Source organism: Panthera tigris, chromosome F3 (genome assembly GCF_018350195.1).
Source record: "Panthera tigris isolate Pti1 chromosome F3, P.tigris_Pti1_mat1.1, whole genome shotgun sequence".
NCBI classification, from domain to species: Eukaryota; Metazoa; Chordata; class Mammalia; order Carnivora; family Felidae; genus Panthera; species Panthera tigris.
Genome location: NC_056678.1, coordinates 34906314 through 35112830, shown reverse-complemented (window position 1 = coordinate 35112830; position 206517 = coordinate 34906314). Strand labels below are relative to the sequence as shown.

Below are 206517 nucleotides of genomic sequence, written 5' to 3'. Positions count from 1 at the left end.
GTGGTCAATAACATTTTCCTTCCCTCTCAGTTCCGTACCTGAAGGTAAACAAATCGCCACAAGTATAGATCGCGTGGAGAAAGTTCCCCGCTCTGATTCCTGACTTGCTACCCCAAGAACACTTGCAGCTGGGTAGTAAAACTGATGTTCGCATAAGCTACTTACGTTAACATCATTTATCTCCCTTACGCAGCTTTTAAAAACTTGAACCATTTTCTGTGGCCGTGGCAAGCCTTGTGCCGATCTATGGAAATCAAGCAAGAGCTCTGCCATCCTGGTGCTTAGGGCTGGTGGCTTCAGTGAGAATCTGGAAACCACCATTGTTTAGATGACACTTAGTTATGGTGTTTGGGAAAATGACTGGTCAACTGGTCACCCAGCACCACCTGAAAAGGCTCCCAGGAAAACACCCCTTCGATTTGTAATCGATGTTCGTTATTGGAGAATTCCTGGTGTAGGACCCCGTGGGACTGCGCTTCAATTTCGTGTGTACTAAGTCTTTTTGAAATGCAGATTCTGATTCAGTAGGTCCCAGGTTGGGGCCAGGGTTTAGCATTTCCATGAGTTCTACCTACTGCCATTTGTGGTAGGCTAATGGCCTCCAGAGATTTCAGAGTCCTAACACCTGACACCTGTGAGTGTCACCTCTCTGGCAGAGGGTCTTTGCAGATGGGATCTTGGGTGGGGCCCTGAATGTAATCACAAGGTTCCCTAGAAGGGAAGGCAGGGGGGACCTGACTGCAGCACAAGGAGGCGTGACCCGGAAGCAGAATGTTCTGCTGTTGGCCGTCAGGATGGAGGCAGGGGCCGCAAGCCAAAGGACGCAGTTCTAGAAGTGGGGAAAGGCAAGTAAATGGTTTTTTCTAGGACCTCTGGAGGGAGACCGGCCCTGCCAATGCTTTCATTTCAGCCTAGTGAAATGATATCACACTTTTGACTTCCAGAACTAAAATAAGTGATGTGGTTTTTTTTGTTTTTGTTGTAGAGAATGTACGTAAACGGGGTAGAGGAACGGCGGGGAGAGAGAGAATCTTAAGCAGCCTTCACCCATAATGAGCATGGACTCTGGGGCTTGATTCCGGGACCCCGGGGTCACAAGCCAAAATCAAGAGTCAAATGCTTAATCAACTGAGCCACCCAGCTCCTGTGTGGTAAGACAATCACTGTGTGAATGTGTCCCACGAAAATCCTGTTAAAGTCCTGACCCCCAATGTGATAGTATTAGGAGGTGGGGCTTTTGGGAAGGGATTAGGTCATGAATGGGTTTAGTGCCCTAATAAGAAGAGGTCCAAGAGAGTTCCCTCAGGCCCTCTGCCCTGGGAACGCACAGCCAGAAGGCACCGTCTTTGAACCAGAAAGCGGACTCTCACTCGACACTGAATCTGCCAGCGCCTTGATCTTGGACTTCCCAGCATCCAAAACAGAAATATCTGTTGTTTATAAACTGCCCAGTCTAGTATTTTCTGACAGCAGCCCGAGGGGACTAAGACCAACACCAAGTTGTGGAATTTGTTACAGAACATGAATACACCCTTGCTAGGGGTCCTCCCACCGCAATTGGAGTAGAAAGCCTCTTAGAACAAGACCACAGAGGAGCGGCTCTCACCCGTTGCTGCCAATCAGAATCATCTGGAAAAACCTTACAACAAAAATGTAAGCCCCTAAAACAGTATAACCAGAACCCGTACAGGTGGGCCCGAAGTATCACTAATTCAAAGGCTACTTGGGTGAATCTAACTATAGAACACTACTGGGTTAGTATAAACCAAAAGTATGACTTGTGTTCAAGGAATGTTCTTAACCTTACCCCAAATATGGACGCCCTAGTCTGCTAGGTAGCCCCTAAAACATCCACCAGCTTCTCGTTGCAGGCCAGGCCAACATCTTCCATGAATTACCAGTTTCAAGACTTAAAACATTCTGTTTTACCTCATTTGGTCAGGTTGGATTTGTGTCACATTAATTCACCTGCACTCATTTTCACAGACGGGAATTAGTCGCCAGTTTCCAACTTGCATGAGGCTTAGATCCAATCCTCCCTCTACACTTAAGATGTGGTAAAACTGAGGTGATGGGGACCCATGCCTGACATGGCATTTCCTATCTAGATCGATAGAGTGGCCTTAAAAACAGATTCAAGATGTCTCCAGGAGAGGGACGCCTGGGTGCTTCAGTCGGTCGAGCATCTGACTTTGGCTCAGGTCATGATCTCACGGTTCGTGGTTCGAGCCCCACAGTGGGCTCTGTGCTGTCAGCATGGAGCCTGCTCTGGACTGTCTGTCCGCCCCCTGCCCTCCCCGCCCCCGCACCTTCCCTGCTCACTCTCTCTCAAAAATAAACAAAACAAAAAGTCTCCAGAAGAAACATTCTGCTCACTAATTTGTTTTGAAAACCCAACCTGGAATGGCAATTTTAAGTAAAGGGCTGTCAGCATCTAGACGAATAAAGTAAAATAATCCTGTGTGAGAGGCACCACAGCTATGCGTGCACTTTGCTTCTCGTGACCTAGCACTCGGTGGGAGCACGAGGGACCCCCTTTTCGGAAAAGACGTCTCAAGTCACTGTTTCTGTGCTTTGATACTAAACCCGGTCTTCTGGCACTTCCAGCATTTGGGTGGCCGGAATCAGCATAACCCGAGGGCAGAATCCTTGGTGCGACTCTGAGGCTGGAGCTTGGGACGCGGGAGGGGAATCAAAAGTCAGCTGAACACGCTACAACTGGGCCAAAGCTGTTAGACGCACAGGTCCTACTGTACCTAGCGCGGCCAGGGAGGGAATAAAACCATCCCCAGGATGTGATTTTATCCGTGAGAACACGGATTCTTCAATCAACAGCCCGAAATAGCATTGCAGCTGCAGGGAGGGGGTGCGTCACCCTCCCTGGGCAGTCTTCCCAGCAGATGCTTCACCACCACCCCCCCCACCCCCACCCGCCAGGCAGGGCAGCCATCTGGGGGACGTGAACTTAGAAAAGCTTCCCAGGTGCTAGAGCTGCGACCACTTACCGAGAGCCGCCGGCATGAAGTACCATAGGTAGCTAGTAGCTGGCCGCGTGTGTCTTGTGCAAAATGCTCACTCAAGGGGCCACAGCCCTCCTACCTGAAGATTCCCCAGGCTTAATCCCCCATGAAGTAAAATCTGGCTAACTGCTGAATACCTTCACGGAACTGGCTCACCCTGTCTTCAACGGTGATAGAAACGAAGAACCAAAAGTAGATCTCCTGCATTTTTTTCTTTTAAGTTTATTTTGAGAGAGAGGGAGAGGGAGAGGGAGAGGGAGAGGGAGAGGGAGAGGGGCAGGGGAGAAGCTCAAGCAGGCTCTGCACTGTCAGCACACAGTCTGACTTGGGGCTCGAACTCCCAAATCGTGAGATCATGACCTGACCTGAAATCAACAATCGGATGGTTAACCAACGGAGCCACCCAGGAACCCCCTCCTGCGTCTTTTATAAAGCAACTGAAACCATCAGGCCGCTCCCCTTTACCAGCCATGTGGCAGTATGTTCGGTTGTGCAAAAGCTTCCGGAAGGAACACCGACCGCAGAGGGGCCAGGGCTGCATGCAGCCCCTTCGGAACCAGCCTCAGTTTCCCCTTCAAAAAGGAGCATCCCTCAGCCCAGGCTTGAACATTTCTCTTTTCCGTGATCTTTTCTCTCATTTTATTTCTTGGCTCACAGGACCTCATTCTTATCTTAACGGGCTTCGTTTTTAACGTGTGTCTGCCGTAACCTCCTCCAGTTCTTTAGGAAGTAGGTAAGTCTGCATAGCAAGTTAACATTTGCAGGACCCCACTTCTCATGGCATTACGAACAGAAAATGATCAGATGAAAAACAAAGGCATGATTGATTGAAGAGAGTAAAATATTTATTCAGGTCAAGATGCATGAATAGACTCTTAACAGAAAGAGAATTCAACAGCAGCCATTTACAGAATACACAGCATTGCCACATTTTAGCAAACTGCGACTGAGGACATCAGATAGGTTACAGCGATTTGTTTTTAAAACCGCATTCAATTCTCTCTTACCTCTGCAACAATGTATCATTAATGCAGTGAAAGAAGTTAGTGAAAAAAGCGTGATCGTCCTTCCCCACCTTCTGCCCATCCGTCTTCCGGGAGACCACGTCTTCCAGGAGAACAGAGGCTGTTGCTCACCAGACTTGGCGTGAGGTTTCGAGGCTGCTGCTTTTCCCCCTACATCATAACCGATTTCAAATGGTGCTAGACAAAAACAGACTCTGAACACCAGGAGAAATCGGTCAGCCTGTGTAAGAGATGGGTCCAGTGGTGCTCCCGGGGGTCCGGCACTTGACCGTGCAGGTGGCAAGTCTGATTCCAGCCGCACTGCAAGTGCAGCTGGGTGTTCCGGGGCCTCTAGCAGCGGGTGCAACGCCGATGGGGATGGAACCGTCCTCCAGGCACACAGCCTCGCCCCTCCCCCGCTACAATCGAGTACCGGAGGAGCCGGCATCGCCTGGTCCCCGCGGTCAGAGGCCCTACGGACAGGTGAGCGCCCGGTGGTGCTCCCAGGTGCTACAACCAGGCATCACCTCGGCCCCTGCTCCAGCTCGGAGTTTCTTCGAAACACAAACACCCCCCCCCCCGCCCCCGCACGGCCGCCCCTCCACAACCCGCAACGGACATACGCTGCGGTGCACTTTTCCTTTTCAAGTTCTTCCTCTCTTGGACCGGCTCAGGCGGCAGAAGGAGGGGGTCCGTCCCACCAGCGAGAGCTCCTCTGCAGGTGGCCCTTTGCTGCGCCGCAATTCTTACTCCTAAAACACTGATTTCAAATGGTGCTAGATACAAAGATGGAAAAATCTAAGCCACCATGTGAAACCAGCTTCCAGAAGAAGAGGATCTCATTGAAGAAAGAAGGAAGACACAACCGGAAGACCCAGGTGCTGCCCTGTCTTCTTGCAGTTCCACTTGGGACGGGACATCGCGGTCCGTGAGAGAGGCACAGAGCGGACCTAGCCAGGGATGCTCAAGGAATGTGAAAGTCGCGGCTGACGCGTCACACAGACGGGAGCAATACAAAACTCATGAAGTCTAGTTGATCCCGGACAACCAGTCCTAACAGTTTATTACACATGTGATGAAGGGAAGTATCCCAGAGCTATTATGAAAATGCGTTAACGTTTTCATTAGCATCGCCCCCTGCTCTCGGAAACATTTCACAGCACGCAGTGTCTTCTGATACTATGTCACGTCATCAGGAAACAAGCATCCTATCTGCCCAGGAGGTTCGAGCCAGGTGAGTTTCACCTGCTCGGGGGCAACTCCTGATGCGCCCTATTCAGGAAGAGCCTGGGGTCCACCTTCCCAGCCTCAAGTAAGGGTCAGAACACTAGCAATCTTTGTTTAACCTCTGCTGTGACACACGCACACAAATGTCGTGTCCTGAAGTGGTGGTAAGTACATAATCCTCTAACACAAGGACCGAGTTTTGTGTTGTTTTCAAAAATGTGTCTGAAAATAAGATTTGCATCCTGTGTTCAAATTAGATTTCCCATCTCCTAAATGTGTCGGGTTTTTTGTTTGTTTGTTTGCTTTTGTCTTGGTCATCGGAAGCTGAGAAAACAGGTCTGTATCTCCTGGGATGCCACAACTAAGGAAAGAGGAGACAGAGTAGAATCCGGATCTTTCGGGCTGTCCACCAGCTCTGAAGGCTTCCAGATCCAGGCCTGTATGTATTGTGGCTCCCGGAAATAACAGCATGTGCCGCTGCAGGCAGGAGAAGGAAATAAAATTTGGACACTGAGGTGCGCTTTGCAATTGGGTCGGTCTTGTGAAGCAAGTAGTATTCCCGCGCCTGCAGGAGAAACTGCTCCTTCACGTAGTTCGGGGACTCGCCACGGTCACGTGACTACTACGTGGTAGAGAGCCCCCAAGTCTAACTCCAGGGTCTGTGTTCCGGCCCCTCTGTCCACTGCACCTGCTCCACGGCTGGCCTATCATCTCATTCTGTTCTTGAACTCAATTGTGAGCAAGGGTGGGGCGGGGGGAGGCCTCGGCAAGGTTTCTGCGTGGCCGTGGATGTGACTGACTGCACAACACGTTTAACCTGGTGGAGATGGGAGCCCAGCTGGTCCTGTGAGGGGCCCGGTGCCTCGCCCACTGGCTCGCCCACTCCTCCTGCCCCTCCGGAGCCTCTGTGCTCTCCTAGGGCGTAGCTGCGGTTGGGGGAGGCGTTGGAGATGAACCACCAGCAATGGCTGTGTTGGACTCTGGATTCTGACCCCAGCACTGGGCTCCGAGCCCAGGGGCTCTGCGAGGCCCCAGCCACTGAGGGAGGAGCTGGGCAGCGGCTCTGACACAGGGCACCTGCAGTCAACAGCTGGGCCCCGCGACACAGGTTAACTTCCCGGGTTTTAAGGTCAGGAAGTAAGTGGTAGATGAGAGTCATTTCTGTGGGGTCCTATAAAACGAGGGGGTTGGAGATCTACCTTTGCTACTTCTCGGCTTTTTTGCTTTTTACTCCGGCCGAACTCTTCCTCCTTAGTAACCCCCGACTGCCAGTATCCACAAAACCTTTCCCAAGGTATTGTCACACAGGTGCCTTTCAGTGATCCAGACAGCCTCCTTCCTCCCCTAGCAGGCCTCTGCGTACACCGTTCCCTCTTTCTGGAACATTCTCTGTCGTCCACTCTCCCAGGGCTACCACCCCATCAACCCTCTCCCAGGTGACGCAGGTCGCCTGAAGCTTTCCCCAGGTGAGCCGGGTGTTGGGTTACGCCCTCTCACAGCACCTAGTTCTTGTCCTTCAGGACGCACGTACGTCACGTGGTCACCAGGGGGATTCATTACAGTCTCTCCCGCTACCCAGGAAGCATCGGCCCTGAGTTCAGAGGGGGAGTGGCAACCGTCCCTGAGGGAACTGAGGGCCATGAACCAGGGTCTGGGCCCCCAGACCGAGTTCTACAACACTCAGTTCTCTGGAGGAAGAGAGAAATCATTCACAACACATGAACATAAACACCGTAAGACAAGAAAAGGCAGGGCGTGGGGGGGTGGGGGGTGGGTAAGTAATCCTAGTACCAACACCTTCTGCCCTCCCAACCCCACTGAACAGGAGTCTGCTCGGGTCTCAGCCCTCCCAGGGGAACCAGGCTTTTCTGGCAAAAGTCCATCGAGCAAGGATGCACTTACCTGAAGCTAGCTGGTGTTTCTGTTCCCTTGTTGGACAGGGCCAGGTGGTCTAACGGGGGCTGGAGGCCCCAGCCTGCTAGGGCTTTGCTGTCAAAGGCAGACGGTGTGATCGTCCCAGCCTGGCCCAACAGTCCCACGCACACGGGCCAGTGGGAAGAGTCTGGTGCACTGTCGGGGAAGGGAAACCGCCCAGCCAGAGGGCTGGGTACGCCACCACGCAGGGAGAAGGTTTGGGAAGCACAGTGTAGCCTCCGTCCATTTCTGTGCAGACGTTCTATTTGGAGGGTTTTCCACCCCCTCATGCCTAGACACTCCTCTGCTCGGGCAGCGACCGAGGGTGGAGGAAAGGTCACCACACAGTGAATCAGAACACAGGGGCTTTAATTCCTGCGCGGCCCAGACTTGAGAACGGGGGACCTGCACCTCCCTGGAATGGGCCCCAGTTTTTCCAAAACGAGGGAGGGCTCATGCAGACCAGTCTCCGTGCACTCAAATGCTTGAGGGCTGGGGTGGGAAACAGGACAGAGAGGCAGAGACCTCGTGCAGCAGAAGTCCAGTGACCTGGAGAGGCTGTGTTTTGTCTAAAGGCATGTCTGAATCGGACACGTTAAGCAAACAAACAAACAAAAACAACGAAAACTCTGTAAGTCAAACAAAAACATCTGAGGGTTAAGTATGATTCATGGGCCATCGGTTTAAAGGGCAGTCTGGAGACTGCAAAGAGAGCTTCTGCTGCGTTCTAGAAATGATGCCGTCTGTGCCTTTTGAAGTCCTAAAAATCCTATGCCAGGCATGGTGTCCAAAAAATAACACGGGATGAAAATGGGAAGGAGAGGAACCCCGGTTTATGAGACCTATAAGCAAACCCGCGGAACGGACAGACACGCACCCCCAGGAACCGAAGGCCGCCAGCTCGTTCAGTGTGTTCAGCTACCACCATGTGTTCAAATCCAGAATGCTGGGAAGGTTCCTGGGAGGCGTCTTCTGCCTCCCTCCCGACCAGGCTGGGTGCTGAGTCACGGCTACTTACATGACTGACGCAAGCTCCAGCCGGCGCGGGGGAGGGGTGCCGGAAGCAGAGCCCAGATCAGGTCTTCCTGCTACCCGGGATGCTGGTTTCCAGGCTCCTGGCAGCGAAGAAGAGTCATCTTGGTGAGAGAGAGGGGCCTGGGGAAGACCCTTTTGAAAATGAGGAAGGTTCTGCACTCCACAGGGTCCTTGCCCATCGTATGCGTGAGCCGAGAGGCCCGGCCCAGCTTCCTGTCACTCAGCTCCAGGCCAGACCCAGCGTCCTGGACATTTTGTCTTGAGCTGTCAGGGTGGGGGCCTGTTGCCAACTAGCTGTGGTTAATGAATCAGAGGAAAGGGTGATAAAATGTGTACGGGTATGTGCACGGGGGGCAAGGGAGGAGGGAATGGAGGGTGAGGGAGGCAGGAAACATGGAGCTGGCTCTTTTCCTGGCAGCTTGGCCCCCAAAAGGAGGGCGGGGCATCCAGGGATCCCTACACGTCCCAGACCCGGCATCCCGAAGTGGGAATAACACGCTCTAGACCCATTGAGCCCCTCAAATGCCTGTGGAGGTAACAGGGCAGGAGGTCACAGCCTGCTCACATCACATGGGCCCCACATCAGCAATTCCGGTTTTCCCTGGGGCCGGGGCACCGCGGCCTGAGTTCCCAGGCAGCTGCTTTCCACCCGGTTCGGTTCTCTGTCCCTGCCTCAACACCAGAGAAGACCCGCATCTGGAAATCCTCCAGATTCAGTACAGGCCCAGGCTCGGGATGGCTGGTCGGCTGGCTGGGAGGATGGGATGCCTTGGGGTGCCGTGGGGCGTGGGGGGCAGCAGGGGACAGTGGGGAGCGCAGAGAAGGAGGAGCGATGGAATGAAGAGGGGGGGGCCCCCCACGCTTCCCCAGAGAGAGGCTTCGCTCAGGCAGAGCAGGAGGACGGGCACTGCCCTGAACTGCTTCCCACGAGAGGAAAGCGAGCACGCCTACAGTCCATTACACAAACACAATGCCCACCACACGGTTCACGGGTCCAAACAACCTCGGGCCAAAGGCAGACCACCTTCTCACTCTCCCTGCTGCTTCTCACTCCCCCGCCCCGAATCATGTGCTCCACGCAGTGCAGGTGGGCGTGGCAGCGAAACTTCGGTCTCAGGTGAAATCTCACTCAGAAGGCTGGGGGGCGATGCCCCAGCGCCCAGCTTCCCTGCTCCCCAGGCGGAGCTGGGTCACCCCGGGCAGCAGACACGGTACCCCACCAGGCACTCCGCTGCCAGGACCCTGTGCCTGCTTGCTGCGGGGAGCAAGTCTCTGTCCCCTGAGCCCCTCTGGAGGCTCCAGGGCTCCACAGCTCAGCCCGGCTCCCTCTGGAGGGAGAGCAGGCCACCTGTACGAGTCTGACAGCCTCCTGGGAGCATGGCCTCCAGCAGACACCGGGTAGTGGGACAGACCCACTAACCTCCGAGCGGAGGTTCTCCCGGTACCTGGGCACACCCCCGGCGGGGCACGTGGACTGGGGCACACCTCGTACCGTGGCTCCACATCTCTCGCTGGGGGCAGGAAGGGGACGCAGAGGGTACGTCCAGAGTCCAAAGCCAACTTGGAACACCTTCCTTGCCTGCTTCCCCTGCGGCCGGCCGGCCGGTGGCTGTACCTAGGCCAGCCCTGTTCTGTTATCGGGCCTCGGGCCTGGAACAGAGAGTGGTGGGAGGAGGCAGGAGGAGGCAGGACGAGGAGGGAGGGAGGCTGGCGGGGGAGGGGTGGGGGAGGAAGTTTCACAGTCTGGCGCACTCGCATCAGATCAGAGAGAGGGGAACACGTACAACTTCCCCTTTCCAGGCGCTTCTCTGCCCCTGCTTTTGTTTCGGTTCCTTCCCCTCTGGACTGGGGATGGCTGGGCTGGTGGGCTGGGCGGGGGCAGGCGCCCAGGTACCCGGCCAACTGGGCCCTCGCCCGGCTCCGTCCCGGGCCTGGCAGGCTCCCTCGGCCATTACCCGGCATGCCCTTCTCCTTGTCAGGGAGGCCTCACCCTCTTGTTTTCAAAGTTTTATAACAGTATTGTTTGTTGTCCAGCAGATTAAATTCTTTTGGAGGCTGGAGGGTGGAGGCGGGGGTGTTGAGGGAGAGAGAGAGGAGGGAGAAGAGAGAGGGAGAGAAAATACAAACAACTTCCATTGGGGCCAAAAGATTAAATGAGTTCCTTTTGGAACACAGAGTTCACCTGTCTTGGAGAGAGGCCCGTGGCCAGGAGCGTGTGTCCCCTTCCCGTCTGTCCCCGTCCCTCTCTGTCGCCCTCACCTAAGCAGGGTGACAGGTGTTCTTGGACTTTCAAGGCCACTACTCAGGGTTCAAGCTGAAAAGAAGAAACTGCTAATAATGTTAGGGGTGGGGGATTCATGCCTGAGCAACCCCTTCCCAAAGAGGGGGCATGGCACGGGGTCTGGCTGGTTCCCACAGACACCCTTGATTCCCGTCTCCTCAGGGCTCCACATGCCCCACTCCAGAACAAGGTAGAGAAGAGGATTCTGTGGGCAGTGCAAGGATGGCTCCCCTCTGCAGTGAGCCTCTGGCCTGTTCACATTTTAAATAAAAGCAATACATTCAATGATGTCGGAGACACTGAAAAGAACAGTACCCCAAGGAAGTCGTAACACGAATGCGTGGACGAATATTCATGTACACCTAAGGAATGCATGAGAGTGGAAAACAGGAAAGAAAGGAGACAGAAAATCAATATAAAATGAGCATGATCTTACAGACAGGAGGGCCCAGCAAAAAGTCCCCAGCCTGTCAGGCCTTTTGATGCTAAAGCTGCAGGCTTAAACGCAAAATGATGTATGATTCTCCACACGAAATCAACCCTCATTTAGGCATTAACTGGTTTATGTCAGACTCTGGCGTTACCAGTAAATAGTATGTCCATCTGAATACACATGTGTGCCCGTGGGCCTTCCCTGAGATACTCCTTTTCCTTGTCCTACCTTCTTCCCAGCAAACCATGTCTGTCCCTGCCCTTGGCCTTCCCACCAAACTCATTCACATCTCTAGTGCCTATCAAAGGGCCCTAGGCTGGGGGGGTCAGCAAGGGTGGGGAGTGGCAGTGGTACAAAGACAGGATTAGAGCCGCTCAGGGCTCTTTCCTGGCGGCGATGAGGGACAACATGGCTTTCTCCTTTTTTTATTTGCAAATAATATCAATGCCGTTCGGGTCAGTTCTGGGAATTCTCTCTGCACGAGGGAACAAGGTTAGAGCTCCAGGCCCGATGTTCGTGGGGCCCACCGAGGTTAGGCTTGCCTCCACGGCAGAAAGAAAAGATGTGCAACCTGCTCTGGGTCCCGGTACCCGAAGCTCACGCTGTTCCAGGGAGAGCCTCACAGTCCCACACGCTCAGGACCCGAGGGACCTCGACAGGGACATCCAGTCCCTCTTCTGAGATAAAGAAGCTCTGTGTCTCTTTGGGAGCCCTCAGCGAAGAGGCCGCCACAGCCCTCCCTGAAGGCTGGCCTAGATCGCCTCCCAGCTACAGGTCCTGCCATCCTCCTCCCCATCCTCCAGGAGAACAGAAAGATCTGGGTGTGGCGTGACGCATCTTCACACAAAAGTTACCAAAAGCCTTCGCTCCAGCAAAACAATTCTTCTATGGATTCCCCATGACAGGGCTTCTCTACGAGCCAAGCCTGCATCCGGGGAATACAAACGGACAGACATAAGCGTGCTGCCACGCTGTCCGACCCCGATCCTTCAAGAAACGTGCCTGAGGTGAGCCCAAACCATCACGAGTTAAGGGTGCCATAAACAAAGACAAGCACTTCTCTCTCCCTTCATACAGGCTCGCTCTGGGTCTCTCTGAATAAAGGCCACTCAGAGGGCCACGCGGCCCAGAAGACACAGTCCAGGCTGTGCCTCGACCCTCCTCATAAAGAGTGAGCTTACACCCAGGATCCAGGGAACACTGATGCCCAGGCGTTCTCTGATCTACCTTCCCCTCTGTGGGTAAGGCCTACTTTTTCAACTCTATCAGAAAGCAACGTTCAGAGCTGAAGCCACTGGTTCCACCAGCCTACACTATACACTGGCCAATCCTTCCAGCGGGCGCTGTACGTTCATTAGCCAGCAAACAGACAACGTATACACAATGCACACGCTGGGCAGAAAGCTCTGGGCATACCTTATAAATCTGTTGGAAAAAAAAATGCCCCACAATGGGGCTTCATTTCTAAGTGAGCCACTTGGCAGAAACAGGGCTACGTGCACATGCCTGAAGTGCCCGACAGATGTGTCGGAACGGTCTAAAGCACCGTGTATTCCAGAAGCTTCCAAGCGTAGGGAGTCTCATCAGAGTCACATGGTGAATGGCTGGCTTCCTGGTCAAGGAGGGCAAGCCAGGTTTCATAAGAACTCGTAAGAGAAGTTGAAACAATCCAAGAACAGGAGAACCTGGGCGGAGGCTCCCTTCCCCACTGAATGCGTAGAAAAGAAACCTGCAACCTACAGAGATCAAGTCAGCTACCCAAGATGCACTCCCCATCCCTGCCCTGCCCCCCTGCTCAGCTAAAGAGCACAACTGAAACCCAAGGAAATGACATCTGGAGTCGGAGGGCCTGGGGGCGGGGGGGGGGTGCGGTGACCCAAATTAAGCAGGTACAAGAAACCGGACCTCAGCAGGGCTGTCTGAGGCTGAGCGTGAACACCCACGGGGATCCCACCCTCACAGGGCTGTGTGAGGACCAAGCGAGCCAGCGAATCTGAAAAGAGCTGCGAAAACAACACACGGTGCGCATAAGACGTCGGTCACGGATCAGTTCGGCTCCTGCCTGAATCCTGGCCCAAATCCCTGTTTGCCACCCCACCCTGGTGGGGAAGGGGGCGGGCTCACAGCTACGAGTCCCAGCGTAAGTGTCCAGTAAAGCAGCACACGGATCGTGTCTTGAAGGCATATTGCTAATTTGAAAACCCTGCATTCCATTCGGCGGCCCGCGCAGCATGTGCCCGCAAGCCCCAGGGGCTCCTACCCACGCAGCCTTGGAGAAGCGGGGGACGTTGGGGACAGAGGCCGCCATATCCCCAGGCTGGCCTTTCACAACAGCCCACGAGGGTCTGGGGCCTTGAGCTTCCCTGCATGTGTTTTACTTTTGCTACCTTTAAAACAGTGACTCAAGACTGAAAAGCTAAAATGGAACCAAGCAGCTCGGAGATATTTTTGTTTTTGTTTTCTGTTTTTTTTTCCTCTTTTTTTTTTTTTTTTTTTTAAATAGAAGGGCTTAAACAACCACATGAGAAAAAAAAAATGCTAAATATAAAGGAAGACTTCCTGACAGCAAGGGGCACAGACCCTGAACAGACATCTCAGGGAAGGCCCAGGACACGGGACCTGTAGTCCCATGTTCCCTCAAGGATTCAGGGCCACAAAGGACAGAGCGTCTTCCCTAGAGCACGGTGGCATCTCAGGTCAGCCCCTTTGGCACAGCAAAGACCCCAGCGGCTCCCACACTGCCCAGCTCCAGACAGGCCCCTTGGTGGGAGCCAGAGGTCACAACCCCTGTCACTTGGGTGACCTTCCTGAGACACCTTCACGCAATCTCCGGCCCCTTCCCGCTCGCTCCTGAAGAGTTCCTGGAAAACTGTCTCCACCCACCTGCCCTAATTGATGGTGACAGCATCCCTGCAGAAAACAGGACTGTAGCTGTTCTCAGATCCTTCAAGGCCCCTCCCCTCTCCCGTAAGTCAGGCCTGCTCGTTCCGACCTGAGTTTCTGCCTAAGAAACACCTCCGCGAACACCCAGGTAGCCCCCATGTCAGAGTCGGCAGGCACCTCCCAAAAGATTCTGGTTCAACCCCCTCATCTTATAAATAATGAAACTGAGTCCCAAAAGGGTAAAGTGAGTAAGATTTTACCACGGGATCCTGGGCCAGAACACGGGACTGCGGAGTCTTCTATACCTCGCCACAGAACGCCCCCTTTCCCGGAGTTCCCACAACCACACCCCAAGACCCACACCGCACCTTCGTGCAACATCTGCCCCCTGGCAGCAGGTGGCAGTCTCCGAGGTTCAAGTGGGGCAGGCTTCGACCACGGGGCCAGGGAGGGAAGAATCACATGGCCTGACTCACCATAAGCTTCTACCCTGTAAACAACTCCTGAGCCCTGGAGCCACACACGCTGGAAACATCCCCTCCCCCATCTCCAGCCACCAACTTGCCTCAACCTCTTTTGGACACAAAACTTGTCCAAGCATCTGGCACAAGGTGACTTCTCCTCCCTCTCCCACCCCCTGACCCGTCCCTATCGCGATAATCTTGGAACCACGGGTTCTGCCAGGAGAGCCTGAGCTGAGTTCTGTCTCCTGCAGGCACATATTTTACTGGTGACTTGGCGAAGACTTAACCCGAGTGCTCCCCTGTCGGTGTGGACGAGAGAGGGGCACCGTGATGAGGCAGAGAGACGCCAGCTGCCACCCGGTGAGGGGGGGAGACATTAGGCCAAGAGCAGCCATGGCTAACGGAAAAATCTTCGTTTGCTGGTGACCAACAGCTTGACGTCTACTGCCACCTTGATCCCTGACTCACTGCAAGTTCTTGTAAGCTTTGGGGACCTTGGGTGGTTTTTCCAGCTCTTAGGAAAAGAGAGACATTAGCAACTCTATCAACTTGAACTCTGGGGGCTCCATCAATATGGCTTCCCCAGGTGGTCGAGATCCTTCAGTCTCTCAAATTCCCTCCCTGACCAACATTGGGATCGCTGCTTCTTATGGGTGGGTGTCCCCCTTTTTGTATCTGCATACTTTATGTAGTTCCTAATTCCTTTTTTATTATCGTGAATGACCTCTCCCTACACCAGAAAGTACATCCCATGAGAGCAGAAACTTGGTTTTGTAGAGTTCTGCGCCCCCAGCTCCTAGCACACGCCCCGCCACGAAGCAGAGACTGGGCGCACACTTGTGGAGTGGGTGTATCTGCCATGCTCAGCCCTGCCTGTTCAGGGACACCAGGAACTAGCTGTCTCTGCCTTGCCCCCCTCCCCCCTGAAAGGGATATGGCATGGCTATGGCCAGTGGCTGCCCCGTCCCCCTAGGCACCTGGCCTTTCACACCGGTTTCCGTCAGATCTCCCGGCTGCCTAATCTCTGATGGTCTTAGCTCCCAAAGATGTCTGACTTCCACCCAAGAGGGCGAAGAGAAAGCACAGGCTTTGGAATCCAAAGTGCCGGGGTTTAAATCTCAACAATCCCACTTGCCAAGTACGTGACCTTGGTTCAGTGAATTACTACTCACGGCTTCCTTATCTGTTGAAGGGAAGTAATACCTACTTCATGCGGTTGCTCTGAGGATGAAATCAGACCAGCAAAGACAGACGCTTAACGAAAGTCAGTTTCCCTTTCCTGGGACCCTCTGCCGGGACCAAGAGTCCCGATGCCCATCTCATAGCCTCACGCCTCATTACAGACCCTGACCTGGGCTCCACGCACACACAGGCCCATTCCAGGCTGCAGCGGGCACCGCGGGTTGAACGCCGGACGCATCCTCCCACCCCACCCCCGCTGCCCTGATCCTGTGGTCAGACGATGCGCGATCACGTCCCCGCGTGCCTCGCTCCATCCTCGTGCCCCTGCTCCTTCCTGCCCAGGCCCGACACTATCGCATCAGGCTGTGCACGGGCCTTGGGGCCTGGAGGTTTTCTCTGGCTTCACCAGCTCACGAGCAGCCTCCTGTGAAAGGAGCCGGCAAGGAATCAAACCCAGCCTAGGCCTTCTTCACAGACACTCCAAGGCCCAGAAAAGCAACGCAAAAGGAGGGCCTCCCACAGACAGCCTGCTAGTGGAAAGGGCAGTATCTCTTTCATATCTCACAGGGAGGCAACGTGCCCAAAACAGTGACCAGCACGAGGTACACATCCTCGCTAAAGCTGTGGCTGCAGCCTCAGAGGCCCTCGTGCCAGGGGACAGAGCCAAGATATGCATTAAACAATTCACGGCCCCGACCGGCTCAGGATTCAGTGGAACAGAGAAGGTGCTGACCAATCAGGTCCCCCGGCGGGGCCCCTCCCCAGCGCCTCCTGGCCAGGCCACACCACCGCAGCTCCGGCACCACCAGCCCTGTTAACCTCTGCCGGACCCCGGATGGAGAGGCCCCACTCTGCCTCCTGGCTCCCAGAGCGCAGGGGTTCAAAGGTTGAGAACCGAGTGCCAGATATGCCCGGTCCCCCTCTCAGGGGACACCAACCGTGGTGCTAGCTTGGCTGGGGACACGTAATGCCCGTGTCATGGCAGCAGAAGCCAGCCCGGTAAGCAGGGAGCAAGGAAGCAGATGACGAACGAAATGAGGAAAATCAACGGGGAAGCACCCACCCCAAGTCTGGAAACGCCAGAGGCCCCGCAGACAACTGCGTCACAAGGAGCAAAATCAACTCTCCCTCCGCTTCCCACTCCGATCTTCCCAGTCCAGCCAAGGGCAGGGCAGGGCTGTGAATGGGAGCAGCGGCCACCCCGAGCCAGGCCCGGGACCACACCACACCATATGGGGGCAGAGGCTCCTGAGCGTGGCCAGCGGCTCCATCTGGCTCCGGCCCGGCAGCCTGCACTGGCCAGACTCTAGCCGACACATCTTGAGGGACTTGGCCGGCTCCTCCTCGTCTCCCCAGCTGCACCAAAGCTGATCTCTCCTCTTTATTCGTGTTCCAGGTCCAACACCCCCAGCCATCCCTCCCCACGTTACTGCTGGAGGGGCTGAGACTTGTCAAATTCCTTCAGGGAAGAGAAGAGTCGGGTGTCTCTTCCCAACAGCCTCGGATTCCTCACTCGGGGAGGACCTCAGGCTGCTCACAGCCAGCTCAGCCTCCGGTCAGATGGGGAGGAGAGAAGATAAAACACTGACGGGCAGAATTCACCGGTCCTTCCTGGCCAGCGGTGGGAAGGGGGTGGGGAGAGCAGAGGTGGGATCTCACAGGTGCCTCCGGATATCAGCCAAGGGTGCGGTAAAATTACCGGGGACCATCCCTTTTATCTTGAGACCCCAGACAAATCTGCTGTCAGCTAATTCCAACCTGACCCTGCTCGCCCAGAACATTGCAGGAATGCATTCAATAGGAGATTTCCTGGTAGGCAGCGTGGCAAGCGACTACGGTCTGCTTTCTGAACTGTCTCTAGAATGCGACAGGCCTCCCCAGTTCTGCAGTCCCAACATCATTTTTAATCACCGTTGCTATTACTGTGACCAGCATCAAGTGAGGCAGAGAAAAAACATTTGTACGTCAACAGCCTGGAGACGCTTTGCAATGGTTTACCAGGCCAGAAATTCTTTTTTTTTTTTTTTTAAGGTGAAGGCGATGAGGGCCTAGAGGAAGAGAGTGATTTACTCAAAACAAAAAACAAACAAAAAAAACCCCAAAACAAGCCCCATAACACACGCAAGTGGAGAAAGAGCCCTGAAGTCTACTGCCCAGCCCATACTCTAAACTCCAGGCTACGGCTGCAGACGCAAGCCCCAAGGTGTCCAGAGTCAGAGTGAACATCCACTGGGATACACAAGTAAGGGCACACCCAAGTCCCAGGCAGACTCCCTGCCCCCAACCGGGCTCAAACCCAGAATCTCATGCTGGATGTTGGGGGCCAAGGAGAGTTCCCGGCCAGTCACTGTGGGAGGCCCAACTGCTCTGCTGACTGCCACACCCAGAAACGCGTCCCTGCCATCTCCCACATCCCGGCAGCCGGATCACTGTGGCTGGCCCTTCCCCCAAGTCCTTGCTGGTTACTAACCCCATTCACAGAAAAGCCAGGAGTAGGAGAATGGAAAGAAGAGAGCATTGTTTGGGAGATTGTGAATGGAGACGTTTGAGGATTCCCCACTGACTAAGGAAAATGGTCTCCATAAGAAGGGAAGGGGGCTGGGAGGTGGGGGGGGGGGGGCGGAAGCGTCAGCCCACACCTGACTTACCTGAGAGGCCGGGAAGGGGTTAAATCCCATTTTCTTGTTGCATCTGGGTTCCAATAAGCAGCTTGGCGATGATTCACTGACAAGACCGGAACCTGTCACATCAGTTAGCACTCGGGGTCGCGGAACCACAGAAAATCGGTGGCTCAACAGCACCTACGGGAGGGAGGAGGCAAATATCCAGCCTGCTCTGCCCTGTACCACCCAGCACGAAACGCTCAGTCACCACCCAATTCCTCCAGAGGACGGCTGACTAAAGCCAGATTTCCAGAAACCCCAAACTGGTGGGGGGGGGGGGGGGGGAGGGGGCGGTGGTGAGGGCGGCGAGCAGACACAGCTCCCGGATGCCCGTAGCCCAGTCTGCCGTCACATACCCGAAAGAGAATCAAAGGAAGGAGGAGGAAGAGGTAGAGGAGGGCAGGGAAGACAGGAGATCCAAAAGAAGCTCAAGAGGTCAGAAGACCTCCTTGGGCAAAGAAGGCAAACAGGAAACCAAGAAGACATGCGGGAGGCTGGTGGGCGCCATAGGCCACATCGCACACCATCAAGAACCTCCTGGCCCTCATCCCAATCAGACCTTCCGATCTCGCAGCATCTGAAACAGGGAAAAGGAAAGAAAGCTTGGCAGCCCTGAAGCAGACACAGCCACGCGTGCGCGCGCGCACACACACACACACACACACAGCCCTTCCTGGAACGAAAGACCCCTTGGAGAAGGCTCACACTCTCTAGGTTCCGGTTCCCTGGGAGAAGGGCTCCTCTCCCGCAGGGGAGGGCAGACATGTCCGATAAGAATTGCTTAGCACAATGCTATATATAGTCTAGGTTCCTAGCGGCCTAGAGATTTGGAGCTAGAACTTGGCAGAGAACCATGCTAGATGCTGGCAAGGACCGTCCTCCCCCAGCCAGCCAGCCGAGAGCCTCACCTCCCCGCTGGGGGCAGTGAGGGCAAGCAGGGCCCTTTCCGTCGGCCCATTAATAACACCGCACTGAGGGACGTGGGCTTTAGGCTCCGCTTTAGGGAAAATCGACTTCTCCTGAATGTGAGGGCGATGTGCGGGGGCTGGACACTGGGATCTAACCTCTCTGCAGCTCTCCAGCCGCACCAGAAAATCCAATCTCTGCTGGAGGATCAGGGGCAGGGGTGCGCGGGGAAAGGGGAAGTCACGACAGCTGGGTGGGTTCAATGAACATCTATCGCTTCCGATGTGTGACGGAAAACCAGAATGCAGACGAATACTTAGCTGCAGAAAGCCAGGCTGCCAGGCATCTCCTTTTTTTGTTCCAAATAAATGCAAACGGGCCATTCTATTAGGCGGTATGATGGCTGTCTTCTGCACACCAGCTCTGTCCCCAGCTTAGCCTGAGTCTCCAGGAGGCTGTCACCGACTCATGGAGCTCAACTCCTCTGAGTTCTCTGTGGGGAAGAAGTGAAAGGAAGCCAGGTAGGCTCAGCTCTTGGGGCCAGCCAGCCAAGCAATGAATTCTGCAAGCCCCAATCAGGGTCCCATCTGGGGCTAATATGTGGCCCCGGGACCATGGTCTTCAGCTGCTGCTCACTATACAATGACAGCAACAAGACAAGGCTGTGCCCCTTGTCCTGGAGAAAAGTCCAGTCCCCGTGGGCACAGGGTCTCATCAAAGAGGAACTACCACCTCTTTCGGAAAACAAACCTGAGGGACAGCAGAGCTCTCTGAAGTACAGAATCTGAGCCCTCGTCATATGCGCAGCTTCTGGACAAAGAGACACAAAGGATCTAACATCCACATATATACGATTTTTTTTTAGGTCAAGTTGCTCTCTATTCAGGCTCAAAATGACATGACACAAAGGGGCTGGGGCTGCCTTTGCATTCTGGGCCAGGGACAGCCGGCTCTCGTCCTTTGCCCCGCGTACCTCTCCACTGTGACCTCCACCGGGTCTTCCTGCTCCCTCTGGCTCCCAAGGCCCCAAAGCCACTCCTTGCAGAGATCCCAAATGAGTCACACTGGGAGGTCCTTGGGGAGCGGAGGAGGTGCTCGGCGACAAATGTCAGTGCTAAGCATCATCTATGGGAAAGCAGGAGACTGAAAAATGGCCTAAGGGGTACATAGGCAGGGTGGTCCCGGGCCAGGCCATCCTCAATTCCCCACCCACACGTTGTTTGCTCCTCTGTCCCCAGACAGGGCCGAGGGAGACAGAGGAGAGAAGGGAAGCCAGATGCTGAGGATAGTGGTTTGCCTGAGATTCAGTGGCAATGGAGGCCCAGGCCTCTCTTGCTCCCAAGAAGGCATGGCTGGCCATGGTTGGGCGGGGCCGGGCGGGCGGGGCGGGGGGGAATGTCACGCGCCCTTAGCGCAATGCTGCAGATTCAAGAAAAGTCTAGAACCCTGAGCCGCCATGATGACGCACACATACACACACAAAGGTCAAGGACTCAAGGCCCACTATTTCACCTAAGAAGGAATTGAGGACGATGAAAGGGGAGAAGGTAAGTTTGACTCGGGACAATAAGGAAAGGGGAAGCTGAAGTAGGCTGCACCAGAGCTGGCCTTCGGCTTGAGGCCGGTGATGTGGACCCACCATCTCCTGGTGGGTGACACCATCTGCTGGTGTGATGCCAGCAGAGGTCACCTGAGACGCCACGTCCCCACCATGGGCTCTTGCTTCCGGGGCCCCGGAATGCCAGTGATCACTAAGGACTCCCAGGCCCACCCTACCCGAGATGGGCTCACGCTTCATCTATGACAATGAGCCATGGTGAGAAATCCCAGAGGGTTTTCTGGCCCTGAGAAGATGTCTCTTGTTTGGGACGGGTGAGAGGAGCTTGTAAAATGACCGTTTGCCAAGCTTATCTAATAACACAAGCAGCTGCATTTTCTTTTTGGTTTCTGAAACTGAAGGGTCCACAGACCCCTGTTGGGTTACCTGGCCTTGTCTCCCCACCCCCGATGTCCAGAAGCGGTCTTCTCTGCCAAGCCCTTCCTGAAAACGAACCCAGCCTAAGGGTCGGCTCTGAGCCCCGATAAGCTGTTTTTGCTGCTTTCATGTTGACAGAACGTCCTGGCCATTCGGCTGAGTGCCCCATCTCCCAGCTCCCGACACACTGAGTCATCATCCAAAGAGGAAAAACACAACAAAGCAGCCGTCACCAGGGTCCCCATTGCCGTCGGCTGACGACTCATGGGCTGTCGTCACTCTCTGCTCTGCAGCCCTGGAATCGGTGACGAGGGGCTTCAGGGTGCCCAACTCCCCTCCCACGGGATGCAGCAGCGTCAGGAAGCAGGCAGCCACTGCTGCGATTCGATTCGGAAAGAGGGGAAGCTAACCTGGCGTCACGAGGCTCCCAGGAAGGATCACTGGTTAACCCTCACGCTGCCACCAGCCACCCTGACCTCACGGCTCTGCTCCCACATCGTTTTCCCGATGCAGAAGTTAAGGGGGTCTTTACTCCAGGTCAGGGAAAAGCACTTCCTCGCAGGCTTCAGGTGTGCAATGCCCGGTCACCTCCTCCCCTGCCTCTGGTATCACTGAAGGTAGGCAAGCTCCCTTCCCCCCATTCCTTCTCCAGCCACCTGCTACGTACTCTTCTTAAGTCCCCGATAAAACAGCTGGGCAGGGGAAAGGGAGGTGCACCACTTTCTGTCGGGAGCCTGCTTGCTTGGCAATATATTAGGCATTTCACTGTAGATTACAGTGGCTCCATGTCACTGACTGAGGTCACTAAGCCTCAGAAAAACCACCTAACAAGATGAGGCAGGGTCAAGATCCAAGTGCAATGGTCCTGCTCCCTGCCTTGTCCGATCTCCACTGATCCTGGGTTCTAGAGCTCACTCTGCTCTGAAGGCGCTACAACCATCCCACCTCCACCTTCTCTTCCAGGAGGAAGGTAAGTAGGATAACTGAGGTTTGTTAATCCAACAAAATTTCAGCTACAAAAAAAAAAAAGCCATCATCTCGAGTGAACCTGACCGCAAAGGAAGAGGAGAAAGTTAACGAGGTAGCAGGGTCCAGGGGAGTGTGGAACAGCTACGAGACCCAGACCTCAGGCGCAGGAAGAGCGGCCACCCAAACTCCCATATGGCATTAGAGGTGTATGAAATTCCTTAAACAGGCACGTTCTGGGGATCTACCTTGTAGAGCCACGTTGCAGACACTGAGAATTGAGAGGTAAAGAAGAAGGCAAAGGTTTGGGGAAACAGGGGTTCTAATCATGATCAGAACACTTACCAGCCACGGGACTCTCCTCGGAGGGTTGTGGAAAGCAGTGAATGAAAGAAGGTCCGTGGAACAGCCTGACGTGGCACCTGGCGAACAGAAGGCACCAAATAGGTTAAGTGTCTTCCTTCTTTGACTCTCAGCGTCTTGCAGCTCATCATCTCATAGGTGACCCAAGACTTCTACACAAAGAGCCGTAAGGCCACCAAAGTAGCACACGAGAGGGACAAAGTGTACGAGAGCTTGGCCGGAGGGAGCAAGGAGAGGTTACGAGGACTGCTGCTTGTGAAGGTGATCGGGAAAGGTCCAAGGAGGACGCTGGGGCTGCCGCAGGTGGGTGCGGTGGAGCCAAGGAGGCATGGAAAATACCAGTAGGGAAAACCGAGAGATAGGAAAAGCAAGAAAAAGTAAGTTGCCTGGCTTTGTTGGAATACGTGGTCCACCTGGGGAAACGCAGAAGAGTAAGACTGCAGAGGAGAGCTAAGGCTAGTTACAGACAGTCCTCAGCACTGTGCCAAAGGGAAGGAATTGTACTCTGGAAATGATGAGAAACCATTTTAAACCTCTAAGCAAGAAAAGACAAGATGGCCGCTGCACGCAGAAGGGCCTGGAAAGGAGAGGGACGGGCAGCAGGGAGCCTCACCGGAGGACTACAGCTGGAACCATGGCACTGGCAGGGGGCATGACGAGGAGCAGAAAAGAAAAACAATGAGAAGGGAGGGCCATCGAACAAATCCTCAAAGCTGCCTTGGACCCCACCCCCTTGTCCCCATAGAGAAACTGCCAGAGACAGAGCCTATTTGGGGAACACAAACCACAGGTCCGACACGTCTGAGATGAGCAGCCAGGTCTCTGCCTTCCGTCGCCCCCTCCACACACACACCCCCCAAAAAAAAACTCAGCTTCTCCCCTGGACTGCTTTAAGCCTCAGGCCAACGAGGGCATGGGAGACCCAGGCCTTCTGTTAGCAATGCCCACCCTCTGGCCAAGCCGGGGCCCCAGGTGGTGGAACCCCCACCCAAGACTGTGTCCGAGGGTGGGACTGGGCGGTCCTGCCCCTGGGGCCACCTTCACTGCGGCAGCCACCACTGGGCCCGCCTCTGCTGCGCTTCTGCCCCCCCTCCCCTCCTCCGTCACAGCCCCCGCCCCCCGCCCACTCTGCGGAACTGGCACAGCAGGACCAGAAAAACCAACGCCACCATGTCAGAGACCAGCAGAAATGCCTCCAAAATGGCAGCCTTAGGATAAAAGGAGTCAAAAACACTATCAACCCACCCAAGGAAAGGGAAGCCAGTGACAAGGGGAGTGAACTGTCAACCACCTCCCAACTGGGCCCCCGACACACACCCTTTCTCACTCTTAGAATCGTCATGTCTTTCCCTTCAGAAACTTCCTCTCAAAACCCAGAAAGCATAAGAAGGAAAGAACGGACGTCACACCCCATGCCCCCGAGAGGTCCTGGGGGCCACGGGTGACACAGGGCATTGAGAAGGACATTCTGCGTGCCACCTCCCAAGGGGGACAGCAGCCCACTTCTGTCTTCAAACCCAACTCCCATCACTGACTGGATGAGGGCTAACCCTCCGAGGGAGCCAAGTCTTCCCCGGCTCCCCAAGCAGACCCTCCCCAGCTCCATGGGCCCTGGGGAGCCAGGAGGCAGGGTTGCAAAGAAAGGCCGAGAAGGCACAGCCGTGCCTCCGTTATGTAAGAAGAAGGGCGGTGCTGTCCTAGGCCAGCGACCCAGGGCGCATTGCGCTCCCGGATGCGCAGTCATGGGCGGGGGCCACTGCGCAAGGCGCAGGGCTCTGAAACCCCCTCCCCACAAACGTGAGACCTGCAACACGGACTCGATGGGGAGCCGGGACCCTGATTTTTCCAAGTCTCCCTCCCCCAACCACAGGCGAACAGCCTGCTGCCCTAGTTTTGCTCTCACTCTCCTCACTCCCCAGAATGACAAACCTTCCTAACCTGGGACCTCCAAACCTCTTGCGGCCCAGTGGCTCTCCCGGAAATCCCACCAAATACGCAGTTTCTGAGCAACATCCTGGGGTCAGTCCCCATCCTCACCTTTCCAAGACCAAGGAGCAGCAGCTTCCAGAAGGCAGGTCTTTCCCACACTGGGCTCAGCTCTGGACAGCCCCGTCAATGCAAATCTCTCGTCCCCAGGGAGCAGCCCAGAGGCAGCAGGAAGCCCATGGTGGTGGCAGTGTCAGCGGCAGCAGATCTGTCCTACCTTGCCCCGTGCGTTTCCAGGGGAGCCAAGAATTATTGTGCCGCAACACCGAGGTGTGGCTGATTGGAAAATTCCCTTTTCCGACACCAAACTAAAGGACAAATACTTCCTTCCAGTTTGCTCAACCCTCTGCGCACCCATCTCTCCAACCCTTCCTACTCCACACACACACACACACACACACACACACACACACACACAAAAAGTTTGGGGAACCCGGAGCTCCTCTTCCTCTGAGTGCTTGAAATAAAAAAGGCGTAGGAAGAGGCTTCACCTGGTCAGTCAAAAGCAGGCACAGACACAGGAGCATACGCACACCCCTAAACAGATTTTAGAAAGCTGCTGGGCTTCTCCCCCCCTCCCCTTTAAGCAAGTGAAATGCAAATTCAGATTTGATACCCTGCCCTCAGCCAATCAAAAAAAGGTTTTCACCTGCCATTGGCCCACCCACCAATCAGAGGAAATGTCTGGGGTGAGAGCCCTCCCCTGGCCAATGGAAGGCCAGCTCAGTCACTTAGTTAATGATGCAGCAGTACAAGGAAGGCCATCACATGTGAACTGGAAGGGTGCCAACATGGAGACACAGAGAGCGCAAGGTAAACAACTTTCCAACGCCAAAAGGATGACATTTAATCTCTAAATGCTAGCTTCCCTTCTCAGCTCATCCCTAACCCCTCTCAGCTGGCCCTACAGATGCCGGGAGCCTCACTACCTGTCCCCCTTGGAGCTCCTAACAAGATGCAACAGTGACTGCGTCACCATTCCCCACTTTTCCCAACTACGCAGTGACAACCCTACCAGCTTTACCCCACTTCTCCCAACCCACGCCCCATCCTGCCCACCGGCTCCCCACCAGCCCAGCTGCCCCGAGGCTGAACATTTCAATAAGGCAACCCCTGGAAAGCTATGCCTTTCCACCTTCCTCCCAGCACCTCTCCTCTTCACTTCCTACCTGCCACCTAAGAACGACGTGGATGGACAGACAGACGCGGATACCCAAACAACCTGGAAAACCAGTCTGTCTGTCTGTTCAAAAGAAGGAAACGGGGGCAAAGGCTGGTAGGTCAGGTGGGACGCCGGGGACAGCTTGCTCCTCTAGCCTCTACCCCGGTCAGGCTTGAGCAGCTGACACTAAAAGAAAAGAAAATTAAAGTGGAAAAAAAAAAAAAAAACAACACACAAAAAACCTCTCTCAGAGAAAAAATAGCAAAAAAGCGAGAAAGAAGGTGAGAAAGACAGAGCACCCACATACGCAGAGACATCGCCCCCGATCCCAGCAGATACGTACGTGGGGGAAGAAGGGGGTTACGCCATCAAGTCCTGAAGCCCGTCGGACCACCCATCGTCGCCTGCGCAGACCCAAATCTCGGTCTTGGCCGTAGGGTGCCGCAGTCCCGAATGTTCCAGAAATTGGTCCCGTTAAACCTTCCACCATCGCCCCGCAACCTCTTGCTCCCACCCCTGCCCCCCCCACCACCCACCTCCCCCCCGCGGGAACCGCCCGTGCCACCTTGTGTGTCATCTCCTTAGCCCGGGCCACCCAGAGGCCTCTAGCCCCCGACAGATTTCTGAACGCTTGGCAAGTGAGCTGGCAGAACCTGGTGCCCGGTGTTGCTATGACTTGTTTCTTGATTTCTCTCTCTCTCTCTGCTGCAGCACGGCTGTTGCTAGCAGACCTATCGACGGAGCGCTCTCTCTCTCTCTCTCTCTCTCTCTCGCTCTCTCTCTCTCCCCTCTCTCTCTCTCTGAGCTCTGTGACGCAGATCTAAATTCTCCAGTCTGCTCCTTGTGTTGCAAGAGCAGAACTGCAGCTCTTCCCCTGGAGAGCCGGAGGGCAATGCCAAGGCTGGTCAAACAAGGCAAAAAAAAAAAAAAAAAAAAAAAAAAAAAAAGTTGGGCCTACACTCTGCTCCCTGGCCACACTTTTGAGCCCTTTTTTTTTTTTTTTTTTTTTTTTTTTTTTTTTTTTTTTTTTTTTTTACCCCTCACACCTCACTGCTCTGGGGCATAGAGGGCCTGGTCCCTACAGGCTCACGCCTTCCCTGCCGGCTTCCCAGCCACCAGACTAGCTTAACTCTTTGAGTGACAGCACCCGGAACCCAGACAGGGCCGTCCCATGCTAAACGTTGCCTCATCTCTTCTTGAACCCTGTGAACTTCTCCCACACAGGAGAATAAAATGGTCTTCACCCTGACACCACTGTCCTATTAACTCTTTGTGCCACAGACACGTCCAGAACAATGACCTGTAGCTGACTTTTGTTGTTTTCTGCTTTTCTGGCCACAAACCAGGACCTTTTTCTCCCTGGAATTTCCTAAGGACAAAAAGCGTAATTAAAACATTGCCCGCTTACCCCACGGACGCTATCCTTCTATCAGGGCAGGACTGGGGGAGAAACCTAACTGAACTGCAGCCCGAAGAGTCCAGGGTAACACCAGGCTGGATCTCCATTCTTTCCAGGCTCAGAATTTTCGGGCCTCGGTGGAAATGTCCAATCACTTCTCAAAAGGCACTTAGGCCACTCAGTCCCAGAGATTCAGGTTGCTGAGTCATTTGTTCCCAAGAAGATCCTCTGACAACATGGAAAGCAGCAAAACAGAGCAGCGGCCAAGCCTGGACCTGGGGTGGCCAACGGCCGGGTTCTTCGCTCCGGGTGGGCAGCCCAGGGGCACGAGCACGTGCCGGCTCACCCCCGGCTGCCCCGTCATGGTGGTGGGAGGCCTGCCCACACCTGGAAACCCTCACGGGGCTGGGGCTTTCCCACCAACACTCTGAAGGCCGGCCGGGGTTGTTTTTGGATCCCGATAGGTCTCCACTGTGGCCAAGCACATAGCTCCCAACATTTTCCCGACCCCAGACCCAGAAATGTATCCAGCACAGCTTAGAAGCCAACTCCCTAGACCCTGTCTACCCAGACAGACCCAGGGAGGCTGGGTTCCCACACCGCCGCGTGGAAAGCACGCAGACCCACAGAGGTTTCCCACGACCAGTTGTGCTCTATGGGCCTAGACCTGGCCAGAAGTGAGAAATACACTCAGGTCCTCGGGTAGCTAGCCGACTCATAAGGTGTATCACATCAAGAACCTTGTGACTTCTGGGAAGAGGACTTGAGGACGGAAGACCAGGCGGCCACCTTGTCCTGCACCCTGCTTCCCAAGCAGCCTTCTTGGGGCAACTTGGGGCCAAGGTTTCACCCAGAAGAAAGAAGACCACTTGGAAGACAACCATGGCACTCCACGGGCTTAAAAGCAGCCCAGAGCATCTGTGCCAGGCTCCCAGCAGGGGGGAAAGCGCTTCAAATTCACACCTTCTGGGCTCCAGGGTAGTGCATGCCAATAAAGAAGTCACCTACTGGTCTGATGACCAAAGGAATGTGGCCTTGATGGCACTAAAGCAAGTCCCTCGGAATGGTCCTCTGCCTACTTAAATACCATTTGCTGTAGTTTCCTTTTCCATGGAAGAAAAACATGCCTAAGTTCATGTCAGGACATTCCTGATTTATCCAAGAGCCCAGGATCAAATAAACAAAGGGCTCTGAGCTCTGCCAGGGAGCCTCCTGCTTCAGGAGGGAGAACCAGAGGGAAGTAGGGCTCCGAAGAGTTGGCCCATCACCCCGTGAACTTGGTGAATGACGTGGCTGCTCACTGCCATGGCGATGGAGATGTCACGGGTGGGCGGAAGTGAGAGAGAAGAGGCAAATAAGTCATGAGAGACAGAGCAAGGAGCAAGTCGGGGTCAGAGGAGGGCCATACGCAGCCGCGGAATGTACTGAGGAGGGCCAACCGTACTGTCCAACCACAGCACACCTGAGCTTGAGTCCATGCAGAGAAAGGTCCCCATTTCAGGGACTCAGCAGGGCCCAACTCTTGACTCGAACGGCACTGGGACAGTACTCAGTTCGGGGAGGCTTTGTTTCACTTTGCTTTTCTTCTAAGTCTTTGCTTTTTCTTCCCACGACCGTGTTACTCTTCTCACAGTTTTACTGGGACTGAAACAGTCATTTTAGGTGCCTCTGCCCCATGCTAGATCTTCCTTCTATTAACCTGATTCTGCGTGGTGCCTACGACAGAAAAACCCGAATGGGATGACCAGGAAGCAGAAACGAATCCAGTTCTAAAAACATGGGAGGATGTTTACTTAGCAAGCACGCTCGAGTCCTACAAGGAAGCAGTTTTACAGGGTGCTGCATGTGGTGTTTGATTTCAGGGGGTAAAGATAACTTCGGAGCAGAGGGAAGGTGCTGGTTCCTTCCGTCCACCCTGTGAGGCCCGGGAAGGCTGGGCCACGGCGAACTTGAAAAGGCAGGGCTTCAACTCGAGCTCAGCAGGCCCCCGGCTCCCTTTGGCTTCTCTGCGGCTACAGGCCTCGGAAGCTGTGCACGCTTTATAGACGTTGCAAGCTCTCCGTGGCCTCTGACTGATCTGGGTCAAAACTATGAAATGCCAAAGACGAAGTATTTTCTTTGCAGGGAATAAGCTGAACTTTTACCCAGGCCTCGTCCAGGCTTTGGAATGCAATCGCTCTGTAATTGCCACAAACTCCAGTTTGGTGGGCATCAGCCAGGAGAGCAGGCTTAGTGCAGGCTTCTCCGTCCCCTCATTTCCTCATTTTGGCCTACTCTACGGGGACTGGATCTTTTTTTTTTTTTTTTTTTTTTTTTTTAGTTTGTTTATTTTGAGAGCGAGACAGCGAGAGAGGGAAAGAATCCCAAGCAGACTCTGCACTGTCAGCACAGAGCCCGACGCAGGGTTCGAACTCACGAACCATGAGATCATGACCTGAGTTGAAATCAAGAGTCGGACATTTAACCAACTGAGCCACCCAGGTGTCCCTATGAGGACAGGATCTTTAAAAAAATTGTTTTAAATATTTTATTTACTTTTGAGAGAGAGACAGACAGAGCATGAGCAGGGGAGGGGCAGAGAAAGAGGGAAACACAGAATCTGAGGCAGGCTCCAGGCTCTGAGTTGTCAGCACAGAGCCTGATGCAGGGCTCGAACTGATGGACTGCGAGATCATGACCTGAGCCGAAGTCAGACGCTTAACCAACTGAGCCACCCAGGCGCCCCTGGATCTTTAATCGGGAAAGAAACCATTTTTCTCAAGACAGGGTACCTGTGCAGGAGACCAATCCCAAACTCCACACAAATATCTAGGGCTAGAGAAAGTGCTCTAGATAAAATGACAATGGTCTCAGTCTCAGGCAGAACCTACAGGTGGGCCACAGTGAGACAGTGTTTCTATTCACTACCTGGGAGGGGGCAGACAACAGGCACCCAGTGACCCCAAGAGGTAAATCATTTATTAAGTATGTTCTAGGTGCTAAGCCAACACACAGCATAGAAGACCTTAAGACGTATGCATGCTAGTTACAGAACCTGTATTAGCATTCCCAAACTGGTATTTTTGATATTTCGAAAATCTGCTCTTGAAAAGCTGGAATCAATTTTCCCACTGAAATCATATTAAGCTCACCAGTTGGGTTCCTAGGCTCACCCACTTTACCCACTTCAGAAAGCCACAAACTCAAATGCCTTTGGGGTCTAGGCAGGTAACAAAGGAGTGACGTGGGTTGGGAAGGAATGTACCAAGTGGAAGGAACACGCTACTCCTCACGGGCAGCCCTCCCCAGCCCCACCTGATTGGGACCATCTGGGAACAGAGGCCACCAAGAGCCCACATCATCTAGTTTTCCAGGAGAAGGTAGAAATCCAGATTAATTATATTAAACTTTCAACTTTTAAACACTGTCAAAAACCTTTAAAAGTCAAAACATACCTGCAGAGCCTCTAAGTTGTTTTCTTTGTGGTAATGTATCTAAAATACGATACGTTTGTTATGAAAAAAAAAAAAAAAAAATGGGAGCAAGCAATGCCAGAGTGAGGACTTCAATAAACTAAAGAAACGAAAAACATAACCGAAGGGAACAGCATTACCTCACAGCTACTGCTACCGGAAGAAAAGGATGGAAGAGAGGGCAGTGAGGGAAATCTCGGCCTTCAGGTCAATGGTGGTCAACCAGCCCTATGTGGAGGGCTGTGAATGGAGGCGTGCTTTGGAATTATTTTTAAATATACACGAGACCGCTCAAGGGCCAGTAATGGTGTCTCATCCTGACCCACCAGAAAGACAAAAGTCCTAGGGGAAGACACAGGACATATATACATATATATTCCAACGTACTGGCCCTCTCTCACAGTTAGAGGAGCTGCTACTCTGGACATGCTCAAAGAGTCTGTTTAGGGCTTTGCTGGTAAAATTAGAAGGGATGATCCAGCTGCCCACCCAAGGCACAGGGCACTCCATGAACAACACTATGGCCAAGCCATTGTCTAGCCTCACCTTGGTTCAATAACTCCCATCCCACCTTTGGAGGATTCTGACAACTGAATTTGGTTGAGAGGAAATCTCTCTCTAGGTAACTAACTACTCACCTCCCATCTTCACTCTACCTCTGGAGCCCATGGAACAAGCCTAGTCCCCCAAACACACTCAGACATTTCAGGAAAACTTTTACAACCTCAAGTTTTTAGGCTAAACAAGTAGGTACAAAAAGGGAAATGAAAAAAGAGGTGGGGGGGGGGGAGGGGAGGAAGAAGCCGGAGAGAAACACTCTTAAAATAGCTGATCAAAAGTTAACAACCCAAAGGAAAAGAGGAAGAGACACATGTATTACACATTCATGAGAAAGGAGGCACTCGTGGCAGAATGAACAGCTGAGTGCGTGAGAACATGTGAAGGGAAGGGCCCACAGTCCACACACAGAGGAAATGTCAGAGCGAGCCATGGCATTAAATCGTTCCCAAGGCCAGCCACCAAGTTGTGCCAATGATCTGGGACAAACTGGTTAAAACCTGGAACTGGGCTGGGGCGCCTGGGTGGCGCAGTCGGTTAAGCGTCCGACTTCAGCCAGGTCACGATCTCGCGGTCCGTGAGTTCGAGCCCCGCGTCAGGCTCTGGGCTGATGGCTCGGAGCCTGGAGCCTGTTTCCGATTCTGTGTCTCCCTCTCTCTCTGCCCCTCCCCCGTTCATGCTCTGTCTCTCTCTGTCCCAAAAATAAATAAAAAACGTTTAAAAAAATTAAAAAAAAAAACAAAACAAAAAAAAAAAACAAACCTGGAACTGGGAGAGGAAAACCACACAGCTCACAATCTTATATGTATGGGACGTTCTTTTGCCCATTTTGGGGAAGGGATTCATTTCCTTGGATTTCTTAGAGTCTCTACATATTCTAGGTACAAATCCACCGGCCAGTTATAGGTACTCCATGCGTCTTCTCCACTAGGCTTGTCTTTTCTTAGTGAGGTCTTTGGATGATTGATCAGAAGTTTCTCATTTTAATGTCATCCAACTTATCAATTTTTCCCTGTAGAGCTGGTGCTTTGGGTGTCTCCTTAAAAAATGTATGGCAACCTCAAGGTTATGAAGATATTCTATGTTGTCTCGTAGATGAAGTTTTATTTTGTCTACTCGCACATTTAGATGGACTCTTGCGAATTTATTTTTGTGCATGCTGTGAGGCAGTGGTCAAGATTCATTTAATTCCTTGTGGATATCCAACTGTCCCAGTACTATTTATTAAAATGACTGTCCGTTCCCCACTGCTCAACATAAATCTCCCCACTCCTCTGTCATAAATCAGGTGTCCAGATACATATGGGCCTGTTTCTGGGTCTGTTTCCCTGTTCCATTCCTTCGGTCAGAAATAAGACAGACAAATAGATCTATTATTGTATAATGGAGCACTAATCTTAAATCGGGTGATTTTAACATGAGAATCTGCCAACAAGTAAAGTTTAAGAAAATATAAACTAAAGAGCCAGCTTTGCAAAGTAAGTTCAATGTAGATTCGCATACTGTGAGAAGAGGACCCCAGCCTGGACCTCTCAGAAAGAAAAGGAGCAGTACCAGACAAAGAAAGCTAAGGGAGAAGAAAGAGATAGTGGCAAAATTGAGTCTCGTTTTTGTAGACGGTAACACAGTGATCAAGAGAACAGACTCATACTGTGTGTAAGAGATAACGTGCATCCAAATCCTGACTACATACTACTTAGCCGTGTGATCTCGAGCAAGTTAACTGTCTTCTTGAGTCTCAGTTTCTTAATCTGCAAAATGGGGAAATATCTTCCTCATTGAGCTGTGCATATTAAATAGGTTAACTGATGTACATCATTTAGTACAGAGCCTAACACTGTAAGTATTCAAAAAAGAGGTTGGGCGCTGTCTTCATCATGGTTAGCGATCTAATGGAGACCCAGCTGCTGGAGCAAGCTTGCCATCCAACAAACACTTAGTGAGTACACAGTACTAAACAAATATAGCACACATAGTGATTAAAAACTCAGATTAAAAAATGAGACATATTTGAATCTAAATTCTAGTACAGCCTCTTTATGTCTTATATAAACTCGAACAACTTATTTCTCCTTTCTAAGTTTCTAGTTTCAGCTTCATCCATACTTCCCAGGGGCTTTTTTGGTAAGGCTATTAAGAGAACAGAAGCATTCTGCACAATGCCCAACAACTAAATACTCATATAGAAAACCTCGAAGATGCCACCAGAAAAACTTAGAACTGATAAATGAATTCAGCAAAGTTACAGAATACAGAATTAATGCACAGAAATCTGTTGTGTTTCTGTACACTAATAATGAAGCAGTAGAAAGAGAAATCAAGAAAACAATCAAATTTACAACTGCACCAAAAAGAATAAACTACCTAGAAATAAATTTAACCAAGGAGGTGAAAGACCTATATATACTCTGAAAACTATAAGACATTGATGAGAGAAATTGAAGATGACATGAGCAAATAGATATACCATGCTCATGGATTAGAAGAACCAATACTGTTCAAATGTCCATAATACCCAAAGCAATCTACAAATTCAATGCAATCCTTAGCAAAATACCAATAACATTTTTCACAGAACTAGAACAAATAACCCTAAAATTTCCATGGAACCACAAAAGACCTGGAATAGTCAAAGCCATCTTGAGAAAGAAGAACAAAGCTGTAGACATCACAAGCCCAGATTTCAAGCTAGGCTACACAAAGCTATAGCAATCCAAACTACAGTATGGTACTAGTACAAAAACACACATGGATAAATGCAACAGGACAGAGAGCCCAGAAATAAAGCCATGCATATATGATCAATTAAACTATGATAAAGGAAACAAAAAGATACAATGGGGAAAAGACAATCTTTTAATCAATAAATGGTGCTTGGAAAACTGGATGGTTACATGTAAGAAGAATAACATCGGACTACCATTTACCCCATACACAAAAATAAACTCAAAATGGATTAAAGACCTACATGTTAGACCTGAAGTCATAAAACTCCTAAAAGAAAACATAGGAAGTAATCTCTCAGCCTCAGCAACGTATTTATGGATATGTCTCCTCAGGCAAGGAAAACAAAAGCAAAAATAAACTCTTGGGATTACACTAAAATGAAAAGCTTTTGCACAGCAAAGGAAACACCATCAACAAAGTAAAAATGCGACCTACTGAATGGGAGAAGATATTTGCAAATGATATAACCAAAAAGGAGTTAATATCCAAAATTTTATATATATGTGTATATATATACATATACGTATATATATACGTATGTGTATATACATATACGTATGTATACATACATACATATATGTATGTATGTATATATACGTATGTATATACACATACGTATGTATACATACATACATATATGTATGTATATATATATACGTATGTATATATATATGTATGTATGTATATATATATAAAGAACTTACATAACTCAACACCAAAAAGCCCCCAGAACAATCCAATTAAAAAATGGGCAGAGGACCTGAATAGATGTTTTTCTAAAGACATCCAGATGCCCAACAGACACGTGAAAAGATGCTCAATGTCACTAACCCTCAGGGAAATGCAACGCAAAACCACAATGAGCTATTACGTCACACCAGTCAGAATGGCTGGTGTCAAAACGATAAGAAATAACAAGTGTTGGTGACGATGTGGAAAAAGGGAACTCTTAAGCACCGCTGGTGGGAATGTAAATTGGTGCGACCACTGTGGAAAACAGTATGGAGATTCCTCAAAAAATTGAAAATAGAAACACCACGTATTGCAGTAATTCCACTACTCAGTATTTACCCAAAGAAAATGAAAACACTAATTCGAAAAAAGATATGTGCACCCCTAGGTTTATTACAGCATTATTTACAATAGTCAAGATATAAAAGTGTCTATCAACAGATGAATAGATACAGGAGATGTGGTATACATATTTATGTATGTGCACATATATTCGTGTATATACGTGTGCACATCTGCATGTATATACATACCGGCATATATACATGTGTACATACACACACACACACATACATACACACGAGTATTAGTCATAAGAAAGAATGAGATCTTGCCACTTGTGACAACACGAGTAGACCTGGAGGGCATTAAGTGAAACAAACCAAGAAGGACAAACACCGTATGATTTCACTTACATGCGGAATCTACAAAACAAAATAAACAAGCAAAAAAAACCAGACCCACAAATACGGAGAAAAAACTGGGGGCTGCTACAGGGGAGGGGAGGCGAGTGGGAAGATAAGTGAAATAGATAAAGGGGATTAGGAGGTACAAATTTCCAGTTATGAAATAAGTAAGTCACGGAGATGAAAAGTAAAGCATAGGGAATACAGTCAGTAATATTGTAGTAACATATGATGACAGATGGTGACTATACTTATCGGGGTCAACACCGAGTCATGTCTATAGAGTTGTCGAATCACTATGTTGTACGCCTGAAACTAAGATGGACATTGTGTGTCAACTATATGTCAATGGCGATTTTTAAAACTTTGGGAAAAAATGCAAAAGTAAAAGCTCAACCGATGCCAGCTATCGTGACGATGGTAACAGTGACGACAGACAATGACAGTCTGGGGTGTGGTGCCATATCGGGCACTGGAAGAAAATTTGTAGCCTGTAAAACCTATAGTCCTTGGCCTTCTTGGTCTTCCGTCCCAGCACTAAGCAGGCACAGCCAGCCTAGCTTCGTATTATCAAGACAAAGTAGTACACAAAATCAAGTGTGTGTTCAGGTGATAGGTCCAAGGCAGAGGAAGCACAAAGGTCAGAGATGCCAAGTAGAAACGAAATTGCTGTAACAGTTAAGCACCTAGTAAGATAACTGCTAATCTCAGGGTTCTGTAAGAAGAAACAAAAACACAGAATCTACAAATATGTATACAGATATATATACATATATATATATAGACACGTATACATAAATATGTATGTATACGTATGTATATTTATATACGTACAATTAGCAAAAGTCCGAATACGTGCTGGGGGTCGTGAGAAATGGTCCTCATACATTAGAAGTCTGATGGGGAGAAGGTTCCTGAAGGAAGAGTGCTGTCAACAGCTTCAATCCACGGTAACGACCATGATGTGGTCAGCCTTAAGACTGCATCTCGTCCATCTCCTGGAACAACTCCCCCCAGAGCCACCGAGGAGCTCTTCCTATCAAATTCCCAACCCAAGGGACCACGGCACTTCCATCCAGGTTGCTGAGCTGAAGTGAGACAAGGCCCAGCAGGGGCGACAAACACCCCAAGGACACACGCAGTACCACGTGCCAAGTGAAAATCCAAGACGAGGGCTGGGGACAGCCTGTGCCGGAGGGTAGGTCCTGGCAGAGGTGAGATGCAGACGCAGACCCAGAACGCCACCACCGACGGGGAGCACGAGCCAGGCAGCAGACAGTTAGCGGCCTGGCAGAGCACGGGACTCCTAGGGCTGCAGGCGTGAAGGAAGGTGAGTGAAGGCCAAGGCAAGTCCTGAATTCACGTCACAAAGGAAGTGAGCCCCAGCACCAAAAGAGACTCCTTCATGGAATGTCTCCCTCAAGGGAAACAGAGTGACAGGGCGTGTCTGTCTGGGGGCCCGGGGATGGCCGGGCCTGGGACGGCAGACATCGTGACCAGTATGCCCTGTTGGTACGTAGATGCTTTCTCCTGGGAAGATTCAGTCAGTCTGCTTCTTGGGCCAAAAGTCCAGGCTCCGAAGTGTCCTGCCCAAGCCGGCTCCCGTCACCTCCTGGGAAAGGGAGCAAGGCTAAAACGTCTATCTTGTCCTCGGCCACTAACCATTAACTCTGAGCTCCTGCCACAGAGGACTCAGCTTCACACAAAACAGAGGCTGACAAAGGGGGCCGGCACCTACTATGTTGACGATGCCCTGAGGCTGAGTGAACACACTCACTCCACTAGCCGAAGCCCCTGGAAACCCCCGCCCCAGGGGCTTCCAGCGCTGCCTGACACACAGGGGGACAAAGTCTGTTTGCGACTCAGGGAGTAACCCAACGCGCCTCTTGGCTGGCTGCTCTCAAAATCCTGGCCCTGTCAACGGATGGAAATAATTTCCAGAGAAATGGAGTGTGGCTGGGCCACGTGAGTTGGGCTGAAGGGAGCCCTACCCCATCCCTGCACGGTTGGAACCTGCGGTCCGTGCCACGGGCCAGACATGGCCGGGTGGGGATGGTAGGAGGTCTTGCCCACGTGCCCTCCAGGCACAGGCTGGGACCCTGAGATGTTACCGTTGCTCTCGGGGTTCTTTGTCTTGATCCGGGAGGGAAGCTCCGGGCAAGAGGAGATGTCTCTAGGGTGCACAGAACCTGGACAACTGATGACTCATGGAGCTGTACTGACCTTTGCGTGAAGATACAAGCTTAGCACCGTGTCACTCAAAAAATCAAGTTTCTTTCCTGCTCCAGAACAAACTACCGCTTGCTTAGCTGAGTCAGATCTAGACAGCAGGAGTCACAAACACCAGTAGGACAGGGGGTTCCCCAAACAGCTCTGACTTGAGCTTTAATTTCCAGACTGCCTTCTCCCCCACACGGGGGCATGCCCATGCCCATACCCACAGCCTAAGAAGGAAAAGGAAAGACACGGGGGCCGTGATGCACGCCAGCGAGCAAGTCTGGGCTTTCAGCAAAATGCCGGCCCTGCCAGGAGCCGGAGCAGGGGCAAGGCCTCTGGGGCTGAGCCGGGTGAGAGAGGGGCAGGGGCAGTCTACAACCTAACAGTCGATGTCGTATTCGGGGGCAAATATCTGGGACGCATTTTTATTAACACTGCTTTCAATTGCAGGATAGTGTTTCCATAATACGAAATCCTACCAAAAGTTAAGGTTCTAAACATCTTTGATGGTGTGAATGGATACATCCCCTGCGTACAGAAAGCTCAGGAGTGGGGAGGGCTTGTTGACCAGAATCGTTGAGGGTGAGAGAGAGCCCCGTGATTGTCTTAACAATGGAGGGAGAGCGCTGGAGCCACACTCTTCTAGAGGGTTCTGTTTTCTGAAGGCCTCTGGGACGGGCCAGCAGCAGTTACTCTCAGGTTAGGATCTGGCACAGGCCTCTGAGGTCAATGTTCTTTCCCGAAAAGCAGAGAGGCAATTAAGCTCTGCCTTAAAAAAAAAAAAAAAAAAAAAGATTGGGGCACCTGGGGGACTCTGACTCCGGCTCAGGTCACGATCTCACCATCTGTGGGTTCGAGCCCCGCATCAGGCTCTGCACTGACAGCACGGAGCCTGCTTGGGATTCTCTCTCTCTCTCCCTCTCTCTCTCTGCCCCTCCCCTTGCACTAAATAAATAAATAGATAGATAGATAGATAGATCAAAACAAAAGATTACATTTGGAAGTTTCCCCCAATGTCATGTAATCTGGGGTGACCGGAGCACCTTGCCTCACCAACGCTCTCCCTCTGAAAACTTCAAAACCTTCAGGGGCCAGATGAATGCTAAAAAAAAGAAGGCTCATCCAACAGTAAAAATGGACCATTTATTTACCCCAGAAGGTGTGCGTGAGGCCTACTGCGTGTCAAGGCACCGTGCTGGGCACATTTTATGGAGCCCTACCTCGGCCAGCCGTGGCTTTCCCACTCTGTCTGGAAAAGCAGGGCACCAGGAGGACAGCTGGCTGCTTAGTCCCATCCTGGACCGCCCCCCCCCCCCAAATGAGGAGGCTCAAGTCTTGCCACCCCTCCAGGCCACAGCACCTTGTGCGTCACTCGGGCCTTCTGGACAGACAGAGCTGGCAGTGGGGTGGGGAGCCCGCAGGCCAGTGAGCTGAGGGCACCACCAGGAAGCTTCCGGGAAGGCTGACGAGAAAAAAACGCCACTGGTGCGTCTGAGAACCCAGAGTCACTAGAGGGCCGGAGGATCCTGGACAAGAGCCTCACTGCCAATGGAACACCCCTGCTGCCAGAGCCCCACCCACTGACCTCAAGGTCAGGCAAAAGCACCCCTAGTGAAGTCACGCCGAGAGCAGCAACCACCATTCCTGCCCCAAACCCAACAGAGTCACTCAGCCCCATCCAAATGGCCTGGTATGACCCTCCACATAAAGCCTTTAGAGTCCTGGGGACGTAAGGTACCCTAGAGGTCATCTGGGTAAGATGATCAGCCTTGGGTTCGAGGCCAAGGTGGGGGACTGTGGGTGGGGGACTGTCTCCCTACCTAATTTTTCTCACCTGTAAAGCGGGGCTAAAAACGGTGGCCGTGAGGAGTAAACGAGTCCCTACAAGGAAAGTACACGGTAATACGCCTGGCACACGAGCGTTCAGTGAGCGGTAGCTGTTGTCTTTATTATTAGCGTCCCTGCGTGGCGGCCGCTCGGCTTACCTGTAAACACTGTCGGCCCGCTGAAAGGGCTCACTACCTCACAGGGTCACCCATCTGCCCCCCGTCACATCCTTTACAGCTCAAACGGTGGAAGCCGTAATTCAGTCCCACGCGTCGACATCTGCCTCTCTGTCACTGTTGCCCACTGGCCCCGGAGCTGCCCTCTGGAGCTCCACGGAGGAAGCCTGACACCCACATCGCGTGACAGTCCTTTAAATACACAAAGCCGGGCCCAGCAAACACCCTCCACCGACGTCTCTCCCTCTCTGGAATCGATATGGCCAATTTTTAACCGTCCTTCACAGGCCAGCAGCCTTCCTCTGGACTTGCTTCCTTCCCCAGGACTCTCCACTCCCCCTCTGGGTCCCAGTCCACCAGCGCGCTGCCCCGTTTCTCCATTCCCTCCCCAGCCCCCTGCACCCATTTTCAAACCTCCCTTTGGTGTCTTCTTCGGGACTCTTCTTCACCACGGTCTTAGGGATCTATGCGTAAGCCTGTGCCGAGTTCTTTCTATCTGAAAAACACCCAGCCCGGTGCTTTTCACACATCTGCTCATCTGCTCCGCTTCCCTTCGCTGGGAATCAAACCCCGCTCTCTGATCCTAAGCTTACCTGGCCTCCTTCCCTGAGTGCGCACTGGATAGATCCCTTCTCCCCGGCCAAATTCCTACAAGGAGAAGGTGCCCAGACACTGCTGACTAGAACCTGAGGCCCGTGGTCTCCGCAAGATGCGGCAATCTATCTGCCTTTAGTCCCCGTTCCTTCCCAGGCAGGCCACACGTCTGCCACCGTGACTGTTCTCTCTTCTCCAGACGCCAACAACATGTGCAACCCATCTTGCAATTTAGACTCTGATAATGCGCCGTCGTGTGTCATCATGGGTGCTCCTCTAGGGCCTGCCCCTGCAGCGTGAATGTTTCAAAGATGGGGCCCAGGCAAGCTTTAGAATTCTCTTTCATTCTCCTCAAAGCTAAACTCCCAGGGGCATTCAATCAATACTTGCTGACTGGCTGATCGGGCCAGAGTAGCCCTCCCTGTCAACACGCCCACCCTGAGTCCCTGACAGCCACACCGGAAACAGGTTCACTTCGTCCACGGCCCTTCCCCGCGTGCCCTGGTCCTCTGAGGGTTCTGCTATTCTCTCCTCCCTCCGATCCAGACTTGTCGAACATGAATTTAGCCATCCTACTCCAGTTTCTAGAAAGGGTTCCCAAGCAAATGCCAGAGGGACATCCATCCGACTTGTGCTTTCGCAAGCACGAGTAACCACCTCGCCCTCTGGCTGGAGGATACTAAGGATAACAGTACAACCACAACTCTGAACCCGGGGGGGTGTCTGCTCCATGGTTCTCCCTGTGACCCCATGTGAAGCTAAGAAGGCGGGAGACAGAAATCAGCTGTGCTCGTCCCACAGGTGGGAAGACCACTGTCAAAGCCATCCTCCTCCAGAGAATCAAAGCCCAGAGACTCACAGCTCCCTACAGCTCCCTACGGCTACCAACCGGGCTTTGGTGAAGGGAGAGCAGAACACTGTCCTCGCCTGAGATGGTGGCAGAAGGAGAGAAAGGAGCAAAGGGGTGACATCCACAGCCTTCACGTGGAAAGCTGGAGCCTCGCCACCTTCAGGCGCCTCCTGGGGTGGGCCGAAATTCTCGCTTTTATCAGACACGTGCACCAAGCAAGAAGACAGAGCAGAGCCCTCTACTTTGCTGACCAGCCCCAGATGTTTCGCGGATACTGACAGGGGCCGGACAGAAACTCAGGGTCCTCTGAGACATGGAAGTGTCCGCCTGGGGAGGGCCAAACATCCTTGGGAGGCTACGCCGGGTCTCACCAACTTATCTCGTATTCTCCTAAATACTCGCAACACTTAAAGACAACACAACGCACACAGTGTTTGTTGACGCTGTTACTGAATCCAGGACAAGAGGAAAAAGAGAATCAAAATTAAATACAAGATATGGTTCATAACCAAAGGAGTTCCTAAAATAGCCTCCAGAGCTAACATGATTTGGGAGCAGTTATAAAACAGCCTAACTGCAAGGAAGCTTCTCGTGGACTGGACTGTGTCTTGTGGCCCTTTATGCCATGATGACGGCACATCCATTTCCAGTATAACTGTCCGCTGGCTGAATGGACAACCGACCACAGGTAAGGAAACACAGTACAACTTCCGCGGGGCCTACTTCTAAATATCCGAAGTACCAGTGTGTACCCCTCACTCTCGGATCATAAAATGCCCAGAGGCTACTAACTGACCACTCCTTGCCATCAGGCTACACTCAAAGTTATTACACACCGCCTTTGCGTAAGGAATAGATCACTGTGTCCCAACAAACCACTCCCAACATTTCCATCTCTTTCCACTCCCCTCCCCAACTTTTAGCTCCCGTCTCCTTTCCCTCACACACAAAACCAAGTAACAAGTTAAAAACAAACAAACAAACAAACAAACAAACAAACAAACAAAAAACCTCTTTGTGAGTAAACTCTGCTCCTCGGCCAAGTCACCCCATGGAATGCATCCCTCCTCCTGCTGATTTGTAACCTGCTCTGACCCGAGCCGGTATCTGCCTAGCTGACCTCTAAGACCTGGCCTCCCCCTGGGGGCCTGCAGGACTGCAGGGAGACGATACCCTCTCTCCCACAGCCCTGACCCCTACTGGCCCCCAGATGAGGGATAGGAGCAGAGCTTCCATGCAGCTTAGAGCCCTTAACAGGAGCTTGGCTTCCTATCAAGGTTGCCTTGTGGCCTCAGCCCTCAGTCCCACAGATATGGATGGTCCCCTTCATCCCCCTTCTGAGAGTCATCAAATAAGGCCAAGTCCCCAGCCTCGGATGCCCCTCGCCTTTATGTACCCAAGCGGCATTCTCTTCCTCACGAACGTGGGCCTCAGTATCCATCAAACACCTGCCGTAGGTCCGGCCTCACAGCCCACTCAGCCTTCAGGACGGCGTTGCGAAGTTGCGACTACTACTCCCTGCATGTTACGACTCAGGAACTGAGGGGTGCGTTCAAGGACATACAGCCAGGAACAAAGACTTATAAGCCCGGCCTCTTCCTCGCCGTGCTAGACAGCGAGGGACATCCCATCCTCTTAGGAGACTTCCTCCAAATACCTGTGCTTTGTTAACAAACTCCTTGTTTTCACAACCGACAACCCTAGATCTAAAGGTGGGACTGGGGCGCCTGGGCGGCTCAGTCGGTTAAGCGTCCGACTTCGGCTCGGGCCATGATCTCAAGGTCCGTGAGTTTAAGCCCCAAGTCAGGCACTGTGCTGACGGCTCAGAGCCTGCTTTGGACTCCCGTGTCTCACTCTCTCTCTCTCTGCCCGTCCCCTGCTCACGCTAGGTCTGTCTCTCTCTCAGAAATACATAAACATTAAAAATAGACAAATAAAGGTGGGACTAACCACATTTCTCTAAACAAACAAACCCAAAGATACATGTCTTTTGGGTAAACAAGTATTTTTTAAGTAGGTTTTTACTACTGACTCATTTAAATGAGATGTTACATGGGTAAAACTCCTAGTTTACAAAGTCGTTTTACGACCAAACATCCTGTCGAACCCCCCCCCACCACCGAAGCCTGGTGAAGTATACACATTGATTTCTTTTTTACAGAGGAGTGAATGAGAAAAGCAAAGGGAGCTGGTTGGCCAAGACGGCCCAGCCAGTGAGCGCCGGAGAAACAAACCGACCCAAGACTTCCAAATGCACAGACAACACATCCTAACACATGAAAGGAGGCAGAGCATCAGGAACAACGGTGGGGGCCTGGGAGTCGGGAAGACTCACCTTCAGGGGCCGTGCGACCCAGGGCCGTTAGCTAACCTCAGTTTCTTCATCCATAGAAGACTGCTAATAACAGCAGCGACACGCCGTCACCGTGAGGATTAAATGAGATAATATATACAAAGCACTTAGCACACGGGTCAACACACAGTAAGCACTCATTAAATGGCAGTTATTTTTACTACTCCCCACCGCCCAGGCAGGGACTACAGAGTGTCCTGAACTCTCTATCTGCCCGTGTCGTGGACACCAGACACAAAACTCTGTATACAGGAGGTGCTTAACACAGGCTGGCCACGAGCGGCTTCCTTATGCATATCCAGCCACCATGCCGCACAAGCGGCCGTGGCCAAGACAGCCAGCCAGAGTGTGTCCGCTGCCACTGCTATGCGGGGACACCATGGCCGGGACCTGTGCTCTCCTGCCAGGGAGGCCGGGACCAGGCGCCCTGCCACGTGATGCCGAAGAACAGCTCCCTGACCAACAGGGAGCCCACGAAGGCTGCGGCCACACGTGCAGGCCACAGACAAGATGGCGGACCAGCCTGAGCACACCCATGCCTTCCTCTCCACATTCTGCCTCACACCTCCCTCCCCCGGGGGGGCTCCGGGGCTCCGCTCCCAGGGCTTGGGAACATGCCTGTCCTTGGTGAGAAGAGCAAATAGAAGCTCGTGGCCTACATCCAGCAACCTCACTGTTTCTCACTTTAAGATTAAAATAATAAACACACAGACAGAGAGAGGCTGGAAAGTGCGGGGTGGGGGGGGGCGGAGAATGAAGTGGCATCAGAGCTGCGGCACAAGGACTCACGCAGCGCAGGGCTGTGGTAACCTGGCAACCTGGGAAAGGTGTGTCAGAGTGAGTGGGACGTACGTAGTCAAGAACCAGGGCTGGGAATAGTCAGGGCTGGACGGGGGAAGGTCACAACCAGCTGGCCTGGTTCCTCGCGGTGCTGAGGAGGGAGGGAGGGAGAGCAGACAGCACGCTGCCTGCCCACACAGCTCGTGACTCCCAGCTGTGTCCCCAACGCCTCCTAACTGGTGGCCCCGCTGGCACCAGGCTCTCTTCTGCCATCCGGACTCTAGATTCCTCTACCAGTATCCTCCCTGAAATTCTCAGCCATCGCGTCCTTCTGCTCTGATGCCTTCCTTCCATGGCTCCCCAGTGCCTCACAGAGGCATTCAACGGTTCACGGCCCCCTAGCATCTGGTTTCTTTTTTAAGAATTTTTTTTTTTAATTTTTTTAATGTTTACTTTTTTGAGAGAGGGAGAGACACAGCATGAGCGGGAAGGGGCAGAGAGAGAGAGAGAGAGAGAGAGAGAGAGGGAGACACAGAATCGGAAGCAGGCTCCAGGCTCCGAGCTGTCAGCACAGAGCCCAAGGCGGGGCTCGAACTCACGAACCGCGACATCATGACCTGAGCCGAAGTCGGACGGACGCCTAACCGACTGAGCCACCCAGGCACCCCCCTAGCATCTGGTTTCAACCCACCCCTCCAACATCAGTTTCCACATTCTCTCATACGGTGCCCTCAGATCTGCCTACCCGCCTTTCGGCCCAAATCCGAGGTCCCTGCTCTCTCAACACACGCCTGCTGAATGCCTACCGTGGACCAGGCAGTGGGCTAGGCACTGAGACTATAGGAATACCTACGACAGTCTGCTCAAGGTGAGCTCGTGGTCATAGGGCCAAATAAGCCCACCGACACAACACAAATGTGGCAAGTAATCTAGGATTAACAGACACAGAGCACTTAACCATGAGCCAGACACTATTTTAAGCACTTTCCAGGCTCATTTAATCCTTTCACTAACCCGATGAGGTAAGTGCAACTATCACCAGTCCCATTTTATAGGTGAGGGAACTGAAGCTCAGCAGGTAAAACTTACTCGAAATCACCCTGAGAGACAAACGCCCATGGACATGGGGCGTCCCCGGCAGGGAGGCTGGTGTGGGCGGTGAGGCCGGCAGGGCCATCAGTGGTGACCGCAGTACTGGACAGAGCCCAGTACGAGGAGGGCCAGTGCCCAGCACCCGCCCTCCACTTCCCAAAGAGACACCCCGGAAGTCGGTGCTTCCCACCTGGAAGAGAGAGAGAGGCTCCACGAAGGAGGGAGAAGCTGAAAGGGAATCTGAAAAATCCAAAAGTTCCCAATAAAAATGGAAGGAGCAAAGGCAACCCGAGGGGAAGGAATGATGGGAGAAAAGGCAAGGGGAGCAAAACCGGGCGGGCGCGGGGGATAATTTGTAAAGAAGTCTGACTGGCCTAAGGTTTCTCTCCCCTCGTTTCTTCCTTGAAAATGTATACCTCTGCTTTTAACGGTTTCATATTCTGCCCCTGTCAGTAACGTTTGATTTGAAGAAAATGTTCCACTGCGATAAAAAAAAAAATTTTTTTTTAGCTAGCTCGTGGCAGAGCTGAGCATAGACCACAGGTGGCTGTGTTGCTGGTGAGCTGTCCACGACACCGTCACAGCCCCCACGGTATGATGGGGGGACAGCGGAGAGAAGGCGGGCTGCTACAGACACTGGCCGCCAAACGGGTCGGGCCTCAGGGCCCGAAGCTGCAAAACGAGGGGTCTCGGGGTCCCTCTCAGGAGCATAGGCCGATGACCGGGACGTAACCGGAAACATTCGGGGCCTCTGCGGTGGAGGTCTCCCCTCCTGCTGGGGAAGCTGCGGGGCTCTTTCTGCTCAAAGTCATGAGTTGTTTGTTGGTTTTTTTCCTGCTTGGCTTGTTTTGACATGAGGAAGAGGCTAATCCTCCTGGCAAACTTGGGTAATACAACAAGGCAGCAGTCCCCTCCCTGAAGCAACAGGGGCAGCCGGCTCCAACAGGGAGAAACCGGATCCAGGAGGCTGACTGGTCAACAAATGACCTCCCTGTTCTGGCCTCTGGTGGCTCCCACAGGTCCCACTGGGGCTGTCTTCTCTGGAGAGTCACCAGCTCTGGAGGCACATGTGTTTTGATTTCTGCCTCCACCTGGTATTAGCTAGCCGACTCGATCTCAGGAAAGATACCGTACGTCTCCGTGACTCGGTTTCCTCGTCCGTCAAACGACAATTATCCCACAGAGTCACCTTAAGGTTTAAACAAGTTAATGAATAGGAAACACTTAGGACAGGGCTTGGGACACGGTAAAGACTCGATACATTTAGCTCTTACTATTTTTTGTGTGTCTGTAGGTAAGACTCCCTGAAACCTAGGCTCCGAGGTGCCGGGTGAGACTAGATGGGCCCTACGCTAAGAGAACCCGACGTGGGCTGGAGTAGACACGGTACCAGATGACACAGGCACGAGCCTAAAGGGATCCAAAGCCTCCCTGAGGGTCCTGGTTTCCTTTCCAGCATTTCAGAGAGAGCCGGAGGCAGGCAGTGTGATGTTTCTTGCTCGTCAGCTCGCTCAGGAAAACCCTGGGACTCAGAAGCAGGCAAGGACGTTAGCACGCCCGCCCCACATTCCCTGCCGTGGTTCCTGCACTGGGGGGCGGCATCTGACTGGTTCCCTGCACGGAGGATTCACGGTCCACATGCTTCATTTATACCCTGTGGGGATGCTCCGGGCGTTTTCCTTGAGATAAATAGCTTCCAGGCAGCACGGATTTGGGGGGCGAAGGGGGGGCGGTTATCTGGGTATTATCTTTAAAAGCCATTTCTGAATATTTCCTTAAGATCTAGGGCCAACCCTGTGGGTGTACATAAGAATTCACCAAACTGCTTTTTCAGAAGGGGTACGTATGAGAGTACAGACTTCTGCCTGGCCCTGGGGCAGTGCGTGGGCAGCCTGGCATTTTCTAGAGGCTTCCGAGAGTGAGATGGTGGCAGACGTACCATTCACTTTCTCGGCCTTCAGTCCAACATCTCTTCAGGTTCTGTGGGAAGGAAAGTCTTGAAGACTCAGGTAAATCTAGAACGGTCCGGGCTCAACTCCTCCTTTTTAGACCACAGCCTTTCTGTCTTTCTAGCCCAGCATCGAGCACCAGGCGTGCCTCTCAGCTGGGGCCCGGCGAATACGGGTTACGCAGAATGAGGGCTCTGATTCTCTACCACACAACTCAGAAATAGCCACACTCGTTTTGAGCCAGCTGTGTCTGTCAGATGCAACCGAATCTTCATAACCACCAGGGCCGGTGATAGAATATTCTACTATACTTACAGGGCAACGGGGTTGTCCTGGGGATTCTCTGGTGTCCAGTAACTATAAATAAGACTGCTGAGTTACTTTAGATGTAGATTACTCAAGCTTCCCAATCACCATCTCTCAATCAACTTTAAAAGGGAGAAGATGGGGCGCCTGGGTGGCTCAGTCGGTGAAGCGTCTGACTTCGGCTCAGGTCACGATCTCACAGTCGGTGAGTTCGAGCCCCGCGTCGGGCTCTGGGCTGATGGCTCAGAGCCTGGAGCCTGCTTCTGATTCTGTGTCTCCCTCTCTCTCTGACCCTCCCCCGTTCATGCTCTGTCTCTCTCTGTCTCAAAAATAAATAAACATTAAAAAATAAAATAAAATAAAAGGGAGAAGATAATGGATGTGCCAACCATCTTTCCCATGTTCCCCTGCAAATCCTCTGCCTCACTGGTCTGGTCTCCTTATCATCCCCATGCACACCCACATTCTGTCCCCCAAGCTCTTTTCCCTCACTGCTTCCTCCACTCGGGTGCCCTGCTCTCTCCTCTTTACAGCACAGAGCCCCCAACCACACTCCAAGGCCACAGGCAAGTTCAAGAATGATCTGTGTTCCCTCAATCTTTCTCTGCCGCTGCTTCACCTGTTGCCAGGGCTGGTGCCTCAGCACTTAATAGCTCTGTCTATTTCAGGTGTGTTTCCCCTGATCGCACATTCTGGCCGGTACCACCACCAACACTCTACGGATTTCTTTCCGAAGTGATGTCAGGCAGAGCTGAGTTCAAGTGTTGGTTTCATCACTGTGGGCCGATTCCAGCATTCCTTCCTCATACCTCATCCTCTTGACTTGGATGTTACTTAGTACCCCCTTCTTAAAACTGCTATCTTGTTTTTAAGTACATGCCACTACCCTGAGACCCTGAGACCCCGAGACCCCCTTTCCTGCATCTTTCTTGGCTTTGCTCCCACCTGTCCGGAGGCCAGGCCCCTGCTCCTGTGGCTCAGGCCCTGTGCCCTGGGAGTAACTTCACTACTGGCTTCATCGCTCCCTTCCCCTTTATTTATTTATTTTTAAATTTTTTTTTTTTTTTTTTTTTTTGAGAGAGAGCAAGAGAGAGAGTGTAGACAAGCAGGGGAGGGGCAGAGCGGGGGGTGGGGGAGAGAATCTTAAGCAGGCTCCACACTCAGCAGGGGGCCCAATGAAGGGCACAGTCTCACAACCCGTGAGATTATGACCTGAGCCAAAATCAAGAGTCTGATGCTTAACCAACTGAGCCACCCATGCGCCCCCCCACCCCGTCCCCACCACCTCCCTGTCCCCTTCCATTTAGACCCGAGTTATCAAAGGACACCTGCTGGACAGTCTACTTGAATATCCACTGTCACTCCATGTTCAACATAACTAAAATTCATTCAATAATTCTCTGTTGAGTGCCTACAAAGCCAGGACTCAGTCTGGTCATTGATCAGCAAACCATGTAAAAGTTCGTGCCCGAAGTATCCACTGATGAATGCATGAATAGTTAAAATGGAGTATATCCACACAAGAGAACATTATTCAGCTTCTAAAAGGAAGGAAATTCTGGTGTGTGCTACAACACGAATAGACCTGAAGACAGCACGTCAACTGAAAAACGCCAGTCCCAAAAAGGACAACGCTGGAGAATTCCACTTATCCGAGATGCCTAACGTGGTCAGAGCCATGGTGGCTGCCAGGGCTGGGTAGAGGGGGAAAGGGGAGGTAGTGTTAGTGGGTGCAGGGTTTCAGCTTCACAGGGTGAACACAGCTCTGGAGATGGACGGCAGCGATGGCTGCTCAACACCATGAATGTACTTAATGCCCTGAGCTGTACGCTTAACGATGGTGAAGATGGTTAAGTCACAAGACGTTATTTGTCACAAGAAAAAAAAAAAAAGTCCTCGTCCTCCTCGCACCCCTCTGTAAATTGCACTTCAGTAAAAACAGAAAAGACCCTACCCTCGTGGAACTTACGTTCTGGAGTCAAGATGGCGATCGTCACGCGCGCAGCTTCCCTCCCCAAATTCTGCCACTTGTGCCGCCCCTCCAGGTTTGTCCTGCAGGCGCTTGACCCCCCCCTTCTTCCCCATATGCCATCATCCTTCTTTAAGGCTCTCGCCTCTCCGTCCTCCCGGTATCACAGTTTCCACCACATGTTAATGTTTGAGGACGGCATGAGGAAACAGAGAAACCCTGTAGTGCCTGGTTCCAATGCAGGCTCTACCACCGGCTCCAAATAACCTCACATTTTTAAGCTTTAATTTCCTCGCCCGCTAAATAAAGAGTTTGACAACACATTCACGAAGGCTGCTGCTGGCTCCAGCACAGGACAAGTCTCTGGTTCACCCTGCCCCGAGGTCTGGTGTATTCCTCGCAGGCATTCTGCAGCCTGAGAAGAAAGGCCTCATTCAGGAGGGGAACCCAGCCCGGGAGATGACTCCCTCCAAGCGCTCCCTGGCTCTCTTTCCTGCCAGCCTGAACTTCTACTGCTTACAACCTTGTGACTTTGGATTACCTGACCTTGCGTCCTGTCAGCCCTGCACTGCTGCTGGGACCTCTTCTGACCTCACTGCCTGTAACTGGGACAGCCTCGCCTGCTGACACTGGACCCTGCTTCTGTGTCCACACACCGGGCTGCCCTGTGGCCGCACAACCAGGGCGCTGCTGGCCAGGCTCTCGATTCTCCCTGGACCGTCACCATAGCCCCCCGTGATGTGTCTGCCTCGGCCCTGGTCCCCGCGGTGTTCTCTGAGTTCATCTCTTCTGCTAAGCAGAGGCTGCAGTCTGTCTGTGATTGAGTCATTCACTCCACAAATGCCCACTGTGATGTCTACACCACAACAGGCACCACTCCAGGCAAGACATACAGCAGGATGGAACACAACTTCTCAGGCCGACATATCCAGTGCCAGGACAAACTTCCCCACTCAATGAAGACTTCGACTCACCACTGTCGAATTCTTTCACTCGGCGGGTATTTACTGAGCACTTACTATGTGCCAGGCACTCTTCCAGGCATGCTAATAACACACTGATTTTTGGAAGTGCAGCTTTCTATGTAGTACAACGGTTATGGAGCACGAGCTCTGCAACCAGAGTCTTATTTATGTGACCCTCGTTAATTACAAAAAAAAAAAAAAAACACCTCTCTGAGCCTCAGTTTCCCCACTAAAAAATGAGGAGTAATAATAGTAACTAACTGATAAGCATGTCTGAGAAATAAATGAGATAGTCTATGTAAAATGCTTAGAATGGCATATGGCACATGGCAAGCACTTGGATATTACAATTTGTATTTTTATGGGGCCCCAAAGGTGCCAGCACCTCGGTATGCCAAGAATTTCAAGAGTCCCTGTCCCACCCTACACGACCAATATTCCAACAGTGCCTTTCTAGGTCAGTAGTGACAGAATGAAGCTGCAAGCTGAGCATCACTAACAAAGAATAAAAGATCCATGTACAAAGTACTATCTATAATCTCAATGTTTTCATATGGGTTAACCTTGGGGATATCACTAAAGATATGGACACCAAAAGCTACTGAAGGGAGAAGACAGCTGCAATACAAATATCCAACAACATATGAAGAGCTTCCTACAAACCAATGAGAAAAAGACAGGCAACCCAATAGGAAAAGGGCAAAAGACCTGAACAGGCCCTTCTCAAGAGGATATCCAAATGGCCAGTATCATGAAAATGCAAATTCAGAGCAGAGTACAATACTACTTCACGCCCACCAGGCTGAGTGCAATGGAAAAGGAAGATAATACCAGATATTGACAGAGACATAGAGCAGCCAGAACTTGCCTATGTTGCCAGTGGGAGTACAATTGTTACAACTGCGTTGGCACAATCTACTAAAACTATGATCCAGCGGTTCGTCTCCAGGGTCTACGCCCACGCTGTCCAAACGTGGACAGTATCAGCCACATAATGATACTAAATTGTGGTCTATCAATAAAATGGAATACTACACAGCCAGCAGGATGGAAAGCAGCAATAGCACACAACATGGATGAATGTCACAAACAAAGTGACGGGTGAAAGAAGCCAGACACAAAAGAGAATGTCCACGTCTGTAAAGTTGAAAAGCAGACCAAACTAATCTGTCATTTTAGTAGTCAAAATAGCATGTACCCTTGGAAGGGAGCTGGAAAGAAGCACAAGGAGTTTTCGGGGAGAGGAGGGAGGTGTCTAGTAATATTCTATTTCTTTGCTTGGCCTGCATGTTGGTTATAGGCTATAAACACTTTGTGCTAAAATCTTAGGATTTGTTCACCTTTCTGAATGTATATGTCATGCAAAAATAGACAAAAAAATAGTTCATGAGAAAGACTAAAAAACAAAAACCCTAAGAAAAGTGGCTTGTTTCCCCAGCACCAATAGATTTTTGTGTCTACTATCCACTCACGAAATATGAAAGACACACATACATTTCTGATCGCGTTCTTATTGCCTTTTAGTAAATGGTAGAGGATACTCTACAAAACTTTGAAGGCATATAAAATTGACATGTTTTTAAAACTCCAAATTAATTTATCAAGTTTTATGTTCTATCAGACAGAGTTTGAGAATGTATTTGGGTTTTACGGATACATGTTGAAAGATGGAGTAACTTTTATGAGGAATAAGATTTTTTTAATAAGACAGAAGGGGCAGGGGCCGGGGGGTGGGGGGGGGGGAAGGGAGTGAAAATCGAGAAGACTGGGGAGACAACACAGCTCCAGACAGGCAACCCAGGGCTTAAATTTCCAGTGGCTACCGGACAACTGAAGTCGGTCTGGGCCTGGAAGCCAGCTAGTCCAAGCAGAAGCCAAGGGCCCAAAGACAAGACGCAAGATGCTAGCCACGATGGAAGGCGGCTCAGTTATGCTGGTAGCCGACTACAAGCTACCAAGAAGTTATGAAAGGGGTGATCGGCACTTCCTGACCCAGTGCAGGAAATACTGGCTGGGTGTGGGCAGCCTTGGGTACATAAGGAAGTGACTTCAGCTGATCATGGAATAAGAGGATGTGACCCTGGGTGTGCTCAGACCTGTGGCTGGGATGAGCAATCCGGGCTTACCCGGAGGTTCTTTCTCGACAGGGTGGGACTTTCTAAATATACACACATGCATTTGCTCATTGCATTCAGATGTTTACCATCACTGACCGGGACTTTGGAGGCTTTTGGTTTCGACTGCCCTGGCTGCCTACTAAACTAGCAGTAATCTAGAACCTAGTTCCCGAGCCCACAGTTATCACCTTAGTCCTGTATCTGAGAATAAGGGAAGCAGTGAACCTGAATTCCAAGAACATCAGGATCTGCCATATATAATCCATCTCCCAGGGATTTCCACCAACCGAGAGAGACCGCAAACTCCAAGTTAAAACAGAAAACAGGTAACCCCAACATCATTTGTATTTACTCCCTTTGGGAGAATTACCTTCCTAACTGTTTGGCTTGGGGTCATCTAAAAATATATTGGTCTCACTAGAACACATGGAAATTGAGAGCGCGTGTCAGAGCACAGAGAACACTGAGTGACCTGGGAGCGAGGGTGCCAAATGCATCCAGGGAAGTATCTGTCCATCTTCCCCTGGCTTCTGCCCTGCCACCACACTCCCCGCCTCTTCTCTTACCCACCCCCCACCAGCCCAAAACTGTAAAAGCTCCATTCACACCTTTGCTCTCTGACATCACAGCTATAGAGTCAGTACCGAAGTCACATGAGAAGAACCTTGAGGCTTGTCCTGAAACGTAAAAAGCCAGCGTATTCCAGAATCCACGCACAGCCATCCTCCCTCCAGGTCCTCATTTGGGAAGACATCGCATTTCCTGGCCTGTCCTGGCCTTAAAGCAGCCTTGCTGGCTGCAGGAGAAGGGTGCTGGCAGACGAGCGATGTGCTCGGCAGCTGAGGCTATCTAGCAACAGGTTGGGATATTTTATCTGGGAAGCAACATCATGTTCTCCAAGGCCAGAAGCATGTTTCCTGCGTTTAAGAGGACTTAGCAAGCACAACTCCGATCTGCAAGGCAGGCTAGACCCTGTCCTTCCACAGGAGGTTTGCTTGGAAGGGCTTCTCTGCTGCACTGAAAGTTCATCTCAAAGATATCAGCATCGAAACATGCCAACACCATAGCTGATTTAGGTGCACCAGGGACATAACTGCATCATGCTGACTATAAGACTGACCTAGGGTACATGAGCGCTTTAATGGTGGGATTCTATGAGAATCTGTACCATAGAAGGTTTAAGCAACTCCCTGGAAACCTCCTGAACACAATGCATATAAGAATTCTTTATACACAGGAATATATATGAACATATGAGAGTATATAACTGTAAATGCTAAGGGGAGGGGGAACGGACCTGGAGGACAAAGGGAGAAGGTGGTGGCCAGACAGCTCTTGGTCTCGTCATTTCCAACAGAAGCACAGATCTGGAAGAAATGGCCTCTAAGGGCCTATAAGACCGTCCCCCGTATACCAGGGTTTCTCAACCTCAGCAGTACTGACATTCCGGACTGGATAATTCTTTGTTGTGGGGAGGACTGCCCTCAACATTTAGCAGTATCCCTGGCCTCTATCCCCTAGACCCCAATAACATACCTCCTTCTCCTCCGTCGTGACAACCGAACATGTCCCTAGACTTTGCCAAAAGTCCCCTGGGGAAATGCCCCTGGTTGAGAACCGATGCTTTAGGCTAACAAATCATGTCACGCAGACAAGACCCCAGCCCTGGCCAAAGTGTAACTGTCCACTTTGGAAAGGGCTGGGAAAATGTAGCCTTGTCATTAATCAAAGCCAGGGCACTGAGGCAACAGCGGCTCTCCCAGGCAAGCTGCCACCATGAGATCTGAGAAGTGGAAGAAGGAGATCCAGGAGGGGAAGATAACCTGTCACCGGCAGACCCCCACTCTCCAATTCCACGAAACCCACCTCCTTCCAGAAATGGGCCCCAACAGGGCAGAAAATGAGGCACCCAAAGAAATCCCCAACTATTAACGAGCCTTTCGGCCTACCCACGGTCACTCCACATCGTGATTCACTTTAAGTGGAGACAGTGGGCCTCTCAGACCCTTAAAACCTTGTTCAACTGACCATGTGAATGAACTCTTTGCTCCATTCCACAACCTTGACCAAAAGGTATCCTAACATGCCAGATGCCCTAAGAGAAATCCACCAAAGTTCATGTCTGCCCTCCAGGGCCTTGGGAATCAAGGTTGCCAAGAGGCATGGAAGAATTTTCAGGCCACGGCTAACGTACTCAAGTGAGAATTCCAGACACGTGAGGGAAGGACGAAGGAGCCAGATCCCCAGGGGCAGCGGGGGTGGAGCCAAGCCTCCTGGGGGCAGAGTCAGGGAGATCCTGCAGGACAGGCTGACAAGCTTCTGGGCTCTAGACACGGGAAGATCCTGTATAACCACAGACTTGCCCAAGCAGAGACGACGCTGGCTGCGTTGCTGACTATAAATCTGGTCCACTCGGGCTGCGTTTGGCTCACTACAGGCCAGCCCCCCACCAGCTACACTTTTGCTAAATTTAGTGCTGTTCCCAGCCACCCAAACGACTCCGTTCCTCGTGTCCATTTCAGGTTCACCCGGGGACAGGCGGAGAGGAGCGGGACTCGTCGAGAAGAGATCTGCCCTCAAGTGACCCTCGCCCTTCCCCGCTGAAGTCAGGGGCCCATGGGAGCAGAAGACGTGAGAAACCACAGTTGAAGATCTCCAGGGCTCTGACAGTGTCTCTGCCCCAAGACGGCCCTCCGAGAGAAGAGGCACCCCTCCAGGAGAACACCCCTCCCTCTGCCCACTCCAGCCCACCTAGGTGGGGTCCCAGATGCCGTGGGCTGCGACGGGTCCTGCTCCCTCAGAAGACATGCTGGAGTCACTCTCTCAAGAACCATGGGTGAGCTTCAGACAGGCCTGGAGGGAAGGCCCCCCTGTCTTGGAGATAAAAAATGGATTCAATCAAATATTCAAGGCCCCCCCCCCCCAAAAAAAATTCAGAGGTTAACATAATGGTTTCTAAACCTGGTGGCACATTGGAATCACCTGGGAAGCTTCAAAAAGTACTGATGCCCGAGCCCCCCCTCACCCAGAGACTGATGTCATTGGCCTAGGGTGTAATGTAATTGGCCCGGGCTTTGGAAATTTTAAAAGATCCCCCGGCGATTCCAATGTTCAGACAAGTTCAGGAACCAGCGGGTTAAGAGTACAGGTTTCTGCCTTCAGGCTGCCCTGGGGGGACTCCTGACCTAACCATTTCCTTGCCACATGACGTGGCAAGTTATTCAACCTTTCTATGCCTTAGTGCCATCCGCTGTAAAATGCACGTAATAATACGTTAACACCTACGTCAGAGTGTTACTGGGCAGACTTAATGAGAACATCCACGTAAAAGCATACAGAACAGTGGTATGCAATAAATGCTCAATAAATGCTAGGAATCATTCTTCTCGTTGTTATAATGATAAAGAGGGGGAGAAAAGAGAGGAAACCCTAGAGCTGTCTCAATGTTATCCAAAGAATAAGGGTGCCTAGGCCCAAAACTGGGGCTATTTCCAGAACTTGGGGGCTCCACAGGCACCTGCCCTTTGGAAGAGGACCACCCAGTCCCCCGGCCTATTCTCGCTGCTCCTACCTACCTTCAATGTCCTCTCCTCTCCCATCCTTCTTAATCTCCCCACTCAGGGCCCAGCTCTGCCCACCCTGGTGTTCTCTCCCTGCTCAGGTCTCCAAAAATACATCCCCCATGCCGTTTACTTTGGAACTCAATAATCTGTTCCCCTGAACAGCTTCCAGCCAAGTAAGTATCTGCCTGGCGGATGAACGAACATTTTGATATATACTAGTCTGGTCTCCTCCAAAAGACAACGAGCAATTTGGGGGAAGCTCCAATTCTCATGCTTCTGTGTGTTCCCAACGGCACCTAGCACCACCCTGGGCACACGACTCTTGATTAATAAATATTTGTGGAATGGAAACACAGGTAGAGCCAGCAGAACTAACTGCACATCCAGGCTGAGTACCCAGGAGAAGCAAGGTCAGCACCCAAACCCCATGGAATTCTGGGCTGTCCACTCTATCATTACAAGGATATACCACTACAGCATTCCATCCCAAGAGAACCCACCCGCTCACCCCCAGGGCCTGTGTGAGTGCTGACGGCAAAAGGGATATTGGGAAAACAGCTCTGTTTCCCAAAGACCCTGCTTCCCTGGCCTTTGACAAGTGAGTCTGTATGTCTGGTTATTCCTGACATGAAGTCATCAACCCCCTGATTCCTTAAACACAACAACAGCCAGGCAAAGCCCAGCTCTGCCCCATGGGAGTCTAGAGCAGCTGGCCACCCAACAGGCAGTAAGCCTCTTACAGATTAAAGGTCCTAATTTAAACCTCTATTTGAGGTACGACAAGTGGGTCAGCACTCCGCAGGCCGGTTGGCACAGCTGGTGGAAGGAGAGGCAGCTAGAATCCAGGAAAGACTCCTCTCCTTTGGAGGAAAGATGGAGGCAGAGAATCAACAAATCCAAGTGAAATCGCTGAGCTGGGCTGGCTCATTCCACTGTGCCAGAATCTCCCCCAGATCGTGTGAACTCTAACATCCCCACCCAATGAACCATAGGGCAGAACAGCATTTTCAGATGGCCTTCTCCCTGCCCTAACCTTGGTGTGGACATAGCTAAGAAAGTCAAGAGACAGAGAAGAGGCAGGGGGCCGAATACGCTGCACTCCAGGGAATGATACCTGGTGAAACAGAGGGGAGGGTGACCTCTGCTCCCACCCCCTGGTGAGGTTTCCCTGCCCCTCCCACCCCACCCCGCGGCAGGAAACACTGGGCACAGGAGAGTGGGGGCAGGGGTGGCGAGCAGCCACAGACAAGCCCGGATCACACTGTGGGAGCCTGAATCTGCTGCTCTTTAAAAAAAAAAAAAAAAAAAGCCCTCTCACACATCTGTCACCATAGAGATGGCCTCCAGCGAAGCGGCTGGAACCCACTGTCTACCCTAAGAGCTGAGAAATCCCTCCAGGACCGTTTCTCGAACTTTTTGGACCCTGACCCACAGTAAGAAATAAAGTTTACAAGGTGACCCTGTACACTACATGTGACCTTTCTGAGACACAGATATGTAAGCATATAATACTATGTACTTATACATAAATATGAAATGTATAAAACTGAAACAAACCTTCACAAAATCAAGCTCCTCTTTACCACATTCCATGCAACCTAATATTTTCTATTATGACCTTTAAAAAAAAACTGTTGGTCTCAACCCATTAAACTGATTTTACTCCCCATTAAAGTGTCTGGACTTGAAGTCTGAACACAACTCTGGGAAAAACAGGAGGGCCTCTTCTCCTTGAAAAAAATATCGTATTGTATTGTACTGTATTTTAGACAGAGAGTGTGAGCAGGGGAGAGGGGTAGAGAGAGAAAGAGAGAACAATCTTAAGCAGGCTCCACGCTCAAGGGAGCCCGATTCGGGGCTCGATCCCACGACCCCGGATTCATGACCTGAGCCGAAATCAAGAGAGAGATGCTTAACCAACTGAGCCCCCCAAAAACGTAAAACTCACTCGTAAGACTAACCTCTTCACAAAGCAAAATCCCGCTAAGCACATGAATGGGGAGGAAGGGGGGGAGTAGAGGGGAGGAAGAGCTTGCATCGAGCAGTGGCTGTTCCCAAGGGACCCCGACCCTGCTCCTTGCTTTGCTCTGGATGCGGGAGCTCAAGGGTGCTCCCCTTCCACCTCCGACGGCTCCTTCTGTTGCTGGCCGGCATCAAGCATGGCCACGCACAGCGCTGGTCTTCAATCAACCTTGTTCCCCAGAATGAAGCACGGCCTCACCGCACCTCCACGGGACGAACTTCCTACGACACGCACAGGCAGAAAAGTCAACACCGTGCTGCCCACGTCGGGTTTTTCAAATCTCCAACTATCCTATCTGTGTATCAGATACACTACAAACTCCTGGCAGACGGGAAGTCTGACTAATTTATTTTTTAACTGAAGGTACACAGATACTCTCTTTACAGGAATTTTTTCATGACAAGGAGAACAGAACAATCCAATTTCAAACTACCCTCCGCCCAGTCTTTCAGCTTTTTCAAGCAGCCCGTGAAATCTCGCCACCTCCTCCTCCAGGCAGCTCTCGGATGGATCGGGACAGCTAAGGAGCTCTTTGGACCCTGTACCATGGTAACATGAAACTCTAATGACTCCCTTCCGCAATCGCTGTTCCCAAAAAATGCAAACACTGCCTCTCTATATCTGTAATTACTGCTTGGCCGGGTGTCGGCGTTGGAAACCGCGTCACAGAAAAAAAGTTAGCACAAGCATCCCATAGTCCAAATTAGTAAGTTATAAGGGTTCATTTTTTCCCCCGATCTTTTTTCCCAGGTACACTTCTTGTTGTCCTCTGCTAAATGGAACAAACGCTGGATCTCTCCATTTACGTCAGTGCACAGAGAGACCTCTCCCCTCTTCTCCACGGCTTCCCTGAGCTCATCGGGGTCACGACTAGGCCTGCCGCCCGTCGGTGCCCTGAAAACCTGGAATGTGTGCATCAAGGGAAAAACAAGCGCCTCCTACCCATGATGAGATCTCAGCAAGAGCCCGGACAGACCCCCGGCTGACAGCACGGATCTGTGAGTTCTCTGACGGCATATGCCAGACCACGTGCTGTTATGATATTTTTTTTTTCTTGGAGAAAGAGACTCATTTGCACGCAACTCCCAATGAGTACTGGCGCAAAAGAGCTTAAGAACCACCACCACCACCAAATTCCTAGGAAGTTGGTAGAGGCCCTCCGGAGACTGCCCTTAACTCTGCAATACGGAGGCCCACTTTCTGCCACATACACCTCCTCAGAGCACACCAACTACTTTCTCCCAAGCAGCCATTTCTTCCTTGACCCCCGGGCCTTTGCATTGCCTCTTCGGGTGAAGGCCTACTCCTTCAATACCCAACGATTAACACATACGTAATTACTGAGCACCTGACAGGAACGAAGCACCTCCGAGGATTCAGCTAAGAGCAAGATGGACAAGATCTTCTTCCTCATGCTCCAAGGGACATCTTCCAATTCCCAACCGCCCCCTCTGGCTAATAAACCCCCTTCTTGTACTCCGTTCACATCCCTTTTATGTTCGTCTTGTATTTGTAGCGTGGGTGCCTGGCACCTTCACTAACCATTAGCTCCCTGAGGACAGAGACCCTGTCCCATTCACGCTGGCAGATTCCTTCCTGTCCCATTCCCACCCCACTCCATTCGGAACGGTGGACTCTTTCACCCAGGAGGCCCTGTACAGATGTGCATCAATGAACAGATGCCGATAGAGTAGTGCGTTATCTAAGTAGCAAAGACCGGTCCGCCGGGGACAAGCCTTGCTCGCCAACGTGGGGTCCAGGGAACACGAGAGGTGGCCCACGCAGCAGAAAGTACACAGGGCCTCTGTTCTTGAGACGGTCTGCGGCTCTCCTTCCAGCCGCTCATCTTGTAAATTGTGTTTCTGGTCACAGCAGTCGGAAAGTCAACTCCAAGTGAACACATACCTCCTAGACCGTCAACACGGATGAAGAGCAGACCTGCACAGACATTTTCAGCATCTAGGAGAGCTGAAGGAAGACATCCCACGATGCTTTCAAGATGTATCACCACGCTTTAAGAAGACAGCTGGCTACTCCAGCTACCCTGGCCATCTTTTCCAGCAACCTCTGCCAGCCCACTTCCTGAGCAGCACCTGAGCACAGCCATCTACCGCACGGCACGGCGGTGCCTCACGCAGCTGCCGCTTTTGCTACCTGTCAGAACCAGACGAGGCATCAAGACTCATCAAGCATCAACACTACACTGCTGTTCTCCGTAATGCCACCGATGCCTTTGATACTGTTCAAGAAATGGCTGTAGCAGCTACCAAAGACATCTGGATACCGGACTTTGCCGTCCAACAAAGGTGCCGAGGTCAGAGAATGATCTATTCCCCAACACCGTTCAGTCCGTAGACACTGGTGAAACCCAGCCCTGTTAGGTACCAGGAGCAACAGAAAAGAGGAGACCCAGTCCTCAACTGGATGCGAGTTATAGAGACAAGGTTAATACAGAAGAACCAACAATCCAACAACCGTGTTGGATGAGGCAAGTACAAGATCCATCAGGACGAAGAAGAAATGAGTAGGATGTCTGCATTTCCTTTTATTTGAAAATAGGGAATTAAATCTTATTGTTATTTGACGTGTGAATCGACACCAGTGAATTCTTTCAATTTGTGTGTCCGGTGGTCACCGCCACTTAAGGTCCAGGGGGCATCCTGTGCCTGAGTAGGAGATCCGAACACAAAAGGATGGGCAGTGGTACCCCCAGCTGACTGTGTACTTTCATACAGTTTACATGTACCTGGGGAAGCAAATTTAAGGGTACCATCCTCCATACAACAAATAACAGCCCTCTGTAATGAGAGGGTGAGGGCTACAAATCATCTGACCACACGGTCACTGCTTATCTCACGGCAGGGTCCCTGAAAGAGGTGCTCAACTTAAAGAGGAATCACACGTATGTTTTTTTCAAGCAGAAAACATCACAGCTCCGAAATCTGCTGACCTCTTCTGCAGGGAGCGCCTGTCGGTAGAATGCCACTTAATGAATGTTTTTAAACAAGTATTTAATCTGTCCCTTCAAGGTAAAGGTGACATTTAAAAACTGGGTAAGAAAACCTTTACTTTTTGAAAGAGACTTCCGTCACAGAAAGAACATCTTAAAAGCAGGCGTTTGGAAATCGTTTCCACCATTATGTGACGACGTTACCGCGTTCAAGGTAAGGACGTCATCTCCAAAATGCCGTACCTACGCACACCCTTGCAACAGGATGTTCAAGCTGGGTTTAAAATGACCCAAGGAAATGAATGAAATGCAGCGTTTCAGGGGTCTTGAATCCATTTATGCTATAAGTTGCACCCATGATCGCCTCTTTATAAAGGGGTCTCTTTCAAAATACCCTGACTTCAACTAGGCCTTCAAACTGCTACGCTGCAAAAATATGACACCACACGGTGACATGCACTCAACCGAACGGTGCTTGGTAAAAAAAAGAATCCTCCTTGATCATTCATCCCGTTTAATTCTTCAACCACATCCACCTATCTCTTACACGTGCCAGGCACTGTTCCATGCTGTGGAAATACAGCAGTGAACGAAAGTGACAAAAGTCCCTGCTCTCGTGGAGCTCAGATTCTAGCAGGGAGAGAGGGAAAATACACGAAGTAACAGAAATATTACAGTGTGTTAAGTGGTGATGGCGCTCGGGAGAAAACACTGGAGGGTAGGGATACAGGAGGCGCCAACAAACGTGTGGGTGCGGAGTGGGCACCGCAAGGGGGCTATCTGGTCACAGGCCCAAAGGAAGTAAGACTCTGCCGCAGGGCTATCTGGGAAAAAGCGTCCCAAATAGAAGGACCTAGAACAGGAAATGCCTAGTTTATCTGAGGGGCCGCAAAGAGGCCAGTGCGGCCAGAACAAAGTCAAAGAAGGAAGAACCAGTAGGAGATAAGGACACAGAAGATCACGGAGGCGTGCATTTCCAACACGGGAGCCACTCGCCGCGGGAGGCTGTGGAGCCCAAGAAACAGAGCTAATCCAAACTGAGATGTGCCATGAGCGTGACTTCGTGCGAATAACCCTGTGATATCTACCAGAAGTGCAAGTATTTTTGACACACCGGGTTAATTAATTCTGTTTTAATTTTTTTTTTTGACGTTTATTCATTTTTGACAGAGAGAGACAGAGTGCGAGTGGGGGAGGGGCAGAGAGAGAGTTTAGACACAGAATCCGAAGCAGGCCCCAGGCTCGGAGCCGTCAGCCCAGAGCCTGACGCGGGACTCGAACTCACGAACGGCGAGATGATGACCCGAGCCAAAGTCGGACGTTTAACCGACTGAGCCACTCAGGCGCCCCGCGGGTTAATTATTAAAATGAATTTCACCTGTTTCCTTTTCCTTTTCCAACTTAGCTACCAGAAAATGTCAAATTACACGTGTGGCTCCCGTGCGTAACTCACATCATATTTCTGTTGGGCAGTGTTTATAAGCTACGGGGTCCTCTACCCCACACCAACAACCACGGCTTTCGCTGAGCAAGACAAGGAGCTACTGCGCAGCTGGGGCTTGGCAGGGCATGATGTGGCTTCTCTATCATGGGATCCTTCTGCCTACTGAGGATTATATAGCCTGTAAGGGGCAAAGAAGAAACAGGTGACAAATGATGGTGGCTTGCACAACAGCGAAGACAGTAGAAGCAGTTCTCATGGGTCACATTCTGGATATATTTGCAGGTAGAGTCAACAGGAGTTGCTGATGGACTGAGCGAGAAATGTACGAGAAAGAGCTAAGTCAAGCATGACCATAGGTATTCTGCATGAGCCACTGGAAGGACGGCATTCCCACAACCAAGACGGGAAACCACAGGAAGAATATATTTGAGTGGGAAAATCAGGAGTTCAGTTTTGGACTTGTAAGCATGAAATGCCTATTAACATCCAAGTTAAAAGGTTAAGTAGGCAGGTGGATACACACACAGCTCTATACTTCAGGAGAAGGGCTGGGCTTCAGACAAATAATGGGGAGGGGGGGGTCACTAGCCTATAGATTTTTTAAACTTTTTATCATGGAAAATTCCAAACAAACAAAAAAAAAAAACCCAGAAGGAACAGTACAAGGAACCCCTAGGTACACATCACCCAGATCTAGCTGTTAACAACTCATGGTCAATCTTGTCTATCTCCCAGGATTACTTTGAAGCAAATTCTAGAAATCATTCATGCAGATTGTATTTCAAGCCATGGGTTGGGAGAGGGTGACAGAGAGAAACAGAGAAGATAGAGAGGAAGGGGCACATGTTTCGAGGTCAAGAGAAGAGATGCCACAGAAGAACAGCCAATGAGACAGGCACAAAACCAGAGATTCATGGCCTGGGAGCCAAGGGAAGAAAGCGCTTCGAGGGAAAGGGTCCGACCAGATGTGCCCAACTGCCAGAGCTACTAGGACTGAGACAAAGAAGCCAGGGCTAGATTTAGAAACATGGTGGTCACGGCTGGCTTCGTCAAGACCACTTTCACCCAGAGTTGGGGGGAATCAAGAGAGGAAGTGAAGGCTGCAAGGACCAAAGACTCTCTGGGGACAGAGAAAGGGGCAGGAACAGGAAGGGTTGGAGTCAAAGAAGACAGACAGAACAGCACATGGAAGCCATCCAGTAGAAAGGGCGCACAACTGGCAATGCCAGGGGGAGAGGGAAGCTCTGCGAGAGCAGTAATGCCCTGAATGTGTGAAGGGGTGGGGACGGAGTGTGAGCTGCCCTCCACCAGGACCAGGAATGGCTCATGCTGGAGGAAGGCAGAGAATATACACTGCAGCACAACTTCCTTTAATTCTTCTTATTTTGGGGACGCCTGGGTGGCTCAGTCGGTTGAGCATCCGACTTTGGCTCAGGTCATGATCTCACAGTTCGTGAGTTCGAGCCCTGCCTTGGGCTCTGTACGGACAGCTCCGAGCCTGGAGCCTGCTTCGGATTCTGTGTTTCCCTCTTTCTCTCTCTCTCTCTCTCAAAATAAACATTAAAAAAATTCTTTTTATTTTGTATTTTATAACATATATAATGTATTAGTATGGCAACGGCATACTGTATAGAAATTATAAACACACACAGCGATCCGTTCAAAAATTTTAACCAACATAGCCATACGATCAAAATAATTAAAGACTGCTTAATTGGAAATAATAAAAAAGTATTCTCAAACTCTAACCTATGAATCCTTCAGTGACAGGAATTATATATATCATGGTATATTTAATACACTCTGTACTATTATCTTAAGTATACGACAAAATATCTAGGAGAGGTGAAAGAATACTAGTCTTTATATCTGGGAATACATTTAATTTATTAACGAAGATTTTTTTTTTAAAGGCTCAGATGCTAATTCGTGAACCGCAGCATAGCTGCATCCAAACTGCAAATGGAAGAAAAAAATACAAGAATCACAGACCGTTCTCAAAATCAGAGGGTCACGGGGACCCAACACAGGTCTGATTATTATTTACACAGAGAGATGCACATAAGTTAATAGCTTTATTAGCAAGACAGACCCGAACAGTAGCATCACAGTCTGCTACTCAGGCAGCAAGGCTAGCCAGGACTCGACTGTGCAGCAAAGAAGAGAAAACTGGAAAAGTGAACCTACCTAGGCAGGTGACCTCATCAGACTGGACGAAAGTCCCCAAGCAGCCTGACCTTCACAGAGTCACAGAAACAGCCAACCTGCTCAAAGAACGTGTTGGCACCACTTGGTGTCTGCTGAGCCCTTCGACATTTCAGAGCACCTTCCAGATGTTTCATTCGGCCTCTCTACCATCCCCCAGGGAAAGCAGCCTCTCCATTTTAACTTGCTTAGAGATAAAGACTCAAGGCCACAAGTGTTCACGGATCCACGCCAAGTCCGTCGGCGATACTCCTAGACTCCCGGTCACGTGGCTATGAAAGATGCCTCCCACAGGAAACATACCCGACTTCTTGGATAGTTCTAGAAGCACTTCTTATCAGCCACATAAGTGACCGCACAAGAACACGAATACCAAGCCCTAGAACACAGCAGATCTGACAGCACACAAGTGACCTCGTGGTCACCCAACTCAGCTGGGGTGAACATGTGGGGCAAGAGACAACAGGTGGACCCAAACCGCTCTCATGTGGTTGGACTGTAAGCTCCCAGGACGCTCTCTTTCCACAGCTGCATGCTCAGAGCCCGGCAGAGCGCCTGGCACGAAGCAGGCTGTCCAGAAGCACTTACTGAAGGAGGGAATAAATGACTAGTTATATTAAACCACAAAGACAAAAAGACAAGAAGAATAATGAAGTACGCTCAGGAATCACAACACGGTTCAACAGAACTCAGGAAAGCTGTTGATGGCAGCTGAAGGGAGACAGAGCAGGGCAGCTAAATAAATCTAAAAGGCAGAACTGCAAAACATAAATTATTTTAAGCATGCCCATAATCTTTATTAACACACAACGTGAGATTAATCATCAACTAAATGAGATGTGTGGATCTTGTTTGGAACTGGATTCAAACAAAACTGTTAAAAACCTGAGACCAGCAGGGAAACGTAAACACGGGCGGGGGGTGGGGGGGGGAAACCAGTGATATTTCAGGGGGATACGATGACTGGGTTATGCTTTAAGAGAGCCACACTGGAGAATTTATGGATGGAACATGATGTTTGGGATCTGCTGTAAAAACAAAACAACAACAACAACAACAACAAAAAGATAAAGAATAGGTGGGTGGGATACAAATAAAATCAGGCTACATGTTGATTACGTGTTAAAGCTGAGTGACAGGAACGTGGGATGTTCTCACACTAACTGTATCTTCACATACATGTGCAATTTCCATAGTAAGAATTTTAGAGGGTAACCATCATCTCAAACTACAGCTAATTTCCCCACATCTGCCCCACTGCAGAGAAATGTGGTATCATGGGGGTCGTACCCGGACACGGTCTTTTGAAGAGCCACAGAATGGGGCTGAGACGTGTCTTTTCTGTCACTGCCATCGTGTGCATCCGGGACTCACCTGCTTCAGCTCTGCTTTCTCTCACAGTTCCCACTCTCCCTCCCCAGTCTTACCCTTCCCTGCTACCCACCCCCCCCCCCCCGCCCTGCCCTCTGCTTTCTCCGATGGTGTGGGCTGCCGCTGTCCTGCCACCTTGTCCTAGGTCATTCTCCTCCCTTCCCATGGTCCCCTGAGGCCCAAGGATTCCCATTCCCACAGGGCGTTCCCTCTTTCTTTAACTGCACCCACACCACCAGGAGGCCCAGGAACATCCCGTCTTCCCCCAAACCGGCCACGCTCGCTGCCGTGAGCTCCCCTCTTCCTCCACTTGCCTACTCAGATACCTCCCGCACACTTCCGGGACGCACCAAATCAAGACGGGTCAACCAATTAAGCACGTGCACACCTACAAGTGTGTCAAGCACGGTACCCCACGCCAGGATGACGGCAACGAACAAGACAGATGCGGATACGCTCTCTAGAAGCCTAGATTCCAGTGCAGATCATATTGAAATGGGTTCAACGGTCCCTGTGCCTTTCAGACCAGACTGTGAATCCTTTCTTTGCCTTGGCAGCCTCTGAGCTTCATACAGTGCCCCACGTGTAACAGACTCTTAATAAATATCTGGTGAACAAATATTTCCCCAAGTCAGTGCACCAGTGTCAATATCGGGTCAAGTCCAAGCAGGACAGGGTCACCCTAAGCTCTACAAATGAAAGGTATTTAGAGAGGGCTTTTGACGAGGACCCTGTCTTTTTTCTTTCTTGGGGGGATGAGAACAGTCAGAGAGCCAGCGTCTGGGGACAATGTGCGGAGGGAGGTGTGAAGCAAGACTCCCAGGGCCAGGCTTACCAGTACCGGCTAAAAGCAGCTCTGAGTGTGCTCAGCTTCTGGCTTGCTATTCTGGGTTGTCTGCTCCCTCCTCCCACTGCCAGCCTCCTCCCTTCCAGCTGCAATGGGAATAAACCTCAGTCACCCCCACCCCCCAACGCCGTCCCCAGGACGTGGTTTCCTCTGGCCACGAGAGTGTCTCACTTCCTATCCCAACACAGACCAGCAGTGATGCAACTGCTGTGTGGCTGTCCTGTAGTAGGGAGGGGGGAAGGGGGTGGCTTGTCCTGTTCCCAACCAAGAATTTCACCAAGACTCTGGTTTGAGGACCGGGTCAAAAGGGTGGAAACCTGGACACAAGAGGACACCGTAAGTGTTGGCCGCAAGAGCCTTGAATGCTAATTCCGGACCCAAGCCAGCGCAGATGCACACCCTACGAACCCCAAGCCAGAGGGCCTTGTTCTGACAGAGTGGATGAGTGCCAGGCTCAGGCAGACAAACTAGGCTCGGCTGCAGGCTCTCTGCAAATGCATCTCTAAGGGCCCTGGCACTAAAAGGGGCTGTGAGGCTGGAAGTCACAAATCAAAGGCATCGAGGGAAATATGAAATATGAAAATGAAAGGGATTTCCCAGATACAGGGTGGCTATCTTTGGGTTGATTCCAGTAATCTACTGTCTCAACTGCCATATCATCCTCTCATGGGACAACACAGTAAGGCCCGATGCAGAACCTTCAAGAACCATAGGACTCTGAAACGGCCACAATTAAGCATCTCAGTGGAGATCTAAGTAAGCACTTTGTTGGTCTACGGCACAGTTTTTCATAGAGGGCAGGACAGTGTATTTCGGGACTGCAGGTCATACGGTTTTTGTTGCACCACTCAACTATACCAACCTAGCGGGAAAGCAGCCATAGACGATACATAAACAATGGGCACGTCTGGGTTCCAATAAAACTTTACTTACAAAAGCAGGCATCTGACCTATGGGCTGTAGCCTGCCAACTGCTTGGTGACTGGGAAAACCTGCTCTTCCCGCATTTCCACATTCCCAAGAGGGATAAGGGCCACACTGCCTCTGGAGGGCGCCCACCCACTTTGGAGACAGGGGTCTACCCTAGAGAGCAGGCCTCCATTTCTGCTACTCCTTCCCACAAAGCATCAGAGAAATCTGCGCAGCTCGGTCAAAACGCCTGCCTGGCACCAGAAACCTGGGCAGAGGTGGAGAAAGCTTTGGATGTCAAATCCGAAGGCTTTGGACATGGAAGAAATCAGACCGCTCAGACTAGGCACTAAGTCCTGGAAACGGAAGTGCCTCACCCGAGACCACGTAGCTGGCAGAAGCCTCCTGACGCTCTGTGCAGTGCTCTTACTCCTCTAGGGTGATGACTGGGAAGGAACCAGAACAGTCTTGCTGGTGGAGGCTAATTAAAGACCGATGGCTCGTGGCTATAGCAGGCACAACTTGGGGCCTCTCAGCAATCTATAAGTGAATGGCACAGCAGAGGTCAAGGAGAACGAGTGGAGAAGTAAGCGTACATACCTATCTTTCCAGGACATAGCCTCCTGGACATAGTTACTAGGGAGAAGGAAACTTAAACAGAAACCTGAACTTCAAAAACAGGTGTGGTTTGATAGAAGACGTGTGTGTTCATTAGCAGAAACAGGTCCAGCAGTCTGGGCGGGTGCTGGGATCATAAACAGGTACAAGATATACAGCCTCGCCCAATTCTAGGCTGATGCCCAGGGCCCTGGGCTCACTCTCCCTGCATACGTTCTCAGCGACCTACACCTTCGAGGCTTGGTAATGCAATTTCCTATAAGTTCTCTTCCCAGAATTGGCTTCCACTGCAAACTCTATTTGCCTGACCCTAAACATTTCAATTTGGACGGCCGTGGTCTTGAAGGCAGGTCGCCTAACATCAGATCAAACACGATGTTCCTGTAAAGAAGTCTGAATCCGGGTTTTTCTGTCAATCGCTAAGGCTCAAAATTTTAGCACCTTCTCTTCCCCACGACCTAGCCGCAAGCCAAAGTGGCTCTCTGAAAGACTCTTCCCTCTGCATTCCCTCAGGCTCCACCCTAATCCATCACTTCCAGTCTGGAACACCACCAGTCTCCTCGCCTGGAGTCCCAGATTCCAGGCTTGTAACAAAGCCAGGCTGATCTTCCCCTATATACCCACCTTCCTCCTATCCACTGCAATTTCTCCAAGGTCAAGGGCCAGTCCTGTCTTCCCAGCTCCCAGAACCTTACCGAACGTGGTAGGAAGCCAGTCCCTGCTAAATGAATGAACCCTGGTTTTCATCGGGAGCTGAGACCCCCAAAAAGACCTTGAGGCCCTTCGATTCCCTATTTATGGGAAGCCTAGGCTGCTAGGCTCTGCGGGCCCTCACCCACTATTCCCACCCCCAGGTCCTACCACCCCAGAAACAAGCGCCATCTAGCTGATCAGTGCCCGACCCTCCTCGTGCGCCAGTCATTCCTGCATCCACGTCTCTGCCCACGCTCTGCCCGCCCTGCCCTGCAATGACGTCCGTGCCCTTCCCCCTCCTTCCACTCCAACTCCTGCGCAACTGCCGAGCTCTGGGGGAGATAAGGGATGCTGGAACAGGGGCAAGATGATTAAAACACTGGGGAATGGGGGGCCTGATGGGGATACACTGGGGTCTCTGATCCCTGGAGCCATCAACCTCCCAATGGGTCGCAGGCGATTAGAGAAGGAAGAGGCGGGAGGAGGAGCTAGATTTTTCCACTGAACGAAAGGCATGATTTTCATCACTGCTTCTGTTGCCCTGGTAACCAGGGACAGCCCAGTGGAGAGTACAGTAAAAGAACACCATGTTTATCTTTGCTGTCTGATCCACTTCCCCGTACACCCTTCCCTGACCATCCCCCAGCTCCTAGGCCTGCTCCAAATTTCTCCTAAGGCCACTACCATCCTTCTAATCACTTCTGCTCATAAACCCCAAAGCACAGTTAATCTCTGCCTCTCTCTCTCCAACCCTATGTACCGCGTATTCTTCTGTCACATCCCAGGGGTCATCTCACCACACCCGTCGGCCATGCCAGGGGGCCCCAAGAACCGATGCTGACCTCAAAACGCAAGAAGGGCATCCACTCCACCAGACAGTTCTCTGGACAAGGGGGACTAGAGAAGCAAGAAGGTGAGGAGGCCGCCCAGCCGACTCCTCTTTCTGAGCCCCAGAGGAAGCTGGTGTGGATGGGTCCGGTTCTCCCATCCCTCCCTCCTACGCCGGGGATCCGGAGGAGGAGCCAAGTTGAGGAGAAGGTCCACCCCAAAGCTTCCACAGATCCTGCCTCCCACGGGGACACAGTGTCGGCGTGACCCGAGAGCGGAGACACAGCGCTTGCCCTGGGAGATTATATAAGCGTTATATAACATGGTGGCACCAATAAGCACATAGCCACAGTTGTTGAGTGCCAGGGACAGGCCAGGGGTGGAACCAAACCCAAGGGGCTGGAGGTAAAGGCTTTCACCACCAATGCCAAAGCTGGCTGCCCCGGCCCTGTCTATACCCGCTCCTTCCACCCCAGAGGACACAGAGAGAGACTTGCCTGGCTCTGCATTCTTCTTCCCACGCTGGGCAGCAGGGAGGGGCTGCAGCACCATCATCACTCACCCTGGCCCAGGGCAGCCTCCGTCCGTGTGGCCCAAGGTGCCGGGCTGTCCTTCCCACACGGGAGCAGCAAGGGGGCTGTGGTCCCCGGAGGGGCAGGGGGGCGCGTGAGCCAGCAGCCCCCTCCTCTCTGTCCTTGCACCAGAACGTGTTTGTTTGGGGAACAAGTGCTGCAGCAGCTCCAGGATTGGCTGGGCCAGCCGTCCCTCTGCTCTGTCATTTGCAGTTCCTCTAAAAAAAAAAAAAACAACACAAAAAAAAACCCAAAAAAACAAAAAACCCCCCAAAAACAAAACAAAACAAAAAACAAAAACAAAAACAAAACAAAATAAACCGAAAGGGAAAGAAAAAAGAAATAAGCACATGTGGCAAACGCCGAATCCGGAATTTTGGTCTGTGGCTCTGAACAAAGCTGGGGGGGGGGGGGGGAGTCCTAAGGACATTACCCTGTTTCCCTACAGACCCCACCTCCCACCACTTATGAACACGGGCTGAAGGTCTGGAGACTTCCCCTCACCTCCCGCCCCCCAAAACCCCTATCTCTGGAGCTGACTCAGTCGCTGCAGCTCCTTCAACCGAGGGCTTTCTCACCAAACCCCCCACCACCCCGGCCTCTGCAGAGTGCTCGGGAGTATGCGGCTCCCGGATATGCACGCGGGAGCCAGGCGGCGGCTGGGGGCAGTTCGGGGCAGTTGGGGGCCAGGTGTTCGTCAAACTCCTCCACCCTCACCACCTCACCCACTTTATTAATTTGGGGGGTGGGGGTGGGGGGGCTGATCGGAGCCAGAGCCCAGTGGCACCTCCGGCAGCCTGCCCTCTCTCCCGAGCCATGCCTCTGGCCTTCCCGCCGCCTCCTCCACACGCACCTCCGCGCCCCCTGAGGAAGGGGGGAGAAAGAAATACGCATTAATATCACGAGCCTCGGCGCACCAGCCCTCGCCCCCTCAACCACCTGTCTCTGCGCTCTCCCTCCCCCACTGCCTTCCTCAACTCCGGGCGCCCCCTCTGCAGCAAAGGGGCACCACGCCCACTGCGGAGCGGAGAAACGCAAGGTGGGAGTGGGCAGGGGCTGCCGCGCCGGGGCCAGGGGGCTGCTCCGCCACCTCCCCCGCCCAGCCAGCCCTGGCCCCAGAGCCCGGGGGCCGACCGGGGCTGCTCGGGCCGCGATCCGCTCCTACCCACGCGGCCAGGGCAGCAGCACCCGGAGGCCGCGCCGCAGCGGGGGTGGGGCGCGAGCCGAGCACGGCCAGCCCACCCCCCCCCTCGCCCGGCATCGCCCCCGGGGACCCCCCTCCCTGCCCCGGGGCCCTCGGACAGCGTCCGCAGGCCTGGCGCGCTGTGACTCCCCCCCCCCCCCCCCACCTCCTCCACTCCCCGACACCCTGACGGGGTCCCGCTCTCACCTCCGGCCGGCCTCCTCCCTCCCGGGGACCGCTCAGTCCACCTCGCAGCCCCCGAGCGCCCGGCGGGAGGCGCGCGATGCGCAGCCGCTGCGGACCCCGGCTCCGCCGCGGCCGCTTCCCGGGAGTGTGAGCTCAGCCCGCCCGCGCGCCCGCGCTTCCCACGCTCGGTGCCCGGCGCCGCGCCACCCAGCGGCCGCGGCGGGCACGGCACGCTCGCGTCCGGGAAAATCTGCCGCAGCCCTGCCGACGGGTTGGGAAATTCCCAGAATTTGACCGAAGCCTTGCTGTGGGGCGGTGGGGGGGGGGACCTGCCGGGCCCACTGACTGTCTCCAGATTTAGGGCGGAACGACTCCCCTCCCACCCTCTCTCCAAAGGCGATTCAGAGTTTTTGCATGATTCCCGAATTCTTCCTCCCCTGCTCCTCGGTCCTTGCCTCCTTTATTTCTCCTAGGGCAGTGGAGACCCTGGTGCCAGTGGTGACTGCTCTTGTAATATGGGGGTGGGAAATCGGGGGGTGGCAAAGGACGGGAAGCTCGTGAGGCTAGCGTTCCAAGGCCTCCTTGGGCCTATAGAGAGATCCCAGGTATGCACCGGTCATTCCCAACCGTGCTTGTTTCACACACACACACACACACACACACACACACACGCCTCCAGCCCACCTGTGAATTCTAATTCGGGAGAATTAGAGTGCTGTTTTCTAAACTTTTCTCAGATCCAGCCCCTTCCGAGAATTGGAGGAGAGGTGTGGGCCCTCTCTCCAGAATAGTCCATGTGCATACATACGCGATTTTGGATAGTCAGGGCATTCGCAGACTTCTCAAAACGCCCTGAGCATCAGTTTAAGAACCGTCTCTGCAGATACCCTAAGACAGCAGGATTCCCAGCTGGTGATTACCTGTACCCGCTGCCATCTTTGACCATGCTGTTTCCTCCTTTAGAATATCTCCTTTGCCCCCCAATCTCACATTTCTGCCTATAGAAATTCCATCTTTCCTTTAAGACCAACTCGGATACCTTTTCCCCTGATTTCCCCCATTCAGAAGGAATGGCTTTCTGGGAGCATGTTCTTTATGACATTTATGGCCATTAATACTATCCACACGGATGGATCTGTAGTTATTTTCGTAGTTAGTTGTCTTCTTGGTCCTTCTAGATAGTAAACTCTTTTAAGATCAGTTTCCCCCTTGGCAACTACTAATATACCTTATACAGTCTGCCCTTGACAAACAGCTCTTAAAAACCAAAGAAAAGGAAGTTGGGTTGAAGGACTAGAAGGCCCACAGGAAACCCAGGGAGATGAACCCTGTTACTCCAGAGGAACTGGATGCCGTTCCACCTCCTGAGGCTGCACCATCAGCATATACCATGTGCACACCTCAGTGCCTGGCCAATGGAATTCTCAAGTTGGCAGGATCTTTTCACCCATTCCTCATCCTCTGGACAAGACAGCCATAATTTAGAGGTTCTTGGCAAAGTTGGGATGCAAGTTCATGCAGAATATACCTGATAGAAAGCAGATATTCTGCCCCTAATGTCCCCTTTTCCAACAAGGACACCACCATTCACCAGTCACACAAGCTAATGCCACCCTTGACTCTTTCCTCTCACTTGCCTCTCTCCATGCACATTCCCCATCAATCACCACTTCTTGGTTTTGATTGCTAAATCTATTTCAAAGATTGCCCTTCTCTCGCCTGGGTGGCTCAGTCGGTTAAGCGGCCGACTTCGGCTCAGGTCACGATCTCGCGGTCCGTGAGTTCGGGCCCCGCGTCGGGCTCTGTGCTGATAGCTCAGAGCCTGGAGCCTGTTTCAGATTCTGTGTCTCCCTCTCTCTGACCCTCCCCCATTCATGCTCTGTCTCTCTCTGTCTCAAAAATAAATAAACGTTAAAAAAAAAAAAGAATTAAAAAAAAAAAAAAGATTGCCCTTCTCTCCATCCTATGATCCCATCTGGAGCTCAGACCAGCATTATTTCTTGCCTGAATTTCTGCATGTGTCCCCATCTAGCTGGTCTACCTGCCTCCAGGCTTGCCCAGCTCAGATCTAGCGTCCACATCCCAGCGAGAAAAATCTTCCTAGGTTCCCAATCGTTTCCCTGCTTAAAGCCTTAGGTAGCTCCACATTATCCTAAGGATAAAGTCCAAACTCCTCTACTCGCTTGCTAAGCGTTCAAAATCTGGACTCAGCTGACTTTCCAGTCTCTCTCTCATCACTTTCCCTCTTACCTTTTATGCTTCAGTAGTCCCAAACACCATGCCCTTTCCCACCTTGAGCTGAGAATGCCCTTCCCTGGCTTTTTATGAGGCTATGCCCCACTCACTCTTCAGAGTTCCTTAAGGTCTCCTCCTATATCACCTGTCCTCGCTCTCCTTCTCACACAGTATTGTTCCTCACACATATGAGGTCTGCCTTCTCTGCCGCACTAGGAGCTCTGCAAAGTGTCCTCGCTACCTGACTCTATGTAGAAAGGCAACACATATTTATTGAATGAATGAAAGCTTTGAACATGACACATACCCCAGAGGAGAGACTCTAGGGCAAATGCCGTGGTGCTGCGTGGTCTGAAAGTCAGACGTGGTAGGGCCAGGCATTCTGCTTTTGAATAATAGCACCGCTCACTGTTTTCGAGTGAATTTCAATCCTTCTGTGTCTTTGATTTCCTCAGCTGAAAACTAGGGATAATAATCCTGAGGGTGTTGAGGATCTAAAGGTTGGCAGGGATATATATGAAAGCACTCTGTAATTGTGAAGTTCTCTCTGTATATATAATAGTAGTGTTGTATTACTGCACTGGATCCTCGCAATAACATTTGGGGGTAGGCAGCTGACATTTCCTATTTTGCATATGAGGAAACTGAAGGTGGATAATGTAAAGCAATTTGCCTAAGGTCACCTAGCTAGTTGTCAGGGAATAGAGGCTGGTCACTGGCTCCTAAGCCCAGGCTCTCTCCACACATCCATCACCACTGCCCCTCCCTCTCACCCACAAAGCAGAAAGCACTGTTGGGACACAGACCTATTGACATCCTGAGGATCAGGCAGGACAGTGTCACTGCTTACCGTTTCTGAAAGGGTTTCTTAGGGAGGGTTGCCGGTAGAAAGTGAGCTATACGACAAGTATTAGGGCAGGAAGGAGTGGGGGTAGGGAGCAATTGACCTTGAGGCTGACCCCGTACTCTCCATCTCTGGCCCTTCTGCCACTCTAGAGGGTTGTCCCAATTGACAGCCCCCCTTCACCGCGTAGTTGGACCCCTGAGAGTTCTGAGGTCCCCCCAAAGCTGGAAACCTTCCATCACCTCCATGTTTCCAATTCTGTCTGCGGTGCAAATATTTACTGAAGTCTCGCTAAGTGCTTTGTCACTGCCTCGGGAAGACTGGCCGCGTGACTTAACCTCTCCGAGCCACAGTTTCCCCGCTCTGCAAAATGGGATTGGTAATAGCCTGTCACACGGCTTTTGTAAGGATGAAACAAGATAACCTAGCAGCTGCCGGTGGGCTGTTGCCAGTGGAGACACCTGCCTCCAACACCCCGCTCTGTGTCTGCTATTTTTCATTTGAGTGCACGGGGATGTCAGTTTGGTAACCAGGGGAGGGCGGAGGGGAGCAGGGACGCTGGAAAAGAGAGGGGAGCAGTATGAAGGCCACAGTCCTCCCCACTGCGCCCCTCCTGGGGACACGGAGAGAGCTGTGAGGCTCAGAGCCTGTATGAACTGTTGAAGAAGACCTTGTCAGTCCCTAGGCCCTTTGAGTCAGTGATGGATGAGAGGCTTCTTCAGGCTCTGGGTGGCAGGGGGCACAGACCACTGAGAGTCAGAACAGGAGAGGAAGAGCCGAACAACCGTCTTTTGGTGACCACAGCTGTGAGGGCTCCAATGAGGCTTCTTTCTGAGAACTCCTAGAAATAACTGTAGGGCATTCTAAGAACGTCAATGAAATCAGCAAACAAGATGTTGCAAGCATAAAGCACAGAAGGGGTGTGCCTGGCACATAGTAGGCACTCAACATGTGTTAGTTCCCCAAGATGAGTACACTTGAGCATCAGGGGATAGAGGGCCGTGCTCCTGAGCCTCCGATAACGCTGCCTTTGCGCTAAGCAAGTGTGTTTCTCACTGTGTCCAGTGCCCCAGGGAACACCCAGTGGAGCTGCCCTTCACAGATCCCCTTGTGTGGTTATGGTGGTTTTTCTCTTTAAAGATTAAATCGTTTCTTCCCTTTCTGCTCAACAAAGACAACAGCCCTTTGGTTTTTGATAAACGTTCCTTTCTTACTAGCAGGTGGATTTGCCCCGGGCACTAAGCTGTGCTTTTAAAACACAGACTTGCCCAGCTGTTTGAATCTGCTACTTCCGTCTTTCTTACTTCTCTTATCTCCTGCCCCTGGGGCTGAGTTTTCTTTGCCTTGGCAGGCTGATAACGTGTGGAAGGGCGAGAACAGTTCTAATTAATAGACTAATTAGCGGTACAAGCCTTTAATAGCTGATTATAGGCGAGTCATTCCCCACCCCCCAAGTGATTGATTTATTTATTGCTGTTGTGCTGCATTATGGCAAAATAGTCTGCTCCTAATTATCTATTGGTTGCTTTAATGGGTCTTTTCCTTCTCTTTCTTTTCCTCCTTCCCTTTGCTAACGGTGGGAACAACGCAGAGCTGATGAGCAGCTCCGAACCCACGAAAAGTGTGAGGATCCTGATGTCACCCCCATCTGGAGAGCTGAGAGCTAGAAAGGGAGTAGAAGGGGTGAGGAGAAAGGAGGCAAGAAAATCCTGCCAGTACTTGTAGGCTTATCTCCCCAGGACCCTTACCTCGTGATCTTCACCCGCCCCCTTCCGTAGGCCATAACTCACCCAGGTCGACTGCATTTAAAAACAGCTTGGAGGGGCGCCTGGGTGGTTCAGTGGGTGAAGCGTCTGACTCTTGGTTTCGACTCAGGTCATCTTCTCACGGTTCGTGGCATTGAGCCCCGTGTCAGGCTCTGTGCTGACAGTGCGAGACACTGCTTGGGATTCTCTCTCTGCCCCACCTTTGCTCGCTTTCTCTCTCTCTCTCTCAAAATAAATAAATAAACATTAAAAAGAAACAGCGTAGAGCTTAAAATAGTCCACTGAAATCCGGCTGCCTGGGTTCAAGCCTTGGCTCTGCGCCTCCCCCCCCACACACACTGGCTAGCTATGTGATCTGAGCAAGCCACTTAACTTTACTGTGCCTCAGTGTGTCATTTGTAAAGTGGGAGCGTTCTTCCCTAGGACTGTCGTGCGGAACACATGACACGCGCCAGGTAAGGCCTATGGCACAGCGCATGGCGCATAGTGAGCCTTGCATAACATTAGCTGTGATCATCGCTGCTACCTGAGATGATTTAACTTACCTGATATACAGAAGGAATTTGATAAATGTTTGCAGAATGAATGAATGACTAGATCGTAATTTTCAAGTAGATTGTGAGCCCTTGAAGTTCAAAGGGGTGAAGAAAGAAGGAAATTGCGCACTAAATCATAACAAGAAGCTACCTGTAGTTCAGTGCTTATCACAAGCTGGGCTCTGAGCTAATTATGCTTTATGGACCTTCTCTCATTTGATCCTTATGTATTCTGATTTTTACCAGCCTTCTTGGATCATGTATTTTTTGACGTAGCCCAGTCCCCATACCCAATTTTGTGGAATGTCTGTGTTCTGCCCCCAAATTTCCAAGGATTCTTGAGAGATGGGCTGAGATTTTCATGGTCACTTTTCCTTATGAATTCCTGTTCTGGCTGAATTCAACCTCTTGTATCTGCCTCCTGCCAATGTCTTTCGCTTGACGCATCACTCTCACTCATAGCAAGCTGAGCTCCTTCCTTCCTTCTATCCCCGAAACCCTTAGAACATAGGGCCATTTTGTGTGGAAGACTTCTACCGGAGGTCGGAAGCAAGACATGACGGTTGTAACACCACTTAGAACAAGCAAGAGCTGGAAATCTCCACACCAACGCTCCCCATCTCCCTCACATGGTGCCCTCCCACCTGGCTGCCATTTTCCCCTTCTCTTTCTTTCTCTCTACTGTTCCCCACCTCTCCCTGGAAACACAAGTTTCTTACTACTTTATTACACAAATAAATTCAGCTCTCTGCTTCTCTCTGTTTTTAAGTAGGCTTCACGCTCAGCATGGACCCCAATGTGGGACTTGAACTCATGACCCTGAGACCAAGACCTGAGATCAAGACCTGAGCTGACTTGAAGAATCAAACACTTAACCAACTGAGCCACCCAGGTGTCCTGTAATTTATCTCTCTTGAGCAAATCTCTGCATTCTGGGCTATTCTCAATCGGAGGTTGGAGAAGGAACTGTGGAGATGGGTGAACATGAGGGAGCTTAGCTGCTTTTCTTGGCCACACAGGTTTACCAAAGCATTTCCCTCAACAAATGACCCAAGCACCTCTGAGGTGGTTCCTGCCCCACACTAGAACGAGGAAGTTGGGCGGTCATATTTTTACAGACAATTTTTTTCTCCCTACTATACTTAGGGGAATGCTATGAGGTAAATATTATCATCCCTCTTTTTTTTTTTCTCCCAGATGAGAAACCTGGAAATAATAAAAGTTAAAAGTGAAACCCACTTGCAATCACGCAGATACTGGAATCCCAGTGGAGCCTGCCTGAGTCCAAAGCCAGGGAGACTGACCGAGACACCACACGGTCACTTAATAAAGCTCGAGCAGGTCTGAGGTGGGTTCTTCTCACAAGGCAAACCTTGTTCAGGAAACCTTTCAGTGGCGGAGGTGGTATGGGTCACAGGAAAGTGAACTGATTGACTGAAGGTCAAAGACATTAGAACAGAGTTGGGGCTAGAAATAGCTACATATCTATAGCTTCATGTGTGAGACCTGGGAGTTATTGCTATTAATCACTGCTGAGTGATTACTCTGATTGCTTCATTCGTTGATGCTGTGCTTTATTCAACCTTGGGTAGGGGCCCCCTCCCTGGGAAGATAAGGCAGACTTTCTTCTGCTTGTGGAGTGCCGACTTCAGATATAAAACATCACATGGGTAGCCCATCCGTATCTCAGAAGGCTGGCCCGGTAGCTGAGGCTCTTTCAAAGAACTCAAAAGAGTAATGATGGAATGAATGGAAGAATGGCTTTTCACTCATTTTAATTTGTCAGTTCTTTTCTCAAGGATTTACCTAAGGCAGGAAGGCTGATTTAGGCAGAACTAGAAGGAGCCTCTGTCCCAGCTGGGCAGCCATCTGGGGGCACCGAAATTATAAAGGATGTAAGAACACAACCACCAATGGAATGAGGTTACCAAAATGGAGTTTAGCAGAACTCTTTCCAGAGACAGTAATGAATATAGTTAGACAGAATTCTTGAATAGTTCCCTTGTGTAGGGGTGGGGGGACAGATTTTTACCACATAGCAGCAGCGTGACACTGGCTTTCTCATCCCTGAAGTGGAGATTATGATACTTGTCACTAGGGTCCCCCCCCCAATTAAATGTGACAATGGAAAGATCATAGCGTTTATTATTATTTACTCTGTAGTCTACTATCATCTGGTTTCTGCCCTCCTACACCCTACTGATTGCTTTCACCAAGATTGCCAACCACCCCTTTGCTGAAAAGTCCATTTCTCTTCCACTTGGTGGCATTTGGATACTGTATCCCAGACCTTCCTCCATGTAAGATTCTCTTCCCTGGCTTCGTGTTATCCTAGTCTCAAAGTTTTCATATCTCTTTGACCACTCTTCTAAGTTTCCGCTGAGACCTCAGTGCTGGCTGTCAGTTGTTGCATAACAAATCACCCCCAATTTAGCCGCTCAAAATAGCACTGATTATCTCATGTAGTTTCTTAGGGGCGGGAGTTTGGGAGCAGTTTAGTCGTATGGAACTGCTTAGTTGGGTTGTTCTGGTTCAGGGTTTCTCAAGAGACTTCAGTCTCATTCATTCATTCATTCATTCATTCATTCATTCGTGAATATTTTCTTCCAAGCTCTTCCCAGCTCCACATGGCTGTTGGCAGGTGGTTTCAGTTCTTTGCCACTTCTTTGTGGACTTCTGCACAGCACTGCTCGTGACATGACAGATGGCCTCCTCCAAAGCAAGCGATTCAAGAAGAATGAGCCCGAATGAAAGCCACAGTGTCTTTTAGAACCTAATATCAGGAGTGACATACCATCATTTCTGACTGTCACACAGACCAATGGTGGTACAAATATGAGGAGGCCATCCTGGGGGGCATCATGGAGGCTGTCTACAACACCATTCTCCTTTGCAGACCCTTAAACATTAGCGTTCCCTTGGGGTTCTGTCCTCACACCTCTTTCTCTTCTATTTCCCCACCCCACACACCCTAGATACTATACTGCTCTCAGAAACCTTCAATTACTGTCCAGATTCCAAATCATGCAGGTCTGCATCTCTAGAACCGTTGCCTCTCAGAAACTTAAGCTTGTACCCTGCCCGTTGGGTCCCCAAGGCACCTTGAAGCGCACGCATTCCACACTGGATTCATCCTGACCTTCCACAGTCCTGTGTATTCTCTGTGCTTCCGTCTCAAGAATGACAACCACTGAGGCGCCTGGGTGGCTCAGTCGGTTAAACATCTGACTCTTGATTTCAGCTCAGGCCACGATCTCATGGTTCGTGGGTTCGAGTCCCACATCAGGCTCTGCGATGACAACATGGAGCCTGCGTGGGATTCTCTCTGTCCGTCTCTCTCTGCCCCTCCCCTACACATGCTCTCTCTCTCCCTCTCTCTCTCAAAATAATTAAATAAACTTAAAAAAAAAAAGAATGACAACCTTGTCCACTCCATTGTCAATCAAGAAACCAGAAAATCATTCTTGCCTGCTCTTTTCCCCTTGCTCTCACATCCAATCAATGCATTAAGGGCTTTTTTTTTTTTTTTTTCATTTTCCCCCATATCTTCATTTTGGACAATTTCAAACATACAGAAAGATTAAAAAAAAGTAAAATGATTGGGGCGCTTTGGTGGCTCAGTCGGTTAAGCGTCCGACTTCGGCTCAGGTCACGATCTCACGGTCCATGAGTTCGAGCCCCGCGTCGGGCTCTGGGCTGATGGCTCAGAGCCTGGAGCCTGCTTCCGATTCTGTGTCTCCCTCTCTCTCTGCCCCTCCCCTGTTCATGCTCTGTCTCTCTCTGTCTCAAAAATAAATAAACGTTAAAAAAAAATTTAAAAAAAATTAAAATGATCCCTTATTTACTAGATCACTTTGAGAGTCACAGTGACTCACATTTTATAACGCATTTGCCTTCTCTCCCCACCTCCCTTCACCATCTACATATATTTTTCATAATAATACTAACATGCCACTTGCCTTTCCTCCCCAGGCTCTCACAAATATGCATTGTGTATATGTGTGCGATGTTTCCATGTGGATATACAGGACTTAAAAGTTGATTGTGGCTAATAGGACACTTCATCCTTAAATACTTCTGCAGGCATCTCCTAAGAATAAGGATACTCTCCTGTATGACCCACAGTGTCGTCACTACACCCGAGAACCGATACCAGTTGATTTTGTCTTTCCAGTATATTTCTCCAGACCCCAAGCTTCCCTTATCCTCAGCAGTAAAATCACCTCCTAGCTGCTTCCTCCTTCAACCCACACGCCACACTGCTGCCAAAGCGAACTTTCTAAAATGCAAATCTGCTGCTGCTGCCGCTGCCCTACCTGGGACCTTTCGATGGCTCCACATTACCTTGGCAATAAAGAATAAACTTCACATGGCACAGAAAGCTTTCGTTGCCCAGGTTCAGCTAGAGCAGCACTACCAGGTGGAAACCTACTATGAGCTACACGTGTAGCTTTAAATGGATAGTAGCCACATTAAAAAAAATAAATAAAACAAACAGGGGCACCTGGGTGGCTCCGTCAGTTAAGCATCCGACCCTTGGTTTCAGCTCGGGTCATGATCTCACGGTTCTCAGGTTCAAGCCCCGTGTCGGGATCTGCACTGACAGTGCAGAGCCTGCCTAAGATTCTTTCTCACTCTCTTTGTCCCTCCCCCACCCCCAGTCTCTCTCTCTCTCTCTCTCTCTCTCAAAATAAATAAATAAATACATAAATACATAAATAAAATTTTAAAGTAAAAGTAGCAAACAAACCCCTAAAAGAGCAACAACAGCAGCAAAAAACCCTAAAACACACAAATGAAATCAACCTTGCCAGTACATTTTACTTAACCCACTGTATTCAAAACAATTGCCAGAGCAACACAAACCCAATGTAAACAAATTATTAATGAGAGGCCCCTCACCTTCACTTTTCTTCAAAAGTCTTCAAAATCTGGCTGGTGTTTCATACGTACGGCACGTCTCACTTCACATGCTAACTTTTCGAGGGTTAAAGTGAAATGTATTCTTACCAAAACAGTAAGATTATATTTAACAAAAAATTATACTGTTTCAGTTTTAAAATTTGAATTCATTAAAGTGAAATAAAATGAAAAGTTCTGTTCCTCATTCATACCAGCCCCGTTTCCTGGGCTCAGCAGCCACAGCCGTGGAGAGAGTGCAATTCTCTAAGTGCAGTCCAGGGTCCCCTGAGGGACCTTGAAACATTTCCCAGAGGTCTCTAGGGTTGGTTGAAATGATTTTCTCTGATAATAGTAAAATGTGATTTGCCCTTTTTCACTTTTCTCCTCTCTGAAGTGTAGACACCGCCGTGTTCCAGAGGCCACATGACGTGTAATATGACAACATATTGAATACAGAAACATGAAAGGGAATCAGGAGGCTTCTCTTAAGCCAGATATTGAAGAGAGGTGCCAAAATGCAAAACAGTGCCCCTCTTCTCCCGAAGTGCTTTTATTTTTGAAAATGCATTATTTTTCATTAAAATATAGGTCACTTATATACTCACACAATGAGAAAATTACCACTTTTAAATGAATTACTGAATAATTTCAAAATTTCCCGGTTTTAGCTTCTGGGACAGTGATTATTGATAGATGTAACGCTCAAAATCCAAAGCTTTTTGGAGTCCTCAAGAACTTTTAAGGGGGTAAGAGGGCTCTGAGAAGCTCATCTACAACCTCCATAGCACGCAGGCCTCATGGCCAGTGATTGACTTCTTCATACTTTTGGCACGAACTTCCAGTTCCAGACAAGATGAAAGTAGACGTACCGCTTCCTATTCCTCTGGCTGAGCGCTTCTAAAAATTCTGGATGGTGTATAGAAAACATAAGAAGTGGGGTGCCCGGTGGCTCAGTCGGTGAAGCATCCGACTCCGGCTCAGGTCATGATCTCGCGGTCCGTGAGTTCGAGCCCCGCATCGGGCTCTGTGCTGACAGCTCTGAGCCTGGAGCCCGCTTCGGATTCCGTGTCTCCCTCTCTCTCTGCCCCTCCCCCAGTGGCACTCTGTCTCTCAAAAATGAATAAATGTTAAAAAAAAAATGAAAAAAAAAAAAGAAAACCTAAGAAGACTCTGAAAGGTAAACTGACGAAGGCTGGGGCCCTCGGGACTCCTAGAATGACATGTCACCAGGGTAGTGTTAACACAAGGATAATAGGGGGCCTGAACTTCCATTCTATCCAACAGGAATGGGGCACCCACCCCAACAGGTGTCAACAGCTGAATGGAGGGCAGGGACTTCCACCCCCGCCTGGTAACGAGGAATCTCCCCACCAGACCAGCACCAAACAGGACACTGAAATAAGATCTGGAGTTTTGTAACATAGTACCCAAAACGTCCAGGATACAACTTGAGATCACTTGTGATACCAAGGACCAGAAATCTCAACTTGAAGGAGAAAAGGTAATTAACAGACGCCGATACTGAGATGACAGAGAGTTTGGAATTATCTGACAAGGATTTTAAAACATCTATCATAAAAATGCCTCAATGAGCAATTATAACATGCTTGAAATAAAAGAACAAATAGAAAGTCTCCGCACAGAAATAGAAGATACAAAGAAGAATCGTGTTCTCTGCTTGGGCCTTAAAAGAACCCCTTGTTATTTCTGGAATGACCATCCTCACTTTGCACCTGGGCCAAGGCTCCTTCCTCTTCCTGGAACACTGATCTCTAGAGTCTTCTTTTAAAACAAAGTTGTCCCAGATGTCACCTCTTCTGGGAAGCCTTCCATGGTTTCCATGCCCCTTCCACTCAAAGCGTCCTTCACCATATCACTTAGGTTCAGCACGAATTGTTCTGTCATCTGTCCCTCCCATGTCCGCCAGTGAGAAGACTTTGACAGAAGAGACTGTGTCTTATCCCAGGTGCCTGGCATAGTACCTGGTTTATAATAAGCACTCAAAAAAATAAATAAATAAATAAAAAGGTTTGTCGAATAAATGAATAGGTCGATGAATACATGGGAACTTTTCCGTGGTACTCTCTTTTCCAATGAATACGATTAAGCTCTGTGGCCTGGGATTCAATGACACACACCTTTTTGATACTTGGCTTCCCTTAATACCTCCAACTTGTCTGCTGTACTGGGAAACACAGTGTTTTGAAAGGACCTTTTGCTTCCCCACATGCTTATCTCTGCAGGTACCTATGGATGCCCTTCTAGCCTCGAAGGTCCTCACCCGTTTCTGCTACCAAAATTGTATCCACTTTTACCACCCCACTCAGGTGCCATCTTCCCAGGACCCACCGTCCCCAGTCTCTCTCCCTGCCGGAAGGAGTCCGCCCACCCCTGGATACACAATACTTCACTCACTCTTTCCTTGTGTTCTTTCTCACCGGCTGCCTTGCATTTTGTTGTTTTTGTTTGTTTTAATGCATTTACAGTATTGTTTTCAAGACTGAAACATCTGTGGGTTCAAATAAATTCACAGCTTACCCATCTTTGCTTCTGCCCGCGGAGCGTCGAGCACAGCCCCCTGAAAACTCAGTTTTGTTTTCCGGGATAATAGGACTTACTTCATAGAGTGTCTGTGAATATTAAATAAAATACACTATTTAAAATTTGGTATTTGAAGGACTCCACGGAGGTGACAAGTCCTGGTAGCTGGACCTTCAAGACCTCTTTGGAATTCTGCTTTGTTTCGGCTGTTCTCACCCTGCTCCCGGCTGCGATCGTTCCTCTGGATACGGTGGCTATCCCCCACCTGCCCTCCTCCCTTCCACCCTCTTGCCTCTCTACCCCCAGACTCCTTACTGAGGCCCAAGAGGCCTGATGTGGTCTGGCCTGCGGATCTTGCTTGCTCTCACTCTGACGCAGCCTCAGTGGCCTTCTTGCCCTCGCTTATCTGCGGCTTCTCGAACTTGCCAAGGTTTGCCCCACAGAGCTTTGCATTTGCCATTTCCCCTGCGTGGTGTCATCTCCCCCTCGCTCCATTCAGGTGAGCTACGCTCTCAATTCTCCCCTCCTTGGGAGTATCCACCATACATGCAAAGTATCAGCCGTCACTCTCCATCATTTTATTTTATGGCTCTTGATACAACCTGAAAACGTATGTCTTTATTTGCTTAGATAAATGTTTGCTTATCGTCTTTCTTCTCCACCAGAATTGGAAGCTCCATAAGGATCTGTTCACTGCTCTATCCCCAGCCACTGGCACAGCGTGGGTACATAGCAGGTGCTCCATGAGACTTCCAGAATGACTGAATGCTGACAGTGAACTCGTTGGATGGGGTCTTCAGGGACAGAAGCAGCGTCCTGTTGCACAGGATCGCTTGCTTGCTACTGGGTTTGGTTGACCTACCTAGAGGGGATGCAATGCGGATGACCCATGAGTCTACACCTAGAGGACAATCCGACTTATCCACTTAGGTGCGACCGGGAGAAGACACTTCTGGGCATGCTTTCCACAACGGACTATGTGATGCTCCAGAGTTCGTTCGCTGGGGCTGACTGTGGGCACAGCAGGGGGGAGCTGTGCCTCACAGTTTCCTGGGCTCTTCAGTCTCTCCTTAGTCTCAAGGCCCCGGGACCTGCTTGGCTGGCCAGGCCTGGAACAGCACCTGTTGATGAAAGACTCTGGAAGCCCCAGACCTATCCTGAGACTGGCCCTTGCCAGCTTCATGACATCCAAGTGGAGGAACCTTGAAGCCCTGGTGGAACAGTGGGATGGTAGGATGAAGGGAAGAGCTTCGGATTCAGGACATCTGAATTCCAGGGGATCTGGGCAAGCGACCCCTCCTCTCTGGGCCTTATTTTGTCTTTAACTTGACATAGGGGAGTTAAGTTGAACGCATCTGTATAGTCGTCTTCAGCAGTGACCTCTTATAGTCGTATGAGCTTCATATGCGAGATCTGCTGGACTAGGCTGTTTAAGGGTAGAGCAGCCAAGAGAGAACCCCACCATGGAAACAAATGAACAGCTGAGTGGTAGGTGCCCATCATGGCCAGCAGGTGGAGCCATTGCCGCACCAGGGTGTTCAGGCCAAAGGTGGGGAAGTCTGAGGTTTTAAGAATGCAATGAAGCCTTTGGGGCATGCTGTCCAGCCACCAAAGAGAACCAGCCGCAAACCAACCCCCTAAATACACACACACACACACACACACACACAGCCCTCTACCTCTCAAAGCCTACATTGGCTGACAGACTCAGGGTAAAATACTACTGTAAGTTGCTGGGCCTGAGGCTTAACCTGTTTCAAAAGGTCCAGGTGCCTTTTCTTCTCTCAGGTTTCCCAGGAGACGGCACACTGTCTCCCTGTCATCTTCAACCTGCCAGACCCCTCATCTGGTCGCTCTCATGGCACGATGTAACTAGATGGAGACCGATCTGCCTTCTCTTCCCAGATTACCATCTTCCCTTTCCTCCACCCCTTCCCAGAATCAGCCATCACCTCCTAGGGAAAGCTCTAGATCTCATCCCTTGTTTCCCGCCCCCCCTCCCCACCCCCCCCCCTCCTTCTCCCTGAGTCCTGCAGAGGAACCTCTGGTTCCAGCAGTTGGAGAAAAGCAAGGGGGAAGAGGGGGTGGGGGAGTGCTAAAGGGAAAGGTCTGGCTTTGGCCAGATAAGAAGGGAAGGATCCTTTGTTTGGCCCCAACTGCCTGTGCTACTGTTGATACACTCAGGAGCGTTTCCTGAAGCTCCTGGGCAGTGTTTGGCAGCGGTCCCTCCCCCACTTCCTATGGTGGGGGTGGGGGGCCTGGGAGCTGGGGGTGCCCTTACGGACGTTTTTGGCAGTTAGGCTGGTGTCTTCACACTGAAGATAGAAACCACTCCCTCCCGGAGCTGGCAGCCAGAAGTTGCCCGCCCCAGCCTTCACCGTTCTGCTCCCAGCTCCGGGCAGGGCGTGGTGTGGCAGTAAGGCGTGCATGGGGCTCCTTCACCCGGTTATGCATATTCTGCATACGGTGACCCAAATGTGCCACTTCTCAGAAAAGCCACGAGGCCTCCCGCTCCTATGTCCTTGGCACACTACCCTCTGTCCTCAAGGCCCCTGCTGCATCCCGGTCTGTCTTTCTGTGACTAGACGCATCCAGATTTCCTGTGAGCTTCCCCCAGAGAGGGAGACTTGGCCAAAGGGCAGCACCCTGGGTTTTACCTGTGTCCCCACGATGGGCCCACCTCTTTCCTGGCTAGCCCCTCTCCACCGTATCACTGCACAGTCTGGCCAGGTCTGAGGTCTGACGGGGAGACCGCTGGGGCATTCAGACACAACTGGCTGGGACAGTGACACAGAACAGATGTGTCTCAGTATCACTTTAATTACAGTATTTACACACACCATTTTTTTATTCAGAAATAAAACCCACCCAATCTTCCTCTCTCTGGAAAATTCGATTTCCAACCGTCACTGAAACCAGGATCCCTGCTTACCCCTCTGGAGAAAAAAACCAAAAAATGCAAATGAGAACCTGGGTCACCTACAGAGGAGGTGGCTTGTGGTGAAGGTTCTCTGGAGATGTCAAGGGGCCCTGACTACATGGAGGTGCGGAGCAGTGAGAGGATTGGAGTGAGGGAGACAGAGATCGAAAGGAGTCTGCTGGGAGACTGAGTCCACAGCTCAACCCAGGAGTCAGGGGGAGGAAGGAAGAAGCCATCGAGATCAGAGGATAAGGCCAGGACCTAGCCTCTGAGCAAGGCGCTTCCTCAGAGATGCACAAGTCAAGAGGCTTGGCTCAAAGGTCTGGTCCCATGATCCTGTCCACTCTGACCCACAGGGAGAAACAGAGGCTCAAGACGAGGCTCCATGAGCCCCAGAGAGACAAGGACTGAGCCGTTCGCTCTCTCCCACTTGCCCCCACAGGAAGGAATGCATGGACCCATGTCCCCCTAATCCTGTCTCCCAAACACACACACAAGACGTTGTTCAAAACTTGGAGCCTCGTTCCAGGCTCAGCCAGAAAACGAAGCAGGCTTCTGTATGCAGATGTGGAGGGAGGTGTGGAGCTCAGGGGAAACCGGAAAGCATGAGGGAAGCCGGTGCCTGAATCCACAGTGCCTTGGCCAGGGCATAAGGGGGACGGTTTAGGATAACAAGTCTTTCTGGCTGCATCATTACAAGGGAGCAGGCGCACTGGGTTGCTTTGGTTTCCCTGATGTAGAGAAGACAGATCTGAGGAAGAAACAGGAAAAGGCAAAGCCTCCTGGGAGGAAATTGTAGCCCAGAAAAGGCCCCATGCTTCCCCTGGTAGTTCCTTTAATATGGCAGAGAGGAGGGAGAGGACAGAAGCCCACGTGTGAGTGATGCAAGATCATCACCTCCCACCCCCCAACCCTGGTAGCTTCTCTGCACTTTGGCCTCCCCTCCCCCCACACCTTTACTCAGAGTCGACCCGATTCTGGGCTTAGCGAGCTGAACATGTAAATGGCAGGGGTTATCTTCCCTCCACCAAGGTGGAGAGAACCCTTCGGCCCGGTGCAGTACCGGGCCCCAGGAACAGCCTCCGAGGATGTGTGCAGCAGGAAAGGGTAGAATGCAATCGATGGTGCCTCCAGCTTGGAGGCAGCGTGTGGTCAGATGCAGGGAGGGGCCCCTTCCCCTGACACTGCCCAGCCTTGCCCCACCCAGCCGAGTCACAATTCGGTATCAGCCACCACGTGTTGTCTTGCTGAATGGCCGTTTCTGGATGTGGCCTGGCCGGTCCCGTTCTCCTGAGCCCCTCGGTTCACACTGGCCTTTCCCTGAGCCTCAGGGGAGGCCCCAGGGCCTGAGCTATAGCCCTGGCCTCCACCGTTCTCCGTGTAATAAGGGTCTTCGCCCTAGACAGTGTATAAATAAAGGAGCATTATCTGGTAAGCAGGGGAGTGAGGCAGGGGTGGGGGGAGATGAGGTGGGAGGGAGAGAAGGGGTTGCAGCTGCATGTGCAGACTCCTTTCTTCCTGAAGAGCAGTCAGGGTTCCAGCTCCTAGAGGAGAAAGGACAGAGGAGAGGCACAACACCGTGCCACCGCAGCTCCATAACCAGCTCCCGCCAGACACCAGGCAGTTCCCAGGATGGAATGCCCTCCCCAGAGTGGGTAGCAGGCCAGAAGCCAAGAGTCAAACCCCAGCCTTGTCCTCCCTCATCCAGAACACTCCAACAGTAGATTTTCCTTCCATAAGGGCCCTTCTGGTGAGCTAAGTGGCACCCACGGACATTTAATATACATGTCAATAAGTGTGATTGATTTAGCAGCCTGTTCTGGTATACCCAGCTGAACTATCCTCGGCAAAATCATAAACGGATGACATGAGCCATCTGCTGCCACAGTGAGCAGGTGGGCTGGCCCCAGTTAGTGCCTCCTTTCCAATCTGCTATATATTATTCAGACTTGTCCATGGACATGGTAATGTGCATTCTGCACGTCCATGTGTAAAAGCACGGAAGTACCTTTCCTGGTATGTCTCCTCCCCGCTCCAGGACATTTATGGACCTCCCCAGAAGACCACTATCTTCCTCATTTCCTTTGCCCTGGACCCCCAAACTGACCAGCCTTTCTCCCGTGGGGCTCCAACTGCGGCGCTTCATCAGGAAATAGCCAGTGGTGCCCAAGACAGCCAGTAGGATCCCTGAGGTGACCAGGGCAATCAGGGTCTTGCGGGAATAGACCTGGTGGCTCCCAACATCTTGTTCAGAGAAGGCTTTGATCCCAAGCTTGAAGGGAAGACAGAAAAGACAGCCTGTCACTTGTGGGATGTGAGTTCTAGAAGAGAAGCCCAGCCCACGCTAGACCCAACAGCGGACGAACACAGGAAGTCTTGGACCTCAGGGATTTTTCTAAAAAGGGCTTAAGACTGACATCTTTTAAAACCATAAAATTTTGGTTCAAGCTCAGACAGGTAAGGACTGTTGGAGAAGGACGGAGAAGTAGGAAGGACAAGTCTAGAAAAGATAAGTACTTTCTCTTCCACTCCAGTGACTCCCCTGACCCAATTTTCCCTTTGAGAATTCCCATCATCTTAGAGAACTTACCCTTTTCAGGTCAGGCTGGTGCTTTTTCAGAAGACGGAGCTTACTGGAAAGTTCTAGAATGAGAAACAGGGATTGCTGAATCTAGAAGCGGGAAGAGCTCATCCTCCTGTGCCCTCCTGTGATGTTCTCGATGATGCTCTGATGCCCAGGGTGCTCCATCTCCCAAAGTCAGCCCGGCTCTTCTCCCCAGCACCTGTGCTCTTTGAGCTAAGATACCAGAGTTCTACCCAGGATTGTCTAACCTCAGCCCCACTCCCTCCCTAGCCCCCAAGACAGATGCACCCCTTACCTGTCCTGTTGGCCAAGAGCAGTAGCAGGCAGTGAGGCTTCACTTCAGACTGGGCCAGGAGCAGGGAACACATGCTGGCCACAGTGTCAGCCTGCTCCTTCTCACACAGGACTTGAGTCAGTTCCTCTCCATTATCCTTCTTAAATTCCTCCTGGCAACATAGAGAGAAATGGGGAACAGAAGACGAAATTATTCATATACCCTGAGCTGCATCCAGAGTCTCAGGTAGTAATCCTGATGAAAGCCACACCATGACTCTCTAAACAAGAAGGATCCTTTTTTCCTAAAAAATTTAACCGGGAAAAAAAAAAATCCGGTGAACTACAGATGTGCCAAAACACAATAAGAAAAAAACTCAAAAATTTCCCCATCCCGAAACATCTGTCAGTGTCCTGGGTGGGGCTGTAAGAGGACCGGAGCAGAAATTCAGGAAACACTGTCTTATTTAAGGATTGCCCATGGACACATACACTATTTCAAATTAAATTCAAACAGCAAATATTAATAGTGTATTACTGATGGAAACAAAAATCCTTTGTTTCAAGATTATAAAAGCCCCAAGTGTTGGAGGAAAAGCCAAGGGAAGGGAGTAGAGAACAAGTCTATGGCTATAGACCCAGTGGCATCCTTGGGCCCTTCCGTCTTTACCCCCCAATGGGGCTCACGAGGAGCATGGTTGAAACTGAAATGGTGTTTTTGTCCAGTCTACCATCCCCCTTTCCCCACTAAAAGCATGGAAACCAGTTTTACATGAGGTCCACAGATGGTTCCAGTTGCTGTCTCGTCCCTAGGACTCAGGAACTTGGCCCCAGGAGATAAGCTCTCATGATTCTTTGCCAGTTGAGTCCTGGGACAGAGATGAATTGGAAACACTGGCTGTGCCCTTCCAACACCCTGTTCTCACACCTCCCAGGATGTGTTCCAACAGCTTCCAATCAGAGCGGCCTCCCCTGCACAGGAAAGGAACCGAAACCAAGACTCTCTCCTCTGTCCGGATGGCAGATGGTGAGGAGGAAATGCCTGAACGGCTCCGACAACTTTCCTGTTCGGGGAAAACTGCTGGGGCGTGTGAGGGGCATCCGAACTGAGCCTCCGTGGAGGAGACAGCTTCCTGTTTGTGGGGCAGGACTGCTCCTTGTGGGCCTCCCAGCTTGGAAAGCAGCCTGGGTATTTTCCTACTGCTGTGGCCCACGGCAGGAAAACCCAGGATCCTTTGCTTCTGCACACGGCAAGGTCAGGGTTGGCCTCAGGCCCCAGCTTTCTTCTATCAGCTGGACTTGAAGGGAGCTGGGTGGAACTCAATGGGCTTGGAGGAGGCCAGAAGAGCAGGGCTAGCTAACCTTCAGGTCACAGAGGTAGCCTCAGAAGCCCCTCAAGAACCAATGGCACAGAAAAATGCATTCTCAGGCCACTGCTGCTTCAACTCTCAAGAAAAGGTCTCTAAGGGGGCCTATTGGGTGGCTCAGTCGGTTAAGAGTCCGACTTCTGCTCAGGTCATGATCTCACAGTTTGTGAGTTCGAGCCCACGTTGGGCTCTGTGCTCAGAGCCTGGAGCTTGCTTCGGATTCTGGGTCTCCCTCTCTCTTCGCCCTGCCCCCCACTCACACTCTGTCTCTCTCGTTCTCAAAAATAAATAAGCATTTAAAAAGCAAAGAAAAAAAAGGTCTCCGAGGAAGTACTTGGATAGAGGCTCTGTCTCTGGAAAAATCTGGCTCTTCAAAACAGCATTTGCTGTGGGCATTCTGGATACCACTGGATATGATCAGCAGTGTCTTTCTTCTCTAGGCCCCTTTCTCTTTGGGGAGCCTTACGTTGCTTCCCTGGGAGCACCCTCCCAAACACCATGCTTTCTGAGTGAGGAGGAGGGAAGTCCCCGCCTGGACAACTCTGGCCTCCTGGAGCGTCTCTGGTTGAAATCTATCTCTCCTGAGAGAGGCAGAGGGACAGGGCTCCTGCACAATCTAAACAAACCACACAAAATGGCATGTCTTCAACCTGCAGAGTCCTAAGAAGCTGCACTTCAACCATATTCAGCTCTTCTGACATTTACCAAGCCCTGAATGGAAGACACTGTGTGCAAATCTCTGCACATGTATCGTGGGGGGGGGGGGGGGGGGGTAGATATGAATTCCACATAGCCAAAGCTCTTAGTTTGCATGCATGGCAATGAAAACAAATGATGGTCACTATGTCTCAGGCACTGTTCCAAGTGCTTTATGTATATTGACTCATTTAGACCTTGTACAACCCTTCAAGATGGGTGTTATTATTCCCCCATTTTAGAGATGAAGAAACTGAGGCACAAAGAGACAAGTGACAGAGCTAGTTACATGGTAAGTACCATGAGGAAGGTACAGCTAAAGTTCTATGGACATTCAAAGGAGGGTGAGCATACATCAGGTTGGGGGTTATCAGAAACACCTCAAAGTAAGCCTTGAAGAATGGGGAGAATGTGTGCAGGGGAAGCTGGTCAGGAAAGGCCTTCAGATTGAGGGTGCCACTATGGGGAGCCCAAGTGTGTGAGAGCCTGTGACCTTCACAGCCCTGCCTATATGAAAAGGAAGAACATGGCCCTCTTCCTTGGAAATCCCATCCTTCAAGACTCAACTCAAACCCCAGCTCCCCAGTGAGACTGGCCCTATCTCCCATAGACCCGGCATCAACCTTGCCTCTGCGATTGACTAGAGTCTTTGCAAGACATACAACTAGTCTGAGCGTGAGGTTCCTCAGTTGAAGACTGAGCTGTGACTAAAGCGGTGTTGTATGAAGAGCCCCCAACAAAGTGTGTGGAACCCAATGGGCACTCGACAAAGGGCAGCTGGTATTGTTACCATCAATAATAGTAATATACCATATACTGTAGCCCTTAGAACCCACACTTCGGTGTCTGATCATCTTCTGCCTTACTGTCATTGCCATTTCTCTCTGACTAGACAGTACGACTCCTTAATGGGGAGAATGGGCGTACGTTAGTTACATAATTCTGAACCCAGACGACACTAAACGTAGCACCAAACAAACAGAAGAGCCCAGTGAATTGTTGTTCAGCTCAAAGTTCCAACTGGTCTGGCTTCCACGCAGGGTCCCTCCACCCTTCGCTTAGTTTCTTGGACTAAATTCAAGGGAATAACAGTGGCCAGCCTCCCACTCTGGAATCCAACAGCATCAGTGAATTGTGTTTGAGCTGGAGAGGAGCAGGTGGATCCTGAACAAAGCACAATGCTTCTCCGGACGCTTGAAATAAACATCCTCCCCCCAGAGAGGCTGTGGGCAGATATCATGGGAGAGTGGGCAGGAGGAAGCCACAGCCTTTGCCATTTTGCTCATGAGAATCAGATTTGTTAGCCCCTAACCACATCTGCTCACACATGTTGCTTTGCAAAAATAATAACTACAAGGATAAAACCATCTAACCTTTCTAGAGCAGCATTCTCAAACTTTGCCAAGACTCTTAACATGTTAAGGAAGCATGTTCATTAAGCACTTGGAGTAGGGAGAGAGGGACAGGTATTTTTCCAAATCATCCTTAAGATTTTTTCCGAATGTGGGGCGCCTGGGAGGCTCAGTGAGTTGAGCGTCAGACTCTTGATTTTGGCTCGGGTCAGGATCTCAAGTTTCGTGAGTTTGAGCCCGCTTTGGGCTCTGACCTGACAGCCAAGTCTGCTTGGGATTCTCTCTATTCTTCTCTCCCCGCCCCTCCCCCGCTCACGCGCTCCTCTCTCAAAATAAACTTTTTAAAATGTTTGTTTATTTTTGAGAGAGAGACAGGCAGACAGACAAGAGTGTGAATGGGGGAGGGGTAGGCAGAGAGGGTGACAGAGAATCCGAAGCAGGCTCCGGGCTCCAAACTGTCAGCACAGAGCCTGATGGTGGGGCTCGAACTCACAAAACACGAGATCATGATCTGAGGAGAAGCCGGATGCTCGACCAACTGAGCCACCCAGGCGCCCCTCAGGATAAATTTTAAGAAGTGGAAAAAAAGATTTTTTTCCTGATGATGAGATTTTTAGGATCAATTTTCATTCTCTCTCCCTCCTTCCCTCTCTTTCTCATTTTATCTATGTTGGTGTGACCTTGACGTGGCAGGTAAAACCCTGTTTTCATTTAGAGACTGGAGTGAAAGACTCTGCTACAAGTCACCCCACCGGTGAGCAGCTGACCACGAGCGAGGAGTAAGACTGTCTCCAGATCTCAGGCTCTCACCAGGAGACACATGGTCTTCATCTGTCTTCCATCTGTAAGTTATTTTTTCTGCATGGAAACTGACCTTTAGTGTTTGGGCAGAGGGCAAGGAAGGCGTGGGCTGGGGGATATGATCTGGAGGCTGGAAGCAGCCTGCCTTAGATGAAGTCAATACGACAGAATAAGGGCGATGAGAGCTAGCTGAGGAAATACGACCTCTGCATGTAAACACATGTGGCTCTAAAGAAAGGTAGTTCTAAAAACCAAACTAGTGGGCAAAGGGCTTGAATAGAGATTTCTCCAAAGAGGATATGCAAAGGCCAATAAGCACACGAAAAGATGCTCACCATCACTAATCACTAGGAAATGCCAATCAACAGTACGATGAGCTATCACCTCACGCCCATTAGGATGGTTACTATCAAAAAACCCAGAACATAGCTAATGCTGGTGAGAATGTGGACATGTCAGAACCTGTGCCCTGTGGGTTGCAAAATGGTGCCGCTGCGATGGAAACCAGTATGGCGGGTCTTCGAAAATTTAAAAATAGATTTACCATATAATCCAGCAATTCCACTTCCGGGTATGTGCCCCCCGCCCCCCAAATGAAATCAGAGTGCTAAAGAGGTATTTGTACACCCATGTTCATAACGGCATCAGTCACAACAGCAGAAGATGGAAGCAACCCAGTGTTCATTGGTGGATGAAGGGATAAGCATAATGTGGTATAGACATGATTCAGCCTTAAAAAGGAAGGAAATCCTAACACATGCTACAACACGGATGAACCTTGAGGACATTATGCTCCGTGATATAAGCCAGTCACACAAAGAGAAATACCGTATGATTCCACTCCTATGAGGTACCTGGAGTAGTCCGATCGTAGAGGCAGAATGTAGAAGGGTAGTTGCCAGGGGCGAGGAGGTGGGGGGAATGGGAAGTTGTTTCATGGGTGTAGAGTTTCAGTTCTGGAAGATGAAAAGGCTTCTGGACACTGCACAACAACGCGAACGTTCTTAATACCACTGAACTATATGCAGACTTACAGATGGTTATGATGGTCCATTTCATGTTATGTGTCTTTTACCACCATTAAAAATTTCTCGGTGTATTTCCCTGGATAAATGGGGGGACAGCGTAAGAGAAGAAAGTAACCTCACATTGTGGAAATGATTTGGGAACCCATAACCACAAAAACTAAATTACCCTGACACTGCGGCCGAGAGAATAGAAAGTCAGACTCAGAGTGACGGGTCCTGCAAATGAGGGCTCCAAGACGGAGTAGCAGGTGCTTGAGAAGAGGGTAGGGGTTGCCCTCCCCGCCCCCCCCCCCAGGCTGATAGGGGTGATTTCTGCCTAGAGGTGAAGGAGGGGGAGCAAAAGGAGAGTAGTTGAGAAATGAATGCCTGCAGGATGCAGGTACAGAAGACAGGCGGAATAATCCACACAGTGGGAGCTGAAAGGTTGGATACTCAGTACGTCCCAGTGCAGAGTGAGTGTGTGGATAGCCGAGAACATGCACACGTATTTCCGTTACGGGAGTACACGGGAGGCAGGAGCACGCCGACATTGCACAAGTACTCAAGGACATAACGTTAGGGGAATTCAAATCCTTAATGCTTCTCCTTAGGGTGTGAGTAGGGCTTGAGTTTCCCACGGTTCGACCCAGTCCCTTAAGGCCCTCTGACACCGGGGGCAAATGCAACCTAAGGAAAACTAGGAGGCACCACACCACTCGCTCACGGCCTTGGGAACAGATTGATGATCAAATAAGCACGCAGTAGGACTCAAGGGAAAGGAATCTGAAACACAATCCGGAGCTTTGGCTAGAGATTCTGAACAAGGATTGCTGCCTGGGGGGGGGGGGGGGGAATTACCTTGGGGAGACTTAGGAGGCACTGCTGCTTGGGGACTAGGGAGGAGGAACCCTCAGGAAGAGACGGGGGATCAACGGTGACAGAGGGGCCAGGGAAAAGTAGCACGACCAAGGGGTCACCAGAGAGTTGATTCACCGTGAACGGTGCAGAGGCCTTCTTTAGCATAGTGGAGGGACTGCTGTCTTTGCACGTCCCTGCTCACAGATGCTCCCCAGATCTCAGACGAGAGAGCAGACCTTCTCAGCTGTGGCATGAATGACGAGACAGTAAAGACCACAGAGAGAAAGCAACCACAGTAAGAGGAGTTATTTCTGGAGTAGCGGTCAGTTTCCGGCACTTGTCTTGTATGATGACCCTAGTTAAATGTGAGTCTTGAAGGGCAATGGACAGACACTTAGATTGCCCTGCAATTGGCTCTAAATCAGTGGCACGCAGAAGCAGCATTTTGGCACAGACCAGTGTGATACACAGGAAAATAAGTGCTTCACCAGGATATTACTAAAAAAAATAAAAAATAAATTAAAAAAAAGTCATTTTTAAAGCTATGATTAACGAAGGGTTTGGCGATGTTTTTTTTAATAAGGAGAGTTGAAAATAGCTATCAGAAACACACAGAGTATTACTTGTACTTTGTATGCTCATGTTGAAGTTGACTAGTCTGCAAATTGCATTTAGTTGTTCTATTGTGTGAGCCTCTGTCTGCAATTCCTGTATTACTTGTACATTGTATATTCATGTTTAAGTTCACTATTTTGCATCGTGCACTTATTCTATTGTGCGAACTTATGTCTTTGCAATTCCCATTGTTTTTAGAAGTCCTGGGCTAAAAAGAGAGCTTAGGCATAATTCTAAAAGATCTGTGAGTCAGAATGACCCAACTGATAATCACAGGTACGACATGGGCAGTCAGAATGGACAAAATAAATAACTGAATGCCCTCTACAGACTATAGGCTACCTATGTGTGTGTACATGTCACACGTCACACATATAGTTCCCTTAAATGGATTCCCAACTTATAAGGAAATGTTTTTTCCTACAAGTGAATAGGAAGAGTCCTGTCATTCCATTCTTCGTCGAGGAAACTGTAACTGTCAGGAAATTGGATTTACTGAAACAAAGCAAGGACGTCTGCTATCAACATTCAAAGTTAACGCCGAGCTGTATGGTCTAACCAATGCAATAAGATGTGAAACTTAAACAAGGCATAACTACTAAAAAGGAGGAGAAAAACAATGGATGGTGGCAGATAACACGAGAGCTTGCCTTGAAAACAAAAAAGAATCAAGTAAAGAGCTCTTGAAATTAACAAGTAAGTTAAAGAAAATGGCTAAACCTAAGACAAATTTTCAAAACTTTCAATATATATTGGAAACGTATATTGAAAAGTTGGAAGTTTTCAACTTTATAATATACCAGCAATGATCGATTCGAATATTTAATGGGAAATCTGTATTATAAATAAACTTTAAAAGTCCATAAAGCCTACCGGAAAAACAAACAAACAAACAAACAAACAGCTTTTAGTTTTTAAAAACTAAAAAGATAATATGCTGAATGATACAAGAGAAGACCAGAAAAATAGAGAGAGACTTTAGAGCAGTTCCAATGAAAATGTTAACATTTCTTTTTTTAATGTTGACAAGATGTTTCTAAAGTTTTTCTAAAAGAACAGACAAAAAATAAACTTTTTATGGTGTAGTGAGCCAAGACCTGCATGGCTGGATATTAAGAGTACTATAATATAAAAGTAGAATAATTTTAAAAAACTTAAAATAGGCAAAAAACGACAAACTGAACAAAATACCTCTGTAGAATATGCCCTGGGACAAATACAAATTTAATACAAGCTAAAAAACAGCATTCCAGTCAACAAAGGGGATCATTCAATAAACAATGTGAGGAAAGACGGTTATATGGAAAATGTGGCATTACAGCCCAAAAGAATTCTAAACGGATTAAAGAGTTATATGTAAATAACAAGCAAACCGGCACTTTAGGTCACTAGTGTGTATTTCACTAAGGACTTTCTTAACATGAAAGCAAACTTAAGTCTGACATGTATATATTAAATGTACTACAGAGGAGGGGAAAAAGTTAACTCAATTTAAAAAAAATTGCCTTGCCTTCTTTGCCCACCAGATGGGGCCTCTTACTCCCTAAACCCAAAACTCTGTATTTGAAAGCGCCTGACCAACTAAGTTCTCCCCACCCCCACCGAAGTCTGGTCCAGTCCAAGAGGGCTTAAGGATGTTCGGAAGGGATTGTGGGAGAAGAGGGAGGAGGAAAGGATAGGGGTGAGGTGGAGGGGAGTTTGACTTACACAGCTGGAGGTCTCATTTAGCTCTAGGCAGATACCTTGGGTCAATTTCACTTCTTTGACTAGGGAACATTTGATTTCTCCCTGTAGTAAAACAAAAACAAAGTAAATAAGCCAGTATCTTTGCCCCTCATGTTTACCCCCACCTCTTGTCCAGGTTGATTTCTGTGGGGTACTCTCTTAAGAGGTTTTAGGAAAAAGGAAATTTAAAAATGGCAGGGGACTAGATGTATAAATTGGTGTCAGTCTCTTCCTCCTCCTTACACGCATCCCCATCAGATAATCAAAACTTTTGTTACCAGCCTGGGCTTGCCAACGAGTAGCTATTTGCAATCTTGGTAAACATGAGCTTGGATGGTGCAGAAATGGAAGAGGGGACGAAATTTACCCATTGGGGCTGTTCTCCCTGCGGTGGATTATACACATGCAGTGAGGCCATATGAGCACTAAGGTAATGGGGGTGGCCAGGCTGATCCTGGTGACACTCATTTTCCTCCTGGTCCCCAGGGCTCTCCAGATTCCTATTCTGGTTCCTTTAAAAACAGAAACCAGGCAGGTCCCTTGAGCCTGCCACCAGGCACCACGCACCCTCATATTTTCTACCCTTCCTGCCCCAAACTGTTGACAGCCACAGACGCCAAGGCTGAGCTTACCATCCTTGGTCTGCCCAGTTCTTCACTGCTTCTCTATACCTGACATACCACCAAACTCTCTCATCTACAGGAAATGGTGGTGGTCCTAAACATTGTTTGCAAGTCGTCCCATTAAATAGAGGATGGTTTCCAAATACGCTCAAAGGGAAATGGTGCCCTGGTCAAAGCCCAGACCAAGAGGTACTAGAAAGAACCACAGCCGACTGCATGGACCCCCAAGAATCCCCCTTTACTTTCAACTCCCTAGAAATGAAACACCCACAGCATATGTCAGCGACCTGTGTCCACTCCTCACTTCCCCTTTCTATCTTTGCCAGCAATATTTAAGCTGCATATTTTCCATGTTAATTCTTACATGACCCAAATCTGACTGGCTGGGATGAGGAGAGGTTGAGGGGAGGAGAGGGTTTGCATACATACGAAGCGAGGGGGCAATCTGCCACTTTTGGCCCAATTCACCTACCTTGATGGTACTTGGGGTGGGAGAAAATGATGCATAAGGCTCAGTGGAGGATGTCACACTGATGGTGCTGTTATATGGGGGATCGGAAACATTTCCGGGGAGCATGCTGGGCTTCAAAGTCATGTCTGAAGTTGAAAAGTTGGTTGTGGTGGAAAATGCTGTGACAGTTAAAGAGGTCTGTGGCTGGACAGAAGAGTTCCCCGTTCCAGGCACTGGGGTGATCTCAGAGGTAGAAGTGAAGTTGACTGTAGTCTCTGAAATAGACCAAAACACATGTTTTGCATGCACATGTTTTCATACACACACACACACACACACACACACACACACACACACACACCCCTACACACATCTCAGTTCACTGTCTTGAATTAAAACTTTACAGATAACGATACTGACCTGGACTTCAAACCAGAAAAGGGAATCGGGGGAGTTAAGAGTTACTTCATATCCTAACCCTTACCAAACTCATTTCAAGCCAGCTACTGGAACCATGGCTATCACTGAGAATGTATGAGAGGTGCTTTCAGGATTCTGATGCTGAACTGGAATCTGGCTCACCCTGAAGAAGTCAAAAACCAGTGTGAACCTGTACATACTTTCTTCCACTTAGAAGAGATCAGAGATGTCTAGGGAGTCCTCATCTGATCCTTATTTTGTCACTAAGCTGAACTCAGCATGAAAAGAGGGTACAAGGAGAGTTACTGGTCAGGATCAGCAGCCAAACTGTTGGCCTGAGAAAGCCATCACTACAGGAATTGTCAGGAGTCTACCTCAGGGCACCCTAAACATGATGCACAAACCATGCTTCGCAGGACTTGTGTTTCCATCTGCGGGGGAAGGCAGGGCTAAGGGAGGTCTGCAGGCATCCTAATGCTTTACCCAAGCACCAGCCACATCCCTCTGGGGCCCGAGACAAACACTTTTTACCTGAGATGGCTGTTGTGGTCCCATTGCGGTCTTGAGAGACAGGGTATGGCATGGTAGTTCCAAGAGGACTTAGTGTGGTGGCTCCCTGGCTGGACACATTTGCGGAAACAGTTGAACTTGTATGTGAGGTGGCTGACGCTGTGGTAACAGTGGTCCCGGTTTGTGTATTTGTGAACCCAGAGGCTATCGAGAAACAAGGAGGAAAAGTCAGAACCTAAATCATCCTGGAGACTTAGGACATCATGACATCAAGACTATCCTCCTGGACAGGAGAATTTCTCACTACTAGATTTTCCCTAAGAAGATAAGGAAGGAAAAGCTTGTACGCATCAAGTGTCCAGCATAGTACCATTTGCAGGAGGGAAAAGTCGCAAACAACTAAATGAATCTCAATGGGATAAATGCTATATGCGCTTAACATACCAGAATCATTGCAAATAAAGAAATATAAAAAAACTAAAGCCACATGAGACTACGAGGCAATGTTTAGAACATGTTAAATAAAATAGTAAAATATCAAGTTATATCTGAATAAACATTGCAAAGATCTAAAGTATGGGGGAAGATTTCCTTTTTAACATATCTGTCTCTCTTTCTGTCACCCTGCAGCCATTCCATTCATATACTCTAGGAAGAGCCACTAGATTCATGCCATCTCTGTTCAGTCCCCTTAAAAATCTTCTATCTGTCCAAGACTCCCCCATTCCCACACTCTAGTCTTTCCCTCATGGCCTGCAAACCCATCCTCCTTGCCTTTTGTTGAGAAACTCAGTAAGTGACCCCACGATTTCTTTTAAGAACCTCTGACCAGTGGACGCTCTAGAGAACTTAAGGCCTGGTTTCTCATCAAATGTAGGAAGATAGCTTAGTTTTGCCTTTTCCAATAACTATGTAGTTTAATGTGCATGTGTGCGTGTGTGTGCGTGTGTGTGTGTGTGTGTGTGTGTGTGTGTGTGTGTTTACCAACCTTTAAAGTGAGGGTCTTTCCTGACATGGATTGTTTTGGGAGAATTAATGACAAATAACTTAAATTGATATAGTATAATATTCCTGTATTGAATTATTCTCTGAAGATCTTCATGAGGGTGCTTGTCCTTCTGTGTTTCCTGGGGGTACCTATCAATGCCACCCTTACGTCCAGAAAGGAGAAACTTCCCTGAATGTTAGAGTCTGTGTTCTATTCCTCCTCCTACGCTGCCCTGCTCCCAACCATGAGGCGTCCGTGGGGCCAACAGAGAGGTACCCTCTTGTCTAGATCATACACTGGGGACCAGAACTCCTAGAAATTCTTGCCCAAATGCCTCTTTTCTCACTTGAGGATCTTCATGGGGCCTTTTCTCGCAGTCCATCCTTCTGAGGGTGAACCGCAGTACCAGGGTATGGACCTCCAAGGCACAAGGGTGGCCAAGAGGTGGCAGGGAGAAGGTGTACACATGAAACATGTGGATGGTGTGTCCCTTGCATGCATGCAACATCCCCTACAGTGAGCCAGGGTTGGGGGTAAAAAGAAGAGAAGCGGGACAGGCTGGAGCCAAGGGCCATCTCTTCCTGCTCAGCCACACGGTGGCACTGAATTCTGAGACTGAGAGGGTCCCAAATTCAAACCTGGCCTTCCAGGTGGCCATTAGGTATGTTTTTCAAGGTAAGGGGATAGAGGACATTTCATTTATAAGCCCACAGGCCTGATTGTAACTTCGAAGTATTTAGACATATGGTATGAGGGCCTCTATTCCATTCTTGGCTTGGGCCCCATAAATGCTATAGGATCGACTTGGTACCCAGAGCTCAGCACCCACAGTACCACCGTCAAGGAAAGGCCCCTGAGGATCCCAGGCCACCCTAAAGCTTGTCTTTCAATTTTCCTGATTGAGATCTAGAGCTGTAATTTTGGGAGGTCTCCAGGTAAATGTCAATGTAGAGTGACAACTCTTCTTTCCCTCGGCATCAAGAGGGAAGTTAGGCATTAGTTTCAATGCTTCCCCTAAAAGCAGTGACAAGTCTCACTGTCCCACATCTGCCTCCCTTGCCACCTGCTGCAAGTAGATGGATATAAATGGTGAAGACAACAATCATATCTTGACATTATGTGCATGCGAGCAGGAGGATGAAATGATAGCACCACCTGCATTTTAGAGATAAGAACCTGAATCACGCAAGGTTTTGGCCAAGAGGGGAGGCCGTAGTTCAGGGCAGGGAACACTGGGGCCACTGAGGTTTAGCTGACTCTTGAGTAGAAGTAGCAAGAAGGTCAGAGAGTCGAAACTGCTAAGAACCAGGATGCATCCTCTGCACTTCTGGAGAGAAAAGGATGGGCTCCTACCTGGGTTAGGCAGGAGGTGGGTTTATCAAAATGGAATAGGTGGGAAAGCAGATCCAGTCTTCCCGGGCCCTTAGACAGGACCCGCTCAGCAATCGGCCCCCAAGCTATGAACTCACCACAGGGGGTGGGGGGCGGGAGCAGGCAGATACTGACCTGAAGGATCATCCTCCCCAGGTACCATTCCAAGGCACCACTGGAACTCCCCATTGACATCATTCTTCCTGCCCACCCTTTCCTCTTCTTCCTTCCAACACATCAGTTCCTGGGAATCCTATCTGGCTCAGGCTGACCCAGCCCTTCGCGCTTTCCAAAGAAAGCTGCGCCTGACTGAGGTGATGTCATGCTTTTGAAGCCCCTCCCCAGGGCCTCCTTCACCCAGACAAACAGTTCTGAGCTCTTCCAGATGTGAGCAGAGACCTGCTGCTAGCTCGGAGGGCGGAGGGCCTGTGCCAGAGAAGTGAAGCGACTCTGGACCCAGGCCAGCTACCGACCCGCTGGGGTCGGGCTCCCAGCTGCCGCAGCCACCTCCCACCCACCACCGGGCCAAACGCTGAGGAGCAGGTAGCACGATTCACCTGCTAGGAAAATGAAACCCCAACCTCAGATGCATGGCCCTGAGCCCGCTGTGAGCAAGGCAGCCTCTGAGACCCTGGAGAAACAGGTCAAAGAGGGAGGGCAGAAAGGCAAGGCTATGTGACGGGATATGTGAGGGGGTGTAGAGCGAGGGAACAAGGTGGTGGAAGACCCGGAGACCAATCCAACCTGGGTGCTGCGGTGTAGGGACTAGCAGGCAGGAAGTGTCTCAATTTCACAGTCTCTAGGGCTCCCTTTCTGGAGCTCCCACGAAGAGACTGCGCCTTGGAGGAATAACATTTATAAGAATCGAGACCGACCACGTGTCTGTCTATCCTAGCTTCTCGCCCCCATCCAAGGCATTAAACTATCAAATGCTGACCTTTCTTGATCTGATTCTGTTCTCCAACTCTGTAAGGGAGCAACAGCGGCTTCCCAGTTTGATTCTAGGAGACGATCAACGAAACCTCCACTCCATTCCGTTCTAGACTGGAGCCTTCCAGACAAACAGCCGTTAGCCCCAACCCAACAGGGCGTTTACAGTACAATTTAAAATTGAACAAAAGGCCATCTTATGTTGTTTACCTTCCACCCTACCTTTATTAACTGTGTCCCCCTAAGTACCCTATGTGACTCTAGATATACTATTTGATCCTAACTCATGAGCTTGGGGCAAAGGGAAGAGACAAGATATCAGAAAGTTAGCGGAATAAGGATAAGAAGCCAAAAACGCCAAACAGAGGTCACAGAATTCATGGAGTAAAAGTTTTGCATTTAACTTACAGGTACTTATTCACAGGCAATTATTCTTGTTTTACACCAAGTTCTAACAAGCTTGGTTATCTGATATCCTAGTTAAAGCTAAAAATTGGAGACTCGTAGAAGCAAACATCAAGGAGAAACAACAGTTTAAAAAAGAAGAAACATAAATGAAAAACAGACATGAGTATTAAAACCCACACTGGCCATGGGATGCCTGCCTGGGTGGCTCAGTCGGTTGAGCACCAGACTTTGGCTCAGGTCATGATCTCCCGGTTCGTGGGTTCGAGCCCCTCATCAGGCTCTGTGCTGACAGCTCGGAGCCTGGAGCCTGCTTCAGATTCTGTGTCTCCCTCTCTCTCTGCCCCTTCTCAGCTCACTCTTTCTCTCTCTCTCTCAAAAAAATAAATAAATGTTAAAAAAAAAAAACCCACACACTGGTCTGGAATCATTTACAGTAGGAGGAAATAAATATATACACCTTAGTAAGCATTAACAAAGTCACTGAGCTGCACCATAACTAAATTATTTTCATGATCCATCTGAGTCATGAAAGTTAAAGTCCTATTTCTGAGGGGTACACGGAGGAAGCAAAGGCATAATGTAATACATGCTTAAGAGATTCCTACCTACAATTAGTAAATTGGAGAATCTTTTCATCCTGAAAGAGGGCTTACAAATCCTCAGAGATCCAGAATGCTCTGCTACCTAAGTAGCTAAATGCTTATGCTCTCCTATGCTCAGTCTTGCTTTCCAAAGACCCCTTAGGTTTAGTTGTGGTTTTTTTTGCTTTTTCTTTTTTGTTTTTTGTTTTTGTTTTTTCTTTTTTCTTGTGTGTGTGTGTGGTTTTTTTTTTTGTTTTTTTTTTTTTGTTTTTTGTTTTTTTTTGCTGGTATTGTTTCCTGATCTCCTCCTGGCCAGCTAGCCCCGTTCCACCATTCCTTTCCAATTCTGGTGCCCTGCCTGAGAGGAGTTTCTTCGAGAAAATCTTGGGTGTCTCAGCCCACAGGGATACAGTAGCAGGAAAAAGAAGCCTGCTGGACTCTGCTGGGAACCCACAGCCCATGTTTCTGAGAAGAGAAGGAAACCTCCGAAGAAAGAGCTTGGGCTCTGCAGTCAGACCATGTTCAGAGGCTTCTCTACCATGTTCTAGCTGTGAGGGCTTGGGGGGAAGCTTCTTCAACTCTCTAAACATTCCCTATAAAACGGGAATAAAAATATTCCTTAACTCCTAGTTGTTTTGAGGAATAAAGGAGATAAGAAGCATAAAGCGGTTAGCCTATCTGGTAAACGCTCAAGAAACAGCAGTTATCTTTAGTATAGGGCCCCCTTCCTTCTGCTTCTCAGAGACCCTGAGACACGTCTCTCCACCACGTATCTGGCACAAAATCATAAACTCTGTTTCCTGAGTATAGGTCTTGTCACCTCAGTTACATTATAAATTTCTTTAGTGCCGGAAACATCTCTGATACACATTTGTTTTCTCAGGGTGCTTAGCACAATCCTCTGAGTTCAGAAAAAGCACTTAGATTGAATGGCGACCATGTCAGGCATGTTCACACTCATTCAATGCCGTATTTTAGGAGGGAGTTTGTTAAATTAGGGAGTGTCCGTGAAAGGATAACCAGAATTAGGAGAGCTCTAGAAACCAAGTCATATGGTTGAGGGCCCGGAGTTATTTCATCTAGATCAGGGGTCTGCAAATAGCTGGCAGACCATATCCACCCGCGGGCTGTCTGTTGTACGGCCAGTGAGCTAAGAAGGGCTTTTACATGCTTAAAGTGTTGTATAATTAAACAGAGTAGAATATGCCTAAGAGACTACATATGGCTTCCAGAGTCTAAAATATTTCCTATGTGGCTCTTGACAGAAAAAGTTTGCTAACCTCTGATCCAGAAAAGAAGAATTTGGGGAGGGAGAATAAGTAACTTTCTTCAAGATTCATTTCACGCATGTATTCATTCGTATTGGTCATAAGCACCCATGACGTGCAAAGGACCATGCACAGAAGAAAAGAAGATTCTTTCCTGAGGTTTGGGGTTAAGGTCATTACAATCTCAATAAATCCCTGTCCTCAAGGAGCTTATAATCTAGTGGGGCCAGAAAGATCGTTAAGGATTGTCTTGAAGAAGGATCATATTAATTCCATGGTAGTTTAAAGAAGAGAATTAGATTAGAAGCCACTGAAGATTAGCCAATTCTAATTAAGAATAGAAGTTAATGATCAGATGATTCAAGAAAGCTAATTTCATTGTAACACAAAGTAAGGCTTAAAATGGGGGGGGGGTTACTATTATTTTTTTTTAATGGAATGAACTACTCTGAGAGGTGGTGAGCCACCCATCTTCTCCGGGAACATTCAGGAAGCATCCTTGTTACAGGTCTCCCCGAGTCTGGGCATCTTGGACCAGAACAAAGAACTGGGCTGATGCCTTCCTATGGTTTCGTGGCTCACTGAGACGTGAGCGTAAACCAAGTGTCTGTGGCCTGAGTGAACAGCGGACTCTGACTTCTCTTTAATATTCAAATACCTTGTCTTGGACCCCATCGACTTACCACGGAAGCCTGGTCTCCTGCGCTTTCTCTGGGGGCCCACTTTTCTCCCAGTCACCTCTTCCTTCATTTCCCTAATCGCCACTGACTCCCTTTCTGCAACTCTGTGCCTCCCTGTGCTCAGGCACTGTAGTTCTGCTTCACCGTAGGCCAGCCGAGGACTTGTTCCTTTATTCCCCGCAAAGCACACTAACACCAGGCGGGTGTGTGTTTATCAAAGGTTTGAGAGCACGGAGCCAGATTACAGCCCAGCCCGGAAGAGACAACGGCATAAGCCTGAAATTCCAGACATTACTGTGCTAAGCATGCATGCCACACCGTAAGGAGTTTCTCCTCGCTGGGTCTTTTCCACCCTCAGGCACCACTGCCTCTCTGATGGTCCAGGCACCTCCCTTCCTCTCTCTCTACTCCTTCTGGGCTCTGCATTCCCTCAGCCTGTGTCTCTTGGGCCCATCAAACACAAAGTTCCAATGTATTCTACCATGCCCAGCAATTAACCTCCTGTCTGCCCCTGCACCTCCAAGGCCCGTCCAGGGGTCCAGGTTACTTTCACCCAGAGACTCGTTAAGGCATTTTCTGTAACAACAGAACTCGCTACCTAGAGATGCCATCCCACTAAAAGGTACCAGCTGTGGGTTCTTTGGGGTCTTTCCCCGCCAAACCAGGAAGAAGCAGACGAAGCCAACTAAGCCCAAAGGCCTTTTCTTTTACATCCAAAGGGAAGCGAATGGTCCCCGGGGTGGGCCCCAGAGTGCAGGTGCTAAGAAGTCCACCTTGGCCCGTCCCCCGTTCATTGGCCTCTCACTCTCCCAAGACGCACGCATCTTTCTCCTTAGCAAAGTCAGGGGCCGTGGAGACTAAAAATTGTAGATAATGTGTTTTTATTTCGTAGCCGAGGAGGGAAGAGAATGTTCTCATTAGAGAAGTCAAGACCCAGACAAATAGGAAATTCTGCCCTGGCAACTTGGAGCATTTTCTTTTGGAGGGTGGTGTTTTTATTCTTGTTTCCATACCTTCACCTTCTGAATTCTCCACACTCGGGGGCCATTTAAGTTAGATCAGGCAAAGTCAAGGAGAGAGGGAGGCCGGACCCCCCGAGGGTGGAGCCGAATAGCCATCCAGCCCTGAAAGGGAGCCCAGGCCCTCCTGCCCAGGGTCTAAAGGAAATCAGGCAGTGAGACCATACGGAGTGGAATTTGTTCCTCCTTTTTTATTTGTTTTTGTAAGACTCTGCGCCCGGGTTTATCTGCTGCAGCTTGGCACTCCTTGCCCCGAGCTTTTGGAGACAAAGACTCAAAGTAGGAAGAACAGGAGGACAAGTGAACAAGGAGGCCCAGGAGGTGGAGCTAAAGGGATAAGAAAAAGATGCCCAGAAGTGTTTTATCCGTCAAACGGGAAGGCCGTGGAAGACTTGCATTTGCAAAGGTTGTGCCAGCTGGACTGGCCCGACGAGGGGGACCACTGGGGACCACTGAATTAGTCAGAGGTCCCCAAGGCTGCTCCTCGTCGGTCGCCATATGGCAGAGAGTCAAAGGGTGGAGTCCTCTCTCCTCTGGAAAATATCTGATAAAATTCTTTTCCCTTTTCTTTTTTCCCCTCTTACACGTAGCCCCAGACAGGATATGGGTGTGGGGTCAGCATGCACGACGGAAGAAGAGGAATGTGAAGGGGTGGGCCTTGGGGGGGGGGTGTCCTTACAGAGGGAGGAAGGAGATAGGCCATGGAGGGCTTGGAGGGGACAGATACCCGGAGGCCCACAAATGGGGCTTCCTAATAACCTGAAAGGCTTCTCTTACCTCTTGGTGGCAGGGGAGTGTTACCTGGTGACTCATTCTGACTCTGGTCGCCCCCCAAAGCAGCTTCATCTGCAACGAAAAGAGTCTACTTTTGGTCGGACCGCCGTGCCCATCTTTACGCCAACTTCTCACAGAGCACAGAAAGACCTTCCCAGAACAAAGCCTTCTGTCAGTGTACATGATGAGAAGACCCCCGGTGCCCTAAAGTTTGTAATAATCGCACGCAACTCCTGCAAATGTCCCTCGGTCAGCCTTTCAAGGTACAGTCACTCACTCATCTATCCCCCAATGTAGACCAGGACAGAAAATGACTCCCGGTGTTAAAGAAAGAAACAAACCCTAGAAAGTTCTCAGGCAAGACGAAAGGCTACACATTGGCTCAAGTGGTCTGGCAAGATTGAGAGTCGGGACCCATGTCCCAGCTGTCACCCCCAAAGCTGAGACAGTGAGATTCTCGGCATATCTGCCCCAGATTTTGCAGGAGTTAAGTCGCCCCCCCCACCCCCTGCTACGGGCCAAGGCGAGACTGAGACTGACCAGCTGAGGAAATAAAAAAAGGGTGGGCCTCACTCGGCCCAGGACCAGGTCATCACGAGCTGTGTAAAGGAGAGTGAAGCATCTGATCGGCTGTTGATCGGCTCCACTGTGTTATGAGGGTGCCGTCTAGCACCCAGGGGAGTTCCCCTATCCTAGTGTTTCCACATTGAAGTCACAGCTTTTTCTCAGCCCCAGAGGGCAGGTCTGGGGCTGCCGAACTGGTCAACTCAGAGCCTAACTTAGAGCTTTCCCAAGCCCGGAGTCTCTCTCCAACTGGGTGGGCCCAACGCTGACACCAGAGGACACTGAGAGCAAAGGAGTCCCGCTGGCAGGCCCAGGTCACTCTGTGGGGCCATAGTGGGTGGCCTGTAGGATGAGTACGTGTAGGGAACTGGGGGCCCTAGAGGGCTGGAAGCAGAATCTTGAGCAAAAAGTAGAACAGCTCACAATGTTTAAAACCCTCTAAAGGCAATGAGAGGAGATAGAGAATGCTCTCCCCAAATGAGAGCAATTAAGAATAAATACTTACTGTCTATGATTTCTTTACCAAAGTGAGAGAGCAAGATCCTAAGAAGTAGGAGCAAGTGTGGGTGAGCGGAAGGGTGTCCACGAGCCTGCTGTCATATTCCCTAGTTCTAGAACTTGGAGCGGGAAGAGGAAGAATGCCCCCAAATGTAACAGGTTGGACTTGGTGCCTGGGTCGGGGAGGGGGGGGTGGCGATGGGGAGACGGAGGCAGGGCGCACAACAGACCCCATCCGCTGCCACCTTCTCTCCAGGGGAGTGGGTGTGGGTGTCGGAAGAAGGAGTTGTAATTTAGCTTTCGGATCTTAAATGCAAGCATTCTTTCCCGTACTGTTGTTCATTCCACACCCCCTGGTCACCTCACTCAGCCTGCCTCCGGCGCCTCCTGGGCGTTGGAGCTAGGGCCTTGTCCCAGGTTGGCCTCGCTCCCGTCCTTAAATTCGGGCTCGCCCAGTGCCGGTGGTGGTGGTGGTGGTGGTGGTGGTGGTGGTGGTGGTGGTCGGTGGGCGCCTGCGCTCTCTTCCCAGCACCCGCTCCGGCCTGGGCTTTCTCAATCAACCCCCAGGCGCAAAACTTTTCCTGCTTCTGTCCTCCCCTCTCCTGGCTCTGGCTCCAACTTTGCGCTCCGGACCTTTGGCCACAGCCTCTGGCATCTTCGAAGCGCCGTACTTTAGAGACAATGCGAACGAGTCGCACTGTTCCACTACCGGGAAGCTCAGAGAGCTCCGCCCGGTTTACACCTGGGCTGGCTGACACTCGCGGCGGGGTCGCCCGCCCTGCCTCCCCGTCCACCCCAGCGCTTCCCAGGTGGTGCGCCGGTCCCAGGGGAGCCCCGGTCCCACCAGTGCCGGGAGCCGCCGTGGGCGCGGGGCGTGGGTTGGGGCAGCTGTAGGGGGGGGGGGTCCCTTCCCTGCGCGCCCCCGGGCTCTGCGCGCTCGGCTCCGGGAGAGCGGGGACCCTCCCCGCCGCCCGGGCGCGCGGCCGGTACTCACGCAGCAGACTGAGCAGGCAGAGCGCGGTCCAGCCCCGCGGCATCCCGCGCCCCGCGCGCGCGCCCCTGCCGACAAGCATCCTTCCCGCGCCGCTCCGCAGAGATGCGCACCGCCCGAGACGCGCTCGGCCCGCGGGACGCGCTGCCCCCGCCCTCCGCCAGGGAGCGGGGTGGGCGATCGGGCTTTTTCCCCTCCCCTCCCTCTATATTCCTGGCAAGGCCGGCCCCTCTCCTTGGCCGCCACAACCGTGAGCTTCCCCACTTGGTCCCACAGGCGGAGGACGTTAGCAGGGGCTGGGGTTGCCGCCGTGGAGGCCAAAAAAGGTGGAGGTTTGTGCGGGCCCCAGATACTTGTTCAACTTTATATAGAGGCCCCGTCTTACTCCTTCAAGCTCGACTTCCACTCAACTTTTAACCCCTTTGTGTCAGCCTGGCCGGTGGCGGGGGGCAAGTTTCCTCTGAGTTCTGTGTGCGTGTGTGTGCGTGTGTGTGTGTGTGTGTGTGTGCGCGCGCGCGCCTGTGTGTGTGTTTTCTTTCCTTTTTGTTTTCCTTTATTTTTAACTTTTGAGCCGAGAACCATCTTGCCAAAGGACTCTACTGTGAGGACCCTAGTTTACAAATGTGAGCATTTTGCTAATCAGGTAAAAACGTAGCCCGTGCCCAATCTGATGCATTTAATGACGGTCACACCAGAGACTGTGCAGCATGTTAATGAAGCATAAAGAGTGAGCAGGACACATAAATAACTGTAATTATTCATTTCACCCGTCCAAACCATCCTTGTTGATTTTCTTTTCACTTTTTTCCCCTGCAAGATCTGTCTGTGTTAATTTGGAGGGGTTTTTCCTGTGACCGTTCCTGATTTTCCACGTACTTTGAGCCTGTCACCATCGCCATAAAGACAAAGGACTCTCCTGGCATCTGGGACACCCTCTCTCCCCTCACCTCCTCTCCAGCTCTGGGTCTGAGACTCTATAGACTTTGTCTAGCTCTTTCATCAGGAAAAGGACTTCCCCTGACCCCACCCTCTACTACCTGTCGATCCTGGAGCTCCCTCTTCCTCACTAGTTGTTCTAGATGTTGGTAATCTGAACTGCAGAAACTCTGAGCTGGGCTGTCAGCCTTGTGGCAGACTGGATTGGATGAGGGAGGAAGACGCTGGAGGGGAGAGGGGCTGGAGGCGGAGATGATGGCACCAGGGAGCAGATAAGGGAAGCCACAGTCTGCGAACATGCTCTGAGATCCTGAATGGAATCACAGGATTACTAACACCCAGTCGGGTCTCTCCCATGATATGCGCCCTGTACAGCCCAAGCTGGGAGGAAGGAAGGTCAGACCAGCCCCCTCTGATCTTTCCTGAGTTATTTGTCTGCAGACTCCCTAACATCATGAAAGCAGACTTATCTTTATGGTCCTTCTCTGATTTACTATTATTTGGTTTGTACAGGAGAGAGAAATGGACCCAGGTCTGGAAACAAAGCTCAAAGCTCTCTATTCCGATCTTGTTGGCTAACTTTTCTTTAAATACGAAACAAAGCCTTTCATCACGTAATAAAACCAAAGGCTTAAGATGCAAATTTGGGTATGAATCTCTCTCAAAGTGCAAATGGTGATTTGGATCTGACCACATTGTGAGCTCTCAAAGGCCTGGAGCCAGGGGCAGAAAAAGCTGAAAAATACATGTTTAAACCAGGCCTTTGTCCTTGGGACTCCCAATTAATAGAGAAAAGAGGTTAGCTCCTCTCCCAACCCCTCTCTCAACTCCCCCTCAACATTCTCAGTTCCGGAGACTGGGTCTGCTTCACACCCAGAGGTTGTGAACAAAATGTGGAGTTATAATCCTTGCTAGATAGGAAAACCAATTTGGTCAGTGTGGATCTTCCTTCATTCTTAGTAGTTTCTTTCCGTTACTTCAAATGCCATTTGTCTGCCCTAGCTGGGCCCCAGAAGACAGGAAAGAGTTTGTTTCTAGCACCTGAATTTCTTAACTAGCTCTGGAGCAGAGCTTCTCAAAGCGTTGGTTTACACAGAATGAAGGTTAAGGTGTGGGAATCTGCACTTTACATAGGTACTCTCCGTAATTCTTTTTTTTTTCTTTTCAAATTTGTATTTAAAGACTAGTTAGTTAATATACAGTGCAAAATCGGTTTCAGCAGAATTCAGTGATTCATCACTTACATAAAACAGCCAGTGCTCATCATAACAAATGCCCTCCTTAACGCCCATCGCCACCTAGCCCATCACCCCCACCCCACCCTCCCTCCATCAACCCTCAGTTTCTCTATCCTTAAGGGTCTCTTATGATTTGTTTCCCTCTCTTTTTTCCCCCTCCCATATGTTCATCTCTTTTGTTTCTTAAATTCCACACATGAGTGAAATCCTACGGTACTTGTTTTTCTCTGACTGACTTATTTCACTTAGCATAATACACTCCAGCTCCAAGCACGTTGGTGTGAATGGCAATAATTCATTCTTTTTGATGGCTAGGTAATATTCGATTACATATATTTTTATATGTCTTCTTTGCCCATTTATCAGTTGATGGGTATTTGGGCTCTCTCCATAGTTTGGCTATTGTTGATAATGCTGCTGTAAAACGTTGGGGTGCATGTACCTGTTCAAATCTGTATTTTTGTCTCCTTTCGTTTTCCATGATTCTTACGCACACTAAGTTCAAGAAGCCCTAGTTTAGAAAGAAGACGTGCTCCATGCAAAGTGGCTGGCTGACTTCAGAGAGGAAAAATAGGAGTGTAGGGAAGGGAGGCTGACCCATCCCTTCTTCTAAGAAACCGGATCTGTTCTTCTCTGGTCTGCACCACAACTATGACACTGGGTGATAACTGGCTACCCTTCCTATTTTCCAAGGTCGTTGAGACTCACCACTTCATGCACACACGAGCTTGCGGCAACCACCCACAAACTCAGGTTCAGGCAGGCCACTGGACACAAGTCCGTCCTGGGGCCCCTGCCGTATGTTTCCTCACAGTCATATAGAGGTGAGCTATCAAGTATCTTCAAAGCTCTAGCCTTTCTTGGCTACCCCCTTGGTGTCTCTGCCCCCTGCTTCATCCCATAAGCTGGTGCTAGGAGAAGTTACCTACATGGCACATAGTGGAGGGTGCAACAGAAAGATCCAGAGTGAGAGGCTCTGTCAGGCCCTTTATAAACCTCTAGGTTATGACCACCCTCACCATGGGACATCGTCCCACCCCAGCCCCAACCCTTCCATGTCACATCAACCAATTTAAAATAGCCCCCCCATCCCATGCTAAATAGACTTCTTTGATATAAAAAAAAAATAAGGGCAAAGGTCTAAACATTTTTTTGAGTTTTAAAGTACATTCTTCATTTGGTTCTTGTAATTCAAACTTTATTACGTTTCTATAAAAGTGTTAAAGAGTTGAATTGTGGTTTACAAGTTGGCCGAGTTTACCTTTTATAGACGGTTAAGAAAACTTTTGTTCATTTTGATTTTCCAGTTTCATATTTTGGAACCAGCACCTTGTTCCCATGTTGCAAACTTGTTTTGGCTCTTTGAAAACTCTCAGGGTTTAAACCCCAGTTTGGCAGGGAGGAAGCCTGGGTGGCAGAGGTGTTTGGAGGCCACAGGGAGGCCGTGAGGACTTGAAGTCAGAACTGAATCGCTTCTTTTCTCTTCCTGCCCCCCATTCTCTCTCCAGCGCACCCTCTAGGCACAACCTAACTAGAAAACCACTGAAAAGGGGGTCTGGGAAATGTAGCATAGAGATTCCTGGCCCCAGTGTCCTGTGGGAAATTAGGCCCGTGTAGTGTTAGCCTCCAAGTATGCCATAGGCAGGCTGTAGAGACCACGGACCAGGAAGGCTCAGGACAAATTATGATGATCAGATCACAAAGGTTATTGAACCCATTTAAAACATACAGTCAGAAACCAGAGGAAAGAGTGGGGGTAGGTTAACCTGCTTGGGATAGGAAGCAAGCAGGGTGAATGGACTCTACTCTCTTGTGTTATGCTCTGATAGCGTAGTTATGAGGACAAGAATTGAGGTTCAGTAAGGGATAAGTAGATAGAAGATTGATGGAACCAATGTTGCAACCAGTTGGTTCGCAACCAATGCTTGCTCTATTGGGGGGTGCGAGGACAGATTGGCCTGGCCACAGGTCTGCTCACATGGCTAGTCCGTGTTCTGTCCCTTTTCAGCATTTCTGAAGCAGAGCATACAGGAGTCAGAATGGTGGCACCAATAGGTAGACAATTTAGGTAGATAATGACCTGGCTGTCAACCCTTAAATGGTATGCTGTCTACCCTGTGATTTATGATTTAATGTTTCTATCCCTTTCTACCTGTAAGTAATAATCTTGGTTGTTCCACCCTTTTTACAGTATATTCCTCTTCTTTCTTTTTATGTTTATTTTTGAGAGAAAGAGAGAGAGAGATACACTGAGTGTGAGCGGGGGGAGGGCAGAGAGAGGGAGACACAGAATCCGAAGCAGGCTCCAGGCTCTGAGCTGTCAGTACGGAGCCTGAGGCGGGGCTCGAAATCACAAACTATGAGGTCATGACCCGAGCAGAAGTTGGAAGCTTAACCAATGAGCCACCCAGGTGCACTGCTCCCCCCCCCCATTCCTTTTATTTTTACATGTCTTCGCAGGTTACAAACTTCTACCTATTTTTAGCACATCTGAATTCTGCCTCTGTCTCACAAGACTTGCTTACTTATTATCTGTAGTTAATACAACTGATGAATTTTGCCCATCTTGTTTGCTTTCCTTGGCCTCTGTAGAAGAATTGAATGTTCTCACAGAATGGGGCAAACACACAGTGTATATATCCAGCATTGTAGAGGAGAGTATAGATGCGTGGGGTTGGGACTAAGAGATTCGGGGTAAATACTTGGCCCTAATCCAGTGTCATGTATTTTTCATGCAGATAACCACTTTCCCAGCTCTGTTTACTGAGTAGCCTCTCCTTTCCATGCTGATCTGAAATGCCGTTCTGCCCTATGCCAACGTTTTATATAAATGTGGGCCTGTTCCTGGACTCTATCCATTGGTCACCGTGTGTATATTTACCACTGCCTCATTTACTGCAGCTTCAAGGAAGTCCTGATATGGGTAGGGCAAGTGAGACTCTAAATTCTCTTCAGAAAAGTGGCCTGGCTGTTCTCTGCTCTTTACTCTTCCATATGCCTTAGAATCTGCTTATCAGGCTCTTCCCCGAAACAGCCCTTTGGATTTTGATCAGAACTTCTCTGTAGATTAATTTGGAGAAAACCAAACCTTTCCTTCCATGAATTTGGCATAGCTCTCCATTGTTTGGGTCTTCATTAAAGTTTATGATTTTTCCTGTAGTGGCTTTAATTCATCTTTTGTTAGATTTATTCCTGGGTGATTGATGTCCTCTAATGCTATTATAAATAGTATCTTCTTTTTAATTATTTTTGTTGCTGGTGTGTGAAAATACAATTCATTGTTTTATATCCATCTTCTATTGAGTTACCTTGTGAAATTCTCCTACGATTTCTAAGTATTTATAGATTCTTTGGGTTTTCCATGTAAATGATCACATCAACTGCAGATAGTGATAATTTCATTTTTTCTTTCCAATCCTTCTTCTGAATTATTTTTTTTTAAGTTAACGTACTGACAGGAACATCCACCACAAAGATTAAAGCTGTGTGATCTTCTACTTCCTGGCCTCATTTCAGATCTTAAAGGCGAATATTCTAATGTTTCCCCACTTAGGACTACATTTGCTTAATTTTTTATTAAATTTGTCTCATGCTAAACACATTCCCTTCTATTCTTCATTTACTAAAAGATTTCTGTCTTTAATAATGAACTTACTATGATTTCTTTAAATGTCTTACCTAGATCTATTGAAATGATATATGGTTTTTCTCTTTTAATATGGTAGTATAGTAAATTACATTTATAGATTTTCTAACATTAAACCAACTTTGCATTAAGGCCAACTTTGACATGGCTTATTATCATCTTTATACACTGTAGAATTTAATTTGTGAATCCAATCTTCTATTTATGATTTTTGCTTCTGTATTCATAAATGAAATGAGCCTGTATTTTTTTCCTCCATCACTCTGTCATTGTTTGATTTTGGTATTGGGGTTATAAAGTCCTTCTAAAATGACTTGGAGAGTATTTCTTTTCTTTCTTTTTTTTCTATTCTCAGGAAGAGTTTTTATAAGATTGGTATGATTACTTCCTTAAAGATTTGTTAGAACTTGCCTATGAAATCATTTGGACCTGGTATTTAGTGTGAGACCATTTTAAAATACTGTTGCCATTAGTTGTTATGAGCTCTCAGCTTAAAAAAATTTCTTCTTGAGCAAGTGTTCTTATTTTCCTAGGCAATTATATATTTATCAAAGTCTTCAAATTGTTACTGATAAAATTCCTTTTGTCTCATTAATCTGTGCTTTATCTGGAGTATGTTCCCTTTTTAATCTGTATCGTTACTTGTTTGTGAATAATCTGTGTCTTAATTTGTTACAAATATTTAAGTCACAGAAGTTTTCACAGAAGTTTTCAAATTACTTCTGTATGTATACGTGTGTATATATACATTAAAATGCACACGTGCATATTTTAAGTAGGTTGGAGAATATTCTGATGTTGTTGTAACATCCCTCAGTTGCATTTGAATGGGTGGGGCTGTTCCTTAGAAGGGAATGAGCTTGGGCTGACCACCCAGTGCAGGCGCCCGAGATCATCTGTTGGCATCTTTCACAGGCCCCTTAGGATATCATTAAAAGCAAAAATGATGATTAGAAAAGAGGCGTAAAATGTAATGTCTCATTCCCCCCTCCCCTCCAAGCATTGGCCTGGGGCTCCCATCTCAGTTTTTGCTCCTAAGGGACAAGCTTCTGAGTAAGAGAGAAAGGATGGAGCATTTCAGCTAGACTTGCACACAATCCACAGCTTTTCTGTGCATTACTGCAGCTATTAAGAGCTGGTGATACGTAAGTGGAGATAAAAGCATGTCACAGTGTGATGCCATTTTATTGCGGGAAGAGGGGAAAGGTCGGCGTGTGAAGCGATAACATGCATCCCGTGCATACACAATGGTTGTCTCTGGTGATGAAGTTACGGGTGAATATCACTTTCTTCTCCACTTCTGTAGGCAACCTGTACATTTGGGTTTTACAATAGTCATCTATGCATTACTTTTACAAACAAATATAATCAGCAAAACTATTTTCATTTTGAGAAGGTGAAAGGTTATAGTTCTTTCCTTTAGCTTTGTCAGGACCTGGATGGTCTATGACAGCAGCCTTGTGATCCCTGAACACAGCCTGACTAAAGGGTGAATGTGTCTGTGGTGAGAACAACTTGGGTAAGGATCCTTTAAGTCCTGGGAAGCAGCTCTCTGAGAGTGGGTCAGACATCCACTGTTTGCGAATGTGAGTGTGTCTGCACTTGTGGCATTGTCTCTGCTCATTTCCCTTGTGTGTGTGTGTGTGTGTGTGTGTGTGTGTGTGTGTGTGTGTGTTTTCTAGGCTTTCAATAAATCTTCCTGATGAGGCAGGCCTATCTCAACATTGCTCATGAAGGCTGCTGGGCAGTATTTATATTTCTATTCAAGCCAGAGTATCAGAGGGGGCCCAGACTACCCTGGGGGTCGGGGTGTAACTGATTCAAGAAAATTCCAAGAGGAAGACTTTACGGAGAAACAAAATTGGAGCTGCTTAGCAAACTGCCTTCTTCACGTGGGAAATTCTCTGCGGTGCTACCTGAAGGTAGGTGTAGGGAACCTCTGTCAAGGGGCTGGATCATCTCGCACCCAACGTTGCATCTAGTTCATGGGCCAATAGGCTTGAAAATCCAGGGGCCCATCAATCTTCGTCTCTGGAAATCCAAATGGAGAGCATTAATAACATACATCTTACGGAAGCCAAAGCAAAGAGGGTAGCTATTTTTAACTCGGGGCAGGAAAATGTGGCTGGAAAGGAAACATCTGTCCCAAGCTATTGACTCTTACGCTTTGTGTAGAGGCCTTTTCTGTCTTGAAACCATCAAAAATAAAATAAGGTGGTTGGTGCAGGCCTGGTTCGGGAAGAAAAAGGCAAAGCATTCCTCACTTCTCACTTCTCTCACTTCTCATCTTCTGAGTTGGGCCTGGGGCCTGGAAGAGACCACTTTGGAGGCAGAGGGTGGGAGAATGGCTCAAGGACTACCCAATTGCTGTGAATTTGGGGGACCCTCCTAGTTTAACCTCTTCATCCAAGATGGCCTCCTCACCCTTGAGGGTTCAAAATTTGCAGATGCCCCAGTTGGGGGTCACCAGACGTCTCATGCTGGGAGATGATCTCTGAGTGCCAGAATACTTTCCTTGGCCGTTCTGGCTGCTGCTTTCTGAGCAGAGAAGTCGTTCTTTCTTCCAGGGGCAGCAAGAAAGTTCCCTTCCCTCCGAGACATGCCAGCCTCCTGTGTGTCTGGCTGGGGGAAAAGGGGGGGCAAGTGTGAACCTGCCAAGGTTCAGAGACATCTTTTGATCTCCACAGAAGCATTTTTCATCATTTTGGAGCATCTAGAGTAAGGCAGAATGTACTTATCTGGGGGCTCGGGATGGATTACCTGATGGAGGAGGCAGGGTCGAAGTAGACAGTGTTCAGGCTGTGAACTGCACAATCCAGCAGCACCAGCCACACAGACTTGGGGGATGCAAATAGCCCTCCCTGGAGTGACTTGAGATGGAGAAGAGGAGAAGGAGGAGCAAGGCAGAGTGTAGCTGGTTGAGGAGCTCCTAGTCTTTGTCTTAGGAGACTGACTGGTATAGTTCTGTGTTCTTCCTTTTTTTCATCTCTCTCTCTCTCTCTCCCTCCCTCGTCCCTTCTCTCTCTCTTTCTCTTTTCCTTCTCTCTCTCTCTCTCTCTCTCTCTGTCTCTCTCAGCTCCTTTCTGTTTTCAGCCAAAGATTGAACCAGGAGAGAAACACTTTTTGTTTTCCAGATTGAGTAGAGAGTTGCCAGGAGAAACGACCAGGGAAGAACAAGAATACAAGGGCCTGAAAAGAGCTGTGCATTCCCTCTCCCGGTGCACTCCCAGCAGAGCAATGTCAGAGCAGCAGGCCTTGGAGGGTGTGAAACGGGGTTGCCAAATTGCATGAGTCTCTAAAAAGATCCATATGTCTGGGCCGCACCAAGCTTCTGCGCTCAGGGAGGGGGGCTGATAACATCATCTACTGGATGGGAGTACAGTTCTCTTCCTTTGGGGAGGTTTGCATGTCAGCCTGACTAGATGCTGCGGGACTTCTAATGATCCGCGTTTGGAAACTTGGGGTGCAAGTGCCTGGGGTGTGGAGGAAGGAAGAGGGGCAGGCAGTAGAGTCAACAGGAGAGAGGAGGTCTCTAAGCTGGAGTCTACGAACAGCTTAGTAGGAAAGGAGTTTGAAAGCCCCAGGACACTGAGGTTCCTTTCAATTTGTTTTCCATGCCAGGAGAGAGTTTTGGGGGAGCCACGGTGCAGATGGATTCCAGGCCATTTGCCTACTTCGTGGGAAGTCTAGACTCATTCCTATAACTCACCCTCCAGAGCCAAAGAAGAGTCACTGTCTTCCCCTCACTTCTTTAACCCCCCAACTGTAGCTTCCTCTGGGGTGGAGGGTAGCAGATGGTACACAGCTGTGGGACACATCTGGTTTCGCAGGGATCAGAGGAAGGCACAAAGGCCACTTGAAGTCCCCAGGGCTACCCTGGAGGCATGTCTCCAAAGATGGGGTGGTACCCCTGACACTCTACCCAGATCCCATCTTGGACAGGCTTCATGTTTTTCCTAGTTTTCCACGCCTTCACTGCACTCCAGCTTCAACTGGATTAGATGATGATTTGGTGAGAGTGGCCAGGCAGCTGCTTCCCAGATGTGGGTTTTCTCTAGAGATGGCCCTATCCAAACCGGGGAGCTTGGGGAGGACCGGTTGGGGACAGCAGGGACAGGGCCTGGCGGATTCCCCTGAGGAGGTACTAACCTAGAGGAGTGAGCACAGGACCATCTGAAGACCCCACAGCAAAGCCAGAGGATTAGAACTGAAGAGGGAGAGGGCCGGTCCTGGAGTGTTCTCAGCTCTTGTCTCTAAAACCCTGTGTCCAAACATATGACTGTATTGAATGTGCCAAATAATCTGACTCATTTTGTGTGTGTGTGTGTGTGTGTGCGTGCGTGCGTGTGTGTGTGTGTGTGTTTGCTTACAAGTAGAACATAATCTTGAGGAAAGTCTATTACTTCTCTGTATCTCCCGCATTTCTCGCTTGGAATACAAGTGGCCTCCAATCTGATCTCCCTCTGACCATTCTTGTGTTTCCCCTATTCATTCATTCTTCACACAGCAGGCAGAGATAATACGTTTCAAATTAAAACTGGGCCATTTCATCCCCCTGCTGAAAATGCTTCAATGACTTCCCTTTGCTCTACAGGAAAAGCTAAACCCCTCACGGGGACCAATCCGATCTGAAGGGGCCGGCCTCCACCCTGCCTGCCTCCTCTCCGAATCGGGCCCCCTGGCCCACTCTCCCCAACACCGGCTGTCTCAGGTCCCTGAAGCTTGCCAAGGGCTCTTCCAACCCCATATCTCTACTGGAGCCGTCCCTTTGACCGCTCGCTCCTCTTGCCTCATTGCTCTCTCTAAAATGGTTCCTCAACCTTTAGGCTTCCCTGAACACCTGATGGAAACTAAGTCCCCCCACCGGGTCCCTTCTGTTCTCTCTTACAGCACCCTCCTCTCAAAGGCTCATTTGTAGCACGCATCACATTTCGCAGTCACGCGTTTACTTGTTTGTCCCTTGTCATCCCCATCTGGCTGTAAGCAACACGAGGGCCGAAGCCATGTGTATGTTGTGCCCTGGCACAACGCAGGCCAGCAGCGGACCCTCTGGATATTTACTGAATGAAGGAATGAACCGTGGCCTTATTTTCTGGTCAGTATTCTCTGCTTGATTGGTTCACATATATATTTTTAGTTCACGCATCAGTAAGAGATGCTTTCATGTTAGGGACTGACATGGGATTGTTGTATGCTAGCACAGTCGTTTTCATAAAAATCAGGCCGTTTTCTTCCAACCTCAAGTTCATAAGAGCATAAACTCAAAAGAATACCCTTTCTACAAAAGCACAATTGGTGATCTTGTCCTATTTTTTTTTTCCCATTTTTCTGAGGACTTAGCAGGATGTTGTCACCGATAGCCCATGCCTTCTGCCTGGCACTTGGAAATCTCAGCCCAACCTTATAGCTGCCATAGCTTGTGTCCCAGCCCGGCACTTGTTAGAGCTCTGGGTCAGACCCTGAGTATCCAGGTGGGCCTGGACAAATCTCTCCCCCGCTCTGGAGCTCAGCCTTGGCATCTGTGGAGTGATAGGGTTCCATGAAGGAACTGAGACCGTCCTCCCATCTCTAACTGTACCCACACACTGACCCGTCCGAGGGAGGCCGAGACAAGCTTGCTGCTGAGGGGACCAAGGGGGTGGCCAAGTCTGAGCCATAGTTGCTGCTGGGTTAGGGGAGAGTGGTGGTCATTTCCTTGTGTGAGGGGCAGCCAAAGGAAAGGGGGGGGGAAGCAGCCAAAGTGGGTGGCCAGTTCCTGTCTCTGACCCTTGGGGCAGTGCCTGAAGCTCCTGCCAGGCTCCCACACCTTGGCTAAGAATAGCTCAGCTCCTTCCTGCTGGCCTGCAGTCCCCCGGAGTCCAGAGAAAAGAGAACCGGACTATCTAACTTCAGGCTGGGCTGTCCCTTCCGGCGATTCTCTCCTCCGTTGGGGGGATCAAAGGGCCGCCGGGGATCGCAATTCTAGTCTCTGACGCGACCACCTAATAATAGCACTGTGGGGCGCAGAAGAAGGGTGGTGTTTTCAGGCCACTGCTGAGGGGTGCTGGGAAGCTGGAGGCCTTGAGACTGAAAACTAAGGATTCTGGGTGCCCAGTGTTGGGAGGATGTGTCCTGGGGACTAAGGCCCTGGGGGAAAGGAAGCTCCTGCTTCTGACTGAGTAGGACCAAGGTGGGGCCCCGGCAGTTCCGCGGCGGACTGCAGCAGGTGACGGGAAGACCATTCTTCCAGAAATTGCCCACGATGGATGACTTGCCAGTTCAGAAAGCAGATCCCTGTGTGAGGGACTGGCCCTGTTCTGGCCTGAGGTAACTTCAGGGCATCACGAGGCCCCAGTGACTAGGGTGACCATCTAATCTATCATCCAAACAGAGACATTTTTGACAGTGAAAGAGGATGTTGTTGATAACTACCAAACATAAACAGAGTCTGTCCTGGGCAAACCGGGGTATCGGGTGGCTCAAACCTCACCATTACTCCGTGTCCATGCCCTCTCCTTAGATTTCTCAATAGGAAGAGATGAGATATAATAGACTAGAAAGAAGAAAGAAAGAAAGAAAGAAAGAGAGAGAGAGAGAGAGAAAAGAAATGGAGGGACCACAGAGATCCGCGGCCCAAGCCCGCTGGCATTTCACAGATCGTGATCTTCCTAAATCGGGTGGGGTTTAATTATAGCCACAGAGGAGTTGTGCTCCAGAGCCGGGAACGAAAGAACGTTTCTCAGAAAGTTCCATTGCTTGGCTGAGGTTGGGGGCTGCCTGCATGGAGAGATAAGCCGCACTGACAAGCCAAGCACAGCTCCGTGCCTTGGTTTTCTGCAGCTGAAATCCTGGACTTGTAACAAACGCCAGGGAAAAGCCGTGCACCTTCTCTTATTGCAAAATCACATCAGCTTCCAGTTAACTGTCCACAACCTATGCAGATCACTTGAACAAACAGGTCTATTGTTGATTCATGAACGAGCCCGTAAGGAGCAGATCATGTGTTACGTGCCAGCTTCTGTGTTAATTTCTGGAGCTGTGAAAACAGACAGGGCAATGGCCCCATCTCTTAAGGAACTCTTCAATCTTTCAGGGGAAACAGAGGACTAAACAATTTGGGCAAGGACGGAGCAGCGCTGCTTTGGTGGAGAAACCTGTTCCTGAGCCTCTTTTTTCAGAACCGTGGAAGACTTTCACAACCTCCCCGTAAACAGACGACAGTTGTCCATGTGGCAAAGCCCTGGCTGAAATGGTGCTGAGAATTACTGGGAGGCATTTTGGAGTCGTTGTCAAGAGCGTGGGGGGCTTTGGAACCCATCAGACCTGGATCTGGATTCTGGCTCTGCCAAGCCCCACATTGTGCACCTTCAGCAAGTTTCCACGGGCAGATGGTAATGGTGCCTACTTCATAAAGCAGTGTGTTAAAGCTTTCATGGGCACATGAATCACCTGGGGATCTTGTTAAAAATGCAGATTCTGATTCAGGAGGTCTGGGCTGGGGCCCAAAACTCTGCATTTTTAACAGGCACCCAGGTGACGTTAATGCTGCCCGTCTGAGGACCACGCTTTGAGTGAAAGGGCATAGAATCGTGAAAGATCAAAGAAGCTCTGAGCACCGTGCTGACAAGTGGTAAGTTAAGTACTCAGTAAATGTACCCTATTACTCTTCAAATGAAATATTAACATGTTTATTTAATATCATTTAAGTATCTCTCCATATATTTCTTATTATCCTAATTTAATATAAAATTTCTTGAGTCAGGGAAAAGCTCCCTGTTACATTTCTTGGGTACCACGCGGTGCCATGTTTTTTTGTTGTTGTTTTTCATGGTTCATGGCAATGGGAAAATTCCAGAAGAGAGGAATGGGAGATTTAGAATTTGCTTCTAATACCACCCCACATCCTCCTGTCGTGAGGGGTGATGGGAACCCATTGAAAAGTCACATGTCTCCTGCAGAATATATCTAACTATGGATACTGTGAAGGCATCACTCCCAGATCCGATACTAGCCGTAAGGAGAGAATCAGGGGTTCAGATATCAAAAACATGATATAAGTCTTGATATTTTCATAAACCTCGGTGGTTTTAAGATATGGCCCCAGATTTGTTGAGACTCCTACCGCTGAGAGGCGGGCTGTGTGTTCCTGCCCCTCGCATCTGATCTGCCTTGATTGCGTTGGCTAATGGAGGACGATGTTGGTGCTGCTGGGGCACTTTGGAGGCTAGATCAGAAGGTTCCTGCAGTGTCCTCCTTTTGCTCTGGGAATGCCTGCTCTCTTGACGTGCTCCCTCTCCTGGAACCCCGCGGCCACACACTATATGGAGAGGCCCCATCAGGGTGCTCTGCCTGATAGCCCCAGCTGGACCCAGCCTTTGTGAGTCTGATCAGGCACCAGGCATATCAATGAAGGAGCCTCCAGCCATCTCTTATTCCCCAGCTGAGGCCCCACAGCCGTGGAGCAGAAATTAACCCTTCCTGCTGAGCCCCGACCCACGGAATTCTCCAACCTGATGACATACTGGTTGTTTGATGTCACTATGCTCTGGGGGTCAGCGAGGGGGGATTTGTTACTCAACAATAAGTAATTCAGACATAGAGCAATATTTATATTTAGAATAAGAAAGCAATAGTGAGCCCTTCTTTGCGGATGTTGAGTGTCATGTGGTCTCCAGTGCAGAAACTATAGGTAAGCATCAAATCTCGAACAACCTCGGTTTCAATTCTGTGATTAGTCTATTGTGTCATTAGAAGAGGAGGAGTAAAGAGTGAAAGAAAAACAAAATAAAACCAGGCTTTGGCATCAGACAGATTTGAATGCCAAACTTAAAACGTTATCAGTTGTGTGAAAGGCAAGTAGGTTCACTTTCCTTGGTCTCAGTCTTCTGATCTATCAAATGGGATACTAATACCTAATGCGTAGGGGTTGCGGGAGATAGCGAGTAAAAATAATTATAATGAACACATAAATAATTGCTATTATTCCCCAAAATATCTCTAGGGAAAGATGTGCACTGATTATAAGTGCATAGAAAATGGGAGCCTAAGCACGTGTGGCGGGGATGATAAGTTTCCGAAGAAGCTGTCCCCGAAATTAGTCCTTCACATGACTAAGAAAAACTAAGATATTCTCAGACTTCAGAATTTCAAAAATTTCCCCCGAATTTTGGGGACAGATCTAGGGGGAAACAAAAGACTTCTAAGAGCCTTATAATAGCCAAGACAATCTTGAAGAGAAACAGGTCTGGAGCTCTTGTATTATTCGATATTAAGGTCAATTATGAAGGTATAGCAACTAAGATCGTGTGGTTTTGGCGCAAGGAGAGGCAAACTGGGGAACGGAACAGACCAGAGAGTTCAGAAGTGCACCCACACGCGTTCGGTCACCTGACTTATAAAAAACGTGCTAACCCAGAGACTATGAAGAAAACAGAAGAGGAGTAAGAGGTGTGAGGAGGACAAGGATCAGGATCTCAGAACCGAGGGGACAAAAGAACTTCAGGGGGCCAGCGGAGATCAGCAGCGTCAGGGGCAGCCGGGGTCTGTTAAACCGAAAAGTTACCCCGGAGTTGACTTTCAAGTGACTGTTGTAACCCAAGTGTGAGCTCTTTCAGCAAAGCGGACAGGGACCAGAGAGGAGTGGTTTGCAGAGCGAGTAGAAGCCATGCGCCGGAGACAGGAAGTAGAAGGTGCTCCTCCAAGAACTCCTGGTGAGAGGGGAGGCAAGACGTTCACAGCAGGTGTAAGTGACAGGAGTTTCTTATTTAGTCGTCAAAGACAGCAGCGGCTTGGGGATGTTTATACGCTGAGGACACGGCGAACGTTGGGAGAAAGGGGAACATACGTGCCATGAAAACATATGATATCGGCCGCCCGGAGGAAATTCAGTGTCTTCTGGGGAGAAAGGAGGATGGAGAGTCAAGAGTAACATGTGGATAAACTGTATTTTATGAATCGTTAAATGTCTCCAGAAACTATTATATTCACATTTCAGTTGAAACAGCCCCGATTCTTGGACATCCTCAGTTATCTCTCAAAGGCATTTTAGCTGCTTAAAAGTATATTTTGGAATATTTCAGCCATAAAAAAGGCTATAAAAAGTGATGTAAAGAACTTGTGAGCCTTCTCCCTTAAGAAAGAGAACATTATCGACACAATTAAAGACCCCTATTTGCCCTTTTTCCGATCATAACTCTGTCTCTCCTCACTCTGCCTGCAAAAAATCGCCATCCTGAGTTTGGTGTTTATGTATTTCTGAGCATTTCTTTATACTTCGAATACATTTGTATTCATCTCTGAGTGATATTTATTGTATTACCCATTTGTACATTTTAAATAAATGACGTTGTATCATGGGCTTTCTTGACCTTGGTTTTATCCCTCAAAATCTTTGCAAGATTTATTTGTGTTGACATATGTTTATTAATTTGTAGTGATGCCTGGTATTCTAATATGTGGACATATAATCTATCTTCTCTCGTATTGATGAATATTTTCAGTATTTTCCAATTATAAACACTAACATCATGAATATTCTTGTACATATCATCTTGTACATATGTACAAGACATTATTGATGGTATATACTTACCTAGGGGTAAGATTGCTGGATTGTTGGGAAATGAACCCACTCAACTTTAGTACGTATTCACAAATTGTTCTCCAGTGTGGGTGCCACTGTTGATAAATTTGGGGGAAGCCTTAGTTATTATCTCTTCAAATATTTCCTCTGCCTTAGTCTTTTCTTTCTGGAACTCTGATTATATACTTCCTAGAACTTCTTGTTCCTTCTATGCCTCTTTATTTCTCTTTCATAGTTTCTAGCTCTGGATATCTGAGCTGTATCTCAGATAATTTCTTCATTTCTACTTTACCATTCAACTAATTCTGCTAATTCTCTCTTTAGCTGCATCTTATTTTAAATCTATACAAATAGGAATGTATAGATTTTAAATATATAGATTTATCCAGTAAAAAATCTCAGTCTTATGCTTATGTTGTAAAACATATCACACATACAGAACTGTTGGATTGGGTCAAGAGATCTTTATATTTTCAGGATATTAATTATTTATTCGTTATATGTTATATAATATCTTCTCCCAGTCTGTGAATTGTCCTTTTTTTTTTTTTTTAATGGTTTCTTTTGTTGGGTAGACATTCTAACTTGTAATGTAGTTGAATTCATCAATCCTTTTCGGTATGATTTGTGTGTTTTACATCTTGTACGAGAAGTTCTTCTCTGTATTGTAGCCTTAAAGACATCTTCCTATGATTTTGTCTAAAAATCTTAAGTTTTGCTTTTTACATTCAGTCTTTAACCAAATAGGAATTGATACTGTTTGTTGCACTGATATTGGGACCCAATACTGTCATTTTGAATGAAGTCAATTGACCCAGAACTAATTAATTCCTCGTCTATCTTTTCCATTCCAATCTTAAATGCCACTTTCACTTAGACACATGTCCCATATTTCTGGGCTCTCTTGTCTCTTCCAGTCGCATATTTCTATCCTTGTGTCAATACCTCACTATCTTGATTACTCTACTTCCAAATAAATTTTGGTATAGCCACGCAGTGCCAATTCTCTCCACCTCTTTCCTTTTCTTCGAAAACATCTTGACTCTTCTTGAACTTCCATTTTCCCATATAAATTTTAGAATCAGTTTACCCAGAAAAGCTATTCGGTTTTTTTTTTTGTAATTGTGTAAACAATATCAACTGTGAATATGGCAGTTTTATCTTTTTCTATATATTTCGTATAATATTTATTTCTTTTTCCTGCTGCACAGACCACAACAGGAAGTACGATGTTCAATGGAAGCAGTGATACCAGACATCTTTCTCTGTTCCTGATTTTAAAAGATCATCAACTGTCTCTGACATTTCACCAGGAAGAATCCTATTCTCTAAGTGTGGATCAATAGTTCTCAAACTTTAGTTCCCCAGCACTTCTGATTCAGGAGGTCCGGGGTGGGATCTGAGTATTTGTATTTCTAACAAGTTTCCAGGTGATACCATTGCTGCTGTCCTGAGGCCACATTTTGTGAATCACCGGTGTAGACATAACCTGGGTCAAAGATTGCTATTTTCAACCCTGCCGTCTATTCTCCTCTTGCTCCTTAGTAGAGAGCTCTGATTTTTCACTGGGAACATTGCAGCCCAGAGGAGACTAACAAGTCCCAGACTTCTAGGTCTTAGCCATGTGACTAAGTTTGGGCCAACAAAATGTAAAGCCAGGAGTCACATAAGCTGTCCAGGGGCGCCTGGGTGGCTCAGTCAGTTAAGCATCCGACTTCGACTCAGGTTGTGATCTCACGGTCCGTGAGTTCGAGCCCCACGTCGGGCTCCGTGCTGACAGCTCAGAGGCTGGAGCCTGCTTCGGATTCTGTGTCTCCCTCTCTCTCTGCCCCACCCCCCCCCGTTCATGCTCAGTCTCTCTCTGTCTCAAAAATAAACATTACATAAGCTGTCGAGAAGAACTCCTTCAATGAGAAGTGCTCAGGTTACACATTGTGATTAAACAAACCACAGAAACATAATGGATTAAAGCAAATGTTTTACCTTGCTCACAATTTTGTGGGTCAGGGACTCAAGAAGGGTTTGTCTGGATTGTTCCCCTGGCCAGGGCTGGATCGTCCACTCCAAGATAGGTTCTTCACTCATACATCCGATATCTCTGTGCTTTTTCGTCTCACTTCACATGGTATCTCTTCAGAACTGTTTTACAATGTTTGGGCTTATCACAGCCTGATGGCCTCAGAGAAGTCACGTTTCTTAAGCAGAGGCCAGCTGTAACGAGGCAGAAAGCGATCGCTTCCAGTTCGGTTAAGGATATGCCTCGAACTGGCGCAATGTTGTTTCTGCCATATCCTACCGGTCAAAGCAGTAACAGAACCTGCCGTCTTCAAGAGGGAGAGAAACAACTGCATTTTTGGGTGTAACATTGGAAAGGTCGTATTGGAAAAGAGCATCTAAGATTTCTATAGCCTTCTTTGGAAAAGACGAACTGCCACAAGGGGATGGGAGGCAGAAGTAATGGCTGAACCATAATGGCCACATGGGACCATGAAAGTGAAGCCAGACTCTGTGATGGCAAAGCAGAGAGGAGCCTAGGTCCCCTGTGATTCCATAGAGCTGCCATATCGTCGCTGGTGTTTGTCTGAGTATCATCTAATGAGAGAGAAATTATCTTCTTTTGATATTTTGGCAGGTTTCTGTTAACGTGTAGGTGATTCTGATCCTAACTAACTTAACACTTTTTAGTAGTCATATATATATATTATATTATATATATATATATATTATATATAATATATTATATATAATATAATATATATATATTATATATATTAAATATTAAAAAATATATAATAAGTTGGTAGTATTTCCTCTTTGTCTATTAAATAGAAGTGTTTGTATAAAATCAGAATTATTTGGGGGTGCCTGGGTGGTTCAGTCGGTTAAGTATCCGGAACTTGATCTCGCCTCAGGTCATGATCTCACAGTTCATGAGTTGGAGCCCCGCAACAGGCTCTGCATTGGCGGTGTAGAGCCTGCTTGGGATTCTCTCTCTCCCCCTCTCTCTGTCCCTTCCCCGCTCCTGCGCTCTTTCTCCCAAAGTAAATAAACCTTAAAAAAACTAAAAATAAAAAAAAAAATAGAAGTATTTGTTCCTTAACTGTTCTATAGAACTGACTGCTAAGTATCTGAATGTTGGGTGAGATTATATGTGCGAGTTAATTCTTAACAATTCATTCAATTTGCTTAATAGTTACATTAATACGCAGATTTTCTATTTCTCTTGAGTCAGTTTTAGTATGTAATATTTTTCCTTTTGCCCAAGTTTTTAAACATAAAAGTATATAATTATCCACCCTATTCTCTTACTATTCTAAAACATATCCTATAATTATAGTTATAAATGATTTTTAAATATTAATTTTTTTAATCAATCTAGTAAAAAATGTCAGCTTTAAGATTTTCAAAAACATCAACTTTTGGCTTTATTCTTTGTGTACCTTCTGTCAGTTTTTGTAATTTCTTAAGACAGCGCACTAAATTTCTATTCTTTCTGATTCTGTAATATAAACGGTTAAGCCTGCAAAATTCCCACTAATATCACCTTTGTTCATTAAACACATTTGATATGTACTATTTTATTATCCTTCAAATTTATGTGTTTTCCAGTTGCTAACTTGATTTGGTTTTTGATCTTTTATTTGTTTATGTTTATTTTTAATTTTTTAATGTTTATTTTTGAGAGAGAGAGGGAGGGAGAGAGAGACAGCATGAGCATGAGCATGAGCATGAGCAGGGGAGGGGAAGAGAGAGAGGGAGACCCAGAATCCAAAGCAGGCTCTAGGCTCTGAGCTCTCTGCACAGAGCCTGATGTGGGGCTTGAACTCGCGAGATCATGACCTGAGCCGAAGTCAGTCGCTTAACCAACCAAGGCACCCTGACCCAAGGACCTTTTACAAGTATGTTTTAAAATCTTCAAACATGTATTTTTTAATGTTATTTCGAAGAAATGTGTAATTCTATTTTAGTCAGAAAAGATAGTGTCTGAGATATGACAGCTTTCCCACTTACAGAGACTTGCTTAATGGCTTAATAATACAAATTCAATTTTCGTAAGTGTTCCACGTGTGCTTGAACACAATGTGTATTTGCCAATTGTTGGATTTAGAGTCCTATATATAGCCCCTGGAATAAATGTGTTAATTACGTCATTCAAATCTTCTGTTTCTAGCTAACTTTTGCCCGCTTGATCTATCATTTTTGGAGGGAATTGCATTAAAATTTTCCACCGGGTAGGTGGATTTTGCTATTTTCTTTTTGTAGTTCTATCAATTTTTTCTTTATATATTGAAATTATGTTAGTAGATATGGAAAAGGGTAGGATTGTTATTTTTTACAGTGAATGAAAACTTATCAATATTTAACGATATTCTTAATCTTTAGTAATTTTTTTACATCAAAGTGTATTTTGCTTGGTATTAATGTAGCTATATGAGCTTTCTTTCTATTTAGTTTTTACACGAAATACCTTTCTTCATCCTTTTACTTGTGACATTTATGCGTCCTTGCTTTAGGATGTGTCTTTTGTAAAAGTATAAAGCTGAATTTTCTAAAATCCATTTTAATAATCTCTGTCCTTTCATTGGTAGGTTTTCAGCCCACTTATATTTATTATGATTACTTATCCATTGGAATTTATTTCTACCATTTGTTATGTGTTTTCTATTCGTCCCATTTTTCTATTTTGTTTTTCTCATTCTTTTAGATTAGTCATTTTGCTTAACTCAACTTTTTCCCCTTACACTAATTTGGAAGTTTTACATTCTATTTCAATTATCATCGACACTAACTTTAAACTTTTCACAAGTATATTTGATTTTACAAAGTCTACCTATATGGATCTCCTGTGTTGTCTTACATATTATTATACACCACTAATTTAATTTTCTCCTCAGACATTTATTTTCTCATTAAGCAATTATTTGTTGAGTGCTTACCATGTGCCAACACTGTGCTAGCAGCATGGGACACATCAGTAAGCGAAATTTTCCAAAATGTGTATAGTAAGGAAAATTTTCTGAAATAAGGATTCTCATCCAACACCCTTATGAGGGCAGGCCTATAGTTAAGAGTTTTAGGGAAACTTATTTTGTGTTTCTCCTCTCCCTCCCCACACAAGACCCAAAGTCCAGACAGAAATAGAAAAATTCCTTTGTGATTCATTTTTGTATATAAGTTGTTAGAAATAGAAGCCGAAAGAGATCAAACTGCATGTATGTACACGCATTTATAAATACGTATACATACATACTTGTATATGTATACACAAACACAAATCTGGTCAAAATATATTTCTACATAGTTTAAAGATTCCTGTTATTTCCAGAGTTTCTGGCCAAACATTAAAGAAAAAAGGAAGAAAGAAAAACCAGCATGCCTTTTCTCTTATTTTCCCTCTTCAGATCATTGTCCTCTCTTTTAGCTAATTCTTTCGCGCATTACCTCCGTATTTCTAAATAACATGTTTGCATGACTACTTCTAGACTTTTCATTTTAGTCATTACACGTAAATCTCCTAGGTTGGCAGATGAGGCCGGGCTGTCTCTCATTTCACCTCCCCCATTATCCCGTTCACTCCTCTCGTCCCCACAAGATGAATTCCAGGAAAGACAGTTAAGTGTTTCATTTTATAACTATTTTATAACGATACAAATTCTATTCAGGCGAATCAAGCAACTTTAAAATCCACCCCCCCCCCTTCCTGAACTAGTTCTGTTTATCATCCCTGGAAATAACTAGAGTGTTGAGTTTTTATTTGCGTGAGCTCCTGTGCCTTTATCATCGGCTCAACCCTAAATTCTTCACCCTTGTTGAGCTCATCTCTCAAGACATTCAGGTGCACCAAACAGTCTATCAATTGCATCTTCTTAAAGAAATATTACCGCCTTCAAATGTGCTCTGGGCTGGACTGGTGGCCATCTGTGTCTGAAGCACTGTCTCATCCTGGGCTGTCCCTACTCCCTCATCCCAGCGATTCTCTTTGTTTCTCTCCTGTGCTGGATTCCCTGTTTCCCGTGTCCTGTCTCCCTCTTTCTCAGCGTCCTCCCTCATTTGTGACACGTGCATCCTTCACCAGCTTTCTGAGAATCCGTGTCCTGGATGGAGGCAAACCTTTCCATATCTTATATGTTTGAAATTGTCTTTACTCGCGCACTTAGTTTCGCTAAGAATAGAATGATTGATTATAAGTTGTTTCCTTTTATAATTGTAAAGGCATTACTTCATTGTCATTTAGGTCCCAGCGTTGGTATTCCAATTCTTGATCGTTGAATGTGGTATGTTCTCCTCTTTCTGGAAATCTGAGGGTATTTTCTTTGTTCCTTAGTGTTCTGAGAAGCCATCATGTGCCTTGGTGTGGGTTATGCTCATCTATAATGTTGGGTGATCAATACATCTTTAATCTGCCCATTTGGAAAAAATCTCTTGAATGATATTGCTGCTTGGATGTTGGACTTTCTGAACCAATCTTCTGGCATTATCTGTTCAATAATATTTTCTGTCATGTATTTTTACTCTATGGTGATTTTCAGCTCTTTCATTGCATTTTAAACTTCTGCTAGAATGTTGTTTATTTCCAGAGTGCTTTTTAGTTTGTTTGTGTACTCAATGTTGTTTCTTTTCTTTTTCCCTGTTTTTTGCTTTCTATTTTTGTTTTATGGACATAAGGTCTTCTTTTATCTCTCTGATGATATTTGTAATTGTACCTTTTAAAAATATATATATTCTTCTTCCTGTATGGCCTCCATTTCCTCCAAGTGGCTTTCTTCTTCCTATTTGTTTGTTTGCTTTTTTTTTTTTTTTTTTGGTCTGTGTCTCTCGCGATAGAGTCTTTCTTTGTTCTCTGATGATCCTTGAGTCTCTACTCATCTTTACAAATGGAATACTAGCAAGCTGATTGGAAGCGCTGAGAAAGGGGGTCTGGCTTGTCAGCTGTGGTCTGCACAGTGGGGGTGTTCTGGTGGGATGTATCTTTGGAGGACCCCTGGCATTAGTTGCTTTCCTACTGTGCTTGCCAGAGGCCCCAGAAGGTTTTTCCCTGTCTTCCCTAGGTTTTTTGTCCTAGGTACTTGTAACCTGGGAACTGGTGGGAGAAGTGGCCGGGGGGAATCCCAGCTTTCAGTTCGTGCCCTTATTATCAGAATGATGCACCTGTCTGAAACAAGGGCTGGTACCTGGCAGTCTAGAGACTTTGTGCTTCATACCTGTCAGCCCCTAACTCTCATCATCTTGCTGCATTTTGGGAGAAACCATCACCTATGGTATGGTGGGATAGGACAAATGGGGTCAGGGTGGACATTTGGGGACCAACTGCTCTTCAAACAAACTGACCTTCAACCAATCATTTCATGTTTACCCTCAAATTTACCCCCATTCCCTATAGGTTCCTCATGCCATTTGTGAACTTGGGGGAACCTTGCAATCAAAATTCTGCCGTTTCTTAGCTTTCTGTACTGTAGGCTGAGGATTAAGTGCTCTAAGTATCTTCTGAGTCGGTGACCACTTTCCCATAGGTTTTCAAGCTTCCAGTATTTTTCCATTACTGATTCTCTCCTGCACTCTTCGTTCTTATGGTTTGTTCATTAAAAAACAAATCTCTTCCTCTGATTTTAGTGGGGCTTTGGAAACGGTAGCAGTAAATGATGTATTTCTTCTCCATTTATATTCAGAAGTAGAGTGCATTTTTCTCATCCTCCCTTCACCAAGCAAGTAGCGTTTATGTGTCCACCAATAGTGTTCTCCAGAGGTTTTGGTTCCAGGCTCAACATTGAGTGGGCTTTATTTCTTCTCCTCCTTGTGGTCCTTTAAACCCAAACCTCCACTTGCCCAGTTGCAAAAACCCCTCCAAGCAGCTTGGTATGAGCACAGATTTATGATAGTTTTCCTATTCCTTTAAGGATTTCTCTTTGTATCTTATGAGCTCAACTTTGCATTTAAAAGGATGTCAATTAGGGGCACTTGGGTGGCTCAGTCGGTTAAGTGTCTGTCTTCGGCTCAGGTCATCATCTCACAGTTGGTTCCCGAGTTCGAGCCCCCCCAATGGGCTCTGTGCTGATAGCTCGGAGCCTGGAATCTGTTTTGGATTCTGTGTCTCCCTCTCTCTCTTCCCCTCCCCTTCTCATGATGTATCTCTCTCGAAAATAAATAAACATTAAAAAAATTAAAATAAAAAGATGTCAATTATATTTTATTTTGTTTTACAGCAGGAAATTTCAGGGTATCTGGTCTACCCTATGATTAAAGATGAAAGTTTCCTTTAGATTTTTAGTCTCTCAAGATGGAACAATGGTTACTCAAGCAGATAATGTCATATTCATTTGTTCATTTGACAAACATTAGTTGATCCCACATCCTGTGCTCGGAGCTATGCTTACAGCTACATGTGGCTTTGTCCCTGTTATACATGTGCCCAAGAGGACCAGAGAACTAAACAGAACAAAGCAGTTTTGCACAGTGTTGCTAACTGAGCACAAGAGGGCCTGCCAAGCTGGGAGGTTTGAAAGAACCGCACAGTCACATACAAAAGAGGGCAGGCTAACAGAGTCATGGCAACTGTGAAAGGAGACTGGGTGACGCGGCAGGACATCGATCGCTGATCATTGGTCATTGGAAAGGGACATTTCAATCTGACACAAAAAGAAATGGGGATGTTTCCTCAGCCAGAAGCTGTAATGATTAAATGGTGTTTCACCAGAAAATTCTGAGAGCTTTGTTCTGACCACTGGGTCAGGGAGACAGAGAGAGAGAGGTCGCTAGAGACAGAGAAACCAGCGAGGAGCAGCCATAACAGTCCATGGACTGATGACGGCTTCCACACTCAATTTTATTTTTCTTTTTTCGAGGAAAGGAAAGTTCATAAAGATCTCAAAAATTCCAAATGTATTTTTTAAAATTTTCATTTAGGATTCCAACTTTATTTCAACATCACAGGACTACTTTGAAGTTCTGTTATGGAACATTATCTAGAGTCATATGTTTGCCAAATATCTCTAAGCGACATAAAAATATTAAGCTCTTTGTAGTCAAAACGGCCTTTCTAGATATGAAAACTTTAAAACAGATTTATTCATAACACCATCTAATTGTGCTTTCACTCCGTGACCTCGGGCATCCTGTGTTGTACAAATCCAATATACTCCTGAAAATACTTTGGATATTGAAATTCCAAATAGCTTGAGCCCATATTTTCTTATTTTAAGTGAGAAGAATAAAAAAGCATTTCTTAAAACCCCCATCAATTTTCCCATATATCACTAAACCATTCTTAGGAATCTATGTAATAATCCAGGGAGGATTTCTAAAAGGTATGATGGATTTAAAACATCAGTTGCATTTGGGGCCCCTGGGTGGCTCAGTCGGTTGAGTGTCTGACTTCAGCTCAGGTCATGATCTCACAGTTCGTGGGTTTGAGGCCCGTGTCGGGCTCTGTGCTGACGGGTCAGAGCCTGGAGCCTGCTTCAGAATCTGTGTCTCCCTCTCTCTCTGCCCTACCCCACTCACTCTCTCTCTCTCTCTCTCTCTCTCAAAAATAAATAAAACATCGGGGCGCCTGGGTGGCTCAGTCGGTTGGGTGGCTGACTTCGGCTCAGGTCATGATCTCACAGACTGTGGGTTCGAGCCCTGTGTCGGGCTCCGTGCTGACAGCTCAGAGCCTGGAACCTGTTTCAGATTCTGTGTCTCCCTCTTTCTGACCCTCCCTTGTTCGTGCTCTGTCTCTCTCTGTCTCAAAAATAAATAAACGTTAAAAATTAAAAATAAATAAATAAATAAATAAATAAATAAAACATTAAAAAAATTGTTTTAAAAGCCACCAGTAGCATTTAATGAACTCATTAGTGAGTGTGGACACAAGCTCTGGGCGCCCATGTTGTTCAGTAGCCCATACACATTATCTTGTCCTTTCTACCTGCGTAAGGGTTTTATATTCATTCCTTTCTCTCAGAATGCTCTTTTGTTCTCCTCTCTTTTTAGTGATGGGGTTTTCTAGAACTCTTTGGTTCATGTACTTTTCTCACAGGCTTTTCCACTTCCTTAGAAGGCATTTTCTTTCACTTACCAATGGGGGGAAATGATTGCTATAACATGCAAGTTTAAATAACGCAATCGACAAAGCAAGAAGAGGGAAGCCATCTTACAGGGGAAACAGAGAAGATAGACTGCAGGGCGCCCCATGTCCTCTTGCCCGGACTTGTGTTCAAATGATGAGTTTTTACTGGCCCCAGCATGCAGATACTTTATAGCAGGATTTCAATTAGGATAATGCATGTGGGGGAAAAATGGTTCCAAGTCATTACAAAGAATATTTGGAGAGCGTGATTCAGGTAGTAAGTTCAATGTCGGTATTGTGTTCTGTGTACCCACTGTCTTTTCCTAAGAAGAGAAAAGAAAACTAGAAGCAGGTTTTCTATAATTAGCAAAATAAATACAAAACACAAAAATACAAACACTAAAACCAGTTATATTTATTTAATGTCTTCTGGTTCGTACCCTGTCTTCTGATTAGACAACAAATCTTTTTGTGGAAATGACCTCATTTTACAATTCAATCCAGCAAATGATGCTGGCCGCCTACGTGGTGGCAGGCACCATGCCAAGCAAAGAGCTGCTTATGACACAGACCAAGTACCTCGGCTGAATTTGTAAGTTTGTTCCAGAAAGTGTTTCTTTCCCCCCAGTTTCCACGTCTGGATTCCTTGCATCTGCCACTAGGTAAACGGGTTGTTTCTCCATAGCACTCCACCTTCCCGAACAAACAAAACCTTTTCCCAACCATGACCAAAGCAGCAAACAGCCGGGTCATTTATACTGATATCCATTCCAAATGTGATTATTAAAATAAAAGCATAAATTGTTAGGTCACGGGTAATCACTGATCATTGTGTGTGATTCCTGTATATGTTGGAGAAAAAATAGAAATAAAATACGTAAGGACAAAATAAATATCCTTTCCCCATTAAACTTCGACTTTTAGCTTTCGTCTCTTCTTCTCCTAACCACACTTTCCTTATTTTACAAAAACAAGATTTCACTTTCTTAGATGAAGTTTCCAGGGTCAGAAAGTCCTAACTCTTCAAAGGGTCCCAGAAGCTTGGAGTTTCTCCTTTTCTCTGCTTCAGGGTTTCTGATGGTTCTAGGGTCAAAAGCCTGTAAGCGATTTCCTTCACTTCCTAGAGAAAGGCATTCTCTTTCACTCCTTGGTGCTCTGAATAGACTCTGACGTATTTTAACTGGCTAGCCAGACTTCCAGAGGAAATCTGGCTTTAAGCTTCCAGAACTGACCTTCCTTCCTTTTTTCTTTTCTTTTCTTTTCTTTCCACTGTCAGAAGAAGAAAAATCAGGAAGACAAGGGCGAGCAGCGACAAACACTTATATATCCAACAGGACAAAAAGTTCTCCCAGTGGTCAGGGTGGTTATCACTGACCCAGGCTGACTTCCTCCCCTCCCCTCCTTATCCCCTGAAGGCACCTAAGTGCAGTATTGACTGGGAGGCAGTTTTCACAGACTCCCCCAGGTCAGCACTGTCTGATAGCAATGTATTGTAAACCACATATGTGATTTAAAACTTTCTTGCAGCCATGTATTTTTTTAATGTTTATTTATTTATTTTGAGAGAGAGGGGAGTGGGGAAGAAAAGAGAGAGAGAAGACAGAGAGAGCGAGAGAGAGAATCCCAAGCAGGCTCTGAGATGTCAACAGCCCAACGCGGGGCTCAATCTCATGAATCCTGAGATCACAACCTAGCTGAAATCAAGATTTGATTGACTGATTGATTGATTGATGTTTAAATGTTTACCCATTTTTGAGAGAGAGAGAGAGAGAGAGAGAGAGAGAGAGACAGAACACGAGCGGAGGAGGGGCAGACAGAGAGGGAGACAGATCATCTGAAGCCGATTCTGAGCTGTCCGCACAGAGCCTAACATGGGACCCAAACTCACAATCCATGAGATCATGCATGACCTGAGCCAAATTGGTCATATGCTTAACTGACTGAGCCACCCAGGTGCCCCTGAAGATTCTTTTTAGATTCTTTTCTTCTTAAGTGCATTTTGCACTTAAAGCTCAGCAGATTTGTATGGCTTGGTTTTTATGGGGAATAAATGCCGCGTATGATTTTATAAATTTTATAGTTGGAAAGCATACTCATATACCTAAGTTGCTCCAAACATCCTTAAAAGTTTCCTCATAACTGAAAAATCATTCTCCTTTAATATTCACATCCACATTGATAAAACTGGGTCATCTTTTTAAAAGTAACTGCCTCGATTTAAAGCAAAAGGCATGATTTTCAAATCCAGGTCTGCCTAAGGAAATTCATTCATTCCTGTGCTAACTCAGTATTAACCCTGAACTCAAAATGGTATTGACATTGAAAAGCAGCTTTTGGTCAGTATTGAGCTTTTTATCTTTTTCTTATAGTTTCGCAGCCGGTTTACAGAATGCTCTCAATTACAATGAAGATCTTCTGCATATTGACTCATGAAAGAAAACTATAAAGATCATTAATGTTGATTTGATTATGAAGAGCTTCCATTTTAACTGAAGATTTTGCCTCTGTCTTGGTAGGTCACTGATAAGCTTTTCTTTTCTTCTGAGCTCCACATTTAGCTCATTGATATGCAGTATGATATCGGTGTGAAAATCTAAGTCATGATGCCATTTTTAAAATCTCTAATTATCGGGTATTTGGTAAATATCCCTTTATTTTCAAGAATGAAAGTTGGAATTGAGGTTAACAGTACAGTAAATGTTTGCAAAACTTTTTCATCACTCCAGAGTGTTGGCCACGAGCCCATTAGGTTGTCTCTTACTTCTTTCAACACTGCTATTCACTTCTAATGATTGATTGCATTTGCATGTATACACTGACTGATTTTAACAACTGTATCCAGGACAAATTTCATGGAGTCTGCTTTGGAAAACTGGGCATAAATATTTGTAAGATGTATCATACAGTGAAACAAAGAAATAAAGGAACATCAGTTCCTTTTTAAAAATTTCAATAAATCTGTGATTTGCGCTAACATGGCTGGAAAATTGTTTATTGTGTTTGAAACTAACTTTTTAATATCCAGCCAAAATTCTTCTTTGACAGATGTAAAATAAAAAATATCCATGCCATGAGCTTGATATTTTAGGCTATGAATGGACAATATTTCTTTATAAATTAAGAAGCCTTTAGAGACAAAACATACCCTAAGGACTCATTGGGCAGTGTTCTACCTTGTGACTCATTTAAAGCTAAAACAAAACAAAGCAAAACAGAACAAAAACTTGCAATTTTTCAGATTTTGAATCAATTGAACTTTGATATTGTTAAAGGGGTCTTGTCTTTTATAAGCAATTGTTTGGTGGCTTAATTGAAGTTCTTTTTGCGAAATATCTTTTTTTTTAGTATTTTCCTCATGATTTTCTAAAACATTTCTATAGCTGAAATCATAGTTTCTTTTACCATGTCTCCATCTAAAAATGTATGCATATGTATGTATGCATGTGCGAATCAAAGCAATTTTATATCTGGTGAAAGTGACAAGCGCAGATCCTATTTAAAACGTCTTAAAACTTCGTGACAACACGGGTACACCTGGAAGACATTATGCCAAGTGAAATACATCAGTCACAGAAGGCAAATACTGTACGATTCCACTTACATGAGGTATCTAGACTAGTCAAACTTAAGAAAGCAGAAAACTCAAGAAGCGAAAAATAGAATGTTGGTTGCCAGTGGGCGGGGGGAGGAGAAAATGGGGACTGGTTCAATGGATATAAATTTAGTTAGAACAGACGAGTAAGTTCTAGAGGTCCATTGCACAAACTGGTGACTGTAGTTAACAATGAAATATTATGCACTTAAAAAATTGTTAGGAGGGTAGATCTCAGGCGTTTTTAACACACACACACACACACACACAGCAAAGGGACACAGGGAAACTTTTGGAGGTGATATATGTTTATTACATTGATTGTAGTGATAACATCACAGGTGTCTACATATACCCAAATTCATCAAATAAAAAAAAAATTAAAAATTTGAAAGAAAGAAGGAAAGAAAGAAAGAAAGAAAGAAAGAAAGAAAGAAAGGAGATTGTCTACAAAGGGGAAAATCTGTCTTAGATATTTGATCCTGATTTGAAGTAACTAATTTCAACAACCCTTTTTTGTATATTGAGAGGCAATTTAGCAAATTCGCCGTGTATTTGGTGAAAATGTCTCTTACTGTTGCACACTTCATTACCTTTAAAAACATCTTTATACCACAATCAGCTTTCTCATTTGGCATCCCGTCAACAAATCGCAATCACCATTCACTGTGACGTTTACAACGTATCATTTCCATGACAGTACCCGCTTCTGGACCTCTAAGCAATTCGGCGTCAGTGGTATGCCTTCATTTTTAAAAATTTATTTTGAGGGGCGCCTGGGTGGCTCAGTCGGTTAAGCGTCCGACTTCGGCTCAGGTCATGATCTCACGGTCCGTGAGTTCGAGCCCCGCGTCGGGCTCTGGGCTGACGGCTCAGAGCCTGGAGCCTGCTTCCGATTCTGTGTCTCCCTCTCTCTCTGCCCCTCCCCCGTTCATGCTCTGTCTCTCTGTGTCTCAAAAATAAATAAAAACATTTTTAAAAAATTTATTTTGAGAGAGAGAGAGAAAGACAGAGAGAGAGAATGCCCAGGGGAGGGGCAGAGAGAGAGAGAGAGAGAGAGAGGGAAGGAGAAAATCCCAAACAGGCTCCGCGCTGTCAGCATGGGGCCCGACTTGGGGCTCAAACCCGCAAACCTAACCATGCGATCATGACCTGAGCCAAAATCAAGAGTCTGCCGCTTTACCGACTGAGACACCCAGACGCCCCAGCATGCCTTCACTTTGAATTTAAACATCAACTGTGTTACGATTAAAATTTCGATGTAATCACCGACGATGATTTACGGATATCACTGTAACTCGCGCTGTGCACGTAAAATATCCACATGAACACATCATAAGGTCACACTGGTGTATAGAAAAAAAAGAACTCATTTGAATTGAATCAATAGGTGGCCATCAGCTGCGTCAGTGAAACGCTTACAGGTAATACTAGAAACAGGGCACGTGCTCGACATGAACACCCTCAGGTAAGAGGAATGTTTCATGTGTGGTCCTACCAGGGGTCAACTTGTGTGACGAGAAAAATACTTTGCACGACTTCGGTTTTTACATGCAAATTATTACCGTGAAGCAAAATTTAAAAATGCAATGCCGCAGCAGCAGCAGTCACATTTTGAGTGCTCAGTGGACCCCCGTGGCTAGTGGTCACCACCCTGGATGGTGCAGTCTCGGATTATGTACTAACCATCCCTGGTTAGACTCCTAGCTGAATCTAAAACGTCTCTCTCAAGGGGTTTTGATTCCATTCCCTTAAGTGAATATTCAAAACCACACATGCAGAGATATTTGAAAAATATAATTATGCTATAATTCAGGTGGCTCCTCTAAACAAGGATGTAATGAAAGAACAATATAAATAAAGATTTTTAAAAAGTTCAACTTTCAGAAATCTAGCTTTCGCAAGTTCCACATTTTTGTTTATTACATATTGTATTAAATAGGCTATCCCATGTAAACCATTTAACATAATAAAACATAACAAGCAACGCGCCTGTTTGGGTTTTTTTTCCCCTGTGTCATCTCATTGCTGGTTATTTTGAGCCAAAAGAAGTTGGTGCTGTTGTCCTTTTGCTGTTGGGGTGGGTCGGGGGGAGGGCCAAAGGTGACTGATGTTTGGGAGTTGAGGCTGGGCTTGGAAGGTAGCAGACGTCCTCGTCAGCATCCCCCTCCCCATCCCGTGCCCCCATCCCTGATTGGCAGGGAGTGGGGCTTGTTCATCACAGGAGCTCATCATCTCGAGCTGGGGGCTTGCTAGACCCCCTCTTCTCTGACCACAAATACGGGGAAGGCTGGCCACTGAGTGGGGGACCTTACCCAAAGGGGAGCTTAGAGCTCACTTTCATGCACAGCAAGTTCATGCAGCTATTGTTTTGGAAATGAAAAAAAAAAAAAAGAGAGAGAGAAAGAGAGAGATCGATCTTCTTCCCTCTCTACCCTGATCCCTGTGTATCCTGAGCAACCTGCAGAAGGAAGGGAGCTGCTATGGGTTGGCCTTGAACTCCTCGTCCACAACCATAGCTGCTTCTGCCTGGCCAGCTGTGCCCATGAAAGATCTTCATATGTTCCAGATGACTGGAGTTTGAGTGAGGCATTATTTACAGGAAGTACAATTAAGGACTCTTTGGTCTTTAGCATTTGGGGAAGATAGCCCATCCCATCTTAAAACATGGAAGCCTATTGTTCAAATTGGGGATACAGGACTTAGAAACACTGTCAGGATATGTTGTCAGGAACACTTAGCATAAATGAGTAAAAGAGAGTTGTTAAGAGTAAAAGCTAGTATTTATTGAAAGCTCGCCATATCCTAACTATCTCATTAATCCTCAAAGAAACCTTTGTTGGGAATATTTTTACCTGTAATTGTGAGATGATGAACCTGAGGCAATGAGATGATAAATAACTCGTCCGAGAACATACAGCTGGTAGAGGATGAAGCTACGATTCAAACCTAGACAGTCTGAGTTATGCATAGAATGCAAAGAATCTGATATCTTTGCATATATATGTCTCTATAAAAATAAGTATGATAGGGGCACCTGGGTGGCTCAGTTGGTTAAGCATCTGACTTCAGCTCGGGTCATGATCTCTTGATTTGTGGCTTTGAGCCCTACGTTGGGCTCTGTGCTGACAGCTCAGAGCCTGGAGCCTGCTTCAGATTCTGTGTTTCCCTCTCTCTCTGCCCTTCTGCCACTCGTGCTCTGTCTCTTTCTGTCACTCAAAGATTAATAAAAATATTTAAAAAATTAAAAAATAAGTGTGATATATGAGATATGTATCTACATATCATGCCTGTCTATATATCTATGTATAGGTATATGTCTCTATCTATATATTATATATAAATATATAATATGCGTCTATATTAAACATCTCCAGTATTGGAGCACCCTGGTGGCTCAGTCTGTTGAGTGTCCGACTTCGGCGCAGGTTATGATCTCACAGTTTGTGAGTTCGAGCCCTGCGTCAGGCTCTGTGCTGACAGCTCAGAGCCCGGAGCCTGTTTCAGATTCTGTGTCTCCCTCTCTCTGTGACCCTCCCCCGTTCATGCTCTGTCTCTCTCTGTCTCAAAAATAAATAAATGTTAAAAAAAATTAAAAAAAAAAAGATAAGGTAACTAACAGAAAGTACAGTCGAAGGATGCAAGGAGAGTAAACAATTAGACACTTAAAGGGAACGGATTGGCACATATGGGCAATGAGCTGGCTATCAGCTTTCTGACAGTGAGAACAAAAGCCAAACACATTAGATTTCATAGTTTTCATTTTCCGACCATAAGAAGAATGAAATTCAGCTGCAGACAACTCGAGAAGGAATTAATGTATGAACCTTTAAATAAAGGGAGATAGGCAGCACTGTGGAAAATACCTAACTCTGGTTTTTTTTTAAGTTTATTTATTTTGAGAGAGAGAGTGTAGTGGAGGGACAGAAAGTGAGAGAGAGAGAGAGAGAGAGACAGAGACAGAGAGAGAATCCCAAGCAGGCTCTGTGCTGTCAGGGAGAAGCCTGATGTGGTGCTTGAACTCATGAACTGTGAGATCATGACTTGAGCCGCGATCGAGTGGGACACTTAACTGACTGAGCCTCCCAGGTTTTTATGCAACACAGGAGAGTCAGATAGTTGATTGTCATCTTGAGAGCCGCTACCCTTACATACTAACCTCCTACTTGTTAAAGCATCTCCACAGGCTGAAAAAATGTGATCCTGTATTTCCTTCAAGACCTAAGAAGATCACATGTGTAGAACCTGGGGAATCTCTGATGCGTGGTTTATATGCTTTGACCCTCTCCAATCCCAGATGCCTAAGCAATCGTTGGGCACATGCTAAACACCTATAAATAACGACCCAAACCTCTAAACGATATAGATTTTTCTGGACTGAATGAGAGCTATCCAATTTTGATACAAGATGGGAAAGCAAGAAACATGTCCTTCTATGTTGTAATATTAAGATCTGGACTTGGCAATCCTTTTCAGGGAGGCTACCCACTGCAGAGTTGCAGGAACAACATGGGATGGGGCAGGGGAACAGCTTGGAATAATGCTTGAATGATGTGCTGGGCACCGTTCTAAATAGCTCGATGAAGGAGATACCATTATCATCTACAATCTTCCAAAAGGAAGTTGAAAGCCCAGGGAGATCAAAGGTCACATATAAGCATCCCTGAGTGAGGAGACCCTGTTCTCGACAGAGGGCGACAGTGATAGGACAGACTTAGGAATTCTAGTCCGTACTGCTTGGGAGAACAAGACTTTCATCGGACAACCTGCTATAGGCGGTGACCACCTGTCTATACCTTCTCAAAGCGAACTCCTCTATTATTCTGTACTTTTTGCTGAGGAAGGCGTCTATTAGGCGCCACAAATAAGTAATAGTGTGGAAAAGCAACTTAAATAGCAGAATGATTCCATTTAACCAGTGGGAGAAGATTGTATAAAATTGTTCTTTTTAAAATTTTGACAAATGCTTACTTATTTCTGTGATTTAATTATGCTGTAATTTATATTAATTAATGTTCCTTCTGGCAATAGCTAAAGTACAAATTCAATGGTTGCTTCAGACCTTTCCTAGGCAAAGACAATAAAACAATGCTGCTGGTTCAAAGGAGAAAGGCTAGCCTTCCTGTTTCCTAAGGCAGAGGGACATGCCCCTAATTTTCCTAGTATTATGAAGATTAAAAAAAAAGGAGCAGTTCTAGGTCATTGCCCCATTTGGTGCCATTTAAAATTGGTGCTGTTTCTGCCTTGAGAGTCTAACTAGTCTCACAGCGCTGTTTTCCCAAAGGTGCTGGAGAATGAGACACTAGCCTGAAGTCTGTGTCCCGTATTAAATGACGTTGAGTGGCCCGGGTGTCCTTGATGATTTCCCAAAGTGGAGGAAAACACTCTCTAACAGAGCTTTGTTCTTACACAAAGCACTTTTTAAGAGCGATCGTAGGAATGGGAAAGTGGGTGTAGATAGGAGGTCAAATGAGTGCCTGAGGGACTGTGGAGATCTGAGGGGCTATGGGAGAGTCAAAGATGAAAGGATTTTTAAGTTTGGTTAGCTCAGGTGATGGGGCCACCACCGGTACAAGTAGGAAAGTTAAGAACCAGGTAGGTTTGGATGGTGGAGGGACTGAAACCACAGGTAGGAATCTATTTGCACATAGACAGTAGGGGCTAGTAAGTTTCTAAAAAACGAACAGTTGCCCACCTCCCTTGTTTAGGATCTGTGCTGTCACTTACTATTTTCCGTTAATATTGACATAACGTCAAGGGTCCATAACGGTCTGATAAAGGTCTGAAAGAGGCCAAAGGCTTATAGAAGTTGATATCGCCGTCTCTCAACCCGACGCAATTTATAGAACCAATGCCAGGCCATTCTTCCCTCCGTTCAAATTTATTCATCCATTCAACCAGCATGTGTTTCTATGATCCAGGCACTGCAGGGACTATGCTAGGTGCTATGGATAAAAAGGTTGATAGCATAGGGAGCTTAATAAGAGACGATAAGAAAACAGGCAATAACATCAGAGTGAGTGTGCAATGGTAGGGGTAGTGGGAAGAGCTCATAGGAGAAGCATCTAACTCAGCCCTGGTGAGCCAGAGAAGCCTGCCTGGAAGAGGTGATGTCCACGTGTTAACCGAAATGATGGGGAGCAGAGAGCTGGGGCAAGTGGCAAGGTAAGAGCTTTCCAGGCAGGGCAGTAAGCAGGTCTACCTGGTTAGAGCAGAAAGGGGTATTCAGGAGCTGGGACTGAATTCAAGAGCCTGAGATGCTCTCTACTGAAAGATTAGAATGATCTCTCTGCCTACAGTAGGAAGGATGGAGTGGGCTTGGGTAGTGCTTCAAGGAGTACTTTTTTGCCTTCTGATCAGCTGGGGACAAGAGCCAAGAGTTCCCACCTCAGGGAGGAGCATCTTGGGAAATCAGAATCGGAACTTTGGCCCCAGCACTGTTAGACTCCCACTCTGATGCTCTCACCTTCCGCTACCACGTAGCGGCCCTTGTCAAGGAATCGTAAGAACCTATATCTCAGAAGCACTTTCTTCATCCCAGCCCCGTTGTAAGCATCTCACAGTTTCCTCCAAACAAGCCTACGGGGTAGGGATTATTTTTATCTCCATTTTACATAGAAGGAAGCTGAAGCTCAAACAATTTGAGCGGCTTGCCCCAGATGGCACAGGTAGTAAGTAACAGAGGGAGGGTTCGAACCCAGGCGAACTGTCTCGAGAGCCCACACTTGTGACTGTAGGGAATAGGAAAAGGCAGGTGGCATTCATCGTTCTAACTGGGATGTTGGCGTATCACAGGAGAAGAGTCTGAAAGATAGAACCACGCTTTTTTGTGGGAAAATTATATATAATTTATTATATATAAAAAATGCCATTTTAGGGGCGCCTGGGTGGCGCAGTCGGTTAAGCGTCCGACTTCAGCCAGGTCACGATCTCGCGGTCCGTGAGTTCGAGCCCCGCGTCAGGCTCTGGGCTGATGGCTCAGAGCCTGGAGCCTGCTTCCGATTCTGTGTCTCCCTCTCTCTCTGCCCCTCCCCCGTTCATGCTCTGTCTCTCTCTGTCCCAAAAATAAATAAAAACGTTGAAAAAAAAATTAAAAAAAAAAAAAAGAAAAAGAAAAAAATGCCATTTTAACCGTTTCTAAGTATACGATTCAGTAGCATCGTTCTTGTTCATACTGGTGTGCAACCAGCACCACAATCCGTTTCCAAAAACATTTCCATCATTCCAAATAGAAACTCAGTACCCATTAAGTAATAATTCACCTTTGTTTCTTCCCCCAGCCCACGGTAATCTCTACTTTCTGTTTCTATGAAATTTCCTATGTGTTTCTATGTATTTCATATAAATGGAATCGTACAATATTTGTTCTTTTGCCTTTGGCTTATTTCATCTACCATAAAGTCTTCAAGGTTCATCCATGTTGTAACAGGTAACAAAACTTCATTACTCTTTATGGCTGAATAATATTCCATTATATTATGTACCACATTTTGTTTATCCCTTATCTGTTGATGGACACTGGGTTGTTTCCACCTTTTGGCTACTGTAAGAAAATGTTCTAATGAAAAATGCTCTAAGTCACCGTTTAAATCCCCACTTTGGATTATTTTGAGTAAACACCTGGGACTGGAATTGCTCGATTGTAGGCTGAGTCTATGTTGAGTTTGGTGAGGAACCTCCAAACTATTTTCCACGGCGACTGCACCATTTTATATTCCCATCAAAATGTACAAGGGTAGAACTGTAAGACTTTAAAAGTGGAAAGGATCCTCAGTCTATTTAATGAGCTCCTTTACAGCTGGAGGGGTATTACTGATTTAAAAATTAGCCACCATTTTTGATCGTTGACCATATGTCAGCCGTTTATGTGTAACATTCCACTTAGTCCTCTCCAAACCCCTATTATCTCAATTTTACAGACAGAGAAACTGATGCTCAGAGAGGCTGATTTAAATGCTCAGTATCTCCCAAAGGATAAATGTGGAGCTAAGCTTTGAACTCAAGCCCGTTTCTAGTCTCAAGTACACTTAAGATCCTAAACACGGGGCTCCTCTGTGGCATGGGGTTACTTCCCGGAATTGGTTCTCAGTTTTGTCCATTCTCTAGGATGACTGCAACATGTTGTGTGCTAGCGAAAGCTTTTAATTCTGCCTGTAAATTTATTTACAGATTTACCTGGCGTGCGTACCTATGTGTGTGCTTTCGTATTACCTGGGTTCATGTTTTTCAAATGCAGCTTCATTGTCAATCAACAATGGAACAGGCAGGAAACAAAACACTTTGTTGGTATTGTTGACTAAATATAGCACTGGTGCTGGTTCTTCCTCTTCTGAACCTTCTCCAAAGTATTCCTCTGTGTAGCTATTGTAGTCTGATTTATAATAAACATTCTGCTAATTTGGATGCTGTTAGTAGTGGGAGAACTCATCAGCTTTTTACATCTGTCTTTTTGTCCTTCATGGGCGTGCTTATCACCCATCGCTTGTCTGATTTTCTTTGTTATAGATTGAATTTCCATATGCTGCCACGCCGTGCCTGTAGCCTTTCTTCCCAACCATCTCTTTACCGTGCAAGACGTTTCACACCCTATTGTGAAGCACAGGCGTGTTATCTTTAACCAACGATAACATTTCCCCCAAGAAATGTCCTTCTGCTTCTCCTCTGCTTTATAGGTGTTTGATTTCATTCATTTGTTCTGTTTAATGTCCTCATTACGTAACGTATTACAGGGCGGCTTCCTTTTTCTCTTTTGCTCTCTAAACAACTTGGTCGGCCGTTCTGGGAATCATATTACTTTTTTTTTCATCTAGGATTTTAAACTCTGTTATTAGTGATACCGAGAATTAGTCTAGCATGCTTCCGAGTCTGTTCTTTTCTTACTTGAAGAATGAAAGCACAGCCAAGAGGAAAAATAGTCCTTGCAAATGGTCCTCCATACTTTCTTCAAGGGGCTCTTCTCATTAATGTTCTCCTATTAGGTGTCTAGAAATTCTAGCTGGGATTTTCACTGTCGCTGGCTCGCCCGGCTGCCCCAGTCATCCTGCTGGTTGCTTTGGCTTTACAGAAGCAGTTGCTTACATTTGTATAAAGCCTTATACTTCATAAACCACATTGGAATACACCGTGTGAGTTGAGTCTGACTTAAATGCAGTAAGTAAGCTTTATAAACCCTGTTTGTGATGAGAAACTGAGACACAAGGAGGCTAAAAAAATTTTCCGAGGCCACACAAACTAAGTGGCAGAAACAGTATGGACTTTACACTTTTTGCATATTTTTCTTATATTTTATTAGCACTTATGTATATTTAAATTCTTATTGGTTCCTAGTAATCAGATAGTGAATTTAAAAAAAAAAAAGTCTGAAGAAGATAGTGGTAAACAACAGGTGGAAAGAACCAGAGTCGAAACGAGGCAAAGATGGACACATTTCTAAGTCTTCAAGTTTGAGCTACGTGTTCTTCATTGACCTGTATTTGTGTCCAACGGTTGCACACAAAATCGTTACAAACTGAACAGCTGAAAACAACACCCACTTATTATCTCTGGATCTGGGTCTGGATCTGACCGGGTCCCCCACTCAGAGTATCCCAAGGCTAAGGTGAAGGTGTTGACCAGCCTGGGCCCTCATCTGGGGGCCCTGGGAAGGAATCCATTTCCACACTCATTCTTGCTGTTGGAGAATTCAGCTCCTTGTGGGTGTAGGACTGAGATCCCTCTCTTGTTTCTGGGAGTCAGCAAAGCTACTTTTCTTAGAAGCCACCAAATTTCTTGACAAGTGGCCCCTTCCCTCTTCAAGCCATCAGTAGTGACTTGAGTCCTTCTGCTTGAGATCCCTGACTTCCCCTTCTGCGACCAGCTAGAGGAAATTCTCTGCTTCCAAGGGGCTCTTAGGATGAGGTCCTACCCACCTGGATGACTCTTCCTATTTTAAGGCCGACTGGGCATTTTAATGTAACCTACGGATGGGAGTCAGACCCAGGCTCTTCACGGTTCTGAGGATTTTGCAGGATGTGCAGGGGTGGGGTGGGGGCGGGGTGGAGTGAAACACCTTAGACTCTTGTCTTCTGGAAAAAATTGGCCCTGTTCCTCCCCACCATCTTAAATAACACCAGTGTCTGGTACTCCTATCGTGTGGCCTTCAGGGATCCCTAAAATCTCTCCAACACTCACTGCTGATTTCCTCTTCGAGTGTGGCCTCAGGCAGCCATTCCAGACTTCTGAGTGCTCTCAGACGTCTAGTTGACCTTTCTCGATGCTAGGCCTGAGAATTCCTAAACATCTCTATCACTCCCCTGAAGATCCTTTGGCTCCCAAATCCCGAAAAATCCCATTCTTATTCCTGACCCATCTCCTAATGCCCTGAGTGGTTTGCCCTGGCATCATTCACTGACTGGTAACCGTGGCTTCTGATTCTTTCCTCGGAGGCCTAGCTGGTGTCAGGCCCGGGTTCTGTCTCACTTCCCATGTAGCGTAAAATGATGAATGACACCTGGGCTCAGCTCTGGAAGCTACTTTGGCTTCCTCTCCATTTCCTGGTCGGATGACCATGAGCGAAGCTGTCTTCTTCCCAAGATCCCACGATCCACTTGGCACTTTCCAGCCACGGCTCGTTTCTGACATCGCAGGACTCAGTCAATACCACGCTCTAGAGATTCAGACTATGGTTCTCTCAAAGTCATCCGATAGCCCTCCTGCCCCCGGGAGGGGGTCTTTCGGAATTGCAGCTTTAACATATTATGACGTTAGGTGTTCAACATCTTCCCAGGTGCCTCACTGCGTAGAAGGAATACGGCAAGCCTGCGAGGGAAGGAGTATTAGGCGCATTTTACCAACGAAGACATTGAAGCTCAGAAAGTTCAAACAACTCGCCTGAGGATAGAGAACTAACAAGTGACAGAAACACTCAGTTTGCGCCTCTTCCGTTCCTGTGATTGCTTGCTCTCAAGGAAAGAATAACACACGTCCGATCAGGATGCCACAAACACAGCGGAAGCGAGGTCGTGCTCTCACACTTGGGCTCCTTGTTGCCGGTATCCCCTATGCTTTTTTAAAGCGTGGCTTTAGGAAACGTTCTGCTGCGGTCGTTTGCTGTCCCTTCTACTCTCAGTTCCGTCAGTGCGGCGGCTGCGGGCACATCCCAGCGCAAGGCGGCACCGCGAAGGCTTTCCTGATGCGGCACACAACAAAGCAACCCTGCAGACAGTTGCCATAAAGTGCCATATGGAAAAATCATGTGTGGTGTGCGCGTTCGGGGCAGGCAGCAAGGGCGCCTCCTTCCTGCGGGGACCCACCCGGGGTGGGGATAGTCTCTGAGCAGTTCGACTGTGCGTCTGGAGGCAGATCGAGGCACCCAGGCACACGTTTTGGCCAGACCCCCCCGGACTGTCGGGTGTATGACAGATCAACAGCGGAGGGGGGTTGTGGTTGGAGTGGATTCCTTTGCTCTGACCCTGGTTGGCTCAGCGCTGCCATTTCATTGTTCCCCGAGAAGGCTGTGGTGGCAAGTCAGTCTCAGTACCTGCCAAGGGCCTTGTTTACTTGTCAGGGAGGCTTCCCAGCCCACGGCCTCTGCCTCGGGCTGAGTGGGGCTGGCCACGTTCCGTATCCACCCTCCTTACCAGGAGCAGGACCCTGATTCAACGACAGCCAATGCACAGACTGACCAGCGACCCAGGAGGAGGCCCCACATGAGAAGTCCTTCCCCATCAGAAGCTGTGCTGCTCAACGAGGCGAGTCCGCTTCTCATTGTTGAAAATCTGACCTGGAAACCGGCAGAAAGTGGAAACAACAGACACAAAAAGGGACCGACAGCGTGAGCAACAGAGCCGGAAACTCTTGTGACAGACAGATGCGGGACACCAGCCGATCTAAGGCCTAGCGTTGTCAGAGCCTCTGAACGTCCTCCTGATAACCCCTCTGATGCCGCATGGGACTTGCATTTCTGCTTGTGTATCGCAGGGAGATTCTGGTCTCACTCGTTGTACTAGGAAGGTTTGGGCTGCAAAAGAAAACCGCACTTGAAGCCGTCTAGATAAGAAAGATAATCCATCTCATTTAACAGGAAAATCCCAAAACGCGCCCCTCCCCCACCTCTCCAAATCCATGAACCTGGTGGCTGAACAACATCCTGAAGATACCAAGTGTTTCCTAACTCTCTTCTCTGCCACCCTCAATATGCTGCCTGCACCTCTAGTCCAATGTGTCACTGTCTTTTCAGAAAGACTGTAGTGATTCCGGGCAGTGGCACCTAGAGATAAAAAAGGAAATGCATGTTTCTTGTGACCCTGTCAGACAGGGAGGAAAATTTTCCAACCGCTCCCCAGCAAGCTTCCCTGCTCCGTCACTGGTTGGAATCATACCTGGTACCCGTCCCTACATTAAGCACTGGGGCCAGCTGGGAGGAGTGCAGCCTGCCCCCCCCCCTCCCTCCCTTCCCGGAAACACAGCCTGGCTCTACCCTTCAACTGAGTCAGGGTCAGCTTCCTGTCAGCCAGGGAGAACGAAACAACGGTGTCCATTTCACGTGTTTCCTCGTACCTAGCAATGCTGTTCCACTGCGTGACATGACCTGGTTGCACCTGTTTCTTCCAACTCAAAGAATCAGTGAACATCCAGATCATCCTTAGCAAGTTGAGGGACTGGTCCACAGCAGGAACACTCGGTGTGTGAGTCGAGTGGGTGTGTGAACGCAGTATTGTGTGGCGCCCTGAAAGACCCCATTTCTTTCCCATCTCTTATGTGGCCCCAAAGGTTTACCCACATATGCACGCGTGCGCACACACAAACACACACACACACACACACACACACACACACACACACACAGAGTTAACAGAGAATCTGAGGAATGGACCCATCACACTGCTGCCGATCGCCGGACCAGTTCATTTCTTGCCTTCTCGGACCTCCTCAGCAGTGCGGCAGTCAGGCTCTTGGATTCGGAGTCTGCTTCTGCAGAGGTTTTTCTAGAACAGTGGTTCCCAGAACTTCAGCATGTATCACAGAATCCACTGGATGGTTCCTTAAAACAAAATTGCTGGGCTCCGCCTCCAGAGTGTCGGATTCAGGAGGTCTGGGGTGGAGCAGAGGTTGCGAATGGACTTCTTACAAGTTCCTGGGTGGCGCTCCGGCTGCCAGTCTGAGGACTAGACTTTGAGAACTACTTGCCCAGGGCAAGGAGTGCTGATCCTCCTTGCAGCTGGAAGGAAAGCATCAAGAAGGCCACTCACAGAATGTGTCCTGCTGTAAGGAGAACCTTCTTCGTCATCACTTGCTATCACCACCTCTCCAGGCAGCAGAAGACTAGAAGGCCTAATTCTCAGAGAAATAGAGGCCACCGTCTTCAAGAATGTTGCAGGGGGTGGAAATGTGGCTTCCCGCTGAGGGAAGGAGAAAGAGACAGAGGGAGAGAGAGAGGGAGAAGGGGGTCAGCCTTTGGTTGACAGAGCTCGGCTGGGCAAATGGGCACAGAAACTCAGGTCTTTCTCACTCCTATGACTTCTCACCTGTAAAATGAATAGGTACCAGCTCTGTCTGCGTCACAGGGTTGCTGTAAGGATAACGAGGAAAGATGGGTTGAAAGCGCCCAGGTAAAATACAAACCTGTTTATGTTTACAGTCTTGTTAATGACAGTAAGGGGATAACAGGGCTGTGTGAGGCCCCTTTGTGGCTCACGACAGGTGAGTTTCAGGGGCTCAGCACAGCTGAGTTTCAGGGTTCCCCGTTCTTGTCATCTTCCCAAAGCAGGTGCTCACTTTCAGGAAGTTCTGCGCGCAAGCCATCTCAGCGCTGGGCCCCAGGGCTGTCCCGCCTGGGAACATGCGCGGGGCGGGTGGACTGCTTTCGTGGGGAGTGGGACCGCATTTCCTGTCCTCCCACGATCTGCTCAGGGATCCCCGGCACGCGCCAGAACAGGGAGACCCGAGGGGCCGAGTAGGGTTGGAATCGCCTGCTGCCCGCCCTCGGGGCCGACGCGGCGGTGGCAGGGCCCGGGACGGGAGCGCTCCCGCAGCGGAGCGTGCTGCGCGGGCTCGGGGCAGAGGCGCCGAGGGAGGCCGCCCGCCCCTTGCGCGCGTCCCCGCCGAGCCCGGGGGCTGCGCCCGCCGGCCAAACATTATTCAGCACCCCGCGTCAGCCTTGGCTCCTGGCGCTGGCGCGAGCCGGCCGGCTTTTGGCTTCCTTGGCCCCGTCTGAACCCTGCAGGCGGCGGGCCAGGCCCCTCTCCCGTCGCCTCCCGGCCGCCCCGGGCCGACTTCGCGAGGCCTCCCCCGGCCGCCCCGGGTTCCTCCCGCCCGGCCTTCGCGCGAACCCGACACGCTTGCAGAGGGAGAGCTTTGCGGACGGGTTTGCAGATGTGCGTGCGCCCTGGCTCCGTGCGCTCCCGGTTACTCCCCGCTGCCCCAGGCTGCCCCGGCTCGAAGCGCTCGCACCCGGGAGCGGAGGCGCGCGGGGAGCTTCGCCAGCCAGGCTGTGCCTGGCGCCGCTCCGGGGTCCGCCCTGACCGCGGGCTCAGTGCCCCTGTGCTCCGGGGCGGCGGTCGGGACAGCGGCCGGAGGGAGGAGACGCACGCGGCCGCCCTGACGTCTCCCCGCGCAGAGGTTTCGGGTCGCGGCGCCGCCCTTCGGGGATCCAGCCGGGAGGGTTGCCAGTTGTGTGCAGCTGTGCGGCGCTCAGCTTCCAGCGGGTTCTGGGTGGGGGCCGCGCGCAGAAGCAGCCCCTGCTGCTCTCTCTGTGTGAGCCGAGCTGGGAAGATTTGTCTTGGGGCGGGGGGCAGGGTGGTTGTCCCACGCCGGGCCACAGATGGTTGTGGGAAGTGGAGGGCCTTTGGATGAGAAACTGAAGACTTGGGTTGAAGATGGGGTCTTGATTCCGTTTATCAGCTGCCCAACTTTGAGAAATCCACTTCCCCTCTCGGTTTGTTTGGCTGTAAATAATAGAGCTGTCATTTGAGTGCTTCCTATTTTCCATGTATTATTTTTATCCTCCCAGCGATTTGCAGGATAGGTGTTACCCACATTCTGCAGAGGAAGTGCGATCCAGGCAAAGTGACTTGCAAGCTTCAGGGCAAGCTTAGACCCCTGATATATGGGGACCTATGGCCCGAAACCGTCTCTAACCAGAGACACCGCTGTCTCTGGGAGGATGTGGATGGCATGCAAAGAATTATGGGTACCGCTCTCTTCTGACGCTCCCTTCCGCCAGGCCCTGAAACCCGGACCAGAAGCATGCCTATCCCTCCTGCCTGCCTTCACAGTAGAGCCTCTGTAGGACAGTTGGGGATGAGGAGGGGGCTCAGACTGGGGACCCCTGACAGTCAGCCTGGCCTACCTGCCCTCCCCCGCCCCAAACCAGGGGTTGACCTCTTTTCTTCCTATCCAATTACTCCACATCCTTGAGAAGAACAGTGAAAAAGGTTTCACCGTGGTGCAGTTCCCCGCCGTCCCCCACCCGCAAGCTGGGCAAAAGCATTTTTCTTCCAGGTTCAGAGGTTAGAAGCCCAAGGAGTTGCACACAGTAACTCTGGGTGGCCCTGAGCTCACAGTCTCAGGACCCCTCCAGGCCCACAGCACCTCCACATTCTCACCCCTGGCCTAGAGTTCACCTTGCAGAGAAAATGGGTGGGCTACCGGGGACAGAAGGGCCTGGATGTTGGAGAACTTGCGTGAGACAGTGAAATATATTGGTAACACTACTCGTGGTCTTGCCCGACCCCACGAGAGTTGTGGTAGGGCTCAAAATGGGGAATGGCTGCAGAAAAGCTTGGGGAAGTGGGAGATGCTCATAAATGCAAGGCGGGGTTATTCATACAAGGCAGAGGAAAGGACCAGGACCTAATGAGGAATGCCATCACGGAAAAGCGCAGGCTGGCAGGGGAAATAAAAAGGGCTACACAAATAGTTAAAATAGAAGATGCAGCCACAGGCAAGTACTGCGCCGTATATCTCCGTGGCGCCAGCTCATACCCATGTTGGAATAAGAAAGAACCTACGTATACATCACACACGTGGGTAGCCTCTGACATTCTTACCCGCGTTGCAGGAGCCCCTTGTCTTCTTAACAGCTCTTGCCCAGTTGTCTCCTCTCCCCAGTTCATCCCCTTCTATGAATGTGGGTCTACAGCAGGATTTTCTTTTTTCCCGGGAGGGGTCGTGCATTAATTTCCTATTGTTGCTGTTAACACATTACCGCAACTGTGGCAGCTTGAAATAACACAAATTTACTATCTTACGCTTCTGGAGGTCAGAATTCCAAATGTGACTCCCTGGCCTAGAATCAAGGAATCGGCAGGATTGTGTTCCTTCTGGAAGCTCCAGGGGAGAATCTGTTTCCTTGCCTTTTTCTACCTCTTGGAGGACACCTGCAGTCCTCGGTTTCCGGACCCTTCCTCCAGCCTCAAAGCCATCAGTATTCAGCTAAGTCTTTCTCGCACTGTGTCACTCCAACCTCTGTTTCCACTGACACAGCTCTGACTCTGACTCTCTTACCTCCTGCTTATAAAACCTTCTTTTGATTACAATAGGCCCATGTGGATAATCCAGGATAATCTCCTGAAGATCTTTAACATAATCACATCTGTAAAATTTCTCTTGCCGTGTAAGGTAACATTCACAGGTTCCAGGGACTAGGACCTGGACATCTTTGGGGGTGGAAGGGGCACTTAAGAAAAAAAAAATTTAGAGCTTTAATCAAAAAAGGTTTTTTTAAAAGAGAAATATGAAATACCCAACTGTCCCTTTTTCTTCAAGTAAGTAATAGAGCAGAGCACTTGGGTGACTCGGTTGAGCATCTGACTTTTTTTTTTTCTTTAGAGAGAAAGAGAGAGAAAGAGAGAGAGAGAATCCCAAGCAAGATCCACACTCAGCACAGAGCCCAACTCAGGGCTCGATCTCAGGACCCTGGGATCATGACCTGAATCAAAATCAAGAGTTGGAGATTGCCTAAGATTCTCTTTGTCTCCTTCTCCCCCTCTCTAAAATAATTAAATCAAAGTAAATAAAATAAGGCGAAAAAGAAAATTATCCAGTGAGCAACTTTCATGTATGGATAGCAAAATCTTTGGAAGCTGAATTTCACTAATTCTTACTTCTCTTGGCCATCAAAGAAAAGTATATATATAAGAACAAAAAATAAATGCCCCAGTAATATAAATAAATAAATAAATAAATAAATAAATAATAAGAGGGGTGCCTGGGTGACTCAGCCGGTTAAGCATCTGGCTCTTTTTTTTTTTTTTTTTTATAATGTTTATTTATTTTTGAGAGAGAGAGGGAGAGAGAGAGAGCAAGTGGGGGAGAGGCAGAGAGGGAGGGAGACACAAATCTGAAGTAGGCTCCACGCTTCTGAGCTGTCAGCACAGAGTCTGACATAGGGCTCAAACCCACGAACCGTGATATCATGACCTGAGTGGAAGTCAGATGCCACCGACTGAGCCATCCAGGTGCCCGTGATGCTTGATTTTGGCTCAGGTCATGATCTCACAGTTTGTGAGTTTGAGCCCCAAGTTGGGCTCTGTGCTCACAGCACCGAGCCTACTTGGGGTTCTCTCTCTCCCTGCCCCTCTCCCACTCCCTCTCTCTCAAAATAAACAGATAAGCTTAAAAAATAAAAATAAAGGACACAAAAGAAGTAACATAGCAACTCCTTGTGTAAATCCAACAAAATCTGAAAAAATACCTCCCAGTTCCTTGCTATATCCATTAAACATCAGACTCCCCATTGGGTAGCAGGGAACAGACTCCATATAAAAGGAAAGGAATGGGGCTCGGTGGGTCAATAGGTTGGCAGGTTGGCACGTTGGCTAGTTGTGATACGTACTTTACTGAGAACATAGGCTATAGCCCTTTGAAATGATTAGCTGTTAATGATTGTTCACAGCTTTTGAGCTCCTCTACATCACAATCCTTTGGTGCTGTGGACTCAAAACTTTCATGAAGCATTAAGAGGAATCTTGGCTCTTCCCCCCCCCCCCCCAAGAAAGACCTAAATAAAAATGGTGCTGCTCGGATTGAAGTGGACACATTGGGCCCCCGGAACACTTCTGCCAAACTGTAGGAACGTGGTTTGAAATCTCTGTTTGGCGACGTCATTTCTCTAAGTAGAATAACCAGAATAGTAAGCTAGAACTGACCATTTGGAATACGGAGATTGGGAGAACATCACGTTCCAACACGCCGTTGGAAGTTTTTCTCCTCGCCGCCAAAGCAAAGAACGTGATAATTCTGCCAGGAAGTGACTTTCATTTGGACACTTGGTTTCCCCTCCTGTGACCTATATCATAGGCCCTTCTATACCATAAATCTGGTTATTTTAGTTACAAGAGTGAAAGGGCCAAAGGGCAATGTAGTGAAAAGTACACAGGTCCAGAGGCTGGGGCCTTAGATAAGCTAGCTCTGGCCCATTCATTCATCACATATTTATGGAGTGCCGATCTTGGGCCCAAGACTGGCCTAGATGCCGGGGACATAATATGAACGTGGACTTACTGTAGGCCTTTCACAATCTGGGCCGAGAAGAGGACTACAGGAGTGAACAAACAGGGTGGTGCGTGGGGTCTACCCCCAGCATGTGCTGTGTAGGGTTCCATGTGAGGAGCACAGGGAAAGCACGGGAAGTTTTCCAGGGGAAATGGCGTGTAAGCCAAAGTCTAAACGTTGAGCAGGAGTCAGCCAGCAGAGGCTGGGGCCGCGGAGAGGCTGGGGTCGTGAAGCCGCATGTGCAAAGTCTAAGATGGGGTAGAACCAAGTAGAAAGAGGGGGGGTAGGGTGTATTGGAGAATAAGCAGGGGTAGATGGAGCTGGAGGGCCTGGAGACCATCTTCAGGAGCTCCCACTTTCTCCCAAGAGGTAGGGAAACTATTACTGGGTCCTGCGTAGGGAACAGACAAGGTCTGATTTATTCCTCCCTGGCAAATTTCGTGACCTGGACTCATGTACTTCCCTCTTCACTGCTGCCTGGCCGATCCTTTAAGTCGTTTCCAGCTCTGACCGTGCAGGTCTTTATGCGCAGTGAGGGCCCACAGCCCACAGCCCCTTTACTGGGCTCCCTTAACTGGACGTTCCCTGTGGCCCGTGCCCGCTCCCGGGGACCCCTGGCCGGTGCGACCTCCGGAAATGAGAGAACAAGGCGACTTTGCTCAAAAAAACAGAGCCAGACTGGCAGAGGGTGGGCCGCGGGAGGGGCCCTAGGGCTGGTGGGAGAGCGAGAGGCCGGCGGGGGAGGCCTGCGAGCCCCGAGGTCAGCCGGCGCGGAAGTTCTAACCCCTGGGCCACGACCGAAGCTCACTCCTCTTATCGCGTCTCGGGGGCCTCGGAGGAAGGCTGGTCGCCCCCGACGGATGAAATCCGCCTATTGTTCCCTCCCGGGACCCAGAACCGCTGCTCCGGCTGGAGGCCCTTCGGCAGCCCGCTCCGCCCCGGCGGCCGGAAGCGCGGGCCGGGCACTGGGCCACAGCGACCGCCGGTCTGCGCAGGCGCAGGCGAGTCGGCCCAGGAAGACGGGCGCGGTCGGGGGTTCTGCGGCCCGCGGCTGCCCTCTCGTGGAAGTTGGGCGCCATGGCGTGGCCGGCGCTGGCCGGCCGCGGACCCGCGAACCCAGCTCTGGGAACTGCGCCAGGCGCTGTGTTTTTCCAGGTCCGCGCAAGGGCCAGGGGAACCCTGCGTGTTTGTTTGGTGAGAATGGCTTACTGGAAAACTAGACGGAAGGTACCCTGCAAATCGGCATGCACTGTATTGTTTGGGAGTCAACAGCCTGTAAAGTAAATGTCAGGTGATAGCAGTGCTGGGAACCACCGCCCGCTCCCTGACCTTGAGCAAGGCGCTGCTGGCAAAACAACTCTGCTGCGCAGGGTAGAGGGAGGGGATGGCAGGGGAGTGGAGACTTAGAAGAAAGAGCCAGCTGGGCCCAGCCCACAAATTCCACTCCTGGACCTTTAAAGGGTGGGGGTGGATACCACTCCCCACCCCCCCTCCCCCCCACCCCTTACCCCCCCACCCCCCACCCCCCCTCCCCCCCTACCCCCCCACCCCCGCTCTGCCCACCCACAAAGACATAGTATGTATGGAGTAGTCACACTTCCAGGGAGGCAAGCTTTCCGCAAGGTGGGGGTGAGGGCAGAGGGGTCGCTAGAGGCACAACGATGTCTCAAGGGCAACCCCAACAAGGGAGGGTTTAGCTGAGAAGGGTGAAGCCCCAGAGTGGAACGATAATTACGTGCCCGGGTCTGCTCAGGGAGCCACACTGCCTACAGTTCCCTTGAAATTCACCCTCACTAGCCGCGTGTGCTGAGTCCTCCCCTAATTCCTGATTCTGAGTTGTCCTTCGTCAGCTTGCGTCCCACCCTGTTCTTGTCTCCGGCAGTTACTTTGGAATGCGTTTTCCCTCATCAGAGACAGAAAGATTTGTCCTGAAAATCGTCACTCGCCTCTGCCTCTGTTCACTTCCACCTGCGTTTCTCGGGCCGTCTGCCAGGGAAGAGCTTCGTTAGGGCTTTTCCTCTTTATGGGCTCTTCCAGCTCTCGACTCCGTCCCCACTGATGGACGTGATCCACTGCGGGGAGTTTTGGTGGGAGGAGAGCAACTCGGGGACTGGAGATAGGAACCCTCAAAGGCTGGGCCACTGTTGCAGAAGTCAGGCATTCCATTAGAGGGTGTTTCCTTTCCCCCCCCCGCCCTGGCTGCACATACCCGCATTTACTGTGGTTAGCGGGGCACTCTGTGATGGAGGGGTGTGTAAGGATTTCCTGCGGAGGGAGATGCCAGTGACAGAGCATGTGTCTGAAAGGCTCACGGTGTAGACTCTGGGTGGTGACACTGATGTTCAAGAAACGTCGAGACTGGGTGACCTCATGGGAGATCTAAGTCCCCGCCACACAGAGGGGCAAATTAAGACCCAGAGAGGGGAAGTGACTGTCCCAGATCCCCCAGCAGATGCCTCACTGTGTGTTTGGGTGCTATGGGGGACACAGACATATAAGAGGAGGACCTGCCTTCAAAGCTTGCTGCTCAACCGGGCAGGTAAGACGTGCCTCTTAGCATCATCTCTATATGTACGTCCGTGATTTTCATGCACATCGTCTTCCTCTCCAACCTCTTCCAAAAAAGAGGCTTGTAGAAAACGCCGATTCTGAATTGGTGCAAATCCCTTCTGCAAAAGGCATCCCAAATCCAGTTGCTGCTACTGTCCTATTGATGGACCTCATCCGGTGGCCTTGGAGAGGCAGTGGGCAGCCCGACCACAGCCTGTAACAAGGAAAGAAAACCCAGCATCCACCCTGCAGTGAAAAATAGAAGAAAAAGCCGCAGGTGCCTACAGGATCAAAGCACCGAAGCAGTAGTGTCTCTGGGTTAAACAGCTCATCGGAGCCGGCTAGGGCAGGCGGTGGGTGCCATGGACTTTCCGGAAGGGAGGACTGGGCTATGGAGGAATCTGCAGGTGGAAGGAGGACTTCTGAGCCTTATAAGACACTCTCCTGTGGCCCTCTTGGGTGGGGAGGGGAGTCTTTCCTCTATCCTCCTTCTCCACCACCCTCACCCCCAAAGCCCGAGAGATGGAGTGGGTGGGGCAGGTGAGGAGGAAAGAACGCTGTGCAGGAAAGATCCGGTAGGAGACACTGGGTCCCTGTGCTTCGGCAACGCTGAATTACTTTGTAGGTCTCAGTCTTTCTTTCCGTAAAATGAGGAGGTTGATACGTGGCCTTGAACTGTCTTCCCCCTTTCTTAAACTGCATTTCTTTGAAAGGAGGCAGAGAGACTCTGTGGCTTGGGCGCCCTGTCCAGTGGCTTCGAGGCCATGCGGAGTGACATGCCGACCGCCTGCCCCCACTTGCTGGTAGAGAAACTGGCCTCAGCCTTACAGTAACATTTTCGGGACGGATTATTATTGGGATCTTTACCTAATTTTTACCGGTTTTGAGATGATGATGTTCATGTTTGGGTCTTTAATTTTTTTTTTTTTAACGTTTATTTATTTTTGAGACAGAGAGAGACAGAGCATGAACGGGGGAGGGTCAGGGAGAGGGAGACACAGAATCTGAAACAGGTTCCAGGCTCTGAGCTGTCAGCACAGAGCCCGATGTGGGGCTCGAACTCACGGACCGCGAGATCATGTCCTGAGCCAAGTCGACCACTTAACCGACTGAGCCACCCAGGCGCCCCTATGTTTGGGTCTTTAAATACATATGCAGCTCTGGTAGAAGCCTCTGGTGCCATGAAGTGCTCTGGAGAGTTTTGCAGGTAGGTATCTCGGTCAAGAAGGCCCCCAGGGTCCACCACGCGCTCTGAGAACCACACCCTGACTGCTCCTTGTGAAAGTGTGTGAGTGAGCGTGTGCGTGTGAGCGTGTGTGCCCTGAGTCAGCCTGGGTCCCGGGCCTTTTGTCTCTTCTCCTGAATGAGCCAGGGGCGGACGTAAGTGTATAATTAGAGGAAGGAATGTGTCAGTCAGGAAATAACCGTTTTATTAGTGAGAAGCCGTTGAAAACCCATCGTGTTGCGGGTGAGCGCAGGGGCCCGGAGGCAGGTGAGGAATCTCAGAACGGGCTGGGGAGAAACCCAGCCCGTTGTTAAAGACGGAAACTCCCATGTTTGATATAAACCTGAGACTCCCGCACAGAACCCAGTGCCTGGGGCCACCCGGAAAGAGCATACGGGTGTGCACAGCACGCGTACAGCTCCACACGGGCACTGCACGGACGTGTGAAGGCATGCCTGCACGCACGTGTACGCCGACCATCCTCACAGATACATTCAGTGTGTAGGGCAGAGCCCCGGTGTTATGGGTTGGACTGTGTCCCCCGCAAAGATATGCTCAAGTCCCAACCGCTGGTGCCGGTGAATGGGACCTTATTTGGAAGTAGGGTCTGTTCCGTGCCGTGTAAACAGGCTGAGATGAGGTTAGACTGGAGTTGTCGGGGGGGGGGGGGGGGATCCGATGTGGTTGCTGTGCTTATATGAAGAGGGAAATATGGGCACAGACAGAGGCACAGAGGGAAGACGGCTGTGTGGGGAATGGAGGCAGAGATTGGAGGGACACCATCAGTCATAAGCCAACGAACGCCTGGGGCTCCCAGAAGCTGGAAGAGGCAAGGAAGGATCCTTCCTGAGAGACGTTGGCCTTCGCCGGCTCTTCTGCTCCCTCCCGCAGCCCGGGCCTCCTGCCTGCTGAGCTCACTCTCCTGCTCTCCCGGTGGCTTCAGCCCACCATCAGCTGTCACATCAGCAGCCACCGTTTACTGTGCGCTGTCCGCAGGCTCTGTTCTAAATGCTTGAGGCCACTCTGAATCTTTACAACAACTCTGACGTAAAGGCTCCCTGTCCTTGGTTAGACCTGCAGCGTGCTGTTTGATGATGGCACAGCAGGATGGGGGCAGCGTGGGCTCAGGGCTTTCCTCCTCCTCCCCTCGCTTGTTCTGATCGAGAAATAGTTTATTCATCGAGGAATATACCATACCGTGTATACGCGCACATGTGATGTGTGCAGTTTGATTTGCAGTGACAAATAAATCCAGTCACGGAACCACTGCTGCCATTAAGCAATGACCCTTTCCATCACGGCGGAAAGTTCCCTTGTTCCCCTTCCTCGTCAGGCTCCCATCTCTACCCCTGGAAATCCTGGACCCCGTTTCCGGCGCCGCAGAGTCATGTCGCTTGTTCTCAAACTTCATATGCATAGACATACATAAAATGTCCTTTCTGGTGTATCTGGTTCCTTTTACTCAACGTATCACTTCTGAGATTGACGCGGGTAGCTATATAGGCCCCCATAGTTCACTCTTTTCTTCACTGCTAAGTAGTATTCTATTGTATGGACGTACCACAATTTGTTTATCCATTCACCTGTTGATAGACAGGTTGTTTCCAGTCGTGGGCTATTGCAAATAAAATTGCTGTGAACATTTGTATACGAATCTTTGTGCGGACACGTGTTTTCAATTCTCTTTGGTAAATACGTGATAACTGAAGAGCTGGTGTGTGTCTAACTTTTTAAGAAACTGCGAAACTCATTTCTAAAGTGGTTGTACAGTTTTGCATTCCCGCCAGCAGCGTATGAAAGTTCTAGTTCCTCCACAGCCTTGCCAGTTCTTGGTATCGTCTACTCTTAATATCTGAGTTGTGCTATTGAGTACAAAGTGGTATCTCATTGTGGTTTTAATTTAACTACAGGTGTTGGCCACCTTTTTAGCGTGCTTGTTGGACATTTCTCTACCTTCTTTTGGGAGTGCCGTCTTTTGCCAATGTTAAAACTGAGTTGTTTGTTTTCTTATTATTGAATTACAAACATTCTTCGTATATTCCGGAGGTGAGTCTTGTGTCGGATGTATAAACTGTGAATATTTTCTCCCAGTCTGTGGCTGGCCTTTTCATTTCTTTTTAAGACAGTTATTTTGAATTCTTTGTCAGGCAGCTCGTAGATGTCCATTTCTTTAGGGTCAATCACTACGGCTTTACTTTGTTCCTTTGATGGTGTCATGCTTCCCCGATCCTTCGTGATGCTTGCAGCCTTGCTTTGGTGTCTGCACATTTGAAAACGCAGGCACCTCCTCCAGTTTCTACAGACTGCCTTCACTGGTCAGCTCAGCCAGAGACTCTGGGAGGACGGCAGGTGGTGAAGGGTGGCTACTCGTAAGGTCCCCGAGGGGGCCTGGTGGCAAGGCAGGACACTCACTGAAGGAAGTGAGCACCACATTTATGTCCTCTGATCATAGTTGTAAGTTCCTGTAGCGCTCCCTTAATAGAAGATGGGTCTGAGTAAATGCCAGTGTAAAGCCAGCAAATGGCAGAGAGTGGCTCCAGTCCCTGAACCTCTCTATCTGGGTAACCAACTGTGGCAACACATCTATGCTTGGAAAGACAAAGGGACAGAGGTGGCCAGAGAGAGCAGGCAATAAGGATTCCAGTCCTGCCACCTCTCTCACCCTGCATGGGATCCGTGACCACCCCCTCGTACCCCAGAACACAAGGATGGGCACACACTGTGTGGCTTCTTTTCCCCCCGCCCACTCCCACCCCAAGCACAAGTGGCAAATAAGATTACAGAGCCGTGGAAGGCAGCATTTGGAAATTTAAAAGATAAGCGTGCACGGGGTAATTGAATAGCATTCTGCTGAAAAACGAGCTCTCAGAGCTCATAATCAAGCCTATGCTTTACCAGAGGGGCTCTCCCCTGCCTCCCGTTGCAAACCCAGCAGGGTTAACCCTTTGGGAGGGCTCTGCTAGGGGAAGGCAGGTTTGGTCTTTATTTGAGGACTCACTGAACTGAGATGGGACTAGCCACCTGCATGGCAGGTAGAAAGCTCCTTGTCCCTGGCAGTGTTCAGGCAGGGGATGGCGGGGTGGGGGGTGGGGTGGGGTAGTGAAGGCTCAGGTTGTTAAGGGGCTTATCAGCACTGAGATTCTGATTCTCCCATTCTGATTTTTCAGACTCAACCATCCGGTATCTATCCAGATCATACTATATGGTCAGCAGCAGGCTCGGGTCTGTGGGATAAAAATGCAATAGACAGTAGTTTATACAGCGCTCAGTCTGCCCCAAGCACTGGTCTAAGTGCCTTCCATGCAGGAACTGATCTGATCCTAGTAGCAGCCATGGGAGGTAAGTGCCAGTGGTGTCTCCATTTTACAAGCAAAAAAAAAAAAAAAACAAAAAAAACCTGAGGCGCAGAGAGTTGAAGTCATTTGCCCAAGCTCGCTTAGCTAGTAAGGAGACCCCGGGATTCAGACTCAGGTGACAGGAGAAAGTCTATGATGTACACCCTGATAACACCATCCCGGCTCACTTGAATTCGCCATCTTGTTGGGGAGAGCAGAGACTCTGAATGTTGGAAGATGGGGGAAGGGAGATAATGGATGAGACCAGGGGTTGAAGGGTGCCCAGGCCCTTTTTGTCAACTTCCCCCCACCCTAGAGGGGGCTGGGGACAGACGTTGTTGTCCCCTGGAACCATCACTCACAGAGGTGCTGGCAACCCCCACCCCTCCAAACCCACCTTCCTCTCCCCCTTTTTTCTCTTTCTCCGGTTATCGTAATTATTTGGGAATTTACAGAATAATCTGTCACCGAGTCCTCCAGAACAAATTGAATGTCAGGTTTATAAAACAACCTAATAAAGCAGATGGCATTACCCACTGGTAAATCTCTTCCCCATTTCCTGCCCCACCCCCTACCCACTTCAGTGTCTCGGAAAGCTGACAGATTATCCATTTACAGGCAGATTAATCCTGAACAGTATAAACATGGGGAGAAAATTACACTTTCTTGTCTCCATAATTGATAAGAAGGACGCATTAATCTATAAAGCCCAGAGGAAAGGCCCATCTGTCTGCCCGGGCAGACGTGGGGGTGTCTGGGAAGGAAGGAGTCCCGTTCATCTCTCTGTCTGTCTGACTTTTTATCAGAAAGCACTTTCCCAGGGGCGGCCCTCCCTCTCCCCGGCCCTGACAGCTGGGCACCTGCAACCTTAGACTCCTTCTATCCCCGTGCATGAGGCAGGCAGGGTTCAAGGTCCAACAGCCCAGGAATCCAGGCCAGGGAGACAGGCTCTGCCATCAGCTTTCTTTTTCTTTCTAGAAGCTCCGACAGAGGCTCTACTAGCCTCTCTCTGTGGTGATGCCATAAGTTTGCCTCAGGTGTCCACTCTCCGGCCCTTGAGGGGATTCCAAGAGGCATCTGTTCAATGCCTCTGAAGATTTTGATTCAGTTCCCTCGCTATTCTCTACTATGATTTCAAAACTTTTTGCAAATTTACACACTTCCCTCCCTCCCCGCCTTCCTCCTCTTCCGGCACCTTCCCTAGTAGAGGCAGCTGTGAGGCATTAATTGTCTCCTTGAGGCCTGTCAGAGCTGTCAGGAAATGTCACACCGGCCAAATCCTCTCTGCGGAGGGATGTGGGTGGCGAGAGGGTTTCTGAGGAGACTCTGCTCCAGAAACAACCACCCCCCTCCCCACTTAGAGACATACGGTGACATGGACGACAAACACCCCCATCCTCACCCCTCCAACCTCATCTGAGGAATTTGGGGCAGGCCGCTCTGCCCCTGTGCCTGTGATGTCTCGACATGGGGATGGAAGGAGCACGGCAGGTGGGTGCATTTGTCTAGAGTGGGCGAGACAGTGCCGTGGACCGAACTGTCGTCACCCAGGGCCGCTTCCCTCTGTTGGCGATTTGTGCTCCCAGCAAGTGCTCCAGTCTTTGTCTTTGAACTCCAAGCTCTTTGCACAAATGACACATGCTACTCCTGGGGGCGGTTCGAGGATGCCTGTAGCCAGAGTCTCCCAAACTGTGTCCCCGGGAGCACCAGTGGGTGCTCGGCTGTTCTCTGAGCTCCACAGTTGCATACATTTGAAGATGCTGGGTCAACCAAGTTAATGTCATTTCCTCTGTTTTCTTTTTTTTTTTTTTTTTTTTTTTTTTTTATTTAAATTGCCCTTCTCTTCTCTACTCTGATTTTTCTCTGGTTCTCTCTGTTTTTTTCTTCTTGCCCTCTGTATTATAAAGCCTTAATTGTGGGTCTGATGCAAGCCCAGTGAAATTGTAAATACTAACTCATTTTTGTTTCATGCTTTCCTTTTTAAAATAAATCATTAAATTCCACATATATATATATTTTAAATTGACAATTACAATTTTAAAGAAGAAAAAACTAAATGGCTCTGACCCTAAGATCCTGAAAGCTTAGAGGTAATATTATTCCATTTTCACTTACTAATTTTAATAAAAATCATTGCAACATGAATTGTAAAGTAATGATATGTAAATTATCTGGAGAAACCAACAAAGCACTTAATTTTAGCCCCTTAAATATAGTAATTAATGCTGGATAAACTTCTAAGGTTTGGAGGGTTAGTTTTAATTGGTATAAGTTTGGGTGAGAAAATGATTTTTTTTTTTTTTTTTTACTTATTCTGTTTCTAAGAGTCAAACTGCTTCAACCAATTAACTTGTTACTATCTAAAAAGGCAGGTTTTTTAATAGGAAAAACTGAGTTTCTTTGTTCTGCCACTGTATTTTCATAAAGTGACAAACCAGAATTAGTCCCCACATGCTGTCCAAAGCATAGCGGTGTTTCCTTTTTTTTGTTTTTGTTTTGTGTTGTTTGCTTGTTTTAATTTGTGAAGCCCCTTGTTAGACCTCCTCAGAAGATACAGGGAAAAGGAGAAATGCTATTTGTACCCTTGAAAGGCAGGACAGAGTGAGAAACCATGTCCCTCCTGGAGACTTCGTTAAGAATTTCACAAAACAGGGACACTTGGGTGGCTCAGGTGGTTAAACCTCTGGCCTCAGCTCAGGTCATGATCTCACGGTTCATGGGTTCGAGTCCCGCGTCGGGCTCTGTGCCGACAGCGCAGAGCCTGGCACCTGCTTCAGATTCTGTGTCTCTCTCTCTTTCTGACCCTTCCCTGCTCACGCTCTGCCTCTCTCTCTCTCAAAAATAAATAAACATTAAAAAAGAAGAGTTTCACAAAACAAAGCCAGATGGTTATTTAAAAAAGAAAGAAAGAAAGAAAGAAAGAACATTTTTTTTTTTAATTTTTTTTTTTCAACGTTTTTTATTTATTTTTGGGACAGAGAGAGACAGAGCATGAACGGGGGAGGGGCAGAGAGAGAGGGAGACACAGAATCGGAAACAGGCTCCAGGCTCTGAGCCATCAGGCCAGAGCCTGACGCGGGGCTCGAACTCACGGACCGCGAGATCGTGACCTGGCTGAAGTCGGACGCTTAACCGACTGCGCCACCCAGGCGCCCCAAGAAAGAACATTTTAAAAAGGTACTGTGAAGTTGAAGAGTCCTGGAGAATGAGGAGCTGAGGTCTGCATGGTCACACGGCACGGTGTTGCTCACACTGTCCCTATGTCTAGACCGCCTCTCCCACACTCTGCATGCCTGCTCACATCCATTCCCGGGCATCTCTTTCCCTTCATCAACTTGGTAGAACCGACTGCTTCTCTTCTGGCCCCTCGCTGTATCTGCTTCAGGCTCCCATTAATATCTTACTGAATTTTTATTGTATTTCATGTTGATAGATTCAAGACTCAAGAAGCTTAATGAACCCCAAGCAGGATAAAATTAAAGAAAACCACACGTAGACCCATCATAATCGAATTGGTGAAAATTAAGGTGAAGAAAAGCCTTTGAAAGCAGCTAGAGGAAAAACTACACTTTACATACAAAGGAACAAGAGTTCTAATGCCAGGAGATTTTTCATTGGAACCCCGAAGGTCAGAAGACAGTGGAACATCATTTTTAAAGTGCTGAAAGAAAAGCACCATCAACCCAGAATTCTATAGCCAGCAAAAATATCCTCCAGGTATGAAGTCAAAATGAAGCTATTTTCACATGAAGGAAAACTAAGACAGTTTGTCACAAGAATACCTGTATTGTAAGAATTGTTAAAGGAAATTCATCATGTTGAAGGAGAATGATAACAAAAGACAGCTGGGTCTTGAGGAATGAAGGAAGAAAACCAGAAAGGAACAGAAACAAATAACTGGGTAAGTATAAGAGACCATTTTTTTTTCCTTTTAAGTTTTTTAAAACACATGTCATCACCAAAAGCAAAGATTACATGATGATATGATACAAATGACAATGATAACATAAAGATCAGTTGAGGGGAATAATAAGGGAGTCTATATGATTGCAAAACTTCTACATTTACTCAAATATGAAAGTATATATTTGTAATCTCTAGAGAAAAAAGTACAAAATAATACAAAGAGATGTAGCCAATATGCCAATGACAAATTAAAATAAAATGCTAGAGACGCCTGGGTGGCTCAGTTGGTTAAGCATCCAACTCTTGACTATTGATTTTGGCTCATGTCATGATCTCATCACGGTGGTGAGATCAAGCCCCACATCAGGCTCCACACTGGATGTGGGACCTGCTTGAGATTCTCTCCCTCCCTCTGCCTTTTCCTCTCCCTCAATTGTACTCCCTCACGTTCTCTCTCTCTCTCTCTCTCTCTCTCTCTCTCTCTCTCTGTCTCTCTGTAAAAAACTAATACATACAGGGGTGCCTGGGGGGCTCAGTCGGTTGAGCATCTGACTTTGACTCAGGTCATGATCTTGCACTCATGGGTTCGAGCCCCGCATCTGTGCTGACAGCTCAGAGCCCGGAGCCTGCTTTGGATTCTGTGTCTCCCTCTGTCTCTCTGCACCTCCCCCACTTGCACTCTGTCTCTCTTTCTCTCTCAAAATAAATAGACATAATAAAAAATTAAAAAAAAATAATACATACATAAATAAATAGGTAAGTAAACTGATAAACTAAAATAGAATGCTAAAAATTATTTAAATAATCCCAAGGAAAACTAGAAAAGGAGGATAAAGTTACAAAAATAAAGGGGAAAACAGAAAACAGATGGTAAAATGGTAGAAGTAAAAGCCAGCAATATTAATAATTACATTAATTGCTAATGGTCTAAACCCTTCAATTAAAAGGCAGAAATGGATACAAAGGCAAGTCCCTACGATACACTGCCTTCAGGTGACACATTGTACCTACGAAGATACAGCTGGGTATAAAGTGAATAGATGTCATGCAAATAGTAAGCATAAGAAGGGTAGAATGGCCATGTTAAGACCAGATAAAATAGGCTTCAAGATAAAGAGTATCCCTAGAAATAAAGATGAACATTTCATAATGACAAAAAGGACAATTCATTAGGAAGATATAATAATTACAAGCTTATATGAACATAATAACAGAGCCATTTCAATCTTAGGAATGAAAACTATAAACAGGAATGAGCTTTGATACACAACATGAATGAATCTCAAATCATATTTAAAAATTTTTTTTAATGTTTATTATTTTTGAGAGAGCGACAGAGTGCGAGCAGGGGAGGGGCAGAGAGGGAGAAAGACACAGAATCCGAAGCAGGCTCCGGGCTCTGAGCCGTCCGCACAGAGCCCGACTCGGGGCTCGAACTCACGGGCCATGAGATCACGACCCAAACCGAAGTCAGATGCTTAACCGACTGAGCCACCCAGGCGTCCCTCAAATCATGTTTAATGAAAGAATCAAAGAAAAAATACATATCCTATCCTCCTATTTCTACAACATTTCAGAAAATGTACTCTATTGTATAATGACAGAAAAAAGATCAGTGGTTTCATGGAGACAGAGGTACAGGAGAGATGGATGTTGAAGAGTACAAAGAAACTTTCAGGAATAATGGAAATGTTATCTTTTTGGTAGTGATGGTTTTGTTTGAATGTACATTCGTCAAAACTGAACAAATTGCATACTTTAAGTATATGCGGCTAGTGTCCCTCAGTTATATTGCAATAAATTTGAGGAGAAATGAATGCTTAAAAAAAAATCAGGTATTCAGGGGTGCCTGGGTGGCTCAGTCGGTTAAGTGTCCGACTTCCAGCTCAGGTCATGATCTCATAGTTCGTGAGTTCAAGCCCCACGTCGGGCTCTGTGCTGACAACACAGAGCCTGAAGCCCGCTTCGAGTTCTGTGTCTCTCCCTCTCTCTCTGCCCCTCCCCTGCCCCTGCTCACTCTCTCTGTCTCAAAAATAAACATTAAAAAAAAATCAGATATTCACACCTCTAATTCCAATCTACTACTACAGGAGGATTCTTTCTCTCCTTTTCCCCTTCCTTATGTGTCTCTCATTCTTGCACGGTGATTCTCTCCGACAGGTTTTCAACCGCCCTGGTTCTCAGGAACATCAGTATATTTACTCATTTGCTCATTGTCATAATACGTACAAAATAGTTTTGGAATAGCCATGCCCATACCACCACCAAACAATACTGTTGGATAAAGTTCAAAATTTCTTTGCCGCTCTTATTTTTAGAGAATGTCTCACTGAGAATGTACAGCCCAAATACCATGCCCAAAAGTTAATTGGGTTGAATTTTTTCCCTTCTGTATAGTTAGTTATCTTATCAGTTTAAGATACACGTAGGTTCATTTGTTTCTGTTTACATTCAACTTCAGGGTCGTTCCTCCATGTGCCATGATTTAATGTTATTTTGTGTGTAGTAAAATTTTCCATGGGTCAAAAATCCAAACCATACCAACAGTACATTTGGAGAAGTTTCTGTCCTTCCCTTAGCACTTACTCCTTGCTTTGAATCCCTCCCTGCAGGTAACCAATTTCACCGATTTATCCTTCTTATGTTTCTTTTACAAAAATGGGCATGTATTCTTTCTACACTTTCCTTCTTACAAAAATGTAGCACACTATCCAAGTCTTTTACATAAAAATATCCTGGGAATCACTTCACATCCACATCAAAGTATAAAGATATTTTTCGGTTTTACAGCTGCGTGTTATGCCAAGGTATAGACATACAATGACATTCTACCAATCTGTTCTGCATGTACATACACAGATTGCCCCCAATAATCTGTTATTATCAATAATGCGGCAATGAATAACCTTGCACACCTCTTGTTTCCTATGTTTTGGAGCTGGAGCTTCAGAGTGAATGAATGTAAATAGGATTAGTGGGTCAAGGTTAAATGCATATGTAGTTGTGTCAGATACTGTCAAATCCCTTTTGTGGGGTTGTACCATTTTGCATTCCTGCCAGTGGTAACTTTGAGTGCCTGTCTTCCCATACCCTTGTCAACAGAATGTTTTATGGCGCTTTTGAAATTTTGCCTATCTTGGAGTTGCAGAATGGCGTCAATGTAGTTTTAATTTACATTTTTCATATTCTAATGATCTTTGAATATATTTAAGGATCCTTCTCCGTCTCCTTCTCACCCCCAACCCCTTCCCTCTTTCTTTGGTTTAGCCTGGACTTTTTCTCCTTGATGTTTGTGAGTTGTTTACATAATAAGATATTAGCTCTGCATCTGTGCTGTGCATTGCACATATTTTCGCAGTATGTAATGTGTTTTCGGCTTTGTTTATGGTGATTTGGGCCATGTAAAAGGCTTTTTTATGCAGTTGAATTATCTTCCATTGATTTTGAATTTTGAGTCCTCGTGAGAAAGCCTTTGCCCAATCCAAAATGATAAGGCAATTCGCCTGTTTTCCTCTAATACTTGTGCAGTTTCATTGATACATCAAATATGACGGATCCATTTTCAGAGTGTGGGGTATGATTTCAATTTTCTCTTCTCCAAATGGTTATCCGGTTGCCTCAACATCCTTTATTTAATATTCCACCTTTTTCTAGTGATTGGAAATGCCACCTTTATCATATAATTAATTGCCTTTTGCACTCAGGCCTGTTTCTATATTATTTCTGCCATGTTATTTCGTATTCTCCATTTACTCTATGTTTGTTTTTTAAAAATTTTTCTTCTCTTACGGTTTCCATTACAGAGATACATTTTCTTATGCTTATTTAAAAGCTGTATCTTCTATTTTATTATTACGGTGGTTGTCTTCAATTTAAAATCTGCACTTATGTTTATGTGCCTGCTAATATCTAAAACCTTAGTTTTGAGGGTTGTAAATATGTGTTTTCTTTTCTAATCTTCTGTTGATACTTGCTGTTTTAGACAAGCTTTACTAAGGAATTTGATCATTCTTCCGTCAAATTTCTCTTGCAGTGCTTTTCTGGATTTATTTCTCTTTTTAGTTGAGTGCACTTTCAAGAGAGTTATCAAAATGGGATTTTGTGTGGCAAACCTCCTATGCCTGAAAATATCTTGGTGGCACTCGTGCACATAAATGACAATGTGGCTATATATAAAATCCTAGGTACAATGTTCTTTTAATACTTTGGAAAAAGTTCTCTGTGTGTTCCTATATCCAACGTACTATTAAGAAATCTGATAAAATCTGAGTCTTTAACTTATTTTTAGATGACTTGTTTTTCTTTTTGGAAACCTAGACTTTTTGTGTGTGTCTTCGATTTCTTAATTTCACCAAAATGTGTCTAGGTGTGCGTGTTTCTTTATTATCCTATTGGGACTCTATAACTCTTTCCAGTCTGTGGTCTTTCATCTTAAAAAAAAATTTTTTTTTACGTTTATTTATTTTTGAGAGACAGAGAGAGACAGAGCACAAGCAGGGGAGGGGCAGGGAGAGAAGGAGACACAGAATCCAAAGCAGCCTCCAGGCTCTAGGCTGTCAGCACAGAGCCCGACGCGGGCCTCGAATCCACAAACTGCGAGATCATGACCTGAGCCCAAGTTGGACGCTCAACCGACTGAGCCACCCAGGTGCCCCTCATCTTTTACTCTTATTTCTTCAAATATCTCCTCCCCTCTTTTTTTCCCTACTTTCTTGAAATTCCGTTATCTGGATGTTAGTACTTCTGTGTGCTTACAACTTGTCTTAGAGTTACTTTAAAATTTTCTATCCTCGTATCTTCTTTGCTGCCTTCCAGGAGGATTCCCCAATGGGATCTTCCAACTTACATATTCTGTCTTGTGGATTATCCATCTAGCTATTTATCTCTTCTACTTATTTCGATTATGATTTACACACAATATTTCTTTTTTTTTTTTTTTAATTTTTTTTTTCAACGTTTTTTATTTATTTTTGGGACAGAGAGAGACAGAGCATGAACGGGGCAGGGGCAGAGAGAGAGGGAGACACAGCATCGGAAGCAGGCTCCAGGCTCTGAGCCATCAGCCCAGAGCCTGACGCGGGGCTCGAACTCACGGACCGCGAGATCGTGACCTGTCTGAAGTCGGACGCTTAACCGACTGTGCCACCCAGGCGCCCCCACAATATTTCTATTAGTTTATTTTTTATGGCTTCCAGCTGCTTTATATCTTTTAATAGTGTCTCTTTTGTTCAGAATATTTATTATGCTCATTTTAAGATCTTGGTCCATCTGTCCCAATTATCCTGCTTCACGGGACGCGTGATGCTCAGTTTGTTGTTTTCTTAAAAAATTTTTTTTAATTTTATGTATTTATGTATTTACTTATTTATTTGTTTGTTTTCAAGAGAGAGAACAAATGGGGGAGGTGCAGAGAGAGAGAGAGAGACAGAGAGACAGAGGATCTGAAGCAGGCTCTGTGCTGACAGCAGAGAGCCCGCTGTGGAGCTGGAACTCAGGAACTGTGAGATCATGACCTGAGCTGAAGTCGGAGGCTTAACCAACTGAACCACCCAGGCACCCCTGTTATCTCTTTTTTTTTTTAAGTGTTATTGTTCCTAAGGGTCAAATTATGTTGACCTGTAAACTTATGTTCCCTTGGGGATACAGTTATTCTGTTGTAATATGTAGGGGGAGGGTCTGAAATCCTAGTCTGTTACCTTCTGGTGAATTTCAAAAAGAGGGGAGGGGATGAGCTCCAAGGCAGAGAGCGCCTGGATGAGGGAGCACCCAAGGGCACCTGGAAGCACACTGCTGGCCCCATTAACTCTTACTCCAGCAGAGTTTTAAGATTTCTCTGATAATTTTGGAATCCCAGAGGTCTGGATTGTGATGCTGCTTGTCCTAAGTAGACAATGGTCATCTCGAGGAAGCTCGTGTGTGTGTGTGTGTGTGTGTGTGTGTGATAGAGACAGAGAGAGAGTGGGTGAGGGTGTGGGTGTGGGGGGGGGGGAGGGCATACAGGACCAGAGCTGGAGAACCCACCTAGTCTCCTGATGGGGCTTCTCCCCCTCTGTTCCCTTTCACCCATCCACCTGTGCCTTTCACACACACAACTATTCCCAGTTTTCAGGAGCCTTCTGTCTCCCAGGGATTTCTCACAGTTTTATGTTTAGATCCTCAGATACACGACTTATTTTCTCTGCTCTCGTCTCTCCAACATTAATTTTGGGTGACGAAGCCAGCAGCTTATGCTAGTTTGCCATCTTTTCAGGAACTGGTGACTCATTCTTTCTGGGTAAATGCCTTCTTTCTTGGAGATGCCTTCTCCTTCTCCCTGGTCCTCTTCATTGTGTTTGATAAGACCCGATGCTGCCGTGGGGAGAAGGATGTTCTAGACTCACGCAACATCATTCCCAATGGCCTGCTCTCTCTTGCGGGATGGCTGATCTGGGCTGGTGCCCGGCCTGATGACCCCTGAGGCCCCAACTAGCTGTTTGGGGCCTCATGCTGGAATTCACCATTAACATCTATGGTCCAGTTTTGTGACTCTGTGTGGGACGCATCTGTAGGTAGCCTTTCCATCAGACCTCAAGGCTCCGCTGGTCCATTAGCCCACCAGGCAGCTCTGAGTTTGTTCACCGGGGCACAGGAAGGTCCTATGTCACCCCTGCAGGCCATGAGAAGACCTAGCAAGGACCCAAGGGTGGCCTCAGGCTCACTGATGTAGCAAGCATCCTCGACAAGGCTGTCCCTGCACTCTGCGTCAGTTGGCTGCCTGGATACTGGGCTTCTCTTAGATTGAGATCTCTAGTCTCCCTGAACCTACTCCCTGAAGAGGGTCCTGCTGTTCTTCTATTATTCTTGATCTCCCCACATCTATCTAGATGTTTCCATAGTGTTGCCTCTAACCATAGCCTATAGAATTTTGTATAAACTTCTTTTATGACCTCTTTCCCTTTGCATCATAAGTATTTATGTTTCTGTCTCCACAGCAAGAGCACACGCTCCCCTAGGGCAGGTACTGTTAAATAGTTTTCCTTGAACTGCTTACTGTCTGGCTTAGGGGTTGGCGTAAAATAAGCATTGGATAAATGTGTGTTGAGTCGAATTGAATAATACAAGTTAAAAAGAGATAAGTGCCTTAAAAGAGGTGTTTGGGGGACAAAGACATTATTTATGGTTGGGGAATATGAAAAGTTCTCTTAAGAAGGTGAGTCTGAGGGTTTTGACTGATGGAAAGAGAAGAACACTGGAGGTACAGAGAACATCAGGAGCAAAGGCATAAAGACAGGATTCTTGTTCCTTTTCTTGAGTTTCTTTGCAAACCCCTTGTGCAGTGCCTTGGACATAAGTGGCATTAAGAATAATCCGCACTGAGTGAGATAAAAATCCCTGTCTCCTCTTTCCTTCCTAGGAAGGTGAGCCAGGAGCTGGGGATGCCCAGTGGTCACAGAAGACTTGAGATCAGAAGGAAAAAATGGGGCGCCTGGGTGGCTCAGTCAGTTAAGCGTCCGACTTCGGCTCAGGTCATGATCTTGCGGTCTGTGGGTTTGCTCCCCGCGTTGGGCTCTGTGCTGACAGCTCAGAGCCTGGAGCCTGCCTCGGATTCTGTGTCTCCCTCTCTCCCTGCCCCTCCCCTGCTCATGCTCTGTCTCTGTCTCTCAAAAATAAATAAACATGGAATTTTTTTTTGAAAGATAAAAATTTTTAAAAAGAAAGAAAAGGACATTTCTTTGGTATGGACATGTCCTCCATTACCGCATTTCACACCTGGATCTCTCAGTCAAAGTCCCTGCAGGAACTCAATGGCACACCCAGACAACGTAATTGAGAAGAATTTCAGGAAGGAGCTATTTGCAAAGAGGTGAGCTGTTGAAGGAAATCAACAAGGAGTGGTCAGGCACCTCAGGGCCAAAGATGGCCCATCCCGGGGCCTGGAGGACAATGGGAGAAGAAGACGCCCCATGTGAGAGGCTGTCCGACAGGAGCTCTGCCTCCTCTAGGAACACTGCCCAACTGTGGGTGTGCACACATGTGTGCCCCTGTAGGAGGGAGACAAGCCCTCCAGGCTCTTTCTCCGGCCGCCCTCTGGCATCCCCCCACCAGTGCCTGCCATTGGCCAAACCCAACTGAAAGCCTCCCTCCAGGGGTTCAGCGCAGGGCGTGGAAAGGTGGAGAGCGGGCTCACAGATGGAAAAATCTAGTATACACCGTCTCACTTAATTTGCACAACGATCTGAGGAGGATGCCTGTAACCATTAACATCTGGGGCTGATGAAAATAAAGCCTGAGAAGTTGACTCTTCCAGGATCAAAGGCTACTCCAAGGAATAATTGGATCTTTATTGTCTATAGGAGCACACATTGTCGTGTGTGTGTGTGTGTGTGTGTGTGAGAGAGAGAGAGAGAGAGAGCATGCAGGGGTAGATGGCGAGGACAAGGGACACACAGAAGGTTGGAGCCCTCATCTGCTACCTTGAAATGGAATCCCTGGGGAGGCAGGGGGGGCATTATGGTCTAGGTCAGACATTATGGATTAGGATCTGGGAGCTGAGGCTTGGAAGCATGGAGAACACTAGGGCCCCAGGCCCAAGGAGAGGTGATAGTGGCGGTGGGGAATAGTGAGGTAGAGCGGGATTCTCTAACTTTCTGGTCTGAGGAGTCCTTCACTCTCTTAAAAAGCATCAAGGGCTCCAAGCAGCATTTGTTTATGCGGGTTGTATTTCTAAGGCAATCTTTTCCTGTACTGGAAACCAAAGCGGACATTTTAAAACACTTATTTTCAATTTATTAAAAATTAACAGTAATACAGCTCTTACATGTTAATATAAATAACATTGCCTTGTGAAAAATATTTTCCAAAATACAAAGAATTTGTAAGTAGCGTGCCATTGTTTTACATTTTTGCAGATCTCTCTAGTGTCTAAATGGATCCCATCTGCTTTTGCAATCAATCTGTTGGGATATGCTGTTTTGGATGAAATATGTGAAGGAAGTCCAGCTCCATCCAAATGTGTAGGTAGGAGTTTTTAATCGTTTTTATCAGAATGTGGCTATTCAGTTTTGATATTACACTAAAACTCAAAAAAGGACAGTTTCTTCTTTTACATTTTTAAAAGTTTATTTATTTATTTTGAGAGAGAGAGAGAGCAGGGGAGAGGCAGAGAGAGAGAGGGAGAGAGAGAGAGAGAGAGAGAGAGAGAGAGAGAGAGAGAGAGAATCCCAAGTAGGCTCCACGCTGTCAGCACAGAGCCCGATGTGGGGGTGAACCTTGAGATCATGACCTGAGCAGAGATCAAGAGTCCAAGAGTCAGACACTTAACCATCTGAGCCACCCAGGTGCCCCAATAAAGGGCAGTTTCCTAAAGGTTATTTGCAATGCAGAGTTTTAAACCATATCAATGAACCCTTTGTACTCAGTTGTATGTATTGTATGAAAGTACATTGGTGATTCTTCTATTTCCAATGGCTCTTTTATCCATGCATGATCTTGTAGAATCGTGCATTGGACATTTGGAAATTATTATTTCATTGAGTTATGTGGATCTTCTAAATGCTGACACATTTCATTATACAAGATTAAAAAAAAAAAACCCATCAGACTTGTTATTATCACCACTGACCTCATCAGGAAAGATTTCAAATTTGGGGAAGCCGTCCAGTTCATGGTGACAAGGACACGTTTTTCCAAAATTCTAATTTTCACCTGAAAGCCAAATTTTACCATCGCGCACAAATTTGTCAATTGGTTTAAGTGACAGGCTCATTTTGTTCCCTTTCGTGTTTTGGTTGTGTAATTAAACCAACAACTTTGTTTTTTATTAAAAAAATTTTTAATGTTTATTTATTTTTGAGAGAAACACAGAGTGCGAGTAGGGGAGGGGCAGAGAGAGAGAGGGAGACACAGAATCCGAAGCAGGCTCCAGGCTCCCAGCTGTCAGCACAGAGCCCGACACGGGGCTCAAACCCATGAACCGTGAGATCATGACCTGAGCTGAGGTCAGATGCTCAACTGACTGAGTCACCCAGGCGCCTCAACAGCTTTTATTTTTAAGTTTTAATTTTAATTCCAGCAGTTTCAGGTGTACAATATAGTGATTCAGTAATTCCATACATCACCCGGTGCTCATCACAACCAGTGTGCTCCTTAATCCCCATCATCCCTTTCCCCCACTCCCCACCCACCTCCCCTCTGTTAATCATCAGCTTGTTCTCTATAGTTAAGAGTCTGATTCTTGATTTCTCTCTCTCTTTTTCCCTTTGTCTATTTGTTTCCTAAATTCCACACACGAGTGAAATCATATGGTACTTGTCTTTCTCTGACTTACTCTGCTTAACATTATACTCTTTAGTTGTATTCATGTTGTTGTAAATGGCAAGAGCTCATTCTTTTTAATGGCTAAATAATATTCCATTGCGCGTATGCACGCATGCACACACACACACACACACACACACACACACACATATACACACATATGTATTTATTCTTTCCCGCTTTGTTACAGGTTAATTGACCATATACTTGTGGGTTGATTTCTGGGTTTTCTATTCTTTTCTGTTGAGCTACGTGTCTATTTTTGTGTCAGTACCATACTGTTTTGATCACCGCAGCTTTGTCATATAACTTTGAAGTCTGGAATTGTGATGCCTCCAGCTTTACTTTTCTTTTCCAAGATTGCTTTGGCTAGTCAGGGTCTTTGCGGTTCCATACAAATTTTAGGATTGTCGGTTCCAGTTGCATGAACAATGCTGTTGGTATTTTGATAGGGATTGCATTAAATGTGCAGATTGCTTTGGGTAGTACAGACATTTTAACAATATTTGTTCTTCTAATCCACGAGCATGGAATATCTTTTCCATTGCTTTGTGTTGTCTTCAATTTCTTTCATGAGTCTTTTATAGTTTTCAGAGTACAGATCTTTCACCTCTTTCGTTAGGTTTATTCCTAGGTGTCTTATTGTTTTTGGTGCTATTGTAAATGGGATTGTTTTCTTAACTTCTCTTTCTGCTGCTTCATTATTGGGGTATAGAAATGCAACAGATTTCTGTACGTTGACTTTGAATCCTGTGACTTTCCTGAATTCATTTATCGGTTCTGGCGGCATTTGGGTGGTCTTTCAGATTTTCTATCTCATTTTGTTCATTTTCGAGAAAATCTCTACCAAAACACAAGTCGGGATAACCATAGTTTGTCAGTTCTTTCAAATAGGAATGGTGTTTCGTGTAAGGAGTAACTAGCTCAGTTCTCCACTTGATCCCACAAATGCTTTTTATTTGAGACGAGGACTGGGCTTCAATATGCAGCAGGAAATGTGTACTTCTCAGTCACACAGAATATTAAGAAGATAAGTACTCAAGGGTGGAGATTTAATAAAATTAATGATTTCCACTGCCTCATAAGAAACGTCCATAAGTAAAATTGGCTTTTTTTTTTGTTTTTGTTTTTTTACTGTGAGCATGTGGCGAGGAAAAAAATAAAATGAGTATTAGTTCAATTTGATGCTAATATTTTGGTTCACGTGGCATCAGCAGTTTTGCCCACCGCTGCCTTCGCACCATGGTGCAAATGTCAACCCCCTGAGAAAGACAAATAATGTCTTATTATTATAAAAACATTTTGACCTTAAGGACCCTTGAAAGTGTCTCAGGGAACCCCGGGGGATCTGTGGACCCTACCTGGAGAAGTGCTGGGCCACAGAATCAGGAATAGGGGGCAGCCACGACTGGGAAGGTGTCCCCTGCTGTGGGAGGACCTGCTTCCGGCCACGTCCCCACTCCCTCCACAAGGCTGGGCCTTTGCTGCCCGCACAGACGGCAGCATCCAGGCCTGTGGGGGCTGCGGTGGGGGTGCTGGTGGGCCCGGGATAGACACTTGTACTGGAGGCTCAAGTAGCTTTGCCAAGTTAGACAACGCAGCCTTCAGAGAGTGGGGGACGGGAAGTGAAGCAGAAATCGCGTGGGCAGCAGTTGCTAAAGAGAAAGATCCCGAAGGGCCCTTGAGTGGGCTTTTTAGCAGACGCTCCCAGGAGACTGGCTACGGGTGCGCTGACATGGCTCTGGGTTCGGGCTCTGGTCCCCGCCTGCCCACCTGGTCCCTCACCCCCCAGCGTCTCGGGGCCGTTTAGGGTCTGTTTTTCCTTCTTTAGGAGCATAGAAGGGGAGAGTCTGCAAATGGAGGGCTAACATCTCTCAATCGAAGCTCGCGGACCTGAAGGGGAGTCAGGAATTCGTCTTGAGGATCTGGATTTGGTTTGACTTCATTTTAAAGTGCTACAACATACATCTTACTGGTGTATTGAGCCCAAGCCGCATATACGCAACCCCGATTGCTTCTGAAGTCTGATGGCTCACGGTTCTCGCCTCCAAACCTGAGTTTGGTCCATTCCGTTCTGCCTCCCACCAGAAATTCTTGACACCCTCACGTCAATCCGCTTCCCTCCTCTGCTTTAAACTTCGCTCAGAATTCACCTCCCTCAGAAATTGTTCTCCGCTTCTCTAGCCCTCCTCCGCAGAAACTACTCTCTGATTCATTTTTAGTGCCTCAGTGCTCACAAGAAGCAAAGCCACCATCTTGGAGCAGCGGTTCGTGTTGGGTGTTATGCTGAGTATTTCACGTACGCTGTTTCTAATTCTACTTTTTAATGTTTATTTATTTATTTTGAGAGAGAAAGAAAGAGAGCGAGCGCGCACAAGCGGGCAGGGGGCAGAGAGAAAGGATCCCAAGCAGGCTCTGTGTTCAGGCGGGAGCCCGATGAGGGGTTTAATCCCACGAATGTGAGATCATGACCTGAGCCAAAATCAAGAGTCCGATGCTTAACTGACTGAGCCACCCAGGCGCCCCTTTCATTCTTATAATAGGGGTCCCTCCCCCCTCCCCTTCCTCTTGTTCTGGTCCTAAAGTTGCAACAATCAGTCAGGTCTGTCAATTTCACCTCTAGTAGGTAACTTGCATTTGTTGTCTCTCCATCCCCACTCCAGTGCCCAATTCCAAGACTTGTCTCCTGCCTGGACTACAGCACAGCCCCTTTTTACTCTCTCCCAGACCCCACGCACTAGAACAGAAGCTTCTTAAAAAATTTTTTAATGTTTATTTATTTTTTTTAGAGGCGGGGTGGGGGGGAGAGAAAGAGAGCACTAGTGGAGGAGGGAGGAGCAGAGAGAGAGAGGGAGACACAGACTCCAAAGCAGGCTCCAGGTTCCCAGCTGTCAGCACAGAGCCCGATGCAGGGGCTCTGAGTTCATGACCTGAGCTCAAGTTGGACACTCAGAACTGACTGAGCCTTGCAGGTGCCCCTAGAACAGAAGCTTCTTGAGGGCAGACCTTTCTTGTCCTGTTCAGAGTTCAGTCTCCAGTGCCCAGTACAATACCCTGTACAGTATTTACTTTTGACTAAATGAACCGGTGGAAAGAGTGGGTAAATGAAGAAATGACAGCTGTTTTACAGATGAATATATTGAAGGTCGTTAAGGAATGTTCCATGATCTCATGATCTTGCTATGAGAAGGGGCCACAATGAGATCCCAGCTGTGTGCATGGGTCACTAAAGCCTGTAACCTCCCACCTGCCTTTCACCCTAGTCAGATATGCACTGTCCATTTTACCTACGTGCATTTTGGATCAGCCCAGGTGGATTATAAACTTCCCAGGGAGGGGAACGAAGGGAAACGTCCTCATAAGTCCCTGCACCCAAGAATTGCCCTGATTTTGAGTTGGGGGACTCAGGGTTTTGAATAGTATTAGTTATCCTTAAACAAATAGCTCCACCTCCCAGAACCTAGTTTCCTGGTCTGTAGATTGGGGATGATAATGTGCACGTCGACCACTCAGCCATGCCATAGGGAAGCACGGGGCTATGCCTGGGACCAGGGCACCGGCAGTCGGGGTGGAGAGAAGCAGATGGGGCGTAGATGTGTACTGGAGAAGAATCACCGAGCATCGTTGGCGTAAAGGATGGTCATTATCATTCCTGGCTGGGGCATAGGACTGCACTGCAGGCCACAATGAATGTTCCGTCCCTCATTGGCTTTCTTCCCCACCCGGGCTGCCTCCTCTGTCCAAAGGTGTTGAAAACCTCCTCTTTTTTCATGCACAAAGCCTTGCAACCACCCTGTGTCTTCTCTCATCCAGTGTCTGCAAAAGCAGCTGCTCCGGACCGTATGAGGACTCTCTCTCCTTCCGGTTCTCTAGGTTTTACTCTGTTCCTGGACATCTGCATCTCTGTCTCTGTCAGAACGGTGTCTTCAAGGCACAGGGTCCCCTGCCACTCCCGGCTCAGCTGTACAAGGGCTCCCCACTTCTATGGATCTGCCACAATCTGAGCCTGGCCTCACCTCCTACACGTGGCCTTCCATCTGGCCTTAGTGGCCTCTTGCCTTCTCAGGATGCTCCCCGTCAGTCAGACTCAATTACTCTTCAAAATTTGTCCTTGGAAGTCCTAAAATCCTTACTCCGGAAGAAACCTGAATGACATCTAATCCAACCTCTCACTCAACTCAGGACTTCCTTCTAGATTCACCTCTAATAAATTGTTCCATCTGGATCGAAGTGGTTTCCACCACTTTCCTTCTCCAAGGAGGCCCCAGAAGCTCCTGTGCATTTTCTTTGGTATTTTGCCACTTCCTGTGCCTGAACTCCTGCCAAGGCGGCCCGTCCCTCCCTCAGGGCCCCATTCAAACCTCATGCCTCCAAGCGCTAAGCGCTAAGCTCCGGCCACCAAGCCAGCAGTGACCTTTCATTCTTCTTTATCCCCTTGGGGTGGTAGTTAACAACACGAGCTGTTTTGGGTTTTGTTTGTTTTGTTTTTCCAGTGGTCGTAAAACACACATACCATAAAAGTTACCATCTTGGCCATCGTGAAGGGTGCAGCTCTGTGGCATTAAGTACATTCATGTTGCTGTGTGGCCATCATCACCGTCCACGTCCGGAACTTTCTCATCAACTCATTAAACATGAACTCCCCATTTCTGCCCCACCCCCACCCCACCGCCCAGCCCCTGGCAACCAGCCTTCCGTGTTCTGTATGAATTCGACGACTCTAGGTACCTCATACAAGCAGAATCACACGGTGTTTGTCCTCTTGGCTTATTTCACGTAGCGTAACATCCTCACGTTCATCCATGTGGCAGCCTGTGGCAGCATTGCCTTCCTTTTCAAGGTTGAATAATATTCCATTGTACGTCTAGACTACATGTGGTTTATCCACTGCTCTGTTGGGGGCACATTTGTGTTGCTTCCACTTTTTGGCTTCCGCGAGTGAGTAAGTGACACGAGTTTTGCATCAGACACAACAAAGCTTAAATCTCAGCTCTGTTACCTTTCCGCCTTGGGTGGGACACCTAACCTCCAGGAATCTCCGGTTTCTTCCATATAAAATATGATAGTGCTGTGTGCCTTTTAGGATTTTCACAGGCAACGAATGAGGTAAGGGACATGGAGTAATTAGTGAGCCGTCCTGGCAACTAGGAAGTGCTCAGTGAAGCCGGGAAGCCACTCGTATCACACCGTGTCACTTGCCAGCATGACTTGGGTGTATTAGCTGCTTTCTTTTTGAAATCGACAGCAGTTCCATCCCCATAGCTCTTGTTAGAATCTCGGGGGGCCGGGACTCGAACATAATAAGTAGTCACTGACTCTCGGCTGATTGCTTGACTTGGAAACGGTTGTGTGTGCGTGCGTAAAAACACGCGTGCGAGTGTGATCATGTGCGTGTAAGTACGCCTGCGTGCGTGTGTGCGCACATGGGTCACCGGGGAGCACGAGAGAGGCTGTGAGGATGTGTGCCTGTAGAAGACAGGGTCAACCATAAACATTGCCTCTGCTGTATACGACTCCCATGCAGCATATGAAGGGGGGGGGGGGTGCGGCTCCAGGTCACTGGTGAATGTTTTGTGCTTGCTTCCTCTGTGTTTGCTCACCCCCACCCCTTAGATCTCGTGCTGCTCCCCCAGGGGGGGGAGTGTGTAGGGAGTGCATAAGTGAGCTGGGAGTTGCGAAACAGGGTAGGAGGGTACCCAAGGAGGATGTAGAATCGCGGATCCTTTGTTCTGCCCAATGGTCCCCTGCCCCCACTCTATGCACACCCCGAAGGGCTGTTTTCTGTGCCAACCCGGCCTGCCCATTCCCGCAGCCCAACAGAAGGCCTGTCCCCACTTGGCTTTTGCACACTCTGGCCTTGTGACAACGCAGTCGCCCTCCCCGCGCCTCCCTCTCCCCTGGCCACTTTGCTTTGGCAGGTGTGAAATATTAATTGCCTCACTGGGGACTGGGCTCTTTCTGTCTGTCGTGTCTGACCAGAATATCATTCTCTTCTGCAAATATAATTACCAGGGTTGGGGGGTGGGTGGGGGGGTGCTGCAAGGTAAGGAGTAGGGGAGGGGTGTGTGGGAGGGGTGTTGAGAGGGGCGGCAGCTTTTTTTCTTAATCGCCTCTTGCCTGTCTGTTAATTAGGAGCCGTGCTTTGCTACATGCTGAGATATTTTGGTTAATTATGAAAGAGAAAAGGACAAATTTGTCACGTCTTTTGTTTTCGTTCCGCCACGTCTCATGGTGACAGCGGTGTAAGGCTGACGGACTGCTCAGGCGGCACTGCCAGATGCTGACGAGCCCCTCCTCGGGAGGTGGGAGGGGCCGGGGGACCGAGGTGGGCAGGGGGCCATCTGCGCTGCGCCTCAGGGGTCTGAGGGACAGAGTCACATTCTTACACGTGAATGTGCAGCGGATGCCAGGGAGGAGCCCACGGGAAAGAAGGGGTGGCGGAGACACTCTGTCCGCTCTGCCTTGCTGGCTTTAGGCGGATACCCAGTGGAGCGAGCCTGAACTTGCCGTTAGCATTCAGAGCGGACAGGTGGCTTGCCCAGCCTCCTAGGGTCTTGAGGAAGTGGGGGGCATGCTCATGTTGGAGTGTGGGGGTGAGTACAATACAGTGCAGTACTCTGCGGGCATGTCATGGGATAGACCACACAGGGGACCTGGAAAGATGTGCTAGTTCTCTGTGCCGTTGTTCACCGGGCTCAGAATTTAGTCTCTGCTTGTACCTTATTCCCTAGAGCAGGATAAGAGCCCCACCTTTGGGCTTTAGGGCTCACTGAGCTTCTGTTACGTGATGGTTAATTTTATATGCTGTCTTGGCTGGGCTGTGGAGCCCAGTTGTTGGCTCAAAGACCAGTCTAGATGTTGCTGCAAAGATATTTTTTAGATGTGATTGATATGTAAAACCAGTGGACTTTGAGAGAACTAGATTAACCTCCATAATGTGGTTGGGCCTCATCCAATCAATTGAAGGCCTGAAGAGCAAAGACTGAGGTTTCCCAAAGAAGAAGAAATTCTCCCTTAAGACCGCAGTATAAAAAATTCCTGAAGCTTCTCACCTTCTAGCTGGCCTGCAGGGTTTTCTCTTTAATGTTTGTTTATTTTTGAGAGAGAGAGAGAGAGAGAGAGAGAGTGAGAGAGAGGACAGAGAGAGAGGGAGACAAATGATCTGAAGCGGGATCTGTGCTGACAACAGAGAGCCCAATGCAGGGCTTGAACTCACGAACCGTGAGATAATGACCTGAGCCTAAGTCTGACGCTTAACCGACAGAGCTAGACGGGCGCCCCAGATTTCAGACTCTAGACGGCATCAACTTTTACCTAGCCTGCCCACCTTCCTTCCAGATTTCAGATTTGCCAGCTTCCACGATAACATCAGTCAATTCCTTAAAATAATCCTCTTGCTCTCTCAGTACATGTGTTATAGATAGATATCTGTATCCGTACCTATACATGATATATGATGTTCATGATATGTATATATCCTATAAATGTTTCTCTGGTGAACCGTAATACATACCGCCCCCCCTGCCCCCGCAGCCTTTACCTTCAACCTGGTCTTGGATCTGGTTCAAGGTCTAGGGGACCTGGTTCCCTTTCTGCGATGGCAGGAATTGACTGGGTCCCCCAGCATCCCCTGGCCCTAGAATAGGGCCTTCCTGTAATAGGCCTTAATATGTATTTGTTGCACACTGAATGAGTTCATTTGGAAAACAAGAAAGACCTACCCCCCCCCCCCCCGCCAAACCAATCAAATAACCATCCAAGGCAGCACAGGCAGTTCCTGACTTATAAATGGGTTGAGTTCCAAAAATTCATTTGAATTAGTTGTCTGAAGCTTTTTCCCATAACAACAAGGATATCAGTGCTGGCATGGCTCCAGGGCTGGCTGCCAAAAACCTATTTAACCCGTAGTATAGATTAAGTACTGTGCATTTGCCATGAAAAATAGTAGAAAACAATACTCTTGCAAGGCTAGTAATTAAAAGAGAAATATGATAGTATTGAATAAAAATAGATGAAATTTTTCATTTTGAACATTGGAGTGTGAAGAAAAATAGGAAAGGATGAGCAAGTAGAGAGAGACTTATGGAAAATCTGGATGGAGTTTCTGAGTGGTTTCGAAGGTTTTAGAAGCCGATGGGGCCGAGTCTTTATTTGATCTAATTTCTACTCGGAACTCACGGTTATTCTTCCCCTTCCCCGTTTGCTATATAATGAGGCTCCTTCTTATTGGTCTCAATTAAAACCATTAGTTTGTCCACAAATGTAACAAAAAGAGGAAGTAAAGGCACCCAGGGCTGCGGGAGCAAAAGCTAGAGAGAGAAAGCCCGCAAACCATTGAGAAAGGGTGTGCACCGAAATGGGAAGGGGCAAAGGAGGCCAGGGTCAGCCATGAGCCCAGCTCCAAAGCTGTGCAGGGAATGCGGAGCTGCGGACTCTGCAGTGCCCCGCGCCGGTCACCAGGAGGCACTGTTGTGCAGTCCTCACCCAAGGCCGGGGGTGAGATGCCTTTGAGGAGTAGGTGGGGAAAGCGGGAGGGAGAGCATGTGGTGGACCTTTCCAAGCTGAGTGTTCCTCCTGCAAAGGCATTCTCCAGTTCTAAAGATGGAGATGAGTGCTGCAGACCAAAAGACGCCCAACATCCAGAGTGGGGAGTGTGGACTGTGGGAGACTCACGGGGAAGTTGAGCCCGGGACTGACCCTTCTGGACCAGCATTACAGGGCCGGCGGCAGGAAGGCAGGGGGCAAGTTTCAAAAAGAGCCATTGGGAGCAAAGTTCCTGAAGCAAGAGGGGGCCCGGTGTGTTCTGGGAAGGGAAATAACCCTGCGACATGGACTTTGTGAAATAAAGCAACAAAAATGGGGATGTGAGGATAGAGAGGTCTTGTTGGTTTTTTGTTTTTGTTTTTTTTTTTAACGTGGGGAGGGAGGAACAAGACGATGAGTTCTTTTGTAAAAACCAAAAGCTTTTGATTTTGAAGTTTTTTCAGATTTGCCGAAAAGTTGCAAAGATAGTACAGAGTTCCATGTACCCTTCACCCAGCTTCCCCTAATGTTAACCTCTTACACAATCACGGCACATGTATCCAAACTAAGAGATTAACACCGGTACAATGCTAGTATGGAAACTAGATTTATTCCACTTTTGCCAGCTTTCCCACTGAGCGTCTCCCGTTCCGGGATCGCGTCGAGGATACCGTGTTCCATTCAGTCCTCCGTCTTCTCCGGCCTGTGACCATTTCTCAGCTTTCCCCCATGTTTTTGGTTTTTAGGAAGAATACCACAGGGGAGGAGGATCCTTCCCATTGAATTATATCAGGAGGCACATGATCTCACTATGACTTATTACTGGGGACACGAGCTCTTGAAGACTCGCTCGCTCTCTCTTTCAGCCTAATTTTCCAGAATAATCTAGTATTCCTGCCTCTACGTACCTTAGTATCCAGATGAACTAGAAAATCTTTCCTGCCCCTGGGAAACTGCGTGCTTTATCCTCTGTGGATAATTGATCATCAGGATTTTCTGTGGAAACGTTACTAGCTCACTCTTCCCATGCTTTGTTAGAAGCGGGTCACTAAGTCCATACCCAAGGAGATGGAAATGAAGCTCCACCTTCTGGAGGAAAGAGCGGCGAAGGATTTTTGGAGATGTGGCAAAACCACCAGGTAATAATGCCCCTTTGGTTGGGGGTGGGGGGAGGTGATTTGAAGCTATGCGACTATTCTATTTCGATGAGTTCATGATTGGGAATGTGGACTCGCTGTAACTGTAGGACAGAGGACGGCCTTAGGAGGGAGCTAGAGACATAGGATGAGGCCTCTCGGGTCGCTAAGACTGGGGATTTGTGTGTGAGAGCCAGAGAAGGTCATTCTTTTGTGTGTGGTCAGCCCCCAGCGCCTTGTTGCCAGGGCTGGGAGTAGCTGAGTGTTGAGAACCTGGATGGGGCCTCTACAGACGTGGTCATAATAGTGGTGGAGGGGCGCAGGCGTGGGAGGAGAAAGGCACAATCAACATGGATTCCTAGTAATGGATCCATCTTTTGCAGGGGAGAGGGCTCAGGAACCCGCCTGGCTGTAAGAATTCAGTCCCTCTTGTCTCCTGGCCCTTCCTGCCGGCCCTGGGACGGACAGGAGTGGAGGAGGTGGCCTCCAGCTTCTTTGAGGGCCTTCCCTCCGAGTTGTGACAGCAGCCTGCTTCCCGGTCTGCTCGGGAGCTGTGGGTAACCTCCTCTTTAAGGCTGCAGCCTGACACAGCCCGGCTTGCCGGTCCGCTGAGTGTCGTCTAATCTCGATCAGCCTCCCCTGCCCCACCATCTCCCCAGATCTGGGGGCAGTCTGTAACTGGGACTCCTTTTAGCTCTGCTGATATGCAGATAGCAGCAAGGCACCCATATGGGAGCTGGTGTCCTAGCATCAGGACCCTTGAGGTTTTGCCCCTTCTGTTTTTTCCTTCACAACCTGGCTTTAAAAGACGGTTGCCTGGGGCGCCTGGGTGGCGCAGTCGGTTGAGCGTCCGACTTCAGCCAGGTCACGATCTCGCGGTCTGTGAGTTCGAGTCCCGCGTCTGGCTCTGGGCTGATGGCTCAGAGCCTGGAGCCTGTTTCCGATTCTGTGTCTCCATCTCTCTCTGTCCCTCCCCCGTTCATGCTCTGTCTCTCTCTGTCCCAAAAATAAATAAACGTTGAAAAAAAAAAAAAAAAAAGACGGTTGCCTGAATTAGGGAGCTGTTTGTTCCTGCAGAGCTGGCGTTTGGATCAGCTGCAGGGTGCCTCATGGGCTGGTTGGGACCTCCTTTCTCTTTTACTCAGTCATCTCTGTCACTGTCCAGCCATTGAGAGACAGGCTGGCTTGGTGGGGTTCAAAGAGCATTATCCCAAAATATCTCCCAGGAGTGATCAAGCCTGATGTCCTGGCTTGAATCACTTGTTGCTTTAGGTACACAGCCAGTTCTCACCACGTGTATGTGTGTGTGTACATGTGTGCACACGAGCACATGGGCGTTAAATGAACTGTCTCTTTCGCATCTTCAGCCTGTCTTTGATTTATTTGATCTCATGGATCTGTGACCCGGTCTATCTCACCTCTTTCAAAAAGCCTTCCTGGATTAACTTTACATCAACCCAATTTTAGTTTAGCTAATTTAACCTCAGTTCTGTGCTATCTCTGTAAATTTAAATGTGAACGTTCAGCGTCTTCTTGGAGAATGTAAGCTCCTTGAGGGTATCTCCTGCCTCCCTAAGTCTGTATTATAGGTAGGCAGGCTAAAAGATGAAAATGGAAGTTCTTTGATCAAAAAGACAAAACGGAAGTTCTTTCATCATATATGGTCTCTAGTGACTTGTGACTCAGCCTGTCCTCTGGAATGGTTGAAGACCTGGATCAAACTTCCAGGAACCTGGGGATGTCACGTCCATTCTCCTGCTTGTGTGCATGTGCGTGCATGCGTGTGTGTGTGCCTGTGTGTGTGTGTGTGTGTGTGTGTGTGTGTGTGTAAATGCCTCTTATTCCAACCTTGCGGCTAGGCCTCTCTAGTTCCCAAAATAAATTACCAAGAGGGTTCAAAGAATTGCCCCTACCCTGAGGCAGCAAGCCCTCCTTGTCCCCGCGGAGAAAGGGCCCAGTGCTTAGAATAATGAAAATGCGGACACCTTGCATCCGTCAAGAAGTGGGGAAGCATGCTATTTCTATCCAGGTCTTTTATTCTTCTCCTTGTCTCCTTATTTGCATTCAGTGAGGAGGTGACACATTCTAGAACATAACCTCCCGTTTTCATTCCAGGAACCTAATTGTTATTTCTGTGTTTGTGAAAGATAAAGGATTAGCAAGAATGCTTTGCATTAAGGCACCATTTGTAAATGCTTTATAATTATTTATGAAATTATCCCACATTTTATAGCATGGGAGATAATAACTTAAATTGATGTATTAAACATGCACAATCATTATTTTAACAATATTAAATGCACCTCTGTAGAATAATCATTTCATAAATACGAAGAAAGCATTCAGAAGTGGCACCTTAATTTAAGACATTACAGGATTCGTGACACCCAAATCCACGACCCTTTTTCTTGAAGACAGATGGAGTTTCTTATCTGGCTGCAGTGTTCCTCTTTCGTGAAGTGAAAATGAATTCTTAAATTAAAAAATATATTATCGAGGTAATTTTGGCAATGTGATGAAGCAATGGGAGAGGAGATAAGCAGAATTTCCAGGGACCAGAACAAATTGGACAAACCTTATCTGTGCTTGTCTCTAGCCTCCCCACGCCCAGGGTACTGGAGGAGTCATCCGGTCTCTGGGTATCCTGCAGGGTCCTGGGGAGGAGGTAAGAACGGGCTAATGGTGGAGACAGTTGCATGATTCCCCTCTAATGCCAGGGCTTGGGGGGGCTGTTTTGAGCAAGAGAAACCCTAAGATAGGAGATCCATTTTTCACAGCGGTAGATCTCGGCAGTGAGGGGATATAAATCTAAATCCCAGCCTGTTATCTGTGGGAAGCTAGTCTATTTTTTCACCGGGTTAGCGGATCCAAGGCAAATAAGCCAGTCTCCCTGGCAGCGCAGCGCTGCTGTCTTTTGCTGGCGGTGCCCTCTGCTGGCCGCTGCCAGAATTTCAACACCACATCTTCCACCTCTCCACCAGGAACGAAGCTTTCTAGGCTCTGTGCCTATGCCCTGTGCTAAATGTTTTGTTAACATGGTCTCATTCCATTTTTGCAACAATCACTGGATGATGACAAGACTGAGCCTCAGTGAGTTTAAGTGCAGGCCCAACCTCTTAACCACTGGACTATCCTGAGTTAGCAGGCTAGGCCTTGAGTAGCTCGTTCTCCAGCCCTGGGCCCCGGGAGGAGTACAAATCTGCTCTGCGCTTAACGACCATGCTCCACAGCCTTAATGGGCTTATTTGGAAGTGAACCTTAGGACTCCAGCTTAAACCTAGCAATCTCTCAAGTGCAAGTCCTTTGAGGGTGCACTGGGTCTTTGAAATGTATAGTATTTATTCTAAGATCTCGTCGTGGCCCCTGTGCATTCAAATACTGGAAGTTACACCAGCTCTTCTTTCTTTCTCACCTCATACCCAGGAAAATCTGTTGGCCTCACCTTCAAAATATATCCAGAATCCGGCTTCTTGTTTTTGTTGAATGTTTATTTATTTTTGAGAGAGAGAGAGAGGGAGCGTGCCCGTGCATGCGCATGTGCATGCACATGCACGCGGGTGGGGGAGGGGAACAGAGGATCTGAAGCAGGTTCTGTGCTGACAGCAGACGGCCTGATTCGGAGCTGGAACTCACAAACCATGAGATCATGACCTGAGCCAAAGTGGGCCGCTTAACCTACTGAGCCACCCAGGCGCCCCGATCCAGCTTCTTTTTAACCGCTTCCACCCTTACCATCTTGGTCTAAGGCTTGCCATTGCTTACTGGTGTTATGGCAACAGCCTCCTGATGGACTTCTATAGCAGTCAGAACGAGTCTATGAGGACACAAATCAGAGTGTGTTCTTTCTCCTTCTCATTCCAGGTAAAAGTCAAATGGTCTCCCAGTGATCTATAGAGCCCTACAAGGCTTGGTGTCTGGCCATAGTTTCCACCTCTCTCCTGCCCTTCCCTTTTGCTCACTCTGCTCCAGCCGATGGGCCTCTGTGGAATTCCTTGAATATGTGAGCCAAGCTCAGCCTCTGAGCCCTTGCACTGGCCGATCCCTTTGTCTGGAATGCCCTTCCCCCAGATATCCTCATAACTTGCTTCCACACCCCCTTCCCACTTGGCTCAAATGCCACCAACTTAGTGAAGCCCACCCTGATCACCATATTTAAGATGGCCACCTCCCACACCTCCCTGCCAATCTTCCTTCCCTGTTTTGCTTTCCTCCATCCATTTCTAGTATGTTCTATAACGTACTTACTTATATGTTTATTGTTTATCTCTCCACTAGAATGCAAGTTTCCTGAGGGCGAGTGTTCGGTTGTTTGCATCTGCCTGTTTCCCAGCCATCTGGAAAGTGTCTGGCATGCTGTAGGTACTTAACAAATACTTGTTAAATGCACAATGTTGCTTTCTTGTCCCCAGTGGGTGGAAGATAGAGTCACCAACTGTCCTGGTTTGCCCAGTGCTGACCTGGATTTAGCACTGGAAGTCCAGCATCTTGGAAAACCCCTTAGTCCCGGGCGAATAGGGACAGTTGGTCCCCCGGATGACAGGCAAGGAGAGTATCAAGAAGAAGGGACAGCTGTCCCCAGGAGCCAGTCAGGCCTTCCCCCCGCCTGGGAGTCTGGAGGGGGCGCCTGTCCTCACCACATCACTGGAGGATGGCTCTGTCTCAGAAAAAGCCTTTAGAGTTATTGAAATTGCAGCTTATTAAGAAGAAGAAAGTGAGTTTCTATTTCCCTATAAGTGGCACAGGAGTAGAAAAACGATAGTGTAATGATGTTCCAGTGGAACAATTATTTTCCTGAGACGGAGGAACATAAAATATCACTTTGATTACACTCTCTGCCTTCTTACCCCACGCCCTCCGGCTGAGTTCAGTGGCCAATAAATCTTCCTCGAGCCTCCCTGACCTGTGGTTGCCGCCTCCGCAGGGACTCGCTGGCTGGCTCGGTCCTCACTTTCCCCACCGACCCCTGCTTCTCCTGACTGTGCTTTAGGGTGATTGATCGGGGCCAGAGCCGAGGGCAGAGGTGAAGGGAGACTGAGGCAGAGGAAACGGGGGCAGCTGGGACGCTCAGGACATGACCTTGAACCAGAGATGAAGGCTTGCCCTGGGGCAGGGCAGGGGCTGTGGCAGAGAAAAGGAGAGAGGAGCGGAGATGAGAAAGAGCTTTTAAAGTCCTCCTCGTTAGGATTGTGCGGGAATGCAGGCAACGGAGAAAGTTGGGTCAGAGGTGAGGGTGGGTCTGGACGAGCAGAAACCACAGGTGGGCTCGTCCGTGCGGCCAGCTCGGGAGGTGTACGTGCAGACCTTTCTCTCTCTTTCTACAAAGTCTCAGTATTTACTCGCGTTGTTTGGTTTCTGAGTCTGCTGACTGAGTCCGCTTGCGTGGCCATGGCGGAACACCCCAGACTGGGGGCTGAAATAACACACTTGTATTTCTCACAGTTCTGGACGCTGAAAGTCCGAGATCAAAGTGCCGGTGAGAGCCCTTCCTGGCTTCCAGATGGCCTTCTTGCTGTGTCCTCACAAGGGAGAGGGGTGGAGGGGAAGGAGAGGGAACGTGCGTTCTGGTGTCTCTTCCTCTTCTTATAAATGCACCAACCCTGTTGGATTAGGGCATCCCGCCCGTGACCTCATTTAACCTTTATCACCTCCTCACAGCCCGGTCTCCAAATACAGTCACATTTGGAGTGAGGGCTTCAACACACGAATTTGGGAGGTGTGGAAGGGACAGGAGAATACACACGTTCAGGGTACAACATTACCTTGGGTGATTTCCTCTTGGCTCCCGGGTTGTCAATCACTTTCAGCCTGAGGATTATATCTTGTCCCCAGATATTTAAAGCAGTGGTTCTCAAAGCGTGGTCCTTGGACCAACAACATCAGCATCCCCTGGGAACTACCCAGAAATACAGATTCTCAGCGCTCCCCCCACCCCTAGACCTCCTGAGTCAAGGACTCCAGCACTCTGTGTGTGTGTGTGTGTGTGTTTAAATGTTTATTTTTCAGAGAGAGAGAGATGGAGTGTGAGTGGGAAAGGGGCAGAGAGAGAGAGAGGAAGAACAGACAGAATCCAAAGCAGTCTCCAGGTTCTTAGCTGCCAGCACAGAGCCCATCACAGGGCTCGAACTCACGAACCACGAGATCATGACCTGAGCCGAAGCCAGACGCTTAACGGGCTGAGCCACCCAGGCGCCCTCCGCAGTCTGTGTTTTAACAAGCCCTCTGCGCAATTCCGTGCAAGGCAGAGTTGGAGAACAGTGTAGGGCCCTGTAGCCAGGATCACAAGTTGGTTCTCTGCCCCTGGCCAGGTCTCTTTTATCACCCGTATTTCTGGACCTAAGCCAGACCCTCATCAGGGCGTCCACATCCCACATCTGATCTCGGCCAGGTACCCGCGCTGCTGGTGGAGCCTTGCCTAACCTGTGTTTTGATCTCCTTCCCTAGCACCCAGGTCTTGTACATCACTGGGTCCTTGTTTTAATTTCTGTCCCTGAACCTAGATGCTCAAGCCAGGGCCCTCCTACTGACTTCCAGGCCTTACTGCTGGCTTTTACTCCTGCTTTTCCTGACTTTTCTGAGTATGGCCTCCTGGGAGTTGTCCACCTGGGACTTCCTTCCTCTGTGTTTCCTGAAGACCTGGGCCGCGAGCTGCTGCCATCCCCTCCACACCACCCCTTCCCCCCCCCCCCCAAGATCCACACCAGCCCCAGACCTCACGGGGCTGGCCCACCCCCGGGGCAGTCCTGGCCGCAAGTCCACTCACCTCTTAGCCCGCCCGCCAGCTGCGTTATTCTTCCGGGCTGGATCATGTCGTGGGCCGTGACGGGCCCCAGGTTGTTCCCGGGGTGATGCTGGCACTGGGAATGCAGCATTGCGCAACTCCACGTTGCTGTGGCCACGGAGGGGTGGGCCGAGGTATTGGCCGGGCTCCCAAGTCCTTAGGAGTAAGGACAGGTGGTGGGGTTTTATTTCATTGTCATCAATTATAGGGGTCCTTCAGCAATTGCTGGCTGGGAATGAGAGGGATGAAGAAGCCTATGGTTTTTGTCCTAATTTGTTTGGTTTGGGGCTGGACCCCAAGCTCGGGAACCACAGTAATTAGCCCAGCTGCAGAATTGGGCAAATGTAGCACACGGCTGTCACTGCTCCAAGGGGCGGGGCTGGCACCAGACCCCTTGGCTCTGACAAGGCCTTTTGTCAGCTGGGGGTGGGCTGTGATTGCAGCAGCGGATGTGGAGGGGGCCGGGGCTCTGCGTTCCCAGCCTCCCCTCCCTGCTCCCTCTCCCCCACCCCTTTTGGCTTGTGGAGCCGGCCCCCCCCCCTTTGCTGAGTCCGGGGGTGGGGATCAGGGAGGGAGACCACCCTGGGGTTGGGGGGCAGAGGAGAAGGGGCGGCCCAGCCTCTGAGCATCATGGAGGCTCGTTTGATGGAGGAGTTGGCGTCTGGCGCTGGATGAGCAGGAGAGAGCTAAGAGAAGGGGCATCGCAGCCACGTGCACGTGGAGGCCGCGCAGAGGCCCGGAGCTCTGGGAGAGGGTGTCTGCAACTTGCCAAGCCAACCAGGAGGGCCGAAAGATGGCTCGCCATGCAGAGCCCTGGTGGGAGAGGGGAGGCAAGAGTCAGAGAAGCGAGGGGGGTGCTGGGCTACGGAGAGGGGCTCCATGTCAAGCACCGGCAGGGCTGGGCCAGGGAGCTCCCATCGTGGAGAATGCCACTTTCACCCGGAAGCGCATTCACGTGGCCTGTCCACGCGGCTACGGGCTGTTGGGAGATGTGTTCACCGACACGCATCCCTCGGCTTTCCTGGAGCCCCAGGGCCTCTGGCGGGGCTTCCCCCCACCCTGGCTTTCCTTCTGTCCCCCCGAAGTCCTACTCGACAGGCCGCATCCTCAGCTTTCCAGTGTGAACAGTTAACGCCTTCAGGCTCTTGACCTCTGTGTGCTGCAGAGTGTCCAGAAGCTGTGACCTTACGCTGACTCCCGTTCTTTGCCTTTAATTGTAGGAGGAGATAAGAGCGGGAGGGATTTAGGGCGGAGACATTGGGAAGAAAGTCTTACTCATAAAAGTAGGTGAGGAATGGAAAAAATGGGGGTTATCTCAACAGTCTACTCCAGAGCTGTGATAGCTGACCTCTCCAGAGGCTGTGGAGGAGGCCAGCAACCACAGACGTCTCGGGTTCTCTGAGCAGACTTAAAGCCAGATGCCCACCTGGGAGCTAAAGACTCACCAGCTACCATTTTCTTCCGTAGCTGAGTTGTCTTCCTTGTAGTATGCCCGGAGGGTCAGCCCTCCTAGTACCACAAGCGAGCGCAGTGCCATTAAGAGAGGAGTAGGGGAGAGGGGACGCTTGGCCTCTGCTTATCTTTGGCCAGATGCCCCTCGACCTCGCCCATGTGGAGTTCTCTTGGACCTACCTCCTTCCTTTGTCTGTCACCAAGACGGGAGGACATAGCCTTTCACAAACCCATGGCAAATGACAGCCGTTGGCTTCTTCTCTTGCTCTTGCCACTCCCAAAGATTCTGGGTGGGCAAGGAAGAGGTAGGGAAAGGATGAAAAGGCCCATATCCTGAGAGATGGTCAGTGTAGGGAGAGGCCAAGGGAGAAATGAGGTGAGTTAGGGCGGGAGCCCAACACTAGGTTTTGGGGGTTGTGGCCCAAAGCCAGGGCCCATGCTTGGGGTGAGAAAAGTTTGGAGGGGCGTTTTCCTCAGGCGGGGTCCCCTATAGATGGGCTACAAACCAGAAGGCCACCGACTCTGCTGTGCTGGTGGGGTGGCCTCGATATGTCTGTCGGTACAGTTTCATCCTAAGGGCCTGATGCCCTCCTTGTGAGCCTCGTTGTCCTGCCTCTATTTCCGTTTCCCTTCCAGAGTGAACTTCGACTGAGTAGCAGTGACGTCCATTTTGTTCATCCTTGTGTCCTCTGGGCCTAGAACTTAGCAGGAAGTCACTAACATTGGTTACATGGATTTGCCCATGAGAGAGGGGTGGCTGCTGGGCCCGGAGCTGGGCGTGGTGGCATTCAGACAGTTCTGCTGTGGGCTCTCCCATCTAGTTTCTTTCTCTTCTTGTACGTCCTCCCTTCTTCATACTCTAGTGCTGTCAGCTTTTCTTCTCTCATTTTCTCTGTATCTTCTCCATAAACTTGACCCGGTCCCTGGCTGTTATAACCATATGGGCAGGTGTATTTGTAGCGTGACTTCTCAGTAGGGACTTCCCTGAAAGCCCAGTCCCAGTGTAAAAACATGGAACCAGGGTCCCACTGTGCACTCCTCTCAGGGTCCTTCCAAGGATCCACCTGTCACTTCTCTCTCCAAGGCATTCGGAGGAGTCACACTTCATCCAGCCGGGCTGGGCAGGCCCAGAATATGACTTGGTTGGGTTACTCTGACCACACGTCATATCCCAAGGTCCCGCTCGACCTGTTGGTGTCACACTCCTTTAGAAGAGCGGAAGCCTTTCACGCACCACCGTCAGAAATAGACTTCGTCCTCCCGATGCAACTGACTAGGTATTGGAGCTCGGCTCCCAGAAGATTTATCAGTCAAGGCAGCACTGTGAGAAAATACAGACAATTAGAGGTTAGTGCCTTTTAGAGGAGACGCTAATTTGTAGCACAGACAATAGGAATTTTTGAGGAGGGATCGACGCGATGAGACGGCAAGTGTCAGAATGACGTCAACGAGTTGGGCAAAAGTCGACTTCTCGAGAATATCTGGAAATCGCTAAATAGTTACCTTAGCTGTCTATACCTTCTATCTCAACATCTGCTGCCATGGAAAACAATAACCAATATGGATGATGAAGAAGCCAGAAATTTTGCAATATTCTCATCCATCAAAGAAATTGTCTGCTCCACACGCTGGTGTCCAGCCTGTAAAGTCCCTTTAAATGAACCAGGCTTGGGAATCTTTATGATGGCCCCCAGAGGTCCCTGCCTCTTGGTTTTCACCTCCTTGTATAATCCCTTCCCCTTTGGCATGGGCTGGATTCTTGATTTGCCTCTAATGAATAGAACATGTCACTTCCAAGATTAGGTTATAAAAAGACTGTGATCTTCATCTTGGGGGTTTGCTGTCTCCTAATTTAATCTCTCAGTTTCTGGTTTCTGTCTCTCTCTTTCTCCAGTCATCAGCAACCATGTTTTGCGGATGCTTAGGTAGCCTATGGAGAGGCCCATGGGAGGAGGAATTGAGGCCTGCCAGCAACCATAGGAGGGAGCTTAGAAGTGGATCCTCCCCAATGTCCTAAGAAAGCCTTTAGAGGAAGCCACAGCTCAGGTCTTCAGCTTGACTCCAACCTCGTAAGAGGCTTTGAACCCCAGGGGCGCCTGGGTGGCTCAGTCGGTTAAGCATCCGACTTCGGCTCAGGTCATGATCTTGCGGTCTGTGAGTTCGAGCCCCACGTCGGGCTCTGGGCTGATGGCTCGGAGCATGCTTCCGATTCTGTGTCTCCCTCTCTCTCTGCCCCTCCCCCGTTCATGCTCTGTCTCTCTCTGTCTCAAAAATAAATAAACGTTAAAAAAAAAAAATAAAAAAAAAAAAAAAAAAAAAGAGGCTTTGAACCCCAGTCATCCGGCAGAGACATGCTCGGATTCGTGATGCACAGAAACTCTGAGATAGCAAATGTTTGCTGTTTTAGGCTACTGAGTTTTGGGGTTTCTTGTTACACGGAATGATAGATAACTAATAAACCTGTATATCACCAATCCTTGATCTCGGGGATTCCTTCAGACTCCCTCATTCACCACTGTCTCCACTCACCATTCTCTAGCACCTTGACTCTAGCTCCCTAACCCCCTAACCTCTCATTTTGACCCTTTTGGTCTTTGGCCTCTTGCCTGGCTTCTTGGGTTGATGGTCAGGTCTTGGCCTTATCATGTAGCTTTGACCTTGGTTCTTCTTCAGACACAGCGTTGAGGATCTGCCTTCTGGCACCATGCTTTATAATCTTGTGTAAGAAACTATAAACTCCTAAACTCTACTCTGGCCAGGCTCACCTCTCACCTGCTCCAGGTCTATGCAGAAGCAGGATCAGAAAATCAGCTTGACTTAGTAGAACAGGAAAGCCTAACCAGACACTCTGGAAAGATTTTCAGTGAAGGCTGAAACAACCTTCTTATCATGAGAAAATCCATACATTGTAGCCCTTCGTCCCCTTTCTGCTAGCGTTCCTATCAATCCGGACTTTCCTGCATTTGTTAGCTGATGGATGGCAAATGACTGGTCCATTGCTTTGTAAAAACAAGATGTTGTTTTCAGATATTTATCTTTCCTCCCTCTCCCTCCCTCCTCCGCTTCCCTGAAAAGCTTTCATTTGTTAAGTCTAGTCGGTATTTCATTCATTATTATTATTATCTTTGAAATTTAGACGTTAAAATGATCGGGTCTGGGTTCCATTATGGGGCTCTGGTGACTTAGGCTAAATATGTAAATACGCTCTGAGACTGAGAGAGTCTGTGGCTACTTTTTCTCAGTCACCCTGCTTTCATGATTTACTCTCAGGCCTCAGAGTAAACCCACGGCTGACTCAACATTGGGTGCAGAACCAGAATTTGATCCACATTCACTGGATTGCCTCTGATAGATACTAGTGATTCAAAATAAATTCGACGTGGGGTGCCTGGGTGGCTCAGTCTGTTGAGCATCCAACTCTTGATTTCAGCTCAGGTCGTGATCTCACAGTTCTTGGGATCAAGCCCTGTTCTGATGGCACAGAACCTGCTTGAGATTCTCTCTCTCTGCTCACCACCCCCCCCCCACACACACACGCACACACACACAGTCTCTCTCTCAAAATAACATTTAACATTAAAAAATAATAAATTTGACATTTCTGTGGGGGTTGGGGGACACCTAGCCTAGGTTGGAAGTTCCTCACCTCTTGTCATCAAGGACATAGTATACTAATAGATAGAAATGCCTGGTAACAAGACGTGAGTGCCTTGCCCAGAGAAGATGCATGGTGTTTGATGAGAGGGTGAACAAAGCCCACTGAGGACTTGTCTGGCCCCTCTTGCCACTCCCCCTGGATGATTTCATCTGTGGCCACACAGGAACCGAATGCGCCTTACGTCTTTCACCCAGAGCAGCTTCTCATCTTCTCTTTCCCATCTTCTAGCATCCCTCCACGTTGCTCAAGCCAGAAAACCGGGGTCGGATGTGACTCCTCCCACTTCCTGACGCAGCCCCCGCGTTCAGTCGCTGACCACATAGCTGTTGAATGGAGCCGCTCCTGTCCCTCCTGCACTGTCCCTAACTGGTCCTTCGCTTCCAGGATAGACTGTAGCCAGGTAATCTCCACATTCCTGCCGGAGACATGGACACAAAACGCAGTTCTGTTCACAGCGCTTTCTGCTTAAAATGATTCAAAGATGTTTCAGTTGCCCTTGGGTAAGCTGTGCCCAAGTTCTGAGGAGAGGCAGCAAGGCCTCACCTGATGTGATCTGGCCCTGCTTCTCTCTTCAGCCTTACCCGGTTTTTCATTACACTCCTTGCATGTTATCTTTCAGGCACAGCTCCTCCCTCACACCTTTGGACACGGGATTTCCTGGCCTGGGTATCTCCTCCCCCTTGTCTCGCTACTTGGCCTGGGTTTCTTCCAAGCTCAGCTTAGATGCCGTGTCCCCCGAGAAATCTCCGCTATCCCCCAAGTCCGGGTTGGCTATTTCCTGGTGGGGTCCTACGGCACCCTCTGCTTTCTCCGCCATCACGAACGCCTGCTCTCCTCCCCAGCGCGGGGCCAGCCACGTGGCCCGGGCCTCAGACAGTGCCTGGTCCACAGCACAGGACTAATCAACAAGTCTCGGGGCCACAAAGGAATGTGCCAGACCTACCGAGGGCAAGTTTTCCACCTTCCAGGTACGGATACATTGTGAAAAACCTCCACCCGCCCCACCCAGCCAGCCAGGAAAATCAGCTCGTGTAACGTGACGAGTGCCAGCCTCCGGGTCCTGAGGCTGCAGGTTTGAATCCTGCTCTGCCTCTTCTCAGGGGAAGTTACTGAACATCGAAGCCTCGGTTGGCTCAACTGGGAAGCAGGAACCATGACAAAACCCAGACAGGGCTGGTGGGAGGAGCACACAGGCAGTGTATGCCAAGGCGCCCAGCTCGGTAAGTGCCTGGCGAGAACGGAGTCCTCCCCTCTGTTCCCGTAGGAGCCTGCACCCAGGGCAATGAACTTGTGCTTTCAAGAGCAAGGCTGACAGAGCAGACTTGATAAGCAGCCTGGTTGTCGGATATGATAATAACAGTCTCATTTATTAATATAAAGGCCCGCTAATAGAGGCGGCACTTTTAATTAGCCAACACGGCCACGATATTAATTTTTATCCACAGTTATTTAAGTCCGGGAGCCTTCCTCCCCTCTTCTGTTAGCACTTAGCTGCAGGGCGATTGAGAACATTTGTAATTGGATTTCTGTGCAGGACTTAATTATAAGGAGACAATAAAGCCCCTGAAATGCGCAGGTTCTACCCTGCTAACTATTATTTTCCAGAGACACGCTCAGGCCAATGAATGCACAGATTTATCTAAATTATAATTTTTAAACTTAACAAAGCTTTCCTCTCCCCGCCCCCCCAGGACCGAGAGGAATCTGCCGGGAGTACAGATTTGCAGGGAGGAGGGCACAGAGGCGGCATGCTTCATTCCTGTAATCAAGTGCCTCGCTCCATGGGCCACTGAGCGGCTTCCCCGGGCCCCTCGGGATCTCGGAAGTGTATTTTCTTCCCTTGGCCAAATGGCTTATTAATAGAATTGGCTTATTTATATCTCACCCAGAAAATCCCAAAGTGATACAGCAACAGGGAGATATCGAGCCAATTAGTTGTGGGACTTGTTGTCGTGGGGGGAAATCTAGTTATTAATTTACTGCCCTTCACCAGCGGCAGAATCGATTCGCAGGAAACCAAAAGGCAAAGAAGAAGAAGAGGAAGAAAGCCACGTGTTTCGGACCATCTGGGAAAACTCAAAGAGATGAGGCGAAACCATTTATACCTTCAGCAAAGCTCTCTCACTGCAGGCGAGCAGGGAGCTGGGGGCCCTGCGTGTGGCCAGCTCGGTGCGGGGTGAGCACCGGGGTCTGAAGAGCGTCCGCTGGGCGGGCCTGTCACCCATGTGAGTGCATTTGCTTCTCGCAACACTCCTCGAAATGGGTTGATGTCCCGCACTTCACAGAAGAAACGCCCGTTCGCTCACTCGTTCGTTCAGGAGGAATCCCGAATCTTTGGAGACACAATAGTGGATGGGAAAGAGCCTGCCTCCCTGGAGCGTACTTTTGGGTTCAGATGGCGAGCTGCCCAAGGTCATCAGCCAGCATTCGTACGTAGGTAGTAGGACTGAGATAATAGTTTCTGCCAAGGGCAAAGTCTGAAGTATTACTTTGCCGTCTCCTGGGGGCTGGGTCCCGTGGGTGGCTTGGCTGGCCACAAAGCAGACTGTGTGAGGGTCTATCTGCCCTCCTAACATCAGAGGAGGAACAGAGGTCACCAAGGAGTGCAGTTTAGGACCTGGAAGAAGAGAGTCTGCTGGGAGGAGGGTCTGGGAGTACCTTCTGCTACCCTATGAGAGGGGAAGATGAGTCCAGAAATACAGTACTTTCTTTAAAAGAAAATGAAAACCGGGGCATCTGGGTGGCTCAGTTGGTTGAGCGTTCGACTTCGGCTCAGGTCATGATCTTGCGGTTTGTGGGTTCGAGCCCCGCGTTGGGCTCTGTGCTGACAGCTCGGAGCCTGGAGCCTGCTTCCGATTCTGTGTCTCCCTCTCTCTTTCTCTGCTTCTCCCCCCGCTCACACTCTGTCTCTCTCTCTCTCTCTCTCTCTCTCAAAAATAAATAAACATTAAAAAAATTTTTTTAAACGACAATCATCATTATGCTTGTAGAAACTGTTCAGATCACATTGTAACATATTATGAACACTTTTCTAAATCATAAAAACATTTTTGTGGCTATAATTTTATTTTATTTTGATTTTTTTAGTGTTTATTATTTTTGAGAGACAGAGACAGAACATGAGCGGGGGAGGAGCAGACAGAGAAAGGGAGGCGCAGAATCCAAAGCAGGCTCCAGTCTCTGAGCTGTCAGCACAGAGCCTGATGCGGGGCTCGAACTCATGAACCATGAGATCATGACCTGAGCCAAAGTCGGATCCTTAACCGACTGAGCCACCCAGGAGTCCCTATTTTAATTAAAAAAAAAATATGCTTATTTATTTATTTTGAGAGAGAGAGAGTGAGCAGGAGAAGGGCAGAGAGAGAAGGAGAGAATCCTGGCGGGCTTCACATTGTCAGCGCAGAGCCTGATGAGGGGCTGCATCTCTCCAACCATGAGATCATGACCTGATCCGAAATCAAGAGTTAGACGCTTAACCGACTGAGCCACCCAGGCACCCCTGTGGCTGTAGTTTTAAACGATAATATAATATTCCATCTTGCAGGTATACTATAATTTATTTAACTTTCCAAAACTTGTGAATATCCAAACCTCGGTGAATATTTGTTTGTATTTATTATTATAAATAAAAGAGATGAACACGTATATGTGTGTCCTTATTTTTTACTTGCTCAAAATTGAATAATAGAATTATTCCAATAAAATTAGAATAAAATATTCCAATAAAATGGAAATATTGCAACAACGAGAATGAATATTTTAAAGACCCTTGAGGCTTATTATATTGCATTATATTGCATTCCAGAAACATTATATAAATTTCTACAGTGCTAGCAAAGTGTGAGAGGACCTATCGTTGCACCGTGGCTTCCTCGATACTCTGCATCGACTTTTACAAGTATTTGCTAATCTGGTAGGGCAAAAAAAAAAAAAAAAATGTATTTCATTACTGTGTTTTCTTCCTGTGTATTGATTGCCAGTGAGGCTCAACGTTTCTTTGTGTGCTTAACCATTATTTGTATATCTTCTGCAAATAGCCTATTCTTGTTCTTTGCACATTTTTCTTTGGGGTTTAGTGGTTTTTGTCATGTATAAATGCTACTTTATATTTTAAGAACATTAATTTTTTGATGTTTTTGTTGCAGACATTTTTCTCAGGTTGATTTTGCTGTTTATTTTTATTTTCTATGATTTTTTTATGGAGATGGTTTGAATTTTTATGCAGTCAAATATATCTGGGTTTTTTTCCTTTGTGATTTCTCCAATTGCTTTTGTGCTTAGACATTCCATCTCCACACTGAGATAGAAATAGTAATCTATATTTTATTCGAAGTATTTTACGGTTCTATTTTATTTACCCTTAACCCTTTAATTCATCTGACATTTATTTTGTTCTATCTTGTGTGATAAGGGTTTAAATAGATTTCCCCCCTAAATAGTTAACCATTAATCCCAGCATCATG

General features: G+C 48.5%; 2 protein-coding genes and 2 long non-coding RNA genes across 11 annotated transcripts; 1 reads left to right on the top strand and 3 right to left on the bottom strand.

Moving 5' to 3' along the window:
• Nucleotides 1-4624: 4624 nt before the first annotated feature.
• LOC102965665 lies at nucleotides 4625-25980 on the bottom strand. 3 transcript variants are annotated; one of them, XR_006214195.1, is made up of 6 exons: nucleotides 25808-25980; nucleotides 24354-25650; nucleotides 22299-22375; nucleotides 19171-19505; nucleotides 18092-18244; nucleotides 4625-8280 (listed from the first exon to the last, which is right to left on the bottom strand). It is a non-coding gene; the product is annotated as an uncharacterized LOC102965665 (long non-coding RNA). The 3 variants fall into 3 exon arrangements; XR_006214194.1 differs by having other exon boundaries at nucleotides 24354-25980; XR_001511726.2 differs by lacking the exon at nucleotides 19171-19505 and having other exon boundaries at nucleotides 24354-25980.
• Nucleotides 25981-65870: 39890 nt separating this feature from the next.
• Nucleotides 65871-71732, bottom strand: LOC102965853. Of its 2 annotated transcripts, none has more exons than XR_006214197.1 (3): nucleotides 71627-71732; nucleotides 68190-70454; nucleotides 65871-68065 (listed from the first exon to the last, which is right to left on the bottom strand). It is a non-coding gene; the product is annotated as an uncharacterized LOC102965853 (long non-coding RNA). The 2 variants fall into 2 exon arrangements; XR_006214196.1 differs by having other exon boundaries at nucleotides 65871-68864; nucleotides 69679-70454.
• A 15497-nt stretch (nucleotides 71733-87229) lies between these two features.
• Nucleotides 87230-111034, bottom strand: CD34 (CD34 molecule). Of its 3 annotated transcripts, none has more exons than XM_042976110.1 (9): nucleotides 110707-111033; nucleotides 108654-108722; nucleotides 100653-100835; nucleotides 99723-99976; nucleotides 98610-98690; nucleotides 90229-90379; nucleotides 89940-89992; nucleotides 89457-89621; nucleotides 87230-88747 (listed from the first exon to the last, which is right to left on the bottom strand). In XM_042976110.1, the coding sequence occupies exons 1-9, from the start codon at nucleotides 110783-110785 to the stop codon at nucleotides 88562-88564; spliced, it is 1221 nt and encodes a 406-aa protein (XP_042832044.1). In that variant the 5' UTR covers nucleotides 110786-111033; the 3' UTR covers nucleotides 87230-88561. The 3 variants fall into 3 exon arrangements, with proteins under 3 accessions (XP_042832044.1, XP_042832045.1, XP_042832046.1); XM_042976112.1 differs by lacking the exon at nucleotides 87230-88747 and adding an exon at nucleotides 88762-88893 and having other exon boundaries at nucleotides 110707-111034; XM_042976111.1 differs by lacking the exon at nucleotides 108654-108722.
• Nucleotides 111035-125130: 14096 nt separating this feature from the next.
• LOC122235934 lies at nucleotides 125131-204821 on the top strand. Of its 3 annotated transcripts, XM_042976533.1 has the most exons (11): nucleotides 125131-125191; nucleotides 139499-139641; nucleotides 166138-166309; nucleotides 169739-170206; nucleotides 179100-179208; nucleotides 190069-190169; nucleotides 194442-194521; nucleotides 202283-202454; nucleotides 202674-203022; nucleotides 203155-203274; nucleotides 204048-204821. In XM_042976533.1, exons 6-11 carry the CDS (start codon nucleotides 190152-190154, stop codon nucleotides 204140-204142), a joined length of 834 nt encoding a protein of 277 aa, XP_042832467.1. In that variant the 5' UTR covers nucleotides 125131-125191; nucleotides 139499-139641; nucleotides 166138-166309; nucleotides 169739-170206; nucleotides 179100-179208; nucleotides 190069-190151; the 3' UTR covers nucleotides 204143-204821. The 3 variants fall into 3 exon arrangements, 2 of the variants coding, with proteins under 2 accessions (XP_042832467.1, XP_042832468.1); XM_042976534.1 differs by lacking the exons at nucleotides 125131-125191; nucleotides 139499-139641; nucleotides 166138-166309; nucleotides 169739-170206; nucleotides 179100-179208 and adding an exon at nucleotides 185264-185347; XR_006214073.1 differs by lacking the exons at nucleotides 166138-166309; nucleotides 169739-170206; nucleotides 179100-179208; ... (4 more) ...; nucleotides 203155-203274; nucleotides 204048-204821 and adding an exon at nucleotides 151487-151750.
• The last annotated feature ends 1696 nt before the right edge of the window (nucleotides 204822-206517 follow it).

What these genes read in the sequence shown, in the direction of transcription:
- CD34 (XM_042976110.1), bottom strand. Translation starts at nt 110,785, where the DNA reads ATGCTTGTCGGCAGGGGCGCGCGCGCGGGGCGCGGGATGCCGCGGGGC. An exon ending in CTGCCTGCTCAGTCTGCTGC is followed by an intron (nt 108,723 to 110,706) that starts GTGAGTACCGGC and finishes TTTTCGTTGCAG; the next exon opens with ATGAAGCTGCTTTGGGGGGC. An exon ending in TAAATGAGACCTCCAGCTGT is followed by an intron (nt 90,380 to 98,609) that starts GTAAGTCAAACT and finishes CTATGTTGCCAG; the next exon opens with GAGGAATTTAAGAAGGATAA.
- LOC122235934 (XM_042976533.1), top strand. An exon ending in TGGAAAGTGTCTGGCATGCT is followed by an intron (nt 194,522 to 202,282) that starts GTAGGTACTTAA and finishes CCCATCTTCTAG; the next exon opens with CATCCCTCCACGTTGCTCAA. An exon ending in GCAAGTTTTCCACCTTCCAG is followed by an intron (nt 203,023 to 203,154) that starts GTACGGATACAT and finishes GCCTCTTCTCAG; the next exon opens with GGGAAGTTACTGAACATCGA.